This window comes from Drosophila pseudoobscura, chromosome 4 (genome assembly GCF_009870125.1).
Source record: "Drosophila pseudoobscura strain MV-25-SWS-2005 chromosome 4, UCI_Dpse_MV25, whole genome shotgun sequence".
NCBI lineage: Eukaryota > Metazoa > Arthropoda > Insecta > Diptera > Drosophilidae > Drosophila > Drosophila pseudoobscura.
The window spans coordinates 2,975,015-3,240,566 of record NC_046681.1 but is presented as its reverse complement, the minus strand read 5'-3'; the positions used below and the strand labels follow the sequence as shown (position 1 = coordinate 3,240,566).

Genomic DNA, 265,552 nt, shown 5'->3' with positions numbered 1-265,552 from the left:
TATTTCTCTACATATGGCAATAGATATTTAGATTGTGGACAATATTGATGGCCTTGTTGGACGTTCAAACCAGTTACAGATTTGGGTAAGAAAAGAGTGATACCCGCTACTCCTTGAGTAGCAAGATGAGTCAAAAACAGGACGAAGCAAATGGTTGTTACTATATTAATCTTATAGATTAGTCAATACCCGTAGCTACAATAACTCGTCTTATTTCGGAGTAGAAATATGGTACAAATGGTACACTTGTGGTTGCCATTGAACAGTGGTATTTGAATGGAATCACTTGAGTAGAAACTTCGTATTTTATCTTTAAACAAAACTATTACAATCTTTGGCATTCCCAAGCTCCATCACTGGCATCCATTGTCATTCATTCTCTCTTTTATGCCAAGTAGCTGCTCAGACCCATTGTCGGCCCCCAACAAAAATACGCCTTCTTACAATGATTACCGGGCTCATGGCCACAGTCAAATATTTTAATAAAGTGCCCAAAAACTGTCACTGGCAAAACTCAAATTACACTTCATTCGAGCTCCAGCTCCAGCTCTCGTCCCAACCTACAGCACTGTTGTCCATCTGTTCTCGCTTGGGTGGAATGCAAAAGACTTTTCCTCCATAGACCCAAAGGCATTGTCTGCAGCACGATGCCCCGAACGGGCTCGGTCTCGGGTCGAGAGTTGAGAGTCGCCTGGTGGCATATTTATTTAAGCAATCAGCAGACCGCTGCTGGAGCTCTGCTCACTCAAGGCCCTCTCTCTTCGCAAATCAAAAACACAAAACTAATTCCTTTGACAATGCCACACGCAGGGGAAAGAGTGGAGGATGGGATGTGATGGGATGGGATGGGAGCTGGGTCTTTCAGGCTTAAAATGAAACCTCTGAACGAGTGAGTTGTTGGTTTAAGGCCAGGCCAGGCCACACTCCCACTCCCACTACCGGCTCCTGCTGATGCTGATGGGGCTGTCAAAGATGCATTCAAGGATTAAATTAATGTCACTGCCAGTGGACAATGGCCTTGTGCCTGCGCATGTGCCTGTGCCTGTGCCTGTGCCTCTGCGCTGCTCCGGGATCACTCGGATCCCAGGGACCCTGGAATATTAACGCTTAATTGTTTGCAGGAACCTGCTACTGAAATGAAGTCGTAAAGAACCTTTAAAATATGGAAATGTATGCCCAGTCGAAGTCCCAGTCCCAGTCCCATATCCAGACCCAAGCCCTCGGGGATCTCATCTAGGCAGCAGGAAGCAGGCAGCAGGCCAAAGGTCTTGGCTTCTTCATCAACATCTTGATTCTTTCTGGTCTATTCTTTAAATCAAATCGCATTAACATTTCTATACAATTTTCTGCTCGCCTTCGTGACAAAGAAGTGGGAAAAAACTCGTAGGAATATAAAGTGTTTTGTTGTTGGCTGGTAGCCTGCCGTTCACAGGAGGAGGAGGAGGAGGAGCTGGAGAAGGACGAGGGGAAGGGGAAGGGAAGGGGAAGGGCAAAGCGCATAAAAAGGATATTTGACACTTTTAAATGTGCGCTTATTGTGACTGCCCGGCCCCTCTTCAGTTCCCCGTTCCCCTTCCTGCAACGACATTTCCTTTTTATATATTTTTTTATTTCCTTTGTCTGTGGAACTATTTGCTGCCTGCCTCAGTGCCGTCTTCAATTTTTGTTATATTTCTTTCGTTTCTTTCCTCCTTTTATTGTTTGCTTTTGTGTGCCGTCTCTGTCTCCGTCTCCGTCTCCGAGCAGGCATCAGAAGTCCCCGTGGACCTCTCTTTTTGGCCCTGCTGGTAGCATCAAATCTATTGTCATTTTGCCAGCTTCGTCATGGCTTGGTCCTGGCTCTGGGTCTGGCCCTGGTCCTGGTCCTGGTCCTGGTGCAGGCTCTGCCCTTCGCTTAGCACTTTGCCGTGTCTGTCTCTCACTCTCTCAATACTCTTAGTCCTTCCATCCATCCAGCCATCGCGGCCTCAGCCTCCTTCTTGGCGGGTTTTAAAAGCCCCAAGCATTCGCTTTTATTGGGTTTTTATTGTTTTTTATGCCCGCGCCGCCTGCTGCGGGTTCCAGTTGCGGTACGTCATTGCTGATAGTTTTATTATCAGGAATCAATGATCTATAAGCGTTTTCTTGCCACGTTTCTCGTTTCCTATTTTTTGGATGCGAAACTGTCAGCACGTACAGCCTCAACCTCAACCTCAGCCTCAACTTGCAGAAAGTACAGTGGAACGAGGGCTAACACACTGGGCAAAAGGGTACGTTGGGCCTTCGCCCAAAATATAGCACAATACAAGTTAGAATCCACAATTGGTTACAATATTGAATAAGTTTTGTGCAATTAATGCACGCATTACTTCTCTACTTCCACCTTTTTAACAAGAACTGTCTTCATTTGGAATATAGTTCATATATTTCGTACAGAGCCCTACCGAGCTATGGAGAGGAAATCCATTTCGAGGATTATCAACTGTCAGAATGCCATCGATGAGTGCCAAAGATGTCTGGTGTGTCTGTGTCCTGTTCCAGACAGTAAACACTCTGCTCAAGACCTCAAATGTGTGTCAAAAACACTGGCCAACCCAATTCGCATTGCTGTCAACATGGCTTCCTACCTTCTACCTTCCGTCGTCGTCTTGGCCTGGTCTTTCCTCTCTACTCCACTCCACTCTACTCCATTCGAGACTCTGCGAAAATCGTCTCTCAAAAATTCATTTCATTTCCTTCGAATAAAATGAAAGAAAGTAGACGAATAATACAAATAAAATAAATTCCATACAAAGCGAGGAAGTACTTCTATTTTGAACACTGGGAAATGGGAAATATTTCTGCAATCGTTCATTGAAATTATGACAAACGCATTTCTAAGCTGTCGCATTGATTGAATTTTCAGCCAGCAAGCCCTCCACTCACCGTCCCATCCCGTTCCCATCCCCATCCCTCACTCATTCATTCATTCTTCCATTCCTCATCTAGTCCATTGTGCTGGAGATTTTTGCACCTTTTCATCAATGCGCGACTTGAAAACGGATTAACAAGGGCTCTGGATCTGGCCCTGGCTTTGGTTCTGGCTCTGGCTCTGGCTCTGGCTCCGGCTTTGCTACGGCTCAATGCGATTCTATTTTGGATGTGTCTGTCATTTTCCTGGTTCCTTTACAGTTGGCAATTGCATTTTCATTTGGGCCACCTTTGTGTCGACACCTTTTTCTTATCCTTTGTGCTGCCGTCATAATGAGCGACAACTACAGACCGCTTAGGCATCCATTAAAGAGATTTTTAGCGGCTCATAGGTGTTGAGCGGCTTTCTGCAATCAAATGTTTCTCCGAGGGAGGAGCCCCTGGAAGCTGAAAAATTCATTTTATTGACATCATCCCGTCTCTCTTTCCTTCCTTAATTCGCTATAATTGACACTGACGTTTGAGGGTTCCGTTTGGTTAAGAAAACCGAAATCAATTTTCATAAATATTGAGACAGACGCATAATTGATGCCGGCAACCTCAAGACCCTAAGCCGCAGTCAGACAACAACTATCTGGATCTCTTTGCATAGTTTCCTGGTTGATTGATGGATGGATGGACGGATGGATCGACCGAGAGAAGGCAAGTCCGAAAAATTGGCCTGTGTCTCTTAGTAGCCCCCGAACAGTGTAATTTATTATCTATTTACCAAATATTTCCACCATAAATTTTGATGCCGTTTCGATGCTCTCCATCGCCCCATCTCTGACAGTGTTCCTTATCAGAAATGACTGCTAATTGACTGATTTTCCCTGCTGCTACTAATACGTATTGCCTGCTACATTCCAGTTTCTTTTGTCTTCTCTATGCGGCCGGCGGCCGACGGGGAGATTGTAATCTTCCTTCCCACAATAACCCACACCTCCTACATCCCCAAATTGGATGCCCGGTTGGAGGCGGGGGCGGGGGCGGGGGCGCTGGCGGAGTAGGTTTACAAGTCGATCAATCATTTGATTGACGCCACATTGCGCAGCATGAAGGATATGGATGTGAGCGTGGATGGTGAATGGTAAATGGTGAATGGGAAAGTGGGAAAAGGCAGCGCCACCTGTTTTGGCCAGCAATAGAGTGGAGCGGAGTGTTTGGTCAGCAAGCGGACGGCTGTTACGGCTGTGAAAGAGAGAGCATCACTCATACGCCAGATTGCAGATGAGCTGGAGTGCGGAGGACGCCTATCCTACAGAGCGTTACACTTTAATCGTTACTGCAGCTGAAAATTACACATTTGGAAGCATCGGTGTTACCTTTGCCTATGTACATCGATGGCTCTTCCGGCCCGCTGCCACTTTTTCCACTTTCCGACTATTCTTCTGTGGGTTTCGCAGCAGCGTTACCGTTAGTCAGTTACATAACTAATCGCCAAACAAAATCCATTGACAAGTGAACAACGTTTGAGTGATTCCGCCTCCCTCCTCCCACAGTGTTTTTGGAGGTCAGGCCACACCATCGGCCATGTTGCTTGGGTCGAGGAGGTATTTTATTTCTATGGATATATGATACAGAAAGCGCTGCTCGATCCTTAGTCTCGTAAGTAGCTCTTCAGAGATCAAATAAAGATAAAGCTAAACAAATAATTAGTATTGCTTATAATTAATCAAAATATAAAGAGTACAGTAGGGCCAGATTCTATATCGATTAAGTTTTGCAGATTTAAGCGACAATTTGTCCTCTTTCCGTGTCTTCTTTGGTTATAGAGTCCATTGTCCAATTAAAAAGTTCATTTTCTACTTGAAGGAGTCAGAGTCCCGGACAAGATAAAGAATCCGTAGATTCTCTGGGTAGCCCGTCGTCGGGACTGGACCCCTCCATTGGGGAGTCGCTCCTTTTTTGTTTGTTCGATGGAAGGAAGAACAACAAACAATCACAATTTTTGTGTGTTTCTTTTGTTATTGAAAATCACCACGAAAATGGCGGTAGAAACAGAAGAGAGGTGCGCTGGGGGATGGGAAAGTAAAATAAAAGAAAAAAACATCGGCAGAGCCGAAAAATTCGCTGCTAATTGCTTTTAAAATGCAAAAGCCCCGGCAGATAGAAGGGCGGGGGCAGGGGGACAGGAGGCGACCGCACAAAGGACCAGCATTGACTTTGGCCTGGACAGGCGAATACTGGTAATAAAAACCGCAGCTGGCTGGCGCAAACAGTGAGTGCAAAAAGTAAACGGTCCCCGTAATTGTTTATGGAGAAGCCCAAAAAAGAGGGCCGGCCGCACCAGGGTCGCTCGAATGGATGGACCAGCAGGATACACATAAATCAAGGATAATGGGCAGCGTCGTCGAGTCGCCATCGTCATCGCCATAGCCTTCGTCGTCGCCATCCTTGTCCTCATCATTGTCCTCCTCATGGCCGTGCGGTTTTGAAGTCCGTAATTCGATGCCTTTTGCATTTGGGTTCGATTCTCTCTTCGGCTTCGGATTCGTACTCGGCTTCGTTTCATTCGTTCACTTTTGCTTTATTAAAAATTGAAAACGCATTCAATTTATTCATTCGCCTCGCGCGGAGAGCAAGGTCGTCCCTCCACCTCCGCCTCCGCCTCCCCATCCCGTCCTATTCCTCCAGCCCATTCAATCCGATTCAATGGCACCGCCGCGGGGGTCGGACGGATCGGGGACGGGAGACGGGACGTCTCTACTGGGATTGGGATTAGGGCGTTGTCTGGAATGACGTTTCGTGGCAGTTGTGTGAAATATTCGCTCCGTTCTGAACAGAGCTGTTGTGTTGTCTTTAAATCAATGTTAAAGCAATTTGTCACGGCCGACTCTCCCGACTCCCCGACTCTGCCGGCGACAATGAGCCCAACGAGTGTTGAACGTTGAGCGTTGAGTGGTTCAGGGGAGGAGAAAGGCCGGAGTGGTCCGAGGAAGGGGTTCTATCGGGAGTTCTTCCATTGTCACAGCCGCTGGGCGACTGCCATTACCTGTCAAGTGAGTCGAAAACAAATCGCAGTGGGCATGTCAATGGGGCACCACCAGAATGGAGTCGGAATGCTCATGCTCCCAATCCAGAATGCAAAGAGGCGGCAAAAAGGCCGTCGACAGTTCAATGGTCTTGGGTCAATTCAATCGAGTTAGTGGCGGAGTATTCGAGAGTCAGTTATGGCTGGAGTCAGGACCGAGGAAGAGGAAGAGGAAGAGGAGGTCGGGCCAAGTGGAAATCAAATTTATGCAAACTCCGTCGTATTCGCCTATGATTTGAGCAAGTAAGACACCAAATTTCAGTTTACTTACTGTTCGAGTCCGTTCCATTCGATTTGACAGCTTCCCTCTTACTCTCTCTCCCTCCATCTATCTTTCTCTCTGTGTATCTTTCGCTAGGATCGTATGCGACTCTTCTCCCCTTCATGTGTAATGTGCATAATTGAGTTGACTGCGTCTAAGTAAAAACATCACAACTCCATTAGCCCGAAACACTCTCGGGTGGGGAGGAGCAGGGGTAGAGTGTCCTGCACTCTCAGATAATCCAATTACAGCGGGCGGTAAACTAAAATTTCAATTAAATAAAAGTGCAACACAAAACCGAAACCAAACCGGAATGTCATCCAATCTCTAGGTGGCCGTGAAGTGGAGCTGCAGAAAGTGCAGTAAAACAAGAGAGAGACTTTCTCTCGCTTGGGGCCGCAGACACACTGCTGCTTTCTTTTCATTCGAAAGCTGAAAGCTAGGTCTATTGCTTCAGAACCTGGGCTTATCCTAAGAACCAAGGCAATCTTGTGCTACGTTTACAAGGACCGCTGGCTCCTTATACTCGTATGTAGGTATATTTAGTGCCCTACTGTTACGCAAACTCCAATCAAATTCTTCATCACGAAATTAAAGTATTATGAAATGCTTTCGTTGTTTACATTCAGTGTTATACATTTGCAGAGGATCCATTGACATATCCACTGATGACCAAATTTTTGCATCACGGAACAATCTGGAAAGAACGTTGCAAGAATCCTAATTTTATTGCTCGGTAGAGCATTCCTGGTATTTGAAACAGATAATAGTACTTAGAGATCTAGTAAAGGTACACTAATATGGTGATGTATCAAAAATGAAACAAAAAACGTCTTTACCAATTTCATGCCAGCCAGAAGTGTGATCGGTTAAGGCTGTTCGAGAACAAATTTTAACAAAATAGTAAAACGCCTTGGAAGATTATACAGAGAAAAAATCAGCACGTTGTGGGCGTCGCAGATCCCAGGTCCAGGGGAAGGGAGTCTGCTGAACTCTGAGAGAGTCATAAACAACACACCGAACTCGCAGAATGCCAGGGAAGCTGGAAGGAAGAAGACAGCCTCGCAGGAAAATAGCGAGTGTGGGGCAGAGCCCGAGAGTCAGACGCGTGCAACAAACGGAGTCGAGTTGATAGCGATAATTATGTGGGCGTGTCGGCAACCTGCTGCCAAATAAGGCTCTACCTCCCCGCTGCCTGTTTCCAAGTCTCCATGTCTCCATCTCTGCACCCGACTCCCCATCACACGCAAAATGCCGCACGTGTCGGAGAGGTGGTGAAGGAGTCAGCGTCAGCCACATTCACATCCCACGTTCCATTGGCCGCGTGTGGGTATGGGTGTGGGTGTACAAGAATTGCCGATAATCGCGCCTGATCGGCGGTCTTTTTGCAACTGCCACCAGTCTGGCCGACGTCTGCCGCAGCCGCAGCCCCAGCTCCAGCCCAGCACCTCCATCAACTTGCACTTCACTTAATTAAATTGCAACGGAGCAACGTTTGTGGCACGGATGTGCCGCATTGAGCAGCGCTGCTTGAAAGCCGCCGCGCCATAATCGAATTATGCGGCAAGTGCGGCACAACAGACAGCGAAAGACGGAAAGAGATACGATGGCAAAAAACATTATTAAAAGCTCATCAGCAATTGGCATGCGACGTGGGTCGCCCAGGCAGGGACAGGAGGAGCCACGGAGGAGCCCAGCCCAGGCCAGCGGAAAGGTTAGACAGCGACGACTCACAATTAAACGGAAGCAGCAACTTAAAAATGACTTCATTAACTAACCTTTTAAGCTCAAGTCGAGAGAGCAACGAGGGGGATCAGATGCCGGAGACTCCGGGGGAACGCTTGGGTCGTCATCGTCGTCGTCATCCTCATCCTCATCCCCATCCCCATCCCCGTTCCCGTCCATTTCCTCGTCAGCCGGAAATGATGGAGCAAGCAGTAAAGCAGTTCGAATATGGAAATTCATTCTGTTCCATTCAACAAGCAGTTACCGAGTATCGGATCATTAGTGGTCATACGTTCAAAGAGCTCATGGTTTTCAACTTCGAAGGATGCCTATGCCGTATGTATAAATGGGTATGAACTTTTCTTGCAGCCCGCACAACTACTACTTCTTCGAAGGAGCAATTCATTCCAGTACTTCAAACTCCTTTTACTTTGCTGTTTTGCGCTTAGTTTTAACAAATATACAAATACGTCGTTTGGAGTTCATCCTTTTAGAGATTTCCTTATTCCGAACCATATCCTTCCGTCCACTCTCCGAGTTAGCATAAAAACAAATCATTATATATCTCCCTTAAATGGTTCTCGGCTCTCCGTCCTCTCACTTGGGTTCCCCTTTCGGAGTCCCTTCCACCTATGGCTTTGGTTTCTGGCAACCAAATCGCTCCCATATCACTCACCCTAGGACCCACATAAAATTATCTGCAAGCACTCGGAAAACGTGTGCACCTTACCATGCCCATTATCGACGGCATCAGCGCATCAGCGCATCAGCATCGTCGCCAGAGTGCAACAATCTGCGTCGCATCAGTGATGCAATCCACGTGCAACTTTTTATGTTTCGTGTTTGTTTTTTGTGCTTTTTGTGTGTTGTGATGCCCGTATCCCAGCTCCAAGCAAAGCGGCTCATATTGAATGCGACAGGAAAATTATGTCCGCACATTAAATTGACGCTGCTCGTTTTTGGGGAGACGCAGCAGCGCCCAAGGAGTGGTCCAGAGAGGGCATTCAAGCACTACTATCCGTAGTACAAACACTCAGAGGTCGGGCCACCGCTTCTCGGGCGCTTGTCAACTTAATTTATGCCCGATTCCGAAAGCAGGCAAGCAACCATCCATCCACCCATCCAGTTCTGTTCCCCATTCGTACCTCGGCTCGTCTGGCTGCATTTGGCGAAGAGTGCGCGACAACTAAGGCCATCGATCGCCTCGAATCCGATCGCATCGGTTCGGTTTGGTTCGGCTCGGTTCGGTTCGGTGGATATGGGAGATCGCGGATCGCAGTCGTCATCATTGCTCTGGCAACTTGTGGCGACATTTTTCATGTCTTCATGTGATCGAAGGCATAAATTATCGCAGATCGCAGATCCGAGCGGAGTCAACTGTTGTTTGTCTTCTTTTGGCCGCCGGCCTCTAGTCTTGTTCTCCCCCTCTCTGTCTCTCGCTTCCACAAGAGGCATTCAATCTTTGTGTCAACAGAAATTATTTTTAACAGCAACTACAAGTACAGCCATCAGAGCACTGGCAAACTGGATGGAGTCTCGAGCGAACGAGCCAACGGACGAATGAACGACCGAACGTCCAAATGAAGGAGCGAGTCTTGAGATTAATTGGACCTGATTACGAATGTTTTGTATGGCAAAATAGCTGCAACTGAAACTGCAACTGAGACTGAAACTGCATCATGGATGGGGCATTCAGCCTTGTAAAATACACATTTGGATCTATTAAAGCTAAGATGTGATAATGGTTAATGGCCAACATGGAAAGACGCCCGAAAGACATTCGACATACATATGTATATAAGTTTGAGTAGATATTCCCCTTTTGGGGCAGGCACATTTGCAATGCTAAAGATCGATCTGAAAGATCCGTAAGCAAAAGGCACTCCTTTATGCTCCAAAGTTGAGTGATGAATGTGGGTACGTGATCTGATTGAGTTATGGGTGGATGGCACCTGCAGCAGATTGCTACTCGCAACTGGATGGCGGAGTGGAGACATTAGACAATCCTCTGGGATCATAATTTAATTGTTTCTACTACATGGTAACCTTCTGGTAATTCTTAATGAAGAATAGTTGTTTTAATCTTTTCAACATGCAATTTGGAAGATAAAAAAGAAAGATTCTATATAAAAACCCCAAAACCCCACCTCTGTCTGCTTATTTTAGTTTGTATTATTTATTTGAAGGTTCCCGTGACCAATTCATCTATTTTCTTCAAAAATCATCTCCTTTAAGTCAGGATTAAGTTAACCCGAGACCTCCTTAAGCTCGGAAAGCCTTCTTATCCAATTTGCATTTCTTATATGGATATTTGTGGCTTCCGCCTTGAGATCAAAATTCCGCTGTCTGCCACAAAAGTTTGCATCAGACCGCGCCCCTCCCACAACAACCCGTCCATCCCGGCAACTGCGGTTTGTGGCCCCGGGAAATACCTTAATAGTTTATTAATGATTTTACTGATGCCGTCGAGGGCTTTTGTTGCAGCACACTCACACTCTCCAGAAGTTTATTATAAGCGGCTCGAGTAAAGTGGAGTGGTGGATGAGGAAGGGAGCGAGAGGGGGAGCTGGAGCGGAGGACAAACTATCTGCAAGTATCAGGCCAGGCAACACTTTCTTTTCACGTTTTTTAAACCAATTATAAAAGTATTCAGTGCGAGGAGTCGTAGGTAGCGAAGTGCGACGGGTATCGGGATGGATAGCTCCCTCGAAGGCCCCCGGATTGGGCCCCAGCAACACTTCCTGGCCAAAGTCTATGAAGCCATCATGTGGAAAAACACTTAATTACTTCAGAAGAGCTGGCTGCTACAAAAGTGTAAAGTGCTCGGCCCCGCCCCTGCCTCTGCTACGTATAGTTCATAAACAGTTAACTAACTAAAGTAAACTGGTAGCTCTCGGAGCCTGGCTAGGTGGGAGGGGATAGAATGGGATTGGGTGGACTGGGTGGATTGGCATGGGATGGGGTGGAGGGAAGCCATCAAAGGTTGCCCACTCCTGGCAGCTCCTTGAATGCCTGACGTGTAGTCGTATTTAAATTAGATTTGCCTGAAATCGTGCGTGATTGTCAGCGTCGAGCGCCGAGCGTCGGGGTTGGGGGGAGCTGAGGTGGCACTAGGAGTAGAGGATTGGGCCTGAGTAGACCTGGGCAAACAGCATTACCCATGTATTGCCAAGGAGGATTTTTGCGTGTGTGCTGCGCCACTTGAGAAACTTGCAAATTGGATTTCGGTTTGCCTCGCCTTCTCCCTCTCCCTGTTCCTCTCCCTCGCCCCTCCGCCCTTCCGCCAAAGTTGGCGAGAACTTTGAGTGTTAAAGTTCGCATTTGCCCGGCATTTGCCCACGTGGATGCCGCAAAAGTGGCAAGAACTGAGCAGAGAGGACGACCCTCAGTCCCTCTTTAATTTGAATAATTTCAAAATTATTCTCTCATTTTTTCTGGGTCAATTAAAGGGAAGCGCTCGTTCTCAATCAATTAAATAAACTCCAGTGACGGCAATTGTCTGAAGAGGCCCTCGCCGAGGCGGCGGCATAGTTAATTTCCATTTCATTTCATTCCAATTTCAAATCTTGTCTCAATTCTTGGCTTTTCTCTGTTTGTTTTACTGAAAGTCTTGTAGTCTTGTGGTAGGAAAGGAAATGAATCATTTGTGGGTCGTGTGAGTGCTTGAAGGCTGTTGAAATGAATTGAGAATTTGTCTTAATCAGTGCTTGACTGTGGTGGGAACCAGAACCAAATCCAGAACCAAAACCAACCTTCCTCACTCCCCTAGACACTTCGATAGGGAAGCTTCAACCTCTTCTCCCTCCAACTTCGACAGACCTCAAACGGAAGCATAAATAATGGAACCAAACGGCTGACAATTAAAGCCGTTTTAACGCGCATTTGTAGCCAAAGCACCGCAGGACATTTATCCAACCAAGGACCAGTGCTCCCAAGACCAAGTCCTTGCATAACATAGATAATAAATGAGACTCGTGGAGAGGGGCAGAGCTGCAGAGGGAACGGTGGGTACAGGGGGAGGGGGACTAAACTGTTTTGACTTTGTTAATAAATTGAAAAATTATGATAATGCCCTGGGAGACAGCGAGAACGAGAACGAGAATGGGAACGGGAACGACAACGACAACTGTGTGGGCGCATTAAATTAAACAAAAGCAACTCCTGGGACAGGACTCCAGGACTCGTGCAATGCGCAACGCAACATTAAGCAGGCGACACTCCACTCCACTCCAGTCTGGCAACTGGCTCTGGGACATTAAGGCCACCGAAGCAATGATGCAACATATTCCAGCGACCGTCGAGAGCTGGCGTTCCAAGACGCCGCAAATGCGCAATTACATTCTCCTGTGTCCTGTGTCCTGTGTCCTGCGTTCCGTTTCCCGTGTCCCGTGTCCTGTGTGCGTATCCTGCAGCCGCCGCCGGTGGCACTGCAATAAAGTGTCACTATAAATAAATAATAACGCCCTTAAACTGATGCTGAGCGAGCTAGAGCGAGAGAGAGCGCAACATGCGCTCGTGTGGCGCCCGCTGTGCGAAAATATTGAAAAATCGTAATTGTATCTATAAGATACAATTACAGACCGGACCCCGGACCCCGACACGTGACCGTCGGCGCGCCTCGGCTCCCATCACACATCGCATCGAGTGCGAAAAGTCACCGGCGGCAACGGCGGCAACGGCGGCTGGCTTCGACGGCACTTAATGGACCAGAGTTCCGAAAGCAAACAAAGTAACGCTTGATTGCGGGCGGATTGAACCCCGAAGGGGGTTCAGAGCAGGGGCAGGGGCAGTGGCACTGGCGGCCTTGGCGAAAAGGGCAATGCGTAAGCCCTTGGCGAGTGCAAACACAGAGAGAGGCAGCAGGAACCGGAAGCGACTAACGTGCCACTGCAGTTAAGAGATGAGAAATGAGAATTGCCATCAGATGAGATGAGATGAGATGAGATGAATGAAGAGTGGAGTGGAGTGGATTTGGGATATGTGGCGTTGCGTTGGACTGTGCTGGAGGGCAGGATAACAGTCCTTGCTAAATGCCAAATGCTCCAAGTGAACGAAACTGTGAAAGTGAGCGAAAGGCAGATGTCGGCTTGGACAAATAAGGGTCCGACCAATAAGGTATCTTCAAGGAGCGATTATGCAGTGAGAAGCAGTTCAGTGGAGGAAAGAAAGGCAGTAGAAAGTAATGCGCTTAAAATAGTCCTGAATAATTTGATTCATCTTTTCATATTCATGCTCGAGTACCGAATACTTCGTAGTAGTAATTATGAGCCATAGCATATTCAAAATCTCATTTGCAAAACGTTTGATTTATGATTGCAATCTATGCATGAGGGGCATACAATAAAGGAACACAAACCATTTCCCTGCAGGACCCACTCTCGTGCGGCTGAAGGACCCTCAAGGAGAGTCGCGTGTCCGCACCCGGCATAAAGCCAGGCGCAAAAGCGCCGGATCAACTTAAGTACAGGCCACAACAGGCAGGCAGGGAGACAGAGCTCCAAGGACACGACTGGCGGGACGCACGTCCATGTCCATAGCCAGAGTCGCATAAAGTAATATAATCTCTTCTTACAAGTACGACAAAAGCGACCACGACAATGCCATATGCTGTGTGCTGTGTTCTGTGTGCTGTGTGCTGTGTGCTGTGTGCCCCCCATACTCTCCCCCTTTCGACCCATCTTTGTCTGTCTCTCTGCAGGCATCTCGGATCGAATTTATAGTCCCTGCAGTGCCAGTGGGAACCGGGCAATGCGACGACTCGCGCAGCAGCGCCGGTCTGAGAAATATTTATAACTAGAGCATTCCCGTAATGAACTCATATTTTATAACCACTTTTATTAACCCATTGATAACCGACCATCCGAGTGCTTCACTGCGCATGGAATTAATGCGTCTCTCTCGGCTACCCTTCACCCTCCACCCTGAGAGAGGGTTGATGGATAGATTGGAAGAATGAGAGTGCGGCTGCGGGAGCGGGAGCGGGGGGCTAGGGTCTGAACGACTGTGCTATCAGACAAGTCCTAAACGGCCGACGGACCGATGGACCGACCAACCGCCTTATGACAAATAAATGTCATATTAATGTCAGAGCCGAGCCTCACAAGCCCCACAATTGCGTCGCTTCGGTGCTAGGCCCCATCTCCATGCATCAAAATCTTCGGGATGCCCGAGGGGCGCTGTACCGCCCTGGAAATTGATTGAGAATTTCACTTGAAGTTGGTCGCTTGAGGGCTCCGAACGGAATACAAGTTTTACAAATACATATAACATTAAATAACTATCGAAGAACGGTTTTCCAATAACTTAAATACCATCTTGTATAATACTAAGAATCCTTTGAAACTGGTTCCTTTTATTTCCTTGTTTTACTCTATATATCAGAAATGATCCTTAATAAATCAGGAATCGTTCCTAGCAAAATGCATGCCCACAATCGTAGGTCAGGCCATGAAAATATAACTTGTACCCAAATCAAGTCACGCTCCCACCATCAGGTCAAGTCGCAATTATGTGGTTTATCGTCCTCTTTCCTATGGATACATCGTCTTCATGGATGGTTCGAGCATGTCTGCGATAAGCATGTGTTAGGGCTTTGGGATAGCCGTTAATGAATGTGTTGTTCCCGTTGTGGCCGGCTTAGGGCAGCAGTACGAGTATTATCTCTGCAGAAAATTGGTCAGTCGAAAAGCGAGAGTGAGTGGGATATTAGGGGAATGGAATGATGGGATAATCGGGTCAAGGGAAATCCAATCCTTTGGGACTCTCCTTCGTTCAGTCTTCGGTTACTCGAATTGCCCATTGTTCGGTGTCGTATTATTATTTCAATTATTGCAGGCTTCTTGTGTGGCTTCGACGCTGGCTTCTGCTTCAATGGGAGTACCAAATTCTCCAATAACCAAAGCAAAAGGGCGAGACGATGACCGCCTGGATATTTCACGTTAATAATAGCCGTAAAATGAGCCAATCCTCAAATGAAGTTGTCTGCTGGACAGGCCCCGGCACTGGCACTGGCACTGGCCTCTAAGCCAGTTCTAGCCGTGATTTCGATGAAAGAATAATGACCAAGGCTGGAATGCGTAAACATAAACCCGGCCAGAACCCTGAACCTTTGAATCGTGAACAGAACCGCATTGAAGAAGCGCGTGTGGTCGGCCGGCGGGCGATCCACAGACAAAAGAAAAGCAAACAATGTAACAGACAATAAATAAACAATAGGTTTGTTTGACGATTGCTACCTCATGTTCTCTGCATATCCGTACTGTAACCCCAGGACATGCGTTTTAAATTTGTCGCCTGCATACATTTTCCAGCCTCCTTCGACTCTTCTCCGGACTCCCTGACTGTTGTCCCTTCTTGAGTGCGTGTTTGGCCTTACAAATTTTCAGCTAATGCCTATTTCCTTTCCTTGCCTTTCCCCATCCCACAGGAGCCTTTCCAATATCCAATATCCAATATTGTGTAAACAAATGATGGCAGTAGGTGTCGCCTTACCATTTCCTCTGTCATCCTATGCTCTGGGGTGTGTGTCTGTGTGTGTGTCGCATAGATCATGGTGTCTGAGGAGCAGCAGCCTGTTGGATTCGGTGTCGCCCATTCCAATTCCCGTTCCTGTGCTCTCCTTTTTTTTGGGTTGGTCTTCGGGCTGCTCGGTTGACATTGACAGTCGCCAGCAGCTGTTCGAACCATTATCATTCTGTGTTTATCTGTCCCTGGGACTCGCTCTGGGATGGGATGCGGGCGAACCTATTGACACAATTGTTTTTGCTACACCGGGGGTTAGGTCTTCCCTAATGTTGTCTGGCCATTCCGAACCATTGTCTCTCCGGGCTATTTTTAATTATTTGTATTATGTTTCAGTTGCTTTCGTTTATGCGTTTCGAGTGCTCAATCCATCCTCCGTTTCTCCTCGTTAATAACATTAGAGACGATAATGTTCTGCGTGTTAAGGAGAGATGTACACCGCGTGCACCGCGTATAGACTGCCGTAGAGAGCAGCTTTTCCAATATTTGTCACTGGTTCGGGTTGGGTTTCACTTACACTTACATGGTGGTCTGACCCGAGCGCAGGGGAGAGGCAGGGGAGAGGCGTCTAATGCGGTTACAGTGTTGGGTCATTCTGGTCAAACACTCTCTCCCAACTCCCAACGACTTTCGCTTTAATTCCAGCTGCCTGAAACCCTGAATTTCAATTAACCCACTGCCCCCCCCCCCCCCCCCCTCCTCCCCCACACACATACACGTATATCACGATAGCCGGCTGGGGGTTTGAGCCGCGTTAATACCTTCGAGGTTGCCTGCTGCCATTTGAGGATATTACGCTTTATTACCAGATAATTTCATTATTTAGCCAAAACATAATCAAATGTGCCCACATCCCTATTCATCACATCGCTACCCCTACAAGCACACACACACACAATTAATATCATAAGCTTATAAAAACGTGCAGGAGAAAAAGAAAAAAACTCACACAAAAAATATGCACGGAGCGAATCTGATAAACCAGGAGGCAGCCGTGAGGCGTTTGGAGGGGTGGGACTTTGGGAAGACCGAAAACCGAAGAGAAATTATATATAATCCCGACGCGCAATCAGCGTGTAAATTATAAGGGACGAAGGCTGTGCCAAAGTACCGCAAAACTTGCCAGCGGTTGTTCTGCAAAATAAAGTAATGCGAAATAATCCTTGGGTTGTTATCACACACAGAGGCACATACAAATAGGACGTATCCTCGTGGTCGCATACTCCTATACATAGAAGGAGCACGACACTCCACTCCACTCCACTCCACTCCACCGTATGCTCGTGCTCTGTTCGCGTGGCATACAAAAGCCTAAAGTCCGCCGTGCGCCGTCCGCCGTCCGCCGTCCGTCGCCCGTATCCATGGGAGGACGGGATGACTGGAAAATGCAAAGTGGAAAGCGGAAAGCGAAGCCGTGATAGGGAGACAGGATATTTACACAACATACAATATTTGCCTAGCGTGTGTGTGTGTGTGTGAGTGTGTAATTTGAGCAGAGCAATAGATTTTATACAGTGCGTTTCAGATGAATAAGACAGCTTGAATATTATCCCGAATAGAAACAGCTCTTAGATAAAAGCACGTCCTGAGAAGCATTCTTATTTCGGGGACTCCAATACGGCACAGCCAGATACTTACACTTTTGGATCACACTGTACATTTGTATATGCTGTCCTCCCTCCCGAGGCAAAGATATATGAGATTGTCGATGGTGCATCGATGAAAGGCGATCCGATGTGGGCGGAGCTCGATAACAGACCAAAGCGTGCACTGAATGGCCCGTTTAATTTGTCGATTCATCATTAATGCAACCAGTTTTAGCTAGGGAAGATCGTTTAAGGCACTCAAATCCGGTTTAATTCAATTCAATTATTATTATCCGAGATACTTATGCCATCATTGAATTCTTTCGACTGTAAATTGGTAATCGCTTACAACGAATGATGTTATATTTTGCATTCGGATCAATAAATATTCTGATATAGACCTGAATCGCAATCGGATTCCGCATAGATTGACTATCGTTTAAAACTAGGCCCTACTGCGGCCTACATATGTACATACATACATATGTATATGTATGTATGTACGTACGTTCGTGCATATAAGTAGGTGTGGAGGGTAAGTCCCACGTCACTTTCCTCGTTGGCATTGTTATCCGTGAATTGTGATATTTTCTCTTTCATTTTTTTGCTTCTGTTGTCTGCTGCAAAATCAGGTTATAATGGTTTTAATGAAAATTTTTATCTTTTGTTGCAGCAAGCCCCACACACAGCAGAGTCCCCGCCAGGCGGTGAAAAGCCGCATTGTCATCAATTCTGCCTTTGAAAAGAACAACACAACGAAGGGGATATGGAGAAGGAGTCGCCGGGGCTGGCAAGGCAATCTCCTTTAGCTGGGTGGTTATGACACCCGTTTATATGGCTTTATAGTTTATGTTATGAACCAATTTTTTAATTTATGCACAATTTTGCTTAGCCCCAATAAAGGTTTTCCCTGCGGAGGGGTCTGAAAGATGAGGACGAGGGTAAGGATGAGGCTTAGGCTGAGCCACCAACAAGTATGTCATTGTCACTAAATAGTGTGCCACCGCAGGCAAGTGGCCTGGGGCGGAGGAATATAACGCGATGGAATATAACCCTGCCCATCCAATGGGCCCCTCAAATCCGATTACGTGTGCATGCAACAATTTTGTGACCCTTCTGCCTGGGTCCGGACTCCGGTCCCTAAATGGATTAACGCTTCAATGAGAATTCATTTAAAAAAACTGAACCAAGAGCCGAATCCTTTTCCAATCAATTGTTCCCAGAGCCCCGGGCAAAGTTTCGTATTACACGATGTCTGAAATTTGAGCTCGAGTAATTTTTCAGCACATCCAGATACAAGATACAAGATACCCCGATAGAGCCCTCCGAATTGTTCGTTTTCTTTGTCTCGGGCTCTATTCGAGTGCGCAAAATCTGCTCATAATTCGTGGAAGTAACATGTTAATTGAGTTATCAATACACACACCTTTTCGGCGGCCTCCTGGAGCTCTGCAGATGATTAATCTGTCGATTTCGGAGTGTCTGCTTCCGCACGGAATCTGATAGCTGGTTGAGACTGAGATTGGGATTGAGTTGCAATAGATGACAGCTGCGTGTTTTATCGCTTCTGATTGATTTATCGCATCCCAGTTTGGCACTCTCAGTTCACGCCAACAAAAGATCGAACGAACTGTTCCCCACTCAAAGCCCAAAACATATTTTTATTGAGATACCATACCATGACCTGTGGTTGACTACAAAACCCCATAAATACCAGACAAGTGAGGGAGGGGGGCTGTCAGTGGATGGATACCACTGCCATCATTGCTCTTCTCCTCCAATACATCTGCTTATCCATCTATGCAAAAGAAATAACTCGTGTACTCTTGTATGCCACAGCATTTTATTGATAAACTTCTGCCCACTTCTTCTGCACATACCACGCCGTACGCCGTACTCCGTACGCCATACGCCGTACGCCACACGCCGTCCCGCCCGGGCACAGTTCAATGGGCACAAGCCAGCTGCAGACCTCGGAACACGATTGCCAGACTAGGACTTCCAACTTCTTCATCATGGCAGACCAGACCAGACCAGTCCAGGCAGAGCCGACCCAAGCCAGGCCAGGCCAGGCACACTCGAAACGCAGTTGTCGCAAAAAGAATAAAGTACAGAAAAAATAAAGTTGAATTTGTACGAATAACTAGAGCGAGTACAGTGCGCTCTGGCAATGAAAGACGATTGCAATCGAAATAAAACAATTACTATACGTTAATTTATCTAATAGAATGCCGAATAAATTTCAATTATTGCATTGATCAAGCGATCAACTTGCAGATATATGCAGATGCAAGTTATCCTCACAGTCTCTACAGAAATACTGCGAAATGCCTTCGTACCCAGACTTATTTTGCAAGCCCTTTTCTCGGAACTCATGTCGGACTCTGATTTCGACAAACTAATTTTGAAATTCCAAAAATGGGCATAAGTTCTACTCAACCAGGCCCCCACGCTAAACTTGTACTGTAGGTTGAATTGATTCATTTTGTAATTCGATTTTTCTCACAAAGTTAATATGGAATTATGTCAAAAAGTTGCGAAAACCAAATTCAGCTTTAGAATATATTCTTATATTTGGCAGTCAGACACCGTGACATATGTATACCAAACAGGTATAGATCGCTGTTTTGTTGCAGATAACCGATCAATGTATTCGTCCTATACTTTTGAACCGCACTGTAACGTTGTTCAATAAGTGAGAAGCTCAAACTTTATGGCACTTACTCTCGGACCAGATGCAGGGGGGGCGAGGTCCCCAGAAGACACCTTTTTCTGAAATTGAAACGGACGTGAGCCAAAAAATGCACCAAAAAAGAGAAATAGACACGACAAGGCATATATGTATATGCATACACCATTGGAGATGGAGGGGAAGTAGCGGGGCTGCAGTTTGCGGCAGCGAGCGGGCAGGCAGAAATGATTAACTACTCAACTACGCTAACCGGGCGAGGTGTACGGGTGCACGGGTGTACGGGTGTACGGGTATGGGCTTAATGTTGTCGCAGTCGGAGAACTGCTGAAGAAAAATGGACTTAAATCAATAAAGAGAAATATGTACACACGAGCGACGCGAATGTGTCTCAAGGAGTCCCTCGGCACTCCTGCCCAGACGGGGCAGACGGGGAAAACTAATGAGCAATGCCTACACGTTTATGGCCAAAAGCCAGTGGCAGGTGGCTGTTGGCTGTTGGCTCGGCAGTACGTGTTGGTTCCTTTACAGGCCCGTGGAGTGTTTAATTTATGCGCCGCATATGTCGCCAGCCGACAGACTTTCCAGGTAGACACTCCACACTGGCTCCACTCTCCTCCAGCTCCAGCTCTGGGCCTTCTGCCTGCTGCCTACTGCGGCACGTAGTCCAGCCCGAACTCGAACTAGACCAGACTCAACACGCCTTGCCTTGGCCAAAAATTTAATTAAACTGCACGTTGCGAGTGTTATTACAGTGCGAGAGTATTACAAGTATTATTATAGTTTGTTATTGTGCTTCCTGACCGACCACTGTCCTACTGCAGCCCTCTCTGCTGCGGCGTCCACGCAGTTTGTTGGTTTAGGTGCCAAAACCCATAAACAAGTTGGCAGCTCTGGCCAGTTGTGCGTTGAGAGTGGGCAGCGTCACGTGTGGGGGGAGTGGACAGCAAAGTTCTTCCATCTTCCGTCAAGAAGAGGAGGGTCTATTATGATTTTAATCGGGTGAACGAACTGGGAAATAATATATAATACGTATGATCGTCACTGAATTCAAACAATAGAGAATTAGTTATTATTATGTATTATTATTTCATGCAAATTCGGGCTGCACCTACTTTAAAAACTGAAACATAACTGCTGACTCAATTCAGTTCAAGGATAACTTATGACTATTTTCTTTTCGGATTTGTAGAGCTTTAAAGTCACAATATTATTTTACATTCAGAACGAATCCCCTTGTCTCCAATGAGTTTAGCTAAGGGAAATCCCTGGACATGGCAAAACAGGAAGCAAAATCTAATCCACGCTGAACTGCCAGACAGACAGATATTAGCAAAAATTTACGAGTATGGTGCAAGACCCAATCGATGATAGAGGGATAGAGTGGGGCACATAGGATCAGGGTGAGACCGAGACGGAAGCATCATTAATCTTCGACCACATTCAATAATCATGCATACTCGTGGAAAGCAAAATAGAACAGAACAGAACAGAACAGAACAGAATAAAGACCAGGGCCCTGTTATGTGCTGGGCATGCAGCGGGGGTGCCACGCCGGGGAGACTCACTGCCTTCCATGCATGCTGCATGCTGCATGCTGCCTGCTGGGCGAGTCTCACTTAACGCCACATTGGCAGTGGCCGCCCCGCCCCCAACTACTGCTACAAATGGGGTACGGAAGTGAGACTGGAGCTGGGGCTGAGATTGGGACTGGGCAGAGCGAACGATGCTTTAAATTACGCCAATGATTTGTTGCATAAAACCAAGTGGCAAGTGGCAATATGGCAGCAAGTGGATGGCCCAAAAATGAAAACCAAAGCCGACAAATTGTGCAACTGCAGCCAGAGGCAGTCCCAAGCCAAAGCCGAAGCCGAAGCCAAAAACCAGACTCAGAGCCACAGTCAGCATCAGAATCAGAGCCAAGTCAAGTAGAGTCAAGTCTGTTCACCCCCCTCTCGGCTGTGCTGATTTTGGCAGCAAGTGGCAGAGCCACATTTCTCGGTTGAATGGAAACGCACACCGCACACCGCACAGCGCACACTGCCACCCACCGCCCAACGCCCAACGCCCACCGTCCTTGTTTGGAGTCTGCATAATTTTTATTCTATGCCTTGGCAACGTTTCTGCTTCTGTTTCTGTTGCATTATACGAGTTCGCCAGCTGCCGTCCATCCTCCTACGGGCTCAAGCCCGGATCAAGGCCCATTCTTCCCCTGGCAACGGCAACGGCAACGGCCAGAGCAGTTGCACTGCATTGACAATGGCAAATGATTAAGTTGCTTATTCGACAAATTGATGTAGCTCTTTCTACTCGGATGTAGGATGTAGGATGTATCTCTTGGGCTGTGTATCTTATAGATACATGCATATATACATTTAAGCATGTGTATCCCCCATATAATAGGCTGGCTTGAGCTGGCCAGATCTTTGTGTGTCAAACTAGGAAAAGTGCAGCCCCAAAGTCAAAATAAATTGAAGGAAATATAAATGTGTGAAATACGGTAACAATTAAGGATTTAATCAAGTAGTACTCAAATGCAGAACACATCAATGATAAAATATTACATTTATTCTTGATCGTCATCAACAGACAAGACAAGTCCCTCAGTATTTAATCCCTGCTAATATTTATATTTTTACTGCCTGCCAATAAGTTTCACATGTCTCAGATAGCCTGTAGATAATTCAGAAGACATTATTGCAGTTTGTAGAATAGTTCTTTCAAAGTTACACAGACTCAAAATATCCAAAATCTCCGATAGCCAAGTAAAGTATTAATTAAAACTAATAGAAATTATTAAATAAATACGAATGAAGAATGCAATTGAAGCTTATCTACTCGCAAGTTCACAGAGACAATAAAAGTCATGTCCAAAAACACTTGAAGACCGAAGTAGATAGATCACATGAGCAATGCCACCGAAACTACTCCACTGCTGAGCTTCGCTGAGACATCAATCGCCTGGGATCTATACTAAATCACAAGTTTTGGAAGTGTTTTATGAGCCCTGTGACTGCATGCTGCAGACTAAGCGTCAACACGAGTACCGCCACTCCCTTGAAAGGTAGGCAGGCAGGCAGCAGGCAGCAGGCAGCAAGCAGTATCCATACTTGAAGCAATTAATCACACTCCGTCCAGCATATGTGGGACATTTTGGGCAACTTAGCTCGGAAACTCCATGCCATCCAAGGGGAAGCGGATCTGGAGCTGTATTTGGGAGCGAAAACGGTTTAAGATGAATAATGACAATTGGCAAAAAGTCAAAGGCAAAGGCGCAAAACGGCGGCGACACGAGAAGAGGCGGGGAAAATGATAAATGAATGCAGGTGGCGTCGTCTCCGAGTTTTGGGGGGAGGCTAATCGATTGACAACGACGAGAAAAAAAGACTAAAAGTTTTTAATGAATTTTCAAAAGGCGTTATAATCAAAAGGAAGAAGAACTTCCTACCCGATCCGTCCCTCTCCGAGCACTTCAAACGAATGACAGAGAGGGTATGAGTCGCGGTCTGGGTCTTGTTCTGGGTCTGGGGGCACGCCCGAGTAATTCAATAAAACTTTGCGACAAATGAAGCCAGCCACCGCCGGAGTTGAAGTTGTGTAGCCATAGCCGTAGTCGTAGTCGTAGCCGTAGCCGTGACTTCAATCAACTGGCGAGGGGAGCGAGCAGCGATGAGCCATGAGCAATGGAGCGATGGCTTGCAAATGAAAATCATTTCCTTCCATGTCATTATTATGTATTTTACCCCAGTCGCGGCGACGGTTTTCACTTTTCTGCCATTGACTTTGGCTTTGGCTTTGGCTTTGCTCATCGACACAGATACAGATACAGATACAGATACAGAGATACAGAATCCCGTGCAGTTGAAGCTACAGATAAACTCACGAGGGATAACAAATAAATATTTCGACTTAAAGATACCCACTACCACGATTCTTATCGTGGAATTGATTTGTGTTAAAAGAGAAGAAAATAATAAATGGTTCATGTGGCAACACACACACACACACTCTGTAATAATTATCCGATAGTGGGGATAATATCATTAAGAAAGCATAATATAAAAGTGTGTATATCCTCGTTCTTATTGTGTTCTCCGATATCCAGGTGTTAATGCATACACTAACAGTGCGCCGTGCGTTGCTGCTGATCAGGAATGTACGATACATCGGGTGTACGAGCATCGGTATATCGTAGCAAATCCCAACTTCTGCTCCACCCGACGAGCCAACGAAATTTTACTTTGCCTGCCGTTTGTCTGGCGTTGTATGCTTTCCGTTTCCGCTTCCTTAGCCGTTTGCAGTTTTGTTGCTGATGCTGCTCCTTCGCCCTCGGCCTAGCCCTCTTCAGATCCGTCCTCCATCAGCATCCCTCCAGCCCAACGTCGGCGGCGGCAATTTGGAGAATTTTTCACATAAAAAATAATAAGAAAAGTTGTATGCTAATGTTGTTCTCCGCTGTGCGACTCCCCCTCCCCATCCTTCTCGTTACTGCTCTGCTCCGGTCTCGTTCCGCTGCGTGCTTTGTGTGCGTGCGTATTGGAAAAGAAGAAAAGAAGAAAAGAAATTGATAAACAATTTTTGCATTTGGCATTTTCTCAGCGGGATGGAAGCGCGGGTGTGGCTGCTTGAATCAACTGGAGAAAGTTTCCAAAGAAGTTCTGGCTTAATCTTAAGAGCTGACTTTAGCTGACTTTATCAGTAATTGTAACCCTAGAAGGGTTACACTTCGATATGTGTACACTGTACTAATGTTTGTTGTATATATTTTGATCCTTTATGAACCTACTGTTGAGCCACTAAGCTTCTTCAGAGGCGCAACTCGATTGATTCAAATAATCACAGCAACAAAAAGAATTCGATAAAATGCTGTATTTGTTTTTGTTTCGCTTTGTAATCCCATGAAGACAGGGCCACTGTGCCAGACGACGGAGCTTGTGCTCGCGCTGACGATCGCTGTTGATCGGTCCTGCTATGCAGACGAGCCTCCCTCGCAGCTCTCGCCGGTGACGAGCGATGAGAAAACAGGGAGACAGCGATTAAGAGCGTAGGGAGACGCAACTATGCAATAAAAACAACAACAAGCTGCGGTAGGTTCAGAGATCTGTTCTCCGTGATGCGTTTTCGGCTGCAACGGGCAGGCGCTCAGCCGAACACCTACATTTTGTATTATTAATTGTTTTTGAGCAATTACTGCTTATGCATATTGCTCATAGTGGTCATATGCAACTCCCAGTTCTGTCGGATCTGAAGATCTTAATAGTCTTACAATTAGAACTTTTTGCTTTTTGCTTGGGATCTCTAACTGCAGTTCCTTTCCTCTACTTTCCCTATGTCGAAAACACAGAGTTCAATTTAAATACAACGTCAAAGCGATAAGTTAGTTGCTCTATCCCTCCGCTCTTGCTGCCATCACTATTGACAACCTTGGAAGATATTAACCCTTAACACAAACAGCCACCCACGAAATGAATTAAATCTTTAAAAGCAATTCCAAGCGGCGAGTTTCATCAACTTTTTAATTAGTTTTGCAATCGAAAAAATAGAATGGGAGGAGCGGAAACTTTCCGAGCCGAAGCTTTCCAGGCTGATGGAACAATCAGGGAGTCATACGGGGCTGCAAACTTTGCTTTATAATTTCAAAGGTAAATATTTATTTTCCTGCTAATGCCTCGTGGCCATAATCAACAGCTTCAAAATGCCAACCGAACCGAACCGAACCGAACCGAATAGAGCTGAGCAGAAATGAACCAAACCGAACCGAGCCGAACCGAAGCACACCGAACTAAACAGAACTGGACCGCGTCGCGCACTCTCTACAAAGTAATCAATTTTTTGAGGACACTCCAAAGTCCGACCGACTTTGGCAAAAGTTGTGTTGCAGTTCCCAGAGCCATCAGCAGGAACCCCATCCGGTCGTTTGCTCATCAGCCCCCACCAGCTCATCCACCACAAAGTTCAGCCATCACCTGGACTCGCCGAGCGCCGCAGGCTCCGGGGCGGGGACGGGGCCTGGCCGGCCGATGGCTTCCCAAATGGCTCCCAACTGACTAGCTGACGGACGACTACCTGTCGTCATTTCGGTTGACGCTCTCACTCTTGTTGGCATACCCTTTCAGATGGTAGTAGACCTTTCCCTGCACGTCGGTAAAGTTTGGAAGTAAATTCATACGGACCCACCAGCTGAGTTTCATTCTATCCGAATACTGCAATGGAATCGGCGTAACTCCTTAGTTATACGGCAAGTGTAACTTTGCACGATTTCCCTTTGCAATAGCCAATAAAAATATATTTCAAAAAAGAGAAATGATAAAAGTTCGACAAACAAGAATATTCCATGAATATTATGAAATACAAGGGGGCATCGCGAACGATGAGTGTGTAAGGGTATCTACAGGTTCGGCTCCGAGTCGATTCTATCCCCAGGCTGTGGTCGCTGCCACTCCTGGTCTGCCCCTTTTCGTTGTTGTTGTTTTTCTTGTTGCTGGTGTTTTACGGTTGTGGGCGGAGTGCCGCCGCGCTGCCGAAAGTTTTTCCGTTAAAAAGTGGAAATGCTGCCTCACGTGCTATGAAATTTTTTATATTTGTTGATTTTTGGCTTAGAGTGTTGACCAAAAACAAAGTTCCAGTTGGCTTTTGTTTTTCAATTTGGAGTTGTTTTTTTTTGCACTCACTTTTACCTCCTTTTCCTCCTTTTGTATTTGTTTGTGCTTCGCTTTCAATGAGCGTCCCCGGTGGGGGCCCGGCACCCATCAATATGAACCCTTTGACGTTTTGGGTTACATGTTGGGCTGTGCGGTTGGTGGAGGATGTTGGCACCCCGTGCCCAGTACTTACTCCTTGCCTCGCGATGCGTTTGCGTTTTTAATAACTAAATATCCTTTGTCAGCCCGCTGGACTGCACTTTAATTTGATTGGAGCGCCTCTATTTGGGGCTCGGCGGGCCCCCATCCATCCCCTTATTGGCTTCCTGCTGCCAACTCCGCTGGAACGGCGACCACTATCTGAAATGACTCAAAAGTCAAAAGGCTGCGCTGCCCTTTTGCGATTCGCTGGAACATCAAAAGCTCTTTCATCGATATCACTTGTAACTTTCGAGAGTTGGAAAACTTCGGCAGCACTTCTGGCCAATCTGGTCACAAGGATGAAAGGTCTTTGACCAAATTTGGGGTTTGCCCTGGTCATCAATAATATGATTCACACGCTGCGATTGACATGTACATCCATATACATACGCACATATATGAAAGAGATATGATACCTCGAGAACAAAATGAATATTAGGTGGAGGTTGTACTCTTTGGGCTGTGGTTTAAATTGTGTTCTTCCATTTAAATCCAAAACAAAGCTCGAGCTCTCCAAACTTAATGTAATCCACTTTCTCGTGGAGCTGCCCCACAGCCTGCTACATTATACTTATTAGCTTTCGATTTGCGTAGTGGCTTTAGCTAAATGCCACGGGTGCGGGCACGTGCCGAGCAGGAGCAAGAGCGAGAGCGAGCAGCGTTCGCCGAACGTTTTTTAAGAGAAGTTCTGCCCGTTGCCGGTGGCGTCGCCGGTGCCGGTGCCGGAGCTGGAGCCTGCCCGAGGAGGACGAGGACTTAAACTAGTGCTCTCCTCGCTGATGGTGGTGTGACAGGCATATTAAAAAGGACACCGCCAACAGCATGTCCCCAGCATGACGTGCCAAAAACTAAGTAGTGTCAGCATGGCAATCAAAAGGCAGGCCACGGCTCCCATTCCACGTGCAGGTGTGCGGCCAGGACCCGGGATCTTACCCGCATTTCTCTCACTCCTCGCCTGCTCGCCTGCTCACCATTCACCATTCTTCGCCTCAAATAGGCAGTTGGCATTACATGCCTTTTGTGTTGCCGGTGCGCCTGGATACGCAAAGAGATTGGTTCGGTTACGTTGCGTTGCCTTGCGTTGGGGCTTGGTTAGGCTGGTGATGGCTACGAGATGGAGATGGAGTTGAAGGTGTAGATGGGGCTGGGGCTGGGGTTGTGCGGTAACCAAACAGCACATTGCTCTTAGAGCACGTTGTTTTAGCCTAAGTGACGGGCGTGGCCGTGGGCCGACTCAATTGTTGCCCAGAATGGAAATGTTTTACTTACCCTCCTCAGAGGCTCCATAGCGATCTCCCATTCGCCCCACTTATAAAAGAGTCCATTTGGTTGTGTTTTAAATATTATGCACGGACGTTTATTGAAATGGTATTTCTTTGTGTCTTGCAATACAAATCATAGGAATAACTTAGGCCCTAATGCAAACTGCTTAAGTATATTACACAAATAAACTAACTGAGAAGGGGAGGGGACTTTATCGCATGTGCACTAACATTAGATAAATATGTAGAGTCTTACTAGCACTACGGTTCTTAGACATGTACGTACACGTTAATACACTTGCATAGATATACGTTTCGTTTCGGTATTTTATTGGTATCCCACTAGTATTTATAATGACTGCAACTTCAAGAGCTCTCCTCTCTCTCCTTCCCGTACATACTGGGCCTACTGGGCATACTGGGCATACTGGGCATACTGGGCATACTGGGGTTCGGTTCCTATCCTAGTACTGGGGCTATGCATGCTTACTATCCGTATGTTTAGTTTTAGTTTTTGTTGAAGTTCTGCAAGAACCCATTTGGATTCTCATTGAAACTTTTACCTGTTCTCTACTGGGCTTGGCTCTTCCTACAGAGCGAAGGTGCTAGTGTTTCTAACAGGGGGACGTAGGGGTGTGTGTACTCGTATGTTCTGTATCTTATAATGTTTGCATTGAAATGTCACTTGTCTCCTTACACGCTAGCCTATCAATAAGTGCTACATAGGGCATAGAGCATCGTCGGGCAGTTGGGTAGTTCCGGTAGTTCCTCTTTTTCAAAGATCTTCTGCTTGCGTTACCCAACGCACCCGACGGCACCTCTTGCACTCCTTCTGCATAAATAACTATCTTCATACACATAATAAGAATACGTGCGGGGGATCTTCTACGAGTAGATGCGAGCCCCGCTCTAGGCGCTACCATTTAAATATGTCTTTGGGAACAGAGTGGACGACGTGGTCTGCTGGAATATCTTGCGACGTCGCCTCTTGTTGTATTTACAGGTCTTGGCATGCTTCAGCACCGCTGGTTAAACATATCTGGTAATCTGGGTGTGGAACTCCGAGAGGCAGATCTGCAGTTGGCTGAACGAGGGTCGCTCGGCCGGCATCGAGGCCCAGCAATAGGCCATGATCGTAAAGCTGCAGGTGATGAGAAAACAAAGACAATGCCCACAGTTTAGTAAACGAAACACAAAGAAACCTAGTCTAAGGGGGCTGTTGCGTCTGCAAAAATATACATAGGTATACAAATAAGGGGCTGAGGTATACTTACAGCTCGTCGGGACAATTAAAGGGCTGAGCTAGTCGATAGCCATCCTTGAGATAGTGCTCCATCTCATAGGGATCGATCTCGGCGTAGGGCAGCTTGCCCAGCGTGCACATCTCCCACATGAGGACGCCGAAGGACCACACATCGCTGCCCTCGTTGTAGTGGGACTTCTGAAGGGCCTCCAGGGAGAGCCACTTGATGGGTCGATACTCGCCGTCGCCCAGGCAGTTGTAGTCCCCGGAAAACAGGTCCCGACTAAGGGCGCTGTCCGTTAGCTTCACGCGCAACTGATCGTCAATACTGAGGGAGAAAAGAGGGAGGATGGCGGAGTCGTTCCTTAGATTGTAGCACGGCACAGGGGCATCTGGAGATCCCATTTGGGATTGGGACTCAACTTGGGCTCAACTTACACACAGTTCCTGGCCGCTATGTCCTTGTGGATGACGCCGTGGTTATGCAAGTGCTCCATCGCCATGGCCAGCTGGGAGGCCATTAGCACCGTCTGAATGGTGGTGACACTGCGTGCGTAGGAGGGGTCCTGCAGGAAGGTCTTCAGGTTGCGGACACTGCCCGTGGCCGCATAGAGGACGAACGGGGTGGCGTAGTCCTCGATGGAGATGCCCAGCACGGAGAGAACGTTCGGATGGATGGCCTCGTAGAGCATCATGGACTCCTGGAGCAGGAGATTCACTTGCAGCTGGCTGGCGTGTTGCGCCACAGTTTTAACCAGAACCTCCTGACAGTCATTGTAAGTGCCGCGATAGATGCGCCCAAAGTTTCCCTCCTGCACGAGACAGGAGAGACGCACGCGGCACTTCTGGACTGTCAGCTCCTGGAGACGGCGGTTGAACTCCTCAGGCTCATGCTCATATTCGCGAAATGGCCGCGTCAGGGTCGCGTATGTGGGCGTTATGGTCGAGGGGCAGACATAGATCGAGTTGTGGGCCGTGGACGAAATCGTGGGCAGGCGCTGGAAGCTGGAGGTCTTGATCAAGTGCACCCCGTTCGAGGGATGGCGCTTGGAGGGACCCTTGGCGCAGTAAGCGATCAGAATGAGGGTGGACACGAGGACCAGGGCCAGGATGCCGCCCACAATCAGTGTGACCAGGCCACTGGCCGGCGGCACCAGGTTCTCCCTCAGCATGGGATCGAAGTCCCGCTTGGACCCTCCCGCATTGCCATTGCCGTTGCCATTGCCTCGACCCACATTCAGTGACGGCTCGGTCACCACGTTTCGGTGCTTCAGCTTGTCGTGATCCACGCTGGGAGCCAAGTGCCCATTAGCCACCACGTGCTCCTCGTTGTGGTCGACATATTGAACGTCCTCGTGGCCGCCCAGGGCCGGCTGCAGCACGTCGTCGTCGTCGTACTCTTCGTGGGCGCTGTCCTGCTCCTCCTTCAGGCAGATCTTCTTGCGCTTGAAGATCAGGTTCGTGTTGTTGTTGGTGGTCCTGTCGAGGATCACCTCCACGTTTATGGTGACGGTGACCTCGGCGTTGCGCGTGCCCGAGCATTTGAGGGCGATGCCCCAGGTCTGCGGCTCCTGCGGCACGTCACCGATCCGGGAGATGTTCAGCAGGGGGCGGGGCAGCACGTCCGTGTCCGAGGTGGCTATGTTGATGCTGTACGGAAGCGGGTGCTCCACCAGCGACTGCCAGGTAAAGGTCACGTCGCTGATATTGGCCGGCACAGGAACTGCGAAGTTCAGGGCGTAATCGTTGATGGCTCCCTCCCGCACATAGTACAGCTCCGCGGAGACACCTTCAAAGAAAGAGAGAGACGGAAATCTTATAGCAATGCTTGTACTGTGACTGCGACTGTGACTGTGACCCCCAAATCAATATCCGACCCCCGAGGAAATGAATCCGTACCCCTTCCCTATCAGGGAAGAACTTTTCGCCAAGTCACACTAGACGGCTGCATAATCAATCACCAGGGATAACCGTCTTCCTTGTGGGTGGGCGGGGGCGAGGGCGTGGTAAATTTAATCCCCCCCCCCCCCCCCCTTAATCGGGACTCGGCCAATATCTGTCCATCGAGACACTACAGTGACAGATTGAAGGAGTTAAATGGCAGCCGGCTCGCTTCAAAGTGCTTGTCTGCCACGTTCCCTTTTGTTTGGATAACAGCCTTGGAACAAGGAGGAAAGTATCCTTAAAGTGTCCTTAAACACAGGCAAACTGGGCAGGTAACGTTCCACCTTAAAAGCAGAGAGCATTGAAGGTAACCCGCTTATAATAGACACCTGTCCAAGGGTCTGGTCGCCATTGTATCTAAATTGATCTGATAGTTTTGACAGCTTGTGCATGTTGCATGTTGCCCCGCACCATGAGGCTGGGACTGGGACTGCTGCAGAGGCAGCTTGTAACTGCTACCTGTCTGACAATGCATTTTTAATTAAATTAGCCGTGCGATTACTCGGGCTAAGGGGTGACGGCGACCCCTCCCTCGCACCGATCCCTGCCTGGCGTGGCGCTCAATAAATCAATCTAAATTTAGGACCCGAGCGGACCCCTGGCCAAGACACGCGACTCCGACTCTCTGCCTCCCGCGGAGGCGTGGCTCGGTGGGCAGGTTAAATGTTCATGCTTAATTAAGGCTGCCCTGCCCCTGCCACTGCCCCTGCACATGCCCCTGCCTAGCTGCTGCATGTGTGCGTTGCATGCCCCGTCTGCAGCAAGAGGCAATGTTTATTTTAGATTTTTATCGCAGTTGCCGCTGCCGTTGCCGTTGCCCCGTCGCAGTTACATTTTATTCTTGTACATTTTATTTTAATTTATGCCACTTATGCTTCGGCCTATTCATGGCACCCACAGCGCAGGAGAGAGAGAGAGAGAGAGAGAGGGAAGCTAGTGCATAAAGCGGTCTATATATTCATATATACTTATATCGTACTAATTAGTGGGGACAAGCCCGGCACCCAGACTAGGCACTCCAGCACTGCCTCTCCGGTTCCTTGCACGCTTCGTTTGCACTCTGAAAATGTAATTAGTAGCGATGTCCTGGGAGGGAGGGGAGCTGGAGCTGGAGTTCGAGGTGGAGTTCGAGGTTTAAGGGTAGATATGAAAAACTGTCGCATAATGAACTCAGTCGGCGGAGATAGAGAGCTGATGATAACTGCATCACGGCAGGGGGGTCAAAGGGTTAATGGGCCTCAGACATGTGGAGGTGCAGCTCATTGAGTGTAGCAAAGCACAGAAATTAAAGAAAATCCCAGAGAAAACTCTTCTGCTCCCTCTCTGGAAACTTTGGGAACAATTACAATTGAAATTCCCTTCCGCAGATGCGGCTAACATTCTACTACAGCCACCAGCCACCAGCCAGCAACCCCGTGTCCCCACCCCTTGCAATCATAGACAAGTAATAGCAATTTACTTGGACCCTTTACTCAGCCCCTCGCGACGCGTTTTGCATTTCAACTCCAGGGTCTAGTGCTAATTAGTGCTGATTGCCCAACAAATGAAGTCGATGCCAAGCAGGGCAGGGCGGGGCAGGGCTGGAAGGGCAGGCAGGGCAGGTGCCGTGAGGAAAATCGATTTTCCCCAGCATCCATCAATCGTGGAGGCAGCGCGTCGGCAGCTGGGAGGGTGTGGAGCAGCAGCCCCCGAAAAACTTCTGCTTCAAGTGCCACTGACACATAAATTCGAAGCGCGGCGAAAAGTAAAAGTTTTGAAAACTGCGCGAATGAAAATAAGAAAAACGGATAAAAGGGAGGCGAAAGCAATTGCGTCTCCCGCTGCGCCGGTCGCCACTGGGCGATGGAAGAGTTGACTTCCAGCAGGAAAGTCTCCGCCGGAAAGCGGGCAAAAAGTGGCTTTAATTTGGCCAAAAATAACTCGCAAACTCGTTCTCCACCGTTGGGAGACATCTCTTCAACTGCTCCAGCACCAAAACAGCTTCCAGACTCCCAGTCGCAGTCACAGCCACAGCCACAGCCTCAACGAAAGCGATTTGAATTCATGGCACGACATCTATTTAATTTCAATTACAACCCTAAAAACGCCATGGCTAACGCATAAACCGAAAAGAGGAGAAAGAATTGCCAATTTTTTGAGATCCCAATAGCCTCGGAATGCTCGTGCGAGTGTCCCCCTGCCCCTCCCGAGGCCTTTCAGCAACCCGTCCGGACCCTAATTTATGCAAACCCAAGCCAGACACGAGTGAGATTTCCAGACCAGAGCAGACCAGAGCAGACCCGAGCCAGACAAGACCATAGCCAGACCATGTCATACGAGTTGTGGGTAGTTTGGATATCATTTTATGCTTTCTTAACATATTTTTTCTGTTGTTCGTTCGCCCACATTGCGTCACTCTGGCTCTCTCGTAGTCGCGTCTGTGGGGTTTTGGGACTGGGTTTGAGTTTGAGTTTGGATCTGGTGGGGGATTTCGCAGGCCATAAATCCGAAATTGTCTTTTGACACATGAATATGTTGTGCATTAAAGCAGACCCCAAGCGAGGGCCTGGTCCCAAACATTGGCGCTGGAGAGGGTGTGAGGGAGAGAGGGAGAGTTGGAGAGTGAGCGAGCGAGGGTGAGGGTGAGGGTGTCTAAAGTCAGACGACATTTTTATTATTATCTGGGGGGAGTTATCTGAATCGGCCCGCGGCTGATGATGACATTTGGTTGGGCATTGGCCTAGAAGCTGATGCTGATTTAGGGCCGCCCTCGGAAGGGCTGCCCGGGGGGCAGGGGTAGAGAGACAAGGGTTGTGCAGACATCTAATGGGTTTTGCAATTTCAATCTCCATCTACATACGAAGACAGAGCCGCAAATTTGTCTAAGCCAAAGGCAGGCACATCATAACTCAAGCTCCCTCCCTTTCCTCTCTCGCTCTTCCTTTGATGCTCAAACTAACTCCTTAAATGCATCTTGCAATTCTCCAAATTATATGTTAGTCGAGGATGCTGATTAAATCGCACTGGAGTCCACTGGAGTCTGACTCCGACTCCGACTCCGACTCCGACTCTGAGTCTCACCATAAAAGGTCAAGAGCAGACATGGAAGCCTGGTGCCTGGTGCCTGGTTTCTGCACAGGGAGCGAGCAGAGGGCAGGGAGGAGGGAGCGGGCAGACAGCTAGCGAAGACCAAGGTAAGGCAATTTTTATGCTCAAATGGTCATGATTCGTGCTTGGCTGGCTTCGTGGGTAAGGCCTCTTCGCACAGCGCTGTCTGACCAAACAACTTATCATCAGCTTGCCCATCTCCACTCCGCTCCGCTCCGCTCCACTCGGATCCGATCCGCAGAGCGTCAGAGTGTAAGACAAACAAGCCAAAGGACATGTGAAGTGACTCCAGCTCCGGCCAGGCAGCGTTGGGGCCCTCTGACAGTCTGCCAGTCAGCCAGTCTGCCAGTCAGTGGCAGGCTGTGTGGCAACTTCATCCAGTAGCTGCCAAGTATTTCTATTTGTATTTCATCGCCCGCTCGAGCAGCTGCAATTTATTTTCCCCGGTCCCTTCCAGCCTCTCCGTCTGCGTCTGCGTCTGCGTCTGTTTCTGAGTCTGGGCCTGGTTCTGCAACCGTGATGTTGGAGCTGTTGCTGCTGCTTCTGCTGCAGCTTCTGCTGGTTCTGTTCTTTTCCTTTCGTATTGCCCGCCTGCAGCACAAACGCACTCATCATGTACCAGTCCTGCTCTGCAACGCTCCACCTCCAGAGCTGTGTATTTTCTTTTACATTATCACCTCGACGCGGCCTCTTCATCGGAGACTGCCCCTTTCCCGCTCTTAGCCCGGTCAACACCATAAATTCTGCGAGGCAGCCTGCAATGGTGCATAAATTATGTTACCAAACGCCTGTAGATTTCTATGACAAGGCCCATAAAAGAAACGCATTACATTTATGGTTCTTGCAGGCTTTGCAAAAGGCAATGGGAATGGGAATGGGAATGGGAATGTCTGTCCAAGCTTCGTTAGGTCTCTTCAGTTTCTTTCAATTAAAAATGTTAATTCCGTCTGTACTGGGAAAGGGCTCAGGATCGGAATCGGAGAGAGCAATGACTGGGGGCAATAAACTTCTCTTCCACTGATATTCGAGCATATGATTGTGATTCAGAGATATGATTTATCACAGAGATCCGTGGCCTGTAATAATCCTCGAAAAATTCACGATACTCTTACAAAATAGAAAAAATAAATTAAATTTGTCAAAAGGACTTTAGTATTGCTCCCCCAAGCCACCGCACACCACACCGCACCTCGCCTGAACCCATCTGGGTCAAGACACTTAAACAGCTTAATTATTCCCCCACTAATCTGTAATTAATCTAATGTCCGAGCTACTTGGCCGATATCTGCTTCAAAATACACCCTTCGGCAGGCACTTGAGCAGGTGCGCTTCGGGGGAAACGGCAACGGCAACGCCAACCCCAGGGCCAACCCCAACGCCAACCCCAACCAAGCCGCAACTAGGCTCCCCCATTGGCACTCCTACTCCGGGATGGCAGCCGATGCTCGGCGAGGCGATGCGACCTGATGTGAAGTGAGTCCCATGAACTCATAAAAAAATCAAAAGGAGCATTAACAGGGAAGGTCTTAAATTTAATGTGATTATCTGTAGGAGTAAATGTGATTATTAACCGAGAGACCAGATAGAAGGCAGCAACACTCGGCGGCAGCGGCAACAGCAACAGCAACAGCCGCAGGGAATCGTGGCAGATACCTGTATGGCAACACCCACACACATCCATCAGTCCTGCCCCTTCATCCCCATCCCCATACCAATCCCCATCAGCTCTCCCATCACAGTGATTTCTTCCACGGAAACGCTGGGACAGAGGCAGCCATTAACTTGCCACTGGTGCAAAGTTTTCTTTCACTTTTCCAGGCAATACAAGGAATCCAGGCAACGTGGCTAGCTCTGGCTCGCTCTTGCGACGTACCTTGTGCATTGCGTGACGTAATGAAATTTTTATCACCTTTAGCTGGAGGATCCCTCTACGCATCTATATATATGTATGTGCATCTGTAGCTGTAGCTGTAGCTGTATCTGTATCGGCGTCTAGGCGCTGTCATAAAATGTATGTTAAGACATAAAGCGGGGGCGGTGCTCCTCCATATGGGGCAGGTGCCCCCAGAGTGTGTGGCCCAGTTGAGGGTGGAGATGGGAGCTTTCGTTGCGGTTTACCTGCTTGGGTCAGCTTCTAATGGCGTTGCGGCTTGGATTTGCATCCCTGGGTGGTCCTGGGGTCGACCGGGCCAAAGACATTCCAGAAAACCCGCAAAGTCGTATGTGAATTTGTTTCTGTGTGCTTTGTGAGCCTTAAGTAAACAGCAACTTCCTGTGCTGAAATTTTTCGGAGTTTGCGACGGAGTATGGGCCAGGGCACGGCGGGGCAGGGCAGGGCAGGGCAGGGCAGAGGTGCTGCTTTGAGGTAGAATTTATGAACAATTTTTGACAAGGCAGCAGGAGCAGTTAGCAGGCACCTCGGGGCATCGGGGCATCGCACACAGCCCAAAACAAACACGGAGATGAGGCGAGCTCCTACACTGAGAGAACGTTTACTGGTACTGGGAACTGGAAACTGATTTATGATCTAGTTGTTTCTGTATTGTTCTTGCCTTCAGGTGTGTGTTTCCTGCTCCATGGCGCTTTGTTTTTCTCTCAGTGTGGCACTGGAGTTGCTGGAGGAGAGGAGACGCACATATTTTTCGATAGCACCCCCGGGATGCTGTAATTTATGACTCTGACCGAGTGAGGAGCATACGGCTACGGCTACGGCTACGGCTACGGACTTTGTCGTATTGACTTTTTGCCGAGCAGCTGCTGGGAGGCAAACAATGAGCCAAAGAGAGCGGATGGCAGAGCGGAGAGAGAAGAGAAGTTGCAAGAGCAGATTAGCATTGTTGCATTGGAGGCACTGGTGTCGGAGGCGTGGCTGCCACTGAAGTGGACACTGCCCCACCCACACCTTCTCCTCGTGGCAGGCGTGAAAAGTTTTCGGCCTTTGTTTGGGCCAGAGTGAGTGTTTTTTGGGTCAAGCAAATACACATACATATCCTCTCGCATGTGTGTATTTTGGGTTTGTTTTCATTCGTTGTTGAAAAGTGGTTAGGGCTTTACTTTATCATCTTGTAAACGTGACAAGGCAGAAGGCGGCAAATGGAAAATACAATTTTTTCGAATACCACACACAGGGATCCATGGACGGAGGGGCGGAGGGACGGCAGCTGGATGGGTGCCAGAAGCTTTCGGAGCGAGTACTCTTGCCTTTTTCCTCTTCGCACTTCCTCGATTTCTTCTCCTCTGTGGTTCTCTGGGGTCCTCTGTTCGCTCATCAACTCTACCCTGGTGGATAAGTGGCGTGTGAGGAAAAAACAGTCAAGATACAGATATAATTAACACAGCTTAGCGGTGGGATAATTGTATGGGATTTCGGCCAGTTTATTGCCAGTTAAGTGGGACAATGAGGTGTGTGCGGGCGGGACCCACTGCTCCTGTTCCAAGTGAGATTTCTCTGTTCTTCTGGATTCGTTTCAAAGCAAATTCTATGCATATTTTATGGATACATCGCACATCATTCAGACGCTGCTGCGGCCGCTCTTTTCCGCTCACTTAATAGATTTCCAATTGAATGCACTCATTCATTCACTTATTTATTCATCGGCCGCCCCGCCACCCCTGGCTTATGCCACATTTAAATATGTTAATGTGTTAATGTTGCTAATACTCCTCATTCCATCTCTGTCTCTATCTCTATCTCTCCTTCTGTTTCTGTTTCTGCTTCTCTCTAACTTTGTCTTCCTTTCGACACACCCAACTCAAACAGACACTCAACGCCCATTTGGCTGTCCAAACAAACGCACACAGCAGAAAGAGAAAGAGAAAGAAGATAGGTGGACAAGGAAAGCGGGAGAGCGGGAGAGCAGACATGATAATAACCGCGACTAATGCACGGGAGAACGCAGAGCGAATTTCATTCGCCGCGGAACGAATCTGCCAAACACCCATGGGCCATAGCGAGCACACGCACACTCACACTCACACTTGCGCTCACGTGGTAGTGGGACAGGGGACAGGGGGGACGCTGTTTCGTCTGCCTTGCTCTTCAGAAGAAATACATTTTATAAATATTCCGTATCATCGCTTAATTAAACTTAAAATAAACCGCAAAATAATCAGGATTCTTGCTCGCCCCGCCGATCGCCCGATCCCTGTCTGCCTGCTCTCTTCACGTGCCATGTGGAGTTTCCTTCGCGCGTGACAGAAGAATTACAAAGTAGCAAGCCAGAAGAGGTCCCAGCCCCAGCCTCAGCCTCAGTCCGATTGAAGACATACCATACTCGAAAATTATATGGTCAAAGCTGTTGCTTGTTACGGCGTCTGTTACGGCGGAGGGGCGCCGGTCTCTTGCATGTTTTGATTGGCGCAAAATTGTTGAAAAACATTTGGCATATGTCGGGAGTGACGGGAGTGTTGGGAGCCATCCCGGCGTGACAAGGCGGAACCGAAAAACACAAACTATAAGTGGGTCAATCGAAGGAATCGGAATTCCAAAATTCGTTGCGCTCCGAGAGAATTTCTTGGACGAGAATGAACGATTCGCATTGGTAATCAGTGTGTAAATACTTCTTATGTATTTTGAGTGGCACATTCAGTCCCATCGATTTTTGTGGAGGGCAGCCTCCTCAGCTGTTGCTTCGTTCCTTCGCTTATCCCATCTCATTCGATCCAATCCCTCATTATTACCCATTAGGCCCCCACATGCACATCATTTTTGCGGCCCTTAAGTGCTCCAAAAATTGTTAATTGCCAGAAATGTTATCAGAACAGACACACTCCTCTGTTGGGCTTCCCCTCGTCCCAGTTCGTGGGAAGCTAATGGTGCCCCTGCTTCTGGGACGGCTTCTGAGCAGACTTGTGCGGGCGTGTGAAATTTTCCAATAAGCTGTGTGTACATATGTACATGTGTGCTTATAAATGCATGCTCCACCCATGGAGAAGATACTCGAAATTGTGCGGAAAGTAATTACTAATTAGCATTATTTTCATACTCGTAGATTCCCTGACGGAAGACCGTTATGTTGTGGTTCATTTCAAGGAAGTTTGGCGCGAGAGCACCGACTATCGATATCGATTCAGGACGAATGCCCTTTGGTGCTCTAGCAGACCCCCCCCCCACCCAGCAGACGTCATATCATATTCCCACAATCAATTCCAGCATCAAATGGATGCCACACACGCGCCGCCGCTGCTGCACCGCTGTTACCCTTGTCCTTGTCGCAGGAAAGGAGTAAAGAAGGAACAATGCCAGCCAATGAAAAAATTAAATACGAAATAATAAAAAATAATTTACGGGCTCATTACGAGAGTCATGTCAGGAGCCGCCTGCGAGGAGGGAGGGCGGCAACGTCAGGGCAGGCAGGCAGGCGCCCGCTCGGAATTCGCCAGCAATAAAAATATGAGCCGCTAACGACACTGTGCACAGTGGGCTGGGAGTCCCCAGAACATGAATGAATGAAGCAATAGGTATACTAGTATCCATCCAAGTCCTTTCTCTTCCCTTACATCGCATGCACTCTTCACAGGATGCGAGCCACTGTGCCTTGGCCTCAGTGGAATGTCGGCCTGCAGGCAGACTGCAGACTGCAGGCGAGGTTTCAGGCCCATTCTCCGGACGAACCGTTCAGCGAGGGTTGGGAAGATGAAAGGAGGTGTACGTCTCAGCCGTCGCCTGCACCAGGGGTGGGTGTGTGTGTGTATGGACCATGGGCATGGTCCGGGCATGTCTCTAGCGTGGTGTTGGAGTAGCGGTGCGCTGCGGGTGAGGGCAGGACTCAGCCACGATGCGGCGTGCTCAAGTGCTCGGCTCCGCCTGCTTTCCATGGAGTCAGTCCCTCATCGCAGTCTTCTCTGCGCCTGTACCCATTCCACTCCCCCACTCCCCCACTCCCCTTTGCCTGACGGTGCCGAGCATTTCCCTTTCGGGCACAGTTCCCCGTTTGTTTGCATACGCAGCGGCAGCGGCAGCGGCAGTGGCAGTGGCAGGACGAGGGTCAGGGAGCTGGGGATTGCTGCTGTGTTTGCACGACGCATTTCTGGTCCATTAAGTAGCATTGCTGTTGTTGTTGTAGTTGCTTTTGTTGTTGCTTTTGTTGTTGCTTTTGTTGTTGCTTTTGTTGTTGCTGTTGCTGCAAAGGTAGAATGAGACCACCACCACAACCCCAGGAACGGGAATGACGAGCCTGGAACGTTTGTCATTCTTGTGTGCGACTTTTCTCACTTTTTCACCGTGCTGGCACTGGCCAGCGGGGGGAGAGTTCGGAGAGGAGGCTGGGTGAGAAGGGTGAGAGCCAGTGCGAGCAGCAGAAGGTATCCACAAGATACAATTGCTTTTGCCGTGCACGCGTCAAATGCTTCTGGCTTTGTTTATTTAGACGTTTTATTCGCAGCTAAGCTGATGCATCTGCCCACCCCATCGGCCACCCCCCGCTAATCGCTCATGGCTCATCATGATTGTGGGAAAAAGATTTCCCCCGGAAAAGCGACAGGGGAATATTATTTAATGCGTTTATTCTTTGGCAGCCCAGAGATTACTCCTCGCAGACTATCGTTTTTGGCAAGATGATTTGGCCATTTCTCAAGGATTACCATGGACTTAAGTCTCTTTTGCATTGATTTAATCCGTCCCCCACCACCCCAGAGCAAATCGCACTTCAATTGAGTTTCGGCTTTTCCAAAATTCCACAAAACCGAGGAAATTCATGAGTTTGTTCCACCGCCCACATGTGTTTGCCATCAATCCCGGGCAGCCATTAAATCCTCCTCATAACGGACGCAACAATTTGTCTAGCCCGATAATTGTCGGAGCGCGGGGGAAGCGATGGAGAGCGAGTGCGAGTGCCAGTACTAATGTGGCCAGAACTGAGGGAGAAGCACACTCAATTGGAAATGGTGCAACTCATTCCAGGGGGGTGGGGGTTGGGGTAGCGGAGCCTCAGCCTCTCCCCTTTCGTGTCTGACGACCACCAATCATGCAAAAAACACAACAAAACAAAAAGAAAAAAATAAAACCCGAGAAAAAACCATCCAAAAACATAAACAATTGGATCTGATTAAATTAATTTGATAACCAGTCCGGAAAGCTCGGACAGCCGGCCCGCCCGGAGAGGGTTTGGAAGCACTTGAGATATGACAGGGAAGCACATTTCTTCCGTGGGTCTCTCCGGGGGCTGCGGTGCTCGTGTGTGCGTTGCGTGCTCTGGTAAATTGGAATGTGAAATATGATTTTAATTTAAATAAATTTAGCTTAATTGAAAGCCAGGCCAAACGGGCTGGCCCAAAGCAATTTCAGATAGTTTAATTCTTCTTTATTTCTCTGGGCCCTTTGGCGATAAGTGCCGTAATGTGAGTGCCATAAATTACGTAGATTGACAGCTCTGATCAGAATATAACTCTCCCAGAAGGGAGCTCGCTGCAACTGTGGGGTGTCGGTGTAAAGAATACATTTCTGCATCCGAATAAAGACCGTGTCTTAGTGATGCTCTCCTTGAAGGATGTGTACGAACTAAGCGAGCTTCTGTTTCAATCGTTTTTCCATCAAATAATTGGTTGTGCATCAAATAATTGGTAGTAGTTTTCGGTGAAGCTATGCAAGACATCCTGAACAACCAATTGTTAGAAGTGTGGTCAGAATGGGACTAGAATATCATTTGGCAATGAGGCTTTCTGGAAACTCCACCTGATGTGCGATTGAACCGATTGAGTTTCGAGGTACAGACAGTTGATATATGTACGTGTTTATTTATAACTTATTTTAGCTGATTTTCGTGGAATACACGAATTTCATCACTGATACAAGATTTAAAAGTATATAGAAACCAAATAGAGTCAAAGCTCGTCGGCCTGTCATGCCACTCAGTTGAGGCAGTGCGTGTGGTGTTGGCCGTTGAGTTGTTTGTGGGCTTGTGTTTTGTTACTGTTATTGTCACACGCCACGGCTCTCTCTGCTGCGGCAACAACATCCACTTCCGCAAATCATTTAGTGAATCAATTAAGCGCGAGTGGAGGCGGCAGTTACGGGGCGTGGCCACCCAGCCATAACCGATTTTTATCCGTACCGTCGCGTACCGTCGTAGCTGTTGGCATTACCGTGAAGTGCGTCGGCCAATGCTTATGCAACGAGCGGGGCGGTGCAGGACGGGGTCGACTGTGATGTGATGGCCACTGAAGGGCCAATGACTTGCAGCATGGAGGGTGAAGGATGGAGGATGGAGGATGGAGGATGGAGGCGGGGCAATGACATTGACGCGTGTGTGCATCCGCGGCAGGATTTAAGTGGCAGCTGAGATTCCGCCAAGCGAGCAAAATGTTGCAAATGCCGTTGCCGCTGGCTGCGTCATCGTCCTTGTCCCTGCAACGGCGTCAACACGGTCCCAGCCATCTGCTCCCTCTAATCCTTTCTCTGCGAGTTGTTCATTTGCCAATTACGCTCAGCACAGCACCCAGAAGGACGAGACGGGACAGGACGGTTGTTTATGTTCTCGTGGCAGAGAAAGGGGCTTAGACGGGGAACGAGCTGTTGGCAACACAAACACTTCTAGCCGAAATGCCTGCTCCGATTCGATTGCCAACGTGATATTAATTATTCTGTCTCGAACTGTATTTTCCCCTTTTCCCCTTTTCCCCCTGCGCGCAAACGAATAAAGGTCTTGGCAGGACGCCGCCGTTGGGGGCGGATGACGATGACGATGACGCCGTTCGCTAATTGAGTCCACATTACTTGCCAAAATATGTTTTGTATTTTTAGCCAAATGCTCTTGGTTTTATTAGCCGAGCGTGAATCGGCAACAATCTGCAGAACGATTTTCAGAACTTTCCACTGCAGATGATGAATCCTTTTGGCCCAGTGCAAAATGTCAAATCGTTTAGAGAGGCATGGGATTAGCAAGTGTTGATAGACAGTCCCGAGACGTGACTGGCAATTGTCGATTGGATGTGTGGATAAGGAGGAGGATGCGGGTGTGGATGTAGATGTGGATGTGGCTGTAGATCTGTGCAGACAGATGGCAGGGACTCTAAAGTTGCACAAACTTTCGTCGGGCTTACTGGTCGAAGTGCAAAGGAAACTTTTGGGTGCCAACAGATGGGCAAAGTGTTGGGGTAATGTTTCAAAATTATTGATTATGATCTAGCAGAAGGTATTCCATGTCCAGCACATTTCTGAATGGTTCGAATCAGTGTCCTCATTCTAGTTAGAGCTGGGATCTTTTAGCAGGCTCGCATTTTAGGAATAAATTTCGCATCAGAGAGGAAACTATTGCAGGCCTTCATTATGGCTCGCCACTCCTTCGGCCACTTTACATATCCGCTCATTTCGCTAACGAGCAGAACCACTGAAGCGCCCAGCAGAACCGAGTGGCGCCCATGATGTCCGATCCACACCTGATGACACGGTTTACATAGAGCTGAGCAATTTGGAGCGCACTTCACTCTGGCTGTGGGCTGTGGGGCTGTGGGGCTGTGGGCTGTGGGGCTGTAGGGCTTTTGGGGCAGATGGATTTTAACCTAACGAACGGTGAATGTGAATGCCATGCCCCAGCTGCAGCTGCAGCTGCAGCTACAACAACTACAACTACCGCTGCAAGTGCACAAAACGCTGCTTCTTCGGCTGCCGCAGACCCTGCCGCTGCCCAGCTCCTCCGCTTTTTTGCTGGTGGCGGGTTGACAATTTAATTGATGTGCACTCACACAAAGGCTTTTGAAGCCACCGCTGAAAAAATAAAATGAAATAGCAGTGACACCAAGCCACCATATACACATACATATACCAATACATATATGTACATATATATCGTATCGTATCGTATCGCATATAGGGAGCCGAGAGCCAGAAGTAGGTCAGGCATGCAACCCGCTGTCACCGCTGAATAATTGGAGAGGGTCGTCTCCCTCTCCCAGCCGAAAATCACCCGAATCCGCAACCCAAAGCCAAAGCCAAGCCAAGCCAAGCCGGAGCCGGGCCAGAACCCCTCTGACTGCAGGCGATGGAGGGGCGGGGCAAAAGAACAGCGGCAACCGCTTAATGGGTTTAAATTTTGATTTCGTTTGACACGCGGCTGACACAACTAATAAATTTCTCGAGCCGCGTCAAGTGCAGACGCAGAGCCTCGACTGGCCAATACCCACATCTCCCCCGCAGACACCACTCCAGCGCCACTGATTGATTGTCTGCTGGCCTGGCGCTCGGGTAATAGCTGATAGGGGATAGCCCGAAAGCCCACCCGATCCCCAGGTGCCAGCCCCAGGCAGCACCAAGCAGCACCAAGCAGCACCAAGCAACACGAATGCACTACATGAATTACGACGAGTGGCAGCGGTGATAACTGGCCAGATAAGCGCCTGATTAGCAGTAGCTCCTCTATTGGAGTTGCACTCGTCCCAATATTTACCCAGTTATTCAAGAGTGACGCGAGCTCCTGGAGCTGCTGCTGTGGCCATCAATCACTTGGCCTGTTTGCACGGACAGCCGCTGCCTGCTCACGGGGGCCCAGGGAGGCGTCCGTTGCCCAACGAGTGTGGTGTTGTAAATTTTACAACATAATTTTTGATAATGCCTCCTATCTGCGCGCAAACATCTCCAGAGCAAACAAACACTTTGCATGTGTTTTACGATCCCGTTCCCCACGGACTTCCTTTCCCTTTCTCCGGCTACTGATTTATTTTTTATGCAGCAGGGCACTGTCGCGCTTGCAGCCACGTTCCGAGGTGGCTGTAAATTCTTTGTTGGGCCTGCGACACATTGTAAAACAATTTCCCTCGCTTTTATTGCTCTGGTGACATTTTCTGGCAGGATTTTGTATGCGGAGTGCGAGTGCACGAGTGTTTGAGGAAGATAAGACGGCGAGAGTGGGGAAAGGTGTTTGGGACTCGGACTGAAGGCTCCTGGATGGCTCCTGGCTGGCTCCTGGCTGGCTCCTGGCTGGCTGACTTTGAGTCGAATAAGTGTGAAGATACTATCTGTTCCCTACAAGCGAACTATTCGTAGGCCATTTCCAATTCTTCGAGTATGATTTCTAAGGGCAATTTGTAATCTAATTGCTGGACTATTGCTACATGCACCAGCGAAAGGAGGCAGCAAGCAGCCTCACGAAGCGGATACTGTTCTGTCGAATACCAACGGATGCAAAACTAAAAACTAAGAGACACGAATTACGAGGCAGAACATATGGGCCGTTGGGCCAGGCCTCCACTTAATTGATAATCGATTGCTGGCCCCGAGACCAGGAGGAGCTTCTGTCGGCGCAAAAGGACTTAAGCGATTCTCGGGGGGCTCGATTCTAACAACTCACCTATTAGCCGCAGCACCTCGTGCAGATTCAGGAAGATGTTCAGGTGGGCCTGGGCGCCGCTCAGGAGGTAAAGTAATCCAATAGCGAAGACATTTCTCCGGATGCCGGCCATTTCGGTGGGTCTCGTCTCGTCTCTGCTTTTTGACACTTTTCGCCTTCAGCTGTTCAACTTTTTCCTTACTCAATACCGTTACACAGTTTCCTTCGTTCTGTTTCTTTCTATTTTCTTTGCTTTACTTATCTTGCTGCACTGGCAAAAAACCGATTATTCGCTGCACTGTTTAATCTTTTAGTTTTAATTGAGAGTCCGGATGACTACAAATGGTTGATCGATGGACACATATAATTATTTTTCAGCGCATTTGGCACCACGCTGCCTTTCAAACGCTCATTCGAACGCTCGAAATTAACTCGACTCTACCGACTCTACCGACTCCGCGACGAATTTTCCGCACCGTGACCGACCTTGCTCGAAGATTTTTCCCAATTGATGGCAACGACGAAATTCAAAATTCAGTTATTCGCGGTCTCTTTCGCCGAACACGAATACGGTATATACGAGAGCAGGGTGTGTTCGCACAACGTGGTAGCGCTCAGCAACATGCTGCGCGCACACCACTCTAAAATGTTGCTAGAAAAAATGCAACACTTGAAACACAGCAGAAAAAATTTCGTTGAGACAATTTTTAAACGTAGGAAAAATGTTATGTTTTAATTCATTTTTCCATTTTTATTTGGCTTTGTCTCGTACTTTAAGGATTGTTATCGAATTTCAAAAAGCGTTATCGAACATGTTTTGTCAACATGCTGGGATTAAACATGTGCTTGTAAACTTGTATACGCAGCATGTTGACAAAACATTTTTGCTGGTATAACAGTTTCCAGCAGGAAGGAAAAAACTCAACAGATGAGCTCACATTAACAGTGCGATAACATTAAAACTGCTAACAAGTATAAGCTAAACTGTTAGTTCAACTACTTACACTACTGGCCAAAAAAATAAGTACATCGGCGTCGTCCTAGTTTGTTATGGAATGGCTCAAATTATTGTAAGTATATGGATTCCAATAGTTTATATTTGGAAAGGTTACAGTCTTGCTAAATATTTAAATCAAAAATATTTAAATCCTAAGGATTTAAGGCTTGTTGGTTTTTATTGAGTTCTTTCATATTTAAGTACATGAGAGTTAACAAAAATTGTTTAGATAGGCCGTACCTCTGAAGAAAAGAAGTAAAAATAAACCATAAATCTTCAAAAAGAAAGGAAAATTCTCCGTGAAATTCCGAAAAGTCTTGGACGCTCGGTATTTAAAATCTATCTATCTGCTTATTGAAAATCGATCATCAGTCTTGCAAAAAAAGATCAGTTCATGTCTTCCAAGGCGATATCCGCTCAAATTGGCAAAGACTTAACAGGACGTATTGTCCGGAAAGTTGCCTTACTCCGAGTAGAAATTTTGTAGATTAGGCAAAAAGTCGTCGAAAATCATTTGGCATTGTCTGGGTCAGATGGGTTTTAAAATTGGAATAATATATTATTTAGAGATGAAAAAAAAAAATCTTTTTGATAATGACTCCAGAAGATGTATACAACGACGCAAAGGCAAGAATTCGATGTCCGGTACACAAAGAAAGTGGTTAAGAACGGAGGCCGATGTATCTGAGGCTGTTTTTATTGGCATGGCGTTGAGCCGGTACATCGCATAACTTATCCTGTGATCCAATTCGGGTGTAAAAACATATTGACAGACATTATGCAACCTTATGCTGGGGAAAAAAATGTATACGCCAAGTCAGTCTCCTGACTTAAACCCAATTGAAAATCTTTGGGGTGACTTGAAACGTCGAATTGATAAAAATACTTTTCGAAAAGAAAATGAATTGTAGAGAATTTGTGCAAAAAACGTGGTATGTGCGAAGTCATCCAAAATAAGTGTGGCTATACAGGATACTGGTAAAAGATTATAGATTATAAGAAAAAAGTAGAAAAATTTTGATACGCTTTTAGTTTTTCGCTTTGTAGAATTGCTGTACATATTTTTTTGAAATATATATGTTTATTTATATGTATCATGGAATTATATATCCATATAAATATATTAATTAAGATTAAAGATAAAGATTAAATTAAAATTAAAATAACTTTTTAGTGGAGAATAACCATTTGGACTCCTCGGCATAGGAGTTACGTATGCAAATTTTAACCATGTAAATTAATGTGTAGGAAATATGATAGGGCAATTGGATAAATAAATAAATGCTGTTATTTCTTTGATTTATTTAAATATGTTAAAATAAAAGGCTTCTGCTGTTCTGTAAATAAATTAAAGTAATTAATACATTTCACATATGAAAATCTCCTCCAAAAGATCCACCATGCCAAAAAAAAAAACTCAATATAAACCGATTTCCATATTCTTAACTTATTTATTCAACTGACAATAAATTTTATTAATTTGCATATAAAAGCTGATTAAAATAAGCCAAAGCACATTAGCACAATAAATGTTTTACGGATAGTCCTACCCGATTCGCAGATTTGTTTTTATTTTGTACCCCAACCTCAAAATCCACTTCTGTTTTTATACCCGATACTCAAAATGAGTATTGGGGTATATTAGATTTGTGGTGAAAGTGGATGTGTGTAACGTCCAGAAGGAATCGTTTCCGACCCCATAAAGTATATATATTCTTGATCAGCATCAATAGTCACGATTGAGCCATGTCTGTCTGTCCGCCTGTCCGTCTGTCCGTCCCCTTCAGCGCCTAGTGCTCAAAGACTATAAGAGCTATTTATTTATTTATTAAATTAACAATTATCTGTTAATACTGGTACTTAGTTACTAAAGGCGGAAAAAGATAAGCTAAAAGTTAGCTAAATTTAAATGATTATAAATATTTCATGCAATTAGTTTAAGAGACAGTTCAGCTAGAGCAACGATGTTTTGGATCCAGACTTCTGTGATATGTCACTGCTACAAAAATATTTCAAAACTTCTCTCCGCCCACTTCCGCCCCCACAAAGGACGAAAATCTGTGGCATCCACAATTTTAAACATACGAGAAAACCAAAAACGCAGAATCGTAGAGAATGACTATATCTGCAGACTGCAGAATCTGAATTGGATCGTATTATTATTATAGCCAGCATCAAGAAAACAATTTCATTTTTTCTCGCCCTGTCTCTCTCTGACACACACGTAGCATAGGCGGCTTTGCTTAGAGTAAATCATTAGCGCCTTGATCTCAGAACCTATAAGAGCCAGAGTAACCAAATCTGGTATCCACACTCCTGTGATATCGGACCTTGACCGTTTCGTGTCCAAATTTCACCACACCCCTTTCCACCCCCGCAAAGGACGAAAATCTGTTGTATCCACAATATTGCACATTCGAGAAAACTAAAAACGCAGAATCATAGAGAATGACCATATCTATCCGGTTGCTGAATTTGGATCAGATCGGATCATTTTTGTAGCCAAAAGCAAGTATCGGGTATAACTGTAGAGTTGCGGTCTCCGCAGCAACTCACAACGTTCCCCCTCGTTTTTCTTCCGAAAATTGTTTATTGTATGGAACACGAACAACAATGGAGTTAATATATTTATTAACAGGTACACGCGGGTGTGACTATCGTAACACGAAGAAAACACGCTCCGGGCCACCTCTATTTTCAATGCTGTGCTGCAGTGCTTACCATTAGTTTGTATATGTATGTGTAGATGTCCGTTCATGATGAGCTTAAGATTCTCGATCGGATTAAGAGCAGGACCATTTCCCGGTTAATCCAATGTCCTAATTCCCACCATTGTACCTGAGCCAGGCAGCAAGTGCATCTCCTTGAATTTTTCATATTTCTACTGCAGTTTTGCAAACTCCTTTCGATTTAAAATTTTTGAGGGTGCCGCCTTCTTAGCACCCACTCCTATCTGATGGACCATCTGAATTTGAAGGGCTGGGATCGGAAAGTCTACCCTCAAGCTGTTAACACAGACTGAAAGACTTACCAAGACATTGATTCAGGAACAAATTCCAATTGAATTTATATTCGATGCACGTGGAGATCCTGTACGTAAATTGTGTTTTGTGCTATCCTTTGCCTCTGATCGCGACACCTCTCCCTCCTCTTCGTCTGTTGATCAGTTCCCTTGGCAGCTGAGTCAGTCTGCATCGGTTCTGCGAATCCAATAACAAAATACACCGTATTTGGCGACGTGCGTTGCGATTGAATGTTTTCGCAATCTTTTTCAATTTGTTTATTCAAGCGATTGATGCATACCTTATAGAATAGTATAGTGCGACACATAAACTAAGAAAACGATTACTTTATATAAATATTTTAAATGTTTAATGTGCATTTTTCTGTCATAGCCTATTTGTGGAATGTAGTTTTCCCAAGACCTAGGGTAGATTGTCTGGTTAATAAGTTGGCAATGTTCGAAGAATAAATCTTTTAGAATCTAAAATTACACTGCGAACCTCATGGTGGTAGTTTTCATTTGAAATCAATGTTGATCTGCACTGATTTGAAAAAATCGAAAAAATTAAAGCATAGAGTAGCCGAAAGCTTATCAAATACTGACACTTAAGATGGCATTGAATCCGTTTGGATTTCAATATGTTTTCAATGTGCTACAAAACAATTATATTCAACCAAAATCTAAAATTTCACAGTCAGGGTCGTATTTCTATTATTGGTTTATAACGAACAATCGATTTTGACAATAAGAAAATAGGCAAACGAAGAGTTTTAAAAACAGTACTTTGATACTTTGAAATTATTCTTGCAATTACCAGTTATGATGACAGTAATGACTTGGCCAGGCATCAAGCTAACGCTAGGGTTTACAAGTGCAAAACCACTGTAGCACACTTCCAAGAGGAAGCGATGTGTGCATTTTATCAAAACTACAGTGGAGTGCGTGGCAGGAGAGGGATAGTGTTGGATCAGCGGCAGAGTCTCACTCACTCTACGTCTGATCCCTTTATATTTGTGTTTGGCCTTCGGTAGCTTACAACTTATATTATATTAATATACAACTAATAGACGTAATTAAACAATTATACATAAATATTTGACGAATTATACAAAAAACAAGCGGCAATTTATGTAAGCCTATATACATTGTACATACTCGTATGTATGATGACAATAGGAACCATTGAAATCAAATTAAACACCGAAACTTTCGAACATCTATGAACGAGCCATGGCCAAGTTTCAAAGAGAGCATATTCTATTAACTTCTGTCCGCCTCCTGCCAGGATGTAGCTTAGACTATACTAGGATACATACTTAATACCCAAATACTCGATATTTTGACACAATATTTTGGCCTACATATAATACTAATGTTTTGTTTATATGTTATATGTATGTTTACAATGAGCACCTATTCCTCCACTTTCAGCTGGTCCATGGAACTTAGAGTCGTTTCGATGAGTAAATTGTAGTCTAATTCATTCAGACTCGCCTTCGCCGTCAGCAAATCAAGAAAAGAGTCCAGAGGAGACAGTGTTTCTGCACTAAGATCTGAAACATAAGGTGTCACATAAGTTAAACATTTAGAAACTACAATGTAAAGAAACAAAAACACAAAAGACACGAATTGCTTTTTGAGACACGACGGAGACTGGCAAACACGGAGTTTGATGATTGATGGCGCTGTCATCGCTTACCAGTCATGGAAGAGATGAGAATCAGCTTTGAGTGTTCTACCAAATGCGGGACCGTTGCCTGAACACAACGCTAGAAATGCTCAGGACGGCGGTGGTTAAAATGATAAGTAGGAAAACCAAAAGAAGCGAATGGCAAACAAGTGTGTGAGGCTTTCCCAAAGCTGGATCGGAGGATGAATGGATGTGCAAATGAAATTGATTCGAAAGAAGAATGGTGGAAAAGCAAATCTCACCGCTCCTCGCGTTGGTCCGCAACTGGTTGGCCCCGGCAGAAGGTCGCTGCTGGTGTGGAGCTTCCTGCTGTTGGCCCGAAAGGATGTTCGCCGCATGCTCCCGCCCACGGATCATGAGGCTGTCCGGATGCTGCCAGCATTTCAGCAGCCTCTGGGCCCGCTGTTTGGGCAGGGCTGTCAGCAACAAGAGTTTTCGCTCAATCCCCAGTGGGGAGTCTTCGATATCTGCAAAGGAATCGAATCGGAAGTAAATAAATGCTCCAAATTAATTCTCGAAAGTAGTCCCACCGTAGACAATAGTCTTCATCACATCCACCTGTAGTTCAAACACATGGTTCTCAACGTACTGCAGGAACATGTCAAATTCCAAGGCCCGATAGCCCAGGTAGGTAAAGAACGAAGAGAAGCCCTCGGGCAGAGGAAAAGCAATCGATTCCACGGCCAGACAATAGCGCTCCAGAATGAGAAACAGCGAATGCTGTTGACTGCCAGCCATTTGGTCACTAAAAAAAGTCCATTAAGCAAATTTTCGAGTAATGTCCAATAATAAGGAGTCACATTTCCTTCACTCACATCAACTGAAATCCCCTCAAAGTCTCCAGACGTGCATCGAGACCCGTAGCGCGGCAAACCAGCGAGCATAGCGCCCTGGAGAGCTCCAGCTGTGAAGAAACGAACTGCGAGGCAACGGCATGGACGTGAGCCGGAGCCTGCGACCGCTCGAAGAAGGTCTCCTTGAGCCAGCGGAATCCTGTTTGTGGTTTCGACGAGTGCTTTACCAAATGGACGCTCAGCTCACGTAAATACTACCAGGAGTACGCCAGCCAGCATATCAATAGAAAAGTCAATAGGGAAAAGGAGTTTATTTCTTACCACAGAGATGACATGCTCCTGTTTGCTGGCCGTGCATCCTTCAAGCTCTATGAAGGGCAGCACCTCGTTGCTGAACGGAAACGCACTGCTGCTGCTGTAGTCCCCAAATCCACCAGTGCCCGTATCCGGCGTCATCGGTGTGGTAGAACGGGAGAGAGCCTCCGGCTGATAGCACGCCAAACTGAAGATAAGCTTTTCTGTGACCTGTTCAGCGCTGAATCGCGGCTGCTCCTGCTTGGCTGACTCGTTCAGAAGGTCCCAGAGACGTGTCCAGATGTCGGTGCGATAGGGCGATAGGCGCTGTTGCGGCGAGAGCAACATCATGCTGGTGTTGTGAAGTGTCTCGTGCGACAAACCCACATTGATGTCAGCCACACGGGCATGGATAGAGCGCGAAGCCACGGCCGTTGTCAAAGGTATGAGTCTCATCAGCGGCTTGGCTTCTTCGGGCAAACCTCGATTGGCGGCCGCATAGCTGCCGGCCACGAGGGCCTCCTTCAGCAGGGCCACCGTATCGAGGGATAGAGGACGCTCCAAAATGGTATTCAGCAGCTCTGCCAGGACATCCAAATCATTAGAATGCAGTAAAAAATAGTGAATGATGCTGATGCGATTGTCCAGGGAGCTGTCATTTCGGAACGCCTCAATGAGATGCGATCTGGGTACAGTCAGCGAAACCAAGTCCAAGGTGGCTGTATCATAGGCCAAGGTACCCCACTTCCTCAGAGGCACCAGCTGGGTAAGATCCGGCCCTCGGTTGTGGGCCGCACAAACGATGTGGCAAATGGGCTCGTGCTGCAGTCCCACATCCAGCAGGTGCACAAAGAAGGCCGATGAAACGAGCAAATGGTGCTGGCCATGCAGAGCAAATGTCGGCCGCAGCAAGCGAGCCTTCTGCCAGGGAACGCCCGGCATGACACAGTGAACCACACAACCGTGATGCAACAGCGTTACAGAATAGGCAAAGTGCACCTCCTGCTGCTCCGTCTGCATGGGCTGGTACAGGTAATAGTGGCAGACGAAGAACATGCCCGAACTGTCCGCCAGAATGATTAAGTTCAGCGTGCTGTCATGCACGCGCAGAGGAACAGCATCGTCGTCGTAGCTGGGCGTGGAATCATTGGAGTCATTGGAGCCCGTTGGCAGCTTCGGTAGATTCAGGGGTATATTGAGCTGTAAAGGAGCGAATGCACCATTTCAACTGGGTTTATCAGGGTATGTCGCCAGACTACCTACCACAGTTTCCGTCGGCTGTTTCTCGTTAAACTGAAAAGCGGACAGTGTTGGACTCAGCGTGGGAGCTGTCTGCTCGCCAGCCTCCTCCCGTTCGTCCAGCAAACTGAGACTCTGGGCCTTTGGCTTGAGGTGTATGTAGTAGAGGGCCTGACACTCTGCATCCCACTGAGCCCAGCTGAAATTCTTGGCCAGTGTTTCCTGAGTCAGTATGCTGGTGTCCAGACGCCAGGCACTGCCTTCGGCTCCACCAGGTTGCGTTGTTGTCGAGCTTTGTTTGACAATGCAATTGTACTGCTTGATGGCTGCACGGGGAATATGGTTAATGGGGAACACCTTAACGGCCGACTCGGACTACAAATACTTACATTCCTCGTGGGTCAGCACCAACAGCTTGTCCTGCCAGCAGGTGCGCGTGGCACCCTCCACACGCCACAGAAACTGCGTCATTATCTGGCGCGGCGAGGGATCCACGTTAAGGGGCGTGGGCGTGCCGACTTCGGTGCTGCGCACCTCCACCACGAAAGCCTGGTAGAACTGTCCCTCGGTTTTCACAACATACGAGAGGAGAGTCACGCTGCTGTTGATGCTCGCCTGGATGACCTCGCAGCAGGGCATGGTCCATAGCAGGCGCAGCTGCTTTTTGGTGGCGTGGAAATGTCCAATGCAGGTCTCACGTCTCTTTTCATCGTCCATATAATCAAATATCCAGGATGTTAACAGTGATCCGTCCTGCTCCTGCCCCAAAATTCGCCATTCGTTCGCCTTTTCTGCTCCGAGAGAGCAGTGGAATGCTCGATTAGCTGCAAATGGCTTTGAAGTCGAACCAAAAGTACTTGCCTGTGTGTCCCTGGCTGGCCAGAAGGCCACAGAAGTTGGCGGCCAAGTTCTCCTGACGCAGCATTGTGATTTTTATTTAAAAACTTTTCATTTTTTGTGCAGCCCACGGATGAAAAAAATAATCAATAACAACAGCTGTTTTCGCGCCTAGCGGTGTGACCGTAAACTGAAGACCAAAACATACCATACGAAATAAAATCGTTGGGATGATGCAACTCGTGAACGTGAATATCGAACTAGTCCGTTGATCGATCATCGTCAGCCAAATTCGATATGCCAATATACCATCACTATTTCACATTTCTGCAAGAACAGTTATTTTGAATAATTTTTTCTGTGCAAGCAAAATCTTTAAAAAGTTTAAAATGCCGAGTGAAATAATTACGCTACAACTGGGCCAATGCGGCAATCAGAGTGAGCTGAGCAAAAGCTTCAACTTGTAATTTCACATGCTAATTTTCTGCTTAAGTTGGTTTTGAGTTCTGGAAGCGATTGTGCCTGGAGCACGGCATATCCCCGGACGGAGTGCTTGAGGACTTTGCAGCGGATGGGCAGGACCGGAAGGACGTGTTCTTCTACCAGGCCGACGACAACCATTACATACCGCGTGCTGTTCTGATCGATCTGGAGCCGCGTGTCATCCAGAGCATCATGACTTCTCCATATGCCAAGGTAAGTCAACTGGTTGGAGTCCAGGGAATCAGTAAATCAGTTTGGAATGTAATGCTTCCGGTCTCGGACAGCTCTACAATCCCGAAAATGTGTTTCTGTCGAAGCATGGCGGCGGCGCAGGAAACAACTGGGCCTCCGGCTTTAGCCAAGGCGAGCGCGTCCAAGAGGAGGTCTTCGATATACTGGACCGGGAGGCTGATGGTAGCGACTCTCTTGAGGGTTTCGTGCTGTGTCACTCCATTGCCGGAGGCACGGGCTCTGGCATGGGATCATACGTGCTCGAGCGCCTGTCCGATCGATTCCCCAAGAAACTCATACAGACCTACAGTGTGTTCCCCAACCAGGACGAGATCAGCGATGTGGTCGTGCAGCCCTACAACTCGATACTCACTCTAAAGCGATTGACGAAGTGCGCCGACAGCGTGGTGGTGCTAGACAACACCGCCCTGAACCGCATAGCCACTGAGCGTCTGCACATTCAAACGCCGACGTTCACGCAAATCAACAATCTGGTCTCCACCATCATGAGTGTGAGCACGACTACTCTGCGGTATCCCTCCTATATGAACAACAATCTGATCGGTCTGATTGCTCCGCTCATACCTACGCCCCAGCTGCACTTCCTTATGACCGGCTACACCCCGCTCATAACGGACTATGAGGTGAGCTGAGCTCTCTTTCTTACCCTTGCATCCACGCGACCATGTTTTGATGGATTCCAGACCAAGGCGAATGTGAGGAGGACAACCGTGCTGGACGTGATGCGGCGCCTACTGCAGCCCAAGAATATGATGGTCTCCTCAACGGCTGACAAGCAGAATCGACATTGCTTTATCTCCATATTGAACATCATACAGGGCGAGGTGGACCCTACTCAGGTGCACAAGTCCCTTCAGCGTATAAGGGAGCGTAAGCTGGCCCAGTTCATACCCTGGGGCCCGGCCAGCATCCAGGTTGCGTTATCGCGCAGCTCTCCCTATGTGCAGACCCCCCACAAGGTGTCCGGTCTGATGATGGCCAATCATACGGGCATTAGCGCGCTCTTTAATCGCGCCCTGGCCCAGTATGACAAGCTTAAGAAGCGCAACGCCTTTCTGGATAATTTCCGACGCGAAGATATGTTCAAGGAGGATCTCAACGAGCTGGACTTGGCCCGCGACACTGTGGACTGTCTGGTGCAGGAGTACGAGGCCGCAACACAGATCGACTATCGCCAGTGGAGTCCCCGTGTACACACCCCAAATGGAAAGGCTTGAGCTATGAAATGTATTTGTGTTTATAAAAAAGTTGATGCTGGCGTTGAATACGCCGTACAATACAAGTACATACATATACTTGAATATGTTCCGTTGTATATGTATTCAATTCAACGCTGTTTTATACCCTTGGCTTGTTAAGCCAATATAATCATCTCCGACTCCATATAGTAGATATGTGCATATATTATTCAATAGCCGAGTCTACATCATGCATAGACAGACCATTCGTCGTAATCGAGCAGATCGGACCACTGCATATTGTACATATCATATGCCATTGAAACAGTCGGTTCAAAAGCCAAAACTGCAATATCTTGAAATGCTATCTTCATCAGATTTGTCGGATCATAAGGCTGCCATGGACCAGCTTGCTTTGGCGTATGCTTTAAATCACCTTTCCTTGATAAAAGTACAAATCTAGTAGTCTTAAGATAATAATCGAGCTTCTGTCACACGCTTTCTATGAACGTCTAGCGTTTCTCATTCGTAGTTCAAAATTCGATGTGTTAACACATAGAAAAAGATATTTATGTATAAAATATTTGCATTATTATTTCGTTAGTTGTGTCCTTTCTAACTGAATTAGCATCTCGTTGAGCTTCGCATAGCTTTTAGACGGAAACCCCCTAAGTAATCGTAAGTATAATCAGTCAATAATGATCCTTCCCGGCAAAGCACTGATGTCTTTTTCAGAACATGTGTTGTGGACCAGCTTCGTGCTGCCCGAGCTGCGGCCCACCCTGTGGCGGACCCTATTCTACGCAATGTTGCGTGGAGCTCTGCTGTTCCCCCTGTACCCCGGCCTACTTGCAGTGCACCATCTGTCCCTGCTACCCTCGCTGTTGCTAGCCCAGTGAAGGACGAAGAGTTAACATTGACCTCACGGCGGATAGTCCTATACATTGCTGATCCCAACTAACGAAATGATAATGCAAAACAAAAAAAAATAAATAAAATATAATAGAGGAACGATCATAAGACAATATTGCCTCCATTTGTTCCTTGGGCAGAGATGGGACTATAATTTTTTCGACTGTTGGGCTAGTCCCGGATTTGAACCCAGCTCCACCAGCCAGATGGCCTAGTCCCGTGGGCGATTGCCATTTAATACTCACTTTTGTATTGAGCCTGAACAGGCTGTGGCTTTTCATTTACTAGAATGTGTGTATTCAATCGAATGAATTCAGTTGGTTGCTAAATTCAATTCCGATCCGGTCAGGTGCGTTGTTCGGCTGATTCTCAGATATTTCCACAGGTGAGTGATCGAAAAGGTTGAAAAAGATTCCTTGGAGTAAACATCTCACATACCATATACTCTACATATGTATTTGTATACCTCCCATTGAGTGCACATACCGTGCCATATCCCCTGTTTCTAAGCCAATTGTATGAGGGATTCTCTGCAGATAGCGTGCATTACCATTTACCAAAAAAATGGATCAATCACATATAGTACTTTGCATCAAAGCGATCCTTCGGGGAACCTTCATGGGTGCAGACACCCCAATGAGGACTTTATTTTAGTCTAGTCTAGTCTTAGTCTACTATTGGCCTGATTGAATGACCCGCCTTTCGTCCAACCCCCAGAGCCACCATGTGCTGTCCAAGTCGCTATTACCGGAACACGCCGTGCGTGCAGTGCTGTCTCATCGACTGCAGCTACTGCTGCTTCCGATCAGACTGTTGTGGCCCCTGCTGTGGGACCACCCACCCGCCTAGCTTGTGCGGCGGGTGCTGTGGATCTTGCTGCTAGCAGGGCTGAAGATGGACCACGACAACGCACCCCGACCCGGCGGACTGGCAAGCATTCTCCAACTGGATTTAGAATTTATTCTCTTTTATGAACAGCAACAGCAACAGAACGAGTAGTAGTAGGCTTCGAATCGATTTGGAGCAGCTGTCCAGGTTGACGAGCTGCCGAATATCGGCTGGAGCTCATTCCGACTTTGAGCCTGGTTGTGAACACATCAAAAAAAGTTTTCAATCTCCAAAAACCAACATCTTTTGGAACCCTTTTTTTGTTTGTGGTAAGTGGTCAAGAAAATCTGGAACGTTGAATGTAACTTCTTCTTAGACTTGGTCTACCTTTGACAGAACACCTGTGCTCTCTGTCGAAACCATCCTCCATCTCCATCTCCTGTTCCTGCTCCTACTCCAGCTGACTACGCTCATCAGGATGTGCTGCAATCCCGGTGGCAGCTGCGGTCTGCCCGCCTGTATCCAGTGCACCAACTTCTGCTTCAACTGCTGGACCGGCACGGCGAGCGTTCCCAGCTGTCGCCCTGGCTACACACCAGCCTGTCCGCTCTATCGCGGCTGCTGCGGTGGGCCTCGAGGCTGTTGCTAGCCACCCCCTTCGATGTCTACGAAACTGAGAAATCAAATTTACCGTCTCTCATAGAAAATCATCTGTGAATAAATCCCAACAAAACAAATCATGTGGGTGGGACTCTGAACTACTATCCTGACCATCCTCGGGTCACAGTGCACCGGCCTATATCTAATACATATATCTATATCAGTCGCGGGTTAAGTTACCAGTTAAAGGGCAGCCCCTTACTCTTCACACTCTTTATTAATGACCTGCCTTCGGTATTAACATACTCTCGAGTAAACATGTATGCGGATGATGTTAAACTGTGTGTCCAGTATAAGGACACTTCAATTCATTCTCGCTTGCAATCCGCTCTCAATAACTTTCCTTCATGGTGTTGTGCTAACTTGTTACACCTTAATGCCTCCCTATACCCTATTTGGTAGTTCTCTTGAGAGAACCACCCTGATGGATGATCTTGATCTACCATGGTAAATAAGGCGTGCTTGGGTTTATAAAGAGGTGGTCAAAGGAATTTGTCGAACCCTATATAGCAAAGACTCTCTATATCTCGCTTGTTCGTCCGATCTTAGAATACGGCTCATGTGTATGGTGCCCTCAGTACAAAGTACACCAGGACCGTATAGAATCAGTACAGAAAGTACAGTACAGTAGTAATCAGTAATTGTAGAGGTATTTGTATTTTGAATGCATGCCTAGTTCTCTTAGTAATTTTAGTGCTAATTTTCCTCGAATATTAGTATAACAGCTGTCTTTCCTGCATGCTCGCGTAACAGCCTTCTGCTGGATACAGACGGGCCACTTGACGGTGCAGTAATTGGATCGCTTCTTGCAAGATCCAGTCATTGCATGTCAACTTATATAAGCATCTGACAGCTCTGGATTTATTGCGGTGGATGTCCCCCTCCGTCTTCATCGGGAATCTATAAGCCCCTCTTGTATCGCTGAATATTTTTCACTCTGGCCCTTTATAAAGACGGTTTTCCTTCATCATGTGGCATGCAGTAGTCCTTTGAACTCTTCTGAAATTCTAAAATCAATATATACATATGTAGGTATACAATTTTAAACTATTCAATAAGTGGGTCTTATCTCTGAGCGCTCCATCAATGTCTTCAGGCGAGTCTGTAATAAAATGATATACCATTACTTTTTGTGGAATTAATGTTTTTTATCCCAAATTAGCCGAATACTTATTGATTATTGTTATCAAATAATTACAACGTTTATTGAACGATATTCAAAATGTAAAGTGGATGCCTTCTTGGCCTTTACGGAACGGCATTGCCGCTCATTCAGATTGCAAAATAAATAGCTTCTGGAAGAAAAACGAAATCTTCATGAAATAATTTGCGTTTAAAAGATAAATCTTTCTCTACAAGAACTCTTTACAATACAGTGTCAAAGTTGAACTTTGTTGCCGGTGCATAAATTTATAAAATAACATTTGTTTATTTTTGGATCAATAAAGAACGTTTAATGGTGAATTGCGCTTTAACAATTATTTTTATATTTAAATTTAATTATAATATATTTAAAAAAACCTTTTACATTTAAATTATAAAATGTCTAATAGTTTATTTTTGTAAAATAATCATCCCCGTTGGAAGTAAAATCTAATATAATTAATGTTTATAAAGAATAATTATTTGCCAATCACTTTTCCCTGAATTTTATATATACATATATATTTTTATCTCACTTTAGAAGCGGATTCTGTGATTTTGACCCTTTCAGCTCCTAGATCAATTTAAGTGGCGCAACCTTGCACGAAAAAGGTTTGTCGCAGTTATAAAATCCCATATAAAATCTTATTTGGGAAATACTCCAAAAATAGATATGGAGTTTGAAAAACAACATTTTCTTTAGAAGTCTGTCCAACGAGCCAATGCTACAAATTAATGCACCTTAAACAAGGGACTGAAACAAAAATCATATGAAACACTGATATACACACTCACTGGAAAAATGGTCAACTTTGAATGCTCAAATCTCCTAAGCTAAGATAGATAGCTAAGATAGCTAAGATGTTTCAGATTTTCTCAAAGTTTAAATTTTCGGAAGCCTTGGAAAATTCTCTATCAGATGCGTATAATCAAATTAGCCAAAGCGTTTACTGCCAACTCTTTTTGGCTGAGGCCCGCCGTTTTTTGTCAACTCGATGGAATGCTCTTAGGACTCTGCTATCTGCACCTGCCGCTGGCGCATTACCTGAGTACTAGTACCAGTGCCGACAACTCGTCACAACAACAGGACAAGCCGCCCAAAACAAGCGTGCATCCTTTGGGTAGCTTAGGACATTATCAACACCTACTCGTCGTAGAAAAAAGAAACCTAACGACGGATGCTCCAGAAGTGGAATTTTCATCTCGCGACAATTTCAGGACAGGAGATTTCCTTGTCCGAAATCATCGACAATTTTCCACCGAAATCATCGAAAAATTTGAATTTGATGAAATATTTGTTTGTTTATTATAATAATAAAAATTAAAAAATTAAATAAAAATAATTGAAAAGTAACAAGGAACGGGCAGCCTGAGCCCTGTTGAGTGTCGATCCGGTCCTGAAGACATCTTAAGTTCTGTTTCGGAGGCTTGGCATTCTTCTGATATATCGATATACGAACACAACTTGTCCAACTGATGGGTCCTCTATTTTAAAATACGGCCCTTATGTATTGTGCCCTGCATTCAGTAAAAAGTACACACCTACATATGTACATATGTTTTGCTTTGAAATTCTTTTATTCACGGATGATTTTCTATGAGAGACGGTAAATTGATTTCTCAGTTTCGTAGACATCGAGGAGGGTGGCTAGCAACAGCCTCGAGGCCCACCGCAGCAGCCGCGATAGAGCGGACAGGCTGGTGTGTAGCCAGGGCGACAGCTGGGAACGCTCGCCGTGCCGGTCCAGCAGTTGAAGCAGAAGTTGGTGCACTGGATACAGGCGGGCAGACCGCAGCTGCCACCGGGATTGCAGCACATCCTGATGAGCGTAGTCAGCTGGAGTAGGAGCAGGAACAGGAGATGGAGATGGAGGATGGTTTCGACAGAGAGCACAGGTGTTCTGTCAAAGGTAGACCAAGTCTAAGAAGAAGTTACATTCAACGTTCCAGATTTTCTTGACCACTTACCACAAACAAAAAAAGGGTTCCAAAAGATGTTGGTTTTTGGAGATTGAAAACTTTTTTTGATGTGTTCACAACCAGGCTCAAAGTCGGAATGAGCTCCAGCCGATATTCGGCAGCTCGTCAACCTGGACAGCTGCTCCAAATCGATTCGAAGCCTACTACTACTCGTTCTGTTGCTGTTGCTGTTCATAAAAGAGAATAAATTCTAAATCCAGTTGGAGAATGCTTGCCAGTCCGCCGGGTCGGGGTGCGTTGTCGTGGTCCATCTTCAGCCCTGCTAGCAGCAAGATCCACAGCACCCGCCGCACAAGCTAGGCGGGTGGGTGGTCCCACAGCAGGGGCCACAACAGTCTGATCGGAAGCAGCAGTAGCTGCAGTCGATGAGACAGCACTGCACGCACGGCGTGTTCCGGTAATAGCGACTTGGACAGCACATGGTGGCTCTGGGGGTTGGACGAAAGGCGGGTCATTCAATCAGGCCAATAGTAGACTAAGACTAGACTAGACTAAAATAAAGTCCTCATTGGGGTGTCTGCACCCATGAAGGTTCCCCGAAGGATCGCTTTGATGCAAAGTACTATATGTGATTGATCCATTTTTTTGGTAAATGGTAATGCACGCTATCTGCAGAGAATCCCTCATACAATTGGCTTAGAAACAGGGGATATGGCACGGTATGTGCACTCAATGGGAGGTATACAAATACATATGTAGAGTATATGGTATGTGAGATGTTTACTCCAAGGAATCTTTTTCAACCTTTTCGATCACTCACCTGTGGAAATATCTGAGAATCAGCCGAACAACGCACCTGACCGGATCGGAATTGAATTTAGCAACCAACTGAATTCATTCGATTGAATACACACATTCTAGTAAATGAAAAGCCACAGCCTGTTCAGGCTCAATACAAAAGTGAGTATTAAATGGCAATCGCCCACGGGACTAGGCCATCTGGCTGGTGGAGCTGGGTTCAAATCCGGGACTAGCCCAACAGTCGAAAAAATTATAGTCCCATCTCTGCCCAAGGAACAAATGGAGGCAATATTGTCTTATGATCGTTCCTCTATTATATTTTATTTATTTTTTTTTGTTTTGCATTATCATTTCGTTAGTTGGGATCAGCAATGTATAGGACTATCCGCCGTGAGGTCAATGTTAACTCTTCGTCCTTCACTGGGCTAGCAACAGCGAGGGTAGCAGGGACAGATGGTGCACTGCAAGTAGGCCGGGGTACAGGGGGAACAGCAGAGCTCCACGCAACATTGCGTAGAATAGGGTCCGCCACAGGGTGGGCCGCAGCTCGGGCAGCACGAAGCTGGTCCACAACACATGTTCTGAAAAAGACATCAGTGCTTTGCCGGGAAGGATCATTAGTGACTGATTATACTTACGATTACTTAGGGGGTTTCCGTCTAAAAGCTATGCGAAGCTCAACGAGATGCTAATTCAGTTGGGATTATTAGCTCAGTCTCAGCTTAATTATGGCTCAATTAGAGAACGAAACCCAGAACACAACTAACAAAATGAAATTGCAAATATTTTATACATAAATATTTTTCTCTATGTTAACACATTGAATTTTGAACTATGAATGGCAATTGCTAGACGTTCATCGAAAGCATGATTATTACTTTCAGGATCACTAGATTTTTTTATTCGGTTCAATAAATTTTAAATGCTCTCAGATTCGATGAAGGTTTGTATTCTTCTGTGATTTTCTGCTGTTTGCAGAAACATTGCCGTTTTTCAATGTGCTTCGAGCAACCCACGAATAGATACTCTTGATTAGCTCTATTTATGTTATCATTGACTATACATAGACATATGCAACTGCTTACTGTCAAAGCCGAACAATCAACGATTGAGATTATGAATGGCTATTTTGATTTGTTTTCTCCAAGTGTCCACGTATATCCCTTTCGAAGAGGAGCCTGTGGAACCCACTTCTAAGTGAAAATTAAACTCGATTGCTTTATTTAAAAACAAAATAATTTTATTGTGTGTTTGATGGAAATAGAAATTCTTACAATAATACAATTGTGGTTGTTGGTTTTTGTTGCTTGGTTGGTTTATTATTACTGTTACACAACATTTTTTAAATGTTAATTAATACCGTACTTTAATATAATAATAATTTCATGTTTCGTTTTTTGGTTTTTGGTTTTTGGATTTTCTCGTTTTTTAATTACTTCGAAAATTGTGGCCCCTAAGCATTAAAAGACTTTTCATCGTTCTCGTTTTTACTCCGTCCCTACTCGTATTATCTTGCAATTTATTTTTCGATGCTGTTGCTGTTGCTGTTTCTGTTTGCTGTTGTTGGTATTTCGAGTACAATTCATAATCAGTATTCAGTATATATATAAAATTCAAGGAGGTGTCTCCCTTCCAGAATTCTCCAGAATTAGCTCTAGCAAGTTGCAGCATTTCAGATATTATTATAATTGTTCCACGTGTATAAAAATATTTATATATAATTTACTGCAAGTTTTTGTTGCTTTTGCTTTTGCTTTACTTACACATTACATTAATGAGTTTTAATCTTTGACTTGTTCTGTTCTTTTTGTTTTTGCTTTTTTATATATGTATACATGTACATAAAATGCACATCAAGTTGGAATCGTAGTAATAATAATAGTTAATGAGTTTATAACGTTCACATTCAATTATATCGTATTCGATTTAGTTAAGATTATGATTACAATACACTTTACTTTGTTCTTTTCTGTTTTCTGTTCTTCTCTGTTCTTCTCTGTTCTTTTTTGTTCTTTTCTGTTCTTTTCTGTTCGAATTCAAATCTAGTGGAATTGAAAAAAACACAGCTTTGTGGTTATCGAAAAATAGAAAGTGATCAATTTAAATGCTTCTTCGTTTTGGTTTGATATTCTTGAGAAAGTTGTCATTATCTTTAAACTGTGTGTTTGGTTCGTTGGTAGGATCGGGTACTTGAATGACTGACTGACTGACTGACTGACTGAATGATTCAATGAGTGAGTGGGGGAGTGGGTGAGTGGGTGAGTGGGTGTGTGAGTGTGTGAGTACCATGCGGGGGCTTGAGGAGATGAGATGAGAGCTGATCCTGGCAGTAGGTTGGTTGAGTGTCATGTGGAGTACAGAGTACAAACATGAACCAAATCTAATTCTGTATGTATGAGGTTAAATCTTTGTATGCATATTAGAAACAGTATATAGCATATAGTATGCATTTGGTGGGCGTGTATATCGTTTTTTTTTTCATATTTTTTCATTTCTTTCAACACAAAAATTTAACAATTTCCTCTTTCGAAACAGCTGAGAATGGCGCCTGACAAAGTCTCTATATAATATATATATATATATAATTATGCATATATGATTAAAAATGCCAACCCTCAATGATATACATTATTTGCATGTCAGTCCATATTTTCCACATTCTTATCCTTTGCTTTAACATGTTTTTTTTTTATTTATTTTTTTTGTTTTTTATTCTTATAATTTGTTTGTTTGTATTTCTTAAGTTTAAAACAAAATTTGAGCGAAATATAAGAGATTCAACTGAACGATTTGTGAAAACAATTAACCACAGGGAAAACATATTGTTCAGCGTATAAAAAGTTTGGTTTTTGTTTTGGTTTTGTTTTTTGTTTTTCCATTTATAATATGTGTTCAAGTATGTCTATGTGTACGGTATATATATGTATGTAAAAGCAATTGAAGCAACACCCTGTATACTCTCGTTTTTTTTTTGTTTTTTTTTTTTTATTTTAGTTACACTTTGAAATTCAACTTGGCTTTAGCAGAGACTTTTAAATTCAAATTCAAATTGCGTTTTGAAGGGAATACATATCATATGTATATTGTACGTATAAAAATGAATTCTTAGTCAAAAAATATATAAACGTTAGCTAAAACATAATTACATATGTATATATATGTATGTGTATATAAAGAAAACTTAATTGTAACATTAGACATTTAACATTAGATTGGTGTTCTGTTCTGTTCTATTTTCGATCTCGATCTCGTTCTTTTTTGGTTTAGTTTTCCATTTATTATTGATTAATATTAATAATTAATAATAATTATAAAAATACATATTTATGTGTATGCATGATGACTAGATGATGGTTCCATGATCGGCGTAGTTGCACTATATAGCTATATAAACACTAGAATCTATATCGAATGCAATGCGTATGCGTGACTATGATTAAACGAGCTAACATTTATCCATCGAATGTGTATCTCTTCCTCTGTATCTGTATCTGTATCTGTATCTCTGTGTGTGTGTTTGTGTGTGTGTTTGTGTGTGTGTTTGTGTGTGTTTGTGTGCGGTTCGACCGTAGAGACTCATTTACACTAATTGGAAATACATACATATGTATGTACATATGTACGTACACCAGTGTGCATTCATATACATTTTTGAGTCCCGAAATTGATTTAAATTAATTGCATAACGAAAACTGTCCAACTGTCCAACTGTCCACATGTCCTTATGCGAGATTATGGTAGGTAATGGCATCGGCATCCTTCATTGCTTGTGTACATTGAACGGATCCCTTTGATTTCTCAAACAACAAATTTAACATAGCAGAAGTAAATGGGGAATGTTTGTTAATAATAGCTATAATATACATAGATTAGATACGAGTGTATTTTCTTTCTTTTCAAATGAAATGCTGTATTCTGTCTGCCAAGCTTTGGGTGCTGATGCTGTCGTGGTTTTTGCTGTGCAACACTGCAAAAAAAAGGGGGTACAAAAATTAAAATCAATGGGTAACAACGAAAAGGAAATTATACCAACAAATCGGAAATCGAAAGTGTACATTCTTATGGGATTCCTGGCAATATAGTATGCGTCCTCATATCCGCCTTACAAATACTAACTAAAATACAAGCAATGCGGGAAATAAAATATCAAATATCAATAAATAATCAACAAATCATTAGAATTCGCTTATTTAGTTATTGCATTTTCCATTGCCCTTTTGGTTCTCATTTAAAGTTTCATTAACTTTTACCTTATATTCCTAACAATTTTTTATTATTTTTGAAATGCGTTGCCTTGCTCTAAAACTTACAAAAATGCTTGGGATATGAATCGTTTTATAGTTTTTCTTTTTGTTTTTGTTTTTGTTTTTTGTTTTTTTTAGTCTTCAATAGGAAGAATAAGCAGCTAACAACAAACAGTTAATATGCCTTGTGTTTCGTTTTTATGTATACGCACTATGTTTATGTTTATCGGTTATATATGAATGTATATGTATATTATGTATATAAATATTGTATTTTGCAGCTAGAAAAATTAGCGAAAATATTCATATATATTTATTTGTGTTTGTGGATGTCTTGCGCGTTAGAGTTCAAGGGTCTTGAGAGAGTGAAAGATCAGTTTCCATCTAAAATCAGTTGAGTCTTCGTTCCTCGGTTTAAACAAGTGCAGCGTGGAAAAGCGGAAACGGAAAAGTCTGTTCAGAAAAATTCCCTAAACGAGTCTCATATTCATTTTATTTCACATAAGAGTTTTTCTAGTTTTTTTTTAAGTTTTTTTTTTTAGGTTTTTAAGTTTTTTAGTTTCACGTTTACGTTTTCGAAGCAGTCTAAGATTTTGTTGTTTTCGAGTGTTGAAAAAGTGGTAAGTTCTCTACTAAATTGGGTTGTTTGCCTTTAAACACACACATAAATATATTCGTATATGTATACTTGTAGATATATATATCGTATATATATATATACTGTTCATAACTTACGGCTTATGTAGCAGAAGTAGCCTAGTGTGTAAATGTATTACAGATGGAGAGAGAGCCCCCGCGGAGGCGGGCTTCAACTTCAACTTGATTCGTTATATAGTAGCAACATTATAAATATATATATGTTTATGCATGTATATGTGTATAATTTGTTGTGTAAATGTTTTCAATTCGTGTATAAAATCAGTCATAGTCAATTATTTGTTTGGTTTTTAGTGTTTATCAATTATGTATATGTTTATGTTTATGTTTGTGTTGTGGTTGGGATGTGGATTGGGATCGGGATTGGGATTGCGATTGCGATTGAGATTGCTACCCGCCAAAAGAAGGAATCTGTATACCCATACAGACCCACTGTGGTAAGAGGGTAATGGTAAGAGGGGAAAGAACAATACTTTTTTTGCAATATTACGATTCGCACAATGACACACATAAAAACAGACACTACTCAAGCATGCATATTGAACATACATACATCAATTTATACCGTATATACTCTCACGATTTATGTATATTTATCTGTATATATACTGTATACTTATATTCTGTTAAAACGCTTTGACCGACTAGTATAAGAATTAAAATTCTACTTACAGAAAACTGTCGGGGCCGCCGCAAGGCAAAGCGACTCGGATTCGAATTCGAATTCGACTCGGATTCGATCCGAACCGATCCGAGCTCGTTCTGCACTGGCATTGGCTGCCCCGAGCATAGACACGCATAATCATTTGGTTATTCAGTTAGATATACTCGTACGCCTCCTATATATGTACTAAATAGTGTTTAAGCATTTCTCGAGTGGTTCCTTTAGGCATAGTCTAGTAATACTTAAAAACACTTCTACGAAGCCAGTTTGAGTTTTAATTTACTTTTACTTTTGGGGTTCTGGGGTTTTGGTTTATTATTAGTTCGCTGCTGGGCCGTATTGACGTCTGTCGATATCGATCCGATCCGATCTACTAGAATTTTTTACAAAATTTAAATTCCATGCTCCAAACATGCTCAACAACGCCGACGAATACGAATACGAATACGAATACGAATGCCTTTGGTTTACTTTTGGTTTCTTTTCCTTAATAACATTTATCAAAAATATAAACTACAATTAAAATGACTTTTGGTTTTCTGGTTTAGATATGACATACAAACATATATGTACATACATATGTACATATGCATGGACACCTACGAGTGTAGCCTAGGTTTCGTCCTCCATGGAAGGAGTGCCTGCCTGGCAGCCCAGCCTCATGGCCAGCTCGAAAAAAGACAGAGAGACCAGTTCTTGGGAGGACTGATCTCGTTTGATTTCGATTCCGATTCCGCTTCGATTCCATTCAACGTTCATATAGAGCTCCTAACAATCACATCAAATAATAGTCGTAATAGTAGTATGCATACACATACAAATGTATATACATAAGTAAGTGTATATATGTATGTATATATGTACGCGTGAGTTCCAACACTAGCATGCACTGGACTGTTCTTTCCATTCATTAAACAACACTTACACTTAGCTCTAATCCGTAAAGATCGGTTCTCTTGCTTCCTTGCGCCTTCCTACCGATGGTGTTACTTTTCCTTCAAGTTCCCCTTCTGTTCTGTTCTGTTCTTTTCTTGTCCTGTTTTTGGGCGGGGAAAACGAGACTTTTCCCCGAAAAACTAATCACAAATGGCCAACTACATGTACATATACTATATAGGTAATGTTAACATATATAAATCGGTTTACATGTACGTACATACGTACGAGTGTGTGTACGACGCCAACGTCGGGAGCCAGAGGCAGAGCCAGAGTTGTGGGAGAGTTATACCGCTCCGATGCTTCAGTTTGGCGCCTATATAGGTATCTATATACGAGTATATATGTATGTATATATATTCGTGTATATGTATACTTAGGGGAGAGCACAGTTAGTTGGCGGTATATGTAAAACGTTTATCGATTCGGATTATCAGAAATAAAACTGCATCCACGTACATACATATGCGAGTACGTGGGCATCGAGTACTATCCATGTTGTTAGTTTTGATAGCTTATACATACAAACATATGCATATCAGAAATATGACTCCTTAGAGTGTCCTGTGTGGGTGTGTGTGTGTTTGTGTGTGGCTTCTTCTTGACCAATTTTCGTATATGTATAGAGAAACATATCCATATGTATGTTTTTATTTAAAAAAAAGTTGTTTCGGCTTTCCTTATGTTTTTGTTGTTGCACAGTCTATTAGATTCTCAATTCATCAAATGTTTATCAACATACATTCATCATATACATATATATATATACATATATATATATATATATATAGGTTATACCGCTACTACGGACAAGGGGGATGGGGAGGGGGGACAGCAGAAAGATGGGGTCTCGGGGGCGTCCACTGGGGGCGTCAGGGGTGTGCACTGTACAGTTCACTGCATCGCAACTGTTCAAACTATGGAAATCAACTAAAAAATAAATCAAACCAAATAAAACTACTAAATAAATAAAGCAAACAAGTGGGGGTATTTTTGTATCAGAATATATATAAAAATCTTTAATGTTTCTCGGTTTTTGTTTTTATTTTGTTTGTGGCATTTGTTGGATTGTGTGCTTCGTGTAGACAACGGTTTACAACAATTTGTGGAGCAGAGGGTTGAGTTTTTTGTTTTCTTTGTTTTTTTTTTTTTTTTTAAATACTAAGTTTAAATGTATTTTTTTTTTCATTTGTGTGTGTGTGTGTTTGTGGGTGGGTGTGTGGGTGTGGTTGTTTCATAACATTTAAAAACCTAATAATAATGATAATAATAGTTGATCAACATAAAAACAAGTTTACGCAAGCACAAAATACAAAAATTAAAGTCCTCGCCGGAATCGGTCAGTGCTAATCCATCCAAAATGCTAATAAATACAATACAATTAAATAGTTTGCATTAGCATATACATATATGCATGTACTGAACTGTACTATACATAATCAGCTATGAAGGTGTGTAATACCATCAATCTATTGATGGTACCGATAGCAGTTTTTTTCTTCTTTCTTTCAACAATTTGTATATAAAAAAATTTCAACAGTTTTTAGTTTTTAGTTTTTTTTGTGGTTTTGTTTTTTGGTTGTCAAGTAAAAAGTTTTCTCACACGGAAAATGTACAATACTTTCGTTTACCTCCCCGTTGCATCATTGCATCGTCGTCGTCGTTACAGCTACATCAATACATTGATACATCAATACATCAATACATCATTCATCGTTACAATAGTCGTTCAAGTCAATGGGGGTTACATACAACAAGAGAGAACTACAAAATATATGCTCGTATATATAATAATCTCACTTAATAAATACACACAAAAATAATCGTAGAAAACCAAAAAAAAATACAATTCAATAAAATAAAATACACTAAGAAAAGCGTTTTTCCAAAACAAACAATGAAAGCACTAGCATAGTTAAATAAGTAATACATAGGTATGTATAATAATTATATTCAAGAAGTCTAATACCTGCTTATGTGTGTGTGTGTGTGTGTGTGTGTGTGTATGAGGAGGTCATGGTGGGGGGACGGGGTCGGGGTCGGGGCCTGCTGGGACACATGGGGCTCCTAGCAAAACCAACAAAAAAAGCGAGAGAGAGAGAGAGATTAATTACTTTAAGAATTACAAAATAAACATTTTTTAAATGCTGTTCCTGTTAATGTTGCGTTTGTAGTCTCAAAAGGTTCGGTTCCTTACATATTCCCCCTGCTCGTCTAATCATTAATTATTATTTAACTAACACTTAGAGAACACTTTAGTTAGCAAAGTAAATGCCTTAAACGGATACAGTGCACGCCACAAGCGTAAGGAGTGTAGCGAAGCTGCTGCCTGCCCCTCCTCTCCTCTCATCTCCTCTCCGTCCGTTCCGTTCCTTTCCTTTCCTTACGTTTCTTTAATAATTATTAAATTATTTGAGATTTTTGTTTCGTTTCACTCTTCAAGTGTTTGCCTACACACTCGCATCTATGCGTATGTAAATATGGGGACACATACACATACATATACGTGTACGCCCGTTGTATACGTGTACCTACATAGTTGTATAATTATAGTAGTTATAAATGTTAAGTCTTCTGCGCTGATTGCCAACTTTCAGTTAAATGTATTTGTTACTTTAAAATTGATTTATGCATTCTTTTAATTGGAACATTAATAGGTTCAAATTGCATCGAAACTGCGGGACCACGAGCTGCGTGTTGATTGCAGAAATACTCGTAAATAAAGGATCAACAATTACGACTTAGGCTAATTGTTTGCGTATGTTTGTGTTTGTCTTTGTTTCTGTTTCTGTTTCTGTTTGTGTTTGTGTTGGGTTTAAAATTAAGAAACGGCAAATATTGTGTTGGTTGTATTATTATTTAAGATACTTTCTTGTGTGGTGTGGTGTGGTGTGGTGTGGTATGGTGTATAAATAGCAAAACAATGGAATAGAAAACATCAAACGTAAAACTAGGCGAGTATAAAAAATGAATTCTGTTGTGTCGCGGTTTGGTCTCAGTTCGGGCTCGGGGGATCGGGTTCGGTTTTCGTATAAAGGTAGCAAACATTTCTTAAGCAATAGGTTTTTATAAATAATCAGTAATCAATAGATAGTAATGTAATCAAAAAATAATTTATAAACATAAAAACAGTTGTATAATATATATATATGTATCAAATGTTTATGCAATCAAAGAATAATAATAACAAACAATCTGCGCAGTTATACATCTAGAATTACAATCGGTTATCAAATAATTACGCTCTTCCTAGACTCCACTCGACTCGACCCTTCTTCGAGTATCGCTCGTCGTTATAAGCAGCTAATCGTTAATTATGTCTCGTTAGATTTCAGTTTTAGTTATATTATTTTTAATTCATGTTTTCTCTTGCTCCTTCTTCCGTAGCTTCAAAACGAACATGAGAAAGTGGAGGGACTTCTTCTGGTATTATTATTATGATTTATATAAAAATTCTTATTTCGTGGTTTGCTCTTGTTTTTTGTTTTTGTTGTTGTTTTTGTTTTTTGTTTTTATCCACTTTGGACTTGCGCACGTGAGAGAGGGAGCAGGGAACAAGGGGCCTGTGTGATAGGGTGAAGGGGGTCGAAGGGGATTGGCGGGCTGGGGCTAGGGCTGGGGGCGGAAGCGTTCCAACTTTTGAACATGAACATGAATACATACACATATCATAAACAAATACACACAAAAGTAAAAACTAGGCTTAACAGTGTAAATATATATGTATATAAAAATAAAACAAAATTCAACAATAATTTATAAGGTAATAAAAATCGTTCCAACAGTGTGCGTGTGTTTACAGTTACTGAGCGAGTTACAGAGCGGAGCGGGCCTACTGCTCGCTACCCTAGGATTTGAGAGTCAGAGAGAGAGACATGGTCCATGGATGGGACATAGGAAAGATGAGAAGAAGGTGACAGGTGACAGGTGACAGGTGAGAGAGTGGTGGGAGAGTGACCGCGCAAGTCAAACTACTGAGAGAGTGAGTGAGAGACGCACAGGCACAGGTCCTTCCGCACGTGGATGCGGTTGCGGTTGCGGTTGCGGTTCTGGTTGTGGTTGTGGGTGTGGATGTCGAGCGTGTTTACATACCCACGGGCGCCAGCTGCACGTAGCGGTAGATGTAGAGGCGGTAGTCCTTGCTGGCCAGCACCACGCTGCCATCGTCCATGAGCGCCACGTCGAAGCACTGGGCGTGCTTCACCTTCGACTCGAGGGCCGATATTAGCTGCCCGTCCTGCGTGAAGATGGTCAGGTTGAAGTTGTTGTGGTTGTCCGCGATGAGGATCTCTCCGTTCGAGTTGATGCCCACGCCGATGGGGTAGTTGGTGATGCCTTCGCCGCCGATCTGGCGAAGGTACTGGCCCTCGTAGTTGAACACCTTGACGCAGTGCGCCCGGTTGTCGCTGATGAAGATCTCCTGTTTGTCGTTCACGACGACGCCGTTGGGGAACTCCAGGTGCTTGGAGCACCCGAACTTGTGCAACACGTTGCCGTTCTGATCGAAGATGATCACGCGCATCACCTTGCACTCCACCACGATGATCCGCCCCTTGTTGTCCACCGTAACGCCGCGCGGATGTTGCAGGATTGTAGCCCCGAACTTGCGCACGAACTGTCCGTACTGGTTGTAGATCTGGATCTGGTGCGTCGGCGACCGCTCCGTCACGATGATGTCGCCCGAGTTGCGGACGACGGCCACGCGGTTGGGGTAGAGCAGCTGCGAGTCCCGCTTGCCGCACTCACCGAACTGGAACTTGAAGCGGCCCTCCTTGTCGAAGATCTGGATGCGGTGGTTGTTCGTGTCCGCCACAATGATGTCGTTCTGCGCGTTCACCGCCACGCCGCTCGGCTCCGTGAACTGGCCCTCCATCACGCCAAACTCCCCGAACTTGCAGTGGTAGATCATCTTCTGGCGCTTGATCTGCGACTTGGGCGGGTAGATGGTGGCTGAGAGCAGCTTGTTCGTCAGGTCCAGCAGGGACTCTGAGCTCACGGCGCTGCCGCCCCCCACCACGCCCCCAGCCCCGTTACCAGACGACAGACTGGACAGCTGGCTGGCAAACGCGTCCACGACGGCAGAGCTGCCGCCGCTGGCGGCCCCCACCGATGAGAATAGGTTGTCGCTGCCCCCGTTGCTCCACTTCTCGTATGGATTGTAGTGGGCCACGGTGCCGGCTCCCGATCCGGATCCACTGCCGCTGTAGCCGCCCCTCTTGGGCAGGAGCTCGCCGAAGTGCTGCTCCACGGCCAGGGTGCTGCGCTCCCGACCACTCAGCAGCAGGCTGCTGCCATTCGTGTACGCCCCCCCTCCGACGGAGCTGCTCTCGAGCAGGCCTCCGCTCAGACCCAAGCCGAGGCCGTGGAGCGTCGACTGGGTCTGCAGCTGGTGCTGTTGCGCCTGGTGCAGCTGCTGATGGTGGTGATGGTGCTGGGCGCCCGACTGCGACTGCCCGCCTGAATGGTGGTGGCTGTGGCTGTGGCTCCCGGCGCTGCTGGCGCTGCTGTTGCTGGCGCTCTGCGTGGGCCGAGCGATGGGCGGCTGCTTGCCGTGAGCGCTGCTGGCCTGGCTGAGGGCGCCATGGCCACCGTCAGAGCTGCTGGCCCGGATATAGCCAAAGGTGTTGCGCACGCCGGCCTGGATCGACTGGTAGTTGGACATGAACTCCATCTCGAAGGGCAGCTGCATGTCTTGGATGGCGGTCTGCAGCTGCTGCTCCAGAGACTTGCGCAGCAGAAGGGCCTCCGCCAACAAGGCGGAGGGAGGAGCGGGTGAGCGCTCCACCGCCTCGCACGTGGCCAGGCCCTTGTCGATCAGATCCCGGGAGCGCTGCAACCACGCGTTGTTGCTGTTGATCTTGGCCGAGTAGAGGGATTCGAGCTCCTTCAGCAGCTCCGTCTTGCGCTCGTCCAGCATGGATGCGAAAAACTGGTGCGTCTCGTTCAGCTCGTTGTGCGCCTTCTGGTACTGCAGCTTGACCTTGGTCAGATTCTGGTCGGAATTGCCGGCTATGCCCACGATCTCTCCGATCTTGCCGCGCATGTCCGCCAGGAGGGTCTGCAGGGCCGTCTCGTTCGCCGCGGAAGCCGCAGTGGCGGCCGCCGTGGCCAAGGCTGGTGACTGGACGTTCTCCAGCTCGTGCAGGCCCGTCGAGTGCTCCAGAACGATGCACTCCTTGCACACCAGGATGCAGCAGGTGCGACAGCTGAACTTGAGCAGCTCCTGCTTGTGGCGCGGACAAAACAGCTGCCGCTGCTGGTGCACTGAGCTGTAGAGGCTCTCCTGTTGCTGTTGCTGGTGCTGGTGCTGCTGCTGCTCCTGGGAGCTGGCCTGGGCGGCGGCGGCAAGCACGATCTTGGAGAGCTGCGACATGGGCTGGGTGGGCAGAAGTTGCTGTTGCTGCTGCTGTTGTTGTTGTTGTTGCTGTTGTTGCTGCTGTTGCTGCTGCTGCTGCTGCTGGGAGTCGAGTTGCTGCTGTTGCTGCAGCATCATAGTCAGGGAGCTGGCGTACTTGAAGTCGTTGGAGGCCGGGTTGTTGCTGGGCGGGCTCACCGCCAGGGGCAGGGCTGTCGCGTCAAACCCCTTGATGAGGCACACGTTGTGTCCGTTGAAGCAGTGCATGAACTCGTGGGCCGTCACGCAGTTGGCGCACAGGTAGCTCTGGCAATCGAAGCACTTGGCCACCGCGTCGCTGCACTTGCTCTTGCAGGCGGTGCAGCGGGGCGGGGAGCTGCCGTTCCCGTTGCTGCTTCCGTTGGATGTGTTGGAGGAGGCACTGCCATTGCTGGAGCTACCTTTGCCCGCGCCCACGACCAGGCTACTGATGCCCGAGGTGCTGCCGCTGGCGGAGCTTTGCAGATTGCTGCCGATGACGCCGGGTCCGTTCGAGGACACATTGGTGGCGCTGATGACGCTGCTGCTAGTGCTACCGCACCCGCTCAGGCCGCTGGTCGAGGAGCTGGATGAGGACGACGACGAGGAGCTCGACGAGGATGAGGACGACGAGCAGGAGGACGAGCTGGCCGACGAGCTGGACGAGACGGAGGCCGATATGGGGTGGTGGCCATTGATGACGGTCACGTCCGATCGCGTCTTGACGCCGACACTGCCGCTGCCGACGCTGGTGTACTCGTCGCTGCAGATCGCCGAGTCGCTTGCCGGTGGCGATGAGCCGCTCAGGGTGAGCGGGGAGTCTGATAGGTAGCCGGCGTGCTCGTACGACTCAATCGAGTTCGCCCCGCCCCGCATCGAGTCCAGAGATGGTGTCGGCGAGGACGCCATCTTTGTGTAATTGCCTGCGTTGGCTTCGTTGACCGTTAGGAGTAACAGCTGTAGGGCAGAGTGGAAGAAAGGGGGAAAGACGATAAAATTAGATAAGTTGAGTTCACATGCGGAATCATTCATTAATTTGTCTTGTTCATTTGTCTAGACACTTCCTTTGGAGCATTGCTTCCCTGCGACTGATTGAACCACCCCGCTCCCACCCCTTCCACCCATTCCGCACCTCAGCGCAGAGTTGGGTCCCACAGGAGCCTCTTTGTCTCCATAATTTGTCGGTAATTGCCGCCTCTAATCCCCCCTCGCAGCTGTGACATCTTCGAAGAGAAAAGTCGGGCCAAAAGAGACAGTCGCACCCCTGTTTCCTCCCCCACTATCGCCATCACTCCAGGAAAGGGGAAAGACCATTCAAATTATTGAAGGAAGCAGACGGAAGCAAAGCGAAGCTGTACCCTGCCCTGGATGAAAGCAGCCACAGTCACAGGATTCCCTTTCCCCTCGTCATAGAGTCCTGCAACCCCCCACAACAAAATGCAATAAACGCACCCAGACGCAAGCAGACAGCACCGCAGCCCTCATTCACATTCATTCCCTTCGTTCGACGGTTCAGCGGTTCGTCCGTTGCCTTGGGCAAAACTTTGCACGGCCAAAACAGGACAGGGCAAAGAAACACATACCCCTCGCCGAACAGTAAACAAAAAGAAACTTCTCCAGAGTTCCAGCTCCGAACTTCCGTCAACAAGGAAATCAACGTAAAAGGCAATCGCGAACGGGGAGGTAAAGCGAAGAGAACGCAGCGACATCAACCCCGAAAAATGTGCGGGGGAGCGGAAAGTGAGCGAAAAGAAATCGGTTTGAGGGAGAGAGGAGAGAGGAGAGGAGCTGTTTAACTGTCTAGACTGTAGTACATTTATCATGCACACACACACACACAGTCACACACACATCCCGCACACAACTCCAACGTACGTGAGAGAGGGACAGGGCGACGACTCACCTTTACTGTTTTGTTTTTGTATGTCTTGTTGAATTTTCTATGTTCTAGGCTCCGCTTTCGTTCTTCCGTTGCTCAGCTTGTGGTTGTTTTGTTGCTCTTCTTTCTAGTTGTTGCTCTCCGCAGTCACTAATTTGCTTGCTCTCTGGTCGCTGTGCTTGTAGTTGTAGTTGTGTGGCTGTTGCTTTTGTTTTTGTTTTTGCTTTTGTTTGCGGGGACACGCTGAAACAGATTTGTGTAGCATACTTTTGGGTGCTGTCCGTTAATGGCGGTGCGCGCACAAACTGCTGCAATGGAAAACAAAACAAAATTTGTATTTAAAACATTTACTTCCGTTCGAGGATCGTCTTAGTCACTATTATTATGTCTGGACACGGTGGAATGAGACAAGCGTGTCTGGGCAAGGGCATCTACTGTCCCCGCGCGACGTGACGCGAATGGCAGTTCAGTTCCCTGCAAAACTAACTTTGCGCATAATGCAGCGACCCGGGTAAAGCTCCCAAGCCGCAGCAGCAGCAGCAGCGGCGGCGGCAGCAGCAGCCACTCAGTCGACGGCGACCGCGTCTCGACTTCGTTATCGCCGCCTCCAGAATGAGCGAGACCGAGACCACGTCCTGTGCCTGGGGACCACACAAATATGCAGAAAGAAATGCAACTCTGCATACCACGAGGCGGCTGCCTACGTCAGTGCAGTGGGGTCTGCTCCCGGTTTGCAAATTAACGTCAAAAATTACCGAGACAGAACAGGCGAAAAATCAATATATATATATATATATACACACACACACACGGAATAGTCTCATATTCACATGCATACTCGGCAACAAGCTGCGAGAGAGCAGAGCGATAGACCTGAGCACAAGAGAGAATGAACTCTCATGCCGAACTGTTGAATGCCGGTCCGGTCCAGGTCCAGGTCCAGAAAAAGCAGAGCAGAGCACCAGAGCGCAGCTACAACACGAACAAACTGCATCCCCCTGGCACCCACAGTTGTTGCTGTTGTTGTTTAGCAACCCCTAAAACAATATGGCGGCTTTCAGACCAGACCAGACCAGACCGGACCACCCACCCGAAAAATCTCGAAAAGCCTCCCCTGAAGAGCAACAATTTTCCATGGCAGACATTTCGCGCGTGCTACAGGTTGCGTGCTCCGCTGAGAGCCAGCGCCAAAGAGAGATAAGGCAGCGAAGAGAGAGCAGAGAGCAGAGAGCTAGACAGAGACAGCAATCAGGAAGAGTTCTCAGAGCCCGCGTCGCTGTTCTGCCGCTGCCTGCGCATGTTTTTTCCCAATTTGGGCAACGACCGCAAAAAGCAAGCGAAAGCAATAGCAACAAAGCGTCTGCAGCTCTCTTCCTCTCCCGCTCTGACTCACTAGATGTGGGATGTGGGTGGCTGGCGGCATGTCTGCTCTATGTTGCCGCAGAACTTTCGAGCAGCAGGAAGCGCTTATGCTGCCGGCGCCAGCAGTGCAGCAGCTCGGCAGCATAACTGCACGGTGAATATTTCTGTATACCCCCCGATGGAGAGAAGCGAGAAGAAATAGCCAGACGACAGGCACACTCGATTTGTGTACATATTTATGTTACATGCACACAGCAATGACCAAAATAATAGACCCACTACCGAAACCTGTCTGAAATAGGATCGAATCTGAACTATCTTACTATCTTACTAGATCCTCGAACCTCTTAATAAGTAACATATTTACATTGCATAGAATTAAATAGGATTTTCTTCTACCGATTTTGCAGTACTGCCAACTTTTGCAAATGCCTCAACTCTATCTCAAGTTCTAGTCACACCTGGGACGTACCTCCAAAAAGTGACTCATAAATAAACTTTGGGCGCTGGTGGTAATTTCAACAAATTAGTTAATATACACAAGAATAGCGCCAAAACGTCACCGGTATATCCAATAAAATCAAACAAAGGGAGCCGGGGGTACGGGGCACGGCGCTTGGTTTTGGTTGCCGGCAGAGGTTGATAGTAGGCGCGCATTGTCTATCGATTAGATTAGCACATTTTCGATTGGGGCAGTGGCCATGCTGTGCCGCGAAGAGGGGGGCAGGCAAAACTGTCGAACTGTCAGTCCGATTGTATATCATGACAAGATAAATATCATTTGGGCCATCAGAAGAAGCGCCCGGATCTCAATATCTCCGCCATATGTTTTCTATAAAGTGGATCGCTGCGCAGAGTGTTAGTGGTGGGGAGGGGAGGGGATGAAGGGTGTACCAATGAAATGTACATACAAATTCCAGACGGCTTGTAAGTGTTTAAAAATAGAGAGAAGAGCAGCTAATAATCAGACAGTGCACTGCACTCTGCCTCTCCCTCTGCCCCTACCTCTGCCACCCCCGCCATTATCCCCTACTAAAGAAAGAAGAACAAGAAAGGGAGAAATGGGAAGTGGAACAAACGACGCAGCCATTACTAATGCAAAACAATTTGTACACGATTATGAATTTCATGGCTCAGGAGAGTGGAAACAGTCAGCAGCGAGAGCCCTCCTGTTGGACACGCCGATGGAGATCGTTATGTTCCCCACGTGAGGGGGGGGGGCAGAGAAAGAGACAGAGACAGAGCCAAGTTCAAGCTATAGTAAGCAGAGAGGGGCGCAAGGGGGAGAGCGAACAGTTCTGGTTCTGCAGAACTCCCCCCACTCCACAAACAAACTCAAAATAAACAAAGCTCTGTTTCACTTCCATGCATTCCCCGGTGCCGTTTGGGGTTGCGACGGAAACTGCGACTGCAGCAGAGTTCAATGGTACCAACAACAAGAACAACCAGCACCAAAGCCAAAGAGCATGTCACAAACACACACACACACAAGTGCAGGGATACATGGATACACGCATACACAGAGGCAGAGAGCGAGGAGGAATGAGCAAGCCATAAAACAGAACAAAGCAAACTACATTTACCTGATGCACACACACAAATACAAAAAGGCACACAGGAAAGGCACTTCTTCTAGAAGATAAAATATTCGTCCCAATCGCAGTCCCGATCCAATCCCAGGCCAGGTTGGGACAAAGGCACCGCTGTGGCGGTGCACGACCCGCCGCTGCTCGATGCAAATTTTGTATGCTCCCCAGAATTTCGCGACGTTCCGCCCCACCGTCAGCCGTACAAATTGACAGGCGGGGGACTATGCGTCAGCAGCAGCAGGCAGCTCTGCTCAAGCTGCTGCTGAATGAAATTTTATTGAACAAGACAATGGCGAAAAAAATCTGCGACGCCAGGCACAAGGGAGTTTTATTGTAGCCAAGGGATTGGGAGAGGGAGAGAGACAGAGACAGAGAAAGAGAGCGAGATGCAGACAGCAGCATCCAATTTAGCAGACAGCGTCCCGATCCCGACGCTCTCCCACGACTAGTGCCTGCTCGTTCCCACTGCTGCGGCAGCCCGACAGGTCAACGGCGTCGCTGCAGTTCTTGTTTTTTCGTTGTCTTCTTCCTCCTCCTCAGCCTCTTCCTCATCTTTCTGCACAACAGTTTTCTTTCTTACTGCGCTTTGTAGTGTCTGTGGTTCGTGTTCTCTCTCTCCCTCTCCCTCTCCCGCTCCCTCGCATGCCCTTCCATGTCTGGCCTGTCAACATGGCCGGCCATTAGTCTGAGCGAGACAGGGACAGATGAAGTGTGTGACTGTGTGTGTCCTGGCCTCCAGAGGGGCAGAGGAGAATATTGGGACTGGAAGTACAGTGCCGGATCGCAGCATAGATGCAGCAGCACAAGCGAATTGGCGTTATCTATTGGCTGCATCCAATCAAACGGAACGTGTTCCGCCGCCTCGTTTCTCGTGTTAACCTCTGATAAATATTTGCTATCTGCTTTAACATTTTCAATTAGAGATGTACCATTTTCGATTTCGGGTTTTTTCGCCCCGACCAAGTGTGTTTGTGTTCCATCTGGCGTTATCTATTACGTGGTGCAGCAAACGCGACTCTACACGGCCTGATAATGGAAGCACACACAAAACATGAAAATTGATTCGGAGAAACGACCCCGACCAAGCGACCCAATTCTGGAGCGAGCAGGAAATGCACTGCAGCTAAGACGCTGGACTGGATAGCGGGAAAGCCCTCCCTGATAAAGGAATACCCCGACATACAACATCCACCATCCACCATCGTACTAGCCAACTGTTTCCAGATCGTGCCCCAAAGCGGTCCCCTAGAGCTAGAGGTAGAGCCCCATCGGCGGCGACAGCTTTCAATCAGTCAAAGCCAAATCGAGCGTGAAACAAGACACATGGAGCCAGCCACATCCAATGTTTTTTTTTCTGTTCCGTGTGTTTATGTTCGACGTTCGAGTAGAAGCAAATTGTAAACACGTTTTAGGTTTTGTATTTTAATGAGGAGAGCCCCCGAGCCCCGAGCCTCAAGACCCCCAGCGCCGAGCGGCGCTCGCACGTCGATCAGTCGGATGGCCGTCTGTATGCTCGTCTACAGTGATTAACTTTAAAGAACATTGCCGTAATATTTTCTGTTTAAAATACACACAGAAACAAGAAATAAACCCGTGTTTTGTTCTTCCGCATCGGAGCCACAATAACAACAACAACGACAACTTAAACAGTCGATTCTGGGCATTGTTTATACAGTTGTTGTGAGGTGTCGCAATAAGTAGGCTCGCCCTGGGGGAAGCGGGGTAAAGGTAGCCCCCCCCCAACGGAGGATATTTCTGCACGATCACCACCACCCCCACAGATAATGAATGTTTGTCCTTTGCATGCACTCGTGGGAGCGGGAACATCGATGCCGGACGCGACACGGATGGCGGGCGTGCAACGAAACAAGAAATGAGATAATAATAACAAAAAGCTCACAAACTCAGTGCTGCCCTCAGCAGCAACACAACGGAGAAGAACAAACACAAAGCAGAAAGCGGAAAAATACACGCGGGGGTCTAAAGGAGGCTGAAGGCGGGGCTATGTAGCAACAATGCAAGTGATGCGCCGCAAGATACACTCGTAGACAAATGGAAGGCAAAAGGCGAGAAGGAAAAAGACAGCACACACACACACTTCAACACAGATACATTCGCACACAGACGCAACCACGCACTCACGTAGTCGGCGCGAACGCTTGCTGCCGCCGATTCTAAACAAGTTGATGAACTCTGCTCGCCAGTTCTGGCTTTGGCGTCAGCGTCGGCATCAGCGTCACACAGAGAGGAAGAGAACCACACAGCTCAGTTTTATTTTTCATAAGTACATGGGCATTTGTATATGTATTGTACATGTGCATGTGTTTTGGGTTGTTGCAAATGTGAATTGCACTTATATTTATTTTATTGGTTATTCCACTATTATTAATACTTTTTATTGCTTTTCCGCAGAACCAACTGCACAGGCACACACACACAGACACTCACGAGTAGACGGAGAGAAAACAACACCGCGACGGGGGCCTGCTGCTTGTTGGTACGACGCGAGCGCACACGTTGCTGTTCCGGCGAGCGTTAAGAACGGAATGAGAATGGACAGCCATAGCAAAGAAGAATTTTACAAGATACAAGATACAGCAGAGGCAGCGACAGCGACAGCGACAGCGTCAGCAGCAGAGGCGGCGTGGAACGCGGAACAGTGCCTCGAAACGGAATGGAACGACGCGACCAAAAAACTCACTCAACCAGTTATATCGCAGAGACAAAGAACGAGTGCGACTGAGAGAGGCATGGCAGGCAAAATCTAGTTTCGGCCGTAGAACGCAGCGGAATGGAGTGGCAATTGGAACATGATGTATGTATTTACATACATACATATATGTATGTACAAATAGCTAGGCAGCGTCGCCAGCGTTGGAATCGTTCGCAGCGCAGCCAGCGATGAGACTGACCTCTGACAACCTCCTACACACACACGCACACTAGTGCACGGAGAGCGTACAAGCACCAGAACATAAATTGCGCGAGGGAGCAGTGCACTCCAGAGCAATGCAAGTGAGAGAGAAGTAAACGAGCGAGTGTGAGTGGGAACAGTGGGAGCAAACGGCAGAAATATCGGTGGGCAAGGGTACCTTCTTGGGCCCCAATACACAGTTTTCCAAGAATGAGTCAAAGCTTAAAATTAATTTTTATTTATTCATACATATATTATATAACATTTATTTCTGTATTGTACACAATATTGTACAATTTGCATAAACAGGAATTGAGTTGCAGGTACACAGAAAAGCAACAACAAAACCAGCCGAGCTGAACTGTTATTTCTTGTTCTCTTTTGGTCTTTCTCTTCGACTGGAGAAAGGAAGAACGGTCTCGAACTGAAACACACACACACACATAGTACACTTACTCTTTATAGTCATAAACGGCTAGTTTACACGTTGCAACTTTAGTGCTGATGCAATAGGAGGAAGCTGGAACCCCCGAGAGAGAGAGATAGAGACAGAGAGAGAGAGGGAGGGAAAGAAGAGAATGTAAAAGTCTGCGCGCTTGCGTCATGTGCGTTTTCGTTTCGTTCAGAGCGGAGCTGAAGAATAACGTGAATAGCCTCTGTCGCAGCCGCAGTCAAAGCCAACGCCGGACACGGCTCGTATCATAAACCAGTCTAGAAACGCGCACGCCGCCTGGCTGTATAATTATGCTGCTCTTTCAACGTTCCTATGGAAGTATGGGTGTTCATATGTACATATGTATGTACATACATATGTATAGCGATAGGTATGTGCGAGTTTGTGTGTGGTTGGCAGCTACAAAGGGCCTTAAACTCTGCTTAAAGTCAAGGTCAGTGATTTCTTGTTCTCTCTTTTGGACAGCATTGCCAATTTCGATTGGTCGCCGTGATTGGCTGCGTGACTCACGCAGCAGGCAGCGAAAGCCGAGGAGAAACGCGTCTAGTATGGGTCCACATCCTCGCTGTTCTTCACCATTGCCCCGCTCCCCCACCCTCGAAGGCACAGGCCAGGGCAATTCCAAGAATTTCCAGAAGTTCAAGTGGTGGCTGCACAGGAAACAAGTGGAATATGGCACAGGGAGAAGATGCCTTGTCTCTCTCAGCCTTCTCCACTCTCCACTCTTCTCTGTTCCATTTGTAGCCCCTGCGATCGATGTACCCTCGGCCCCCACCGACTTAGCAAGAGCAAGAGCAAGAGCAAGACCCAGAGCCAGCGCTCGACGCGTCTTGTCCTTGCCGGCGGTTCATGAACCTCCTGTCCATGACGGACGGCGACGTGGTTAAAGTAGCAAAAAGATACCGATACGGCGGCGAAAAAAGTCAGCGTCATGCCAACAAAAAATTTCGCCAACCGCTCTATATGTGTGTGCACGTATTTCACTGCTGAGAGACCGAGAGGGGAGAGTATCTGGTACACGGTGATGCTCGTGTAGGCCACGGCACGGCACGGCACAGCATTCATTTGCCCGACCTCAACCTCAACTGTTTTATTGCCATATTGACAGGCAATTCAATCGAACTCGTACCAATAAACCCTCTCCCCCGGCCTAGTCTACGTTCCCTACCACACAACAAGCTAATTCAAGAGACGGCACGAGGGGAAGGGGGATGGCGCGATCCCTTTTAGCAGCTGTCGCCGGTCTACCCCTGCGCCTCCACTGCCACTGCCACTGCCACTGCCACCAGATGTTTCCCTTGGACGAACGATGATCGGAGGGCAAACCCAACCCTAACCCGAACACATAAACCATCCAACAACAGCAACAATCCACACGTATTTGTTATGGCTCTTTCAATAATTTTTGGGAGAGACTATGAAAAAAATGTGACACTTGAAACCGGAAATTAGCAGCAGCAGCAGCAGCAGCAGCTGTCGCTTTCTCACTCGTTGCGTCTGCTCCTTCACTTTATCCGCGCTCTTGGCCAGGTGGGGAAGAGTGTAGTGTGCTTATGCACTTAAGAGACGACAAAGAGAGAGCTCGAACACAGAGTGCAGCTTCTCTCTAGGAAGGAGTCGTCCAGTCGTCTGACCGAATGAGTAATGCCCTGCTCCTGTGGCAACTCGAACATTTCTAAGACCTTACATAATTACCAGATCTGCGCATTAGAGCACTATACACAGTTAGTTACACGTTTTAGTTCCGGAACACGAGCGATTTGAGCTCTGAGCATTGGAGTAATGGAGACTCACACTCCCAGATAAGCAACGGAAAGTATCACACAAAAAGCGAACAACAAATTCCCTCATCAGCTTTTCTTACGCTGTTGAATTGCTCAATTTGGGTTGGCAACAGCAACACCAACACCAACACCACATAAATACATAAGTAGAAGAAAACGAATAAAACGAAGAAGAAGAAAAAGAACAAGGTAGAATAGAGAGAGAGAGAGGGGGGGTATGTTTTTGGTGGCATAAGGCATTGTAACTCTAGCCCCGTGGCCCGCATATGTACGAAATTTGGTAGATCCGAGAGACGACCCAGGTCCAGGTCCGAGGTCGGGCAATACCGACCGTTCTCGTCTTTCAACGCCCACCATATCCACTTACATTACCGCTAATAAGGGCTCTTTATCGAACTCTTCTCCCGCTTCCCCCTCCTTTTGACTGCTCTACCCCCCGGCTGAGGCAATGAGTCGCTCCGCACTGACCTCATAATTCGCAATAAGCCACATAATAAGCGAGGAAGATCATCATACGCCTCCGAACCCCTCCCCGCCCTACGCAGCACAGGATTCGGTCATCCATGAGCAGGAAATTTCAATCAACCCGTTGAAATCCGAACTTCTGCGGGCCACAGTTCGAGCTTTCCTACACATACATATACCCTTCTTCGTTTTTAGCAAGTCGTATCCGACGATCAGAAGGAAACAAAAGCGAGGCTGTAAATCTTATTACAAAATATAACATGTCGACGAAAATGATCGATAAAAGTGCTTGTTTTTATTACTACAAGGCAAGCATAGGTCTGCCCTGAAGAGTATTTGTACTTCGGTGGCAATAGATACATTTTCATTCGTTTTTCTGCTGCTGCTGCTGCTTTTTCTGTGTTCCCCTTTAGTTTTTTCGGGTTCTCAGAAAGTTCGCAGTTTGGTCAAAATGTTGCGAAAACGATGCGAGGGGGAAGGGCTTTAGCTGGAAGCGGACAAAGGCGAACCGGTGAGAACACCGGCCAGGGGCGAGCGGCAGGGGAAACAGCGCATAAATGACATTAGTTTGGACACAATAAATAAAACGTTAACAGCGCTAGAAAAACAAAGACAACAACAGCAGCAACAGAAACCACAAAAGTCAATGAACGGCTAAAAAATTCACGAACTTGAAAAAAGTGTGTAGCCAACGTTGACGCAAGCAGCGACGCGGCAGAGGCAGAGACGATGTCAATAAACCAACTAACCGGCGACCTGCGTCGCTGCGACTGCGGCTGCGTTGCTTAGACGCAAACCATGAATATAGAAGCCCAGAAGCAGAATTAGCAAAAAAAAATAGACAAGAATAAACTTGTTGCTCAGGCAGCGAAAGCAAGGGCAAAAGCAACAGCAACAAATCGCTTGATAAATGTCCTGTGGCGGCAGACGTACGAACGTACATATGTATGTATGCCAAAAGCTCGGCGCGGAAGTTCAAAAACAACAGCCACGAGAACATCAAGAACGCATCGATGCCGTCGGCACATGTTTCGCATGCTTTATGGGCTCCTCCAACCCCTCCTCCAACTGGTACGCCATCTATCCCTTTCACACCCATTGCCCACCACCGCCTGGCATTCCAAGCCCATGAGGCTCTACTTCTCTCCAGACAGAAGCGTATGTATGTACGCACGTGCGCCCTCCCACTGCAGAGGATGTGATAGTTTGGATGAAAAATAGTTAACTCAAAAAAACGGGCTCAACCATTTCACAAAAAACAAAACAAGAACTCCCAGAAGGAAATAAATTAATTGTTTTTTACCAACTGTAGTTTTTTAAAAGTCCAAAATCGGATCGAAATCAGAGTAAATGTGCATTCGGTGAGCAGGGTATTCGCAGCCTCGACCCATTCGTGCTTGATTCGTGCTTTTCTGCATTTGCCTCTCTTCCGCTGTCAAGGCAGCGGCAGGTCTTGGGTGGATTTCTAGTACGAAGGATAGACAAGGAGAGGTGATCCTTGCCAGAATGATTTATTGTCTATGTGAAAATAAAAAGCTCTTAAGTACTCGTATTATTCTCTCCTTGAGTACCCTCTCTTTTCCTCCCAGAAAACACCAATGTTAATTATGCAGCACAGGAAAGGACGGAGCCCCCAGCAGGGTGGACGTAGTGGCATTTAAGATCTTTGTCACTGCGTCGTGTTGAGGAGGGTGGGATCTCGTGTGTGTGTGTGTGTGTGTGTGTGGTTTGTATGTGTGTGCTCAAGCGGTACTCATGTAATTGATGAACGCTTTTAATTATGGCCAGGCTTTAACTGTCACTTTTTGGGTAATTTCTGCAGGGAGGGAAGTGAAGGAAGAGTTCTTCCCGAGTAGAGTTTTCGAACCTGGGATGCTCCATGTTCGATTCCTCCATGGTTCAATGCCACAGTTGTTCCAATTACCAATTCGTTCCTCTTGCCAATTCACCTTCGCCCACAGTTGCGCGATCTTCACACGCGCGGACTGGCGGTGAGCGGGCGCGGGAGTGGGGGATGGGGGGGGGGGGGGGGGGGGGGGGTTAGCTAAGCGTCTGTTCTTTTGTTTCAAACTCGTTTGTTAGCTCTACCTAGGCAGAGGCTGTGGTAGAAGTAGAAGAAGCAGAGGCAGAGGCAGAGGCTGGACTGGAGGCATTTCAACTTTCAAAAAAAAAGAAGCAAAGTCAGCGCCAGGTTATACTACGTTAACACACACATGTACATATATTGTATGCATGTATGCATGTATGCATGTACACTTGAACCCCGTGACTACGGAGTCTCTGTGTGATGCCTTTTGGTCTTGGCCAAATTCGCTTTGTTTTGCCTGCTTTATTATTATCTTTCGTTCTTTGCTTATTTGCTTCTGAAAACCTTTCTTTCTCCCCGCTCTGCTTCGGAGTTCTGTGCCCCCCACCCCCACCCTCACCCCTCGCCACTTTTCGCCAACCAACGAAGCAGCTGTCATTAGGTCTGCGTTTCATTCCCCAGTTCCCCATTTCCCCTCAACCACTTCTAATGTCTTTGTTGCCTTCCTCTTGTGGCGTTCTTTCACCTTTGCGACGGGGTCTGGTCTTTTTGTGACTGTGGAAATTTTTGTGGTACGAGCATTTTGGCAGAAGGTCAACGTTCATAATTGTCTGTATTCTGTGGCACTCTTTAAGCCAACGAACCGAATGAGCCAGCGCTCCTTCTCTCACACAATTTTAATATTAGATGCGGCAAATTATTATATTTTTTATTCAACGGAAATGGCACTTTGGGTCGATCCAGAATGGGATTTTCTGTACAATCCCCTCTGTACATCATTTTAGAGTACATATGTATGAACGTACATTTTGAGCACAAGGGCACCAAGAGCTGGAGCTGTGATTTAACAAATATCGAAGATACCGACTATCCAGTCCTGCTACATACATAAATGTAGATATTTCAAATAGGAATGTGCCAATTTTCTATTCCAACTTTATCCGAATAAATGAATCCAACTAGCGGTTACCTTCAAGTCGAAGGGGCATTCTATGGCGTTACTTGTTTGCATAACTCTTTCTCTCCAGCGTTCTCAATTCGCACGCCATTCTTATTATTTCCCCAATGAGATCTGGAAGTTATTTTAACTGGGCCTGCAACCGCTTGCTCCCATGAGAGTCAAGACTTGAGTGGGTTATTCCCCCTTAATTTCCCCAAAGAACTTTGGGGAGAAATTCCCCTGTTAAAAGGGGGCACTCCAAAGGTTAAAGGTTGCCACCAGATTAGGGAGAGGCCCATACCCAAGAAGGGGGCGGTTGATCTATGAGCCGAAATGGAAACAATTATATGATTCCATAATTATGGGGATTGTCTGTTTGGTGAATGGGGTGGGGGATGGGGTGGGGTGGGGTGGGGAGGCCAGGCAGAAACTTCCAATATCATTAACCAGTTCTACGGGTATGGTCGGTTTCCTCGGAGTTGTCTGCACTCACGAGTAAATGAACCCGACCCTCGTGAGCGCGACCCGCCAACACAAGACCCGACCCGAGAACTCCAACAACAACAGCCACAACAATCAGATCCGAACAACTGCCAATCATCGAGAGGCAAGCAGCGAGCAACGAACACGGCGCGGCGAACGGCGATAGCGGCGTTGGCGTCCACGAACATTGACCTTCATTAGAGAACAAGAGGAAGAACCAGAACCAGCAGCAGCTCCAACATAGTTTTAAGCTCTCTAGCTCTCTCACTGCCGTTGTTGTTGTTGCTGGTGCTGTAGGCCATCAATCAGTCACTCACTCTCTTGCTCGCTCACTCAAGTCAAGCGCAGCTTATTTCCCCTTTCAGTACTTCCCGAACGAGGCAGCGGCCGTTTTGGTGCAGCGCTGGACACACTCTAGACTGACTTTATTCAAACGGCGATAGATGCTACCTGCGAATGGATTATGGGAACACCGACGTATGTAAATACATAAAGACGATGCAAGCCTCGTTTGGCCAGTACCTTGAGCTCTCTCTCTGCGACTACCAGGGGCTGTATCTAGCGGTACATTTGCGCACGTTTTTCTGCTGTAATAATATTATTATTTAATACTGACACTTTATAGCACAGAAACAACAGCACCAAACGAAATGCAAAATGCGTTACCTTGCTTCTGGGAGGAACGGGAACGGGATCGGACACGGACAGGAGAGGAGGGGAGCACAGAGCACAGCACAGCACTCACTTCTCGCTTAGAGCTGAATCACCATAAGCCCAAAGCCACGAAAGAATAAATAATAAGTGACTTTGGACAGGCAGACAAGCGGAGGAACAGGGAGAAAGAGGGGGAGATACATTTATCTAATAAGAAATCAGCAAAAGCCGCATCTAAAAAACGTGTTTCTGTTTTTTTTCCTTTCTTGGTTTTTTTTTATGTTTTGTTGCTGTTCGTCGTTTGTCCCCTCCCGGGGGGACATTCGTGGTTCAGGGCGGTATGTTAGAGGGGAGGAAAGAAAGAGCCGAAGCTCCAAGTAAATTGTGAAATCATTTCTATTTCGAAGCAACAACAAGCGGAAGCAACAACAGGAACAACAGGAACACCAAACCAGCAACAAAACCAAAGAATTGATAGGAATACATACATATATGTACATATGTATACATACATATATGTATGTACTGGCTGACTGCTGCTGCCTGGCCATCAGCCCACCCCCCTCCCCCCACCTACACCCAACAACGGCATTCGCTTTGTTTTATCAGCAAATACAAAATATACTATACTTCAGCTCCAGCGCACTACAATACTCTGAATATTTCCACATCAGTGTTTCAATGCGGACTCGAGTAGATCCGTTCAAGGCACATCGAATAAGAAGGTAAGGCAGACTGTCCCCCTCTTTGGGTCATGCCCTATCTTTTTGCGCTGGGTCTTAAAGGGGGGCCAGTCCATCGGACTGCCTTACCTTCCACTGAATGTCACTTGGTACATGCTGTTGCTGGTTCTTGCTCTGTTCCGTCTTGCGCGTGTCGCCGTTATTGCTAGATTCGTTTGCTTTAACAGCTGGCTTCGTGTCGGCTGGCTCCGTCGTCTGGCCTGAGAACAACAGAACCAAAGCCAAACAAAGTCAAAAGCAAATGGAAATGCAAAGACGCAGGCAGCGTGTGAACATTTCGAGGAGAGAGAGATCCCAGCTTAAGAAGCGGAGCGGGCGGGGCGGGAGAGCGTCGCCAAGTGCAAGCAAGCAAGAACAAGAGGAGAGGGATTGGCTAGTGGGGTCGGTCTGTGGATACCCTTACCCCTTAATACGCGAAAACAGGGCATTCTCGATGGGCAGGAACAAATGCAGTGGTTGCGAGGAACAATAAGATGTCATACAAAACACGCTTAAAATATTACTTTTACTTTTAATTATGACATATGTATATGACATTTATGTAGAACCACTTGATGCTGAACACATATGAAAGCCTTTGCGCCTATACTTCGGCTATTCAAAATCTGTACAGAATTTTATGCCCAATCCAGCAAGGGTATGACGAGAGCAGCATCAGCAAGATCCACAACAAAAATATGAGAACTCAGATTCAAGGCTGCCCAGACATGGAGGCCAGAGCGAGATGGCGCGTGAGCCGCAAAGGAGGAGACAGACACGAAGGAATCCGAAACATGTGTACAGCAAAAGGGGAAAAGAAACAACCAAAGCAAACAAACAGAAGACACATGTTGGGGTCTCGATTCCAAGAACAAGAAGAGCAAAAGCCCAGAGCGACGGGGGCTTGGAGGAGACGAATCTCTGCTGGAAGATTTCGTTCGGAGCTACGATAGTATGCGTGTGCCCCCGGCACAGACACGGCTCATAGAAACTGGCGATCCCTGCAGAGCTATCATGATAATGGTATCTACATATGTACATATGTATTTTAATAACACAGCCCAACCTGTTCGGGCAGAACCGAAACAAACAAAAACCCCCTTCCCTCGTGCAGCAGGAAACTATTCAAAACAAAAGTTTGTACAAAATTCCCACGAATTCACGAACCGTGCCCTGCCTGCCCTCCCCTGTTTACAACCCTCTTTGCTGGGCCCATAAAGATTCATTTACAAGACACTTTTCTTGGGACGATTTTCCGTTTCCTTTCCATTTGCATGCGTTAAATTTTCGCATACTCATGTCGGGCGGGACGGGACCGAGACCGAGACCGAGACCGGGACCGGGACGGGCTCGACCGAATCTGACACTAGAGAAAACTACCCCTAACGGTTAACAAAAGTAAATGACCTTTAATAATGATGTTCAGCAAAATGTTCTGGACAAGAAGGGGAAAGGGTAGAAAGAACACAGAGCAGGAACTGGAAGTGGAAACGGTTGTCCCACCGATTCATCCAACTAAAACTCATCAATCTCGTACACAAACAAAAACCACACCCAGACGTAAGGAGGAGGGGACTGCAATAAAACCATTTTATATGCCAAAACCCCCCACCCCCCCCAAAGGTACAAAAACACTAAAACAAAAGCCCCGCTTCCACACCCACTCCCACCCATTGCCTTACCCTCCTTGGAGGAGTGCAATTAAAGTCGCTTCTTGAGTTTATGACGTCATAAAGTTGTAATCGAAGATGCCCCGACTACCTTCCCCCTTCCCCTTCCCCCTCCCCCACCACCAGCCACAGCAATGTAATTTATAAAATATTTTAAAATATGCACACACATATATGTACATACATATGTATAAACGTAAAAAATAATAAACAAAAATGCATAAAACTTCCGATAAAGGTGTACAGACCCATCCAAATCCGGGCAATCCACGTCCAATCCACCCTCCAACCGGCTCTTGTGGAAATCAAATCAGCTAGGGTTGCCATTGTACTATACAAACGCACATTCGTATACTACATACATGATTGTGTGGGTGTGTGTGTGTTCGTGTGTCGTGTATCTATGCGTGTATGTTGTGGGGGAGAGGAGGGTTGCCGTCTGCCTGGGGTCAATGCACAAAAATGCGTAGAACGTGCCCCGTCCGCAGCACGGTGGGGTTTTCGCACACTCGCACGCAGCCAGGCGGCAGCCAGAACTGATGCTGGGGGAGATGTGGCTGTGGCTGGGGGTGAGGGGTGTGGGGGTGTTGGTGGGCGTGTGCTGGGTCTGGCCCAAAGGTTTGTTGACCCCAAAATCAAGAGGCAGACAGCAATATGCGTAGCAGTACGCTGTGCATTGGGATTGGTATATTTCGGGGTAAGACGCAGCAGCACCGCACCCCTTAAGAGGGTGGATTGGAAACGGTGCCCGCTCCACCCCCACCACCCTACGCTGTGCTGCGATACCTTCTCTTCCGCTGAGGCATTAATAATACGGCTGACATGACTATTTATTTATTTGCAAGACACTTTCCCTAGTGCTCCCGGGTCTGGGTCTGGGTCTGGGTCTGGGCCTGGGCCTGGGGGTGGCAGACTCAGAGCCCGACCAGACAGACCAAAAAAAGGATCAAAGTCAGACGCACACGATATGCGAGTGTGGTGGAAATACAGCTTTCAGTGGCACTGCAGTGAGCCAGACGTCGGCAGACCCCAGCAACCACCCTTCCTGGAATGTAGCAGGAGCTGCGAATGCAAGGATAAAGAGCGGCAGCTGTAAAAGTTCAACAATAAAAGTAGGAAGCAACAGAGCAAAAAAAGTGAAACGAAAACGAAATGAAACTACAGACACACACACAGGGGACAAGGACTGGCTCAGGACATTGCCGTCGCTGCCGTGCCGCCATCGACAAGGGACGGGGCCAGTCCTCCGAGATCTCACACCAACCAACCACCACCAACAGGAGGAATACGGACGAGGGCAACAGACGGCATTGGACACATTTTACGGTTGTTCCACAGCGTATTATGCAAATCTCTTCAAGCAAACAAAAAATATTTTAATTTCAATTGAAAATCGCTTCGAAAGTGTCCATACCCTTACACAGGGTACTACACGATTGTGGAGATGTGAGGTTTGTAAGAAAGAAGTTATCTGACAACAGAAATCAACAATATATGTACGTTCCATATATGTACGTTCATGTTTAGTCTCATTTAGTAGGAATAAAATATTTGGAATAGACTTTACTTCAAATGTAACAACATATCATGCTCCTTTCCAGTCGTCCAACTTTGGCTTGATGGACACCGGATACCGGAATATCGATGTATTTTTACTGATAGTTGTGCAGGGTAGGGTACTAGAAGCTTCGGCCCAAAAGCAGTCCTCAGTCCCTTCCTGTTTTGCCAATTCCCATTCCAATTGTGCAGCTCAAAGAGAAGCCCGAAAGCCAGAAAAGTGTGCAGCGAGAGCAGAAACAACAAGGAAACAAGAGCGAAAAGGAAACAACAGAAGAATGCACATACATATATACATATTTATGTACATCATTTGTATATATAAAGTACGGCTGCGTCTGGGACGGGATTCGATCACGCACACAGGCAGACATACAGAAAGAGAGCGAGAGCGAGAGAGAGAGAGGGAGGGAGGAGTGTCTGTCTGGCCAGCATTGTTCGTTTACTCTTTTATTTTTTTTTGTTGATTTTGGGAATTCTAAAAATGCTCTCAGCTCCATCCTGCTGCGCTGCCTCCTCCTCCGACCGTATCGAATGCAGCCGCCAGATGACAGGTTTCTGCCTCTCATTCTCCTCCTGCCTATTCTCACTCTCATTCTCCGTATCCAGCTCTCCAGGTTTTGTCTGCTTTTATGTGCTCTTTCGAGCTGCTGCTGCCGCTGCTACTGCACAGGATGTTGGCCTGGCACGTTGTGGTGTCTGCGTGTCCGCATCTGCCTTGGTATTCGCCTTCTGCCGTTGCCATTAATATTTACTTCTGTACATGTAGTTTTCACGGCTGACACCATCCATCGAAATATTCGAATATTTGGGATCACTTTTATTACAAATGTTACTTGGCGCTATATAGCAATATGAAAATATTGATATGTCAAGTCAAGCCTCCCTCTTAACCAGCCACATGAGAACCTTTGTATCGTATTCCCAGAAATATTCCGGTTTTTTTTTTTCGATGATCCGCTCAAATGCAATTCCTTTGTTGCAACAACAAAGACAAATAAATGCAAAAATAGAGCGACGAGAGTAGCGGCAAGCGAACTGGGAGCAGCTGCCCCGCTCTCACAGCATAATACATACATATACCAAAGTACATACACATACATATATAACGCCGGTAGGCATGGCGCAAACATACATACATACATATACGTATGTAGTGCACACATGCAGCAATGTAAAAACAACTGAAAAAGGGCGCACAGCATAATAGGGGAAACAAAATGGAAGCGGAACACAGCCTAGACCAAATTGCAACAACTTTTTGCAGCCTGGCGCAAATTAGGGGGAACGCATGGAGCTGAATGAAACGAGCGACAGAGCGAGACTACTACAAGTGTGTGTGTGTGTGGAGAGGGGACGCCGCAGGGGAACGGACCACATGAGATAACGGAACATGCTTTTGCATTAGTCACCACCACCGAAAGACAGGCTTCGCTGACAAATAACAGCTGTGTGGGGTGTTTGTGAGGGAGAGTCAATGACGCTCTCCGCAAGGAGGAAGGGAGCTGCTCGCCTAGCAACCAATGAAACAAGACATAAAAATGTACATTTGAACTATTTGTAATTATTTATTAACCGAATGTATCAAATTGTACACGACGACACAACAAAACAGAACGCCAAATCTGCTGTCGGCGTTCGCTTCCGCCTTCGCTGGCTTCGACGTCTCCGTCGACGCCGCAGCGGCAGCGGCAGCGGCAGCTGCCTGTGTGTCTGTTATGTTGTCTGTGTGTGCGTGTGCAATGCATGAATTTGCATAATTTGGATTGTGGCCGGAGGGAGGCGTGGCTGTCATGGCCAAAATCAAAGTGACACTCTCTTTGGCGAAGCTTTGGAGTTCAATAAGCGTATTTATTCACTTTATTACTATATTTCACTGTATTTGTTGCTGTTTCATACAAACCTGTATTGCAGTTTATTCCCGTCGGCTGGTCTTCGGTGCCAAAAGACAAAACTGGGCGCGAAAACGCCAAGGTGTGCGTCCGAGTGTCGATGTTTTTGAGCTGCACACCGACACACGCTCAGCGCGTTGCGAAAATAATTATGTTTGCCGTTGCAGTTTTTTTTTTTTTGCTGCAGCTTCGCCTTGCCAACAGCGGTACTGGTTTGGTTTAGTTCTTTGCTTCTCTTTTGCCGCCTTTTCTGCTGCTTAAGACTTTTTGCGCGTTCAAACAAACACAGAGATACAATCACAAGACCGGCTCACTGCTGGCACAAATATTATGCTGCTCTGGGGAAAACTAAACGAATTACAAGCCCAAATTAACGAATTAACGAACAGCAGCAGAGTCAAATGCAGTGCAAAATTAACACCAAATTCGTATTTTAAAACAAAAAAAAACACGATTTAGTCGTGAGAGCAGTGTGACCGGGAATTTATCGCTAAAATATTCCGTCCTACCACTAACCATACAGTATATATACTATACTGTATGGTTAGTGGTCCTACCCTCAGAAATATACCAAAATATACCGTCTCATTAAACAAATATACCGTAAATATACTGACGAATTCAAGTTCTATTATACATATTCCTCGCTTTCGATATTCCGTCTAATATTACTAGTTATATAGATCTTTCAGCTTTGCCCACATACTTTTATCCTATTGATGAATACATTTTATACAAGGTTAACTACTTTTAATTACTTGCATTAATTGCATTTTGACTAAAACACGGTTTACAAATTAATGTTGCCATGCAACTTTGTGCATGGAATACGCATTTAACATAAGAATGGGCAATGAAAATCGTCAAAAACCGTCAAACTTGTTGCTGCAGCATTGTAGTGAAAAACATTTTTGACGGTTTTCATTGGCCGAAAGCAAAAATCGCATCGTTTCCGTTTCAAAACCGTTTCAGTTAACAAAACCGGTTCCGGTAATGTCCGCTATATTTAAAGGGTAAGTGGTAAAGGGCAAACCACATGATAAACTAAGTTTATATAGATATATTATAAGTAGTGTATGTCAAATACATATTAAAACTAACTTATCAATACCAATTTTAATACTAGTCCCGGAGTCCGTTATACTGACCACATGACATGGCAAGTACCTGCTGAAACGGGCCACGGACAGCATGTTCGGATATTGTTAATATTCCCCAATAATTGCGGCATATTCACCCTTTTTAAAGAGGCTCAGCCGAATGGTTCACCTGGTCAATGGTTGGGAAATGCAGTTCCGAATCATCACCATATGTCGATCCAAACATAATTCAAAGCTCATTGTTGCTTACCGGCTATTACCGATTCAATACCCGATTCAAGTTCGGTCATCATATTATCGACTGGATACGAGTGGTGCGCGCCCTATTTAAGGGGGTTAAGAAAAAATTATTTATAAAGAAGGCAAGCTAAATTGGCCTGGTATAGGGATCATCTATTTTTTTTTCCTCCAATGGACAAAAGTCTTGTTCTTGAACTTTTAGAAAGCATGTATATAGTGATGGGCCATCGATACTATCGATAGTGCCCTCGATGGTTTGACACCTCCAGTCTATCGCATGGGGTTGCACGTTTTTTGTTTTTTATTGTAAACAAACCCAAAGAAGAACGAGCCTAAACAAAATGGGAGCCTTAGCAGAGGTTAGTGCACAAAAACAGGAAAAAAAAATATGATAACCACTGATCCGATAACCGCAGCTTGCAGGCGACGAGAAGAATGGCGAGGGATCCCGCACCTTTGTGTTCCTGAACGAGGGACATACACTGGGCAACGCTCTGAAGACGATTATTGCCCGGTACCCAGAGGTGGACTTCTGCGGCTACACTATCCCCCATCCCACCGAGCAGAAGCTGCACTTCCGCATACAGTCACGCCGGGACCGTGCCGTAGACCTTCTCAAGCGCGGCCTCGAGGATCTGGAGGCTCTGTGCGACCACACTATAGACACCTTTGGGAAGGAGATGGATAACTTTAATGCTATGAATGCCAGAGTGGGACAAGAAAGTACATAAGTGATTTCTAAACGACGCTGCGCGCCTTTTTTGGGTCGTGATTGGGCTTCCGCAGGTGATGGTAATTAGGCAGGACCTTGCGGAGGAAGTCGATTTGCAGCGTCTGGGAGCCCTGCTTCTCGATCGCCTCGCGCTGCAGTGCCTGCTGACCATACACGATGGTGTTTTCCGGCAGCAGCTGGGCCGTGTGCATCCGTATGCCGGCCCCAATCACGCAGCCGCTTGGCACGGTAACGCCCGGGCCCACATAGCACTTGCTCTCGAACACGTTCTTATCCCCGATGCGGGTCGCCTCCACCGTGCAGCCCACCTCAAAGACGTTGTGTGTTCCAATACTGAGGATGTTGTTGGCATCCCATCTGGCCCCAACCTGCAGCCGGTGGGCGATGGTGGTGTACTCCTCCAGAATGCAGTTCTCCCCAATGATGATGGGCCCAGCCTCTGCGAAGACCGTTGCACTGGGGTGTACAACGCAGCCAGCGGAGAAGGTGATGTCACCGCGGAGGTTGCTCTCCTCGCAAACCACTGCCTTGGGCATTACCTTAATGCTGGAATGGGTTGGGGGAACATACAATATCCACTGCTTGGCTCACCACACCTGCAATAGCTGCGTTTATTTGCAAATCTCACCTGTTTTCAGAGGGCATTTTTCGCGTTTTGTTTTCCAATTTGTTTATGTTTTTCTCAGCTATCGATATCATCGATGGCTGTAAAACTGTGCGATATATCTGATCACAATTTGGTTGAGGTGAGGGGATACAAAATAAGTGACAAGCCAATGCAATAAACCTAAATCCGATCATCCTTGAGATGATTTAAAACCAAAAAAAAAACCTAATAAGCAACCTAAGCTTGGGGCAGCGAAATCCAACGCAGGATATTTTCAAACCTTCGATGGTTTTACACCGAAATGTGCTAAAAAAAACCAAAACATCGCCATTCTGTTATCGAGGTGTACGCGACTATCGAATAAGTGGATCTGATCTGATGAAATTTTGAGCAGATTTTAAGAAGATTTTTCGCGAGATCCGACAGAAAACTACACTCCTTATTAGTCATCATTGTCGAACAAAATGCCCGCTGATTTGGCTGACTTAACCTTAAGTAAGTATATTTGTTGTTTTTTAAAGAACCACATGTGCCTGCCTGCCGTCCACGTTGTCAATCGCTGCAATGTGCATCAATATTCATACTTATACGTCCGTGTGTGTATGTGTCTGCTCCTTCCTGTGCAGGCGCCCTCTTCACTTCTGAGAAAAGCGGCAGCGACGAGTCTGGAGACGGCAGCGAGGCCAAGCCCTATAAGAGCATCCTGCAGGCGATGCGCCATGCCGGCAAGGAGCCGTTCCCAACAATCTACGTGGATAGCAAGGACCCGAACGCCGCCGAGTCCTTCGAGCCGGCCGCCAAGTCCCAGCTGAAGAAGATCCAGAAGCTGTTCGTGCGCGAGGGACACAAGAACGCCGAGAAGCACCAGCGTGAGGCTGGGGATGCCGAGAAGCGCCAGCAGAACCTCGAGGAGGCGCGCAATGTTAAGATCTCGGAGGACCCCAGTTGGCCCGTGGCACGCAAAATCCGCATCATGGAGGGCACCGAGAACCGTGGATCTCGAGTGAAGATCTATGGCTGGGTGCATCGCTTGCGGCGTCAGGGAAAGGCCCTGATCTTCATCACGCTGAGGGATGGCACTGGGTTCCTGCAGTGCGTGCTCAACGACCAGCTCTGCCAGACGTACGACGCTCTCACCCTGAGCACCGAGAGCACTGTTGTTCTGTTTGGCACTCTGAAGCTGATCCCAGAGGGCAAGACCGCACCCGGCGGTCATGAGCTCAATGTAGACTACTGGGAGCTGATCGGACTGGCGCCACCGGGTGGCGCCGACGCTATACTAAATGAGGAGGCGCAGCCGGATGTCCAGCTGGACAACCGGCACATCATGATCCGTGGCGAGAACACCTCCAAGGTGCTCAAGATGCGGTCTGTGGTGATGCAGGCCTTCCGGGCGCACTATTTGGCACGTGGTTACAATGAGGTGACGCCTCCCACATTGGTGCAGACCCAGGTGGAGGGGGGCTCCACGCTGTTCAAGCTTCAATACTTCAGTGAGGAGGCCTATCTCACCCAGAGCTCGCAACTGTATCTGGAGACCTGTCTCCCGGCTTTGGGCGATGTCTTCACTATTGCCCAAAGTTATCGGGCGGAGCAGAGTCGCACTCGCCGCCATCTGGCCGAGTACACACACATAGAGGCGGAGTGTCCCTTCCTCACATTTGACGACCTCTTGGATCGCCTGGAGGACCTCGTCTGCGACGTGGTCGACCGTGTGCTGAAGTCCCCATGGGGCAATCTTGTGAAGGAGCTGAACCCCGACTTTAAGCCGCCAACGAAGCCCTTCCGACGCATGAACTATTCCGATGCCATCAAATGGCTGAAGGAGAACAACGTGACCAAGGATGACGGCACATTCTACGAGTTTGGCGAGGACATCCCAGAGGCCCCCGAGCGCAAGATGACCGATGCCATCAACGAGCCCATAATGCTGTGTCGCTTCCCGGCCGAGATCAAATCGTTCTACATGTCTCGCTGCCCGGAGGATAAGACTATTACCGAAAGCGTAGACGTGCTGCTTCCCAATGTAGGCGAAATCGTCGGGGGCTCCATGAGGATCTTCGACAGTGAGGAGCTGCTCAAGGGCTATCAGCGCGAGGGCATCGACCCCAAGCCCTATTACTGGTACACCGATCAACGCATCTACGGAACGCTTCCACATGGCGGCTATGGTCTGGGTCTGGAACGCTTCCTCTGCTGGCTACTCAACCGCTACCACATTCGCGAGGTTTGCCTCTATCCCCGTTTCCTCGACAGATGCAAGCCCTAAGCATCCAGCTATCCATCTTGCGTCAGCATTTAGACAGCAAATCCTTGAACTCAACTATTTAAAGCTTGTGCTCTATTCATAGTCTCTAACCATCTATCTGTATCTGTATCTGCATCCAGCTATCCATCTTGCGTCAGCATTTAGACAACAAATCCTTGAACTCAACTATTTACAGCTTCTGCTGTATTCATAGTCTCTAACCATCTATCTGTATCCGAAATTTTCAAAATAAAGGCCGCGCCTATGCTTGATCAGAATTTTCTGCTGTTGATTTTGAATTTTTCTCTGTCTAGTGTCGATCGGCAGAGATCCATCAGTAGCAAAGATGAGGAGATCCATTAAGAAGGGGGAATGATAGTGATAAGCCCATCGAAAGCCTCGGAAAGTCTGCCTCCGAGCCCAGCCGATTAGGAGATAGAAAAGCAGCCAAAATTGCAAAAAAAGAAAAACATATTTTTTGATAATTTTATACTGATTTGAACTCATTCTCATTCTTCTCACCATCCGGAAAACATAATTAAATCAAAGAAAATTGTTGAATATTTATCGTCTGAATGTCGTCTTTGCCCAGAAATGTCCTGCTCGTCATCATCCTCCTGCATTTCAAGTATCCGATCAGGGGAATGCATAATACTTAATTAATGCGCATTTTGCCCCTCTTTGATGCTTCATATATGTAAAGACGCCAGACGCTTGGACGATCGTTTCGCCTTGAGAATGTATGCCTTCGTATTCTGCTTTCTGGAAAGACTTTATTGACTTTACTAAATAAATATAAAAAGGCAGCCACCGGATCCGAATCAGCTCGTGATATTATCGAACAGCTGTTCGATGTCCTTGTCCACGTAGTTCTCGGAGCTGTTCATTGTCTGGGAGTCGTCAAGCTCCATGTCCTCTTCCTGAGTCTCCTCATCTTCGCCATCGTCCTCCTCATCGGCCTGTGGCACCGCCTCAACCTCGGCCATTAGGTGCTCCTTGCGGTAATGGCTGCGCAACAGGTCGCTAATGGTGGCACAGACAATCTGTCTCACCTGAGCATCGAAGCTGGGAGGGAGCCACCCGGTGCGTTCGTTGCAAATGGCGCCAGTAAGGGGGGTGGGAATCTTCTCCAGCATATCCTGAATTTTTTGGATGCGGACGTCGCAGTAGCGAAGCATGCACTGCCTGGAGCGGGGCAACTTGTGCTCGTCGAAGTAGGGATAGTCGATATTCTGGACAAGATCGCACTTTGGCTCCTCGGCCGCAGCAGCAGAGGTCATTTTCAGTTTGGCCGACTTCCTGGAGTAGACAAACTCGGAGACTCCAGTGCCAAAGCGCAGGCGAAAGTCAAAGGTCTGGTAGTGCCGACTGTTGAAATCCTTGCGCGGATCGTAGCCATAGCGCACGTACAGCGTTCGCCAGGGTCCGTTGCTGAAGTAAAAAGCTAGCGACGGTATAATGCACTTGAGCTTGTCGGTGCCCACGCCAGACTCGTACAGTAGAGCTATGCGCGTCCATATGGGGCACTCATCGAATAATTTCTGAACGCGTGCAAATTGTTCATCGGAAACGTACTTCACCTTGAGGCGTTTTAAAATTTGCGCGTCTGCCTGGGTGGGAAAGGTGTCCTGCATGTTGAATGAGATCACATCATAGCTGTCATACGTTGACTTTGTAAGCACTCCCAGTACCTCCTGCAGGCCATCCTCCGCGCCGTCGATGCGGTAGTTTCCCGTATGGACAAGGTCCACACGGGCAAACAGCTCGGGCAGGCAAAGGAGCTGACTCTGCCCGCGCCTGCAAGAAGCGGCTGTTATTCTGGTCTGACCCATCGTCTGAACCCTCGCACTCACTTGAAGAACTCCAGGTCGGTCACGTCCGTCGGCTGCGTTTGCTCCAGGGCATACGTGAGCTTCGTCGCAGCGAGGCCATTGTCACTCTGTGGCGTGGCCCACAGCGGCAAGTACTGAAAGTCACAGAGCGCTAGGACAGTCCGGGGTTATTGTCTAATAGCTGCCTGGTTAATCTCGGTACGAGAACTCACATTCAAAGGAGAAGCTGCGGCTGCAGTGCCCTAGAACGTGAACGAAATACTGTGGAGGTCGCAGCTTGTCCCGCTTATGCCGCCGCACAGTGACCGAGAGCAGGACGCCAGTCTTGTCTGTGCAATCTCCAAAGGCGGGCTTATTGTAGGGGTTTTGTGGATGAAAGCGCAGTTCCAGTCGCTTTACCTCATCGCCCAATACCTGGGAACAAGCAGATGAGAATGCAGATCGAACTGTGAGCGATTCAGCCACTTACTTTTGAAACGTTCACAATGCCGCCCAAGGTGCCCAGCATACGGTCCGGATGGACCACACGGCCAGGGTACTCAATCAATTCATATTCCTTACGGGGATTGAAACTCAACTGACGCGACATAGTTGGTTGGAATAAATTGGTTTTAAAACATTCTCAGCACGCCGCCTGACATTTTGGATGGCTTTTTTCGACCTCCCTCTCTAGGTAACTCACCTTGCAACCTTCCTAGAGATGCGTTATTTTGTATCGATAAGTCGATCAAATTTATGGCATGGCTGACTCACCTTGTTGTGCTGTCACACCGTTTCGATTTTGCGCCTATTGATTGTTTATTGTTTACGGAAAATGTCGAGCAGAAGCAGGAAACGAACGGCTGGCAGCAGCAGCAGTGCTGAGGAGCCGGACAGCGAGGAGGAGTCGAGGCTGAAGGACTTGCAGGAGCGAGATGAGTTCGCCAATCGTCTGAAGCAGCGGGATGAGGACCGCACACGCAAGGTGGTAGACTCCGCCGGTGGCCGCAAGGCTATCGAGGAAGCCACCAAACGCTTGAAGCTGGAGCACGAGGATCGGGACAAGATCGTGCCACACCTGCGCCTGCAATCGCGACGCCAGTACCTTGAAAAGCGCAAGGATGACAAAGTGGCCGAGCTGGAGGCGGATATTTTGGACGACGAGTATCTCTTCGAGGAGAGCGTGTAAGCGACTTTTCATGCTCAATGGGTAACCGTTTAGCACTAATGATCCGTTTTCCGCTTCCCAGGTTGACCAAGCGCGAGCGGGAGGAGCGCCAGTACAAAAAGCAGCTGCTGAACATCGCCAAGGAGCATGAGAAGGCGCGGGAGCTAGAGCGCGTACAGCGCTATCACATGCCGCAGGACATGAAGAAAGGCGAGCGCTGTAAGTGAATCTGCAAGCTGCGAATGCACACCTGATGTTCTTCTCTTTCTCAGCTGAGTATGTCGAGGTGGACGACTTCGAGAGGCAGCCCAATCCCGAGCAAAAGAAGTGGGAAGCCGAGCAGTTGGCCTCAGCCCGTTTCCAGTTTGGCGCCAAGGACGTCAAGGCCGAGGAGGAGTATGAGCTGCTGTTGGACGATCAGATTGATTTCATTCAGGCCCTGACGCTCGACGGCAGTCGCGAAAAGTCCTCCAGCCGCCAGCCGGAGTTAACGGAAAAAGAACGCAAACGGCTGACACTGGACGAGACGCGTCGCTCGCTGCCCGTGTATCCGTTCAAAGAGGATCTCATTGCCGCTGTTAAGGAGCATCAGGTGCTGATCATTGAGGGTGAAACCGGTTCGGGCAAGACCACCCAGGTGCCACAATACCTGATCGATGCGGGATTTACCAAGGACAAGAAAATGATTGGCTGCACGCAGCCGCGTCGCGTGGCTGCCATGTCTGTGGCGGCTCGCGTAGCCGAGGAGATGGGCGTCAAGCTGGGCAACGAGGTGGGCTACAGCATACGCTTCGAGGACTGCACCTCGGACCGAACCATCCTAAAGTACATGACGGACGGTACGCTGCATCGTGAGTTTCTCTCGGAGCCCGACTTGGCCTCATACAGTGTGATGATCATTGACGAGGCCCACGAGCGCACTCTGCATACGGACATCCTCTTTGGCCTGGTCAAGGACATTGCTCGCTTCCGGCCAGAGCTTAAGCTGCTCATATCGAGCGCCACCCTTGACGCGGACAAGTTCTCGGCCTTCTTCGATGATGCGCCGATCTTCCGCATCCCCGGAAGACGATATCCGGTGGACATATTCTACACAAAGGCGCCGGAGGCGGACTATATTGATGCCTGCTGCGTTTCTGTGCTGCAGATACACGCCACTCAACCCTTGGGCGATATATTGGTGTTTCTGACGGGTCAGGATGAGATCGAGACCTGCCAGGAGGTTTTGCAAGACCGCGTCAAGCGTCTGGGCTCGAAAATCCGCGAGCTGATCGTCATTCCCGTCTATGCCAACCTTCCAAGCGACATGCAGGCTAAAATCTTCGAGCCCACGCCCCCGAATGCCCGTAAAGTGATCCTGGCCACCAACATAGCAGAGACCTCTCTGACGATCGACAACATTGTCTATGTGATCGACCCGGGGTTTGCCAAGCAAAACAACTTCAATTCGCGCACCGGCATGGAGTCCCTGATGGTGGTTCCCATTTCGAAGGCATCGGCAAATCAGCGAGCCGGTCGAGCTGGGCGCACCGCGCCGGGCAAGTGCTTCCGTCTGTACACGGCATGGGCGTACAAGCATGAGCTGGAGGACAACACGGTGCCGGAGATACAGCGCATCAATCTGGGCAACGCAGTGCTTATGCTCAAGGCCTTGGGCATAAACGATTTGATACACTTTGACTTTTTGGATCCACCCCCTCACGAGACACTCGTCCTGGCCCTGGAACAGCTCTATGCTCTGGGTGCTCTCAATCATCATGGGGAGCTGACCAAGCTGGGTCGGCGAATGGCCGAATTTCCTGTGGATCCCATGATGGGCAAGATGTTGCTGGCCAGCGAAAAGTGAGTAGTGAAGTAATGTTGTTCCAAAGCAAAAACTTTATCTTGAAGATTCTTCCACAGGTACAAATGTTCTGAGGAGATGGTCACGATTTCGGCAATGCTGTCGGTGAACAGTGCCATCTTCTATCGGCCCAAAGACAAGATCATACACGCGGACACGGCCCGCAAGAACTTTAACCACATGCACGGCGACCACCTGAGCCTGCTGCAGGTCTACAATCAGTGGGCGGAGACGGACTACAGCACGCAGTGGTGCTACGAAAACTTCATCCAGTACCGCTCAATGAAGCGGGCGCGCGATGTCCGGGAGCAGCTGGTAGGCCTGATGCAGCGCGTCGAGATTGACATGGTCAGTTGCCTGCCGGAGACTATAAATGTGCGCAAGGCGGCCACTGCCGGATATTTCTACCATGTGGCGCGCCTCTCCAAGGGCGGCCACTACAAGACCATCAAGCACAACCAGACGGTTATGATTCATCCGAATTCTTCGCTTTTCGAGGAGCTGCCCCGCTGGGTGCTCTACCATGAGCTGGTCTTCACCTCCAAGGAGTATATGAGGCAGGTTATTGAGATCGAAAGCAAGTGGCTGCTGGAAGTGGCCCCTCATTACTACAAAGCGAAGGAGTTGGAGGACTCGACGAACAAAAAGATGCCTAAGGGCGCTGGGCGGGCCGAAATGACACAATAAATCTGTGGTTTCTCTCTTTCCAATTTTCCAATTTTATGTTTGAATCTAACTTATCGATAACACTTGATTCCGTTGTGAGGAGTAGAGTTCAAGTAAAATCCATGTGAACTGCCATTTCAAAACGTATTGTTTGGTAAAATTTGTGTGAAGAATGTAGTTCATGTATCATCAGTGATTTCATACGATGATGCGCGATGATCATTATTTTCATGCAGTGATTAGATTCCTGATCAGCATCGAATTTCTGATCGTTTCCCATCAGTGGCTCAATATGGCTGATAGAAATAAATGCCCAAATTTTTTCAAATTTACATTCAGGTGTCACTTATGGTAATTACATAAAAATGTACTTAATATACACAGTTGTACAGTTACCATGAACAAATATTAATTTAGTAGACATTGTTGTTGAGCTTTTTTTTTTGAAATTTTATAAACAAATCCGTATACTGTATGGTTAGTGATGAAACTTAAAATTAACCAGTCTTGTAGAATCCTTGACGTAGAACGATTAACCTATTATAAGCCAAGGGGGTATATCAATTTTAATTATTTAATAATGTTAGCGCAGTTTAGGTGGAAGATTCAGTGTTTTTTTTTTTGAATGAATCTATAAGAAGAATTTACAATAGTTAATATTTTCCGCCATATACCTCAAGTAGTTGAACTATTTAAATAGAGGGGTCTTAAGTGGGCTAAGTTCGGTTTTTCATCATACGAGACGCTATATTGTTGTTGAGGAACCAAAATTGAGGCAAAAAACAATCTAAGTCAAGTATTTAAAATAAGCCAGTCAAGTAGAAAATAGATTCATTAAATGGATAAAATTATGTGGACGTAGCTAACTGTTCTATCTAGCAAATAATATTCGACGGAATATCAAAATCGGGGAATATAGAACTTGAATTCGTCAGTATATTACGGTATATTTTTAAAATGAGACGGTAGGTTTTTTGTATATTTCTGAGGGTATATTAGCTGTATATTAGCGATAAATCCACGGTCACACTGCTCTCACGGCTAAAATTTTGTTTTAAAATAGAAATTGTGTGTTAATTTTTGATAATTCGCATTTCAAAGTTGTTAAAAGTAAGTTCCAACATCTTGCCGCTCACGCAATTTCAGAATTATGTTATTACGGCATAAAAACATGAACACTGCACGTTGTCGGCCAACTATGACGATCTAACCTAAAAAGTTGATGAAATTGATAAGTCTAGTCGGCTTTTTATTTACATACATATAGAAATAAATACATAGTTAGGCACATTAAGCCAATAATTTCCTTCTTACTTTCGCACAGACTATGGCTGCCCAGTTTTTCAATCGCATTGGCCAGATGGGCCTCGGAGTGGCAGTGCTCGGCGGCGTTGTTAATTCCGCATTATATAATGTGGAGGGGGGCCATCGAGCTGTGATCTTTGATCGTTTCACCGGCATCAAGGAGCACGTAGTTGGCGAGGGCACGCACTTCTTCATACCATGGGTGCAGCGACCCATCATTTTCGACATACGCTCTCAGCCCCGCAACGTTCCAGTCATCACGGGCAGCAAGGATTTGCAGAATGTTAACATTACACTGCGTATCCTGTACCGTCCCATACCCGATCAGCTGCCAAAGATTTACACGATTTTGGGCCAGGACTACGATGAGCGTGTCCTGCCATCCATTGCTCCTGAGGTGCTGAAGGCGGTCGTCGCTCAATTCGATGCCGGAGAGCTGATTACTCAGCGCGAGGTGAGTTTTGATAGAAACGATAATATGCTTTTTGCTAATCTTTGTGCCCAACCTCCAGATGGTTTCGCAGCGCGTATCACAGGAGCTGACCTTGCGCGCCAATCAGTTCGGGTTCATTCTGGACGACATCTCTCTGACACACTTGACCTTTGGCCGTGAGTTCACGCTGGCCGTTGAGATGAAACAAGTTGCCCAGCAGGAGGCAGAGAAGGCCCGCTTCGTTGTGGAGAAGGCCGAACAGCAGAAGCTAGCATCGATCATTTCGGCCGAGGGTGATGCCGCCGCTGCCGGTTTGCTGGCCAAATCGTTCGGCGAGGCTGGTGACGGTTTGGTCGAGCTGCGTCGTATTGAAGCCGCCGAGGACATTGCTTACCAACTGTCAAGATCCCGTGGCGTTGCCTACTTGCCCAGTGGCCAGAACACGCTCCTGAATCTGCCCTCGACCATTGCGCAGTAGCTCGGCGCGTCTAGTTCCGTTAAGTTGTAACTACCTTTAGCATTTACTAAGTACTTTTCAATTTGTTTCCGCTGAAATACGCACTATTGTAATGTGCCCACTGACTGACTGGAATAATGAAGCGAAACAACCAAAAAATTTGTCCCTTGTCAATGGTTTTTCCCCACTCTTCCTTATTATGCTTGGATCGATTGTCGCAGCGTGTGCCTCAATGTGGCTCAACTTTCGTTGTCTCCCTGTGAGCTGTTTAGGCCCACCCCGCGAATTGGTTTATAAAATCGAGATCTATCCAAACTGAATCCAGTTAATCAATGAAACCTAAACCTAAACAACAAGAGATGTTGGTTATGTGAAGAAACAATACAATAAATAATACACATTATTTGCATAGCTTGAAGTTTAATCCCTGGACTGTGTACGTTTATGCACTTGAACTGCGAGTAAGATGTGGGCAGAGTCTGGGCTATCTCATTGGATGCTTGTCAAGCTGTTTCGGCTTAATATTAATTAATCCTCCAAAAGGCGATGCACACAACATTCAACATTATTTTGCTTACTTGTGGCTCTCCCTTGTGTTCTTTTGCTGGTTTTGTCTGATTATGCAGGCCCTACTTAAAGGCGCCATCTCATTCTCATGAGCGCATGCATAATAGTCAGTCTTTTCTATGCTCTCCCTACTCAAGTCAGCCATAAATCAAATTGTAGAAAAGTCTCCCCCATTGGACCCCATCATTCAGCACTCGCCCAGGAGGTGAGCACATATTTGTGGGTGGTTTGTTGCCTGAATGGGTGTTGGGGGTTGGTTGGGAATGCTCTCAACGCATTACAATCAGAAGCAGAGCCCAACAGGGCATGGAATAAAAATCTGTTGATTCAGTCAAGTGATTTGCCAAAGTGGCTTCGTTGAAATGTCAGGCACACTCTCCTCGGCGCGTAGCAACAGTTGGCCAACAACCCACCCCCTGCTGAACAATCCAACAATCAGCTCCACATCCCCATCCCAGGCTCAACAGGATATGGAACTCTTTGACGTCACCGGCATAGTGGAGTGGAAGATAACACGAGCGGATCGGGCCTCCCGGACCACGTCACAGTTGATGCTCTGAAAACCTGTTTTCAAAAGCGCGAAAAACGTACGAATGGAATAATGGTAAATGTCTCGTTTTCTATGAATTTCAAAAAATCGCTGCCCGGTGTGACGTGACTCATGACGGGGGATTCCTGGACCGCACTCGCACGGTCCCCATAAAACGATACCTGGGAACGGCGCTTGGAGGATCGTGCGCAGAATTCAAACCATTCTGAGAGGTCTTTCAATTTTAAATGGGCTACTATTAATTAATTATTAATATAATTGTATTAATTTATTGGATTTTATTGGAAAGAAAAAGTTTCCATAAACTTCTTAGATCTGCCCATTCTAGTTCGTCAGTAGCTTCCAAGAACATAATTCAAGATCGAGCTGTCCCAGCTCTGAACCATTCCATTCAGAGGGGTCTTCTTACAGCTTTGACTGGGCCCGAGTTTAATGTCCTGCTACTGAGTCACGCGCAAATTAATGCATGTTCCAAAATAACAACCAAAAAATCACCAGAAGAGCGCAATAACAAATCAAAGAGAATCGCACAAACAAGTTGAGAATGTTGCAGTCCGGAGCCACGGCCGAGCGGCTTGAACCGGTCCTGCTTGGGCCGTACCCGTGCCCGATGCGGTGGCTGTGGGCTGCTGCTGGGCTTTAAAAGCCTTGGCCAAGTGCGAGCAGCGCTCAGTTGACAAGCGAACGCCGAGCTCCGAACACTACACCGAACACCGCGCACCGAGCACCAAGTGGGTCCATCACAGCTCAGAAAGCAGCGCAATAGACCAAAAGATTTAGTTCGAAACGGAAACAAAGCGCGACAAGTGCTAATAATTAAAGGCACTTACCTAAAGTACACGGTGAGTGGCTCTATATACAATATTTGCATGGACGAATGGACATGTGCGAGTACATACATATGTATGTGCGTGCAAACACTTAAAGTGCTCTGGCAACATAATTACTGCAACTGTATGGAAATGGACACACAATTCTATACGTATACGCAGTGGTGTACCGAGTGCTTTGATGCGAAGGCATCTCGAAGCACATAGCCCCACGCGTCTATCCCAATTTTAAGTATATGCGGAATTCCTTGGCTTTACTGCTTTTGGGGCTTTTGGATTTACAAGTTGTGTATCTGTGAAATAAGTTTTTCATCTTTAGTCACGGGCTAAAAGTGGCTGCCTCCAATGCCAACTTGTTTGCGTTGCTTAAAAGTGAATTAAATCGAGTAAAATACGAACAAACTCATTAATGCAAAAACCAGCCTGCAATTCTAATTATTAAATAAATTACACTGAGCCGAAAGTAGTGCCAAATATGTGTAACTATTTAAGCGACAATGCAAAACTCACAACTCATAAAAATCTGAGATTCCCCACATAGGTATAAACATTATTTCACGGTCATTCGGTTGGGGTAGGGTATGTACAAGTCGCAGTGACCCCATACCTAAAAAAATTCGTTGTTGGGCCGCAGCTGCTGTGCTGATTAGCATTATCAATACATATTCACTACATTTACTAACAAAACTTGATATCAACATTCAGGCTTTTCCCATTGCCTACCTAAACCGCTCAGAGCATCGACTTCACTTAGTCTTTAAATTGCAACGAACCTAAAATGAGCGACCTAGCCACTAATACCACTAACAAACCCCAGCAAACTAACGGTAACGGTAATGGTAACGCTAAAGCTAACGCCAAGGTGGAAGATAAGCTGGATCCCAAGGTCTCGGTATGTCGAGCAAAGAGACACATAGATCCATTCAGTACTTACCAGTGTCCCGCTCTTTCTACTTAAAGATCGACATGGAGGCCCCGGAGTTCAAAGACTTTGCCAAATCAATGGTGGATTATATAGCCGAATATTTGGAGAACATACGAGACAGGTAAGCGATCTAACGAGCGGGACAGACAGAGAGTGAGTAAGCGTGTATCGGAGTGTTTCAATTAAATTTAATTTAAACACACAGATACAGATGTGATACATATTGGCCTGACCTCAGCGTGCGGTGCGGCGCGGTGTTAATTTGAAAGTTCGTTCTGTTTGATACAGAGCAAGTGAATGACATTTAGCACATGCAAAGGTATATATAGTCATTGGAAAGTCTCTACGATCCGACCTTTGCTTTGTTGCATATCCAGCTCGCTCTCAGCGGCCTTCCTAGTTCTCTAAGGCTAAACACTTTCATTTTTGAACACGCTTTTTTTTGTTTTCCTACTATCTATAACTTTACTACTGCTCTTGGCCAAACCAAATGAAGCTAATCGTTTATTACAGCATTAAATAGGTTTTAATGTTGGCGTTTCAAGGGCGTCTTTGTACGTGTCTTACGTGTATGCCACGGGCAATAATGATTGCCGTTCCATTGTTCTTTGGTAAATCTAACGGTTTCTTTTTGACTCTCCATTGCCTTGAATATACATATACATATATATTCATTCATGTATCGTGTTGGATAATGTATATAACAGACTTTGAATTAGCAGCTGAGCTTGTACCAGTTGCTAGAAACTTACTTAAAAAAGACTCCACCCAACCTTAAACATTGTTCCACTTCTCGGCATCCAAAAATGTTCATTCTCCCGAATGTATACATACTGTATTTTGTTCACTACTTTCTAGAAAGAACATGGGTAAATGAAGGTAATTCCATTATCTTGTCTTCGCCCACTTCTGTACACCCATACTATTGATTTCTTATTTACAACTGGCAACAATCTGGGGATGCGATGCTGCTGTTGCGAGTATCTACACACACAATATAGATGCTTGGGGTTTGGTTTGGTGTGAGGATAACTAAGTTTCAAATGCAATTAGTAGAAAGCGTTTGCTGAATAGATGGGTAGACAACTGGCTAATGTAATTTTCCTCTTTGCAGACGGGTCTTGCCTGAGGTGAAGCCCGGCTACTTAAAGCCTCTGATTCCGGATACAGCGCCCGAGAAGCCAGAGAACTGGCAGGACGTGATGCAGGACATCGAGCGAGTGATTATGCCGGGGGTGACGCACTGGCACAGTCCCAAGTTTCACGCCTACTTCCCGACGGCAAACTCGTATCCGGCCATTGTGGCGGACATGCTGAGTGGAGCGATCGCCTGCATAGGGTTCACCTGGATCGCAAGTCCCGCCTGCACCGAGCTGGAGGTGGCGATGATGGATTGGCTTGGTAAGATGATCGATTTGCCTTCCGAGTTCCTGGCCTGTTCGGGCGGTAAGGGAGGCGGCGTCATCCAGGGCACCGCCAGTGAGTCCACTTTGGTGGCCTTGCTGGGCGCCAAAGCAAAGAAGGTTAAGGAGGTCCAGGCCCAGCATCCAGATTGGGATGAGCACACCATCATTGGCAAACTCGTCGGCTACTGTTCTGACCAGGCGCATTCTTCCGTGGAGAGAGCGGGACTTCTGGGTGGGGTCAAGCTGCGTTCGGTGCCGTCGGAGAAGAGTCGCTTGCGGGGCGAGGCTCTGGAAAAGGCCATCGAGCAGGATCTGGAGGATGGCCTGATACCTTTCTATGCTGTTGTCACCCTAGGCACGACCAATTCGTGCGCTTTCGACCGCCTGGACGAATGTGGTCCAGTGGGAAACAAGCACAAGGTGTGGATCCATGTGGATGCCGCCTACGCAGGCTCTGCATTCATCTGTCCAGAGTACCGGCATCTGATGAAGGGCATCGAGGCGGCCGACTCGTTCAACTTTAATCCCCACAAGTGGATGCTGGTCAACTTCGATTGCTCGGCAATGTGGCTAAAGGACCCCAGCTGGGTTGTGAACGCCTTTAATGTGGATCCACTCTACCTGAAGCACGATATGCAAGGCTCTGCTCCGGACTACCGCCACTGGCAAATTCCCCTCGGACGACGGTTCCGCGCCCTCAAGCTCTGGTTCGTCCTGCGGCTGTATGGTGTCGAGAACCTGCAGGCACACATCCGCCGCCACTGTAACTTTGCCACACAGTTCGGGGAGCAGTGCGTCGCTGACAAGCGCTTCGAGCTGGCCGCAGAAGTGAACATGGGCCTCGTCTGTTTCCGGCTCAAGGGCAGCAACGAGCGCAACGAGGCTCTGCTAAAGCGCATTAATGGCCGAGGAAATATCCACATGGTGCCGGCGAAGATACAGGATGTGTACTTCCTGCGAATGGCCGTCTGCTCGCGCTTCACTCAATCCGAAGACATGGTGTACTCTTGGAAGGAGGTCGCCGCCGCCGCCGACGAGATGGATGCTGAGCAGTAAGTCCAGCTCAGCCTTTGGGTTGTGACATGTTTAGGGAATTTACATCGCAATAAGATGGACCGGGAACTACCGTTCATCGCCACATCACTATTTAGTATCTTATCATCGTATCGTTGTCGTTGTTGTTAATGCTTTAAATGTATATTATGCTACTTTTAATTAAATTGATCTGCTTAAAAAAACAAATTGTAACTAAATTTGGTAATTTTGACTAGGATTTGTTTTGTACCGACTTGGGAAGCCAATTCCATCAGATGTATTGCTTGATGTTGTAGTATTCGATAATTCGCTGCGCTTCTCGTATGCCACTGGATCGCGCTGCATCGATGGTGCCGAAGCCATGCAGAGCCGTCGCATCGCCGGCAAAGAGCAGACTGGGAGCTTTTCCACCCAGCGGAGCAGCCAGACGCTGGACATCGCGGGCACTGCTGCAGGTGGAAAAGTACGGACGCCCTCCGAGATAGCAGGCGGAGGTGCTCCATTTGGAGCGCAGAATTTCCTGGGGATAGGGCACCAGAGGGTTGCTAATACATTTCCTCAGCAGCGTTGTTATTTGTTCCAAGAGCCTGGTGTCCGGCAGCTTCTCAATCTCTTCGTAGTATCCACCACCTACGCGCACCTCCAGCACATGCTGGCTACTGGGTACCTGAGATATTTCCACTACCTGTTGTGTCCAGCTCCGTTCGGCTTGGGGATCGGTCACGCGATTGATAAGCGTGCCAAGGGGTCGCAGGTTTCTTCTGAGCCACAGGCGTATGGGTAGATTGTAGGAGAGATAGATCTTGACGGGGCTACCGAATCCCAGGTTGCGTATGGCCATCATCTTTTCCTGCGGCAGCGAAGGTCTGAACAGGATGCCAGCGAAGTTCTTTAGCACACCCAGGGGCAAAGTGCAAATGATGTGATCTGCATTGTACAAACTTCCGTCAAGGCAGCCAACGCTATTGTGGTGTCCGAGTGCCGACGGCGTCCATTGTATCTGACCAACGGGCTTGCCCGTTTGCAGCTGCTCCTTGCCCAGACGTTGGGTCAGCTCGTCCACAATATTGTCCAGGCCGGTGGGCACATAGATGGGATCCGGTTGCACGGGGCAGCTGGTAATATGATCTATGTTGACGTACTCCAAGCAGCAGCCCAGGACGCTGCTAAATTCCTTGAACAGCGACTGGAAGATCTCCCTGGCCGTATTTTGCTCTTCTGGCTTAAAAGAGAGTTCGATCGCCTTGTTGCTCTCTGTCCTAAAATAGGCCATCACGTTGTCCAGCGAGTGAAGGTCACTGCCAGTCTTGACTTTGTCGGAGACCTTCAAGCCTCCACACAGCTGACGGAATAGAGCATCGATCAGGTCAACCATGACTGGATTAACTTTATTCTGGTCGTGGTCTATTTGGACGTACTCGGGCCTGTCCGGTTGCTTAATCCGCTTGCCCAACCCCTCGACATTACGCAGCAATTCATACGTTGAGTCTTGAGAGCCATCGATGGGCACCCATTTGGCACCCAGTTCGCAAAAGGTGTCGCCAAAGCGCTGCGAGTTGATGCGCCCTCCGTAGCGTTCGGTGGCCTCCAGGACAACAGTCCTCCGAAAACCATGCGACAGCAAGTGCTGAGCGGCCGATAGACCAGCCAGACCGGCGCCTATAACCACGATCCTGGCATTTTGACGGGCCGACTCCAGGTCCAGATTGCCGATGGCGTGGCCGTGGTTCTGGTTACTGAGATCCGATTGGAGTGCCGTGGCATTGTATAAGCTGCGTCTGGCGGATAGTTTGTAACTGCAGACAAGAGGATGTTGATTACATTTCAGTATGCGCCGCATTTCGGTAGCATCCGCGTCCGCTTGCCAAGGTGATTCCTGCAGCAACACTTACCATTGCATAGCAAGCGATACTTTGCAATTTGGAGTGTGCTGTGCTGATGTGCCTAGATGAAAAAAACAAAATATAATATACAATTTTGAACAGATGTTTCCTTCATAATGATTGAAAGAACTTAACCCATTTAACCCCCCATTTATTTAGGCAGCTGTGCAACTGGAGTTGAACCGCGGAAAATAATACTGTATGTAAATTGTTCTTATAGATCCAGTTTTTAATCCTTTTTTAACAAACATTACAATAAAAATTAAACCGAATATCAAAATCGAGGAATATGACTTCCAATCATGGGCAATGAACGATTAACCCATTGTCGACCAGATCTCAGATCTCTTTTGCCGGAGTCCATCCGCAGCGTCGTTTTCAGAAGTTAAAAAAAAAGAAAATGTTTTTAAATACGATATTGCGAAAACTATAGATATCTCAGTTGACTTTATGAGTTCATCCATATTTGAATTTGCCAATACTTTTGGCCAACTATAAGTTTCCCTCCCAATATTATAATATTATTTTTTTTTATTATTACTATATACTATACTATATTATATTTCTATAAGTCCTCTTGCATTAAGCAATAGGTTTGGTCTCCTTAATATTATTTACCTGTGTTGTTAAGATACGATATATGTATGCAATGTACGGATTCAAAGCTTAATAAAACCAAACGAAAAAAATATCAATATTTGAAAATAAATACCTACAAAAATGATCAATTTTGAATTTGAAAACTTAATATTTTTACGAAGGTAAGCTGTAACGGCAAGTTGTTGTGTACGATTTCTAACTGCATTTATCAGCTTTTCAGTACAACCAGATGTAACATACTTAAGTTATGGGAAAAAAAGCACAACCTCTGAAAAAAACATTAACAAAACATTTTAAACCACACTTTTAAAAAAAACCCGATGATTCATAAAATATTTGTAAGGCCGCAAATCATTCAGAAATCAATATTGTCAATATTGTTGCCAAGTGTTATAGTTTCTAATATCTAATTTTTACAATATATTTTATATGTCGTTTGGTATTGCTCTTCACATCTGTCTCTCTTTTTTCTATTTTTCTCACACTAACAGCCGTTTGTAACCAACTTGAATCAGTGTAATATCACAGGAGTCTGGATACAACTTTTGGCTAATTTATTGATCGGCTATTGATGCTGGTCAAGAATATATATATTTTATGGGGTCGGAAACGCCTTCCTTCTGGACGTTACACACATCCACTTTCACCACAAATCTAATATAGCTCTATATTAACTAATCTTATATAGTTTGAGTGTTGATTATTTTGTTGTTTAAGTCGTTGCAATAACAGAATAGAGGGCAAAGTGCTGTATGGTAATACATTGGCACGATGTAAAAGGTGGATTTTATCTTGAACTTAGATAAAGAAATATTGGAGAACGTATACTAAACAAATCTCGGGAAAATTTAAGAGGCAGTCAAGTCGAGTCAAATATGAAAAAATTTAAAAAATTAGATTAGATGATTAGATACTAATCCATCCATATATTTCATATCTTAGACATGTGAGATACGAAAATATCTACGAAAATAATTATTCTTCAGAAAAATTAATTAATTAAGTTTGCTATAAATTATTTCCAATGTTAAGGTTATAAAATGGGTATTTTACAAAAATAAAAAAACTAGAGCAGGCTTATAATTGATATGTTTCTTTCGTTTTTTTTAATTATATGAGATTAAAAATTAAAAATATAAAAATATTTTTTTTTTAAATTATATGAGATTAAAAATTGAATATAAAAAATTTGTATATTCATTAAATACATTACCCATTAAACGTTCTTCACTGATCCAAAAAATATACAAATATAGGAAAACATATTAAATATAAAAATATGCACCGGAAAAAGTTCAACTTTTACAAAAAGTTTTTTGGAAGATTTTCCTTTTAAGTGCCTTTTATGAAAGTATCTATCTTTTGTTCAAAAGCTATTAATTTAGCATGCGTGAATGAACACCACTATGTGCCATTTAAATGGTGTTAAAAATGTCTGATTTTATTTTAAGGCCCTAGCAAAGTGAAAATATAGGCCTTTCGGAAGTTTTTGAAACCCTTCAGTTTTACAAGGGATGTTATTAAAGTTTCTGGCACAGGTCACATTTTGCCTTATCAAGGCATGCTGTGATGCTGTGAGAGAACTAATTGAGATTGAGGCATCGTTGGACATTCGTATGACGTCCATCAATAAGAATTTCCATGATCGCCTTGTCTTATAAATAGTGTGTTTGCAACATGTCAAAATGTAAAAATTTGTAAAAAAAAAATGGTTCGGAAGTGGGTCGGAATTTGTTGTCGAATTGAGGAATATCAGCCTCCAAGTACGGATTGTACTGTACTACCACAATGCGAGCTCTTACATATACGACCACATTTTTAAATTTTTTAATTTCCGCAAAAAGTATTGACTTTACTTGCCCGTATGGTCTTTCAGATGATGGTCATCCGTTTATTTCACATGAAACAAACAGAAGACATATTTCAAGATCAGGAATGTAGTTTCTGCAATATAGAATCTGCAATGTACCCTTATCCAAGAAAAACACACATAAAACAACGGATTTCACTTCAATTCAATTTAATAACAAATCAGCGACTACAGATGGAAGCATCAGACGTATTGATCTTCGATCCTTCCTGCAGAATGAGTGGATGCAGGACCTTGCATCCGGCATAATGGAGTCTGTCCAGGGCCTTGCCGAGGATGCGTGTCTGTTCGTCTGGGCAGAGCTCGCGTTGCATTACGACCAGCTCCTTCTTCAGGCAGTCTTTTAGGTCATCGCGTCCGAAGATACGGTAATTAACGAGCGGCATTTGTTTGGGTAGACGACGCTGCAGCTCTTCAAACTGGGCCCAGTAGCTGTCCGTCTTCAAGGTAAAAATGTAAACCATCAAAACAATTTTATTGCTAGTCGCCACACGCTCCAGTAGCAGCTTGTTGTTGCTGGGAACCACATCGTGGTCGTGCGACTGAAGGTCGTCGATGATGAGCAGATTCATGCCACAGTCGGACAGCTGGTTCGCAAACTGGAGCAGAAACTTCTGCTCAGCGTCCGGCACACTGGTGGTCCACGAGTAGGTCTGCACGTTTTTCTGCCACGGAAAGTACTGCCGGAGTGCCGTGGCCGTAAGTGTTTTGCCCACGCCCGGGGGTCCGATCAAAGCCACGGAACGGAATTTTTCCTTGACACTCAGGGCATTCTCTATGCGGTTGAGGGCCTGCTCCTGGTTCAGCACCTGTTGGCCTATCTGCTGGAAGATCTTTAACGTGTCCAGTGGCTGACTGCAGTAGACAATGGGGGCCTGTTCGATGGGCCTTTCGGCCGAGTGGAGCGTAAGTGGCTTCAGAGTTTTCTCCCACCATGCCAGCATCTGATGGGATGCATCACAGTACCAAGCCATCAGCCTATTGGATGCTCCAAAGTACCATGCCGACAGCTGGTTGGATGTTCCAGAGTACCAGGGTGCCTGAGGAGACTCCTTGCTCGCCGCAACTTCCACGTCGGACTCACTCGCCGCCATCTGCGCGCCGAATGTTACGAGCAGTGCCACCGCAATAATAGTCGTTACTCCGCCCATCTTTGTAGCTATCAGAAAGTGGTTCTGTGTTGACATTGTTAGTGCAGAAAATTTAGAAACTATGAATTTATATATAAACACAACGACCATAAATATCTGTGTGTTTTTTCCTACTAACTGTTTATACTGTGTGATATGTTAAGCAGTAAAAAATAAAAGTATAAGCCTGCTGCCATTTCGAAACCTTAGGGGAAGTGTGCCGGTTGTGGGCACACCCCTCGTCCATTTGAAAATGCACGCTAAGCAGACGCTACTAATCAGAGTATTGTGAGTGGCGCTTGTGAGCTGTGAGCATAATAACGAAATTTGCAATAAAAAATCATTTACAATGAAAATGTATTTATCTTTCTTACCGTCCAGTAGGATTATTAAATTACTAATACTCTTGTTCTTCTTCAAACTTTAAACACGAAGACATGTATCCAGTCTGCACTGGTGGTGGTAAATCTCAGCGAGAAGTTTTCAAATCAAACTTCACCAATCCTCAAATCGCGAATGGTCACTTGCTCAAATTATGAAGATGAAACTTTGTCTCGGCCGGACAATGGACTATATTCAGTGTTTGTGTACCCTTAAAGATTGAGTGTGAATTAGAGTATTTACATAGTTATTGTTTACAAATGAATCAGGCCGATTCTTCCATTGTTCCACTCCGATTGATCCATTGAATCATAATCATATTCTTGCTTTGATTGACGCTGGATGGCATTTACATTATCATATTTTCACCACTGACTTCAAGAAACTTTTATCATCTTTCCTAGATTTGCAGTCCCGCCTGCACTGAGCTTGAAGTGGTGGTCATGGACTGGCTGGCCAAGTTCCTGAAGCTATCCGAACACTTCCAGCATGCCAGCGACGGACCTGGCGGTGGTGTGATTCAAGGCTCGGCGAGTGAAGCAGTGCTGGTAGCTGTTCTGGCCGCTCGGGAGCAGGCCGTGATCAGCTGCAAGGAGACGCATCCCGAACTAAGCGAGAGCGAGGTCCGAGGCAAGTTAATCGCCTACTCATCCGACCAGAGCAACAGTTGCATCGAGAAGGCGGGAGTACTGGCGGCCATGCCCATTAAGTTGCTGCCGGCCGACGACGATCTGATCCTGCGTGGCAATACGCTGAGGAAGGCAATCGAAGACGATGTGGCAGCTGGACTGATACCGGTCATATGTATTGCCACCTTGGGCACCACAGGGACGTGCGCCTACGACGACATCGATTCGCTAGCCGATGTCTGTCAAGCCTTGAATGTGTGGCTGCACGTGGATGCAGCATATGCAGGGGGCGGCTTTGCTCTTGAAGAGTGCACGGAACTGCGCAGGGGACTAGATCGCGTGGACTCGCTGAATTTCAACCTGCACAAGTTCATGCTGGTTAATTTTGACTGCTCGGCTATGTGGCTGAAGGACGCAAACAAGGTAGTGGACAGCTTCAATGTAGATCGCATTTACCTGAAGCACAAGCACGAGGGCCAATCTCAGATTCCGGACTTTCGCCACTGGCAGATCCCCCTGGGCCGCCGTTTCCGTGCCCTCAAGGTGTGGATTACTTTCCGCACGCTGGGCGCCGAGGGACTGCGCAGCCATGTGCGTAAGCACATCGCGCTGGCGCAACAATTCGAGGCATTTGTGAGGAACGACTCGCGTTTCGAAATGGTTGCCCCCCAAGCACTGGGATTGGTCTGCTTTCGTCCTAGAGGTGACAATGAACACACCGCTCAGCTTCTTCAGCGACTCATGGAGCGCAAAAAGATCTACATGGTGAAGGCGGAGCATGCTGGACGCCAGTTCCTCAGATTCGCCGTTTGCGGTATGGATGCAAAGCCCTCCGACATTGAGTTTGCCTGGACAGAGATCGAGACGCAGCTAACGGCCCTGCTGGCTGAGAAATCGCTGGCTGCTCGGAAACCTAGCAATGTCTCCGAGCTGACGCAGCACTTTCAGATGCATCTGGCCAGTGATAGCGGGACCCACGAGAAGTCGCAGTGACGGAAATAGCGCCCGATTTATATACAATTGAACTATTTATGTTTAGGATGTCCTTAAGTTGTTTTGTAGATGTTAGAAATAAATTCAATTTAAATCTGAAAAAACCGAGTATTGCTCTTGCGTAGTTAGTTAAATGAAGAAACCATTTGAAAATTATAAAATTTCTATACACCGTAGAATCCGGCTAGTGACCATAGCGACAAAAACTCGATGACTTGGTTGGTCCCCAATCAAACTCCGCTTTTAGCGACAAACCGCTTATACCGACGATATTTTTCACAATTCAATCGGCTATTGCGACGCGCCGAATAACAAATTCAGCGAAATAATGCCAAAAATGGTCCCAGCAGCTCATTCTCAAGTGATATTGAAAACGAGGATGACATTCCTCTAACGGTTTGTGCAAGAACTTTAAAAAATCAGCTACGAATACATTTTTTCTTATTGACAATGGTGTGCCGATTTTTGAGGAATATATTAACATTTATTACAATTTTTGTTTTGATTAAAAAACTAATTTTTAACCATAAAACCGAAGTACACTGAATCATTTACTTTCTTGGAGAAACTACACCTTCAAGTCTTTTCTTTTGGATATTCTCGCACGCGTCGCTGAATACCCGATCCGGTGATCCGTGCTCCTAAAAACACTATCGATATACTTTGTATGCCAGAGCTGCCAGATCGCTTAATAAATATAAGCACATGTTCGATATATGATATTAAAACTGCCAACCACCCTATTCCTCAGCCACCAACCACCCTATTTACCTGGGAGAAACTGTTTCAAAACATATATATATATATATTTTGGACTAGCGGGATTTCCGACTAGGAACAATCATACTATTAAAACAAACTATTATCTAGCTGTCTGGCAGCACTGCTCTGAAGGGCTGCAGAAAGATTGATGTTCGTGACAATCGATGTTCATCGATTGGCTCTCGCCCGCCAGGTTCGGATCGAATCGCAAGAGTATATTCTCTTGTTAACTTAGAGCTTCGATTTTATTTCCAAAAAATTTTTGAATTTAAGGTGAAATATCGGCTAATCGAAATCCTCCTCCAATCCTGTTTTTTGAATGATACCTTGTCTGCATACCCCGGCTAGAAAATTTGAGATTTCCAATTTCAAATCCAAACGTCATGCATGTATAATTGCATCATAGGAGCGGGTATCCAGCGACGGGTTAGAAAATATCAAATATCCAACAAAGTAAATGATTCAGTGTACTTCGGTTTTATGGTTAAAAATTAGTTTTTTAATCAAAACAAAAATTGTAATAAATGTTAATATATTCCTCAAAAATCGGCACACCATTGTCAATAAGAAAAAATGTATTCGTAGCTGATTTTTTAAAGTTCTTGCACAAACCGTTAGAGGAATGTCATCCTCGTTTTCAATATCACTTGAGAATGAGCTGCTGGGACCATTTTTGGCATTATTTCGCTGAATTTGTTATTCGGCGCGTCGCAATAGCCGATTGAATTGTGAAAAATATCGTCGGTATAAGCGGTTTGTCGCTAAAAGCGGAGTTTGATTGGGGACCAACCAAGTCATCGAGTTTTTGTCGCTATGGTCACTAGCCGGATTCTACGGTGTATAGAAATTTTATAATTTTCAAATGGTTTCTTCATTTAACTAACTACGCAAGAGCAATACTCGGTTTTTTCAGATTTAAATTGAATTTATTTCTAACATCTACAAAACAACTTAAGGACATCCTAAACATAAATAGTTCAATTGTATATAAATCGGGCGCTATTTCCGTCACTGCGACTTCTCGTGGGTCCCGCTATCACTGGCCAGATGCATCTGAAAGTGCTGCGTCAGCTCGGAGACATTGCTAGGTTTCCGAGCAGCCAGCGATTTCTCAGCCAGCAGGGCCGTTAGCTGCGTCTCGATCTCTGTCCAGGCAAACTCAATGTCGGAGGGCTTTGCATCCATACCGCAAACGGCGAATCTGAGGAACTGGCGTCCAGCATGCTCCGCCTTCACCATGTAGATCTTTTTGCGCTCCATGAGTCGCTGAAGAAGCTGAGCGGTGTGTTCATTGTCACCTCTAGGACGAAAGCAGACCAATCCCAGTGCTTGGGGGGCAACCATTTCGAAACGCGAGTCGTTCCTCACAAATGCCTCGAATTGTTGCGCCAGCGCGATGTGCTTACGCACATGGCTGCGCAGTCCCTCGGCGCCCAGCGTGCGGAAAGTAATCCACACCTTGAGGGCACGGAAACGGCGGCCCAGGGGGATCTGCCAGTGGCGAAAGTCCGGAATCTGAGATTGGCCCTCGTGCTTGTGCTTCAGGTAAATGCGATCTACATTGAAGCTGTCCACTACCTTGTTTGCGTCCTTCAGCCACATAGCCGAGCAGTCAAAATTAACCAGCATGAACTTGTGCAGGTTGAAATTCAGCGAGTCCACGCGATCTAGTCCCCTGCGCAGTTCCGTGCACTCTTCAAGAGCAAAGCCGCCCCCTGCATATGCTGCATCCACGTGCAGCCACACATTCAAGGCTTGACAGACATCGGCTAGCGAATCGATGTCGTCGTAGGCGCACGTCCCTGTGGTGCCCAAGGTGGCAATACATATGACCGGTATCAGTCCAGCTGCCACATCGTCTTCGATTGCCTTCCTCAGCGTATTGCCACGCAGGATCAGATCGTCGTCGGCCGGCAGCAACTTAATGGGCATGGCCGCCAGTACTCCCGCCTTCTCGATGCAACTGTTGCTCTGGTCGGATGAGTAGGCAATTAACTTGCCTCGGACCTCGCTCTCGCTTAGTTCGGGATGCGTCTCCTTGCAGCTGATCACGGCCTGCTCCCGAGCGGCCAGAACAGCTACCAGCACTGCTTCACTCGCCGAGCCTTGAATCACACCACCGCCAGGTCCGTCGCTGGCATGCTGGAAGTGTTCGGGTAGCTTCAGGAACTTGGCCAGCCAGTCCATGACCACCACTTCAAGCTCAGTGCAGGCGGGACTGCAAATCTAGGAAAGATGATAAAAGTTTCTTGAAGTCAGTGGTGAAAATATGATAATGTAAATGCCATCCAGCGTCAATCAAAGCAAGAATATGATTATGATTCAATGGATCAATCGGAGTGGAACAATGGAAGAATCGGCCTGATTCATTTGTAAACAATATCTATGTAAATACTCTAATTCACACTCAATCTTTAAGGGTACACAAACACTGAATATAGTCCATTGTCCGGCCGAGGCAAAGTTTCATCTTCATAATTTGAGCAAGTGACAATTCGCGATTGACTAAAATTCAATCTCTTCGATCTGTTGCAGCCACAACCAGTTTATCGAGTTCTCGGTCCCACTTTCACTCTCCACACAATGGGCGCCCATTCAGCATTCAGCTGACCAAAACAATGAGATTTCTCCGCACATTTCACCAACGGTGCGGGCTCTGACCTACCCAGCTGAAACCGATGATACCGAATCCACTTGCCAGCATTTCACCAACAATGGAGGGATACGAGGTGCTGGTGGGATAGTAGCCGTGCATATTGGGCGACTGCCAGTGCGTGATGCCTGGCTTGATCACGCGATTAATGTCGCTCAGAACCTCGGTCCAATGTTCAGGCTCCTCGGGCATATCTTTGGGCAAGAGATCCAAGAGATATCCAGGTTCCACAGAGGGCAGAACTTCATGGTCGCGTATATTCTCCAGATAGTCGGCCACAAAGTCGACTGCCGCTTTGCCAAATTCCCGAAACTCCTTGGCATCCATTGCGTTACTATCTCCCTCTCCTCTCTGACTGAGTCGGTATCGGTTTCTATTTGCACTTTTCACGTTCTGTTTGTTCTGGCCTTTTGCTTTCGGTTTGTTTAATCTTGGCAAAACGAAAATCTCCGCTGATGCTTCACTACGTAGCCTGATGTTCAATATGAAGCCGCACTACGATGACCAGCCGCTTTTATAGACTGTGCAGCCGGTTGCCTCAGGTAGCGCACCTGACTTCTCTGAAAGACGTGCCACAGTGGGCCGTTGCCACAGGGCTACGGTGCCATTGTGCGGATCTAATCGTGGGTGGCGATTAGGGAACGATAATCGGGCTGATCGTGGATCTATGACGAACATATAATGCGTGGCGCATGACTATAGAAAAACAATTAGTTGGCGATTCCCTTAATCATCATTAAGTTGGTTCAGCTATAATCTTAAAATCAGGTAGATCGCCATAGGTTTCTAAGTTCTTTCAGAGTTGCTTGGATGGCTATGTGTTTTCCTTATCAACCGTCGTTTTTGATCTTTGAGATGGTGTAGTATTCATCCACGACAACGTTCAAATCGGCTCCGCTCTCTTGAACTGATCTTCGTGCTCTTTGCTTTCGGTTTGCGCTCTTAACTGAAGCCTGTTGGACTTCTCTTCTGTCCTAATCGGCGCTACGCTCTTTTAAAGGTCCGCTCTTAGATTGCAGCATTTACATATACACTTATCATCTTCCTATCTCATAGATTGATTGATCGGAGGTCTCGAAATTCGTTAAATCGATTTCCGACTCATTCAAATTGGAATAAAATAAATTATAAAGAGCACAACAAATTTTGATAAAGATTTTCATCCAGAGTCAACACTTTTTCCGGTCTTTTTATATACTCGATGCTGAAAAATGTTATCCTATATTTTATACTAGATTTGAGCGGAATATGGATGTGTGTAACGCCCAGAAGAATTCGTCTCCGACCCCATGAAGTCCGTCAGGCGGCCGTCCGTCCGTCCTTCTGAGCGCCTAGTGCTCAGAGACTATAAGAGCTAGAGCAACGACATTTTGTATCCCAACTTCTGTGATATGTCACTGTTACAAGTATATTTCAAAACTTCGCCTCGTCCCCTTCATCCCCCACAAAGGAAAAAAATCTGTGGCATCCAAAATTTTAAAGATACGAGAAAACGGCAGAATCTGAACCAGATCGTATTACTATTATGGTCAGAAAGAAGAAAACAATTTCATTGTCTCGCTCTCTTTCTCTCTCTCTGGTCGGCTTTGCCTATCGATAAAAATGAGCACCTAGATCTCAGAGAATTTTGAAAGTTTTTGATCGTAGTGAACGTTGAGAAATTTGTATTCGTATTCAAACAGATCTTTGTGAAATTTCCAGTCAACAAAATTGTAACACTAACATATTTTCTATTCAAAATGTGTGAATCTTGTCAAAATTACTCCAATGTATTATGTTTACAGTTTTTTGCAGTATGGAACTTCGTCTGGGGTATTCTTTTTTTGTGTTCGGGCACCTTCACTTTATACGAAATGCATGGTACGTGATTATTTATTATTGGGTCATTGAGAGAAAACCAAATATATTCATATATTACATATTTTTTCAGTTGATAATAAACAGCAAGAGTTGTTTCTCTATATATTTTTGTATGCTACCTGTGTCACTGCGGTACTATATTCGTTGTCTGGAGTATTAATACTTATTGGAGATTGGAAGGTAGGTGTTTCGTTAATCCTTTCTCCTTGCCAGTAAATATTCAGCACTTTTACCCCACAGGATAGTGCATTTTTGTTCAAGTGTGGACTAATTCTGAGCAATCCATTTCCAATCGTGTCAATCTTAACTATATATATACCGAGTAGGCAATACCAAGCGGTCGATATTGTTTCCTTGTTTTAATTTTTTTTTATTTCAGTTGTGCACATAATTGCCTTGATACGACTCTGCAAATTTGCCCAAGTGCGCTGGAAATGATTTTGCGCCATTTGTCACTTCTTCCACTTGCTTCAGACCAAATTTCATCGTCTTCAGTGTTCTGGAAGCCCAACAGTAGTGCTCCACGAGTATCTGTTCGATTGAGTACTCAAAATTGTGAAAGTATTTAAAATATGTGGGTGTGTACAGCCCCATACTTATTCAAATTCAATCTATTGGACAACGAGAGCAAGCCCACGGCAGTATGTCCTGTCCGGTCTGGATGGTTGGTTAGGTTGGTTAAGCTATAATTTTAAAATTAGGTAGATCGCTATAAGTCTCTAAGTCCTAAGTGTTTTCCTAATCAACCATCGTTTTTGATCTTAAAGATCAGGTAGTACTCATCAACGACAAAATTCAACTATGCTCCGTTCTCTTCAACTGATCTTCGCGCTCTTTGCTTTCGGTTTGCGCTCTTAACTAAAGCCTGTTGGACTTCTCTTTGGACCTAATCCGCTCGTTTAAAGATCAGCTCTTAACTTACAGCATTAACATATGCACTTTTCATCTTCCTATCTCATATATTGAGTGATAGGAGCTGTCGATATTCGTTGTTCTTTGAATCGATTAATTCGATTTCTGACTAATTCAAATTGGAATAAAATAAATTTTGATCCCGAGGCAAGCTCTTTTTCCAGTCGTTTTTTCAGTATTCCAACTAAGCCCAACTTACCCAGCTAAAGCCCAAGACTCCAATGCCCGCAATCAGTAGTTCACCAACGATTGATCCTGCCGACGAGGAAGATGGATAGAAGGCATTGAAATACGGAGACTGCCAATGAGTCAGTCCGGGCAGGATGATGCTCTCTAGGTCCTTCAGCACCTCGCGCCAATGCTCTGGCTTTTCTGGGATTTCCTTGGGCAGTTGGTTGATCACGGTATACGGAGCCACGCTGGGCAGGACATCTCTATGGGATACGGAAAATAGGATTCTTATCAACCATCACATCGCCAATAGACTACCGCACAAACTGACGAACACACACCTCTCTCGGATCCCGCTCAGATAGTTGATAATAAACTCAATAGAGGCGTGGCCGAATTCGCGAAACTCGTCAAAGTCCATTGCGATGAATGGATTTGATGATCCTGGCTGGGAGCGATAGTCTACGTACGATCTTCAGAGATGGTTGTTGGTTGTTTGTTTGTTTGCCAGCCGCTGTCTGAGTTCCGCGCTTGTGCACCGCTGACATTCGAGTCTACAAATGAGCTGGCTGCGCTTTAACCAAGCTTCCATAAGATCCGAAATTCAAGCGACGCGTAGGCCGCTGCTGCTCCGTAAAAGCGAACGAAAAGTAGTTAATAAAATAAAAATCCGGCTATGTGTGAAAATGTGCACTGGCAGCAAGTTTTTGTTTTGGCCAGTGCGACTGGCCCATTGCCGAGATTAATGTTTATGTAACGGCGGCGACAGAAGACGACGTCAAGACATGGCAGACAAAAGTGAAAAACGTCGAAGAAAAATTTAATGAAATGGACTTTAATTGTTGAATAAAGACAATAGGCAACAGTCTAGCCAGCCATTGTCATCATCATCAAACTATTCAACTATTTCCTCGCCCTGCTCACTGTGTCTCTCCCAATCCGGTTCCATATCATCGTGTCAGCAGCAATTAACTGCCCCAAGCCCAGGCCCAGCTCATTTGGCAAAATATTTGACGTGGTTAACCATTAACAACTCCATTAGATGTCCAACGCCTGACTCGCTGCTGCTGCACAACAAAGCTTTGAAAAATTTGAAAGTCAAAGTCGATTTTGTAAGCGCTGGCCCTCTGCGGAAGTGCATAGACTTAAAGTGTGGATAGATCACACGGTACTGGCCCGTATTGCAACGGACTGCATTTTGAATTCATTTCATCAGACATTCAGCCCATTTCAGGGTCACGATGCGTTGTAAGTTTCGTTGTTAGCCTATTTTTTTGTACCCGGTACATGCAGAGTTCAAGGGTATGCTGTATTCTTGTCGATGTATGCAACAGAAGGAAGGCTGTAAGCTTTTTCATAGCTCCATATAAAATGTACATTAATGCCAGCTTTTGCGTTAGTCCGGAGACTAGAGGTTATATAGATGATGTCTGTGAAATAGGTATGTAACAGATGAAAACGAAATTAAGGTATTTTACAATGCAAAACGATCTAACAAAAATATGCACAATGGGATAATATAAAGACTGATAATTAAGGGCACGACATTCAGAAATAATTTCCGAGTTGCCTGATTTGGCGCAATTATTGGAAACAACGTAAAGCTCGCTTAGCGAAATTGGCTTAATTAAAATCAACGGATCTTTACCAATTTGGCAACTGAGGACGACCTATTGAACTTTTGAACTTTGAAACTTTGTTCAGTTTCGTTGCGTTAAAGCTCCAGCCAAATGACTATGATTTTGAAGGTATTATCTTATATCGGATAACTAGTCTATACTCTTTATTTGTTGTGCTATTCTTGTGGCCATTGATTTGCACTGCAACAGGATGGACATGTGAACTTGTCAATCGACCCGTGCACAAGCAGCCAGCTGTTTGCCACCCAACCCCTAGAACGACCTTCCTCCGGTGTCCATTTTGTTTTTGTTGTGTTCCGACCGGGATTGGGGCTAAGGCTGGAGCTGGGGCTGGTGCCAGGGTTCGGGCTGGGCTGTGGCTCGGGGTTCAAAGTGTTTGGCAAAGTATTTGGCGCGCTCTAAGCGGCTCATAAATAAATTCGAAAACAAAATCGTTTTGCAGACGCAGGACCTCTGGCTGCTAAGAGGAGTGGGCGCTGAGAGGGACGAGTCGAGCAGGCAGCTGGAGGACAGGACGCCTCAGACAGACAGACCTTTTGCAGATACAGCAAGTGGTCTCTCTCTTTCTGCCAGTGTGTGTGTTCAATTGACAGAGCGCCTGCGCTGGAACGGCTTTAACCCTAGAAATAGAAGACAACCACACACACACACACACACACACACAACCTAACACACGCACCTAGCGAGACACACCCGCCCACTCGCAGCCCACTCACAGCCCACTCGCCACCCTTCTAACCCAGCCGACTGTTTAATGGCGACGCTGGGCCGACGATAAGATAGCGGTAATTCTTGCGCATGTCCAAACACGTCTGTGCATTGTTGCTGTTGCTTATCAACAATTTCCAATGCTTTCAATATAAAGGGGCGGCGCTTGTTTTCCCCTGGAAGGCCTCCCACCCAGTGGTTGTTGTAGCTTTTGCAGTTTTGTAGCTTTTGTTGCGTTTGTTGCTTTTGTTGTCAGTGACCGCGCGTATTGACTTGGACTTTTGAGTCGAGTTAAGTTTCGTTTCTCATATTTGTTCGTTCTGCCGACGTCGCTGTCGCTGTCGCCGTCGCTGCCTTTGACTTTTAAGTGCTGTTTACTGTTGTTTTGGGGCCACGAAGGTGTCGCCCGACGTTGGTTTTCCTTGTTGTTCTTGTTGTTGCCCTAGCAAAATTATCATTTTTCTTTTTTTCTTCGTTGTCGCTCTGCAGCAGTGAAGGAGCAGTAGCATCAGCAGCAGCTGCAGAAGCGTATAATTCTTAGGGGAACACACATTTTTGTTTTCGGGCTAAAGTTTTTACGTTTTACAAATATTGTAATGCTCATTACAATGAGCCCACCCCACATCACCACACGAATTGGGTGGAATTGAAAGGGGGACGAAAATGCGCATGGCCAAAAAACAAGAATAAAAATGTCATCGCCTTCGCTGTTGGCTTTGCCGTTGTCGTCGCCGTCGCCGTCGCCGCTGTCATTGTTCTTCTGCAGGACCGCTCGCCCTGCCCCGTATGGTACTAGTACAAGTGTTCATTTAACCATATCATTTGTGTCATATTAAGATCAATTGGTAGACGTACATCCATAATATGCACATATGCACATTGATACACGCACACACACACACGGCTACACAAATGCATAGAAGCGTAAATGTATTTGTGGAGCACGCACCCAAAAGGCAAGCGGCACAAACAGTGTCGTGAGAAGTTAAATAAAGAAAAGAAAACTCTCATAGTCCGAAAAGGGAGCACAGCAGGGCGGCGCAACAGAGAAAGAAGCACGCACACAACAAAATAAATAAAGATGCAGCGCGGCAAATAGAAGAAGAGCGAAACAACAAAAAAACAACAGTAAAAGCAAGAGCAACAGCAACAGCAAAAAGCGTCGCTAACAACGCAGCAGGCGACCGCTGGCTGCTCAGCCAGTGTTGCCATGCTCTGTCGTGTCGCTGGTACCGTTATAAGTTTACGGTTAGGCCAGCATTGACAGTGCCGTCGCCATTTTGTCGTTTCGTATTTGCCGTCGTTTCCGCCGTGCTCGTCGTGGTCGTCGTCATCGCATTGCCGTCGTTGTTCTCGCAAAAAATTGTCTTTCTTTCGCATCGCATCGCATTGCAGTGGAGTCCAATGAAAAATAGAATATAAATATTTTAACGAATACTATGTCCTGAAATTAAGTGTCAAAGTGCACAGACGAATTCCCAGCAACAAATAGGGGCTTTGGCAAGACCGTCTCAAATGAAGATAGCTTCAATGTAATTTTTCAGTTTTAAGGTTTTTATACCCCTTTCTTCTTCTTTTGTAGCTAAGTTTAATTTTACGTCGCAATTTATTGCCAAAGGAAACGAAGATAACTGCCTGTCAGGGAATATCCGACGAATATAGATTAGAGTCGGATGGAAAATTTCTTATCAATCACAGATTTTCAGACTTTGTGGCCAGCGAAAAAAATTGTCCGCTAGGAGATTGTCAAGGAAATACGATTTTTCCTTGCTAGGAAGAATACCATGGACGTGGCCTTGTATAGAAAGGAGGACTGGGGATATGTACTCGCTTATACATATGTACATATGTACTCATAGACAGGGAGTTTAAACGTATTGGGACAAAATAAGCTTAGTCTTTCCGTATAGGCCTTCACATACTTATGTACATAGATTGTGTAGTTGGTTTATAGTACAATATGCAGAGATATATGACAAAATTAAACTCAAATTAAAGCTGAATCGTAACGAGCTGTGTATTTCTTTCGCATGTGTGATTTTATGAATATATCTGTAATATATCTGTTTACGATTTCAGCAAAATGTTTAGTGCTATTCCTAAGTTGTAAAAAGTCCAGGAACAATAGATGGACTGGTCTAGTGTCTCCATCCTGCGATGCGTAAATTGTAAATTTAAATTGTTCGCCACCGTTCAAGCCCCGCGCTGCTCAACTGATAGAGCCGATGTACTGGTATGTAGTCAAAAGAGCACACGAACGTTCTAACGTCCCAGCCGAACCGAACACAAAAACAGAACCCAAATCGAATCGAAAAGAAACCGCCGCGATAAGAAGAAACCACGACGGAGCCGTGGGGACGGCGGTGTGCTGGCGAAACCCGTGCCAGCAGCAGTTATCGAACAGACAGCGATCCCGAACAGCGTCTCCGGTTGGCTCCAGGCGGTTGGCTAAAGGTGCCTCGTTTCACGGTGAACGAGCCGCGAGTGAAGCCTCTGAAGGGCTGGATTGAGGAAAATTATTGTGTGATTATTTCTAAAAGTCAAATATAACTCATACGACGCGTGTGCCAATTCCTACCCAGTACCACTGTCGATTGCTGTGCATGCATTTGGCCTTAGCAATGATGCAAACCCTGAAACCGCCGCCGCCGCCGCTACATCATCACCACCCACAGCAGCAGCTTCCACAGCACCTGACAGCCATGGATAATCATCAGCAACATTCGCCGCATATCCATCAGCCGCAACTGCAACAGCAGCAGCAGCAGCAGCAGCAACAATTGCCACCCACGCCGCAGGCATCGCACCTGGTAGGCAGCCAGCACAATCATCTGGCTGTCGACCATGATGACCCAAATCCTGAACTGGTGCTTGCCTTAATTTCAAGGAATCGTGCGCTCGAGGGTAAGTTAAGTCAAGCCCTGGCCAGTCATGCCGTCTCCATCATATCTTCTCTCTGTCCGAAAGGATTTGGGCTTTGTCTAAGAACTGTGCAGGCTTTAATTATGCAAAGTTTTTGTTTTCTGCTCTTTGTTTTTATGAACCACAAAAAGGTCACAGCAGCAGCCAGGAGCCAGCAGGGCTTGGGTGTGGTGTGGTGTGGACTGGGCCTTCACTTTGATTGAGCCACGTTGAAAGCGGCTCATGTGAGCGGGGGCCTTGCGGTTGCTCCGGCTTATGTCTTGCATAACATTTACATTTTCAGACCGAGGCAGCTTAAGTGTTTTTCAATTAAATACGAGAGCTTTCCTGGTGGGACACCGCCATCGTCATCCCACGTCCCTCTCTTAGGAGCTCATTTCAAATGCTCTTTTAGGGATGCTGATGCTGAACGTTGCGGCTGCCAGGGCTTCCCTATCTTGCAGCTCGGCTTTTCGCCTTCAGATGTTTGAAATATGGTCCGAGGGGACAGTAATATAAGAGTAGGCGCGTACTATGGAAGCTGTTTTTCTTTCGCTTGCGAGAAACTTTTTAGAGATGATTTATCATGGCTGAGTTTTGCCGGTCAAAGGGACTTCTCACAACTCCTTGGACTTAGAGTTTCTCTCCACCCAAGGGTTGGCAATTCATGTCGCATTTATGATTTCGTTTCACCCACATACCCACAACATCGAAAATCCCACGCCAAATCAATTGACAATCCCCGGGCTAAGAGCCAGTCCACAAAGTTGACGACTGAACAACTGAGTGCGGATTGGAGTGGATTGCTGGGCGACTCAGAGACAGACAGAGACACGCGCCGTTGACAACGAGAAAAGCTGTAACCAAATCCAAAAGCCGAAACTGTTGACAAACTCCAAATGTCCCTGGCATTGTTCCTAATGCGCAGGGTATTCGTATTCCCAGCTGAACCCGGAGAGCCGCTCGCTGCACGTGTCGCAGGCGGCCTGGAAAAGAGCAGGCTCAGCTGATGGTTCCATCTCCATCTCCCTCTCCGTCTACGTCTCCGATCCCGAGGCCGAATCCGACTTCAAGTGCGGCGGGATTTTGTTTTGGAACACGCGTAATTACAAACAAATAAATAACAGTGCAGTGCCCGAAACCGCATGTGCCACATCCCCTGGCCTCGCCTCCGCCACGTGTCGCTAATATGTATGTGCTGCAACCGCGCTGAGCTACATCGAGGTATGGTATCCAGCCGGTCCCAATCCAGTCCTAGTCCCAGTTCCAGTTCCAGTCCCAGTGGAATTGAGTGACGTGCGCCGGGCGACGTGCAAAAACGAGCAGAAAAATTGAATTATGCGCTTGCGGTGCTTCTTTGTACCCCATCCTGTTCCCGGTCCTGTCCCACCCCATCTAGGGACCCACCCCATCCACCTACTGGTTCGGGCAATCGACAAATATTTTGTTATTTGCACATAAACATATTTATCGAGTTTGGGTTTGGTTCTTTTCCTTCCCCGCTTCAAGTGCGTACTCGAACTCTCACTGGCTGCACCCACGGGTGTTCTGTTTCACCCGTTCGGCTTTCTCTTGGGCCTGTCAAAAATTGTGTAAATATGTTTATCATTTCCACTTGCCTGTAGAGACGTTCGGCAGAGCCTGTGCACTTAACGCTGAGCAAACACCCAAACGACCCAACCGACCCACCCCATTTCGGGACGCCAGCCCCGTCGCACTTGTCGCTCAACCGTTGGCCGCGTGTCCTTCGTTAGCCGTTCTTGTGTGGCTTTCCTATTAACGGGAATACCAGCACCCCCGCCCGTGAGCGAGGCAACTCACCCCACTCCCAAGGCAACCTAAGCGTATCCGTTTCTGGTTTGTTGTTTCCTTCCTTTCTTCCTTCCTCCGTTCCGGGAGGGCTTCAGGAGGGTTCTGTTCTAGGAGGGGTTCAGCATTTGTCGCCCTCAGCTGATATAATTTGTCGTAATGTCAACAGGCGAGATCACGACCAGCAAGCAAACACTCGACATAGCATTGGGAATTTGGAATGTCTATTGAAACTCGACTCGAGACCGTCGTCCTACATGCAGTGGTAGGCGATTACATAGATGACTTCTGCATTGCCGCCAGTCATCGAGCGACGGATCAGACGCATCTTGTGTTTCAGCAGGTGGCGCAGATCCTCGCGTACTGCCCCGATCAGAAACGTAGTGGCTATCGGGACGATGGGCACATGGATCTCTTGCAGGAAATTCGTGGATGCTGGTCCAAAGCTCATCAGACATCTCGGGACTCCGAGATATGGCCAGCGGGATATGGCCACTGCCGATGCTACTGACTGGGGGACGACTGGACGGTTGAATGTAGCAAGTAGCTGCACATCGGGTCTTCGACTTGAGGTGATTCGTTTTCTCTCGCTCCTCTTCGGGTTGGGGGCGTGACGACGAGTGCTGGGAACTTGGCTTGTGGCTTGGCTCAGCCGCAATCTCCAGGACCGGTATCGTCTCGTCCGTCCCTTCGCTTGGATCATTGTTCCTCTCGCTCGAGCAGTAGCATTTTGGGTGTTTATCCGAATTCTTCGGGTCACCTATTTAGTGGGGGTCGTTCTCCGAATCAGTGCTTGTCCCAACCTCTTGCGTGAAATCGGTTTGTGTATACGAGCTGAAGGTCTTTTGTATGCGGGCCAGGTCGCGTCGAAATGCGTTGAAAGCAGCTAAGTTTTTGTCGGACATCTGTGCGGGGAGGTTTTTGGCTGGATACTCTAAGGATACAAAAATCTGCACGCTATGCTATCTCACCGTTATATGCTTGATCGAGTTTTAAACATGAGCTCAAATTTTATCAGATAAACTGGGAAGACTGTTCAGATTCGAGACAGTATATGCAAGGGCATGTGACGACTACTTGTGCTCTCGGGCACCAACTCCAGAGCTCTCCTTAACACATTCATGGTTCTTGGGCTTGGGGTTAGGAGAGAGCTCGCCCGTATCGTACCTGTTTTAGTTCTTTTAGGCTTTCAACCTAGAAAAGGTTTTGCCCAGGGGACATCCATATCTCATGCCTCGGATGACCCCAATACCATTGGAGTCCGCTGTCGGTCGAGAACACTTTGGACATTTCTCATGGAAGCAGCGCAGAGGACACACAACACCAGCACTACTACCGTGAAGGAAGGTACATTCGAGTTCGAGGCCGGGCCCTTCCTATCCCCGGTCTCCGTTCCTCTTTTCCATGGAGGCGCGGACCCAGAGCCAAGTTCTCAACTCAAATCAGTTGATTCTCTTATTTTTTCCGGTTATTGTTGGCTTTTGGCTGATATTTTCCTCCTTCCTTTCTTCCTTCACGGCGTCCACATAAATCATTTTTCGCCATTTTTCTGAATTCGGAGAAGGGCCTCTACGCTTTGCGTCCTCTTGCATATTTGATGGCATCTGGGTCTGCGCTTAGCATCGACGACAGCTTTTTGACTAGCCGACTTCTGGCTGGCAGGTACAACTTGGCATACTCCACGCTCCTTACGCCTCCACCTCCACCTCATTCTCTTTCTCTTCCTCTTTCTGTTTCTCCTTCTTCGTTTCCTTTTTCCGCCCCAACTTTTGTCAATTCTTTATTTTTGTTCCTTCTCGGTGTGTGTTTTTTTGCTACGTCTGCTCGGAAGCTGTTTGTTGGGAGGACGGTGGGAGGGAGGGAGCGAGGGAGGGCGAATGTTCAAGTTATGTTAAGTAAATAATGGGGCGTTCATATGACGCTGGAAATTTGTGGGCGTGGGAATGGGGGGAGAGTTTTCTTTTTCGCTTTTCTTTTTTTTGTTTACCCAATAGGGATGTGCACAACATACATACTTACATGTGTGTGTGTTTTGGCAGTCACTGTTTACTTTTATGTACATATTTTTTTCTATGCTAAATAAAATAAAATTGGAATTTGGTTTGGGAAAACAAAATACGGATCAAAAACATTGTAGTCCCCGCTGCATCGGTGCAGCCTGTGTAGCCTGCAGTTCTGGAAATAGCGATTTTTCTGTGTTTCTAAGCGATAAAAGCTACACTCGACTTAAACGGATGCTAATCTATAATTTCATATTAATAATTGCATTGTAGTAGTATATTGAGTATCTTTGAGGAAAGAAAGTCTGCAGGTGTTCATTGCATTGGCAGAATGGATAAAAGCTAGAGAACACATCTAGAGATCTCTAAAACCATATCACACAAGCAGATGAACACTTAATTAAAATTAAAATGACATCAAGCTAATAATAAATTATTATATAAATATAACCGTTAGGAGTAGCTTATTAAGAAGGATATTTTTACTTCCAGTATGTAAACTATTTGGACCATTTTGATTCGCCAATCGAAAATAAATGCATACTTTATTACAACGAGACTTTGGGAATCGAATTCGATATTGATGCGATTGATTGGACCACTGATCACTGGCCCATTCGAATTGTTAACTGAAACTATTTGCTGACGGAATTTTTAGAGTCGGATTAGCGTAGAATTGGGAAGCCAAAAATTCGGTAGAAATAGATCAAAATCATTTCATGCCCAAACTGTCCAAAGCTGCGAGGCTTCAGTGCAATACACCGGAAACTCCACGGAAATTACCTAGACTGAAACTTTTGCACCGAATAATCTCCCAAGTTGAGTTCGCCCTGAGCAAAAAAATTTTAGGTTCCTAGACTATACTCCCACTGCCACTCCATCCGAAAAGTGACTAGATAAGTGCGGGGGCGTAATGGGGGAGAGCTCCCAGTTCCTTTTCAGTCAAGTTTGTTTAATTTTTGTCACTTGAGAAGGTCTCAGACCTGGGTCTGGCCTCCACTTCGGCACTTCGGCCCTGCGGCATTGGCATCTAGTAGCCACAGACCGAAAATGTTGCGATACTCGTACTTTTCAACGTAAAAACTTTTTCGCTTTCGCTGCTTTGCTTTTTTCGGAGTAAACAAGGGGGATACGATACACAAACATTGCACCACCCCCCAAATACGTACACCCCCATAGGGTGTATGTACGAGTATGTGCAAATACATACATACATACACATACCAGTATTCGTACATATATATATGGATGTACTTATGTGCGCTGTGCGCTGTGCGCTGTGGGGGCGTGGAGGTGGAGTGCCTGTGGCAGGCACAAAAGACAACATCGCGATATTGCACTGCTATATGTAACTCCAAATTTCTGTATTTGTGCAGCACACTTCGAGGAGCCACAGACTGCCGTGGCCATGCCCCAGCCGGAGCGCCACCACATGGCAGGCAGCCACTCCCCATTTGGTAGCTGGCAAAAGCTGTCTCTACACTGCGCTGGCTTCCATAAAAAACAATATCCCGCAGCGAACTTTATTAAATTACACGGTTTTGACAGTTAAGCAACAGCCTCGCTCGGCCCCACTTCTCCAACGAGTGCCGTCCCCCAAGTCTTCCCCGTGTTGTCCCCCCTCGCCTTCGCCCCCGCTCTTCTAGAAGTGAAAATCATAATTTTTCTTATTTTATGTAATATGCTCAAAGCTGCCAACAACCCGGAGAACCATCCTATCCTCCCTGCTCCTGAGTTGTCTAGCAACGTGAAGAGGCTTTGGTACGGATACGAGTACGGGTACGGGTACGTGGAATGGTACTGGTACGGGTACTGGTATTCCTCTGGGGCCGGTTTAGGCAAATACGAGTCGAAAATGCTGGCAATAACAAAACGTACAGGGATACTTATTTTATTTAATTCTCTTTTCGGAGGCTGAAATCTTTGAAATGGCAGCGGCAATGGCCACGCCAACGCCAACGAAGTTGATAGAACATTTGCGTGTCTGTCTGGCCCTGCGGCTCTCCTGCATGGTCTGGTGGGGCGGGGTGGTTGCCGTTACGGTTACGGTTACGGTTACGGTTACGGCTACGGTTAGCAGCTTTTTGTTTTTATCATTCCGCAATTAGCGGGCCATGTCCGCTCCCGCTTATCGACCCGGAGCGGGACCTGGAGCTGAAGCTGGTGTAGCGGTAGCGGTGGCGGTGGCGATGGCGATGGCGGTGGCGGTGGCGGTGGCAGTAGCTCCGGGGGAAGCTCTTTGCTGCGGGTGTGTAAATATTTGAAGAGCATTTCAGTCGATACCTTGAACGTTGATTAGGTTCCGTTGGGTTTGTATCTGAGTATCTAAGTATCTAAGTTTCCCAGTATCTCAGTATCACGGTATCACAGTATCTGTAAATACGCAACGTGTGCATTCTACTCTGATGTGCGTGTGTATCTTCGCTGAGGTGCTCTTCCAGTGGTTATCGGCCTGCTACAAGAATTGCCCATTGAGACGGCAACACTTTGTTTGCATTTGCTTCACCGTTTACAAGGTACACGTACAAGTCCCACCGAATGTACCAGTTGATAAGGCCAGAGAAAACATGAAACAGAAACAGAAACTGTGTTCTAAAAAGTGTCTTGCTTCGTCTGCTGATATGTGTGAGGGGGGCCACCCCCTGACAAGAAGGGAGTGATTTTCATGGGCTTATTGGCCCCAGTTCCCGATCCACCTTTGCAGGACAGATCTCGCCAAGCAGAAGCCGTCCCCCTTGCAGCGATAAATGAGGCCTATTATCATGAATCCGGGGCATAATGCAAACATTTTCTTTTCATGCTGCCTCAGCCTCCACCTCCCACTCCCACTCCCACTCCGCCTCCTCGTCATGTCCACCCTCAAATGCAACCCCTTTTGATGGCGATGCCTTTCATGCTTTTATTTTATCACTGATTATTTTCCACATCGCTATGCTCATTGTCTCGGTCCTGGCTCTTTTGTCCGTGCTATATCTAAACAGGTGGTCCCAGCAGGTGGCTAGGGCTGGCACTAGGGCTGCAGAGAAGTCCTTTTGTCTGGGGCTGCTCTGCGATCCCTTCCCTTCCCGCTTCCATTTATGCAGTATTTACCTTTCAATCATGCCCGAACATTGTCTGGATTTTTGATTTATGCTTTTTGTGTGTGTTTTCCTGGCCAGTCGAGTCAACCGCAAATCAAAAGCGACAACAAGTAGGAGCGTATGCAGTGTATGTACCTACATATATTTCGACAAAATGATACCCTCTACAGCTGGACTGGGAGTGGCTGGATCCGCTCTCCTCTTCCTGGTGCGTACAAATCCACGATGCCAATACTTACTTACCCCTGCAGACATCACCGGCAGCCGTGTGTACTCGTACGAATCTGATGACAGGTGTGGTAATTGTAGAGCTTGTAGAATTGTAGAACATGTTGCCGGGCAGATCCCGTCCCAGTGAGTCACGAGCGGCGATCAGGTAAGCAGCTAATTTTAGTTTAAATTATCTGCTAGGGTTTTTGCGGCAAAGATAATCGAGTCGTAGACAATATGGCCAATCTCAGGGAGTTACGAGCTACGTTATTGCGGGTATTTTTAGAGGCTATTCACGTGGGATCCACTTCCATACTCCACACACACACACATACATACTGGCAGGAGTGTCATTATAAAGCGATCTAATTCGCGATATGTCAATTTTCAACAATAATAGCCGCGATTAGTTAACTTATCTCCCACTGTAGGAGAGCCAATTCCGTTAGGGTTCCGTTCCGTTCTTCTGGCTCCCTTCTGACTGATACCCTATCAGATCTGCCAGCGAAAGGTCTATAGGTCGATCAAAAAACTGTGCCGAGCCATTTGGGATGAGCTCGAAGGGTTGTGTGGCTGGCACGGAGCGGTCGCGCACGGAATGCATATTCGCTATTGTTTTGGTGGTCGTCTCTGTCCACTTCGACGGGCTTATCGGGCTTACGGACGATAAGTTAAGGTCTGTGCACACTGTACACGTACCTCCTACCTCCTCCGGAGCCGATCCGAGCAGATAAGTGTCACTCGAGAATCGTTCGGGTTGGAGAAAAAATCGAATCGTAGACCCTGCATAGACTTTTCAGACTCTGGCCTTCTTCAGTTAGTTGTTTGCCCGGACATCTAAGAAGTGCCGCTGGACGGTCGTCATCTGCTTCGACGCGGGTTCTTTTTGCCATATTATTTACACCGATTGCTGATCTGATCTATTTTCCAACGAATCCGGAGCCGGAGTGCTTGAAAATGTCAAACAATGTTGTACAACTAGCGATGGCCCAAGCGGAGCGATGCAGACGCGCGGGCTATCTCCCGGACCCCAATGGGGCGGGGCACACTCACCTGGACGTGGGCAGAGGGCGACCGGGGGCGACCGAGGGCTTACGAGCCACTCCAGCGCTTGAGCTCTTGTCGAGTGGCCATATAAAGGTGGCACTGATTATGCCTCGAGTAGCTGATTATGGGCAATTGAGAAAAAGTAGCTTAAACAAAATCATATGTACATAAGTACTATGTACATATGCACGAGTATACCACGCCAGCACGCACAAAGACCCTCTGTTCGGATTTATCTGCCATATAATCGTTTCTTAAATCTAGAGTAAAGTTATTTACGTGCTTTGAAGTCACCGATCCGATCCGCAGACGAGCAACCCAACTACCAACCGATATGATAGTGCCGAAGTAGAGTTTGCTCAACGTTGGATTGTTGGTAGTGGTAGTGGTTGTGGTTGTGGTAGGTGACCCACTAAGTCGATGTAGGGGAAGGGCATGGGATAGTACTCGTAGATAAGAAGCTAGAGAACCCCTTCAATTCCTGATCCACTTACACACTCCCACAGTCCACACTCCCGCACTCACCCAAATCACTGGCTGGCAAATAGATAAATGGGTTTATTTTCCAAACACATGACACCCATCCAATACCATCGGGATCGGTCGCCAGCTTCAACTCTGACCTGGCCATTGACTCGAACGTATGTCGCAAATTATGCGATGCTTGCTGAAAGCGCTCGCTCGCTCACTGAACAAAATGATTTTATTGCATTGCACGAGCCTTCGCCTTCTCCTTCGCCTTCGACAGGGAGCTGGGGTATCGCGGAATGGCATCCTCCTCCACTTCAGACCATTCGCCCATATGTTGCCATTTGTGACAAAACTGCACCAGGCACGCCATCGACGGGGTTGATACTCGTATTGTGCGACTAGTTCAGGACGGGGAAGCCAGGAGATGCTTCTGGTGCTGCTGTCGTTTGTTGTCGTTAATGCCCAATGGGTGGCAAATTGTTTTTTATTATCGCCCAGCCCCGCCGAGCCGAGACAAGTTGGGTTGGGCTCGAGGTTCGGGGTGCGGGGTTCGGGGTTCCGGGCTCGGGGCTCGGGGTGAAGCGTAAACGAGTCCTTTCCCCCCTTTCTCCTTGTCGATTGCGTGAATAAAACTTTAATGGAACGACACAAATCCCTGCCGTTGACGATACTCTCTCCCTCTCTCTTTCGGCCCTGGTGTCTCTAATGCAAAGTAATTGAGTGCGAAAATGCCGTCAGTTTGTCAGAGGTTTTTGTGGCTGGTTGGTGCTTGAATTTTTGATACTTTATGTCCCGGGCGGTCACATCTGCCCGGGCATAAGCAGGCATCAGGAGTGCACTCCGAGTGCATTCACAGTCGCCTGGCACATTTGGGAATTGCCCGGAGACCAAATGAGACAAAAAGCTAACACAGAAGCGGGTCCTAAATGGCCAAACTACTTTTGACAGTAGCACGTGTGGGCGAGGTCTCGGGGTTGGGACGCGAGACTCGAGACTCGAGACTCGAGAACCGAGACTCCGACTCCACTGTCACAGAGAGCTCACGTAAATTGTTGATTGCAGCTCGTCCATTTCACGTCTCGAGTTCCAGGCCGAATCTCAACTGAGAACTTGCAGCTAAGTTGAGTTTACGGCCCTGATCCTCATCCAGAGTGGGAGGGTGTGGCTTTGTGTACGTGACCATGCAGCCATAGGACCAGGCCCCGGCTCGGAGCTCTTCTCCGGGGGCACAGATTTAGCGCGCTTCCGTATGCTGGAAGGGGATTTTGCACAACCAGACCGGGACCTGACAAAGTGTTTTGACAGCGGCTGCCCGATGAGACAAGAGCACCGGGCTCAAGGCAGTCATTTCTAGCAATGGAGAATGTGGTTCCTTGGCAAAGAATAATCCTATCGCAATCCATGTTGAACACTGAGGCAAGTACCGATTGGGAGCTGGATGGGATTGTCTCCGAAAATGAAAATAAGACACATCTGGTTCATCGAACAGTGTTACACAAAAAGAACTAGTTCAGAGAAACTCTCTCCATACAGGTCCTGTGTTGGTTGTAAATTTCACTTCCATTAGAGCCTCACATCCACCACAATTCGATCGTACACGTAATGATTGCTAGTCCCCAGGGGATACTTTTACGTACGATATATGATATGTATGATATGTAGGTATACGGTATATGTTATATTTGTAATGGGATGAGTCGATACTCCAAAGAAACATTTAAACAATTTAGGGGAATCTCATCGATAAGCACTCCCCAAATAAATATCTGCAAATACGTATGTATACGTATATTTTCTATCCGCTACATGTTCTTTTCCGGCACTACCAAGTGCAGCAGGAATGACGTGTCGGAAAGGGAGAGGAGCGCATAAATTCTTGCTAAAATTAAATCCACAATTCCAGCAATATCTATTTATGCCATGCTCCCCATCACACACCCACACACACACAGCCCCGCACATAGTATCCTTTTTCGGTCCTTTTATAAATGCGGCGACGTCCATTTTTGTGGCTGATAATTCAACAATAGGCAAACTGAAATACCCGTAGCTCCCCAGGCCGTCCTGGCGAGTCCTCCTCCACAGGCCGCCTTCAACCATTTTCTGCGCCATCTTGGCTTCATCAAACGCACACAAAAGACCATAAAGGCAGAGCCAAGATAATGGCAGGCCATCAGAGAGTGGAGCGCCGAGAAGTGGAGAGGAGTGGAGCTGCTCTCGAAGCAGGCAAATAAAATGGGCACCACCGAAACGAAGTCGTTAGAGCAGACGTATAACCGTACCCAATCCGCACACCTAACCCCCCTGCCCCCCATCCCACCCACACTGGGGACGTTTGGTGGCAGCTTCAAAGGAGGAAATCACCCCAAGTGTGTATTTTTATAGAGACCGCAATAAACCTTTTTCTTCAGCCATTTCTACATTTTTTTGTGTGTTTCGGCTGATTCTGGCTGCTGGTTCTGCTTCTGGCCCTGGTTCTGCTTCTGGGTTTGGCCCCAACACTGCTTCCATGATATGCCCAAGTCCTGGCATAGCCCCTTTTGATGAAGTTGCAGTTGTGCCACACAATACACTAGAAGAATCATTGGAGGAAGAGGGAAAGAAAACGTTGTCCATAACCATAAAGGCGGCTCAACGGACCGGCCGGGTCGGGGCCGGGCCGGGCCAACCCCGATTGATGATGGCCCCGGCGAGGAAGCACTCAAAATTGAAAATGCGAGGGCCCTCCCAGGTCTGTAGCTGCTTTTCTTTTCAGTTCGTTTCAGTTATTTTCTAAGCATGCGCCCATCTCGCCCTCAGCTCATGTCCAACCCAAAGACATCGGACATCGGACATAGGACATAGGACATAGGACATAGGACATGGGCTTGGCATGTCGTCGTCGTCGTCGTCGTCGTTGTCGCTGTCGTCTATGCTGTGGACTATGGTCCCACATTGGCTCCCCTCCTTCCTGTTTCTCTCTGGTTGCTGGTTCTTTTTGTGTCCCGCTTTATAGCTCCGGTCAAGGGTGCTGGTGCCGGTGCTCGGTCGGTCGGTCGGTCGGTCAGCCTGCAGCTCGGACTTGACGCTTCAATGGCTGCCGACGGACGAGAGTGCGCGTCTTTTGTTTGCAAAAAAATTAAATACAACAAGCGAGCAAAATGCTTTTTGCAACAAAAAAAAAAATAAAAAACGAAAAAAAGAAAGAAAAATACGTAAAATAGAGAAAATACGGAAAATGGCGAGATGTGTGGCGACTGGAACTGGATCCCATTGTTTAATGGCCGTCAGCCGGAATGTACGCCAGAAATTGAAAAGTTATTGTGTTGCACGGCCCGTGGACTGCCCTATCCTGTCCCCCTGCCACCCACCCTACCCTGACTGGCCTGGCCCCCTCGGCTCCATCCCATCCCATCGCATCCCATCTGCTCTCCTCATCTCGCCATTTTCGTTCCAATTGTCCTGACAAGCTGCCGCTCGCAGTTTTTGTGCTCAAATTGTTGAACCAACATATTTGACAGTTAATTTTTGGTTTAACCGAGAAATTTCTCGGGTCCTTTTTTGTGGGAAAATGCTTTTTTGTGTGCTGTTGAGCCGGGCTTGAGTCTATTACTAGGAAAGTTACGAGTAGCGGAATTATTGCAGTACAGCATTGGAAGGTTCAAGCCGTGCTAGTCGGACACGCTGATTTAAAACTGAACCACAATTAGAAATTAGATGAAACCCAACACCTACATATATTGTGTTTTTCAGTGTGGCGGCTAATTGCATTCATATTACACAATAACGAACCAAATGCACCTCTTTAAATATCCAGTACGTAAAAGTAAAAGATGTCCTCTGTGGGTCAGCGAAAGCCGAATTCAAAATCGAACTTCACAAAGGAAATTCAAAATGTGTATTCACGCAAAAGAGTATTCATCAGAAAGATAAAGGATGTTGTCTCGGACCACAATTAAGCAATTGCATAAGCATCAGCGTCAGCTTGAAGCCGAAGAAAGGCAGAGCAAGCCTTTACCTCTCTGTAAGAGCCTCACAAAGGCTTAATCAGAGTAGCCGGGAGGATGGGCAGGACAAACGGCTAAGGGGGGAATAGAATGCATAAAGTAAATTATAATAGGCGTAATAAAAAACATGCTGAAAGCCCGGTGGAAGGGCCGGAGGAAAACATGTCGCAACGCTTTGTTGCCACTTACTTTGAATGCTTAGAGGTTGCGGGGCAGGTTGAGGTTGAGGGGTTGGGACTGGGGTTGAGGGGGCAAGGCCGTAAGTGCTCACGGCCGGAATTAAAAGCAAACGCATTAAAAGGTGCCCAAAAAGACTTTCACCTTGGCGTAAGAGGCAAATGGCGACAAAACAGGCGACAAAATGGCCCAGGTGCAGATAGGTTTGCCTCCTCCTTGAGCTTGGGCGTTTGTCCGTGTCCGTGTCCGTGGCTGTGTCTGTGTTTGGGGATTCTGTTTTCCCCACGACTTAATATTGCATGAGCCGGTAGCTCGAAGCTGGTAAATGGTAAATGGCAAATGGCAAATGGTAACTGGAGAGGACTGCGACCACACGACACCGGCAACATTTTTAATTATGAAACACTAAAAGTGGCAAAGCCAAAGTGCAACACGGCGTCGGCTGAGGCACGCGCTAATGAAGGGGAGTTCAGTGTGGGTGATGGGGATGGGGATGGGGATGGGCCAGCTGCGGAGGGGAAGGCCATTGCTGTTAACTTAAACGCCTCTTGCCGGTTAATGGAAATGAACCTCGTCGACATCGTTGGAGATGGGCAGTTATCTGGTTAAGACAGCGTGGGGCGCACGCACTGCGGCACGGCTGGATGGATGGAGGTTCGTGTTAACACGGCTGAATTGGGGTAGTGGACGAGTGGAGGAGTGGAGGTGTGGAGGAGACCTGGCCCGGGTCGCTTCTGCTCCATATCGAGTTGCGTTACTGTTTAACCCTAATTGCAGGCACGTGTGCCGCACAAGCGAGCCGTTTTTAACGTGGCTAACAGCTAACAAGTCAAGTGCGTGGCTCGCACCTTTGGTTCCTCTACTGCCTACTCCTCCACCTACTTCTCCTCCTACTCCTACCCGTACTCTACCTGAAAACTTAGCCCTGCAATTGAACGGAAACTTAAGAAGCGCCTAAGCCGCACGCGTTTCCCGGAGTTTCCACGCGGCTAGAATTTCCATATGACGACGATTACCATCCACTGGCAGAGGGGTTGTTTGGGACTGACACAGGGTCGCGTGGCAGGGACGTGGCAGGTCACTTAGCGAGTCGAGGCTTGTTCGCTTGGCTCCTCCCTTGCCTCTCGTTGCTCATCTCTGGTTACACAGAGTCTGAAGTCTTTTTTTATTGCTGTGTTTGCCGTAGTTCAATATATCGATGGCTAAGCTGACTTCCTGCCATCTAGCCGAGGAGTTACATAAGTGTTTCCTACCAGTCCCATTCACAGTCCCAGTCCAGGCCCGGACAGACGCATTCAACAGTTGAAGCGCTGCTGAAAACGCTTCTCTGTTCTGTTCTGTTCTGTTCTGCTCTGCCTGTGCCTCCTACGGGGGTTGCAAGGAAATTGATTAAGGTCATTATGCAGTTGGGTAGACGTAGACGGCCCCGGACCGACCGACTGACACTTAATCCCAGCGGCATAATCAGCAACATATTGTAGCAAAAAGCTACGCCATAAAAAGTAGCAAGTTTTTGTTTTCACCAAAATTGTACACTCTTGCAGGGTAGGGGTTCAAAAGGTTAAGGGCCCTGGACTCGCCGTCCTGTACGGAGCCCATTTTAGTTTCACAATAAACTTAGCTGTCTGTCTTCACCCGACCCAAAAGCGGGGAGTGCCGAGGAAACCAGTTCACCTCTCTGGAGGGTGCGCCCACCGGCACCGGCACCGGCACTGGCACCGAGGGGAAGGGAGTCGAAGCGGATTATTCATGAGGTCAGTGGGCATAGGCGCTCCATCGAATCATAGGGGGGCTACTAGGTAGGTCCCGCCCGTCGTCGCTGTGACAGGCGACATAAATGAGCGAGCCAGCATTGACAGGACAGCAACAAGTGAACCAACCACTGAGGAACAAGACCGAAACAAGTCCTCTAAAGGAGCAGGGACCAAACTCTCCACTATCCACTATCCACCCTCTACCCCACCCCCCAATACGCCCCTTAAACGCTGCAAATGTTTTTATTACATTAAAAGCATTAACATTAACGGTATGGTATGTAGAGCAAAGTACCCTTAGAATACCAAGCCATACCCGCCCAGACACAATGGGCCCGCCCTGGCCGCCGCACTCTATCGACAATGCTCGTGTGTCATCAATGCGTGCCAGGATAACCCTCGAATACCCTGACAGCGCGCTGTGACTCGGCCTGGGGTCCTTAAATAGAGCGCGGCAATGAATATTTTGGTATTGGTAAATTGTGGATTGCGGCTCTGGGTCTGGTCTCTCAAAACAAACAGCGGGATTTTGTCATAGGCGAGAGCTTATAAGAGGGCGCTCAGTCCTCGCGATATTCCTTTCCTATTTGTGTATCCTGGACCGAATGCACAGTTGTCTGCAATCTGGCCAAATTGTGGTAATACTTTTTATCCAATAACGAAAAACTGATATATATATATATATATATAAACACATCAAGATAAAACTGAAGTGGTCGACAGTTGTGGAAAGTTATAGTCCTGATTGGGAATTCCTGTTTTTATCGGCTTAAAATGAAGAAGTCAATATAATCAGTATCATTTCGATATTAAATAGGAAACGGAACTGCTAGGTATTGAAAATTAATACAAATAAAGGATCACTTTCATTGAATAAATTTTTAACGTTTCGTTTTGAGCCTCTTTGTCGCGATTCTGCCCACTGTGCGCACCCCTTACACACGGTTCCTGCGCGTTCAGGACTTGACTTTGTCAATGAGGCAGCACAGACTCCGAGGCAACTTCGCCGAGAGTCCATGGGCCGCCACCCTTAGTTCCGTCTCTATTTAACTTTGTCGAATTGATTTCGTTTGGGCAACAACAACAACAACAACAATAGCCACCACAGCGGGAGGAGGAGGCAGATTGGGAGTGGGAGTGGGAGTGGGAAGCCGGCAACACCCTTGAACAAGAGTGTTTTCCTTCCATGGCCATGGCGCTGCGCTGCGCTGCGCTGCTAGTGATGTTTCCATTTGTGCAAAATAGAGCACTTAACGGGGAAAACTGCAAACAAATTATTGCACTTGCTGTCACCAGAGTCTGTGCGAGAGCGAGTGCCAGTGTGTGCGTGTGCGTGTGCGTGTGCCCCGCCCTCTGGCCCGCCCCCAGCCACATCCGTCAGTATCCATGGCTGGCGCTGCATACACTTAAAGGATTACAAGCGGATCTGTCGCTTGTTTGCCGCTAAATGGACGCATTTACCCGCTGCCAAACAGGGTGGTGTGGGAGGACACAATGGACGGGCAGCCTTGCCTTGCCTTGCCTTTGCGCGCTTTTTATGGCCAATGAATAGATGAATGACAAACTGACTGGATGACTGCAGGACTGGAGGACTGGAGGACTGGATGACTGACTGACTGGATGACTGACTGACTGAGTGAGTGCGAAGCGGAGGCTAAAGCGAAGTTACTTAATGGATTTGGTTAAGTGCTGCATTGACATTTTGATAAATGCTTTGGAACAGATGCGCTGCCGAGCGGCAGAGCGGCTAAAGCGGGGCGTTACTAGGCGGGCGGGACCCGACCCTCTTCTTTGTCCTGGACACCGTTGCAGCCTTATGATAAATAGTTCTCCCCTTGGCAGCAAAAGGAAAAGTCTCCCCAGGCAAATTGATTTTTACTCAAATCTTCTGGCCAGAAAACATATCAAGGATAATGTTTCTTTACTACTTGGATTAAATTATTAGGACCACACATTTGTAGAACTTAATAATGCTCACTTTAGCCATTTAAATGACCTCCAAATGCTTTTCTCTTTGAGCTAATTACTCACGCAATAAAATGCTAAACTCGCAGTTAAATATCGTTTCTTTTCCAGAAGTTTTCTCAACTTTCCCTACAGAAAGAAGAATTTTCAAAATACTTTCCCGGCTTGTATCCCTAAGCCCATCTGTGGAAAACAATCAGCCGCCACTCGTCTCTGCAGAATCCTCAGACAGACCCACGTCCCACTCTCATCCCATCCCCTAAACACTCCCCCACCAAGAGCGAATGTCAGTTTTCGTATTTGGTTGCCCCCAAATGGCGAAACTTTTTGTTTTCTACAATAATGTTGATCTTCAAGTGGCTTCTAATTAGATAATATGCGGCCTCGTTCGTGCTGGGCAGCGCAGGCCCTTCCAATCGGCCTGTTCGTGCAGATGGCACCGCGCTTTCCGCATGCAAAGTAAAGTGACGACGCGTGCAATGGACTCGGGCCGCCACAGTGCCAGGCCAAGAGCACCGAGGGTGCATACCCTACGGGAAACGGAGCTCATGTGGCGCAACTGTTTATAGACTTATCTGAACGTATCGGCTTGGAATTTGATCGTTATCCTTTAAAAGGCCAGAGTCTCACGAGCTTAAGTGCGCTGCTCTGAGGAGTTCAGAAATCTGCACAAGATTGCAGTGACAGCATTGGAGGAATACTTAATCCCATAGGAAACACCCCGAGAGGAAGAGTATTTAAAAAAGTGGAGTAAAATGTCAAGTCAAAAAGGCAGCGCATAAAAAACGGCGTCGGCGGACGCGACGGCGAACAATTTGAATCCTAATGGATGCGTGCGCCGTAGCCAAACGACTGGCACGCACGCGATGAGGGCACAGCTGGCAGGGAATGGAGTGGTCGGGTCTATTCCGTCCTAGTGTGGCCGTGGTACGGTTTGGCTGTTCCGGCCGGGCCATGGCGGAGGTGTAAGGTTCACGTGTGCCCACTTACCCAACCCACGGCAAGATGACGTTTTATTAATGCTTTTGGAGTGCTTTCAATATTTTATCGCGCATTTTGCTCTACGACTTCGGTGAGGTGAGGTGAGGTGAGGTGAAGAAGAGGGGAGGTCCGTGTACGGGGTTCGTCCAGCCTGGGCGATATCTATCGCTTCTGGTCCCGTTCGCTTGGTTTTACCCCTTTCGGAGTGCATCGGGCATTGCGTAATAACTTTTAGTTGGTCACTTTGCGGGCTGATGGAAGAAGGGGCTTCTGGGGCATATAAATAGTGCCCAACCTCAACCTAAAGCTCAACCTCAAACCGACCCGCTCGTCCTTCCACTTCCACTTCCACTTCCATTATGATTCTGACTTTGAGCGGCGGACTGTTTATCTAAATGGGTCTTTTGTTTGACTATGCGCGGGGTCTAATGGAATAGGTGGAGCTATGTAGACGTACATACCGCGTTGTACAGTACACGTTGATTATGGACATTTGCTGTTGGAGTTGTTGGTTGTCGAGCTGCAATTGGTGGTTCTGACTGCCGCGGAGGGAGCTCAATTAAGTTGTCAATCTAATTACTATAAAGCGATCCGATCCAAGCAGATGTCAGCAATGACCAAAATAAATTGTGGCCACGAGTCGATCAGGGCGAAGCTAATTATATTCTCAAGAGCACCGCGGAGGGGTTAGGAAACGCTGTTTGCCAAGTTATATTTAAGGTATACTCGTAGATATTAAGGGAAGCCCACTGAATTTAAGAGGCTTGCATATCGCCAAATGCAAATCCATATCTGATCATGTTTTAATAATTTCTATACATTTCTATCTATATCGAGGGTTCAACGATTCCACTATCGAAGCCTCTTCGCAAACAAAATGGGACGGGCAGACGGCCATGTCTATAACAACGGCAGATGCAGTTCAATAATAATTACATAGATATATGTACTTCTTCTCGTTGGAAGCCTTTTGGTCAGCATAAAATGGCATTAGAAAGGGTATAAGCACAAAATAAACGAAGAAGAAATATAAAACAAAAAGCGAAAAGCGAAGAAGCGAACAATGTGAAAGTGTACGCTTAAAAGCAGCAGCACCGAGTGGACCGGTGGCAACGCTTTCAAGTCGGAGCGACAACGCCGCATGACAGTCTAAGGCCCAAGTGGATTTGACACAAGGACTTTGCACCAGCGGCAAGGAAAGACACACGGTCAGGCCAGAACAGGGAGCATTGGAGGTTGCTGCTGCTGTCGCTGCTTCTGCTGCAGGCGAGCCATTTTGCAGGGCGTGTCCGCCACCCCCAAAGCATCACCTTCATGGCTGTTGTGGAAAGTGTGTGGGTGGTGCAGGGCACCAGCCTACTCCTGGTCATGCTGCTGCTGCTGCGGCTGCCCCTCCTGCCTCATACTTGATGAGTATTTGGTGTTTCGCCTCCGATTATGCCACAAGCTCGGACTGTGCGTGCGTCGACTCTGGTCGCACGGACGCTCCACGTTTTTGGCCATATGAATTTTTGAACACTATGTCTCTGTATACTTGATGCGAGTCCTCTCCTTATACCCAGCATGGTGGTGGCATGGTTACGCAAGAATGGTCGGTTTTTGAATCAACGAAACGTAATTCCAGCTTTGGCTGCGCTTTGCCGGTTGCCAGCATATTTAAGCCCCATCCACCCCCAGCTATGTCCTGTTGTCCCGTTGTCCTGCTCCCCGACATACAAGTACACATAAAAGTACACAAGTGTGCTTTCGTGCTTGTGTGCGTTTCGAATCGCTCAATTTGCCTTCGATTGCGAATCCGCCATTTTACCTACGGCAGCCATTCAAAAATTCCTCTTTTCAGGTCTATCCTTTTTCTTCGTTTTTTCCTTTGGGCCCATTGCAGATTAAGTCGATGGAGACGACAATTAAAATGTATGCCCGAAAATTAACGTTTCTTTTGATGAATTTCGTTGAAAATACCCCGAGATGTAGACTATAAATAGCGTACTCATAATTTTATTCCACCCAATCCGTCTTAAGTTTAAAGTCGGATTTCGATCGGTTTTGTGCGTCAGTATTCTCCGAGGTCCAGATTTACATGCTGACAAACTGTATTTTAATGAATGTCCATAATCTTGTGGCCGTGCCACACGTACATATGTATTTTAAGGAATGTCTCCAGGTAATGGAAACTGTTTCTGTAGGGTCTGCTCATTGATCTTTGTAAGGGATCAGGTGGCTCCACCTTCACAGCCACCATTAGCCCCTTAAGTATGCAATAACAATTGACAGGTTTAGGCATATTAGTCTTAATATAATAATTCATAATTTAATAAATAATCGATGCAGTATAGAGATCAAAGCAGTCATTTAGCGTTGATTAGCCTGAACTGGATATACATACATATTAATTTGGTTTATTACATAAATCGACCGCAATGAAAAATATGTTTAAAGTGTACATATGTATGTACAAGTTGGTCAAGTCTCTAAGTATTTAGCCGAGAAAAACTGGGTAGTATCTAAATATTTAAGGCTATGTACTCGCATGTACATACATATGTGCATTTTAAGTATTTAACGTCGGTCTGATCCATAAAAAGCAACAATTATTTCCTTAACAAAACCACATTCTGAAGTGATAATGTGTGTTTCACTTTAGATAAAAGTCTGCAGTTGTGCTTCGCTATTTAGGCACTCAATTTTATACTAAATTTAAAGGAAAAAAGGAACGGACTTAAAGCTAAATCAATCAGATTGTAAATACCATATAAAATTTTCGAGTGTTGTGAGAGATGTTCACTGGGAGTAGTCTTTGGTATGTTTTCAGACTGTTCAGTATTGACGGACAGACAGACCACGGATAGACCACGAAAACCTTTAAAAAGCCGACAAAAATAAGGTGAAGCTTTCCTGCCCATCTGCCAATCTGTCAAGTCAAATTAAACAGAGGTCCTTATAGCCGGCCAAAGTCCGAATATCGGATTCGATGTTTCAATGCGCGAATACGGGCATTTTGTACCTTGCACATGTAGACAGGTGTAATACAGCGTCTTGCCTGTTAGAGGGCGTAGAGAGAGCGAGCAAAGAGCTACGAGTGGAGAGCGGACAGCGGACAGCGGAGAGCGGAAAGACTTGTCAGTTGCAATTGAAATAATTTTCTGTGCGCAGACGTCGCTCTGGCCCCTCGATCAGCCGGTCGGGCAGTCAGTTAGAGTCAACAATTTAACGCCTTTAAGGTCAGGTTTTTAGCCGTACAGTTACGAAACAATGACTCGGCACAAGGAAGCAACCAACAGTGCAACAGTGCAACAGCAACAGCAACAATAAGCAATGGCAGCCAAGTGCACACAGAACTGAAATATAAGGACGAAGAAGAGGGAAAATAAAAAAGGAGAATGGCAACTGCAGCGCTGTGTTGCACAGACAAAGTACATATGTATGTATGTATGTATGGAGAAGTATGTATTTATTTTTAGAGCACACATCCGAATTCGCCAGCGCACTCAACAAGGGAAGACAGAGCGAAATAGAAGCACACATACAGAAAGAGAGAGGGAGAGAGAGAGAGGGAGAGAGAGAGAGAGAGAGAAGGAGAGAGGGAGACTGAGAGAGACCGAATGTGGAAGGGGGAGGGTGAAAAAAGCCAAGCTGAAAAGAGCTTTTTGAGACCACTCCCCGAAAACTGCAAGCGACGGCGGTCACGACGTCGACGCACACAAAACAACCAATCCCAGGCACAAATACATAAAAACTGAAAAGAAAAACTCACTCACACAAACACACACACAGAGAAATTTGGAATAGCAAAGTGTTACAATGCAATTTCCCCGCCGCTATTGCTGTTGTTGGGCGACCAACCCAAACTCAATTGTTCGGGGCAGAAAAAGAGGCAGCATAAAAGGCCAAGCTGGAAAACTGGAAAGCTGGAAAACTGGCACAACCGAGATATCACAAAAGCAACAGAAACCAAAGAGGACACAGTGGCCCAAGAGTCCGATTCCTAAGGGTTGGGTTTTGGTATTGTTGGGTTGGGTTGGGTTGGGTTGGGTTCTGCTCCGCTCTGTTCTGGCTGTGATTATGTCAGCAGCCCCGTTTCTGCCTCTTTTTCTGCGTGCCTCGTCGTCAGTTACTTTCCAAGCGTCGACGTTGCCTGCCGCACTTGCCACAAGGAGATCGGTTGCTCGCGTCGCAATTCGTGCATCGCAGAGCCAACTGTAAAAGACTGTGATAACGGTTAACTGTTAACGGTACACGAAACACCAAACAATAAAAAATAAAATACGAAATCCGAAATTCGAAATTCGAAATCCGAAATCCAGGGGAACCACTGCCTCAAATTTTGAATCGCAACGCCGTCGGAAGCGCGAAATGTAGGAGAATCGCCGAATATTAAATGTGGAAGTGTGTGCCTGCGATAGTGAAAGTGTAGATGAAGGAAATAAATTAACGATATAGATAACAGCGAAACGGAGTACGAGAAGGAGAAGGAGGAGAGCCCAGACCCAGCTCACCCTTCAACAGCATGGAACTTCTGAAGTTAATGATGTTCAAAAGTGACTTTCTGTCCAATGGAAAATGTGATGATCGCGTACCGCCGATTAATTTGAGTCAATTGCCAGAATTCTTACTGTGTAAGTTGGATTTGGCGTAGCTCGGATATACATATCTCTGAGCTGAATAACAAGCCTAGAAGAACTTTCCGGGCCTTGGCTGAGTAAGCTTAGCTGTTACTCTTACCATAATTTTATTTTGTAGGTTTCTCTGAAAATATCATATATTTATTTATACGAAAAACCCAGGCCGCTACGGAGATCCAGCGCTTCAGTGCTCCCCCAATAGCTCGCAATGCGATTAGCATAATCATATTTTTATAGCCGGTATTCAAAGAGTGCCACCCAGCTGCTAAACTAAAGCCACGTAGTCTAGACATGTGGCACGTGCATGTTGCAATTCGTATTCCCAACTAACTTCTGTTTATCCATAGATAAGCATAGCGTTCTTCCATATGTATACTCGTAGATTCCAAAATAATCGGGAAGGTTGGCTTTCTTAGATATGATATGTCCTAGAAATTGGAAATATTTTCCACATGTATTATTTTATGGGATTGGATTGGATTTGATTGGTTTCGGCTTTGATCTTAAGATCTTAAGAGTTGTATACTTTCCCTGAAATGTTTGCGTCAGAGAGAAAATGTCATCTTGAATTGAAAACGTAAGATTGCATCGGTTGCTTTGTATTTGATTACCTTTTTAGAATAGGCACTTTTCAAATAGACGACAAAAGAAAAATCAAATTTGAATCAAATTGCTCAATTACAATATTTGTTGCCTAATGAATATTGGACTGAGAAGAGTAAAAAAACGCACAAATATATAAACAAATGGGTAATCTTAAACCGATCAGAAAATTTAGAACGTTTAGCCCCACAACCAATCGCCTCAACGATTGGCCTAAACGAAAGCCACTAACAAAAGATTTCCTCACAGCCACGATACCAAAGTGCGGCGGCTGCCACGAACTGATCTTGGACCGATTCATCCTGAAGGTGCTGGAGCGGACGTGGCACGCCAAGTGCCTCCAGTGCAGCGAGTGCCACGGCCAACTCAACGACAAGTGCTTCGCCCGCAACGGTCAACTTTTCTGCAAGGAGGACTTTTTCAAGTAAGTAAATTTCTCTAATGCCAGCCGGAGTGGCTGGAGGGGCTGAAGGGACACCCCCTAGTTGAAGCGTCGCCGGTTTAATGAAAAATCTCCCCTTGCCCCATTGCCAATGTTTGGGTCGAACAGACGGTACGGTACAAAGTGTTCCGCTTGTGATATGGGCATACCGCCAACGCAGGTGGTGCGCCGGGCCCAGGACCACGTCTATCATCTGCAGTGCTTCCTGTGCGCGATGTGCTCCCGCACTCTCAACACGGGCGACGAATTCTATCTGATGGAGGACCGCAAGCTCATCTGCAAGCGCGATTACGAGGAGGCCAAGGCAAAGGGTGCGTGACGTGAGAGGTCCTTGGCAAAAGGCAATGGCTAGATTTGATTCTTGGATAAATTGCAGGTCTCTACCTGGATGGCTCTCTGGACGGCGATCAGCCGAACAAGCGTCCCCGCACCACAATCACCGCCAAGCAGCTGGAGACCCTGAAGACCGCCTACAACAACAGCCCCAAGCCCGCCCGACACGTTCGGGAGCAGCTGTCGCAGGACACGGGCCTAGATATGCGGGTGGTCCAGGTCTGGTTCCAAAACAGGTAGGTGTCTATCTGTCAGATATCTGTCTTAAGTGGTAACGGCACTAACCTTAGTTGCATTTTCTAACAACATTACAGGCGGGCCAAGGAGAAGCGACTGAAAAAGGATGCGGGACGCACCCGATGGAGTCAGTACTTCCGCTCCATGAAGGGGAACTGTTCGCCACGCACTGACAAATTCCTCGACAAGGATGAACTAAAGGTCGACTATGACAGCTTCAGTCATCATGGTAAGTTTGTCCTCTGCCTGATAGCAGAATAAGTCATTGGTATCATTGGCCGTGTCCTCGGAACAGATCTAAGCAACGACAGCTACAGCACCGTCAATTTGGGCCTGGATGAGGGCGCCTCACCGCACAGCATACGTGGCTCCTACATGCATGGGAGCTCTAGTCCGTCACAGTACCCGCCGAGCAGTCGCTCGCCGCCGCCAGTCGGCCAGAGCCATACGTTTGGCTCCTATCCAGACAATATTGTGTACACCAATATAGGTGAGTGGCTCGCGTGCTTTCTCTACGAAAACAGAAAAGAGAGGAGTCCCCAGTCTGTGTCTAACGTCTGTTTTCCGAATCCCGGCTCAGATCATGCGACGGGCTCTACTCTGCACACCAGCAAGTCACATCACCGCCTGCACAGTAGCAACAACGTCTCTGACCTGAGCAACGACTCGAGCCCCGAACAGGGCTATCCTGACTTTCCGCCGAGTCCCGATTCGTGGCTGGGCGACTCGGCCAGTACCAACAACACCAGCAACAACAACAACACCAGCAACAGCAACAACAACGGGGGCAGCGGCAGTGCTGGAGCCAGTGCGAATGTCACCAACGCAAACCCCGGAACGCCAAGCGTACATTACTGATACTCAAATCTGCTTTTGCGTTATTTTGAGATGCAGTCCCGCAATCTTCTTCTCTCTGCCCAGCAACAACAACAGAAGCTGTAGCAGCGCCATGTTGAAAGCTCTCAGTAACAGCGACAGCGAAGCTAATCGGTTAACGGGAGTGAGTCAGGAGATGTGGCAACGCGGCTGAGTTAAGATTGTAGATTTCAAGTTAATGCCATTTGGGTGCGTCTTTATATTCCGATTCGTGATCGGCATACAGATCCTGATCAAGAGCGAAACATAAATATCAATTACATAGTTCTAAAATTAACAAAAGCAAGAAGCATCTCTCAACTTTTTGGGTAGGCAGGACATCTGTTGATGGGGTCCGAGTCGCCCCCACATGGCATAACCCTTACAGCCTTATTTGTTTATTTTAGATAAACAAAACCCTTACAAAATTTGCTCAAAATAATTCATTTTCTTTACTTGGTCATCGGCATCGGATCGGTGAACTGAACACAGAATACGTATTGGTACTTACCTTAAAGCTTAATTGATTACATCACATCTTGGAAAGCCGCTCTATCATTTACCATTGTAGCCCTGATATTTAATTGTAAATAATGTATATTTGTGTATAGTGAATGAACTCTAAAACTGAATTTTAAATTAAATTAAGTCTGTATAGCGATAGCGTCAAACAAATGCGGAGTAGGGTAGTAGAGCGAAATATGCATACGTATGTAAGATTCGAGCCCAAAACAAGTTATTTATTGCTTTATATAGGAATACAACAAAATTGCATAGGAGAAATATCAATTACGAAAACGTGATGTCGTATTTATATCTAAACCCAAAAACGAAAAATATTTCAACAGAATAGAAATGTCAGTAAAAAAGCAACTACGTAAAACAAATGATAAAACGAATGCGATGAAATAAATTACTATTTGACACATAAGAATAAAGACACAAAATTTGTTAATTATCGAGTTTAATTATAGTTTATCGAACAATTTTGTTCGAATTGTGAAATGCGGAATTTCAAAACCTTTTTGGCGGAATCTACTTAGAATTTTTCCAAGCGATTTAAGTTTAGTTTTTTTTTTTTTGATTTTTCATTCAAAAACTTTTAGCTACGCTACGCAGATTGTGAAGTGAAAAAATGTTTCTATATTTTCTGAGGTATGTATTATGTATTGTGATTTGCAAGGTATCTGCGAGTAACAGCCTCCTGCTGGTGTCACACGGTCCACTTTATCTTGCTGCACCTAATTGCATCGCCACTTGAAAGATGCATTGCATATCAACGTCCAGATTATACAGCTTTCGAAAGGAATACAAATTTTGTGCTACTCTTAACGATGGGATACCAAAATATGTGTCTTTAAGGCCAGACAATTAAAACTGACAAGCCAGCTGAAAAATAGCACCAAGAATACAAAGATGCTGGTAAAAATTAAAAAATATAAGAAGTCAACTTTTTTTCATTCCAATGTTCTTAGCGGTGAATCGATAATCGAGAGCTCAGTTTTCTTTTAGTTCGAAGCCTACACAAATGAACTTAAATGGCGCTACGGAGCAAACGCGACATCTATTATCTTACTTCTAAACCATGTAAAATTTGATTGGTGGCGCCACGTCCACTGCTTGACCTAAAACGAACTAATTCTGTTTTTGTACGGTTTGAAAATAAAAAAAAAATATGTCACGATAACACACACACTCAGCTCCCAAGCAGCTAGAAATATATGTTTCTCTTTCGATTTTTTGCGTAAAAATACAAGCAAATTTACTGGTCAGAGCAATGGTAGACAGCAAAAATTTAGGCGAATTCCCTTTTTGTGGAAATTTAAGGGCATTACATTTTTTCAATAGAAATGTGTTAGTGTTTTGTGAATATTATTTATACTAAAATTTGCTTTTTCCAACGTGTCATTTTCATCCCTAATTTTAATAGGTTTTCGAGACAAGGAACCAATGTGAATGGAATGCATGTAAAAGTCATTTTGAAGTGCGATTTCTTAGCATATTTTTGGGTGTACGTGAAATGAAACCGATCGAGTACAATTCGATTAAACAAATTCAAATTTATTATTAGACAGTTTTTAGATATTTAGATAATTATTTATTTTTATTGGTTTAGATAATTTAGATAAACCAAAGCACTACACAAAACTATTTTGCTTGGTCACATTCTCAAGTTTATACAGAATCAAAATATAACCATTTGTAATGTTTTTCGTTAATTAATGGGGCAGTAAGTACAAAAAATTGGTACATATATGTCGTATTATATTTACATTAACATTTAACATTAACACCATTTACGTCATGTGAAAGGAGCTTATTCAGGCGGCGTGTTGTCGTGTATCCATTCGGCGAAATGAGCCACCGACGTATAAACGCTTGGTATGCGCAGTCCGCCGCAATTGTCAGAGCCGAAGGACATGATGCCAATCTGTGGAAGGGACTGTTAGCTTGCAATTCCAACGAAGTACAATTCACCTGTACCTGTGAGAAGATTCCGTTCTCCTGTATGAACAGGGGCGCTCCGCCAAAGCCCTGGCAAACATCCTTGCCCTCGCCGCCGGCGCACATCCATTGTCCTTCAATCGAATTGGGAGACTCGAGGGCGCCAGTAGAGCCATAGTTGCGCAGACAGAGGTCCCAGCTGGTCAGCGGCACATCCAGATGTGTCATCTCAGGCTGGCGAATACTCGCCGTGGAAATCTTGCCCCATCCGGCGATGGTCGCCCGCTTCCCCACCACCAGGTTGGCGCGTGTCTTCTGCAGACAGATCGGCTGTGTGGCCACTACCGAGAATACATATAAATGGGAGGGAGGGCTGCTATTAATCTTAGGTCCGGCTGCTGTAGCAACATTGTTGCATGCCATGACCCATTGATTAATCCCGTGTTCGGCTCACGTTCTTTTATTGGTCATTATAAGGCAGTAAGGGTAACCAAGAACAAGTTGGCCGGCCATCTGGGTAACGCCCAATTTGGTTCGCACATAATGTGTTGCTTGCGACGTGGACACCATGCAATTAGCCAATCGATTTCGGATCTTCGGATCTTGAGTCCAGTTCAGACAGTGTAACGTCTCTTATTTGTTGTGATATTTTTGGAGTGACTGCCATAAAGTTTTACGCTTTCATCATCACGTTTCGGTTAAGGCCAATCTTTCAGTCGGCAACCAACAATTTAAAAGTATCAAGCAACAGTTCTCAAAAAGATCTCAATGGAACGAATTATTAATGTAATGTATTCTTGCGTTGTTGCTGAAAAAGATCTCGGTCTACAAGTCCTACGAATTTCCCTCTTTTTCTGCAGCCATGATCGATCGATGATTGATTAGAACGTATATAGAAAATGAACTGGCTTGAGCTTCAGGTCTCCTTCCATGTTCTACAATATATCGCAAAGCTATGCAGAATCTTGAATCCAAAGTTCGTAGCCATTGAGCCGAAACTAAAAGCTGACAATCAAAGCGGACCATTGCCCAGGTCGCGCTCAAGTCATTAGCTGCAACAGCAAGCACGCACCAAAGCCCAACGCCGCCCAATTAAGCGATCAACAGCAACCAGTAACCAGTAACCAGTAAGCCATACCCAGTCCAGTCCCCTCTTGTGGGGGATGGGATCCTAACCTTAAATTAGCGACATGCGACCCAGATGGAGGGTAAACATGGAGCATGGTCGACATTTGTGAACTTGGAGCGAGTGGATGTAGAGATGACAGAACAAAACGATTTTTAATTAACGTTGACACTGCCATGCGGAACCGCCCCCTGGGACCCCATTCACGAATACTCCTCTATCACTATGCCTCTTATTGGCACTTACCCGAGTAGTTGAGCGGCGTTTTGAGTACCAGGAGGGCAATGTCATGATGGTAGCTGCCTTGCTTGTAGTCTGGATGGACGATCACATGGCTGATGGCATGATTCACGGAGCGTGGAGCGCAGAACCCGGTGTTGGCGCAGTCCGGATCGCTGGAGGTGTCGTACTCACCCACGCGCACTGACGACCTGCAAGAGTCGAGTGAAAGTCGATTAGATCCGATAAGTACGAGTCCATCCGGTTGCCACTGGAGTCTGTGACCCACTTACAGTCGATGCCCATCGGCCTTGGCCAGCGCACAGTGGGCGGCCGTCAGGATGACACGGCGCGCGATGACAGCCCCAGCACATGGATAGGCAAAGGCTCCCGTATTGACATCTGAAATAAGCGCACATCATGGCTACTCGAATCATCAGGTTTCATCAGGTGCCACTGCCACTGAAACTTACGCTTGAATCCAATGCGCGCCACGAACGGATACGAGCCCAGTCCCTTGTAAAAGTGTCCTTGCACCAGAGACTTGCCACACACCTGGTTCTTCTCCAGCGGACTGCTCGGACAGCAGACGTACGGCATCTCCTCGGCAGCACCCCCACAGTATAGCGACTTATCGCCGTAATAACAGCTCCTGGCCACCTCGTAAATCAGGGCCGTACAGTCGTGCAGCGGCGTGCATTCCGTTCCCACGGAGCACTCGGACTGGCTGTTCTCTTGGTAGTAGGAGCGAGCGATTAACGAGTGTACAGTCGTCCCATTCTCTGGTTTTGCTTTGCTCGCTGTGCTTTGTACGTAGCTTACGGGGATCAGTAGTTTCTCTAGAATGTTGGAAGAATCGATAAATATTAGTTTTTTCAACTGTTCAACTCAAAACCATGATTTCCCCCCCCCCCCCCCCCCCCCCTTCCCGCCCACCTAATTCTGTTTTTACAAGGTCTTGAAAATCAAAAATTTGTATACCCGATGCCATACTCAAAATGAGTATATTATATTTGTGGTGAAAATGGATGTGTGTAACGTCCAGAAGGAATCGTTGCCGAGTCGATTAAGCCCTGTCTGTCTGTCTGTCCGTCCCTATCAGCGCCCTATGTCGTGTCGTTTAATATTTGCGGGTCTGCCGGAGGAGACTAAGTACCGAGTATAAATGGAGAGTTGCGGTCTCCCCCTCGTTTCCCTTTACTACGGTTCAAAATAACACAACACAAATAGATAGATAAAAAAGCACACAACTCACAAACATCTGAAACCAAACGAAAACAAGAATGAGCATAGAGAGAATATGTAGATATTTGTTTCCTTATTTTTTATACAAGGAAATTTACTGGTCGGAACAATTGTAGATAACAAAAATTAAGCGGAATTCCCTTTTTTTGGAAATTTAAGGGGGTTACATTAGTATTTTGCAATCAGACGTGTTTGGTAATGACATGTTTTATACGAAAATTTGTTTTTCCAACGTTTTCTAATTTTTGAGTAATTTTAAAATGTTTTAGAGATACGATGTCTTTTTTCAGGGGTTTCTTTTACACGGGTTTTTCCGAAAAATTTTTGTGGCGTTTTCCTTATTAATTAGCGTCTGATATTTAGCGCCATCTATTGGCAAGTAGCACGGAAAACACTTTTGTCCCTATCGGCAACATTTCAATTATTTTTGAAACGTACGGAAAAAAGTATCCCTCGTACTGCTGACTTATAATTCTGCAGCGATTACGTGCGAACTACGTATAATTTTCACGAACGTGGCGCCACTGAGAAAGTATTTATTGGAGGAAATTTTTAAAGAAAACTTTTAAATTTTTAATAAATAAAAAAAATAAATAAAAAAAATGATACATGGATGAGGAGCATATAAAGTGTCTGAAATATGCCACATACCGATATGCCTTGAACCGGAGAATATTTGAAGCAAGGACATTTGAAGCCGACTTTCAGAGCCATCTGTTGAAACGTAGCTATCCAAAAAGATTTGGACTTTAGATGATAAACGATCGGTCGAACGCTAATGCAAGAGCAAATGGTGAGATGCAATGTTTTTTCGCAAAAGGGCAATGTTTTTCGGCAAGATGGCGAGTTGCTATGTTTATCGACGAAAGAGGTTCCTCTTTTTTCGGCGAGATGCTATGTTTTCCTGCGAAAAAGGAACACTTTTTTTCGGCGAAAGAGTTCTTTCGACAAAAGAGAGGGGAACTGTTTTTTCGGCATTACGGCGAGTTGCTATGTTTTTTCGACGAAAGAGGAACTGAACATGTGAGCTTAAGAACTATTTTTTTATACAATATAATATTTTATACGTATCACTACCCTCCGCCAGAGGGCGCACACTACACGTGGCGCGTGGAAGTGGACAGGCTGCAAATTGATTTCTTCATTCAGTCTATAATAATAATCCGATTTGATCGACATTCGCCAATCTGTTAGATATTTATTGCTGGATTTTCAATGATTCTGCTTTTTTGGTGTTCTTGTAACTTTAAAATGGGGGATGCCACAGATTTTCGTCTTTAGGGAAATACTCCTGTTTCATTGGTCTGAGACTCGTCTATATATATATTTATATTCTTTATACGATCGGAAACGCCTCATTCTGGGTGTTACACTTTACTTATCCCTAAACTCTTCGAGTGCCGGGTAGGGCTCCGACTTCTAAGCGTATAATTTTCGAAACAATTTTTAGTCCTACCGAATTCCCCGGATTCCGTTCGAACGCCTGCCAAGATTTGGCAAACTATGAAAAATAAAAATAATGACTGCATTTTAACACTTGGAAACACTTGCTAATTATTCCCGCACTGTATGGCCCAGAACTTTTGGTTTCCGTTCATTCGAACCGTGCAGGTGAACTAAACTTTTTCAACTAAGCGGAGCGATCTGGCCAAATGAAAATGAAAATATACCCTACTTACATATGTGTGCGCGTGTGTGTGCGACACATATACATATAGCCGCTGCTACTGCCGCTCTACTGGTCGTCTGTCTGCGGTTATTAACTGATACATATGTTATATGTACATACAATATGGTCTCATTTCCAGATTGGAATTTCATTTCATTTGTTTTCTATTCATTACGAACAATTCAAATGTGATTTACCCGATGCACACATCAGGTAAATACCAAAAATGACTGCATAGTCGCATTAGACCCTTCTGCGCCCTTCTGCGCTGTCAGGCCTGTCACTTAAATGCTAGAAGAAATATAATAATTAAATTCTTTCAAGACGAATTGACAAACTTTCAACTATTAGAGTTAGCCGGACACTATACTAAGAGGACTGATAGTTAGTCTATTTATTTCAGGGAGTACTTGGCGCCTAGCCTAAACTTTCTTCCACTTTTGGCATCCGAATTCGTATTTTATTTTTAGGCCATAATAAAATGTTGATGTGATCAGTGGGGTTTGATAAGCCGCTGCCTTTCACTGACCAAACTTCAGCCGGCTGGCTCTGGCCGGATGGTTCCAGTTTTTCAAGCAGGAAAACGAACGCGACAAACGCACATTAAATTGTTTTATACTTGTACATTTGTGTGTGCATATTTTATGGCATGTACAAACGTATGGCTAATGGCTTTGTAATTTTATGTTGTATTTCCTCTTTTTATACCCGATACTCCAAATGAGTATAGGGGTATATTAGATTTGTGGGGAAAATGGATGTCCTTGTCTCATGAAACAATATCTTGCCACGCCACCTACCACCACATAAAAGACAAAAATCTGTCGCATCCTCCATTTTTAGGGTACAAGAAAATGAAAAACGCACAATCATAGAAACTTACCATATCATATCTACCAGATTGATGAGTCTGGATAAGATCGGAATGTTGGTCTGACTGATTTTCTGTTTTTCCCTCTCAAACTCTTTGTCGTTCAATGTTAGCGTCCTCTGGCGGCGGAGGACCATACTGACCAAGTATCGTGTATAAATGTAGAGTGGCGGCCGTAGCAGCGACTCACAACGCCCCCCGCCCGTTTTATGTTGTATTACCTCTTCTTTGTTAGTATATAATGGTCAAGCTTTACTTTCGTTTCATTTTTACGGCACTTAGCGTATGATATTTATTAGAAATAATCACTCCTATCTGCAGTACTTCTTTTGCTTTTGGTTGTGAATAGCCGAGTTTAGGAACAACAATTTTCCAACCCATTTGTATGATCATTAAATCCACTGGTATAGTATGGTATTGCATAATTGAGCATCTAAACTGTTAAACCACCGTCAAACAATTCAAATACGTGGTAATAATATACACTACTGGTCAAAATAATAAGTTCATAGTTATCGTACTCATTTGATATGAAATAGCTCGAATTTTGTTGAATGTATGGATGTCAATTGTTTATGTTTGGAAAAGTTACAGTCTTGCTGGATGGGCAAAATAATAATAAAATATTATTGAGCGACGAAACGAAAAATAAATCTTTTTGGAGAAAAAGCTATACGTTATGCAGTGGCCAAGTCATTCTCCTGAAACCCAATAACAAGAAAATAATAAAAAATGTTGATACGATTTGTGTTTTTGGTTTTGTAAACTTGCTGTACTTATTATTCAATCAATATTCAATATTATTCAATCGAACACAAACTGAGTATATATGTACATATTTGAAGTGTGAAATTAATTTGTTTCAGATTTTTATAATCTACTGTAGGTCGGAAAACTAAAAGTGAATTAAATTTGTTCCCTACGTTTATTGAAAAGGTCAGAAGCGTGTACTTATTATTTTGACCAGTAGTGTACATACAGACATCATTCAGGTACATAATGCGTATATACGTTGATGCCTCTGCGATGTGATTGTGCTTGTGCAAAAAAACCCTCTGCAATTTCGGTACAAACCGTTACCTTTTTACGTTTTTATGTGCCCATTAACATAGCTAAGCTGTGAGTAAATTGCCAAAGTTTGACTTGTGACCATTATTAAATTAAATATATTTTTTTATATTTATTTATTTTCTCTATGCTATACTGTAAAATTGAATTAAAGTGTGGCAACGGACAGGGGTAAGGGGCTGAAGGTGTCTATAGCCATAATATAATCTTTACTATACTAATCGTTAATTAGCGCCAATTATCCCCAACGAGATATCCTTTGAATCACATTGAATGTTTAGGGGCTTTGGTTTATATAAATTATATAAAACAATAACAACAATAACAAAATATATAATTATCAGAATAAAAATTATCTAATAATAAATTTGAATTTGCTTAATCGAATTGTACCCGATAGGTTTTCATGTCTACATCTACACCCAAAAATATGCTAAGAAATCGCTTTTCAACAAGTATACAGTCTAGTTTTATTTTAGGTCAAGCAGTGGCCGTGGCGCCACCTGCTCAGTAGCGCCATTTACGTTCATTTGTGTAGGCTTTCAAACTAAAAGAAAACTGAGCTCTCGATTATCGATTCACCGCTAAGCACATTGGAATGAAAAAAAAAATCGGGTTTTACAAATTAAAGAAAATTTTGAATTTAAAACATTTAAATTTAATTTTATTTAGTCAAAAAAAATTTAAAATTCATTATTGTCACTGTTCAGTTCAGGTACACCATTGTTGCAAAAGTTGACTTCTTATATTTTTTAATTTTTACCAGCATCTTTGTATTCTTGGTGCTATTTTTCAGCTGGCTTGTCAGTTTTAATTGTCTGGCCTTAAAGACACATATTTTGGTATCCCATCGTTAAGAGTAGCACAACATTTTTATTCCTTTCGAAAGCTGTATAATCTGGACGTTGATATGCAATGCATCTTTCAAGTGGCGATGCAATTAGGTGCAGCAAGATAAAGTGGACCGTGTGACACCAGCAGAAGGCTGTTACTCGCAGATACCTTGCAAATCACAATACATAATACATACCTCAGAAAATATAGAAACATTTTTTCACTTCACAATCTGCGTAGCGTAGATAAAAGTTTTTGAATGAAAAATAAAAAAAAAAACTAAACTTAAATCGCTTGGAAAAATTCTAAGTAGATTCCGCCAAAAAGGTTTTGAAATTCCGCATATCACAATTCGAACAAAATTGTTCGATAAACTATAATTAAACTCGATAATTAACAAATTTTGTGTCTTTATTCTTATGTGTCAAATAGTAATTTATTTCATCGCATTCGTTTTATCATTTGTTTTACGTAGTTGCTTTTTTACTGACATTTCTATTCTGTTGAAATATTTTTCGTTTTTGGGTTTAGATATAAATACGACATCACGTTTTCGTAATTGATATTTCTCCTATGCAATTTTGTTGTATTCCTATATAAAGCAATAAATAACTTGTTTTGGGCTCGAATGCATATTTCGCTCTACTACCCTACTCCGCATTTGTTTGACGCTATGGCTATACAGACTTAATTTAATTTAAAATTCAGTTTTAGAGTTCATTCACTATACACAAATATACATTATTTACAATTAAATATCAGGGCTACAATGGTGAATGATAGAGCGGCTTTCCAAGATGTGATGTAATCAATTAAGCTTTAAGGTAAGTACCAATACGTATTCTGTGTTCAGTTCACCGATCCGATGCCGATGACCAAGTAAAGAAAATGAATTATTTTGAGCAAATTTTGTAAGGGTTTTGTTTATCTAAAATAAACAAATAAGGCTGTAAGGGTTATGCCATGTGGGGGCGACTCGGACCCCATCAACAGATGTCCTGCCTACCCAAAAAGTTGAGAGATGCTTCTTGCTTTTGTTAATTTTAGAACTATGTAATTGATATTTATGTTTCGCTCTTGATCAGGATCTGTATGCCGATCACGAATCGGAATATAAAGACGCACCCAAATGGCATTAACTTGAAATCTACAATCTTAACTCAGCCGCGTTGCCACATCTCCTGACTCACTCCCGTTAACCGATTAGCTTCGCTGTCGCTGTTACTGAGAGCTTTCAACATGGCGCTGCTACAGCTTCTGTTGTTGTTGCTGGGCAGAGAGAAGAAGATTGCGGGACTGCAGCTCAAAATAACGCAAAAGCAGATTTGAGTATCAGTAATGTACGCTTGGCGTTCCGGGGTTTGCGTTGGTGACATTCGCACTGGCTCCAGCACTGCCGCTGCCCCCGTTGTTGTTGCTGTTGCTGGTGTTGTTGTTGTTGCTGGTGTTGTTGGTACTGGCCGAGTCGCCCAGCCACGAATCGGGACTCGGCGGAAAGTCAGGATAGCCCTGTTCGGGGCTCGAGTCGTTGCTCAGGTCAGAGACGTTGTTGCTACTGTGCAGGCGGTGATGTGACTTGCTGGTGTGCAGAGTAGAGCCCGGCGCATGATCTGAGCCGGGATTCGGAAAACAGACGTTAGACACAGACTGGGGACTCCTCTCTTTTCTGTTTTCGTAGAGAAAGCACGCGAGCCACTCACCTATATTGGTGTACACAATATTGTCTGGATAGGAGCCAAACGTATGGCTCTGGCCGACTGGCGGCGGCGAGCGACTGCTCGGCGGGTACTGTGACGGACTAGAGCTCCCATGCATGTAGGAGCCACGTATGCTGTGCGGTGAGGCGCCCTCATCCAGGCCCAAATTGACGGTGCTGTAGCTGTCGTTGCTTAGATCTGTTCCGAGGACACGGCCAATGATACCAATGACTTATTCTGCTATCAGGCAGAGGACAAACTTACCATGATGACTGAAGCTGTCATAGTCGACCTTTAGTTCATCCTTGTCGAGGAATTTGTCAGTGCGTGGCGAACAGTTCCCCTTCATGGAGCGGAAGTACTGACTCCATCGGGTGCGTCCCGCATCCTTTTTCAGTCGCTTCTCCTTGGCCCGCCTGTAATGTTGTTAGAAAATGCAACTAAGGTTAGTGCCGTTACCACTTAAGACAGATATCTGACAGATAGACACCTACCTGTTTTGGAACCAGACCTGGACCACCCGCATATCTAGGCCCGTGTCCTGCGACAGCTGCTCCCGAACGTGTCGGGCGGGCTTGGGGCTGTTGTTGTAGGCGGTCTTCAGGGTCTCCAGCTGCTTGGCGGTGATTGTGGTGCGGGGACGCTTGTTCGGCTGATCGCCGTCCAGAGAGCCATCCAGGTAGAGACCTGCAAGAATCAAATCTAGCCATTGCCTTTTGCCAAGGACCTCTCTCGTCACGCACCCTTTGCCTTGGCCTCCTCGTAATCGCGCTTGCAGATGAGCTTGCGGTCCTCCATCAGATAGAATTCGTCGCCCGTGTTGAGAGTGCGGGAGCACATCGCGCACAGGAAGCACTGCAGATGATAGACGTGGTCCTGGGCCCGGCGCACCACCTGCGTTGGCGGTATGCCCATATCACAAGCGGAACACTTTGTACCGTACCGTCTGTTCGACCCAAACATTGGCAATGGGGCAAGGGGAGATTTTTCATTAAACCGGCGACGCTTCAACTAGGGGGTGTCCCTTCAGCCCCTCCAGCCACTCCGGCTGGCATTAGAGAAATTTACTTACTTGAAAAAGTCCTCCTTGCAGAAAAGTTGACCGTTGCGGGCGAAGCACTTGTCGTTGAGTTGGCCGTGGCACTCGCTGCACTGGAGGCACTTGGCGTGCCACGTCCGCTCCAGCACCTTCAGGATGAATCGGTCCAAGATCAGTTCGTGGCAGCCGCCGCACTTTGGTATCGTGGCTGTGAGGAAATCTTTTGTTAGTGGCTTTCGTTTAGGCCAATCGTTGAGGCGATTGGTTGTGGGGCTAAACGTTCTAAATTTTCTGATCGGTTTAAGATTACCCATTTGTTTATATATTTGTGCGTTTTTTTACTCTTCTCAGTCCAATATTCATTAGGCAACAAATATTGTAATTGAGCAATTTGATTCAAATTTGATTTTTCTTTTGTCGTCTATTTGAAAAGTGCCTATTCTAAAAAGGTAATCAAATACAAAGCAACCGATGCAATCTTACGTTTTCAATTCAAGATGACATTTTCTCTCTGACGCAAAAATTTCAGGGAAAGTATACAACTCTTAAGATCTTAAGATCAAAGCCGAAACCAATAAAAATCCAAGGGAATACTATAACTTTTGAAATACTTCTCTCATAAAATTTGGTGTTGAAAATAATTCAAATTTTAAATTGTATATATGTCTTATTACCTTCTATATAAATGCATGTATGCATTTAAATGACATTTTATCGTTTCAGCTACTTTTTGGCTACTTACTTATTCTGCGATGGTTCTCTTGAGGGAATTACCCTAGTTGATTACCATGATTTTGGACGCCATACCATGGGCCATGGCCGTGCTTGGGTTTATAAAGAAGTGGTCAAAGGAATTTGTACCTCGCTAGTTAACTGGGATGCAATTGTGAGATTGCCATCTTTCCCAAGCAGAAAAAAGCTTGGTGGGATTCTTGTGCACAACTTGATCAAGGGTGACGTAGATAGCCCTGATTTGTTGAGCCGCATAAACTTCACGATTCCTAGACCCACTAGATATACTATACATATACCGTTGTCCCTTCCGCTTTGTAGATCGTATTATTCCTTGCATAAACCATTAAGGGTCTTTTGCTCGGATTATAATTCCCTTTACCATATTATATCCATTATTATCTGTAAGCTTACAAATAATTCAACCCCTGCTGCAACGCAGTGTAAGGGTAAGTGGCACCTGATGTTATCTGATGATTCGAGTAGCCATGATGTGCGCTTATTTCAGATGTCAATACGGGAGCCTTTGCCTATCCATGTGCTGGGGCTGTCATCGCGCGCCGTGTCATCCTGACGGCCGCCCACTGTGCGCTGGCCAAGGCCGATGGGCATCGACTGTAAGTGGGTCACAGACTCCAGTGGCAACCGGATGGACTCGTACTTATCGGATCTAATCGACTTTCACTCGACTCTTGCAGGTCGTCAGTGCGCGTGGGTGAGTACGGCACCTCCAGCGATCCGGACTGCGCCAACACCGGGTTCTGCGCTCCACGCTCCGTGAATCATGCCATCAGCCATGTGATCGTCCATCCAGACTACAAGCAAGGCAGCTACCATCATGACATTGCCCTCCTGGTACTCAAAACGCCGCTCAACTACTCGGGTAAGTGCCAATAAGAGGCATAGTGATAGAGGAGTATTCGTGAATGGGGTCCCAGGGGGCGGTTCCGCATGGCAGTGTCAACGTTAATTAAAAATCGTTTTGTTCTGTCATCTCTACATCCACTCGCTCCAAGTTCACAAATGTCGACCATGCTCCATGTTTACCCTCCATCTGGGTCGCATGTCGCTAATTTAAGGTTAGGATCCCATCCCCCACAAGAGGGGACTGGACTGGGTATGGCTTACTGGTTACTGGTTACTGGTTGCTGTTGATCGCTTAATTGGGCGGCGTTGGGCTTTGGTGCGTGCTTGCTGTTGCAGCTAATGACTTGAGCGCGACCTGGGCAATGGTCCGCTTTGATTGTCAGCTTTTAGTTTCGGCTCAATGGCTACGAACTTTGGATTCAAGATTCTGCATAGCTTTGCGATATATTGTAGAACATGGAAGGAGACCTGAAGCTCAAGCCAGTTCATTTTCTATGTGGCTGTAATGTAATTCTTTATACGTTCTAATCAATCATCGATCGATCATGGCTGCAGAAAAAGAGGGAAATTCGTAGGACTTGTAGACCGAGATCTTTTTCAGCAACAACGCAAGAATACATTACATTAATAATTCGTTCCATTGAGATCTTTTTGAGAACTGTTGCTTGATACTTTTAAATTGTTGGTTGCCGACTGAAAGATTGGCCTTAACCGAAACATGATGATGAAAGCGTAAAACTTTATGGCAGTCACTCCAAAAATATCACAACAAATAAGAGACGTTACACTGTCTGAACTGGACTCAAGATCCGAAGATCCGAAATCGATTGGCTAATTGCATGGTGTCCACGTCGCAAGCAACACATTATGTGCGAACCAAATTGGGCGTTACCCAGATGGCCGGCCAACTTGTTCTTGGTTACCCTTACTGCCTTATAATGACCAATAAAAGAACGTGAGCCGAACACGGGATTAATCAATGGGTCATGGCATGCAACAATGTTGCTACAGCAGCCGGACCTAAGATTAATAGCAGCCCTCCCTCCCATTTATATGTATTCTCGGTAGTGGCCACACAGCCGATCTGTCTGCAGAAGACACGCGCCAACCTGGTGGTGGGGAAGCGGGCGACCATCGCCGGATGGGGCAAGATTTCCACGGCGAGTATTCGCCAGCCTGAGATGACACATCTGGATGTGCCGCTGACCAGCTGGGACCTCTGTCTGCGCAACTATGGCTCTACTGGCGCCCTCGAGTCTCCCAATTCGATTGAAGGACAATGGATGTGCGCCGGCGGCGAGGGCAAGGATGTTTGCCAGGGCTTTGGCGGAGCGCCCCTGTTCATACAGGAGAACGGAATCTTCTCACAGGTACAGGTGAATTGTACTTCGTTGGAATTGCAAGCTAACAGTCCCTTCCACAGATTGGCATCATGTCCTTCGGCTCTGACAATTGCGGCGGACTGCCGAGTGTCTTCACGTCCGTGACACAATTCACCGACTGGATACTAGCAACTTAACCCAATCATTATATTACGTCAGATATCAATAGTGAATTTAGCATTATAAACTATAATTCAAATATGTAATACATACATAGGTACATATGTAGTGCATGTACTTGTATAGCACCTTCCATTGATCTTATATGTGGATCAGAGCACTCGCATGCACCCAATCAATTAATTTAATTGAATTAATTGAACTTTGACACGAACCATTCGTTGCTGCTTGAAAAATATGAAATGATCTTCTATACAAATGAGCTTCACTTACTCTCAAAGTCGCAAGTCGAGAAATTTTGTGGCCGGGCTGGAGTCGGATCATTATTATAGCCAGAAAAAGGAAAACAATTTTACTGTTCGGCCTTTCTTTCTCTCTCTCTTCCAGAGTAACTTAGTAATAACTCAAAGAGCGCACGTATCGACAGCAAAAACTCCGACTGTCCACTTTTAATTTCAGAATCGAATCAGCGGAATTTAATTTCGCAAAGCCCTTCATAGCTGAAGGGCGAAACCAATCAATTCTAATCAAAGTCTGTTAAAAGCGGATATATTTATTCAATTTTCCTTCAGCTCAAAAAGAGTTCAAGTACTATAGTACTATAGTATGTATGCCACAAATTCAAGTGTGTACAAATTTCGTGCTCATATTATGAATCAGCATAGTCTATGCTGTCAGAACTTCTCTTTCCCGCTCGTTAAAGTTAATAACTTCTTGAATGCTTGAATGCTTCTGTACCGTATAGGACTCCTCTGACTTGATTTCCTGCTGTCTGTCTGTCTGTCGGTGTGTTGTGTGTGTGTGTGAGTGTGTGTGTGTGTGTATGTGTGGGACTGTCTATGTATGTATACCGATTCTGGGGCCGACAATCAATGCCAAGCAGCTGTTGGAGTCAGCTGTTTTATGAGCTGGTTGGTCCTTGGCCAAAACTCTTAGCCGAATGCAGATGCTGGCGGCCAAGAACGAAGCAGTAAAAGTCCGAAGACTACACTGAGAGAATTAGTGGGCATCAATCCGAGCCCAGAACGATTCCATTGCATAAGGTATGGTGCCACTAGCGCAAACGACGCATTAATTTGACTCTTAACTTTTTCTCGGAAATCAAACGCCCTTTTAATCAATTTACGGCCTGCGTCTGATGCGGTAATACAGAAAAGGCCCCGCCGTGGCAGTGTATCAACTGTTTTGGATACCCCAGGGTCGGCCGCATAAGACACTAAATGAAAAATCAATTTGTTTGCTCTCCACAGACAGACGAGGTCCGGTCCCAGACGGCCAGTCGGCAAATGATCGTTGCGAGGGGCACATCGTCTGAACATTCTCCCCAAACTGCAGGTGTCGTCGTGAAATTTCTTCATAGTCTACGATTTATTCTTGCGTGATTGCTTACATCGAACAGTTTGGGGTTTGTTATAGTAAAGAAATTAAACGAGTGCTTAATAACTACAGACTGACTAACTAACAGACAGTCGTTCGAAATTCCGTGAGCCTCGAAGAACCCGATTCTGTTAAATAAAATGATACATCTACTTGTACATATTTGGTAGTTCAGCGATCGAGAGATTGTGACGATGCGGTCAAAGTTATAGTCATTGTCCAAGGCGTTTCTGAAAGGATAGGAAAACATATGTGGCTGTTACAAAATTTGGTTAAATCACAAAATCCAAGTAGTATTATACAAAAAAAAACGACTCGAACTTATCGCATCGCATCAATATGATCTTCAGCCGTGGCAAGTTTTGAGATCACCCCAGTTCGGGGTAAGCCCGCACCGCACACTCTCATGCACTGAATCGCTGCGAAAAGAGACGGACAGCCTTTTCCCGTAAACGTGAGACAGGGAATAGAGCGTAAAGTAAATAACATGAATAGCCAAAGAGAAATAAAACAGTACAAACAGAAAACATACAAATAAATAATGTGTAACGTGCGTATACTACATACACACGTACATCAATTTTTAGTGTCCAGTTCCATTGTTTGTGTGTGTGCGTGAGTACAAGTATTTGCTTATTCTGGAGCTTTTCGACAGCTAAGCATCAGCAGTGTCCAAAAACAAAGAGAAGAAACCCCTTCGGGAGCGCAAACTCGTGTGATTTTTCGCCCCCGATTGCGAGCTGAAACATCAGCGCGAAGAGCCGCTCTCATAAACATTGGGCTAATCAAGATGGGCGGCCAGCCAGCGCGCTAATTAGCCACACGGCAGCAAGAGTGCAAGAAAGACGGCGCAAGTGCAATACATACATATGTACATAACTGTAAGAATATCGGATCGAAAGCAGAGCTAAGCAATGTGGAGGAGCGTTCGGTCTCAGCAGAATCAGCAGAAAGAGCAACACGCAGAGAACAAGAATCAAAATCACAGCATGGGTTTTGGCCACAACGTTGTCGGTCTGATTCTTTTGGTGCTCACGGTCTGCTGCGGCGTGGGTGTGGGTGCGGTTGCGGCAGCTCCGGGCCCGGAGCACGAGTGTACCAGCATCGACATTCGCAATGAGTGCAGCAAAATGCACCTGCTGGACAACTGCACCGTGGTTACCGGCTACGTGATGATCACGCTCATTGCCACCCATCCGTACTGCAACTACTCAACGTACAAGTTTCCGAAGCTGAAGGAAATTACCGAATTCATGATCTTCACGGAGGTGCGAGGACTGACCCGCGTCGACGAAATGTTTCCAAATCTGACTGTCATACGCGGCCGTCGGCTGTTTCTCAACTACGCCCTGGGAGTGACCAATATGCCGGACCTAGAATACGTAAAAGAATAACAGCAATGCCAGGTAGAAATTTCAATCAACGCTTCCCTCCCCTTCCAGCTGGAATTCCCCTCGCTGGTGGCAATCCAACGTGGCCATGTATACATTGGAAATTGTCCCAAACTCTGTCAGCACGAAGGGGTTTGTGTAACAGGTGAAATGTTTCAGTTGTCATGTATAATGCTGCATTTGCCCTTCCTCCCCAACTAGGTTAATTGGGATCTTCTGACCCTTAGCCGGGGTGAGAATCACATCATGGTTGGATCCAGCAGGTGCAACACAAGTGTCTGCAGGGGATGCGACTCTTCCTACTGCTGGTCAACGTTCAAGTGTCAGCGGTCCCAAAATGACAATGTCGCCCACTATAAGGTGTAAGTACTCGTAAAGGCCTTGACAAGTCATGGGGCCAATGACATTTAATTCCGCTACACTGTACAGAAAAGTTGACTACTGCCATGACGAGTGTCTGGGGGGCTGTCACCAAAACGGATCAGCAACCGCCTGCCAGATCTGTCGCGGAATCAGCGACGAAGGCGTCTGTGTGAAGAGGTGCCCGGAACGCAAGTGAGTTAGCAAGGCTCGAAGATGGCGATTTTTAAATTATATTTTTTGATGCCTCATCTTAAATGTAATTCCTTTTGCAGGTATCTCCTGGAGCAGTATCAGCGCTGCTACACCCAGGAGGAGTGCGTGAAAAAGCACAACCACTTTACATTCGTTTCTCAGTGCGTCGGCTTCTGTCCAAGTGGCTACAGGGCCAATGAGAAGAACGAGTGCATGCGCTGTGGACCGCAGGAGGCCTGTATCAGTGTATGTTCGCCCGAACCGTCAAGCAATGCGATCACCATTTACAATCTTGGAGACGCAGAGGAGCTCCGTGGCTGCCAGATAGTCAATGGAAGCCTGATTATAACCATACGCAATCAAGTGAACGAGACACAGCTGGTCCAGAGCCTGACCAGCATTCGTGAAATACGTGGACACCTTAAAGTATATCGGTACGCATCGCAACGGATAACGGTAGGTTGTCATCAGTGAGTAAAATCTCGCCTTTTTGTAGATCGTCCCAGCTTAGAAGCCTAAAATTCCTTAGCAATTTGGAGCGGATTCATGGAGATCCTCTGGAGAATCGCCACTACGCTCTTATACTCTATGACAACAAGCAACTGGGCGAACTTTGGAAGCCAGAGAGTAAGCTGGAGTTCGTGGAGGGTGGCATGTTCATGCATCGCAACAACAAACTGTGCAACAAGCATATGAAGGAGTTCCAGGGTGTCGTGACTCATGACAGGTCACTGGATTCATTGCAGACCAGCGACCAAGAGGTTCTCTGCAGTCCATCAAAGTTGCTGCTATTTGTACAAGTAAGCTAAGTCAATCCACACATCATTAAAACCGGTACTCAAAAGTACATACATAGTTATTTTTCCGTCTGTCCGCCCATCCGTCCGTCTTTCTGCCCTTGTTTAACGCTTAGGTCTTAGAGATGATTGTAGCTGGAGCAAGCTTATTTGCACACTCCCGTTTCTTCGTTTTAATCATATCTTCACTTTCAGAAACGCACACATCGCACTGTGAAACTAAGCTGGCCTAAGTCCCAAACCAGCCATGAGCTTGAATTGGTCCACAGACCATTGCCGCCAGGAGTATTTTATCCAGAGGAAAGCGAGCTGGAAGCTCCAGTGTGCATACGCATCAATTGGCAGCGCCGCCTTCTCTTCCCCGATGAGCTTTCCGAAAATGGTACCCACTACTACTTCGTTTTAGACAAGCTAGAGCCGGACACTCGGTACGCCTGCCTACTACGAACTTTCGGAGGTGATCTCAGCCAGGAGGCACGCAGCGATCTGCTTTACGTGCAGACGGAACGGGACATACCCCAGCCACCGCTGCTGGAACTTGTAAGGAAAACAGATAGTTCGCTGACAGTGCGTATGAAGAGTCATAATCACTATCACTATATGTTGACTGTGTATGAGCTGGAGGACGATGAGGCTTACATCGATAGCCGCGATTACTGCCACCAGCCCTCCTATTTGTGGCAAGATATGGATGGCGGGCAATGGCGAGCATTTGAGGACTACGATGATTGTTGCGCACACCAGGCGGAACAGGCAGACGATCATTACTTTATTGCAGAGATGCGAAAGCAGTATCGGTGCAGCCTGGATAACCAAGATCAGTGTCACGATTTGGACCAGGAGCATGCCCCTCTGCTGAGGGTGCAACTACCCTTCAACACCTCGGAGTACGAACTCCGCCAGCTGCAGCGGTATCGACTCTATTCACTCCAGCTTCAGGCTTGCAGCGATCTGGGATGCAGTAGCCACACTACGCTCAACGAGCGCACCAACTACACACTGGGAGCGGACCTACTGACCCAATTGACCGCCTGTCGTGTCCCAGACAGCAACAAGTACATCCTTCGCTTTGCCGAGCCCGTCCAGCCGAATGGGCAGGTGGTCAGCTATGTAGTACACTATCGCAACAACCTGTCCGACAGCCATATGAGCTGCCTGACCAGGCTGCAGCACGCCACAGCTGAGTACGTGTACGCGGCGCAGCTGAACGTAACCTTCAGCGAATGCGCCGTCCGGGTACATTCCCTCGCAGGAGACGTGCTGACACCTTATGTGGCAATCACTTGGTGCAGTGAGCAGGAGCAAATACTTCCCCACAGTAGACCGACAAAGCAACTTAACACCTCGCTAGGTGTCTCACAGGTGAAAACAGCCTCGTCTCATTCACGCGGCATAAGCATATTTTTGGTTTGCTTCCTCTTCGGCTGCTCGCTGTCGCTAATGTGGATTTTGTACAAGCGCCGGTGCTGGCGAAAACTGCCTGGTCTCCGTCGCTATGTACCCGTGGTACAATGGTTGCGAGAGCGCCATCATACAGAAGATCGCGAGATCCTCGTAGATGGCTTCGAAACAGTTCGTTTTCAGAACAACAACAACAGCAGCCCGGATGATTATCGAATGTAAGCCCAAAACAGATATTAAATCTCAACTTACGAATACCAAGAGCGAAGTCAGGCAGGCCTTCGATTGCAGGGCGAGTTACATAGACGATGTGGGCTTGGTCGTGGAACAAGCATCTTCCTCGGTTTCAGTAGCGCCACTAGCCAGGAGTATTGCTGGAACGCTGGTTGAGGGCATCGCCAAAACCTCGTTGTCCGAGGGGGGGGTTGGCGTGCGCGGCGTCACCACCTGCTGGCGCGTCTTAATCCGCTCCAGCTTCGCTTGTTCATACTCCTTCAGTTCGGATAGCTTTAGTTGAATAGTTTGGAGTTCTCGGCGTCGCATCTTTTCTTTTGTGTAATAACTATCTATTCGTTAGAGAATGGATACTTTTTTGGATTACACCGGACTCCGGATATATGCAATAAAATAACATAAACAACTTAAATTTTACCGAAGGAGTTCTTGTTTTGTTTTGTTCATATCTATACCGATGGAAAAAAAATAGTTTAACCCACCTAACCCCCTTTCATTTAAAAAGATGTGTAACTTGACTGAAGCTGCGGAAATTAGTTATGTTTGTAAATACTTAAGGTAGATCTGTATTTACTTAAAAAATAAAAAGACCACGACATCTTTCTCGTGAACTGCGCTAATATTCTTCCAGTTTCATAATTTTGGTGGAATTTATTTTAATATCAACTGGTCGGCAATGGGTTAATTCCTCTTTGTCCATGATCGGAAATAATAATTCTCGGTTTGGATATTCGGTTTAATATTGGGTAGGACTTTTTGACCTGCACACATAACTTTTCTACAAGATTGGCTACTTTTAAGAAGTCCTTTTCATTGGATTGTTTATAAAATAAAGATGGCATTAATAAAAAAACACAAATAAACAGACGCAGTTTTAAAAAATTAATATTCAAGTTATGTTTTTCAAGTTGCCTTGAAACATTATTAATAATGTTTTATTCAAGGACTGAATATATATAATATATATCTCGATCCCGATATCAGACAATAAAAAGAATTCATTGGAACCTGGATGACATGATATACTTTTTCCCTATACACATACATACATATATAAAAAAAATAAATTTAAGAACCATGTGGTGTTCACCTCATAATTGAATTCAGACTACAATAATTAGTATTAGCTACTTATTTGCACTCGCATCCAAAAACGAGAAATAGAATGATTTCAAATTCATAAATCATAAATGATATATTTATCGATGTGTATAAAATGCAACCTGGATCAGTGCTGTGCTGGTTCCCACTTTTAAGCAGACTAAATAGCCGTTTTATCTCTAAATTAGTAAATGTAATATTATTAAACCAAAAATGTTTAGTATAATCTCGTCAATTTATGAATATCATTTAGTAGTAATTTAATTACTTAATGCATAATATTCAGTATAGTCACGTCCCTATTCCTGAGCTTGGATTCCACATTGGGGTCACAATTCGGTGGACATTCGAGCCAGATTTTCTAAAGAGCAGAACTAGCTATAAAATAGCCCATTTGGCAACAGTGAACCTTGTTTTCGAATTTCTTGCAGGTGATTTTTTTATTACACAAAATAAATAATCAGAGCCATGTCGAGGTTCAGTGGTGCGCTGCAGCTCACTGATTTAGATGATTTCATTACACCATCACAGGTTCGGTATCAGCAAAGTATGGTTTCAGTATTCAAAGCAATTTAACGTTTAACGCTATTTCACAATGATCCACTTAGGAATGTATAAAGCCAGTGACGGTAGATAAGACAGCAACATCAAAGACTGGAGCTAAAATCACTGTGCAGGAGGATGGGTACTACGAGGAATCAGAGGTAAGTTAAGTGGATGGATGCAAAGGACCGTTTTTCCTTTTCCTAAAAATGTATTTTAGAGCGGCAAACAAAAGCTGCAGAAGGTGGAAATCACTCTGCAGGATTGCCTGGCTTGCTCTGGCTGCATAACCTCAGCCGAATCTGTGCTTATCACGCAACAAAGCGAGGAAGAGCTACTGAAGGTATTGCGGGAAAATGCAAAAGTTAAAGCCACAGGGGACATGGAACAAGTTCGCACAATTGTTTTCACCATTGCCACACAGCCCCTTCTGAGCCTGGCCCATCGCTATCAGTTAAGTGCGGAAGAAACTGCCAGACACTTGGCCGGCTATTTTCGCAGCCTGGGAGTGGACTATGTCCTGTGCACCAAAGTGGCTGACGACCTCGCGCTCCTGGAGTGCCAGCAGGAGTTCGTAGAACGATACCGCGACAACGAGGAGTTGACTATGCTAAGTTCTTCGTGCCCTGGATGGGTATGCTACGCAGAGAAGACACATGGCAATTTTATACTACCTTACATAGCAACCACGCGCTCACCGCAACAGATTATGGGAGTGCTGGTGAAGCAATTTCTAGCGGAGAAACTGAATATACCTGGTTCACGGATCTACCACGTCACAGTGATGCCTTGCTACGACAAGAAGCTCGAAGCGTCGCGCATGGATTTCTACAGTGAAGTGAATGAATCGCGGGATGTGGACTGTGTTATTACTTCAGGTCAGTGGATCATGGAAGCGAACAAAATGAAAAACTAAAACAAATTAATAATTTCAATTTCTTATACTTGTAGTTGAGGTGGAACAAATGTTGAACGAAGATGAACGGTCACTTTCCGAGCACGAAGCGTCAGATCTGGACTGGCCCTGGTCGGAACAGAGACCGGAATCAATGGTCTGGTCACACGAGGCTACACTATCTGGCGGTTACGCAGAGCACATCTTTAAATTTGCAGCCAAAGAACTTTTTAACGAGGCTCCACCCACCGAGCTGATTTTCAAGCAGCTCCGAAATCGTGACTTTCGAGAGATTTCGCTGGAAAAGGATGACAAGACAGTTTTGAAGTTTGCTATCGCGAATGGGTTTCGAAACATACAGAATCTGGTGCAAAAGCTAAAGCGAGGCAAGGGGGCCAGCTATCATTTTGTTGAGGTCATGGCTTGTCCTTCCGGCTGCATCAATGGTGGCGCCCAGGTGCGTCCCACCACTGGCCAGCACGTCCGCGAGCTAACCCAGCAGCTTGAGGAGTTGTATAAGAAACTTCCTCGCTCTCAGCCTGACAACGCACACACGAAGCTGATCTATAGAGATTTTCTTGATGGGTCCCACACGGACAAGTCAAATGAGCTGCTCCATACTAGCTACCATGCAGTTGAGAAACTCTCAACGGCACTTAATATTAAATGGTAATTAGATGGTTGGTTTTACATACATATGTACGTCCATATATGTATGGTTAGTTCGATTTAAAATTGTGTTGAATCTGGAAAATGCTACCCCATTTTGAAGAAACAAAGAGTATTTTTTTTTTTTACGATGGCTCCAAGGGGGTTTGGAAACAACTTTCACCTTTTTGCATATTACGCACATCAGTCGGGCAAGCCCACTGCGCATGTCCAACCCAATGGCGAAGAGGACCACCGGCTGGAAGCGGCAACCGCAACGGCCATTTCCATTGGAATGCGGCATGTTGCTGTTGCTGCTGCTGCTGCTACTGCTACTGCTACTGCATCAGGAAGCATTTTTGGCGAAGGAAGGTCAAGTCGTGTTATCGTTGTCTGGTGCTGTGTGGCTGGTGGCTGGGTGAAAAAAATCAATGAGCTGGAGCAACTGTCCTTAGAAACAAAACGGACATCGTTGACATTTTTAATCAGTATTCGTTGGGGGGCTGATAAAATCAATACACATGCCGCAGGACTTCGAGCGAAGCGTATCCTGGCAGTAGGCTTTGCGTAACCAAGCAAAAAAGCTCTCAAAACCCAACAAATCACAATTGTGTTTTTATTATATAAGAAATTCAAGTGAGTGGAGATTACAGATTTAGATGACAAGATGTCGTCTCCATCAACACATCCGTATGGCCTCTCAGCGGATGATATGGCCACTCAGTACGGAGCAACGGCGACTAGAAGAGTCGGAGGTCTAGAGCGAGAAGATGCCTTGGAATATTTCATCAAGTTTCCCAAGCCCTCTGCAGAGAACGATTTTGTTTTGGCCAATGACAATGACAACGAGGATAACAATGTTCCCATTGTAATGCTGCTGGGCTGGGCGGGATGCCAGGACCGCTATTTGATGAAGTATTCCAAGATATACGAGGACAGAGGGTAAGTTTGTGGAGCTCTCTGCCGCCTGGGGTTTCATTTCCCTCTCTTTCAGCCTTATCACTGTTCGATATACGGCACCGGTGGACACATTGTTCTGGAAGCGTTCCGAGATGATTCCTATTGGCGAAAAGATCCTCAAGCTAATTCAAGACATGAACTTTGATGCTCACCCTCTGATTTTTCACATCTTCTCCAATGGCGGTGCCTATTTGTATCAGCACATTAATTTGGCTGTCATCAAGCACAAGTCTCCGCTGCAGGTGCGCGGCGTCATCTTCGACTCTGCACCTGGCGAGCGCCGTATGTTGGGGTTGTATCGCGCTATTACGGCCATTTACGGAAAGGAAAAGCGCTGCAATTGCATTTCAGCGCTGGTAATAACAATCGGCCTGAGTTTCCTGTGGTTTCTGGAGGTAGGTAGAATTTAACGATCGAGAAAAGCGAAGATCTAACGGCTCCAGTTTTCAAGGAAACGTTTGCGGCCTTTAAAAGCTTATTTGTGAAATCGTCACCGGTCCACGCCAGTCCATTTTGTGATCTAAAAAATGAAGCAAACAAATATCCCCAGCTTTTTTTGTATTCCAAGGGCGATGTGGTTATCCCTTATAAAGATGTAGAGAAGTTCATTCGGCTGCGTCGCGATCAAGGAATTGATGTTACGTCGGCTTGCTTCGAGGATGCTGAGCACGTTAAGATCTATACCAAATATCCCGATCAGTATGTCCAATGCGTCTGCAATTTTGTTAGGAAATGCATGGCACTACCTGCTTTTAATGTTACCGTTGCTCACCCGGGATGTGGGTCCAACGAGCTTCAAGAGAGGCAACAGCAGACAAATCTGAAGTACGATTAGATGGATGGAAACCGACGCAGGCACAAAATAATTGTAAAACCATTCGAGCAGTGTAACAATTAATTCTTAAAGAAAAATGTAATTACTAAACACAACTTTAAGCGCTTTATAGTAGAAACGAATTTAAGAGTTATTTAACTAAATCTTTGCAAACATTTTGCAAAATCCGCAGCAAAAAGCGCAGTTAATAAACCCTAATTTCAAAAAGTAAGCAACTGTTCGTCGTTTGCATCGACTGCTCTCTACTTACATATATGTAACTTGTAAAAGGCGCTTTTGGCACCTTACTCTTTAAGTTTAAATAGAAATGAGCGCGTGAAAAACGGTTCGAAAACGAATCAGTTGATGTCCTTTCCTTAATGGTGTTATTAGAAAATGTGATCGTATCGGAATTCACGAACATTTATAATCCCCCTCTTTCTGTTGAACTATCTATGTATCTGTTTTTCTTTGATTTTTTTTATCAGTTATGAGCTGCTATCAGTTATCTTTGCACCAAAGGATATTCGAATATTTCGCACTTGACATTAAATTGATAATAGCAATTGTCATTAGCTGTGCGGCACGCAGGCGAAAAATGTAAACAATCTTAAAGAGTAAATATGTCGAGTAGATTTCAATATTAAAATATTCAAAATACCGCAAACGAATCAATTCAGTTACAGTTTGAAGACCCATTCCGCATTATCTACTTCTGGAATAATCAAATATGAGCGTTCCGAGAAACATTTTTAAAAATGAAGCCATTCACTTGCTAAATACTATTTCACTCCGCAGGGCAGTAAAAATAAAAATCAACACTGCGTTGAAGCATCACGCCAGCCCTGGCGGCTACTCAGTTTCAAGATGGCGGAATGTGCGAAGAAGAAGAGAACAAAAAGCAAGCGAAAAATCTTTAAGCGTATTTAAATGTATAAATGCAAACAGCTCTACATCTTTCAAGCCTCAGCACACTTTAAAAGCTAAACTTATCAACTTTAAGACAACACAAGCACAGCTGCCACCTTGTGTTTGCCACTCCAAACCGCCAAAGAACTGAGTTGAGCCAAAAAATCGAAATCTTGCATCGACGGACGGCCCGAAGGTATCCCTACACGCAAGAAGAAAAGTCAGTCATTTATTGGCTGAGCACTGAGGAGCGTTCTCGCCAAATTGAGGTAAATGGTCAATTAACCCAGAGCAGAGGGTTCTCAGTCCGCTGCACTGACTGACTCCTCGGTGCTCTCCCTCCATCTGAAGATACGCGCATCACCACACAACAAAATTCGACACATTTCGCCGCCACGCCGCGCTCTGTGTCTGTGTGTGTGCTGTTGGCCCTTCTAAACTACTGCTTGAATATTAAACTTTTGCAACATTTGCAGACTCCAGAGCACAGAAAGGGTTCCTGCCCAGGCGGCTAGGGTGTTATAACCAACGAACTGCTCCGCCACAGCTAGAAGCAGACTATGTCTGACTTTCTGCGTCAACAGAATCCACAAGAGCATACATAGCCATGGCTGCGACGAGGAAATTGCAAGGTAAGCAAAACAGATTTCCTTTTAAAAGTGTTTGCAATATGTGTGTGTGTGTGTGTGTGTGTCTGCCTTCTCAGCTCTACAGTGCTCTACATTTGCATAAACAAGTGAAAATGTCTCCTAATTACAAACAACCACATCTGTATTTTCTATTTTCTCTGTGGGGCTAGGCGAAATTGATCGATGCTTAAAAAAAGTAGCCGAGGGCGTCGAAACGTTTGAAGATATTTGGAAGAAAGTACACAATGCTACGAACACTAACCAGAAGGTAAGACTTGTAAACTGATCTGTCTAGCGGATGGTTTTACACACTGTATCAACAAATGGATCAAACGGAGCTCAGCTCTACTCCATATTCTACTCCACTCCACTCCGCTCTCTCTTGAAGTTCAGCAAGCAAATTAATTCGAATTTTGTTCCTTGCCTTTCTTTCCACAGCAAAAACATCTGCAGGAGAAATATGAGGCAGATCTCAAAAAGGAAATCAAGAAACTTCAGCGATTACGAGATCAAATCAAATCCTGGATTGCCTCGGCCGAGATCAAGGATAAGAGCTCTCTGCTTGAAAATCGAAGGCTCATTGAAACGGTGAGATTTTCTAAATAAACTGGATCGTATTGGATGTGACTGAAAATCATTCATTCTCTAACAGCAAATGGAACGCTTCAAGGTGGTCGAGCGCGAGACAAAAACAAAGGCTTACTCCAAGGAAGGCTTGGGCGCCGCACAAAAAATGGATCCAGCCCAGCGGATCAAAGACGATGCGCGAAATTGGTTAACCAGCTCAATAAGCTCACTGCAAATACAAATTGATCAATACGAAAGCGAAATTGAGTCTCTGCTGGCGGGTAAAAAGAAACGATTAGACCGGGATAAGCAGGAGCGCATGGACGACCTGCGGGCCAAGTTGGACAGGCATAAATTTCACATAACAAAGCTGGAAACTCTGCTTCGGTTGCTCGACAACGACGGCGTCGAAGCGGATCAAGTGAACAAGATCAAAGACGATGTCGAATATTACATTGATTCGTCGCAAGAGCCTGACTTCGAGGAGAATGAGTTCATCTACGACGACATCATTGGCCTGGACGAGGTGGAGCTCAGCGGGACGGCGACAACGGACAGCAACAATAGCAACGAAACCAGCGGGTCCCCTAGCAGTGTTACCTCCGGAGGCAGTCCATCCCAATCGCCCGTCACAGTACAACAAGTGCTGCCGGCATCCGTGCAGGCGGCAGCGAATACTGGTAGCAGCGCGGCCAGCGCTGCCTTGTTCCAGCAGCAACAGGCAGCGGCCCAGTCGAATGGCAGCAATGTGGGATATGCGAGCGATACCAGCGCGGCCTCATCTTCGGCGACAACGTCGACGGATCCGGCGGGCAGCGCGGCCACCTTAAGCGGGGGCGGAGGCGGCGGCAGCGGCGATAAACGCAACAAAAGCAGCGAAAGCAATACCATCAGCAAATCGAAAGTAAGTATTGTGGATGAACATGGAGATCATATGGAGGCAGAACCCTTATTTCCTTATTTTCTTAGCCACAACCCCAGCAGATCATCAAGCCCACGCCCGTTCGTGCGACGGCCAAGGTGGCTCCGGGTAGTGAAAGTAAGTACCTATAACTGTACCTGTCGTCTCTTCCTAATGACTCTCCATTGTTTAGCTCAAGTCAAGATTGTCAGCTCAACGCCCAGCAAAAACCAGCAGCTGCCCACGGCTGCAGCGGTGGTAGCTGCCTCCAACTCAGCCCCGAGCAGCAGTAGTGGCAACGGTAGCGGCAACGGCAGTGGAAGCTCTAGTGTGAGCGCAGGCACGGGGGCGGCCGCACCAACAGCCAGTGGTCACAATCCTGCCGTACAACCGCATGCCCCAACGCCTGGCCTAACTGCCGCCAGCATCGCTGCTGCAGCTGCCGCAGCAGTCGTCTCAAGTTCTGCTACACCAGCGATTGCAAGTATCAGCAACGTTCAAGGCCAATCTGTGATTCAAGCAACACCAACAATTGCATTTGCGGCGGTGGCAAAACACAACACATGTATGCGCCAGATACAGGCATGCGTAAAGTTCTTATTTATCGTGGAGTCCTCTTTCTAGCACTCCTGGAAAACGGTCCTGTACTGCAACAGCAGCCCATATCCACAACGGTAGCCGCCATTGTGGGAGCCGGCGCACAGACCCAACAGCCACAACACCAGCAGCAACAGCCGGCACAATTATCCAATCTTCAAACAAATTCCTCACACTTGCAAAACGGTATGATGTCCCAATATCTGTCGGGAACGGCACAACACATTTGGTTCAAGCCTCGGATTGGCCACCCGACAGATGTTGATCAGAATTGGTTAAAGCCCCTAAAAAAAGCATTTCCCCTGGGAGCAGCCAGACGGCTCTTCCCCTGTGCCATTTAACCAAATTGATTGAAAATGTATTTGATATTTGCAGGTCTACCTGTCTCGGTCAGTAGTAGTGACAGCAATAGCAATGTCGTTGATGCAATTTCATTGAAAACCATGGCCCAGGAAGCCATCAATCGATCCGCGATCGATGTAAATTCGCTAAGCCAGCAGCCGCAGACGCAGCAGCAGCAAAGCAACATTGACACGAGGCAGCAGCAGTCGCAGCAATCACTCCTACAACAGCATTTTAGTACGGAAAATACTGCCAACCAGCCGCAGCAAGTGGCGTCCCAACAGCAGCAAAATGCAGCTGCAGCTGCAGCCGCAGCCGCAGCTGCTGCTGCGGCAGCGGCTGCAATGGGAACAATTGCGGCTGCAGCACATGCCGCGGCAGCCAGCAATGGATCCACAACTGGCAGTGGGCTCATGAATCTGGCAAATGCTGCGGGTCAGCCAACCAGCGGTAGTGCCAAGACGCATACTTCCCAACAGCAAATGGCCACAACGGAAGCCCACATTCCGACTCTGCTGGGAGTAACGCCGTTGGGGCCAACGCCACTTCAGAAAGAACATCAGGTGCAGTTTCAAATGATGGAGGCCGCCTACTATCACCTGCCACAGCCCATGGATACGGAGAAGCTACAAACGTATTTCCATCGCGCCCCTGTCCCCACTCCAGCGCACTATCCCCAGGTGGGTCTTCATGCGAATAGTGTATGAATGCGAATGAATTACAATTTTACAAATAAAATTTTCACTTCAATCCAGGCACAGCTGCCAATATACGATACTGTTGAATTTTATCAACGACTCTCAACGGAGACGCTGTTCTTTGTATTCTACTACATGGAAGGCTCCAAAGCCCAATATCTGGCCGCAAAGGCACTGAAAAAGCAAAGCTGGCGATTCCACACCAAGTACATGATGTGGTTTCAACGGCACGAGGAGCCCAAGATTATCAACGATGATTACGAACAGGTGAGCAAAGGAGATCAAATGGCAATGGCAATGGCCGGAGAAATTAATCAGCAGCAGCAACAGCAGTCTATTGACCAAGAACTTTCCTACCTTTCCCCTCTATTCCCAGGGTACGTACATCTATTTTGACTATGAAAAGTGGAGTCAGCGAAAGAAGGAGGGATTCACCTTTGAATACAAGTACTTAGAAGACAAGGAGCTCAATTGATAATGTTGCGATGTGTGTTGCTTCGTCTGTCTATAAGAAATTCAATCCATTAAAAAAATAAATGAAACCAATACCATTTTCATAAAAAACCACAACCACAACCCCACCCGCTCCCAAACTCAAACCCATAACCATTACACTTACATATGCCTAGAAACAATAAACAACAGAGAGAGAGAAGAGGAAAGAAAAATAAGCGATAACGCCAGCAAACTGTAAACATAAGTTAAAAGGAAAAAAATGAAGTATGATAATTGTTCGGAATGCATGTAAAAACATATGCTTTTTTATATAAATGTTTTATTGTTTATAATTACGTTTATTTTTTTTACACTATTCGAACCATCTCACACGGCCCTCCAGAAATCAAGCTCAAGAGAGATACAGAATAAGAATCGAACCATGCAAAACTCCCAGACCCCAGATCAGATCCATGTCGCTTAGCGTTCCTTCAATCCATTCAAGCAAATAGCATTGCAAATAGTTACGTGATTCCCTCTCAACTCCTAATTCGCATAATGTATAAAAGTCGCATCCGAATGCAGTACACTTTTAATGATAAAAAACAAAAACACAAAAAAAAAAGAAACATCAAAAACATTTAGCGCACCGATTTTTATGCGTTTTTTCGCGTTTAGAATAAGACGCGAAAGAAAAACAAACAAATTTCAGCTGATCTTATTTAAATTTATTAATGTAATTACGATTACTAAGATCATTGATTAAGTTGCATGATGTGCCGAAAGGCTAGGAAACAAAACAACAAATTAATGCATAAATGAAACTTTTTTAAATATAAGAACAAAAACAAAAACAAAATAAAAGCGTGAGTAAATAGTTGAACTTATTCGGCGTTCTGTTCTTTTGATTTTTCTACGTTGGAATGGTTCTAGCCTTTGCTTTAAGATGTGTTTAGAGTGTTTGCTTTCGACCTCCTCGTTGGATCCGAGATCTCCTCCAAATGGCATGGCACCGAAGTAAAAGCTAGAACTTGTTCCGTTAATTCATTTTAGACGCTTGTTTTTAGATTTTGTTCTGATGGAGTGTTTACATGTTAATATTAATAGTCAAATGATTAATTTAATGGATAAAGAAAAGGGAAAATAACCGCATTTTAGAATGTTTTTGCGTAAATATAGCATTTTTGCTAGCAATGTATGAGGAAATATTTAACAATTTTACAAAAATAGTTTTAAACGCATGCAGAACAACAAAACGAAAAAAAAAATGAAAACATTTTAAAGATTAATGAAAATGCATCAAAATATACATGACATTCAATTACATGGCATGGACTTTATTGTACAGTTTACAGAATTTCAACCTGCAGACCTCTTGTTCTAGTGTTCTAGTTCGTGCCCCATACAACATCATCTTCATCCTGATCGTCGTGACCCCAACCCTGATTCGCCTCATCGCCCAGATCGTCACCATTGGGGGTCACTGTGGCTGCCGCAAAGCGACTGGCGTCCACATGAATCACCTCTGTCGGGGCACTGCTACTAGTTGCTTTGCATTCTATGACCGGCTCCATGTCCTTGAAAAAATCAAACTCTGTCAACTCTGATCTACCCGGCGGCGTAGCCAACTGCACTTGTATATCGAGGGCATTCAGATCATCGATGAGCATGCGACTTGGTTGCGCCGCTAGCTTGGTGGTTGATATTGATAGGTTGGAGCAGGCGGTACGGTAGGAGTCGCTCGAAGAGGCTTGCGTCGCCTGCGTAGAGGCACTACTGTTGGTCTCCAAAATATTCAAAGCCAACTCGCCAGTGGGCAACTGTTCCTCCAATCCGGCTTGCTTAACATGCAGGCGCTGCAGCTCATCTGTAGTGTCCCAGTCGGACCAGACCTCCTCCTCATCCGCATTGATCAGTGTGTTGTCGTGGTCAGCGGTGGAACTATTGGAATTGATTTCAGGGTCGCTGCTGCGGTCCGTCTCCTGAGGTTTCTCAATTAAATTCGTCTGATCTTTCTCGTCTTCTCCGCCATCAGGACTAAGTCGCAACGACAGAGGAGCTACATTGTTTTCCGTTGGCAGGGGGCTGCCGGAAACCATGAATTCGTCGTCTTCTGCATCTATGGAATTGCCATTCATTAAAGGAGTTATGGAACGCGGCTCTGTCAACAGATGCTGGCTGTCTGTGGATACAGCTGCATGCGGGCGACCATCGGAAAAACAGCGGCGACGGTCTCCACCTAGAACTTTATTTGCCCCTAAAATAGGCACCAAATCAGCCATGGACCTTAATGTTTTGGCCACTAGCACGTCATTGGTGTCGCTCATTCCGAGCTGCAAATGCGGGAGAATCTCACTCTGTAGCTGCTCATCGTCCAAGAGACGAACGTACTCCATAAAATAGTCCAATAGTATCAAACGGATTTGTGCATCTCGGAGGCGGAACATCTTGAGTATATGTGGAAGAAGATACTGTACGTAAGTCTGTGGAGAAAACAGAGATACCGTTGCGCCTGCGCCGTCTGTGACCTTTGTCCGCAGCACGTACGGTTGTACACACAGTTGGGCGGTGGGATCGAGTAGAACCATCCTGGAGAGCAAATCGCTGGCAAGCTGAGAGGCCACCATTTGCTCATCAAAGCAACGCAAACGATCAATTAAAGTGCTAAAAAATTGCTGGCGCTCTTGGATCGACTTCAACGGCAACTCAAAGAGAAAGGAATGTATTAGTACAAACTCATGATTGAAGTACGGATGCAGTAAGACGGCTGAAAGCTTGGGTCTTAGCTCCGTGTTTTTGTGTTTTAAGTGGGTGCTGCAATACTCGCGAAAATCGGGCACATGCGGAGTACCAGCGTCGCCGGCAGCAGGTCTACATTTTTCCAGGACACTCTCGCATAGGGAAGCAAAAGCGAACTGCTCAAAATCTTCCCCGAGGTTTTTTGGATCCATAAAAGTACTTGCAAGATCGAGCAATTGTTTGTTAACCTCTTTAGCCTTCCAAACGTACTCGAAGCCAGCCAGACGCCAGCTCCCACTGTCTGTCACATAAACGGAATGTGTGCATATATTCAAATGTCTTGCCAGTGCCTTTTCAATCAAAAATATTAGGCTGCACAGTATAGTTCGTAGACCCAGGCACACTTGTATGTCGCTCTGTTTAGCTAGCACGTCGTTAAGTGGCCTGACTCTCTCCGTGGCAAGATGCTTTTGTCCCGACTGTTCCCATGTGGTCACATATTTTAATATGTACGGATGTCGATAGATCATGAGGTTCTAAAAAAAGCTTGCTTAATTATATACCTTCGGGAAGGATTTACTTTTCTCATTCATACCTTTATGGCTCTCTCCATAGGGCCCACTGGACTCCATAGTTGCCCCTTCACTAGAATTTCACCTTGAAATATGGACAGAAGTTGAGCGCCGCCGCCCTCTTCGTTGGACGTCGTTGGGGATTCTGCATTATATAGGGCCCAGAAGTCGTTGACCTCTACCGCATTTTTGTCAATAATTAAGCCTTTTAACTTGCTTCCTTCATTGCCCATTGTTGTTGGAGCCTAGAGCTACTTCTTTTTTCCCAACTCAGCTGTTCGCATGGAAACTAATTGGAAACATACCTTTTTCCACATACTCTGCAGACGTTTCAAAACGTTTCACGACATAAAAAACCGCTACATTCATATATGTATGTGCAATCATGTTTTTAATGTTTTGAGAAGCGCAGTGTTAGCAGTAAAAGTGATAAGCGGATCGACTCATAATTGCATCAAACCAAAAAGAATTAAAAAAAAAGGAATTTTTAGTTTACAATTCTATATTGCACACAATTTTTTGAGGGAGAACAGGGAGGATCAAGAGAATGAAATTAGCCGGCATGAAAACTGGTCGAAAAGCTTCGCGAATGAATCGATTTCTAAATACCTTTTCAAAATTTTGAATAGATCCACACGGTTACCGCATAAATCGTCGACAAGACGGCACTTGCACAATCCCCAGGCAAAGTGTTTGCACGAAAATTGTAACCTCACGTATCAAAACAAAGTTGGCAAACCCCGCTAAGTCTTAAAGATGCGCGCATGGCCTTTTTGAAAAACACAATTTCTTAGACTTGAATTCAGACGGATTCAGATCTCATAAATCGTCTTCTCATAGATCATAAATATCGTCATAACGAGCAACAATATATATACACTATATACTGTATGGTTAGTGCTTGTAGCAAGTTGTGATCAATGGAAATTTTAGCAATGGGTTATTTTGAAACACACAATAAACCGCTGATCAAGTGGGCTGCAATGAGTCTGGACTTTTGGACTCTAATTGAGTATAAGTGGAGCTTCCTTGCAGCAAAAGTTTATGCCTTTACAAGGCAGTACGATACCTTGAAGGACTTAAATCATGAATGGGACAATTTTGAGGTATTATCTCTACCAAAACTTCATTAATTATTAATAGAGTTAATTATTCTTAAAACTTTTTCCTTGGAACTGTTTTTCCATACAAAATATATATGGCTGATGTACCCATTTTCTTTGACAAAAATATATATTTTTGTTTTTTTTAATTAAAAAATTGATTTTTGAAATTTTTTCTGGCTATTTGTTTTGAACTTATTAACAGCTAACCAAATAAAAATATAGAAAAAATCAAGAAAATATGGTGTTGAAACAAACGTCACCTTTTACAGCAATTTCACTAAGGTAGCAAGAGAATATATAAACAGAGGAATTTGATTTCCGATCATGGACAGAGAACGATTAGACTATTGTCGGCCAGTGAATATTAAAATACACTCTACGACAATTGTGAATTTTGAAGAATTTAATCGCAGTTCAGGTGAAAGATCTCGTGGTCTTTTATTTTAGCAAAGATAAAACATAGGGTGGATCTAAAAGAAGAACTATAAGAATAGTTATTGTTAATAGTAATATTTTCCGCGGTTTAGCTCTAGTGTTATCCTGTTTAAATAAATGGGGCTTAAGTGGGCTAAGTTTGATTTCTTACCGATATACTGTTGTTGAGGCACCAAACTAAAACAATTAGAGCAATCGTCGTAGCAGGAAAAAAATCAAGTATTTAAAATGAGCCAGTCAAGTAGAAAATTGATTCATTAATCGGATAAAAATATGTGCGCGTGGCTAAATGTTCTATATAGCCAGTATTATTCGGAGGAAGATCAAAATTGAGCAATATCCTTGACGGAGAACGATTAACCTATTATAAGCGAAGCGGGTATTTCAATATTCCACCGAAAATAATGCAAATTTAATCATTTTAGAGCAGTTCAGGTGAAAGATATCTCATAAAGATGGCATGAATCTACAAGAAGAATTTACAATCGTTAATATTTTCCACCTTTTACCTCAAGTAGTTAAAAGTATTTTAATAGAGGGGGCTTAAGTGGGCTAAGTTCGGCTATATGTTGAGGCACCAAAATAAAACAATTAAAGCAAGGAAAACAAATCAAGTATTACAAACAAGCCAGTCAAGTAGGAAATTGATTTTATCTATCTAGTAATATTAAACCGGATATCAAAAACGAGGAATATGTGTGATCGAACTTAAATAATTCGTCAGCATATTTAAGACCGTTTAGTTATATTTATTGTGTGTGTGGAGCATGTTTATGTTTTAATTTTCTCGGCCGCGGTCAAACTCAGAAAATCAGTTGAATCTCGAAAAATATATATAATCAGCATCCGTCAAAATTTTCTTTGTTAATAACGCATTTGCGCACACTATAGCAAAGTGTCTGCGTTCAGGAACACACCGATACGAATGCTGGCAGGATTTCGATTCTGATTCCACTTTTAAACAGGCTTGGCTTTAACTTATACATATCAACTAATTGACTTTTAGGTGGAAAATTATAAAAATATGGATCTGTACGACGATATAGACAAAGCTCGAGCTAGTCAAATAGATGGATGGTCATCGGGCATCAAAATGCTGCAAACACAGCTCGCAGTTAAAAAGGCACAGCTTCCCAAACCAAAGGAACCGATTAAGAAACCGGTGAGATTGTCTGAGGAACATAATTTACCCCATTGTACAACTTTTTTTATCTTCAGCTAATGACACCGCTGGTAAATCTCCGCGCCAAGCGCCCTGCGGAATCGGAAACTCCCCCCTTTTCGAACATTTCGGGGGCCAAACCCGTAATTTCGGGCACCGCTTTGCCACCTCCGGTACTTGAATGCATAAAGAAAGATGACTGGGATTTTGTGGATGAGTACGATCCGCAGTGGCCCAACGAGTATGAGAAACTAAAAGAAAAAACGAAGAACAGTGAAAAGTCACGAAACAGTGGTGTTGGCGGCGCTGGAGGATGCGGCCGCGAAGACCGCGATCGCGATAGGGATAGAGATCGAAAACGTGGTCGCAGTGGACGCCGAGAAAACCACAGAGATGACGCCTCACGTTCACCGCCGTCAATGAAGTTCAGCGGATTTGGTCAGAGACAAAGCGATGAGGACAAGTACAGTCCCCCACCCCCGGGATCTGTAGCAAAACAAGGAGGGGGCGCCGCAATCGCTCCCCCGCCGTCACTGCAAGAGATATCCATCGACAATGGAGATGGTTCCTCCAACGTAACAATACCGTACTCAGCAAGTTCGGTGGCTGCCAAGATAATGGCGAAATATGGTTTTAAAGATGGACAGGGACTGGGAAAATCAGAGCAGGGAATGTCCATGGCCTTGCAAGTGGAGAAGACCTCGAAGCGTGGTGGACGCATCATTCACGAAAAGGATGTGTTTGTGACGCCACCATCCACGTCGCCTCCCTCAGCGTCAAGCCCGGGCCATTTGGCTATGCCACCACCGCAGCTTCCAATGGCAGTGACTGCACCTGCTGCCACTGAGCCTGTCCCCAGCATTACAGAAATAATGAAAGATCCTAGTAAAGTGGTTTTGCTACGAAACATGGTTGGTCCTGGCGATGTAGATGAGGAGCTGGAGCCAGAAGTGAAGGACGAGTGTAACACCAAGTATGGGGAAGTGAATAGTGTCATCATTCATGAAGCGTTCGGAACTTCGCCAGAAGATGCCGTCAAAATCTTTGTGGAGTTTAAGCGCATTGAAAGTGCCATTAAAGGTAACTATCGTCTATCGTGTGTGTATCGTCTATTTTGTTTTCACATTTTAGCTAATGCGTCTACGTTTAACCTTCCAGCTGTTGTAGATCTTAATGGGCGTTTCTTCGGGGGACGACAAGTGCGTGCTGGATTTTACAATTTTGACAAATTTAAAAGTTTTCAATTAAATTAGTTTTTGCAAACAAAAAATGCAGTTTCTATTTGGTATAGATCGCGCCTGTGATACTCTAGGATGGAATGTACATATGTTTCAGGTAAAACGAAATGTAGGAAATGAATACCTAACAATTACGAAATCTAGAAAACAACGCGGCGCGTCGTTTATCTTACTTAGCCCGATAGACAAATTTAAAAATTCTTAAAAAGGACGTTTTATTCGTTTTCTACTTTGTTCCTTTTTTTCGTGCGCTCGCTCGAAACGAAATATGTATGTGGCACTGTATACGTTTGTTTAGAATGAAGTAGAAAAGAAAAAAACGGGTAAGCACTGAATTGCTAAAAATTGTAGATATTTGTATTATTTAAGAAAACGTAATTTTTTAAGTGTAACAGTAACTTGTGCGGAGGCTGAGATCCTCTGCAGAGTCAACTCCTGCATGGGTGGACATGGAGGAAAGCCGGAATAGTCTCTCAGGGATTAAATTGCTACCGATATCTGTTCAGAAGAGCAGACGCTTCATGGCATTCATCCCCGGCATCGATGGCCCCGGCCACGGCACATTCGGACTGTCGGTCGTATTCGGCAATAGTCGGCCGTAGCTCTTGGCTGAAGATGAAGTTGTTCATTGGTGGGATACAGGAGACCCCGTCCTTGGCCAGCTGGCAGTGGGTGGGGCAGGCTCACGTCATGCCCCGTCTGCCAAGCTACCTGTCGTTTGTCCTTCAACAACAGCAGACAGGTGATGTACGTTGTGCTGTCATGTGCACCCGCTCAATGTCTCCGTTGTTTCAGTCGCTCCAGTCCACGTAGTCCTGGTGCAGGGAAACCAGTAGATGTTACTGTCCAGCCTGTCGGCAATCAGACCCGAGTCCCGATCTCTTAGACATAGCAGCCATTGAGTAAGGCTCGGAGGATGTACTGGGTCTCCTGGATCGTCCAGTTTATGCGCCTCTCCGGCACCGGCTCTCATTTATTTTTCATTTCGATGCATGAATGTGCTCTAAATGCATGTGTCAGTGAGTAAGCAAAGGAGCGAGAGTGAGTAGAGAAGGATTGTAAAAAGTCCTGTTCAAGAATTTTTAATTAGTCAATCGGGCTAAAATCAGCTGAGAGAAAACTTTTCATCGATTTCAGGTGATATTTTTATATGGTCACACTTATCGTATAAAGTGTGACTGTCGTTTGCGCCATAAATCGCTGATCTGGTAGCCAATAGGTTAGGCGGTCTATACACGACGCAGCACGTATCTGTAACGACGTAAGTATATTATTTTAATGAATATTTAGATAATTATTACAAGTTACTTATATTTAAAGCAAACTTGATTTAATATGTGACTACCATGCCTTGCTATTGTGGCAAGTCACAATAGAATGTCGTGTCGTGTCGTGCCTAATACGACTACCTATTGTGAAGAGTTGGAGAACTGAAAACAATTAAAATCGAAGCCAAACGAAAATAAAAAAAGATAAATCAAGTTATAGACCCTAAAAAAGAGAAGAAAGTTATTAAATCCCCAAGGTGAGTGAAAGGGCGCATCGATGATGAAATTGTCGACAACAGATTACCCATTGAAAAATTGTGTGTGCCAAAAAAACATTCCTCGTTCCTTTTTTCCACAAATGCAGAAAACGGTAAATTCTCAATCGTCAGCGGCGCAGCCCTATGTCTGTGTAATTAAATTCAATTAAGCGAAAGTAAAACAGAAAGTTCATGTGTCTCAGTTTTATTGCAAAAAGGCGAGTCGCGCGACTCCAGCCCGTCCACACACCTCTGCGCCCGCCACCCATCGTTCTCCACTGTGAACTTGTGAACCAGCCAGCCACCGACTGCAGTTGCAGCTGCAGGAACATTCGCATGTAGTTGTGCAGTGCAACAGCAACAGCCACACGAAGCCATCGCCCCAATCAAATTTGTTATGTTATGCTGTGCTCCATGCCAATCAGCAACACAGCGCTCGCATTGTTCGAACGCGCATAACTAGCTCAGTCGCCAGTCGCCAAGCGCCGCACGCCCACAACAGTGGTGGCTGTTGTTGTTTCCCCCTTTGTCGGGTCGGTCCCCACTATTGCCGCCTCTGGACAACCAAGGTAAGGGGAATGAACGAAGGGTTGCTACTGCTACTGTCCACCGTTTCGTTTTTTATCGCACGCACGTATTAAGCAATCTTCCGGCTCAATAGTGGAGCACCCGGGTGGGGTGCACTTCCCCTTCCCATTTCACGCTCGACTATAAGATCATTTTTGGCGGTTCTGTTCTCCCTGTTCTCCCTGTTCTCACCACCACACACGCACTCATGAAACGGCTCGCACTCGCATTCGGTTTGTTCAATTATAATTTGAAGAATCTATTTTTATACTAAATACTGAACATTATTCTGCGCCTGCACTGAACTCACTCTTGTACGCACCATAAGGAAATAGCTATTCTGTTCTGACAAAATTGGGTGTGTTCCTTACATAGTATTTACATATATAGAGTAGAGAGAGCGGTTTTTACAAATCTCTATTCTCCACTCCATTTTTCTAAACCCTTTCGATCGAGATTTTTCCCTGTGTTTTAAACTCAAACCAAGATGCCCGTGAGAGTTCAGTCTGTATTGGTCGTTTCGCCCCGTTTCCACACATATATTAACTTAAACTTAAATAGGTTGTGCCTTTAACATTTTACTTTTTCGTTTCTCCAAAAAACACTACACATTTACTCAAAATTTCCGAACCGAACCCAATCACCTGGCTACCAAACTCCGGATGTGCAGTAATGGTCTTGGTGAGCAACGAATGGCTGAACAATAAAGATGACGAACAGAAAACAGATCCAGCAACATCGACGACAGCATCGGGAGCAGTCGGATCCCCAACAGTGAGCAACGGAGGAGCATCGACTGAAACAGCCGCGAGGGGATCGCTCGCGTCGGTGAGAGCAGCAGTTGGCGGAGGAGGAGGAGGGGCGTCGACTGTAAAACGCAAGAAATCTCAAAGCTCCTTAAATATGGACTCGACAAACACAATGAAGTCGGAGCAGGATCTTGTTCAGTCCATGGAGAGGGAGAAGCACGAGCTGGAGACGGCGGACAGCAATAATGAAGACGAGTCGGACGAGAACCAGGAGAACAATAATGTGGAGGGCTCCGACTCCAACACTAACACATTGCAGGGTACAAGCACTCCAGACCGTCGCATGGCGTCCCAACTGCCTGCATCCAGCCAGGTGCTACAGATGACACTGAATTCGGTTCTCAACGCCAACAACACGGCTGTGGGTGGGGGTGTTTTATCTGCCAGCAGTCTCTTCTCGTCATTGGGCGGACACAACAACGGGGTCATGCAAAGAGAGCAAAGGGAGGCGGACTACGGGACACTGTTGGTAGCACAGACACAGACACAGACACTAACACAGACACCGGGATTGGCATTGTCATCCACTGATCTAAACATGAGCCCGGAGACGGCTTCGGCATCAGTCACGGCTAAGGGCGAAGCCAAAATTGTGCTGCAGTGCGAGGCAAAGTCGCACAAGTTTGAGACGCGGTCCATTCTGCTGCAGCCGAACCAGGAGTGCAAGGTTGGCCGTTTGATAGCCAAGAGTAAGGCCAGCGAGGAAAACGCGATCTTTGACTGCAAGGTCTTGTCCCGCAATCACGCGATGCTCTGGTACACACAGGACGGCCGCTTCTGGGTCAAAGATACCAAGTCCAGCAATGGCACCTTCATCAACGACAACAAACTGGGCAATGATCCGGCCGAGCTTCACTTCGGCGACACGGTCAAATTTGGTGTGGAGGTTATCGAGAACTCGCGACAGGAGGTGCATGGCTGCATTATAGCCAGGGTGACACTGTTCATGCCCGATGGCAGGGAGGCCATCTCAATCGATTCGGATCAGCTGCAGCTGCTGGGACCCAATAGAATTAGTTTCGACGAGATTCAGCGCCTCAACTCATTTCTGCAGGAAGCCGCGCAGAGGGAGAAGACCCTCAAGGCGAAATTGAACAGTTTGCAGGGGGTGCTCGACGCCACGCGCAAGAACTCGGCCATGTGCTGGCAGAGCATGATTACCGAGGATCAGCTGATTCACAAGATCAACCTTCTGGAGAAGAAATTGCAGATGATGGAGAAAAATGTCCCAGAAAATGCGCTGCGTAACGAGGTAAGGATTCATTTGTCCTTCTGCTGCTCTGACACTGTCACAAACCTCTCGCTCTTTCTTCCTCTCTCTCTGTCCCTGGCAGATTGTAAAGATGCTGGAGGACAAGACAACGTATCAATTAACTGCCAAAGAGGCTCTGCGCAAGGTGTACCAAGAGCGCTGCGATGCTATGCAAGCACTGTCGAGGGCACAGTTGGCGAATGAGACCTCTGAAAATGAGTGCGTACTACTGCGTGCTCAGATCGGTACATCGAAGCAGACGCTGCAGGACTTCAATGCGCGGCTCGAGAAGCTTCAGCAGGAGTACCTGGATTACAAGAAGGAGTCGCTGCGTCAGCAACAGGAGGCTAAGAAACAGGAGGAAGAGCGGTTGGAGCAGCAGAAGGAACAACTGGAGCGTGAGATGGACGACCTGCGCCTGCAGGTGGTCCGACTCCAGAAAACCATAGACGAGCATGACAGCGAACAGAAGCTTCAAGAGCAGAGTGTCTTGCAGCAGCTGGACGCGGCTATTCCCGACGATGACGATGATGAGTATGAGGACAACAGCGACGACGAAAGTATGGACGAGGCGCAGGAAAAGGACTCGGCCGTAGAGCAAGCTTTTGACATGGAAACGAAAGAACAAGCAACGACAGGGTCTGGAAATCGGAAGGTAATCGTATTACATTGTCCGTACGCTTGCTTTTGTAATATCCCCCGCCTTCTCCCTTCTTTCAGAGTAAAACGCCCAATCAACAGATCGAGTTTGATAACAAGAAAAAGGTGATTCGCAGATCGCAGGTGAAGAAGTTGCTACAAAACTCAGATCTCAACAGAGGCGCACTAGGCGCCGATGTGCTGAAGGCTATCCTTAACGACTTCGGCTCCGAAGATGAGGATCAGGAGCAGAATGAAGAGATCGATGTGCAGGAATTAAACATGCGACCTGAGCTTAGTGCGGGCATTAAGCGAGAGGCGGCGAAGGCTGCTAGCGACGAATTCATTCACAATTCGCCGAAGCATGCGCGTCTGAATGGCATTGATGAAATGCTGGAGCACCCGAATAGCCAATCGCAACCTGTAGGCTTGATGCACAAGTTGAAAAGCCAAGAGATGCTGGTGCGCGATGAGGAGATTCCAAATATTGAACCTGATTTCCCCACAGATCAGGCTATCGAAATGCTGCAGGAGGAATGTGATAGTTACAAACAGAAGACGGTATTGCTAACCAGCGACATTCACTCTCTGAAAGAGCAGATGGACAAATTAAAGCAGCAACTTGAGCAGGAAATTCAGCGCAACGCCCATACAGAGCAGCCTAAAACGGAGACAGAAGCAAAGGATGTGTTGGAGGCAGAGGCAGACGCAGCCAATGAGCCGCGTCAGGCGTCTGGCCAGGATAAGAGTCTTTGCCTGGACACTGAAAAAGCCTGGGACGAGGACCTCGCAGCCATAAACGACTCGCAGGTGGTACGCGAGGAGGAGCTAATTGTCTACAAGGAACGCCTAGAACAATCTGAGAGTAGCAATCTACAGCTTAACAATGAAATCTTACAGCTTCGTCTCAAGCTGAAGCATGAGGAGCCCCAAAATCTGCTATTTCTGTACCGGCTCGTGCCTTTGGGCTGCCTTGCTCTTGCTGGCCTCCTCTACTTCCTCTCCATTCGCATCTAGGACACCCCGAATCATCCTAGACCCCACAAAATACAAGTGCGGAGCTATTGAGAAGCTATTGCAATCCGAAGGAGTCCGCCGCATTTTCACAGTTATACATAAGTAGTCCCTTAGCCGAGCTTTATTATACCACATTTGCTTTTCGACCCACTTTTGAGCACCAAATTTAAAGTCGTAAATTGAAATTAATCGTCGAACCAAAATAAGAAAAAATTATACAAATATTTGAAAAGTACATAATAAAAATAACGAAACGCAAGGTTAGTTAATTATAAAACCCCTCGAAAATTCAATAGTCGTCTCAACGACTAGCTTCGAAAGGCCGAAGAAGCTGTCGAAGGGGTTTCATGAAGCGAATATTGGATAAGTCGGTCGAAGGTCCCAGCTCACAATACACCCTGAGCGCGTCTTCAAAGCTAGCATTAAGTTGCGATAACGATGTACTAGTACCATCTATATTTTATATGCTAAATGTTGATTTATATATTTATACTTTTTATTTGATTTTATTTTCGATGTCTTTGTAAGCGGTTGGAGAGTGTGCACGTGGACACGACCACAAATGAAGGCTTGCGATATAGCAATATGTAAAAATTAGATAAAACGAATATATTATATGTAATAATGTATGCAGAAACACAAACCACAATTCAATAAACAACCTGTACAACAACAAAAAATCAGACAATGTCTGCACTGCACTCTGGCAGGCCAGTTATTACTTACCTACCTGCTTTAAAAGCTGGCGACCCGGACCCGTGTCGTACCACCTTGTTAGGCGTTCGATGCACTTAGAGGGGAACCGAAACAGCACAGCTTCTTTCTAGGTGATTGAAAACACACCTATGCCGATGGCCACCATTGAGAATGAATTGTGAAATTTTCAGCCGCTTGGCATTCGTAACGATCGACAGTTTCATCGAAAATTATCCAAGTCCGTAATGCTCTTATGCCCAAATTATTTTAAAAGTAAAAACTTGGATAAGCATCTACAAAATATTACTAATGGGCTATGATTTGTATGTACAGATTGTATCTTCGTTCTTATTTCATAGTGCTACTCCACTATTATTTTATTCTGTTTTTATAAAAACTTGTTTTATATTAAAAACTAGCTGACCCGGCAGATGACAGATGTTGTTCTGTCACGCAGCAAAAAAAAAGTTCTTAATCAAATGTGGCGCCTTACAGGCAATAAATAAGCTGATTTTTGATTTTATCATGTTTTTTTTTTAATTCTTAATTATTCTTGAATAGGTTTTTTTCCTTTTTTTTGGTTTGTTTTTTTTTTTCTTTAGTCTCAAGCACCTTGTGATATAAAATATTTGTTTTTTTATCAGGCGCAAAAACAAACAACGCAGATGGTCTTCCGACCAGTGAAGATGCCACATATAATTGGCAATGAGAAAAACATTGATTTTCCAGATTTAGACCACACACTTTCGAAGATAGGCTTGTGATTTGTTAATAGTCAAACGGCATATCTGTTGGGATCATCGGAATCCTGGGAATGAGAACTTCCTCACCTTCGAGTTCTCCTTTGAGTATCGTTGCGTAAATTAAATTGTTCATACATTTTTTTAGTATCAAACCCTTACCGTTGCACAGTCTTGGTTGGTTTATGTTTATAATAGTATGATTAAATCTGCGGAGCCAATCTTTAGCGCAAATTGTGCGGTGGGAAGCCAGGGACATTCAAGGAGTTTCAAAAATTCCGTTGGAAGGCTTCATCTTCATTTGTAACACAATCAATAGATTCGATTGATCTCGCTCTGAATTATGTACTCAAGGTCATCTCACTCAACCATTTATTATTTTTGTAGGTGGAAATGATGTTTGGGAATACTTTGTTGATGAACTCGAGACTCGTCGAGCTGCAACTGAGGACAACTATACACCCTAAGTTGCTGTCAGGCGCACAGCATGCCTACCGGAAAGGAAAATCCACGGAAACGGCACTTCTTGAAGTAATCCTTAGCGTTAGTGCAATCTCTGCATCTCAAAGAGTACTTACTTGACCTTAATAGCCTTCCCCGATATTGAGAGAGCCTTCAACAACGTTGTTTTGGGCGCCATACCGGAAGCCCTCACTGACCATGAGGTAGACCGTCACATGGTGATGCTCATATGTAGGACTGTGACATCATCGATGGGATCGTCCGCCCAGTTAAGGCATGTCAACAGAAGCACCCCGCATGGTGGTGTCCTGTCTCCTCTTCTCCTTGTTCTGTGGAGCAGTCAACAAGATTCTATGCGTCCTGGAAGGGGGGCTTACGCGGACGACGTGGCAATTATCTTCTCGGGAAAATACCCACAAACACTGCGACTTAATCCCCGCAAAGCTAGCGCAACTGTTGGAATGGACACTATCGCGCGGCCTGGGATTAAATACTAGGTCCTCCTCCTCAACCCACCAATATTACATGGATGCAGGCTCTCCTTTAGCGAATTGACAAGATGCGGAATTGGAACCTGAATGTCAAAAATAGAGTGGAGAAGGCAACGACTGCACTCTACACATGCAAAACAGCTATTGGGCTAAGATGGATATATCTAGCAATAGTTAGACCAATATTACTCTATCAAAAAGAACGATACAAAAAAAACTGGGAAAATTCAGCCAACCCCCCTTATGTATCAGTGAGGACGTTGTGACACAGTAACCGGGAGAACCAGAGACTACAAAATAAGGCTCTCAGAATCATTTCTAGAGCACACCCATATCTCACCAATAAGGACACTCATGACATTCCCTGGGTCTAACAGGAAATCGCCACGAGCACCAAGTCCTACCTGTATCGTCTAGACAGACACAACAACCCTCTAGCGATCAATTTGCTCGATAGTAGCGCCATCGTCCGCCGTTTAAAAAGGTTACACCACTAACCATACAGTCGGTGTGTGACAATTTCGTTGTATGAACTGGCACATCTATATACTGTATGGTTAGTGGTTACACCCAATGGATCCGCCTCATAACACGCACTGAACGCCTCTCCCCTGCCTCCTCCCACCCATCTAACACCTTAAACAACTCTCTGTACTCTATGTACTATTAAATGTCACCATTCAACTTCCAAAATTAGCTGATTGTCCTGCTGGACAGGTTGCAAATATAAATAAACAGAGAACAAATTATGTTAACCAATAGCTTGCTTTATATTTACATACGACTGTAGGGTATCTGTGGCCTGGCCCATATGAGAAAAAAACTTAAAAAGCAAAGGAGAAAATACATATTAAGTTGTTTATCCGAAAATAAGACGGAAACGTACATATAACCCTGCGGGCCTTATGACGCAAAAATTGGTCGTTATAACATGCGTTTATTCCAAAAATATGTAGTTGACGTGTAGCAAAACGTGTATAAATGCCAAAAGTAGAATCATTCCCGAAGTTGAGATCCACATCTTGCGCATCTCTAGAATTTCAGATACAATTTTCGACAAAACTCAAACTATCTAGATACGGCGTCTACAGATGCATAAAAATTATATGAATATATGTGAAGCGATGATGCATGGATGACGACTGAGCCCTATTCGTTCTTATATGATTTGCCTAAAAAGGAACTTTTTCTCCTTCAATCAATACTGTTCCCTAACAAGAGCATCGCTAATTGTTTAGATGTTTACATATGTATAAGGGCATTTTGTAAGGCACTCTTTAGGCACTACAATTAATTATACACTTTATATATGGTCAAGGCATGGATGGCTATGACTATGGATGTGGCTTGTTGCACAAGTATATACATATGTATATATGTTGGCCTCCATAGATTCCAAGATTCTTGGTGATCCTTGAATCATCCTTCCTTAACAAGGACGTGCATTGGAGGAGATCATACAGTAACCTGGAGGTGACTCACTTCTCACTTCATTCCTTTGGGATTTACCACTCCAATGAAGGCAGCAACTAGTCGGTCTCTGTTTTAAAGCTGTCTCAACGAAATTTTGCAGTTAGTGATCTTCTTACAAAGCCCAAGAACAGGTATTGGGATTGATATATTTATTAGTAATCTCTCAAATCAGCTTGGAAAACAGAATTTTAATATTAATTAAATGCAATATGGTATTACTTATGTTTTAAGCTTTGACCTTTTTTATTTTAACCTAATTTTAGACACAATCAAAAAAAAGGACTCCTCATAATTAGCCAATCCAGTCGAAAATTAATTTGTCAATCTGAAAAAATTATGTGTTCCGAGCTAAGTGTCCTGTCTTGGAATATCCAAATCGATCATATCCAATCTGATCATGGACATAGAACGATTAACCCATTGTCGACCAGTTGGTATTGAAATACACTCCACGAAAATGATGAAGAATTTCAGCACAGTGAAAGATGTGGTGGTGTTTTTATTTGTTAAGTAAAGAGAATTTACATAGATCTAATTTCCGCGTTTTTCCTCAAGTTATTATACTGTTTAAATAAAGGGGGTTCCACTTGGCCAAGTTCTTTTTTTTTATCGGTGTATTTACGGTATATGTATTTCTGAAAGGCAGACTCACTCCTGCAACGAAAAAATGAGTTTTCATTTTCAATGGCCTATATAAAAGGGTATAGACAACGGGCAAAAACAGCCAAGGAAAATTGCAATGTTCCGTACGGACCTCACCTAGCGTGTGACCGGATCAAAGCATATTGGACAAAAGTAGTGGATTTTACCAGATGCGTTGCCATTCTGGGCTGTTTTACCCATTTTCCATACCCTCTTTTTCCTCTCTTTATGTAGCAAATGTGTAGTTACCGTGTAAATTGAGCAAATGTAAACAGTCGAAATATCTGGCCGATATGGCCGCCGCGAGACGCTAGTAAATATTTTTAAATAAATTTGTTTAATTCGTTACTCCCTACACGCGCACGCACACAAACACAAATCGGAAAATTTATATTCTAATAGTTTGAGTAACAAACAATTTTCTGACAAGCGCGTTGTGCCGTGCGGACTAAACGATGTCACAATGTATCGATGGTTTTCCTGCTCTAGTACGCGGCTGTTATCGTACTATCTTTTCCGCGAGTTCTATTTTGTCCTATGATTTTCACTAATATTTAAATTAAATTAAGTGAAAAGTTCTATCGGCAGTCAGCAGCAGTATCGCGTACGAGATTCGCGCCAGCGTTCATCTGTGATCTGTGATGAGGGAGTGTCGCAAGCGGTGGTGAGGTGAGCGGTTAGCGTGAGCCCGAAAACGCAGGCCAAAGTGAAATGTGCGAAGAAGCGAAAAAGCAAAAAGGGAAACCAAGCGGGAATGATTCGAGTGGAATAGAAAAGTGTAATTTGTTTTAGCTAATTATACCCAAACGTTTGTGCTTTTAGCTGCATTCTTGTGAGTACAGAGAGGCCCGACCCCAACCCCAACCCCAACCCATCTGCAGTGAGTGGACTGGTGCAAAACACTCACAGAGCAGTGGAGAAACACAACGAAAGCAGACCGAACGGGAGGAGGAATAAAACAAAAACTGCCTTGTTGGCTTAAGCGGACTTACTGTGTTTGGTTTGGTACACAAGGTGAGGCCACGATAAAACCAAACAAAAATGCATATAAATAACCCATTGCGACACTTGACATCTGCCTCTGTGAGGAGGCGGGGCGGGGCGGGGACCGCACCCGCACCGCACCTGAATGTGAAAAGAAATCGTAGATAAGCCAGCGCCGTTCGCTATTTTGATAGCAGTCCGTCCAGAGCGGTGGGGAGGAGTAGGGTGGGGTCTCTGGGTCGCTGGCTGGAAAAGAAAAAAAAAACAAATCGAGCCGTCTTCTGCCGTGCATTCGCAACGTTCCAGTCAAAAAAAAAAAAACAACCCGTTCTCCCCGCTAACGTGATTTTGCCATACCCTCGTGCTCGTGCTCGTACGCGTATTAGTTCAGTTCCCCTTTCAGCTATCTCTCTGCTGATTTTGTTTGACTTATCGCCAGTAAACATATTCGTTCTCTCCAATCTACTATCTCCGCTCCGTACGAGCCACCACACCAGGCAGACCATCGAATTCTACGGGCTTAAAGCTGTGTTTTCTCTTCTGCGGCAGAGGGCGAAGTCGGCTGGATGATTCATAGTGTTCACACATTCTCGCATGCCGACTGTGCTTGGGTTCGTTAGAACGAGAGTGTTGCCCGAACCGCCTTTAGTCTAGTCGTCTCTGCTTGTAACAGCCAGAGGTAAATGGATTGCTTCTACCATGAAGTAAAACTTTCACTGCTGTCCGCATTATGAGCCGCACGCGGATTCCATGCCCTGCCGCCCACCAAGCCCCCGAGATACTCAATTGAAAAGTGAAACCCAAACAGAGGCCAATTAAACTGATATGATACGAACAGAAATTCCTGCTCAGCATCGCCTTTATTGTGGATCTTTATTTGCAGATCTCAGCAATGATGTGTGTTGGGGCTCAAGAACAGATTTGAGTACTGTCCGCATCCGCAGGATAAAATTTGAGTGAAATGCAGCCCCAATTCATGTTTGTTCGATCTCCAACGTACCTCCGTCCGTCCAACAGCCAGATCCAGACCCAAGCCCTGCCGCAACCCCTGCCCCATCGTCTGCCCCAACCCCTGCCCCGAAAGGCTTCAAGTTTCAATGAACTGCAACGGTTTTTGTTTAGCAGCTTTTGTGTTGCCTTGTGCCTGGTCTCTCAGCTGCTGCTCGGATTGCGAGTAGCGCCGTGACAGCCGTCTTACATGCATACACATGTAAGTAGATACATGCATATGCACACAGTGAGCACTCGATGTGTGGAACCAGGCAACGCGACCAAACGAACATTCCCTTGCGCTGGTCCACCGGTCTTCCAAATTGGTCCGACTTTCCGACACTGCGTTTCGTTCGCTAATTATCCCGATGACCGCCTTGCAATTTTCATTTTCATTCAGCGAACAGTGAACCGGCTCGGTAAATCGGACTCCAATCGAAACGCCATGCATAATGTTTCGTATTCGTTCAATTGCCGGTTTTGTTTTCGTGTCTTCAGCCAAAGCGATTAAAGTGTTCGTTCCTCCCACCCATCTGACGCTCTCCTTCTCTCTCTCTCGCTCTTTCTCTCCATCTCTCTGTGTCCAGTGGTTTCAAGTTCTGAACTTCGCTTGGTTCGAAAGAACCAAATGAACAACTTTGGACGGCCTTGCCCTGGACTGACGAGTGATTTATGCCTAGGATATTATATACATATAATATTGGCTATAATATGTACATGAAACATGAATGTTTCTCATTCAATGATTTGCCTATTCGTATTCGACCAGTACTATCTGGGTCTGGTCTCGCGAATCGTGGGGTTGGCATGATGAAAGTTCAAGGACATTTCTGAGAACAGCCCCTTGGCCAGATGTTGGCGTCGGCGTCGGTTTCTGGGGGAGAAACAAGAACGAAAGGAGTCTTTTCTATAAAGTGCAAGAAGCAGCACAAGAGCTGAACTTTTACTTTTCCATTCCGTAGCTACGGCTGTAGGATGTGTCACATGGCTGTGGGTCTTGTTTTCAGACTCCTTGAGGAGCCTTTCTGTCCTTGCAGCCTTTTACAGTACGTTAGATATCTCTTGGGAGTCTCCCATGGCGTCAGGTGTTCCATTAAAATTGAGATAGTGCCAGCTTTGTCTTGGCTCTGTCTGGAAGAGAAGTGTTTCTCTTAACCCCCGGTTCTGGGACCGCACACAGCAGACAGTGTTCCTGCAGACCAGCAGCCAGTAGGGTGGCTTCTCTCAATTGAACTCCTGGCGCTTGCACATCCAGATTCTTTAGGGGTTTTGCATTGCGGGAATATGCCTCGCCTTGCCCCCACTCGTTCGCCCACAACTTCCGACGTCTTTCAGGGCAATACTTCCGGATTTTTGTGCCGCAGCTCAAGGGTTGCTGAGCACCTGGCAGAAGCCACCGTAGCCGCCACCTCTGCTTCAGCTGGTTGTGGCCGGATAGCTGTCTGGCGACTGCCAAGGACACCTGCCCGTCTGTCCCCTTGTTGCTCGCTACTGTGGTTCATGACCTAATCAGCCTTACAAATACCCTGACTGGGCGCCCATTGTTTGATGCTGCATTGAGTGTGCGTTCCCTTTTGTTCGCCCCACCTACGTACAGTGGGACAGGCAGGCGATATTTCCCAACATGCAGCCCATCAAAGTCAAATGTTTTATTTACTACTTTACTACGAGTTGGTGAAAGAAAACGGTGGTGAAAGACACAGACTCTCTGGACTTTGTGAGCCTGTAAATGAGGTAAATTTTATGAATGAAGTATGCACTTTCCAAAATTAGAGAAGACTTAATCAAATGCTGTGCCAACTTGTGCCAAAATGTGCCAAAACTCGTTAAATGAATGTTCCCTGGACAATTAAATCCAAAGGAGCTTGCCGGAATGCCGTGGATATATGAAAAATTAAAGTAGATGCATTTTGAGTGGCTACTGTCGAAAGCAGGCAAGAATGGTAAAAATAGCACCTTTTAAGGGGCGGAAATCTGAAATTTTTGCAGTTCCTATTTGTACATGTATATATATTTACAACATTAACATTTAGCCCACTGTGCATTGGGGGATGCATCTGCAAAGGGTTCTTCGCAGAGCGAGACATTGATTAATTTCTCTTTGGGCGAGAGTTCTTTTTCACTACCCCAACTACTACCTCATTTTGAGATCCACAGGAGGGAGGAGTGCACTCGATGGCGGGAATGGACCGGAGCATAGCTGAGTATTGGATGGCATTGGATAGATACCGCTTTCGGCGCTCCCTCGAGTGAGAGTACGATTACGACTTAATTAACAACTTTTATGAACTATGAAAAATAAAACGAGGGGGAACGTTGTGAGTTGCTGCGGAGACCGCAACTCTACATTTATACCCGATACTTAGAGGGCGCCGCCAGAGGGCGCTAATATTAAGCGACACGACAAAGAGTGCGTGCGAGAGAGACAGAAAATCAGTCTGAGCGTGACGTCGGGCGCTGCGTAGCCAATGCAAATTGATTTGTTCCTTTTTTCTATAAAAATTATCTGATCTGATCCAGATTTAGCAACCGGATAGATATGGTCATCCTTTATGATTGTGCGTTTTTGGTTTTCTCGCATCTTTAAAATTGTGGATGCCACAGATTTTCGTTCTTTGTGGGGGCGGAAGTGGGCGGGGCGAAATTCTGAAATATTCTTGTAGCAGTGACATATCACAGAAGTCTGGATCCAAAACAGTCAGACGGTCAGACGGACGGACGGACAGACAGACATGGCTCAATCGACTCGGCTTTTGATGCTGATCAAGAATATATATGTATACTTTATGGGGTCGGAAACGATTCCTTCTGGACGTTACACACATCCATTTTCACCAAAAATCTAATATACCCCAATACTCATATTGAGTATCGGGTGTAATAAAAGAAACGAAACGAAACGAAATGAGAGCTAAACACAGCTCCGAAATGTGCTGCTTGCCATAGACTTGCTGTTGCTGTTGTTGGGGGCAACCACCGAGGCAACAACGCACCTGTTCAGTGAACACCCCTTCGATCCGAGTCGGCATCCGTTCCGGCTCCCCCGGTTCCAGTCTGTTCCAGTCGGGGGTCTCTCTTCTGTGACCATCGTCATAGTATCGTTTTCGTAACGTGCGGCCATTTTCGGCGAATGTCAGTTCAAATATTTATTCGTTCTTGTTTACAAGTGAAATTTAATTATAAATTCGATATCTGCTGTGCCGTCTGTCGTCTGCGGTCTGCCGTCTGCCCTCTCGAGGGGATCGGATATCTGTGTGGAGCTCCGTCCCTCTCGGGTACCCACTATCGCACTATCGCACTGCCCACTGCCTTCTGCCACTGACGTCGGTTCTCCCACTGGAAGCCAGACACACAGCCAGTCACCCAACCCACTGGAAGCCGCCAACGCACATGCTTATCGATTTTTAGCGCAGCTCAATACACGAACACTCCCTCCGCAAAAGTCTCTGGCAGAACTACCTTATTCCGCCCATGCAAAGGGAGGGGTTTTGCCACATCCTCGCGTCTTGCAATACGCCATGCACCAGCAGATGCACGATGCTCGCTGATGTGCAATTGGAACATGTCTAGATGATGGGAACGATCGATCTGGAAGGGTATTAAACACTTCGGCCCACGAAGCGCGTTGGTTGCTTGTCATCATTTTTCCCATATTTCCCTTTGTAAATGTCATCCTCCTCCGAATCCCAAACCCCCACTTTAGAGCCACAAAAAGGTCAAATGACTTCTAGACGTTGCGACGCGTCGTTGTCTGAGCAACCAAACAAAATGCCAAGAGTCATGCCCGCTGCACTCCATAGGCTCCATTCGGCACCAGTCTTCAGGTCTTCAGGTCGTCAGGTGGCCAACTCGGAGAACTTTTGACCCACTTGCAAATGCAGGGGGAGCGCAAAGCCCTCGTCTTTGGTCCAAATAGTGATTGGGGTCAAGGGGGAATGGAGCCATGGGGGCATGGAGAAATAGGCAAAGAAGTGCAGGAGCACCTAGTCGATATTCCGGGAGCGCCTTGCTCCGCCTCGCGAGTCGCCTTGGTTGTGTGTTAATTACGTTAACAGCCAATGCACTAACGAGCACTTACAGCGCGCATAGTCCCCAGACGCGCCTCGGTTGTGCCTCTGCTGCAGGTGTCGTCATAGCAAGTAGCTCCCATAGTGCGGTAATGGAGTTGCAGCCCCATGTGCATTCATACTCGTGCACGTGTACCCAATCGACAGCATGGAGGAGAACGAAATCCAGGTAGCAGGCCGACAGGCGAAAGTCAACAGGCAACAGGCCCGACCAACATCGCCATGGACATCGGCATCAGCTATACCAACCGCAGAGATACAAATATCGCCATTCCAAACAAAATACAAAATGCCTGAAAGCAGACGCTCTCCGCTGATCCACTGATCCGATGGACCGGAGATTGCACACGCAACCGAGAGTGGGAATCGAGTAGATCGGAAGTCTTCGGAAAGCTCAACTTAAGAATCGTCTCACACACTCTCACATTCATACGTCATTATCAAATCGTTTCATACGCATACCATACCGCAAAGCATTCAGGAATAAACTACTTTCCGCCAGATCATGATACATATGTAAATAGGCTTTATATACATAGGATATGACATAGTCCATACGATACTGACTACTGTACTATACAGTACAGTGATCCCCTCCTGGGGGTTGGTACATACAGTACAGTACATACAATAATCTTTCATCTAATTTTGCAGTCCATTTGATAAACTAAAGAAAAACAAGGTATTGATGTGAAGAATGCTGTCGATATAGCTCTAGGGTACCAGGAATAATTTTCAGAAACCGAGTCAATTTCGCAAAGGTGCGTTTTTCACTCTGAAACTCTGATGGGCAACCAAATATTAGGCACTTAAGAATGCTTCCTTCTATTAAAACGGTTAAAACGGTCTAATATTCGTCCAATAAACTGGATGTAAATAAATAGGAAATGTCGTTTATACTTTTTCCTACAAATGGAAAAGATTTTTCAATGTCATTGTTATTGCAATTTTTGTACATGCTATATGGAAAAGCAACGCCTTCTACCCGATCTGCCTGAAGCGACTGCCTGGGGAAATCGGTGACCTAAGAGTATTCCTTCCTTCCTTCCGTCCCACCAATCTCCTAACAGCAATGAAGTTCCTTAACAACCAACCAGACGAGTGACAAAGTCCCGGCCCGTGCGTGTCTGGTTTCCTGGAGCTGGCCGGCTTCCACGCCTTTTCTGTTGGTTGATGGTTCCTCAGTTCCCTGAGCTGAGTCAACTCTCCCTGAGTCTTTCTGAAATAGGCCACGGCACGGACACGCCCGTTTTCGACTCCTCTTCTGTGTGTCTTTTGCGAACGGTGGCGTCATCGGCAGCGGAACTCCTGGCCCGGAGAGGGCATGGCAGAGCACGGCAGGGCAGGGCTGAACTGGGCCTAGAAAGCGGGCAAGAAAGCTTGTGGCCCCACGGAATCTAGTGCAGCAGGCCAGCCAGATAGCAGAAACAATTTACGTAAATTAGCGTAATTACGGTTTGAAACTTCTGAGAGATAGTCCGGGGGGACTGGGGACTCGCTGTGGGTCAATCGAGAACCGAACCGGTTTGTCAGTTCGTGCGAGAATGACTGTGTGTCCAGCAGACTCCAGCAGTCAATAAAATAATAGATAATAGGCGCTGCTCAGAACATTGTCATAAAACAAAGGAACAACAGACATCTGTATAATAATAAATATATATAAAGCGAAAAGTAAATTCAATCCAATTCCAGCAACGGAATCAGCACCGAAACGAAGACTCCCTAGAAATGACCACGCTCCCGTAACAGACGATCTCTTTTGGCCCGATGTAATAGACTGATCTCTTCTTGTTGCTTCTTTGCAGCATGGAAGTGCACAACAGCCTGCATTGCACCGCCCCTGTGCTCTCCTCACTGCAGGCAAGCGCCTCCGGCAGTGGGACGCCCAAGAAGACAGCCGCCAGCAGTGCGGCAGCCCAAAACTCAAAACAGCTTCTCGACCAACTCAGCCAGCAGCAGAAGGCCCAGGAGGAGGCAGAGACCCACAGTCGGCGGGACTGCGATAGTCCCGCCAGCTCCAACTCAGAGCCGGAGAAGGACCTGGACGAGCTGAGGGACCTGAACGGCTCGCTGACCGGCAGTGGAAGTGTTGGCAAGTCGAACGGCTCCCTGAGCGGCGCCTCTTCGACCACTTCAGCGCCAGCTGGCACGAGCACACCTGGCTCCGCCAACACCAATGGCTCCGCCAGTGGCGCAGCATCGCTGAGCGTCGTGTCAGCCACGGCCCATCTGAAGAAGCGCATCACAAGCAGCCGCACACCGACCCGCAAGGCCCATCGCATCAAGTTCTATCGCAATGGGGACCGCTTCTATCCGGGCATTACCATACCCGTGTCCAACGAACGATATCGGTCATTCGAGAGCCTCTACGAGGACTTGACGCGACTCCTTGAGGAGAATGTGAAAATACCGGGTGCTGTGCGGACCATCTACGACATGGTCGGAAAGAAGGTGAGTAATAAATCAATATACATCCGCCAGACGAACAAATAATCTGAATAACTGATTGTCCCATCTTCCCTTAGATTACTGCCCTGGAGGAGCTCGAGGATGGCCAGAGCTACGTTTGTTCCTGCAATAACGAGAACTTCAAGAAGGTGGATTACAATACCAGCTCCCAGCCGCTGGCCAACCTCACGCTGGCGAACAACAGCCGTACGTCCAGCCACCGCTTGGCCAAGCTGCAGCGCCCCGCATCCCCCTTGAAGAACGGAGTGCTCAACAGCATTGCGCCAGTTCCAGTTGGCGGAGGGGCTGCTGCCAACGGCAGTCCGCTGAATACCTCGCGATTCAGCGAGCGAGACAGCGTGGTACATCCGCGCATCGTTACCCTCATTCGGAACGGAACAAAGCCACGGCGCATAATAAGGTTGCTGCTGAACAAGCGCAACAGTCCCAGCTTCGACCATGTCCTGACCGCCATTACGCAGGTGGTCCGCTTGGATACGGGATATGTGAGAAAGGTCTTCACCCTGTCGGGGGTCTCGGTGCTGCAGCTGTCCGACTTCTTCGGCTCGGATGATGTTTTCTTCGCCTACGGTACAGAAAGGGTCAACACCGTCGAAGACTTCAAGTTGGAGTCGGAGGAGCAGCGCGCCATCAACGCGATACGAAAGACGCTGCGCACGGCGGGCACCGCTTGCAAGGGTCCCAAGCCCAAAATGCCTGTCAAGAGCAAAAAGGCGTACCCGCCCGGAGAGCTGAAAGCCCAGGCCGAGGCCCAGCTTCAGGCGTCGGCCGCCCCCGCCAACGAGGACGAGGAGCAGGCAGCGCTACTCAAGAGCACTGGCGTGGAGGTTGCCGAGCTGCCAGCTGCCATACGCGACAACTACACGCTCAGCCAAATCATTGGCGACGGCAACTTCGCCATTGTGCTGAAAATCAAGGATCGCCAGACGGGCATTCCTCACGCGCTGAAAATAATCGACAAGAGCAAGTGCAAGGGCAAAGAGCACTACATTGATGCGGAGGTGCGCGTCATGAAGAAGCTCCACCATCCGCATATAATCTCGCTCATCATGGATGTGGACCAGGACACCAACATGTATCTGGTGCTGGAGTATGTGAGTGGTAGGTCCACAAACGATCCGCTGCAACCTGAAACGTATCATAAATTCCGTACCGCAAATTCCTATTCATTTCGCAGGGGGTGATCTTTTCGATGCAATCACCCAGGTGACGCGGTTTTCGGAGAGCCAGTCCCGCATCATGATCAGACATCTGGGCTCCGCCATGTCTTACCTACATTCCATGGGCATTGTGCACCGAGATATTAAGCCGGAGAACCTCTTGGTAAGTCCCAAAATAAAAGATTGATCCGAGTAATCCTCTTGACACTGTTCCCTCTGTGGCCTGCTCGCGCTCGCAGGTGGAACTTGACGACTTTGGGAATGTCGTTCAACTAAAACTGGCTGACTTTGGACTAGCCTGTGAGGTCACCGAGCCTCTCTACGCCGTCTGCGGCACTCCGACCTATGTGGCACCCGAAATACTGCTGGAAGTGGGCTACGGCTTGAAGGTAAATACTTCACAAGTGTGTTTTGTTAATGCTGCAATACAATTTATCTGTTCATCTGTCCTGCTCACCGCAGATCGATGTTTGGGCCGCTGGCATCATACTGTACATACTGCTCTGCGGCTTCCCGCCGTTTGTGGCGCCTGACAACCAGCAGGAGCCGCTTTTCGACGCCATCATCTCGGGCGTTTACGAGTTCCCCGATCCGTACTGGTCGGATATTGGTGACGGAGTGCGCGATCTAATCGCCAACATGCTTCAATCCGATCCCGATGTTCGGTTCACCAGCGAGGACATATTGGATCATTACTGGACAATGGGCAACGAGGAAATCGGATGCGGCGACTACAGCAGATGAATTATGGCCGTGTGGGGTGTTTAGACAGAACAGAACCTAATCACGCCCACTTTCGATCTTCTCGACGCTGTCGCGTACTTTTTGTATTATGTATTTTAGAACGCTATGATATAGGCTTTTATTTATTCACACATTACCACATACACCACAAGACAAGAAAAGACACTACGAGAGAAGCAGACAGACAAAAAACAAAAAAAGAAGCAAACCCCAATATTACTCGTACAACAGGAGTTTCGAAATTCCAGTCCCCAAACCGTTTACGGTTGGTTTCGCTATCATTATATTTAGTCTTATTGTAACTCCACTTATGTATTTATAGCGTATGCGTATGCAAGCGAGAATCATATTTTTTATTTGGTACTTTTAAATGTTTTAATTGGTTAATAAACCGCAAGTTGTGTATATTTTCATAAGAGGTTCATTTTCCATTGTTCTTTTGATTTGCTTAGACCCGCACGGGAAAACATAAATTAGACTAACCCAAACAATAATTAAGCGCATTTATGAGAACACCAATAAAAACATTGGAAATATACATGTGTATGTACGTACAAACATCTATTGTCAACGTGCTGATCACAAATGTGCGTAGTCTCGCTTGGCGTTTGTGTAGTCTCGGGCAGGAACGTTGTGACCTCCAGACCAGACAACTCTGTCGGAGCGGTTGAGCTGGTCTCTTTTGTATTGACTGCATTTACCCACCGCCGCTTCTACTTTCGTGTTATCGCATCCAGGTGCACGGCGACTTCCGATGGGGCTGGCTTCCGTTTCGCCTCTTTGCTGCTTACTAGTTTTATACGTTTAACATCAATCAACTGAGTGGCGTTACGGACTGGCCCCATTAGTTTGGATTTTCCAAGCAATACTGAAAGTAAGTCAACTAAATTTATTCAAAAACTACACCAAGCCTTTAAAAAACAATTTTTGTTTAGATTCACGCTTAAATTCAAACTTTGCCATGCTAAAACTCAGGGACATTATATATTTCGTTCTCCTCACCGGAATACACGTCTGTGCAGTGATCCAGCCCACGGTTGAGGTCAATGCTAAACTCAATTGGAGCAGCTCGAACGTGGACCGTAGCCTGCGGCTGAACGTTGGTTACCAGTACAAGCCCTTGATGCTGACCCGGTCCATGATGTACTCTCTGCTAACGATGATTGGGCTGTGGCATGGGCGCCATCGGGATGCAGTGAAGCGGGCGGAGAAGAGGCAGGATGAGATCGAGCGGCGGGCACGGCGGGGAAGCATTCTCATTAGATCCTACTCCAGCCAGCTGGAAAGAGCGCGGCAGCTAATGAACGAGTGGGTGCGCCGGCAAAAGGAGGCGTCCTTATCGGACCTCCAAGAGGACGAGGCTGCGCTTGACGCGGAGCTGAATCAGTCGGAGGGCTCCTATTTTCCTTGGTGGAAGTTCCTCCTCATTGCCCTGCCCTGGACGCTGACGTTTGTCGTCGCCGGAATGCTCAACTACGGCCGGCTATATCTGGTCATCCAGAACTTTAGCCTCACCCACTGGCAGACGGTCATGCTCTATGCGAAGATCCAGATGCTCTTCCTGCACCGCATGATTGAGGTGTCCTTGGCTTCCTACTGGCGGCAGTTTCCCGTCACTGTGGACAACTACATCAGCCTCGAGACGCATCTGCTGGCAACGGAATGAGCTCTGTTCCCACACATATCCTGCCTCCAATCAGAACTCGATTCATGTAGTGTTGGGCCTATGCTAGTCCCTCCGTCCACCCCAAAAAAAGACCCCTTTGCCATAAATAAAAGGCGTTTCGAATCAACAACAAACCAACTTTGGCAAATATTTCAAAATATTTTGTCGATCCGAGTAATATCGGTATTTTTGGGATATCGGTCATATCGATAACATCGCATCTTTTGCACGAAACTATCTAAACAAAGCAACAAATAAAGAGAAATAGCAAATGTTTTGATAAGAGCCATTGATTCGTAATTGAAGTTGAAAAACTAATGGTTCAAAATGGCAGAAAAGCTGCCAGCCAATAGCGTAAGTGGAAAGAGATTGTGGGTGCACTGAAACAATACCTGTCTCTTGTCTAGGACTCTGGAACGGACAGCACTGAGGAGGAGGAAGAAGTTGAGCCCAAATTCAAGTACCAGCGCATAGCCAACGATCTCAAGAATATACTCAACGCAGATGTGGTCACATGCACTGCTGTGCATTCCAAGGTTGGCAAAATTCCCCTTCCCTTCCCTTCCCAAAGTTCCACGGGTCTTTCCTACTAAAGAGATTGCAGTTTCTTATATTTGGCACGTTTCGTGGACGCGTCTACCTGCTGGATCACCAAGGAAACTCGGTCGAGTCGAATCTGAGCAGCACCGAGCAGCACACGCACAAAGTGGCAGTTAACCAGGTCGACGTCGACCCAAAGGGCGAGTATGTTGCCACATGCTCCGACGATGGCAAGGTGAGTCATTTTGTTGTATGGTGGGTGGATGCGGCAATCACACACAGGCATTTTTTTGCAGGTCAACATAACAGGGCTCTTCAGCTGCGAGAACAATCAGAATCTTAGTTTTGGAAAGTGCATCAAAGTTGTGGCCTTAGATCCGGATCCAAAGTCTCGCATCAGACGGTTCATAGTGGGTATGTTCAGTCCACATTTGTGGATCCAACGTCTGTTCTAACTGGCTCACCCTAGGCGAGGACAAACTCACCCTATATGAGCGCAATCTCCTCAAGAAGCTGAAACCCACCGAGCTGTGTGCAGTCGAAGGCAGCGTCTTGTCGATTTGTTGGCAGGGGAACTTTGTGGCCTGGGCAAGCCACCTCGGCGTTCGCGTCTATGATTTAAGTGAGAAGTGCTCTTTAGGATTGATGAAATGGGAAGTTCCTTCGCAGGCGCGGCTCGAAAACTTTCGCTGCCACTTGCGCTGGTCCAATGAGCACACATTGCTCATTGGCTGGGTGGACACCATCAGGATTTGTGTGATACGCAAGCGGAATGGGATTGAAGCCGCGTCTAGCAATTTACCGGGCTATGTTGTGGATCCCGGTAGGTACAGTGAACTTATGCAGCTATATTTAGTCGTATCTATTCTTTATTGCATTACAGTCTCGACATTTCAAACTACTTTCTATATTTGTGGACTGGCCCCACTGGCGTCCAACCAATTAGTGGTACTTGGCTATCGTAAAGAGCGCAGTGCAACATACAAAGCTCTTCGACCCGTGCTGTGCGTCATTGAGTACAAGATGAATAGCAGCGAAGAGATCTGCACAGACAGTCTGACGCTCCGTGGCTTCGAGGAGTACACTGTCAACGACTACAGTCTAGGCTGCATAATTGAGGAGAATCGATATTTTATTGTGGCTCCCAAGGATATTGTGGTGGCTAGTCTTATAGAAACGGACGATCGTGTTGAGTGGCTGATTAAGCACAGGTAAATACTTCCTATTCATTGATTGCCTTTAGCCATATGCCATCATACGCCAGTCTTGAGGTCCTACGGCTAGACAACTATGCTGTCGCAGCATTTATCCGAGGTCCGCGTCCAGTCATAGTAGTACGCCAGTAGGGTGCTTGGGCCAATTCCGCTACAATGTTGGCCGTGGTAGATTGCTCTCATCATTTCCTCAGTCCGCTTGTGTAAGAGCAAGTGATACGTTTGACACTTGCGGGCCATGTAAGCAGTATCAAACCGAGGATCGTGCCAGCGATAAACGTGCCGCAGCGGGGATAGCCAGGTGCCAACCGACACATCTTCCGAAACGTACGTGGAGAGCAGCTGAGAATTATTAACGACATGCTCGCAGAGCTTTCGGGAGAGCACATATCCACCACCCAGAGCATAGGGTAAATAGCTTTTGCTCAGATAATAATTAGTCTCCTTCCAGGGACCTTTTCTCTTGACTACTGCGCGCCCGTTGAAGTATCCCCAATAGAGCTGCGGCAGGGGCTCGTGCCCGTATTCTGGTGTCTTGCGCAGCATCTTGCGATCGTAGGAAATCAGCTCATTGAGCAAATGGTCCAATTTAACGTACGTATCGTCGTCTACTTTGAGCAGATAGGAGAAATTGAAGTGATGCGTCACTGCATCCAGGGCCTGCAGCAATTTCTCTGTGAGATTGCCGTAAGTGTCTGCCAGCCGTGGGAGCAGTAGGAGATCTTTGTGTTGCACCTGCTCACTTATCAACTCAGACTTCAGACCGCTGGGTATCTGCTCAGTGCCGATCGCGAAGAGGTGCTTTACTTTAATCTTCCGCTGGGTTCTTTGTGATCCCTTGCTAGATAGGCTCTCCTGCCAGCTTATAAATTTCCTTAAGCGGACTGCTTGTTGAGCAACCAATTCCATTTGCAAGTGCCCATTGGGGCCATAGGTAGGTAAATAGATATGATCTTCGGGATAGTATGGCTGCTGCAGAGGCTGCACCAATCGAAGCCAGGTCTCTCGAATGCCATTCCGCTGCTCCACATTGCGGGGGCCGCTCAGCACTAGCACTATGAGAAACAGATCCGGGTGCGGCTCCAATTTAGGCACTCCACTCCGGTGGGACGGGCATTTGTCCACTGAACTCAGTATTTTTGTAATAAAACTGCCAAAAAAGAAGGCAGTTATGGCGGTGAAAAGGGTGACAAGATTGTTTAGGCGCCGCATATTTTTGGTGGACACTCGTCGTTTTACGTTTTTCGTGGATCACGACGAGGACAGTACAGCTAATAAATATATTTCTTAAGGCCTGTGCTGTTCGTTGATTCTATTTACTTTCTGCACGCTTTAATTACATATTACATTCCAACAGTAAATTCGAGGAGGCTATCGACCTGATATCGACACATGGCGGCAGCTTGCCAATTCTTTCAGTTGCCAGGTGCGTCCTAATATTTCTATATATATCTTAGCACAATAATTTGCTTAACATAGCTGAAATATATATTACTTGAATTTATTGTTAAACAATAGCAAACAAAGTAACCTAACAAAATATCGATAGTAATATGTAATCGATGAAACGCAAATTTGAGCATTAATAACCGAAACGAAAATAACTGCTCAGAAAGCTATATTTCTTTTAACTTAACTTCCAACCGGAATATCTGATTTCACAGGTTGTATATAAACCACTTGCTGACGCTCAAACAATACGAAGATGCTGCCAAACTTTGCCTGCGAATGCTAGGCAACAATAAAGCGCTTTGGGAAGAGGAGGTCTTCAAGTTTGTCAAATGTCAACAATTGCGCTCTGTTAGTGCCTACTTGCCGACCTCCGAGGACTGCAAATTGGATCCCCATGTCTATGAAATGGTTTTGTACGAGTTTCTGAAGTTTGACGCCAAGGGGTTTCTTAACCTGATCAAGGAATGGCCGCCGCAGCTCTACGACGGGTTGGCGGTGATAAATGCCATACATGACAACTTTCGCAAACAGAATGCGAACGAATTGCTAGAATCGCTTGCCCTCCTCTACTCGTATCAAGGGGACTTCGAGAGCGCCTTGCGGATGTATTTAAAGTAAGTACTTCGATTATTAACGGATACCCAGTCAATATTTTGGTTTGAAGATTACAGAACAAGGATGTTTTTGAATTAATACGTCGCTATGAGCTCTACGATGTAATTTCTAAATTAATCATTCCACTCATTCACTTGGATCGCGATAGAGCCTTCAAGATATTACTGGACAAAAAAAAAATAAAGCCTGAAGTCGTCGTGCATCAGCTGGAACAGAATCAGGAGTACCTATACTGGGTATACATTCTATATATATATATATATATACATATATAAACCTCAAAACAGCAGAATAACCACTCTTGACCTTTTTTTAGTTCTTGGACGAACTTCATAAGATCAACAGCAGCAATGTATTTCAACGAAAATTAGTCGAGTTGTATGCAAAATACGATCGGTCGAAACTATTGCCCTTCCTGCGACGTTCCAAGGAATATGTCATACAGGATGCGTTGGCCATTTGCAAGCGCGAAGGTTTCTACCCGGAAATGGTCTACTTGCTTGGCTGCATGGGCGGAGTAGAAGCTGTAGAAGCCCTTAATATCATCATTCACAGTGTACGGTATACCTACTACAAAAGTTTAAATGCAACGTTTGATCGAGGATTTTCTTTTTCAGATAAGCGACATTGAAATGGCTATTGAGTTTTGCAAGGAGCACAATGACAATGATCTGTGGAATGTGCTTATTGATGAGTCCATAAAGCAGCCCGAAATAGTGACGAAGGTCTTCGACGGCATTGTCGGTTAGTTATTCAATTACACCTAATTTTCTTCTCAAAATGTACCGTCTCAACTCGTTTCTTCTCTTTTAGACTATGTGAATCCGGAGATAGTAGTTAGTAAAATAAAACTTGGACAGACCATACCAAATCTGCGTGAATCGGTAATTAAAATGCTCTGGCACTACAACAGCCAAAAGGAGGTGCTCTGCACGTCCCATGAGATTCAACTGGACGACTATTTTGACAGCCATTCAGAAGTGGTTGCCTTTCGGCGACGTGCTCAGCATGTATCCTACGACCACCACTGTCCTCAATGCCATCGTCCAGTTCTGATGAAAAGCACGTCCCACCGCAATGGCCTTGTTGCATTCAAATGTGGTCATATCTACCACCAGTTGTGTATTCCCGGTAGTACCACCATTGGGCAATGCGGCGAGTGCAATATGGGGAACAGTGATCGAAGCGAGGAGGAGTAGTCCGGACGTGGATGTGTTTTACCTAATTAAGAAATACATTCTCCTAATCTTCAGGATGCATTTTTCAACTGTTAGCTTTAAGATTTGCGTGATTGTTTATTTATTCCTTTTATTTAAAATAAATATTGAATTTGACACCGATTCTACTTTACTTTCGAATGGAAAAAGCCATTTGTAAAACGTATTAATTCGTTATCGAATCCCCGAACAAATAAAAACAACTTCCTGCCGTTTTCCGTAATAGAAACAACTTGCGGCATTTAACGTGACACAGACACATTGGCAATTGTTTCTCACTACAATTTTTATTTCTTTTTCACACCAATACGAACTGCAACAGGTGATAAGCGCACCTAGGCCTCAGTCTCGGACTGAAGCTTGGCCACATAGGCGGCCTTGTGGGCGGCAATCTTAGTCTTGCGCTGCTCGTTTGTGAGTTTCTTAGCATTCCACCTCTTCTTCGTAACGCCAGATGTCTTTTTGGCGGCGACCTTGTGGGTAGGGTCGTTACGAATGGCCTGGTGGGCTTTTTTATAGATATCCTCAAGCTGCAAGAAATACACATAATTAGCAAAGAAAATCAAAAATCCTTCTATCGGAGTGAAATGTGCAACCATAACAGGAAGTGCGATCCATTGAAGGGATTTAACTTCGAACACAGGTCACTGGGTTTTCCTGTGGTCCACTTTTGGCACAGCCAGCGTTGTGGGTGACAGAACGCAGCAGTAATTTTGAAAATGGACGTAGACCTAGAAGTATCTTTTTACTTACATCATCAGCACGGATGCCCAGTTTGATGTAACGGCTGAACTGGCGCTTGAAGCTCTCCTCGTCTTCCTCCTCCAGAGTGCGCATGTAGTCGGCAACATGCTGACCGAATATGTGAGCGCGATGCACATCAGCATTGAAGCTCTTGGTCTCTGCAGAGTAGCCGGGGAAACGCTTCACAGAGTGTGGAATGTTCAGTCCACCATCAACAGCGCCCTTCATGGCACCGAACACACGAGCTCCGGTTGTGGTGCGCGCCAAGCCGACATCCAAGAAGCAACGGAAAGCACCAGGCCCATCGTCGACTGGTTCCACGTTGAACTCCTCTCCCGTCACTTCAGTGCAGCCGGCATACAGAGAGTCCAGGCCCAACTTGTTCAGCACACGACGGGCAACCAGAAGGCCAGTGCAGTATGCAGCGGCATAGTTAGTCAAACCGACCTAAAATAATAACAAAATAAAACATATGATTATTCACCCGACTTTGATCTTGAATCAAATTTCGCTATTCCACTCACCTTAATGCCATACTTCGGCAACTCGTGCGAGTAGGCGGCACACACAACGCGGTCACCCTCAATGCGAGCATATGCGATCTGGACAGTGATGTCCTTGTTGGAGAGACGTACAATCAAACGGTACTTGGGCGTGTTGTACTTGTTCTTATCCTGGAACGTCAAGCGCTTCCTGGCATAGTAATCGGTCTTACCCTCACGACGCCTGCGGAATTTAACCTGGTAGCGCTTGAAGTACTGCTTGTTCTTGACTACCTTAACGAAACCCTGCAATAGGCGAAACAAACAGAAACACAGAAAAATCAAGTTAGTCTCGACACGAAAATCAATCTAACGATTATTGCGGCATCTTCGAGCTCTTTCAAAAAGTTTAAAGGTTTTTAGATAGCACACAAACTGATTTAGGCATTTATTCTGATATAGGACGGAAAATGCTCACCATTTTTCACTTTTCAATGAAAATTTAACACCGAAAACACGATGTCTTACACGAAGGTGAAAAAGAAAAGGAAGGAGCAGTGTGACCACTTGGTCTGAACTTTAGAAAAAATACCAAAATATACCATCTCATTTTTTAGATATACCGCAAAAATATAAAGAGTAATATACCGAACTGGCTGGAGGTCGACCTGGACGGATCCTGCTGCTTCTGCACATTTTTCACCAGCAAAGCGCACAAAAAAAGATGACACTACTTGGCGAGCAGAGATCGGCAAAGAATGCCTAGAAGAGCAGAAGGAGCATCACAGGAAGAAGGAGGAACATGATGAAAGTCTGGAAAAGCTTGTCCAAACATATTTTTAAAATAATCTGTTGGTAGTGTTCAGAAATAAAAATTAAATAAGTTTTTAATTTTCATTACGGTCCACACAATATTATGACTGGCTTTTGTTTTTTTTATTTTTGGGCAGATACTTAGTCAAGCATCTCATCCTCGTCAAAGTTATAGTCATCATTATTTATATGCAGCAACATATTAGTTGGTGCAAGAATACATATATGTACATATGTATTTTACTGTTGAACCACAAGGTTACAAGGTTTTGCAGTTCCGAAAATTTCCCAGTTATATCCATCTGGGATATTCCTAAGCCACACCACTAACCATACAGTATATAGTTGAGGTCATACTAGAAAGCGTCACACGATGGGTTACCAGTTTGAATACCCCAGAGACTTCGGCTCTGGCGTTCGGGGGCTGACGCGTCATCATGAGAGAGCGCAGAGAGAACATCTTTGCGAGACTTTTGCGAGCTGTTTATGATATCATTTGCGAGCCTTTTATGATATCTTTTGCGAGACTTTTGCAATATCGTTTGTGAGCACTTTATGATATATTTTGCGAGACTTTTGCAATATCGTTTGCGAGCTGGAAGAATTTTTGTGTGATTCGGTCGAAATCGGCGTCCTCTAATGAAAATCTTTCATTAAATCCCGCTGTAAAAAAATAATCATGTTTATTATATTACAATATATATATTAATTTGAAAATAATACTTACTACGGATGGCTAGAGTAACCCGCCAGCCCCTAATGCACTTTTTTGCCTCTGTGCCCCGCCAGGAGCACTGTCGTGCGACCTCGTCGGACACAATTGAACGCCAAGAACTCCGAATCGAATGCTTTCTCGCCCGACATCATTAACTCTGCGGGTGGGGCAAAATTCTGAGATATACGTTTTATAGTGAGATCTAACAGAAGTGCGGATACTTAATTTGGTTACTCTAGCGTTAATAGTCTCTGAGATTTGTGGATGCCAAATTTGGTTGCTCTGGCTCTTATAGGTTCTATAGCTATAGCAATTTGCTATTAGCCTGATCTGGATCCCGGGCCACCGGGACATCAAGGGTATAGCGGACGTGCTGGCTAGATCTGGCACTACAATCCCCCTTCTCCAAGACAATGGCCACCTGTAAGCTCATTATAAAAGAGCAATACAAGCGACTAACAAACGAGATGTGGTAAATAGTGCCACGATATCGCACAACTTGGCAAACATGGCCGACCATGGACATGAAGCGCACCTCCGAGCTCCTCAAGTTAAGCAGGAAAAGGTGCAGCGTAGTCATACGTTCCCTCACGGGACACTGGCTAATAGCAAAGACTATACAATACCAAGATGTTGCATGAGGAACAAATTCTTTTTCAATTTTCGTTTGAGGCTTCATGGTACGGGCGCGCGGGGCTATTACTTCAATTCTCTTTTACGCTTCCTTAGCCTCCGAAATGCTACTCGGCTTCGTCAATGCCTCGGTCAGCGTCGAGTCGGTGTGTCTCCAGAGAAAGAATACAAAAACAAAATATGAATCGTCTGCGTGCCGAAACCGTAGGGCAGCGTGGTCGCTGATGTCTTTGGCGCGGCACAGTGGGGACTCAGCCGAAATAGTAAAAAAATTGTATGAGTGCTTTAGATAAATTCTAATAGAGAATTTTCCAATCGAATTTTCCCACTGTGCCGCTCCAAAGACATCGGCGATCCGCGACCACCGATTCGACGGTGCTGAGGCTCGACAGTCCAGAATTGCCGAACAGACGAAACCGATGGGCAGCGGGGTCGCGGTAGAGACGAAGTACAGGCGAAAAGGGAATTGAAACCCCGCGCGCTCCCTCGGGCCTTTTGGGTTCTAATGTTAGGACCCGCCATAGAACAGCTTTTTGGTCGCTCATGCAACATCTTGGTATTGTATAGTCTTTGCTAATAGGCACCCACGCTAACAGGCTGGGGGCCCCATTTAACGATTTTTGTCGCAGCTGTAGAGACGAGGAAGAGGAGGAGACAGTGGAACATCTGTTCTGCTCCTGCCCAGCTCTCAGCAGAAGAAGGCTACAGCACCTGGGCTCAGCCTTTCTACACGACATCTCAGAGATGTCCAAACTATGTCCCAGAAGGATAGCGAACTTTGTGAGAGCATCTGGATGGGATAATTGCTGACAGGAAGTCTCACAACGCAGGAAGGAATGATCCTATGCGGTATCACAACGGGCCGAAGCCGGCCTAAGTGTGACGGGCTCCGGGCGAGCCCGGCAGCCGCCTCAACCTAACCTAACCTAACCATTGCTTATAAATTAAAGAATTTCGAACCGATCACTAAAATGCTACTCAAAAATCCTAGCGACATTTAGTCGCTGCTAGTAACCCCGCATGTATTTCAAAAGATAATCGCGAAGCATTATACTCTTTGGAAATTCTTCTTGAAGATCCATCTCTTTACTTAGGCTAGGTTAGGTTTAGGCGGTAGCCTGGGGGGAGCGATAAAACCCCCCCCAGCTCACTTGGACCTGTAAAAAGGTCCGTTGTGATGTCGCATTGGCGTGTTCCCCTTCTGAATGCCTAAAAGCCGTAGGGAACAAACTGTTGCAAATTTAGGGCAGTCCCATCCGGAGGCTTGGATGAACTTAGACAAGGTCCCAGGTTTGATTTCGGAAAGGTCCGAAATGTCTCCGCCAAGCTCTTTTTCGATCGATAAGGCCATATCGATCTAGAGACTTTACAGGAGATGGTTTGCTGCCATCTCCCCTTTGCCTTTTGCTCGAATATTTCGTGCGTAAGAAGCCTACACGTAGCTTCAGGCACCGCTACCTACACCCTCTCTGATAAGAGAAGAATTGTAGTTCCCTGCCTGGCTAGCTCGTCGGCGGCATCATTCCCCTCGATGTCCCTATGTCCGGGGACTCCTGTAAGGAAGATATCTAGCTACTCTGCGATCTCGTGCAGAGATCTGCGGCAGATCTGCTCACCACGTGAGTATCTAGGGCTAGTTTGGAGGCGATGGCCTCTTTGATTGGCTCAACCTCCGCTTGGAACACACTACAGCGATCCGGAAGCCTGAAGCAATGACTGATGTTAGTAGCTCGTTAGTAGACTCCACCACCCACGCGGCCGTCTAACTTTGAGCCATCAGTGTCCCAGTCCTCCCTAGGTGGGAGGATTGATACCTGGAAAGGCGACGAGAGGTGGTCCCTAGGGGTATAGTAATCTGTCCTCTCTGGTAATTACGGTAGTCTTGTCAGGATTCCCGAGTGACCAAAACGCTTTCCATAGTATGGCTTCCCTCATTCTGAGGCGGAGTGTTGCAACCTTCTTTCCCATGAGTTTTACGGAAAGGAGGTCCAACATGGTATCCAGGGCTTCGCTTGGGGTAGTGCGTGGCCCGCCAGTTATGCATAGCTCTGCCATGCGTTAAACTCTGCTGACAAAAACAAAATTAAAACCAACAGCATGACCCTGACTGAATGACTGCGCAAGTTTTATAATATTCGTGGAGTGTTATTTTAAAATTTAAAATATCGGGCTAATTTTTTTTGTCAATTAAAAAAAATATGCCATAATATTCGCATATACACTCCCCGACACTTGAAAACATTTAATGAAAATTCAAATTCACCATTTCTTTAGATTGTGCTGGAAATATTTGTGCCTTAAATGTACATTTTTAGTGTGATTTATATTATAATTATTTTTTTTATTAAACATGCTCTTTTCAAATGGTTAAAAAATTGTATTTCTAATGGCAGTATATTGCGATTCCAATCGCAATCCAATATTAGTTCCACAGTCCGACCCATCTCCGCCTTGCGTACCATATAAACGTTCAGTTTCACATTGAAATTTCTGTTGAATGTTTAAATATTAGCCAAAGTGTATTAAAGTGAATATAAGAAATATATTGAAATTAAAGTATAGAAATTACCATAACTTGATTTAATATTGTATAATCTCTCTCAGTATACAATTGATCCATATTTAAAAGTAGATGGCGCTTGAAATAGTAAATGGCAGAGGGATCGTCACATTGAAGTGTTAGAGGTACATTCATTTCGTCCCTATCCTCTGTACTCCTATGTAGGCAAAGCTTGATATCTATGAAAAATAGTTCTAAGAGAGATTTCTTAAAATTACCAGCGGCATTGAACAGATTTGCCGTTTGCTTCAGAGTGAAATCATTAGGTACTCGAATCTTTTGACAAATCGTTGGACACTTCTTTTTATTGAATATCGGTAGTTCATTATCGGACCGTACGTTTATGTCCGACACACTCACACTTCCGCCAAAAAGGGCGCTGTAGGTGGACGGATTTTCTTCAACAAAAATGGGTAGAAGCACAGCACTCAATTGACCATGCAATTCAATAAAAGCAAGCAACTGCAGTGTAAAATCAGGCAGACGTTCGTTTCTTAGCTTTCTCAAAGAAACTATTAAATTACACCTTCTATTTAAAAGATCTGCTGGCAATACATGAACATGGGCCTGATGGTCATAATACACCAATAGCTGCCAGTGGGTGCTATGCATTAGCAGTTGCTCACAGCTGCCAAGACTTAATTTGAAAATGGCATAAACGCAAGAACTATGAATACCCAACTCCTGAGCTGGTTGCACGAGCATAACAGCATCTGGACAAAGAGGTATCTGCCGATGAAATTCTAATGAAGCCTTGCAGCCTCCAAGAATCCATTTCCTATTTCTGCCCACCGCTACCAGTTGCTGTTTTAGATACTCCTTCTGTATGGCCAACTGCAAAAGGACTGGCTGCCTTTTATATTTCTCCAACTCATGGGTATTTTGTCGCAGTCGCTGTATTGCTGCTGGCGTAAAATCACTCATCAAGGATGTAGTCTTCTTGGCCGCTTCCACATCGCCTCCACAAAAATCAATGCGGTAGAACATGTTGTTATCACTGAGACAAACCAATTGCTCGCTGTGGTTTTCCCAAGTGCAGGCCTGTATGCCGGGCACAGATTTGGCCGCGCTCTGAACAAGGCACTCGTCTAGCTGGGCGTTATATTTAACTCTCAGCCGCACTAACTGCTCTCCATTGGTGTAATATAAGGCCCCGTTATCACTGGTGGCATCAAGGTCATAGTCCAGCCATTCCGAGCCTGTGTGATGCATCTGGCGCTGCTTAATGCCCAATAGTTTTGACACGTACCATATGTCCACGCTGCCGCTGCTCAGAATGACCAAACAGAGATTCTGGCGAGGCAGAATGCGTATAAAGTGAATAGAGGCAGCATAGACACAAAGAAGTTCAATGTGGTAGCCTGCCTCAGCCTGTGTATCGGAAGCCAAGGCAAATACATGTCCAGCTATGCTGAAAATATGTACATACTGCTGCTTGACCACGTTGTTGGCTCCAAACAAGCGCTGCATGAAATGTTCCGCCTCATCAGAGACTTTCAGTGTAGTCAAGGTGTATAAGTCGTTTTTCCAGTCGCACTGGAATATATTCTGTTCATCATAGGTTATATCGAAGGTGTGCTGCAGAGTACTTTCAGCCGTCTCCAAGCCAGGAAGATCCAGGTAGGTCTCTAGCAACAGGCGCTGCTCACTCTCGCGAATCACGCTAAAGCCCTGATCTGTTGGGGCGAAGCATCTCACTCCAGTCAGCCAGCTAACAGAGTGGAAGGCTTTGATCGACCCAAAGCAATATATCTGGCCGTCCGACATTAGCAATATTGTATTATATTTCAGGGTGTGTATGCTGCGTAGATGGTTTCCTTTATTCGTGGGCAGGGGAATTCGTACTCTAGTCATTTTCACCTTGTTCGATCCTTTTGGTTTCTTGAAACGAAAATTTAGCAAATACAATTCATTCCATGTAATAAACACAGACTTGCAGGAAGGCGCCGCACTGACGCTGATCAATCCACAAGCCCGGAAAAGAGTGTCATCTTCAATTGACCACTGCTCGTCGTCGCTTTGGCCCAAGGTAACTTTATTCTGGTCATGGCTACTTGTGGAGTCCATCTGGCAGTCTTAATTTAATTTGGATTTGGTCGCAGCTGTTCCATATACTGCGTGCACTGTATCTCTCTCTGATTGTTGTTATTATATTAATATATCGATATGGGTGATATTTTTTATTTTTGATACCATATTTTCGGTGCGATATTTTGGTCGACGACTATATCACCATGCATCCCTTCCGCAGCAGCTTCCCGAATTAAACATCCGTATCGTGTAATCTTTGCGGTAAAGTTGTGAAGACAAGTGAAAATACACCAACCTTTCGCGCATATAATAGGCATCACAGCCTTTGATACATATATCGACATGCGATATTTGTTGAGAAATTCATGCCCCTGGTAGCCAATAAAAATCGGATAATCGCACATTCCGATAACTCACTCAATAGTAAATAATATTTTATTTTATTAATAATATAATTGTTAATATAACCATGAATAGCAATTTTTTGGCGTTGCGTCCACTAATGCGCGCCTATCAGCGACGCTTTGCCGCAAACCTGACCGACCACCAGGCGGCAATGATGGCGCGCGGTCTGCCCAAAAGGGAGAAACTGATTGGGGTCGAGGATATTATAGTCGTAGCGTCTGGAAAGGGGGGAGTGGGAAAAAGTACCGTGGCAGGTATGAGCGTAAGATTGCAATTGAGAGATCGTAATGTCCTAATCAACTTGGTTTATTGCAGCTAACTTTGCCTGCAGTCTGGCGAAGTTGGGAAAGCGTGTGGGTCTGTTGGATGGAGACATTTTTGGTCCGAGCATTCCTCTCTTAATGAACGTGCACAGCGAGCCGCTATTGAATAGCCGGAACCTGATGATTCCGCCTCAAAATTACAACGTAAAGTGCTTGTCAATGGGCATGCTTACGCCCCCCGATCAAGCCATCATTTGGCGCGGTCCACTAGTGATGTCAGCCGTGCAGCGACTACTAAAAGGAGCCGAATGGGGTCCATTGGATGTTTTGGTCATAGACACTCCTCCAGGCACGGGAGATGTTCATCTCTCCCTAACTCAGCATACACACATCACAGGTGTTATTCTGGTGTCCACTCCGCACGCCGCCGCTGTGGAGGTTACTCTGAGAGGTGCGAAGATGTTTGAAAAGTTAAAAGTTCCCATCTTTGGTCTGGTTGAGAACATGAGGTTCTCCATTTGCGACAACTGCAAGCAGCGCATAGAATTTTTTAAAGATGCTTCCTCCTCGAAGTCGCTTCCTGACAGGCTTATATCCTTACCACTTAACTCTCACATAGCCGAGTGCGGCGAGGAAGGAGTGCCTGTAGTTATAAAATACCCAGATACCGACTATTCCACACTCTTTACTCAACTGGCTGGACACATTTTACAAGTTATGGAGGAACGAAAGACCGCTTCAGGGCAAGATTTTAGACCCTGATGGCAATTATATGATAAACGTGTTACAAAATCATTGATTTATTTATTTTTCTTTAGTTTCTTCATTTTTTTCATGGTCTTTCGATGTGCGTATTTGTCTGTGCGTTGGATTACCTCATTGTACTTCCGCTTGTTGAACTTCTGGAAGGCCTCGTCCTCCAGAAGTTGATCGACAAGTGACTTCTTGGCCTTCCTAGTGTTCTTTTCTTTATAGTGATCTAATGCCGAATGTTGAACGGTACCTATCTGGAAGTATTTGGGTAGAACTTTCAAGTCGTTTTTCTTGTAGAACTGCTTGGGATTAAGGACCGATCGCATCTGAATGATTTTTAGTTCGTTTCGCATTTCTTCGGTGACTTCTGTGGCTGGCAGATCGAACCATCCGCTGCCTTTAGTTTTTGCACGTTCCGCCTAAAAAATGCGTTTTTTAGTATATGATATACTATACGTACTTCATATTTGAACTACTGGTCTATCAGATTACTAAAGACGTCGTCAATGTGGCTTCTAGCTCAAGCCTTAGCAACTGCTGTGTGGGTCGACAATAACTTTTTAGCGTTTCATTATATGGAAAGAATATTAGCCCAGCTCTAAACTGTCTGCCTTGAACTTGACGACAGACAGCAGTCTAGCTCTATGGCTGTTGATGTTCCGTTGGCCTTACAGCCTCTACAACATGCTCCAACGTAGCAGCTAAGATTACAACGGATGAAACAGGAATAGCTAAAGTCTGCGATTTTGAGTCTTGTCACAGCAGTTGCCTCAAGCAGCGTGAGCCGAGCACTTGCTACGCCTATACGCGTAACTTCCGATGTCGAAAATTTCATCATTTGTGTGTGCATAAATATTATTCACCTTCTTCGAACCACTTACTCTGTTCATTATGGCTTGCTTTCTCTTGCCGAGAGTAGGCAGAGAATTGCGCTGCTCCAGACCTGGATCCAAAGCTCGTCTCGACCTTAGCATGTCCTTTTCCACATTTTCCAACCGAATGCTCACGTCCGGTTCACAGCTGCAATCCAACTGTGTCCCCCGCTTCAGCGGGTATTTTTTGTGTTTGCTTGAATTATCCACCGCCGCTTCTACTTTCCGTGTTATCGCATCCAGGTGCAGGGCCACTTTTGATGGGGCTGGCTTTCTCCCAGCTAACGAAGAATGCACAACATTGCTAATATCTTTGCTGCTCAACTTAAGCCCAAAGAGTTCCGTTTCGCCTCTTGGCTGCTCGTCATCACTGCTCCCAGATTCGCCATCTGATAGCAAGAACCTGTCTTTATCTTTTGTATAAAAAACATTTGGTCCTTGCTTGCTCTGCAACTCCTGGTCGCCAGTTTTGTCCACTAAAAATATGGAGTCCATTTATATTCCTGCTTCCCTTTTTTTTCACTTAATTAAAAAAGGCGCAAAACACATGGCGTGCTTCTGTTTTTTTCTACTGAACATTAAATAAATACCAAATGTGAACACCAGGTATGGTATTTTGGTATAAAATGGCATATTTCTGGCATATTGTGGCTATTTAAGGTATATTACAATAACAGGCCAGAATGTAATAGCTTTAAATATACCTTGCACTTTCTGCATTAACTTTGGTCTCTCTTAAATACAACGTGTTTTAACGCAAACCAAAACAAAATCCGTTTCAGCAACAACCATATTAATATTATTGAGTGGAAATTACAATTATAATGAGAATATTGTATAGTACAACTCCAAGAAAGTGTGTAAGGAGCTGCTTAACTCGTGAAGCGTAGATTGGTAGATCGTCGCACATTGTACATTGCAAGACTGCTTTCGGGCCACATCAAATTGCGCACTATTGGGAAATTAAATAGTTATTAAAATGTCTGCCTACACAAGCAAAACGGGAGTGACTTCTATTTTAAAGTCGTTTTCTAGTGCCGACCGGGAGCGAGCTAAGGCTGCGGCAATCAACAAAGTCAGATTCGCCACTCCCAAGGAGAAGGGTCTTTTGGAATCGGTGCGTGCGGCACAAGGTGGAAATTTTCACCTTGTCAAAGAATTTTCTTACTATCTTTTAGAAGCGGATCTTGACGTAAGTCTAAACCTTGCAATTACAGGAAATTTTTTATACTTAAATTAACAAACCCATCGTCCAACAGGACGACGAAGTCTTACAGATCATGAAGGATGGACGCAAAATTGTGCACAGCTTGACTCCAGATTTTGCTGACGTTGTTGAGGCTCTGCTTTCCTTTAACTGGCGAAAGCGCTGTCCCGAAGTTGTTGAAGCTTACACGGAATTCAGCATTGACATTATGGTGGCCCATAATACATATATTCCCATAGGATTATCAAAATGTATTGTCCATTGGATACCCGGGGATCTGCAAGCCGCCGACTGGGTCAATGGATGTCCTGCGGAAGGAACGCGCACTGAGCTGAAAACAGTTCATGACATCCTCAACCGCATTTTGACCGCTGTTCCGATGGCGTTCGATGTTGTTATAGATGTTATATCCGCTAAATTTCCATACTTCAAGAAACCAGCACATGTCACAGCTGGCTACCTATACAATGTGCTATGGTTAATGGAGTACAAACCGATGTTTGAGGAGCTCGTTTTGCAGCTGGTTTTGCAAAAGTAAGTATCTTATGGTGCGAATTGGTATGATTTATTGGTTATTGCCCTTATTTGATACTATAGACTTCTAATATTGGATGTTAACGCTCCAAGAGATGAGATCGTCGAAACAGACGAGGACGAAGACAAAATGGACGAAGGCGACGTCTTTACAATAGATGATATAACCAGTGACACTGTGGTCAAGCAGCCGGAAGATTCGGTTGTTCATCCCATCGGACACACGCTAGACACATGTCTGTCTATGCTTTACAAGTTTGTGGACAGTAAAACTAGAATTCTGCCCGACTGTAGCGAGGGTAAACGGTGGGCTGCAAATCGCTTCTTCAAGACGCTGCTGTATATCTTCGACGAGGTCTTGCTGCCCAGTCATAATACCCATCATGTGCAATTTGTCATCTTCCATGTGTGCAGCATTCGCTCGGCATATTCGGAGGCTTTTCTAAGCTCGCTCTGGCTGAAAGTGCAGAATCCTAACGTATCGGCTATTATTCGCCACGCTGCTGTCGGCTACATAGCTAGCTATTTAGCTCGTGCTAAATTTGTCCCACTTAGGTAAAGAATCTATGAAAGTGAGTTCCAAGTTCATGAATGAATATTCTGATCTCTCTGTTCTAGCACAATTAAATTGTATCTCAACGAACTGAGCAACTGGGCGAATAGCTACATAGGCGACTCGGACCAGTACAGCAGTCAAAATGGCTCGTTAAAGGCCAACATGGTTTTCTTCTCCGTCTGTCAGTCGATTTTCTATTTGATTGCCTTTCGGGCAAAAGACTTGACAAAGGGTAAGGCCTTAGAAATTATAATTTGTACTTGACTTAATTGTTGTTTTTTGGTCGTTTATAGATTTGCACTTCCTTCAATTGCTTCCCCTCTCCCGCATCGCCATGTCCCACCTAAATCCCTTGCGATATTGCCTACCAGCAGTGGCTACTGCATTTGCTGGTGTGACGCGGACCCATCAATTGGCCTATTGCCATACAGTTTTAGAGCGTAACGCTCGACGAAAGTTGGCCACCGTCTATGGCCATGATAAGGCGATGCCTGAGGAGACGCTGGAAACATTTTTTCCCTTTGACCCCTACATGCTGAAATTGTGAGTATAAATTAATTCGCTCCCTTTCCATTCCCTTCCTTTCAACCTATGTAAATCGGCTCTTCCAGATCTAACAAATATATTGAGCCCAACTATCTAGTCTATAAGGCGCACGAGATGGAAGAGAGCGTTGCGACAGAAACTTTTCGGCGCAAACGCGGCGACTCTGAAATGGTTGAGGAAGACGACTTTATACTGGCAGACAAACGTCAGAGGATGAATGAACTTTCCAAGAGCCAGGAGTTCGACAAGCACTTTCATTTCGGAACTTCGCCAGGCTTTAATTCATAATATGTTATACATAGTATTGATAAAGTTAAAATATACCTTCGCATCTGTTATTTTTTATATGAGTGATGAGGGAGGTAATGCGCGATGACGCTCAGCCCGCATATGTTCGATCCTGTGGCCCGAAGTTCGAAACGTTTGCTGACAAATCTCGCACTTGAAGGGGCGCTCGCCGGTGTGGAGACGCAGGTGAATCTGTAGAGCCGACTTAGAGCCGTACAACTTGCCACAAACTTGGCAGTTAACCGAAGGTCGTTGAGAAGATTTGAGATGGGTTACCAAATGCCTAGAAAGCGTTGATTTAAGGTTAAAAGCTTTATGGCAGAGGTGGCATACGTGCGATTTGGTATTAGTGTGTGTTAGTAAATGTCTGGATAAATCGTTTGTATTTTTAAAGGGTTTTCTACACTCGAGGCATCTATTCGGTGAGCTATTTTTTCTACAGTGTGGGTTCACTTGCTTCTCGTTTAAAAAACGGCTTAAATGCGTCAACATATGACGCCGACAGTTGAACTTTCGTTTATATATCCTACTGCAGTAAACGCATTTGTAGCTTTTGCCTGAAGTAATACTCTGCTGTGGGCACGGCAATAACTGTTGAAGTTCTGCGAGTTTCTGACCTCTTTCCATTTTTCGCTGCTTCTTTTCGTTCAGTTGGCAATTACTCGATTTTCTATGCATCCGCTTTTGATGCTCATTCAACTTGGTTCGCGTGGAGAATCGTCGAAGGCAAGTGACACATGGATACGGCCTTTCTTTGGTGTGCGAGCGTCGATGTCTGAGAATTGATAGTTACCGTTATAGTTCCACCGCCCTTATTCAATTCTCGACAAGTTCTTACCTGATTAGGTCGTAAGACTTGAAAAACTCCTTGGCGCAAAACTCGCAGACATAAAAGCATTTATTCGGAGACCGCTGTATTCTTTGAACGGTTAAGGTTGTTAATTGGCCAGAAGGATCCAATCTATCCAAAACCGATACGATTCTGCACTGTGGATGCTCTTCCATAGTAGTTTGCATGCTATTTTGCGTAGGAGAATTTTGTGGTCTAACTAAAGACTCCATTCCACTCTGCAGGTCTAGAAGAGCACTCAATGCTTGATGGGCGACTTGATCGGCATCTCCAAGCACAGGACTAGCTTCTGCTCTTGTATGCTTTATGCGTTTGTGACGCTGTAAAGAGCTCTGCTGGGAAAAGCAGAGGGAACAGGTTTCGCACTGCAAGAGACCAGACCGCACTCCTTAGAAAAATCGTCACAGTAGACATGTTTGTATGCACGTGCACCTACTCACTGCGTATGATTTTTCTTTAGTATGCACAACTTGATGGCGGCGCAAGAAAGTAGGTTTTGCGAATTGCTTTCCACAAGTGTTACACGTACTATAACTCATTATTTTGCCCTGAAAAATAAATCTCGATGCGACTGGATCTAATCGATAGCAGCTGTTTATCGAAGAGAGATGCCAACTCCTTTCAACAATTTTCCCCTTTTTTTGACAATAACAAAATGCATTGTTTACAATTGTATAGAAAATCGATTCTTTTTTACACTTGAATTAACGAATCTACACAAATAGCAAACACAATCCGTTTATTAATGAGCTTAGGCAATGAATTCGTATGGAATTGGTGCCAGGGCGATGGGCTCCTCCAGTTTCTTGACGAAATGCGCCTTCTTTGGCTGCTCAGGCTGACGCTTCAGAGTGACCCACTGTCCCTTCTCCTTGGCGTCCTTGAGCAGGCGCTCATTCTCCTTCACGCGACGCAAGAAGTCCTCACGGCACTTTGAGTGGTGAATGTGCTCGATGCGCACATTAACGCGCTTGGCTAGGATCTTGCCGCGCACACGTTTGTTTACAATGACACCCACTGCATGCTGTGTTACATTAAAGATGCGGCCGGTCTTGCCATGGTAGGCTTTGTAGGGCAGACCCTTTTGCACAGCACCATGTCCCTTGATGTCGACAATATCTCCAATCTTGAAGACGCGCATATATGTGGATAGCGGAATCACACCATGCTTACGGAAGGGGCGAGAGAACATGTCTCGGGTGCCGCGACGATAGCCCTTTGAGTTGGTCATTTTGTAATGTGTAGTCCCCTGCAAAAAACAGCACTGTTAGAAGCGTTTCGCATTTCATTTACACGCATAGCACTCCAGCGTAACATTTTACGCGTTTTGCATTGCATATAAATTAATTATTTGCAGTATTTTGGGCACAAAACCAGCTAACCTTTTACGTATCGACGTCCACGCGGTCGTGAAGTTGGGAAAAGAAAGAAAGATGGCTACCTGAACAGAGTTGCCACGCTGTTGATTTTTTTGACGTTCGAACAGGGCTGCACGACTCTTTTTCATCACTGTCTTAACGATTAGTTTGGCGCACAATTGTTTTGTTTGAAAATGTTCGCAGCCCTGACTCGGTTCTTTGAAATTATTTTTTATTATTTGGCAATCGTCATAGGGTCGACCAACAATTTGGAAAGTAAAACTAAGCAACATGCGAATTTAGGTTCTATTTCGTTTATCCTTTTATTAGGGGAAACATTTTTTACAAATTCAACAGAAAATTAAAATTACTTCGCGTTTTTACGTTTGAGCACTTTGGTACACACATATAATAGTAAATATCATTTAATATCGTTATACAATTTTTTATATTTTATCTATCGCATATAAGTGTTATATAGGCATGTTCCTATGTATTAACTTGTCCGTATTGTTCACAAAAACTCTAAGAATGTGGCGTCACGTTAATAAATGGAATATCAGAGCACAAAACTATAATAGATGTCATGTCATTGTCGTTTGTCAAATACATCGGAGATTAGGTTATACATAAATTTGTATATATAATAAATATTGTAAATAATATGTATATGTTTGCGTATACCAATAGAAACAGCACATACTTTGACGTTCAACATAAAAAATACGATTTAACTTTAAGTGTTCTTGCCATTATAGTAATTAGTTTAGATTTAGAATAGTAGTTTATACATGTGTCGATTTGTTTGGTAATTATGGTTTGGGTAATACATGCATGCATTACGTTTGCCTGTTGGCTTGGACTTTAGAAATCCCACTACATAAGCAGTCTCTCTCATATACTCGTACATATGTTTACTACGTAGTCCCATGTCGATTAGGCTGCCTTCTTGTGTCCGTTCTCCAGAGGCTTAATCGGCAAACTGCCACAGTTGCAGTTGCTCTCGTCGTTGGGCAGCTTTTCCTGCTGCTGCTGCTGTTGCTTCTGCTGCTTCTGTATCTGCTCTAGGCGCGTCTTATATATGTAAAGGGACTGCAAGGGGACATGCAGGAGCTCCACAATTTGCGTGAAGTCTACCACTGAAAGAATTCGGAATCAAGTCTACTGTTGTCTATCGATAACAATCTCAGTTGTGTTCTCACCGTCATCAGCCGTAATATGACCGTGCCGTATTAAGAAGTCGATCACCACCGGCGCTGAAGTTGTTTTAAAGTCCGGCGTAAACACTCGCTCCACACATTCCTTGGCTGGTAGCAGCTCAAAGGCCTGCACCTCGCCATCAGCGTTGTGGGGAACGAAGTCAAGAGGCAGCTCCAAGTCGAACACGTACTCAGTGTTGGGGAAAAGCCCTTGTCGACTTTCAAAGAAGAAAGAGACACACCCGGCTGACACTAAGTTCTTGACAAGATCACTTGGAATGGATGCCTCCTCAGCGGCTTCTTTAATGGCCGTCTCCTTAATGCCAAAGCCCACAGATAGGCCGCCCCCCACCATATTATCCCACTTGCCTGGCCAGGTTTCTTTGGTATTGGAACGCTGCTGCAGCCAAATGCACAAGCCTTGCGTCGGATGTCTCACATAGCCGTTGATGTCGACGCCATATTTGCGTACTCCAAACAGGGGCGTTGCCGCCCGCTCCATTTTCAGCAAAGCCCTGTGATCGGACTTCACCTCGAAGTACTCATCCCGCCATCCCTGCAAAGCCGGGAACAATTCCTCGCTGCGCAGGTTACGCAATACTTTCTCCAGCTGCTCTGTGCGCTCATTATAGTCACGGAATGCCGGGTTCAGCTCCACCAGTCCCTTGGGTGGATGAAATATAATATTTGCATTAGCAAAGGACCTGTAAATGGCATTCGGATAACCACAAAAGACCTACCTGTTTCGTCTGCTCACAGTCACGTATGCAGAACACTTCAGGATACTTAACGAGCTGCTTCAGAACATCCGATTTGATGAGACCAACTTGTTGACCCTCAACCAAAAAAGGACGTATGTCGCCCTTGTGAAAGCCTGTTAGTTGTAAAGATGATCGTTAATTGGATATGTTTATGTATGCCACTAGAGCTCTTTCCAAGTCACAGCTCAAGCAGAAAGAAATTATAGCGAAAATTATGAATAGATGTGTGCATACGTATGTATGTACATATGTCTGTGGTACCGTCTACTCAAGATAGTACTCGTATTATGTAGTACAGAGTATTATTTACCACGGGATTGCTTGCTTCTAGTCTCTTATCCCCGAAACATTCATAAATAGGTACATTAATAGCAAGTGAACTTAGAGTGATTTTAACCTAATTTTGACTGTACACTACTCACTCTATTTATTAATATGGTGCAGTACACAAAAACCGTAAATCATAGGAACTTGATTCTCTTAATCGGGTGATAAAGATTTGTTTATTTCTTCTATTGATCTCAAAGTTGTCAAACAGTACAAGTTCATTTAAGTATTTATTGCAAACCTTTCAGCATGCTCATTCCGATTAGATACGGCCTTTATGGAGAAATGCGATTAGATTCCAGTTTACACCTGTTTTCCTGGATATACTCCCAAGCACATATCGTTCTGCAGATACTGATTTGTATCCAAGCGAGTCACGTTTGAAGAGTAGACATATAGTTTTAACAAATTGTCAAAGGTCGTTTCCGCGAATTATTTGGACTTACTTTAGATTATTCTGAAAAGCACTACATTGAACCTGCTTATCACGAGGAATACTTCCCACAGCGATAGCTGAAGTAAGGGTATTCCTTATTTAAATGACGACCACGCGACACATAAATATGATACATGTGTATGTTTACCGTTAACATGTGTCGGGAAGTACTCGAGAGACGGCTCTGGATGTTAAAACTTGGCTGTCAGAGTGTGCGTTCTCAGAGTTCCCTCTGCCGTTGCTCCCTCCTGTTTATTATACATACACTACACATATAATATTCATATACATGCATATGTCAAAAGCTTTGATCGGCTCAAGTTGACGCGTAGAAAATCTTATGGCAACAAACAAGGAGAAATATTAGTTGATAGTTGACAATAACACCCAACCGCAGCGGAGCCAAGGTTCCCAATTATAAGAAACCAATTAGGCTGGCCGCATTATGTACACACATATGCACAGATGTACATACATATGTATGTAGAATGTATATTTAGCTCTTGTATTCCGCTTGATAAAAATGATCTTGCATAAGAGCTCTGGCTCGATTGGCGTTCTATTGAATTCTGTTAGCTGCAGTTATTACAGTTTACAGTGAATGTAAGCTGATAGGGAACAGAATATGTAGGTAGTTGTTGAACAATTTGGTGATTATTTTAGAGGTTGCAGGAGCTCCGTTCTGTCGAGCGCACCAAGCAGCAGGCAGCAGGCTGCGGAATCAGAAACGCACTGGCATACACATACGCACCCACACAGCCAAGTAAACAAACTAATCGATAAACAGCCGTACTAGTACATGTACGTATGTATATTTACCGTCTCTGAATCAGTTAAAGTTAACACTGGCTGCCGCAGCCCCTCTCTTCCACAAGCTCCACCCACACAATCCACAATGGACATACATAAGTACATATGTATGCACACATCTACACCCCGAAGGCAACGACCAAACCCATTTTCAGGGCCGGGTTTTTTGTGCATTTTGCGGAAACTGCACTTCTTACCTGTCAGATAGAAATTGTTAAACTTTTGCGCCAGGATCAGCAGACGAGACAGCTTTACTTCGGTTGAAGACATTTGTTGTGAGTTCAAGGTAATAGCTAAATAAATACACTCCAGAAACGCCGGCACCTTTTTCTCCCCTCCTGACTCTTCCGTCCAGAACTCACACAACAAACGATTTCTTTGGTTGAAGCCTTTGATTTTATGTTAGTCAGTTGTTGTCTCTTCTAGGCCCTGCAGCATCCGCGTACGCACACACACGCACTCACACACTTTACATATAACTATCTTTATATATTTAAATTCTGAAATGGGAATTGTTATCTTAAGAACAACAAAACTCGAAGCAACGAACACAGCACAGCCGCCCCAGCAAACAATGAAAACAAAACAGTCATGGGCTCTATCGATATGTGTTATATCGATACAGGCGATATTTTTTTTATTAGTATACGATAGTATTGGTTTGTGATATTCCCCGAGTATATAGATGTGTCAGTTCATACAAAGAAAATGTACCACAGATGTCCCAGCTCTCTGGTCGTATTGCGTTTTTTCATTTTTTTTTTTTCATATAAATTCATGTTTCGTTTTTATTTTAAGTTTCTTTGGCGTAGGAAATAAAATAGAAGCTGTTATTTGTTTGATTTATTTATATGGATACGTAAATTATTTTACAAAATAATAAATATTACAAGAATATAATTGCACATTTATATTCTTAGTTTTATACAGGTTCTAAGTCATATAAAAACTATTTAAACGCCGTCGGTTCTTGAATTCGTTGGTGCCGTATTTTTAGCTTTATCAACAAAATTTCATTACAACTTTTTAAATATTATGATATGGTTATATGTGCATGGAACTTGGAATTTACAAAATATATCGATATTTTCGATGGCGATATTTAACTTGTTCAAATTGTATGTATCGAAAGTGCTCAAAATCAGGCGTGCTCCCCCCCATACGTCACGCTGACCTGACAAACTAGGAAACTAAGAAAACAGGAGCTCACGGAAATCGTTTGCATCTGTAGTGTGAAGCGATCTTTTATACAATTGACCGGCTGACTGAACATCAAAATTAGTACCATTCCCTTGGCAAAGCAAGCAAACAAATTCAAAAATGAGTGACGACTTTCTGCGGAAACCATTTTCATTGGCGCCCGCGCCAGCCGGTAAGCAAAGAACTACGTTACGCAATGTGACTCGTTTGTTACATATGTACTAGCTGTGGATTTACCTGTTGGTTTTTCCTGAATGAAAATACATTAGTTTAATAATTCTTAATCACACGGTGCAGTTGAAGAAGCAACAAACTCAAACTACACATCTGGTGCAAGCAAATTTAGTAGCGCTCCGGTCTCGCCATACCTCAACTACGATTCACGCTTCCTGCAGCAGGCACAGCCCGAGTTCATCTTTCCCGAGGGTGCCAACAAGCAGCGTGGCCGTTTTGAGCTAGCCTTCTCCCAGATTGGCACTTCGGTTATGATTGGCGGCGGTATTGGAGGTCTAGCGGGAGTATACAATGGTTTTAAGGCCACCAACGCGCTCAATCAGACGGGGAAACTGCGGCGAACTCAGTGAGTACATTATGCTATTTAATTTGAAGATGCTCTAATACGTGATCTCTCCAATCGCAGGTTAATCAATCACATTATGAAGCAGGGTTCTGGAACGGCAAACTCTCTGGGGACCCTGGCGGTGCTCTATTCGGCGTGCGGTGTGCTATTGCAATACTCTCGTGGCGAGGATGACCATGTCAACACAGTAATTGCGGGCTCTGCCACAGGCCTGCTGTATAAATCCACAGGTGAGTGGTTCAACTTCACTTAAATAGAGACAATTAATCGATTCGATGCCTTTTTTAAGCTGGCCTACGGAGGTGTGCACTTGGCGGTGCAATTGGCCTAGGCATCTCGTCTCTCTATTGCCTATACCTGTTAGCGCAGGAGAGAGGCACTAACTCAAGTCCAAAATTCCTGTAGATAACGATGGCTAAGCTTTCCAAGCACGAGCACACAGTAGACGCTTCGATGGGCTTGACCACGTAATATGAAGTTTTGTTTTATATTATAAATACATATATATATATATATCTTAGGTTATCAGGACGTATATGATCGTTTCATGTTCATCAGGCTTTAGACTATAAGAAAAAAAACGCTTGTAGCTAAGAAACTACACACAGTAGAAGACACTTCACCAAAAATTGTATAAAAGCTTCGGATGTGTGCTTTAAATGCAACGTGCTGTAAAGTATATTTTATTGTAACCAAAGAAGCCCCCGTACTGCACTACACTGAACCATAAACCAGTTTATGTACATTCGTCTAATAGTCCAGGTCCACGGAATCGGCTCCAGTGAGGGTCAAGACTTTGACAGCCTTGCTGCCCTCGTCTAGCACGTTATTAGCTGGAGCCTCGCAGCTGGTGTCCTGTGTGGAGCATGTATGGCAGTGGCAGTTCACCGCCTCCATGTAGTGATACTTGCTTATGCCTTCATCGGCTTCGGGGTGACAGTTCTTGAGTATAGCTTCCGCTGGCTGCCGCTGGGCGTGCACGCATACTGGATGAAATGAGCGTTTGTATGGAAATTTCCAGTCCGATATTTCGCTAGAGTCACAACGCCCCCAACAGGACCAAACGCTCACATAATCCCAGCACTCATGTCCCAGCAAATCGGATTGGGTCACCTTGTATGTGTATACGCGTCGATGGCAGCCCAACGGAGCTACCGTCGGACCACTGTTGATCGGTTGGAGCTCTACCAACTGCGTGCCGACAACATGCAACAGGGGTGTGCCCAAGAACAGCACCAAAATTCTGAAAGAGAGAGTGAAATGTGCTTTAGACAGAGTGTGGGCCCCCTTGCGATAACCGCACTAGGTTCTTAGTGTCCCTTACAGAACTGCACAGCCAGCCATTTTGCCTTGGTTTCGAGCAACCGTCAGAAAAGTGGACTCTTCGCTGCCGACCGCGTAGTGGCTGACTGTGGCGCCTTACGCCTTCTTTTTATATGCCAGCCCAGCCCCGACTACAGCGACTGCGCTGCGGCAAGCTCTTCTATGCGTCCACCCACCCAACTCGTCCCAAGTAAGTGTACAAATAAACGCTCTAATGGTTTCGAGCTCAAATTTTGCATATTCAATTCCGCTGATTCGAGCCGTTACCAATTTGAATTCTAATTTGATGGCAGGGATTCATTTACTACTATTACAATGCAGCGATTTATTAATTTGAAGTCTGCACAATGCCAGCAATTTTGATATATGTACCTTCGGTAGAATTTTGAAGTATACTAAAATTTTGATTTGCGAAGGGGCTGAAAAATCCCAAACTTGGCGGAATCGTTCCTGGCAGTTTGCTTTTGATTAAACGGGAATAGCGGCCGAAAGGGTAAACTTTTTAAGTTTTAGAGATATCCAAAAAAAAACGGTTCCAACGGACGTGGGCTGCGCTGCATGATTTCTCTATCGGAAAGTCTGCAGCCCACGCTAACGCATCCTCTAATATGATATGTGTCTTTTTGTCTCGGCCGGGATATAGAGAGATATTCACAGAGATATAGCAGGTTACGGAGTCAAGGCCGGGGGAAGGTTTCGGTGCGCCTTCTATGGCACCAGCGCCTAGGCGCGACGACGAATTTCATGATGCGAACCATACCGCTGATTACGCAGGTGCACGCGAAATCGCCGATTATTTTCTTGTCCGCGATCGTCCACCGCCCGATTTTCCTGTCCTGGGGCAGGTTGTGGTTGGGCCAGGGCTTGGGCTTGGGGTTGAGCTTGGGCACCACCTGGAGCAGCAATGGCCGGCTGCCCATGGGGTAGAGGGGGTACGGGCAAGGGCAAGCCTAGCTGCTGCAGGGCCAGTTGCGGCTGATCATGACCATTGCCATCTTCGTCATCGTTGGGACTCTCGTAGTCATCGAGGGCCGCGTCGTTTGTTGCCACCAGCGAGTGTGGCGGATTTCCATTGCCAACTTCGTCTCGGGCCATGGCCGAGGCCATCAGCCGCTGACGGCGCTCCTCCATTAGACGATCCCTCTCCTTGTGTATGTAGTCCCGTTTGTTGGGCAGTCCAGCCACATTATTGGCCGACAGGGCGGAGCGCACGATGTTCATATCTGTGGCCTCCATCCACTCATCTGTCTCGGCCACATAGCACTCGGTGTGGGATATGGTCGAGACGCCGTTGAATCCCCCAATGGCGAATATCATATCGTCTATGATCTCTAGACCGAAGTTGCTGCGCGAGTGATTCATTTCCCTGATAAATTGCCAGGCCTGGGATTCCGGGTCAAAGCGCTCTCCGGTGGCCAATCGGGCAGTGCCATTGAATCCCCCAATCACATACAACTGGCCCTTGAAGGCGACACAGCTCACCCCGGATCGACGGTGATTCATGTTCGCTATCCGCGTCCATACATTGGTCGTCGGATCGTAGAACTCGGCGCTGTCCAGGCACTCCTGACCATTGAATCCGCCAGTGGCATAGATACGCCCCTTCAGGGTACAGGCACTGGCATCAGACCGTTGCATGTTCATGGGTGGAATGATGGACCACTGATTTGTCTTGGGGTTGAAGCGCTCTACAGTGTTTAATCGATTGTGTCCGTCGTAGCCCCCGATCGCATAGATCTGACCATTCAGCTCGGCCACGCTGACGTAGCAGCGGCGGCAGTGCATTGGGGCGATTTCACTCCACTTCTTCTTCACGGCATCGAAGACCCGGCATGTGTTGAAATACTCAACTCCGTCGTAGCCCCCAATGGAGTAGATCTTGAAACCGATCACGGCGGTTCCGTGGTATGCGCGGGGTCCTGCCGGGTCTTCGGCATTGATGTTCACCCAGCGGTCAGCGCGCGTGTCGTAGGTCTCGATGCATCCCTTTGAAGTGCCACCACTCCAGCCGCCAATCGCAAAGATCACCTCGTGCGGCAGGCGCGGCATGGCCAGCGGCGGCGTGGTGAGCTTTGGTTGGAAGGGCATATTAAAGGGGACGTATAAGTAGTTGCTGCAGACAAGAGAGAGAGCATTAACCATTAACATTACCTCATCGGCCTGTGGGTTTAGAAAGTCCAGATCATACATGAATTTAAAGGTGTCCACTATCAGGGGCTTGGCTTCATCGCACTGCAGGACATACGGGTGCTCCTTGACCTCCTCCATGAAGCACTGCAGATTGCGATGGGTTTCGATTAGAATGGCATCCCGATTTGGATTTGGAGTTTCGGACTGGTGTACGCACCTTTGGGGTCATTAGACCCAAACGTACGCCTGTCATCAAGTGGGCAACGTGCTTTTTACGGTTCTCGGGATCCCGATCTATCCACTTGACACACATCTTCCACACGTAGTCCTCCTCCCGCGTGTTTAGGTCATCGTCGCTAATTATGGCGTAAAAGTCCGTCACGTTCATGTCCAGTATGTCCGTATTACGAGCAGCAACCTCCGTGAAGTACCGAAGTGTGTAATTGCGCGCCTTCACATGCAAGTCGTCCAGGAACCGAAAGCTGTCACCAATTAAATATGTAAAATCCAATCAAATCAAATCAAATAAAAAAAAATCAATTAAAATTGGCTTTGGCTGATGGGAGCCAATTATGAGGGGATTAGTGCACTCCTCTGCAAGCGGCGCAGTGCCTTCCCTTCCCCAACTCACCGGGCAAATCCCATGATGCTGACACAGTTCTCCGGTGTAAGGGTGCGGCTGAGGTACTCCTTGCACTGCTGGACCAGCCCCACCATGCCCACGTAATCCGCACATATTAGAAGCTCGTGCACGTTGTCGTCGCAGATGTTGGTCTTGCGAAGGTAGGCGTACTGTATGACACAGTTCATGATGGATGCTCTGACGCCTGGTATGTTGACGACGTGGATTTGTTCGCTGGCGCCCCCCTCGGCACCAAATCCTCGACTTACGGCATTAAAGCCCGTAAACTGTGCGCTAGTTTCCGTAGAGAAGCGGAGATTTGGTATGGGCTTGGGGGCTTTGTCGGACTTGACTGCACTTGACTGGACTCACCGAAAGTAGGAGCTGCACGAGCACATGATGGCACGATGAACATTGAAGGCATGCTCCCCCACTGAGATTTCGGCATCACACAAAAGATTAGCCTCGCGAAGTTCATTGAGGGTATTAAGCGCCTGATCGCTCACAGTGGGGGCTAAGAATTTGCTAGAGGAACTCTGGGTGGACCCGAGCCCGAGACCACCATTGGACAACTCATCTCCTTGATGGTTGTCCTCGATGTCCACCTCCACGGCTTCAAGCGGTAGATCTGGTCCCAGTGGAACGCCCTCATTCACACCGTGAAAATGGTTGCCGTTTTGGTTACGATGCATTTGGCAGTGTCTCGATTAAAGGTATCTGCTTGCAGCAGAGCACGGAAGGAAATGTATTGGTATTAATTGGGCAAAACTGTGTGGGTGTAGAAATACGGCTCAATAAATATTTAACGACAACAAAGCTGTTCTCGCCACTAACGAAATGAGACTACAGAGGCCAACTGAACTGAAACTGAGCACATACTGAGTTCCTTGTGTATTCCTCGTACTGTGGGCCCAGCACAAACACCTATTCGATTATGACAGCTATTTTTGTTTAATGGAAATTGTAATGTCCCACTTGATCTGTATTTATTATTATTATTAAAAGGTGTTGTACTTCGACCATATATTGACCTTTTTTGTTCATCGGCCCAAGATGATGACATGATTTTAATAGCACAACCCTTAATAGGATCGTCGACTATCATACTAAAGATTTTTTTTTAGCAATTTCGCCATCTAAAATATGTATGGTATCAAAATAATTTGTCAGATCTTCAGATACGAGGGCTGTCTTTTATGTGTATAACTTTTTAATCTACATACCTACCTAACCTAACCTAATCTACATAAGACCAACCTCTAAATAAGGAATTGTAGTTTACTACGAAAATCCAAGCTCTCAGATCGCCTCAAAATATCAAATCACTTCGATGTGTCATCTGCCTTGCAGACATGTCCTGTTAAAAAAAAAAAAAACAAAACCTAGTAAACTATAAACAAAACTATTCCGTATTCTGAAACCATCAATGTACACATTGAGAATATCTGTCCGACAATTCTTCATCACCAATTCAATATAATTCCTTCGACGATAAAATGTCCGACTTAGCCATGTTTTACTATTCAACAATCTAATCCTACTACTGCAAGTACCATAGTAAAAAACAAAATGCTGTTCCCAGTGATAAATGCGAATACACAGAAATCCCAAATCTGGAAATGGAAAACCACACACGAGGGTAAGCAGGTCAATTTTCTCATAAATATCTCGATATCAACAATGAATCAATAAGTTTTTAATTTTCTAAATTGATACAGTTTAAAGAAGGCTTTTAAAAGGGATGAGGGAAGATGATGGCTGACAGTTGACATTGGTTGTTAGGGCTATTTCCAGTTCCTTTTCAATAAAATATGCATGTTTATTTATAGATCTTCTTTATTTACGCCTTGAGCATAGTTTAATATTCTAGAAGCAAATCATTCCCTACCATCCCACACGGCCATTCAATTTTATTCAATTGCCGCGATGGTCAACTCTTGGGCAGCTCTGCGCAGGCGTCAAAGTTCCTTCAGCGCGGATAAAAACAAGGCGGATATCTGGTTGAGCCACAGTTCCCAAGATGAGGTCGGCCCAGTGGTTTGTACTTCTCTGTTGCTCTTTCTGGTTCCTGGGCGGCGAATGCAGTTTGGCGGGCAAGGATGCCTGGCTGCGCCCCGGCTGCCACAAAGTGGGCAACACGCGCAAGATTTCTATCCCTGATTGTGTGGAGTTCACCATAACGACCAATGCCTGTCGGGGATTTTGTGAATCATATTCTGTGCCGTCGATTCCTTGGGCAGGGGCCTCGCTTACTGGACTGTTCAAGCCACCGAAGCCGGTGGTAAGTGTCGGCCAATGTTGCAACATGATGAAATCCGAGGAGGTGGGTCGACTCTTCAATTTTTTCTGCTTCCCCAATCTCTAGATCCTGTTGTTCCTTCCAGATACAACGTCGCGTACTGTGCATTGAGGGCATTCGAAATGTCACCTTTAAAAGTGCCGTGTCTTGCAGCTGTTATCATTGCAAAAAGGACTAGACCCAGTTTTTCAAACAGCATTGAGCTAAGTGTATGCCTGAGCCACTTGATTGATTTTGTTTAGCAATATGTATACATAAACTATCCTGTAATTGTTATTTCCTCGATTGGCGTGTTTACTTTTTGGGGTCACCACAAAAACAACCTATCAACTTGCGCACCGCAAAGTATACAGACCTAACAAGTGTTCCTCTAGCTCGTGTATCCTGCGATATGCAAAGGAACGGACTAGACTAAATGTGCACAATTTGTTTACCCTAGAAGAGGGTATTTCTACATTGGTAGGAAGTTTCCACCGCACAGAACGCATCTCAACTCCGACTCCATATGTAAAGTACAATCGTCCAAAAAACAGAACTGCTTTGTTTATATAGATCATAGAAGCAAACTTTCACTTTTGTATAAGCCTGTGTGTTGTTTTACTTAACTCAGTAGGAGTTTGTCCCTATTCGGATCACTTTATTGGTGATAAAAAACTTCTGCATCCAGAGCTAGCTTCTTTACGGGAGGTTTGTCTCTTAAATACATCTGCACGAATGTTATCTCCATTAACGACAGATTGTAGCGAACCCATGCATGTACATACATATGTAATACTCTGTTATATATATAAACTCATACATAAGCGCGTATATAAACGCAGTGACATAAACAACTATTGCAAATTGAAGTGGCCATGTCTGTCCGTCCGTCCGTCCGTGGGCAATTCGAAGTTTTGAAATATTTTTGTAGCAGTGACATATCACAGAAGTCTGGATCCAAAACATCGTTGCTCTTATAGTCTTTGAGCACTAGGCGCTGAAGGGGACGGACAGACGGACGGACGGACGGACAGACATGGCTCAAGCGACTCGGCTATTGATGCTGATCAAGAATATATACTTTATGGGGTCGGAAACGATTCCTTCTGGACGTACACACATCAACTTTTAGCACAAATCTAATATACCCCAATACTCATTTTGAGTATCGGGTATAAAAACAAAACACAAAACAATAAAACTGAGGCACTGGACAAAAAAAAAAAGGAGGATTTAAATACTGAGTGAGTAGAGGATGAGTGGGTTCAAAAATAAACTAGGGGGAACGTTGTGAGTTGCTGCGGACACCGCAACTCTACAGTTATACCCGATACTAAGTCAGTATGGCTCTCCTCCGGCAGACGCCGCTAATATTGAACGACACGACAAAGAATGCGTGCGAGAGAGACAGAAAATCAGTCTGAGCGTGACGTCGGGCGCTGCGTAGCCAGTGCAAATTGATTTCTTACTTTTGGCTACAAAAGTCTACATATCTACAGGTAGATATGGTTATTCTCTATGATTGTGCGTTTTTAGTTTTCTCGAATGTGCAATATTGTGGATGCAACAGATTTTCGTCCTTTATGGGGGCGGAAGGGGGTGGGGCGAAATTCTGAGATATACGTTTTATAGTGAGATCTAACAGAAGTGCGGATACTTAATTTGGTTACTCTAGCCTTAATAGACTCTGAGATGTGTGGATACCCCAGATTTTCGTCCTTTGCGGGGGCGGAAGGGGGTGTGGCGAAATTTGGGCACGAAACGGTCAAGGTCCGATATCACAGGAGTGTGGATACCAAATTTGGTTGTTCTGGCTTTTATAGGTTCTGAGATCCTTGAACTCATATTTTGCAATTGGCAAAACCGACCATGAAACCTGTGTGTTAGAGTGAGACAGAGCGAGAAAGAGTGAAATTGTTTTCGTGATTCTGGCTGTAATAATTATACGATCTGGTTCAGATTTTGCACTCTAGAAGATATAGTCAGATTCTACGATTTTTCGGTTTTAGTTTTCTCGTATCGTCGAAATTGTGGATGCCACAGATTTTCGCCCTTTGTGGGGGCGGAAGTGGGCGGGGCAAAGTTTTGAAATATTTTTGGAGCAGTGACATATCACAGAAGTCTGGATCCAAGACATCGTTGCTCTAGCTCTTATAGTCTTTGAGCATTAGGCGCTGAAGGGGACGGACAGACGGACGGCCAGACAGACATGGCTCAATCGACTCGGCTATTGATGCTGATCAAGAATATATATACTTTATGGGGTCGGAAACGATTCCTTCTGGACGTTACACACATCCACTTTTACCACAAATCTAATATACCCCAATACTCATTTTGAGTATCGGGTATAAAAACGCAGTGGAATAAAAGTAAGACAAAGAAGAGAAAAAGCCCAACTTTTAAAATTACTAGCCACCAACGAACCACCACGTTGGGAGACGGCCAGCGAGATATATAACAAAATAGATCATATAGAGTCTTGGCAACAAGACCAAAAACGACAGAAAAAGAGCTCCCCCTCTCACTCAAGTATCAAATCAATATTCGACAAAACTAAAACATCTCCTCCACCCAAAAAAGAACTACCAAAAATTTAAAAAGAAGTGCCCGGCTGATTACGGAGGCCCGCTCTACTACGTCGGCTGCTTTGGAACGTGCCAAAGCCCTGAAAAAACCGACAGCGCTGCAAAGAGCGCCCAACATAGGGCCTGTGCGATGACCAGCACGGACCCGCCCAGAGCGCCAAGCTGGGCCAGGAATAAAGTGCGAGAGGCATAGGACCGCCTCTTGCGCCACAGCAGGAATAAAGTGCGAGTGGCATATAATCCGCCTCTTGCACCTCCGAAGGAAACGCAAAGAAGACAACACGACAGCAGCATATAATAATATTTAGTTTTACTTATACATATATATAAATAATCAAAAAATCAAAGTAACATGTACCATTGAGCAATATTTGCATTGCCCGATGAGAAGTTTGGCCCATAAAGCCATACGCCAATTAGGTAGGAACAAAATGTTATCAAGAAATGTTAGAAGAAAAACCCAATAATTAATCATGGGTAAAACAGAGTCTAAAGTTGAAAATCCAACGGCCAATGTCGTTAATAATGTTGAATTTGTTGATCATATCGAGGACATAGGACGTCTATGGACTCAGTTATTAATAATAATCATTTTAATTTCGGTAGTGCTTGTTCTTAAACTTTATACAATGCATAACAAGCATCTTAAGAAAAGATTCACCCAAAATATATAAATGAAAATTTTTTTTAAAAGAAAATAAATGCTTAATAATAATAATAAAGTAGATCCGAATATCTATGGAATGGAAAGAGATAGTAAGCAAAATTTCAAACAATAGAACCGAATTTGACAAATCATACAAATGCTTAAATAAAAGTGTGCCTATCACAACGTGTACAATAGTAAAACATACTGAAATCCTCATTGCAAAGTACAACGAAATAGTAACTCTTCATCTAAATAATCAAAAAAGGCTAACATCTTTGCATACAGTTCAAATTAGAGATGTAATAGAACGTCTAAAAAGTAACCTTTTAAACGTTAATAAAATACATAATTTAAAACTTATATTGCCAAACGATTACACCAAACTAGCTGTTTTTGACCAATCACTCTTGCCACAAACTAAGTATATAAATCTGTTAAAATAGAACAAAAACTTAGCACCATGGCCGATGAATCAGCCGCCCAAAGGGCGTACATATATAAAAGAAATTTCGCATGCAGTGCCAGAATTTGATGGAAAAAAACTCCATTTACAAAGATTCATAACGGCAATAAAATTGGTTGATATGACAAAAGGCTCATATGAAGCCATAGCAATAGAGGTAATAAAGTCTTAAATAATTGGCTCAACTCTCTATAAAGTTCAAAACGAGACAACGATTAGTGCAGTAATAAAGAAATTGCAAGACACAATTGTCGGTGAAACATCCGACGTTGTAAAAGCAAAAATGGCAAATGTCTATCAAAAAGGCAAAACAGCCACTAAATTTACCAATAAAATCGACAGTTTACGAAAGTTACTCGAATATTCGTATATCGATGAGGGATTGCCACCAGAGCATGCTGATAATTTCAGCATTAAGGAAGCAATTGGCATCATGACCAAAAATTGTGAGCATTGCAAGTTGAAAACAATACTAGTGGCAGGTACATTCAGAACCATGAATGAAGCCGTCTCTAAGTACATATATACATTGCAGCACTGAGATGACGGGAAATGCAAGTTCCATTTTGTACTCCCAAAGAGGCAATTATAATAGAGGCTATTATCACGGTAGAGGCAATGGTCGTGGTAATTATAATAATAAAAACAATTATTACCGAAATAATAGCCAGAATAACTACAACAACTACGGAAGGGGATGTGGAACTTATAGAGGAAATAACCGTCAAAAAGGTAGTACCTATAACAGTAACAACAATAAACAGACCAACAATGTCCGACAGGTTCAAACCATGCCGGAAAACTGGGAGGCACCCTTGAGAAAACAACAAAAGTCATAACAGCGGTTCACACTATAAATCTCAATTTCAATCTATTTGTTTCATTACAAAATGAAAAAACACGCAAAACATACATATTATTAGTTGATACTGGTGCAGACATATCTTTACTTAAAGAAAGTTCAGACACATTTCGTAACCTAAATTACAACAATATCACAAAAATATCAGGCATTGGTGAAGGCACCAACAATTCTAAAGGATTAGCATTCATAGAACTTCTTTCAGGAAAATATGCTGTTCCCCATAGTTTTCATATAGTAGATTCAGACTTTCCCATAATAGGTATAGACTTCATGAAAAAATTGAATTGCCAAATAGACTTAAAACATGAAAATGATTGGCTCATACTGAGACCAAATAATCTTCGTTTCCCTATCAACATTCCAATTCAACACAATCTACATAACAACTTAACAATTTTACCAGTCCGCTCCGAAGTTTTCCGAAAGATTGCTATAAATACAGCAACCAAATACATAGTCATACCAAACCAAGAGATCCAAAATGGAGTATACATAGAGAGTTTCCTATTTCAGATTCTCGAAACACCTTCGTCCGAATCCTAAATACAACAAACAAAAATGCACTTATTAAACTAGATGCCATCCAATTCGAGTCATTAGATGATTACGACATAGTAAATAAAAATTTTCCCCAACATTTCAAAACTATTCTCACAGAACTATGCACCAAATACAGTGACATATTCGGAACAAAAACCGAATCGATATCAACTAATAATTTTTATAAACAAAAGATAAAAGTGAAAGATGATGAACCGGTATATATTAAAAATTAGAATATTCCCCACAGTCAAAAAGAGGAAGCAATAAAACAAGTGGACAAACTAATAAAAGACAAAATAGTAGTCTTTTAATATTCAGTCTCAGAATATAACAGTCCATTATTAATCGTACCGAAAAAATCATTACTAAATTCAGATAGTAAAAGATGGCGCCTAGTGATTGACTACCGCCAAATAAACAAAAAAGTGTTATCAGACAAATTCCCACTGCCCAGAATAGATGATATTCTTGATCAATTAGGTAGAGCCAAATACTTTTCATGTCTAGATCTGATGTCAGGCTTTCATCAAATAGAGCTTGAAGAAAGTTCAAGAAATATAACGTCCTTTTCAACGAGCAATGGCTCCCATCGCTTCACGCGATTACCATACGGTTTAAAAATAGCGCCCAATTCTTTTCAAAGAATGATGACAATTGCATTTTCAGGTATCGAACCTTCTCAGGCATTCTGACAAAGGTATTTTACCAGACGACAAGAAATATGACGTCATAGAGAAATACCCAGTCCCAACGGACGCAGATAGCGCTAGACGATTCGTTGCATTCTGCAATTATTATAGACGTTTTATTAAAAAATTTTCCGATTATTCATGCCACATAACAAGATTATGTAAAAATAATGTTAGCTTCGAATGGACAGATAAATGCCAGAAAGCATTCGAATATTTAAAAATACAATTGATGAAGCCATTGCAATATCCAGATTTTAACAAAGAATTTTGTATAACAACGGATGTGTTCTAACACAAAACTATAACGGAACCCAGCTACCAGTAGCGTATGCATCAAGATCTTTTAAGAAAGGCGAAAGTAATAAAAACACAACAGAACAAGAATTAGCGGCAATACATTGGGCAATAAATCATTTTCGACCATACATTTATGGCAAACACTTCACTGTCAAAACTGACCACAGGCCACATACATATTTATTTTCAATGGTTAACCCCAGATCTAAACTAACACGTATGAGACTAGACTAGACTAGACTTCCTCTATATGATTTCACTGTGGAGTATCTCAAGGGAAAGGACAATCATATAGCAGATGCGTTATCAAGAATAACCATTACAGACCTAAAAAATATTCAGACAACCAACAAAGTAATGAAAGTCACTACAAGAAATCAAAGTAGACAAAAAACCTGCGCAGGTCCAAACAAAGAATTGCAAAAGCATTCGATCTCTTCAGAGCCTAATATATACAACGTCATACAAAATGATGATGTTAAAAAAGTAGTGACCTTACATTTAACTTCGACTAAATGTTTCCTCAAGCATGAAAAGAAGATAATTGTAAGAATTGAAGTTAGCGATCTTTATACCAATGGAACATTCGACTTAGGTCAATTCTTCCAAAGGCTTGAAAAAGAAGCCGGTATAAATAAAATCACCCAACTTAAAATGGCACCGAGCGAAGAAATCTTTGAGAACATTTCAATAGATTCTTTTAAAAATAAGGGCAATAAAATACTAAAGAATTTAAGAGTAGCGCTACTCAAGCCGGTGACCACAATAAAAGAAAATAAAGAAAAAGAAGAGATATTGTCTACATTCCATGACGATCTAATACAAGGAGGTCATACAGGTATAGCTAAAACATTAGCAAAGATAAGAAGGCATTATTTTTGGAAAAACATGACACGTCAAATTACAAATTATGTGAGAAAGTGTCCAAAATGCCAAATGTCCAAAACGACTAAACATACCAAGACCCCAATGACTATAACACAAACACCAAACATGGCTTTTGATAGAGTAATTGTGTATACGATCGGTCCACTTCCTAAATCAGAACAAGGAAATGAATATGCAGTCACCTTAATCTGTGACCTAACAAAATACCTTGCTGCCATACCAATATAGAACAAAAGTGCAAAAACAGTAGCTAAAGCTATATTTGAAGATTTCATTCTAAAGTACAGTCCAATGAAGACGTTCATTACGGACATGGGAACAGAATATAAAAATTCAATAATTGAAAATTTATGTAAATACTTAAATATTCAAAACATAACATCGACTGCACATCATCACCAAACCGTAGGAACCGTGGAGCGAAGCCACAGAACATTCAATGAGTTCATACGCTCATACATCTCAACCGATAAAACAGATTGGGATGTATGACTACAATACTTCGTATATTGTTTTAGCACGACACCCTCTATGGCACATGATTATTGTCCATATGAGTTAATTTTCGATAAGACTTCAAACTTGCCAACACATTTTAATAGTATAGATAGAATAGACCCCCTATACAATATAGATGATTACGCTAAGGAATAAAAATTTAAGTTAGAACAAGCCTATAAAAGAGACAGATTAATGTTAGAATCAAATAAACAAAAACAAAAAACTAAAAATGACAATCAAGCCTTCAATTTCAAGTTAAAAACAGAAGATCAGGTTTTATTAAAAAATGAAACAGGTCATAAGTTAGATTTCAAATACACCGGACCGTATACAGTAGACGGTATAGGAGATAATGATAACATTACAATATCAGATATAAAAGATAAAAAACAAAAAGTACATAAGGATAGATTACAACTTTTTATTACATAATCATTTTATATACCTATATACATATATACAGGCATACATTTTATCAAACATTTTTTGCTATAAATAACTTCATATATTACGTTATTTTTTTAAAAAGGGAGGTGTAGCGAACCCCGCATGTACATATGTAATACTCTGTTATATATATAAACTCTTATATAAGCGCGTATATAAACACAGTGACATAAACAACTATTGTTTATGTTACACATTCCATCTGAACAGCAACATGATCTGCCTCTTGAGCGCGGATCAGCTAGCTGCCCAAACTGCTGATCAATATTTTCCCTAAAACACAGGCAGAACCCCAACGCACTCATACTGAGGCTAAGGGTCTCTTTCAATAATCCACTTAATGCTGATCATGCATTAATATAGACTCAGGTACTCAGTGGTACTCTCTTCATAAGATGCATGGGAGAACTCCCGCTCTCCGATAAACATAAGAACAATTGTACCCTAGGCTAAGACTCAAAAATATTCCAATAAACATTCACTTATCAGAACTCAAATACAACGGACCTTCTTCTATCAAATAAAACTCTTTACAAGATATTTGGGTATTTAAAGTAATATTTAAGTATTTTAATGGCAGCACAGAGTATTAAATTCTCTTCAAAATTTAGTACGAAAGACGATAGCTGCAAAGGCACTTTTTAAATTCATTTATATACAGTTTGTAGTGTAAATATAGTAGAGTATATCGTTTATATTGAAAATTTCCGATATTTTAGCTGTGAAAAGTTGTGCCTTGCCAGCCTTGCCAAGACAAGGATTTAGATCTTTCTCCAAAAGTGTTATAACTTGCCGAAATATGTATGCATAGACACTACAATTTGGATCTTGGCTTATCGCAGTTCTCTAATACATCTTTCATTTGCAAGAAGGACTGTCCCAGGATTTTGGCGAACCTTAAATGATCTGTCGTTTGGCAGTGGCGCCAGGCAGATATAGCCAAGATGATGTCCTGTTCACGTGGGTTATAGCAGCATGCGTACCCATCATCCACAGCAGGTCCATAGCCCATAAAGGCATCATAAATCGTGGCCACCTGCGAAGTGGACATGCGAAAGTGCGAAGACTTGACGACTCCCGGCGAAGAGAAGAACTTCGGGATGGGCTCGCCGTTCTCCTGGGCCATCAGTTTCAACCCGAGCAGATGGCGATCGACACCTTTTCCTTGTAAAGCTAGCCTCGTATAGGCCTGGTGGCTGTTTACCGCCGCTCGTAGTTTGTCTTCACGCTCCTTGTTCGTGGCTTTGTCGTCCTGCATTGCGAGACAGAACGCCAAAGATTCATTGGAACACGACCGTATGGTTTCCGTACGCCCGCCTTCGAATATACGCAAATGGGCCGACTCGTATTGTGCCGCTGGCTCATTGTGCATTCTGCAAATAATTAGGCACATACTTAATTATGTTTGGTTCCAGTGAAAAACATACGAGTTTTACTTGAAGAATGCCAGCTGCAACGCCATTTGCACAAAGCTGTCAGGTCCCAGGCGCTGTTTCTTGATGAAGCCCTTTCCATAGCCTTCAAATTTGAGCACCTTCATTTGCAGTTGATACGCGAGGTTGTCAATGTTCTGCTTCGCAATGAACAACCATTGGTCGATGCATTCGTTAATAGGACAAAATTTAAGCTTCTCAGCGGGAGTGAAGTTGTCCGTAGCACCGCATTCGCCAAAGGATGGATCCTCCTTCCTAAGAAAATACGTTGGTGATTTTTGTGTTTATGCATGCTTGTATGCTTTTCGCCACTTACATCTTCTTCACCACATAGTCCATCATCATGGCTATGGGCTGGCCCTCAGCAGGAGAGTGCTCGTAGGTGAAACCGACATTTCCATTGGGATTCACAACTAATTGAATAGTCTTATCCATCCAACGGTTGCCGCTATTCACCTTACTGCCACCACCATGGATTAGCCCCAGAATCAGTTCGTTGGTCTCTTCACTTTCTGGAAGATCGGTACATTCATCTATCGATACAGTGAACAAAGCCCCTTGGATGGCGTCAAGGGTGGCTTTGTTTCCTGGAAATGATGACAATTGCTCGTAAGCCTCGGCCCAATTGTCCCGCGAGTCTGTGGTCAGAATGCCGTAGGGCACCCCAGGTGTTGTCTCCTTGGTAATAATCTCTTCCAGCTGGCTGGCCAGAAGGCGAGCGGCAATCAGCTTTCCCTCCTTATTGTAGAGTCGCATTTTGTAGAACTACAAGATAGAGGAAATCGAAGAAGGTGAAACAACATTTCAGCAACAGCATTGCTTAGCTCACATGATTCTTGTGAATGACAACCACATAGTTGGAACAGGGGTTATAGACAAGCTCGTCTGTAATTCGTTTTGGGATGCGACAAGTGCCAAATACTTTGCCAAACTGTCCATTGTCCAGCTCATTTTTTCCCATCTTCACGACGGGGATCTTTTCGTCATGCACAATGTCGTTAAACTCGCCCAGGCCAAAGATAACTTTGGACGTGTATTCGACAACAGCATGCGCATCTTTGAACTTTTGCCTTGGAAAAGTCATTCCAGGGCTAACGTAGACAGTAACTGGAGACCTATATTGTAAATAAGCGGTCTTAAGCCAGCGATGAGCCAACCAATTCTTCTCTGCGCTGCCCACATCCTCCAAGAGTGTCTGTAACTTGTCGCCCTCTTTATACTTGAAGTCTTCAGTGATTTTCTTTTGAAGTTTAAGTTCTTCAGGGGTCAGCAGAGGCTCAACGGTGCTAATGAAACGATTCAACGTCTCTTCAAGCGGTAGGACGTGGTAAGTCAAGAGATTTTGTTTCTGTGCAGCTTTAGAAGACTTAGGCTCTGATGATGGTGCGGGGGGTTCCTTCCTGCTGCTGTAGCTGGCGGGATGCAGCTTGGCAAGCGCATTGGGCGACTGATGTGTGATGGAGCTCTTTGTCTGTAAGAAATTGCATTGAGATGATAGTTATTGGAAATAGATTTTCAATTCAATTTATAATAATCACTTGCCAAGTTCCATAACACTTTTCCATTGCCCAGAAATCGCATTTCGGCGTTGGGCTTCTCAAAAGATCTATCAAACAAAGGGCTAGGACGAGAGGTCGAACAATAAATATGTGTAGTTGTTGTGCACCATTTTTGCGAGATAGCACCCCCCCTCCTGGACCGTAAATTCACCTTTGATACTTGTACATAATCTCACTGAGTATCGCTATTGTTAAAGGCGATAAACAAATACCTTAAGATTAACGACACAGACTACGTTCCATGGGGCAGTAGACGATCAACTGGCGTTAAAGTCCACGTAGACAGTAGGTGCAGCAGAGAGAAACTGCTACAGCGATGTTTCCCATTTTGCCAGTTTTATTTGAAAGTGAGAGCGACTTAATACTCACATATGTATGTATGTATGTGTATTATGTAGGCCTTTCGCTCTTTGAAGTGAACGTCTGGAGTTGACCCTTTCTTTCAAGTATGCGTGCCACCACCCTACTGCCTTCACCGTCAGCTGATGTTCTTGTAGCTAAAACTATATTATATGACATTTAAATAAAATGTATTTTCTTTGTTTTGTTTTGTTTTGTTTTGTGGTGGGCATCATCCGACCTTCAGAAATATACCAAAACATATCGTCTAATTTTCAAAATATACCGTAAATATACTGACGAATTCAAGTTATATTTTACATATTCCTCGTTTTTGATCTTCCGTGAAATATTACTAGATATATAGAACTTTCAACCATGTCCACATAATTTAATCCGATTAATAAATCAATTTTCTAATTGACTGGCTTATTTTAACCACTTATTTTTTTTGAATTTTGCGTATAAAGAGGTTTTAGCGAAAATGGACAAAAAAAAAACGAAAGAGAATAGTCGTTCATATTGCTCAATTTAGAGATTCCGTCGAAAATCATTAGCTAGATAAAACAATTTGCCATGCCCACATATTTTTATACGATTAATAAATAAATTTTCTATTTGACTGGCATAATTGCTTTTATTGCATTTTGAGTAAAGAGAGGTTTATCGTCAGAACAGCCTCGGTTTTGTAAGCCGACTTTTGCAAGCCGTTTATGATATCTTTTGCGAGCCGAAAGTTACATATGTACATATGTATATTAAAAAAGACGCACTGTTAATTCTATTCGTTTATTATTTTTTATAGTACAATTAAACATAAAAATACAAATTTAATTTCCTAATTATATTATTATTATATTTAAATGAACGCATTAATTTAAAAATATTACTACGGATTGCTGGATTAAGCCGCAAGCTGCAATGCACTTATTGGCCTCTGTGCCACGGCAAGAGCACTGGTGCTGCATGATCTTTAATATGATATTAGAAGTACTTTCGATAGGTAAGGTAATATACCTTTTCGTGTTTTTTCTTTTAGCACCACTTCCCAGCAAACCAACTAACGTGCCTTTTGCGAGAGTTCCGCAAAATGCTCGCAAACGAGCTCGCTAGCGAGCTTGTGTACGAGCGACATGGTTTTGTGTCGCAAAACGCTCGCAAACGAGCTCGCAAGTGAGCCAAAAATGAGCTCTACTTCTTGTGTCGCAAAACGCTCGCAAACGAGCTCGCTAGCGGGAGTTTTACAATAGAAAACTGCTCTTTTTACATGTGTCGAGCATTAGAAACAAGTGCTTATAAAGCGAGCGTTCCTGCGCCGTCATTTCAATTATTTTTGTCGAACTGTGCAGTGCTAAGTTGAAAATCTCTACCATCTCTTACGCAATTAAAAGAAATTTCTGCCAATCGGTAAGTACATTATTAATAAAAGAAATAAAATGTCTTACAAAAGAAAAAGCCGAACATATATCGGAGAGGCTCGACACGTGCAAAGAGCTACTGGAGAATTTGAGGTTAAATTGAACAATTTTAATTTTGAGGAAATGGGAGCAGAAAATACTCAAATAACAGGTAACATTTTGATTGACTTTCCTTCGGCTTTACCTTACGCTTTCGTTTTAATATATTTTCAGACATATCTAATACGGCTCCAAATAATCGGTCCAATAATTATGGTAATACAATGAAACAATTTCATGCTCAATATTCTTATTTAAAATATTTTCAGATATATTAAACCACCTAAAAAAAATAATCGAAAACCAGCAGGACATCAACAAAAAAATTGAAACCATTATTGGTAAAGTTGATCGACAGGGGGCGGAACTTATTTCGTTGCGTAATGAAGTCGCGTCAATTAAGGCTCGAGTGTGCGGAGAGCCTAACATCGTAAAATTGACAGTACCACGTTCACCACTGGCCAGTCTAGAAGGCTTTGAATCATTTGAAGATTCTCTTAATAACTTGGTAAGAATTTTTAAATGTTCTGAGTTAATCTTTTGATTAATCTCATTTTTTTCTGAAGATCAAGGACTTAATCGCTATCAATGAAAAAACGTTTGATAAGTTTATAAGGAGCTCCTGGCGACAGATTATAAGCGATGATGTGGCGAAGTTTTTCTCCTGGCGTGGGACAGATTCCAAAAAGTGTGTAAGAGGACTTCGAACCACTTTAGCACTACGACGTAAGTTTTACTATTTTAGCTTGTGTAATTCCCCAATTTTAAATATATTTTATATTTTCTACAGATGCATTTAAACAGAAGTTTGCGCTCGACGATCAGGATTTTGACCATACGACTCAAAAACATTTCCAGTATGCTCAGGAACGGAAGGCTGGATTAGAAAAAAGTGATGCAAAAAAACTTAAATTTTAGTACATAGTTCATACATATTACATACATATATACATTAAATTCATTTCATATTACAAATTAAAAATATTTTTTATTACGGAACAAAATGGGAATGGGAACCAAAAAACTCTCGCAAAAACTATTTCTTGCGAGCCTTTTGCGACATCGTTTGCGAGCCTTTTGCGATATCATTTGAGAGCCTTTTGCGATATCATTTATGAGTCTTTTATGATACTGCTATGGGCTCGAAAAAAATATTTCTTTTGATATTATTTTATATCAAAAACGACTCATAACTGATATCACAAAAGGCTCACAAATGATATCGCAAAAGGCTCATATATGATATCGCAAAAGGCTCGCAAACGATTCCCTTGCGAGCTATCATAAATGATACTTTCACTGCCACAAACTGAACGACACAAGTATCATATTTCTATCATATGCGAGTCCGAATGCGAGCGTTTTGTCGGGTTAAGTCTCGCATTTGACTCGTATGCGATATCATTTGTGAGCGTTTGGTTTGCTGGGTTATTAGAACTTTGAGCCTTAAATATCGTCCTGCAAAGCACTGTGGATATGGGCCTAGCAGACAATCTAATGGCTATTGTCTGCGATGGTTGCCCAGCCAATGGGCTAGCCGTTTCAAATGCCAATTGGGATTTTCCAGCTTTGTGGGATTTCCCCCATCTAGATACGATCTAGATTTTTTACGGCAACAAAAAAGCCCCGCCTTGAAAGTGTATATAGTGGATTAGGGACACCGCTTAAAAAAAACGCACCAAAAACTCGACCTCTTGGGTGGTTTGGAATGAGTATATTTCCATAACTAAATAAATCTTAAATATAAAATAAATATATCCTTAAATACGTGTTTCTTGTTTCATTTCATTAGCTGGAAACAGGCTTTCCGGTCCCGCAAGATCTGGGCCACTCAACCTTTAACTGAGCTCCTTTTCTCGCGGCTGGGTATGCAAGTAAGCGAGCTGTCTGTTCCGACGTACACGGATCCCGATGCCTCTCGCGCTCTTCGACTGTTTGAACGTACTATACTCCGCTAAAAACTTGACTGCTGTTTCATCAAGGGGATACCCAGATGCTAGCAACTTCGCCATAAGAACAGGAGTTGCCTCAGGGAATATATTGGTGGACTTTCGCTTTTCCATAACCATGTAGAAGGCGTTTTAGTGTTGCCATCGGGCTTGACTGCTTCCGTGCTTATTTGTTTGGGTTTCGATTCCTTGTCCGCGTACTTTGCAAAGGCGTAGGTTACCGGAAAAAAGAACTTTCCCATTCTGACAATGGTCGAGAATTAGCCAAAATTGGCCGATGCAAAGCTGTGGGAAGGTGGAGTAGGCTATTGTTAGTTTAAGAATTTAGGCAGATATCGTGGTTTTCCACTCACCTTGTTGATGGGAAACTGGGACACGACCTCATCGTGGACATTCTCACAGTTGTCACAGGTGCTACCATCGCAGATCAGAGCCTTGTCGCTGCCCTCGGCTGACTGTCAGCTGAATTCGCCGGGCAGTCCTTTCGTCTCAGCGCCAAAAGTCGGATATACAGTCGTTGTTCATGTCACTACTGCCACCACTTAAAA

General features: G+C 45.4%; 49 protein-coding genes, 5 long non-coding RNA genes and 1 other non-coding gene across 107 annotated transcripts; 28 read left to right on the top strand and 27 right to left on the bottom strand.

Moving 5' to 3' along the window:
• Positions 1-27,916: 27,916 nt before the first annotated feature.
• Positions 27,917-45,968, bottom strand: drl (derailed). The gene is made up of 4 exons (XM_001356245.4): positions 45,406-45,968; positions 29,531-30,881; positions 29,124-29,420; positions 27,917-28,990 (listed from the first exon to the last, which is right to left on the bottom strand). The coding sequence occupies exons 1-4, from the start codon at positions 45,515-45,517 to the stop codon at positions 28,879-28,881; spliced, it is 1,872 nt and encodes a 623-aa protein (XP_001356281.3). The 5' UTR covers positions 45,518-45,968; the 3' UTR covers positions 27,917-28,878.
• Positions 45,969-49,610: 3,642 nt separating this feature from the next.
• Positions 49,611-54,442, bottom strand: pigeon (protein). 2 transcript variants are annotated; one of them, XM_015181369.2, is made up of 9 exons: positions 54,264-54,442; positions 53,792-54,193; positions 53,427-53,728; positions 52,191-53,363; positions 51,891-52,123; positions 51,606-51,820; positions 51,318-51,542; positions 51,085-51,245; positions 50,797-50,938 (listed from the first exon to the last, which is right to left on the bottom strand). In XM_015181369.2, exons 1-8 carry the CDS (start codon positions 54,325-54,327, stop codon positions 51,121-51,123), a joined length of 2,739 nt encoding a protein of 912 aa, XP_015036855.1. In that variant the 5' UTR covers positions 54,328-54,442; the 3' UTR covers positions 50,797-50,938; positions 51,085-51,120. The 2 variants fall into 2 exon arrangements, with proteins under 2 accessions (XP_001356282.2, XP_015036855.1); XM_001356246.4 differs by lacking the exon at positions 51,085-51,245 and having other exon boundaries at positions 49,611-50,938.
• An 88-nt stretch (positions 54,443-54,530) lies between these two features.
• gammaTub37C (gamma-Tubulin at 37C) lies at positions 54,531-56,287 on the top strand. Its single transcript, XM_033379812.1, has 4 exons — positions 54,531-54,677; positions 54,733-54,935; positions 55,007-55,597; positions 55,658-56,287. Exons 1-4 carry the CDS (start codon positions 54,629-54,631, stop codon positions 56,189-56,191), a joined length of 1,377 nt encoding a protein of 458 aa, XP_033235703.1. The 5' UTR covers positions 54,531-54,628; the 3' UTR covers positions 56,192-56,287.
• Positions 56,288-56,669: 382 nt separating this feature from the next.
• On the top strand, positions 56,670-57,177 carry LOC117183995 (keratin-associated protein 5-4). Its single transcript, XM_033379814.1, has 2 exons — positions 56,670-56,830; positions 56,888-57,177. The coding sequence occupies exon 2, from the start codon at positions 56,891-56,893 to the stop codon at positions 57,041-57,043; it is 153 nt and encodes a 50-aa protein (XP_033235705.1). The 5' UTR covers positions 56,670-56,830; positions 56,888-56,890; the 3' UTR covers positions 57,044-57,177.
• Positions 57,178-57,298: 121 nt separating this feature from the next.
• On the top strand, positions 57,299-58,630 carry LOC6902737 (uncharacterized). The gene is made up of 3 exons (XR_004469119.1): positions 57,299-57,449; positions 57,782-58,221; positions 58,269-58,630. It is a non-coding gene; the product is annotated as an uncharacterized lncRNA (long non-coding RNA).
• A 2,622-nt stretch (positions 58,631-61,252) lies between these two features.
• Positions 61,253-62,570, bottom strand: LOC6902738 (uncharacterized). 2 transcript variants are annotated; one of them, XM_033379649.1, is made up of 3 exons: positions 62,436-62,570; positions 61,664-62,103; positions 61,253-61,616 (listed from the first exon to the last, which is right to left on the bottom strand). In XM_033379649.1, the coding sequence occupies exon 3, from the start codon at positions 61,512-61,514 to the stop codon at positions 61,344-61,346; it is 171 nt and encodes a 56-aa protein (XP_033235540.1). In that variant the 5' UTR covers positions 61,515-61,616; positions 61,664-62,103; positions 62,436-62,570; the 3' UTR covers positions 61,253-61,343. The 2 variants fall into 2 exon arrangements, with proteins under 2 accessions (XP_033235540.1, XP_033235539.1); XM_033379648.1 differs by having other exon boundaries at positions 61,260-61,596.
• A 137-nt stretch (positions 62,571-62,707) lies between these two features.
• On the bottom strand, positions 62,708-63,254 carry LOC117183955 (keratin-associated protein 5-4-like). The gene is made up of 2 exons (XM_033379650.1): positions 63,055-63,254; positions 62,708-62,997 (listed from the first exon to the last, which is right to left on the bottom strand). Exon 2 carries the CDS (start codon positions 62,992-62,994, stop codon positions 62,842-62,844), a length of 153 nt encoding a protein of 50 aa, XP_033235541.1. The 5' UTR covers positions 62,995-62,997; positions 63,055-63,254; the 3' UTR covers positions 62,708-62,841.
• A 1,159-nt stretch (positions 63,255-64,413) lies between these two features.
• brat (brain tumor) lies at positions 64,414-96,192 on the bottom strand. 14 transcript variants are annotated; one of them, XM_033379634.1, is made up of 4 exons: positions 95,693-96,192; positions 77,194-77,477; positions 73,010-76,247; positions 64,414-66,383 (listed from the first exon to the last, which is right to left on the bottom strand). In XM_033379634.1, the coding sequence occupies exons 3-4, from the start codon at positions 76,197-76,199 to the stop codon at positions 66,313-66,315; spliced, it is 3,261 nt and encodes a 1,086-aa protein (XP_033235525.1). In that variant the 5' UTR covers positions 76,200-76,247; positions 77,194-77,477; positions 95,693-96,192; the 3' UTR covers positions 64,414-66,312. The 14 variants fall into 14 exon arrangements, with proteins under 14 accessions (XP_033235525.1, XP_033235530.1, XP_033235538.1 ...); XM_033379639.1 differs by having other exon boundaries at positions 77,194-77,474; XM_033379647.1 differs by lacking the exon at positions 95,693-96,192 and adding an exon at positions 82,822-82,837.
• On the top strand, positions 89,273-90,082 carry LOC26532424 (uncharacterized). The gene is made up of 2 exons (XR_001451458.2): positions 89,273-89,750; positions 89,812-90,082. It is a non-coding gene; the product is annotated as an uncharacterized lncRNA (long non-coding RNA).
• A 1,039-nt stretch (positions 96,193-97,231) lies between the features above and the next one.
• On the top strand, positions 97,232-97,768 carry Polr1D (RNA polymerases I and III subunit AC2 l(2)37Cg). Its single transcript, XM_001352245.4, has 2 exons — positions 97,232-97,380; positions 97,438-97,768. The coding sequence occupies exons 1-2, from the start codon at positions 97,363-97,365 to the stop codon at positions 97,750-97,752; spliced, it is 333 nt and encodes a 110-aa protein (XP_001352281.2). The 5' UTR covers positions 97,232-97,362; the 3' UTR covers positions 97,753-97,768.
• On the bottom strand, positions 97,690-98,575 carry DCTN6-p27 (dynactin subunit 6). The gene is made up of 2 exons (XM_001352244.4): positions 98,383-98,575; positions 97,690-98,300 (listed from the first exon to the last, which is right to left on the bottom strand). The coding sequence occupies exons 1-2, from the start codon at positions 98,553-98,555 to the stop codon at positions 97,760-97,762; spliced, it is 714 nt and encodes a 237-aa protein (XP_001352280.4). The 5' UTR covers positions 98,556-98,575; the 3' UTR covers positions 97,690-97,759.
• Positions 98,576-98,716: 141 nt separating this feature from the next.
• AsnRS (asparagine--tRNA ligase) lies at positions 98,717-100,887 on the top strand. The gene is made up of 2 exons (XM_001352243.4): positions 98,717-98,856; positions 98,988-100,887. The coding sequence occupies exons 1-2, from the start codon at positions 98,826-98,828 to the stop codon at positions 100,628-100,630; spliced, it is 1,674 nt and encodes a 557-aa protein (XP_001352279.2). The 5' UTR covers positions 98,717-98,825; the 3' UTR covers positions 100,631-100,887.
• A 204-nt stretch (positions 100,888-101,091) lies between these two features.
• l(2)37Cd (general transcription factor IIIC subunit l(2)37Cd) lies at positions 101,092-103,129 on the bottom strand. The gene is made up of 4 exons (XM_001352242.4): positions 102,911-103,129; positions 102,654-102,855; positions 102,463-102,592; positions 101,092-102,406 (listed from the first exon to the last, which is right to left on the bottom strand). Exons 1-4 carry the CDS (start codon positions 103,028-103,030, stop codon positions 101,431-101,433), a joined length of 1,428 nt encoding a protein of 475 aa, XP_001352278.1. The 5' UTR covers positions 103,031-103,129; the 3' UTR covers positions 101,092-101,430.
• A 48-nt stretch (positions 103,130-103,177) lies between these two features.
• l(2)37Cb (lethal (2) 37Cb) lies at positions 103,178-106,241 on the top strand. Its single transcript, XM_001352241.4, has 4 exons — positions 103,178-103,605; positions 103,671-103,807; positions 103,861-105,430; positions 105,491-106,241. Exons 1-4 carry the CDS (start codon positions 103,256-103,258, stop codon positions 106,116-106,118), a joined length of 2,685 nt encoding a protein of 894 aa, XP_001352277.1. The 5' UTR covers positions 103,178-103,255; the 3' UTR covers positions 106,119-106,241.
• An 837-nt stretch (positions 106,242-107,078) lies between these two features.
• Phb1 (prohibitin l(2)37Cc) lies at positions 107,079-108,695 on the top strand. Its single transcript, XM_001352240.4, has 3 exons — positions 107,079-107,207; positions 107,422-107,856; positions 107,915-108,695. Exons 2-3 carry the CDS (start codon positions 107,425-107,427, stop codon positions 108,311-108,313), a joined length of 831 nt encoding a protein of 276 aa, XP_001352276.1. The 5' UTR covers positions 107,079-107,207; positions 107,422-107,424; the 3' UTR covers positions 108,314-108,695.
• A 1,392-nt stretch (positions 108,696-110,087) lies between these two features.
• On the top strand, positions 110,088-113,812 carry Ddc (aromatic-L-amino-acid decarboxylase). Of its 2 annotated transcripts, XM_001352239.4 has the most exons (4): positions 110,120-110,251; positions 110,945-111,131; positions 111,200-111,285; positions 112,279-113,812. In XM_001352239.4, exons 2-4 carry the CDS (start codon positions 111,018-111,020, stop codon positions 113,624-113,626), a joined length of 1,548 nt encoding a protein of 515 aa, XP_001352275.2. In that variant the 5' UTR covers positions 110,120-110,251; positions 110,945-111,017; the 3' UTR covers positions 113,627-113,812. The 2 variants fall into 2 exon arrangements, with proteins under 2 accessions (XP_015044415.1, XP_001352275.2); XM_015188929.2 differs by lacking the exon at positions 110,945-111,131 and having other exon boundaries at positions 110,088-110,251.
• On the bottom strand, positions 113,743-115,632 carry LOC4811692 (protein anon-37Cs). The gene is made up of 2 exons (XM_001352238.4): positions 115,498-115,632; positions 113,743-115,401 (listed from the first exon to the last, which is right to left on the bottom strand). The coding sequence occupies exons 1-2, from the start codon at positions 115,503-115,505 to the stop codon at positions 113,877-113,879; spliced, it is 1,533 nt and encodes a 510-aa protein (XP_001352274.3). The 5' UTR covers positions 115,506-115,632; the 3' UTR covers positions 113,743-113,876.
• A 2,459-nt stretch (positions 115,633-118,091) lies between these two features.
• On the bottom strand, positions 118,092-119,246 carry LOC117184096 (uncharacterized). Its single transcript, XM_033380264.1, has one exon. It carries the CDS (start codon positions 119,197-119,199, stop codon positions 118,120-118,122), a length of 1,080 nt encoding a protein of 359 aa, XP_033236155.1. The 5' UTR covers positions 119,200-119,246; the 3' UTR covers positions 118,092-118,119.
• A 95-nt stretch (positions 119,247-119,341) lies between these two features.
• LOC117183959 (3,4-dihydroxyphenylacetaldehyde synthase-like) lies at positions 119,342-121,195 on the top strand. The gene is made up of 2 exons (XM_033379689.1): positions 119,342-119,371; positions 119,874-121,195. The coding sequence occupies exons 1-2, from the start codon at positions 119,342-119,344 to the stop codon at positions 121,089-121,091; spliced, it is 1,248 nt and encodes a 415-aa protein (XP_033235580.1). The 3' UTR covers positions 121,092-121,195.
• Positions 121,196-122,757: 1,562 nt separating this feature from the next.
• On the bottom strand, positions 122,758-128,253 carry amd (alpha methyl dopa-resistant). Of its 2 annotated transcripts, XM_001356249.4 has the most exons (3): positions 127,791-128,253; positions 127,478-127,712; positions 122,758-124,079 (listed from the first exon to the last, which is right to left on the bottom strand). In XM_001356249.4, the coding sequence occupies exons 1-3, from the start codon at positions 127,868-127,870 to the stop codon at positions 122,862-122,864; spliced, it is 1,533 nt and encodes a 510-aa protein (XP_001356285.1). In that variant the 5' UTR covers positions 127,871-128,253; the 3' UTR covers positions 122,758-122,861. The 2 variants fall into 2 exon arrangements, with proteins under 2 accessions (XP_001356285.1, XP_015036857.1); XM_015181371.2 differs by lacking the exons at positions 127,478-127,712; positions 127,791-128,253 and adding an exon at positions 124,519-125,026.
• On the top strand, positions 126,167-127,429 carry LOC26533148 (uncharacterized). Its single transcript, XR_001451459.2, has 4 exons — positions 126,167-126,366; positions 126,437-126,546; positions 126,607-126,688; positions 126,746-127,429. It is a non-coding gene; the product is annotated as an uncharacterized lncRNA (long non-coding RNA).
• A 3,793-nt stretch (positions 128,254-132,046) lies between the features above and the next one.
• Positions 132,047-158,225, top strand: Lim3 (Lim3 homeobox protein). Of its 5 annotated transcripts, none has more exons than XM_033379801.1 (7): positions 132,054-132,701; positions 155,650-155,824; positions 155,942-156,153; positions 156,219-156,411; positions 156,490-156,641; positions 156,708-156,902; positions 156,993-158,225. In XM_033379801.1, exons 1-7 carry the CDS (start codon positions 132,401-132,403, stop codon positions 157,268-157,270), a joined length of 1,506 nt encoding a protein of 501 aa, XP_033235692.1. In that variant the 5' UTR covers positions 132,054-132,400; the 3' UTR covers positions 157,271-158,225. The 5 variants fall into 5 exon arrangements, with proteins under 5 accessions (XP_033235696.1, XP_033235692.1, XP_033235693.1 ...); XM_033379802.1 differs by lacking the exon at positions 132,054-132,701 and adding an exon at positions 154,254-154,791; XM_033379803.1 differs by lacking the exon at positions 132,054-132,701 and adding an exon at positions 154,255-154,791 and having other exon boundaries at positions 155,951-156,153.
• On the bottom strand, positions 134,710-135,593 carry LOC6902739 (uncharacterized). The gene is made up of 2 exons (XM_015181372.2): positions 135,479-135,593; positions 134,710-135,412 (listed from the first exon to the last, which is right to left on the bottom strand). The coding sequence occupies exon 2, from the start codon at positions 135,410-135,412 to the stop codon at positions 135,272-135,274; it is 141 nt and encodes a 46-aa protein (XP_015036858.1). The 5' UTR covers positions 135,479-135,593; the 3' UTR covers positions 134,710-135,271.
• Positions 158,226-159,515: 1,290 nt separating the features above from the next.
• On the bottom strand, positions 159,516-163,939 carry LOC4816574 (chymotrypsin-like protease CTRL-1). Of its 2 annotated transcripts, none has more exons than XM_001356251.4 (6): positions 163,759-163,939; positions 161,531-161,896; positions 161,351-161,459; positions 161,085-161,269; positions 159,752-160,053; positions 159,516-159,698 (listed from the first exon to the last, which is right to left on the bottom strand). In XM_001356251.4, exons 1-6 carry the CDS (start codon positions 163,829-163,831, stop codon positions 159,585-159,587), a joined length of 1,149 nt encoding a protein of 382 aa, XP_001356287.1. In that variant the 5' UTR covers positions 163,832-163,939; the 3' UTR covers positions 159,516-159,584. The 2 variants fall into 2 exon arrangements, with proteins under 2 accessions (XP_001356287.1, XP_015036859.1); XM_015181373.2 differs by lacking the exon at positions 163,759-163,939 and adding an exon at positions 162,954-163,061.
• A 3,594-nt stretch (positions 163,940-167,533) lies between these two features.
• On the bottom strand, positions 167,534-170,071 carry LOC117184018 (LIM/homeobox protein Lhx3-like). Of its 2 annotated transcripts, none has more exons than XM_033379958.1 (7): positions 169,964-170,071; positions 169,514-169,688; positions 169,185-169,396; positions 168,936-169,128; positions 168,706-168,857; positions 168,445-168,639; positions 167,534-168,354 (listed from the first exon to the last, which is right to left on the bottom strand). In XM_033379958.1, the coding sequence occupies exons 3-7, from the start codon at positions 169,354-169,356 to the stop codon at positions 168,077-168,079; spliced, it is 990 nt and encodes a 329-aa protein (XP_033235849.1). In that variant the 5' UTR covers positions 169,357-169,396; positions 169,514-169,688; positions 169,964-170,071; the 3' UTR covers positions 167,534-168,076. The 2 variants fall into 2 exon arrangements, with proteins under 2 accessions (XP_033235849.1, XP_033235848.1); XM_033379957.1 differs by lacking the exon at positions 169,964-170,071 and adding an exon at positions 169,791-169,908.
• Positions 170,072-170,273: 202 nt separating this feature from the next.
• On the top strand, positions 170,274-172,613 carry LOC6902740 (CLIP domain-containing serine protease 14D-like). The gene is made up of 5 exons (XM_002133218.3): positions 170,274-170,661; positions 170,721-170,829; positions 170,911-171,095; positions 172,148-172,449; positions 172,503-172,613. Exons 1-5 carry the CDS (start codon positions 170,289-170,291, stop codon positions 172,596-172,598), a joined length of 1,065 nt encoding a protein of 354 aa, XP_002133254.3. The 5' UTR covers positions 170,274-170,288; the 3' UTR covers positions 172,599-172,613.
• A 1,231-nt stretch (positions 172,614-173,844) lies between these two features.
• LOC4816627 (insulin receptor) lies at positions 173,845-178,363 on the top strand. 3 transcript variants are annotated; one of them, XM_033379955.1, is made up of 8 exons: positions 173,845-173,916; positions 174,614-175,340; positions 175,401-175,481; positions 175,551-175,711; positions 175,779-175,904; positions 175,985-176,338; positions 176,401-176,704; positions 176,897-178,363. In XM_033379955.1, exons 2-8 carry the CDS (start codon positions 174,873-174,875, stop codon positions 178,322-178,324), a joined length of 2,922 nt encoding a protein of 973 aa, XP_033235846.1. In that variant the 5' UTR covers positions 173,845-173,916; positions 174,614-174,872; the 3' UTR covers positions 178,325-178,363. The 3 variants fall into 3 exon arrangements, with proteins under 3 accessions (XP_033235846.1, XP_001356288.4, XP_033235847.1); XM_001356252.4 differs by lacking the exon at positions 173,845-173,916 and having other exon boundaries at positions 174,182-175,340; XM_033379956.1 differs by lacking the exons at positions 173,845-173,916; positions 174,614-175,340; positions 175,401-175,481; positions 175,551-175,711; positions 175,779-175,904 and having other exon boundaries at positions 176,219-176,360; positions 176,434-176,704.
• Positions 173,931-178,676, bottom strand: LOC4816661 (uncharacterized). The gene is made up of 2 exons (XM_015181374.2): positions 178,355-178,676; positions 173,931-174,188 (listed from the first exon to the last, which is right to left on the bottom strand). Exon 1 carries the CDS (start codon positions 178,643-178,645, stop codon positions 178,400-178,402), a length of 246 nt encoding a protein of 81 aa, XP_015036860.1. The 5' UTR covers positions 178,646-178,676; the 3' UTR covers positions 173,931-174,188; positions 178,355-178,399.
• A 1,131-nt stretch (positions 178,677-179,807) lies between these two features.
• Positions 179,808-181,654, top strand: LOC6902741 (probable cytosolic Fe-S cluster assembly factor GL21135). Of its 2 annotated transcripts, none has more exons than XM_002133219.3 (4): positions 179,808-179,968; positions 180,046-180,141; positions 180,201-180,858; positions 180,932-181,654. In XM_002133219.3, the coding sequence occupies exons 1-4, from the start codon at positions 179,906-179,908 to the stop codon at positions 181,546-181,548; spliced, it is 1,434 nt and encodes a 477-aa protein (XP_002133255.2). In that variant the 5' UTR covers positions 179,808-179,905; the 3' UTR covers positions 181,549-181,654. The 2 variants fall into 2 exon arrangements, with proteins under 2 accessions (XP_002133255.2, XP_033235845.1); XM_033379954.1 differs by having other exon boundaries at positions 179,810-179,984.
• A 195-nt stretch (positions 181,655-181,849) lies between these two features.
• Positions 181,850-183,529, top strand: LOC4816337 (transmembrane protein 53). Its single transcript, XM_001356254.4, has 3 exons — positions 181,850-182,465; positions 182,518-182,878; positions 182,935-183,529. The coding sequence occupies exons 1-3, from the start codon at positions 182,191-182,193 to the stop codon at positions 183,316-183,318; spliced, it is 1,020 nt and encodes a 339-aa protein (XP_001356290.2). The 5' UTR covers positions 181,850-182,190; the 3' UTR covers positions 183,319-183,529.
• Positions 183,530-184,140: 611 nt separating this feature from the next.
• Positions 184,141-189,258, top strand: Not3 (CCR4-associated factor Not3). Of its 2 annotated transcripts, none has more exons than XM_001356255.4 (11): positions 184,141-184,402; positions 184,683-184,838; positions 185,006-185,103; positions 185,274-185,423; positions 185,488-186,306; positions 186,372-186,441; positions 186,497-186,868; positions 186,928-187,086; positions 187,276-187,922; positions 187,998-188,207; positions 188,317-189,258. In XM_001356255.4, exons 2-11 carry the CDS (start codon positions 184,814-184,816, stop codon positions 188,413-188,415), a joined length of 2,649 nt encoding a protein of 882 aa, XP_001356291.3. In that variant the 5' UTR covers positions 184,141-184,402; positions 184,683-184,813; the 3' UTR covers positions 188,416-189,258. The 2 variants fall into 2 exon arrangements, with proteins under 2 accessions (XP_001356291.3, XP_015036862.2); XM_015181376.2 differs by having other exon boundaries at positions 184,141-184,475.
• Positions 189,259-189,660: 402 nt separating this feature from the next.
• On the bottom strand, positions 189,661-192,754 carry LOC6902742 (protein-associating with the carboxyl-terminal domain of ezrin). The gene is made up of 2 exons (XM_002133220.3): positions 191,710-192,754; positions 189,661-191,650 (listed from the first exon to the last, which is right to left on the bottom strand). Exons 1-2 carry the CDS (start codon positions 191,917-191,919, stop codon positions 189,764-189,766), a joined length of 2,097 nt encoding a protein of 698 aa, XP_002133256.3. The 5' UTR covers positions 191,920-192,754; the 3' UTR covers positions 189,661-189,763.
• Positions 192,755-193,759: 1,005 nt separating this feature from the next.
• On the top strand, positions 193,760-195,659 carry Spf45 (splicing factor 45). The gene is made up of 4 exons (XM_002133221.3): positions 193,760-193,863; positions 194,234-194,389; positions 194,446-195,469; positions 195,548-195,659. Exons 2-4 carry the CDS (start codon positions 194,252-194,254, stop codon positions 195,640-195,642), a joined length of 1,257 nt encoding a protein of 418 aa, XP_002133257.1. The 5' UTR covers positions 193,760-193,863; positions 194,234-194,251; the 3' UTR covers positions 195,643-195,659.
• Positions 195,660-196,022: 363 nt separating this feature from the next.
• Positions 196,023-201,713, top strand: Slmap (Sarcolemma associated protein). Of its 5 annotated transcripts, XM_033379952.1 has the most exons (7): positions 196,023-196,369; positions 196,423-196,668; positions 196,765-196,888; positions 196,948-197,152; positions 198,390-199,780; positions 199,863-200,435; positions 200,501-201,713. In XM_033379952.1, exons 5-7 carry the CDS (start codon positions 198,392-198,394, stop codon positions 201,434-201,436), a joined length of 2,898 nt encoding a protein of 965 aa, XP_033235843.1. In that variant the 5' UTR covers positions 196,023-196,369; positions 196,423-196,668; positions 196,765-196,888; positions 196,948-197,152; positions 198,390-198,391; the 3' UTR covers positions 201,437-201,713. The 5 variants fall into 5 exon arrangements, with proteins under 5 accessions (XP_033235843.1, XP_015036866.2, XP_033235844.1 ...); XM_015181380.2 differs by having other exon boundaries at positions 196,023-196,668; XM_033379953.1 differs by lacking the exons at positions 196,023-196,369; positions 196,423-196,668 and having other exon boundaries at positions 196,758-196,888.
• A 4,043-nt stretch (positions 201,714-205,756) lies between these two features.
• LOC26533011 (uncharacterized) lies at positions 205,757-206,326 on the bottom strand. Its single transcript, XR_001451461.2, has 2 exons — positions 206,190-206,326; positions 205,757-205,952 (listed from the first exon to the last, which is right to left on the bottom strand). It is a non-coding gene; the product is annotated as an uncharacterized lncRNA (long non-coding RNA).
• A 50-nt stretch (positions 206,327-206,376) lies between these two features.
• On the top strand, positions 206,377-216,772 carry LOC6902745 (serine/threonine-protein kinase GA29083). 3 transcript variants are annotated; one of them, XM_015181383.2, is made up of 7 exons: positions 206,378-206,609; positions 206,763-206,954; positions 213,787-214,432; positions 214,507-215,551; positions 215,628-215,773; positions 215,850-215,999; positions 216,073-216,772. In XM_015181383.2, exons 3-7 carry the CDS (start codon positions 213,788-213,790, stop codon positions 216,352-216,354), a joined length of 2,268 nt encoding a protein of 755 aa, XP_015036869.1. In that variant the 5' UTR covers positions 206,378-206,609; positions 206,763-206,954; position 213,787; the 3' UTR covers positions 216,355-216,772. The 3 variants fall into 3 exon arrangements, with proteins under 3 accessions (XP_015036868.1, XP_015036869.1, XP_002133259.2); XM_002133223.3 differs by lacking the exon at positions 206,378-206,609 and adding an exon at positions 213,674-213,723 and having other exon boundaries at positions 206,902-206,954; XM_015181382.2 differs by lacking the exon at positions 206,763-206,954 and having other exon boundaries at positions 206,377-206,609.
• A 224-nt stretch (positions 216,773-216,996) lies between these two features.
• LOC6902746 (uncharacterized) lies at positions 216,997-218,303 on the top strand. Its single transcript, XM_002133224.3, has 2 exons — positions 216,997-217,228; positions 217,290-218,303. Exon 2 carries the CDS (start codon positions 217,316-217,318, stop codon positions 218,018-218,020), a length of 705 nt encoding a protein of 234 aa, XP_002133260.2. The 5' UTR covers positions 216,997-217,228; positions 217,290-217,315; the 3' UTR covers positions 218,021-218,303.
• lt (vacuolar protein sorting-associated protein light) lies at positions 218,233-223,175 on the top strand. 2 transcript variants are annotated; one of them, XM_002133225.3, is made up of 12 exons: positions 218,233-218,374; positions 218,428-218,556; positions 218,625-218,795; positions 218,857-218,974; positions 219,030-219,383; positions 219,444-219,771; positions 221,132-221,200; positions 221,439-221,840; positions 221,891-222,077; positions 222,158-222,397; positions 222,459-222,585; positions 222,655-223,175. In XM_002133225.3, the coding sequence occupies exons 1-12, from the start codon at positions 218,348-218,350 to the stop codon at positions 223,038-223,040; spliced, it is 2,538 nt and encodes an 845-aa protein (XP_002133261.3). In that variant the 5' UTR covers positions 218,233-218,347; the 3' UTR covers positions 223,041-223,175. The 2 variants fall into 2 exon arrangements, with proteins under 2 accessions (XP_002133261.3, XP_033235450.1); XM_033379559.1 differs by lacking the exon at positions 221,132-221,200.
• On the bottom strand, positions 219,675-221,439 carry beta3GalTII (beta-1,3-galactosyltransferase 6). The gene has a single exon (XM_002133226.3). The coding sequence runs from the start codon at positions 220,984-220,986 to the stop codon at positions 219,841-219,843; it is 1,146 nt and encodes a 381-aa protein (XP_002133262.2). The 5' UTR covers positions 220,987-221,439; the 3' UTR covers positions 219,675-219,840.
• A 91-nt stretch (positions 223,176-223,266) lies between the features above and the next one.
• RpL5 (ribosomal protein L5) lies at positions 223,267-224,900 on the bottom strand. Its single transcript, XM_002133227.4, has 4 exons — positions 224,763-224,900; positions 224,327-224,590; positions 223,812-224,249; positions 223,267-223,588 (listed from the first exon to the last, which is right to left on the bottom strand). Exons 1-4 carry the CDS (start codon positions 224,763-224,765, stop codon positions 223,394-223,396), a joined length of 900 nt encoding a protein of 299 aa, XP_002133263.1. The 5' UTR covers positions 224,766-224,900; the 3' UTR covers positions 223,267-223,393.
• Positions 224,901-228,762: 3,862 nt separating this feature from the next.
• LOC13036511 (uncharacterized) lies at positions 228,763-231,104 on the bottom strand. 3 transcript variants are annotated; one of them, XM_015181386.2, is made up of 4 exons: positions 230,939-231,104; positions 230,866-230,886; positions 229,015-230,806; positions 228,763-228,935 (listed from the first exon to the last, which is right to left on the bottom strand). In XM_015181386.2, the coding sequence occupies exons 1-4, from the start codon at positions 231,070-231,072 to the stop codon at positions 228,813-228,815; spliced, it is 2,070 nt and encodes a 689-aa protein (XP_015036872.2). In that variant the 5' UTR covers positions 231,073-231,104; the 3' UTR covers positions 228,763-228,812. The 3 variants fall into 3 exon arrangements, with proteins under 3 accessions (XP_015036872.2, XP_015036871.2, XP_033235446.1); XM_015181385.2 differs by having other exon boundaries at positions 229,015-230,876; positions 230,939-231,034; XM_033379555.1 differs by having other exon boundaries at positions 229,015-231,104.
• Positions 231,105-231,205: 101 nt separating this feature from the next.
• On the top strand, positions 231,206-232,503 carry Nubpl (NUBP iron-sulfur cluster assembly factor, mitochondrial). Of its 3 annotated transcripts, none has more exons than XM_015181387.2 (3): positions 231,206-231,297; positions 231,514-231,695; positions 231,757-232,503. In XM_015181387.2, the coding sequence occupies exons 2-3, from the start codon at positions 231,539-231,541 to the stop codon at positions 232,464-232,466; spliced, it is 867 nt and encodes a 288-aa protein (XP_015036873.2). In that variant the 5' UTR covers positions 231,206-231,297; positions 231,514-231,538; the 3' UTR covers positions 232,467-232,503. The 3 variants fall into 3 exon arrangements, with proteins under 3 accessions (XP_015036873.2, XP_033235449.1, XP_001356292.3); XM_033379558.1 differs by lacking the exon at positions 231,206-231,297 and adding an exon at positions 231,390-231,459; XM_001356256.5 differs by lacking the exon at positions 231,206-231,297 and having other exon boundaries at positions 231,405-231,695.
• On the bottom strand, positions 232,473-233,940 carry LOC6902751 (deoxynucleotidyltransferase terminal-interacting protein 2). Its single transcript, XM_002133228.3, has 2 exons — positions 233,339-233,940; positions 232,473-232,876 (listed from the first exon to the last, which is right to left on the bottom strand). The coding sequence occupies exons 1-2, from the start codon at positions 233,822-233,824 to the stop codon at positions 232,505-232,507; spliced, it is 858 nt and encodes a 285-aa protein (XP_002133264.1). The 5' UTR covers positions 233,825-233,940; the 3' UTR covers positions 232,473-232,504.
• On the bottom strand, positions 232,936-233,236 carry LOC6902752 (small nucleolar RNA U85). Its single transcript, XR_053164.2, has one exon. It is a non-coding gene; the product is annotated as a small nucleolar RNA U85 (small nucleolar RNA).
• Positions 233,941-234,039: 99 nt separating the features above from the next.
• Tif-IA (RNA polymerase I-specific transcription initiation factor RRN3 homolog Tif-IA) lies at positions 234,040-236,510 on the top strand. Its single transcript, XM_001356257.5, has 6 exons — positions 234,040-234,521; positions 234,589-235,070; positions 235,134-235,625; positions 235,689-235,858; positions 235,920-236,169; positions 236,238-236,510. Exons 1-6 carry the CDS (start codon positions 234,309-234,311, stop codon positions 236,458-236,460), a joined length of 1,830 nt encoding a protein of 609 aa, XP_001356293.3. The 5' UTR covers positions 234,040-234,308; the 3' UTR covers positions 236,461-236,510.
• On the bottom strand, positions 236,425-237,886 carry LOC13036407 (zinc finger protein 271-like). 5 transcript variants are annotated; one of them, XM_015181388.2, is made up of 4 exons: positions 237,751-237,886; positions 237,299-237,675; positions 236,798-237,235; positions 236,425-236,743 (listed from the first exon to the last, which is right to left on the bottom strand). In XM_015181388.2, the coding sequence occupies exons 1-4, from the start codon at positions 237,847-237,849 to the stop codon at positions 236,515-236,517; spliced, it is 1,143 nt and encodes a 380-aa protein (XP_015036874.2). In that variant the 5' UTR covers positions 237,850-237,886; the 3' UTR covers positions 236,425-236,514. The 5 variants fall into 5 exon arrangements, with proteins under 5 accessions (XP_015036874.2, XP_015036875.2, XP_015036876.2 ...); XM_015181389.2 differs by having other exon boundaries at positions 237,078-237,235; XM_015181390.2 differs by having other exon boundaries at positions 236,425-237,235; positions 237,747-237,886.
• Positions 237,887-237,973: 87 nt separating this feature from the next.
• RpL21 (ribosomal protein L21) lies at positions 237,974-238,837 on the bottom strand. The gene is made up of 2 exons (XM_001356258.5): positions 238,693-238,837; positions 237,974-238,559 (listed from the first exon to the last, which is right to left on the bottom strand). Exon 2 carries the CDS (start codon positions 238,539-238,541, stop codon positions 238,062-238,064), a length of 480 nt encoding a protein of 159 aa, XP_001356294.1. The 5' UTR covers positions 238,542-238,559; positions 238,693-238,837; the 3' UTR covers positions 237,974-238,061.
• Positions 238,838-239,077: 240 nt separating this feature from the next.
• On the bottom strand, positions 239,078-242,816 carry LOC6902753 (uncharacterized protein YJR142W). Of its 3 annotated transcripts, none has more exons than XM_015181392.2 (4): positions 242,399-242,816; positions 240,608-240,741; positions 239,871-240,531; positions 239,078-239,801 (listed from the first exon to the last, which is right to left on the bottom strand). In XM_015181392.2, exons 1-4 carry the CDS (start codon positions 242,469-242,471, stop codon positions 239,605-239,607), a joined length of 1,065 nt encoding a protein of 354 aa, XP_015036878.2. In that variant the 5' UTR covers positions 242,472-242,816; the 3' UTR covers positions 239,078-239,604. The 3 variants fall into 3 exon arrangements, with proteins under 3 accessions (XP_015036878.2, XP_002133265.3, XP_015036877.2); XM_002133229.4 differs by having other exon boundaries at positions 239,078-239,807; positions 242,399-242,814; XM_015181391.2 differs by lacking the exon at positions 242,399-242,816 and adding an exon at positions 241,197-241,227 and having other exon boundaries at positions 239,078-239,807.
• On the top strand, positions 241,379-242,486 carry LOC117183936 (uncharacterized). The gene is made up of 2 exons (XR_004469074.1): positions 241,379-242,192; positions 242,250-242,486. It is a non-coding gene; the product is annotated as an uncharacterized lncRNA (long non-coding RNA).
• Positions 242,817-243,341: 525 nt separating the features above from the next.
• Positions 243,342-244,646, top strand: Tim23 (translocase of inner mitochondrial membrane 23). Of its 3 annotated transcripts, none has more exons than XR_004469073.1 (5): positions 243,342-243,573; positions 243,699-243,981; positions 244,042-244,211; positions 244,271-244,448; positions 244,511-244,646. XR_004469073.1 is itself a non-coding variant. In XM_002133230.3 (4 exons), exons 1-4 carry the CDS (start codon positions 243,522-243,524, stop codon positions 244,384-244,386), a joined length of 621 nt encoding a protein of 206 aa, XP_002133266.1. In that variant the 5' UTR covers positions 243,342-243,521; the 3' UTR covers positions 244,387-244,516. The 3 variants fall into 3 exon arrangements, 1 of the variants encoding a protein (XP_002133266.1); XR_001451462.2 differs by having other exon boundaries at positions 244,503-244,646; XM_002133230.3 differs by having other exon boundaries at positions 244,271-244,516.
• On the bottom strand, positions 244,460-245,498 carry Gpb5 (Glycoprotein hormone beta 5). The gene is made up of 2 exons (XM_003736108.3): positions 245,306-245,498; positions 244,460-245,224 (listed from the first exon to the last, which is right to left on the bottom strand). Exons 1-2 carry the CDS (start codon positions 245,323-245,325, stop codon positions 244,732-244,734), a joined length of 513 nt encoding a protein of 170 aa, XP_003736156.1. The 5' UTR covers positions 245,326-245,498; the 3' UTR covers positions 244,460-244,731.
• A 106-nt stretch (positions 245,499-245,604) lies between these two features.
• On the bottom strand, positions 245,605-248,989 carry klhl10 (kelch-like protein 10). Of its 2 annotated transcripts, XM_033379554.1 has the most exons (6): positions 248,891-248,989; positions 248,429-248,824; positions 248,066-248,350; positions 247,652-247,916; positions 247,493-247,578; positions 245,605-247,417 (listed from the first exon to the last, which is right to left on the bottom strand). In XM_033379554.1, the coding sequence occupies exons 2-6, from the start codon at positions 248,746-248,748 to the stop codon at positions 246,028-246,030; spliced, it is 2,346 nt and encodes a 781-aa protein (XP_033235445.1). In that variant the 5' UTR covers positions 248,749-248,824; positions 248,891-248,989; the 3' UTR covers positions 245,605-246,027. The 2 variants fall into 2 exon arrangements, with proteins under 2 accessions (XP_033235445.1, XP_003736157.1); XM_003736109.3 differs by having other exon boundaries at positions 245,605-247,374; positions 247,456-247,578; positions 248,429-248,921.
• An 837-nt stretch (positions 248,990-249,826) lies between these two features.
• Positions 249,827-250,640, top strand: Gpa2 (Glycoprotein hormone alpha 2). Its single transcript, XM_002133231.3, has 2 exons — positions 249,827-250,379; positions 250,441-250,640. The coding sequence occupies exons 1-2, from the start codon at positions 250,077-250,079 to the stop codon at positions 250,531-250,533; spliced, it is 396 nt and encodes a 131-aa protein (XP_002133267.1). The 5' UTR covers positions 249,827-250,076; the 3' UTR covers positions 250,534-250,640.
• An 8,165-nt stretch (positions 250,641-258,805) lies between these two features.
• On the bottom strand, positions 258,806-261,853 carry LOC6902756 (carnitine O-acetyltransferase-like). Of its 6 annotated transcripts, none has more exons than XM_015181394.2 (6): positions 261,629-261,853; positions 261,239-261,321; positions 260,530-261,171; positions 260,017-260,465; positions 259,704-259,955; positions 258,806-259,640 (listed from the first exon to the last, which is right to left on the bottom strand). In XM_015181394.2, the coding sequence occupies exons 2-6, from the start codon at positions 261,263-261,265 to the stop codon at positions 259,082-259,084; spliced, it is 1,929 nt and encodes a 642-aa protein (XP_015036880.1). In that variant the 5' UTR covers positions 261,266-261,321; positions 261,629-261,853; the 3' UTR covers positions 258,806-259,081. The 6 variants fall into 6 exon arrangements, with proteins under 6 accessions (XP_015036880.1, XP_015036879.1, XP_002133268.2 ...); XM_015181393.2 differs by having other exon boundaries at positions 261,243-261,321; XM_002133232.3 differs by lacking the exon at positions 261,629-261,853 and adding an exon at positions 261,411-261,611 and having other exon boundaries at positions 261,243-261,321.
• Positions 261,854-262,636: 783 nt separating this feature from the next.
• On the top strand, positions 262,637-264,002 carry LOC117184012 (uncharacterized). Its single transcript, XM_033379906.1, has 5 exons — positions 262,637-263,167; positions 263,230-263,271; positions 263,325-263,563; positions 263,622-263,781; positions 263,846-264,002. The coding sequence occupies exons 1-5, from the start codon at positions 263,035-263,037 to the stop codon at positions 263,971-263,973; spliced, it is 702 nt and encodes a 233-aa protein (XP_033235797.1). The 5' UTR covers positions 262,637-263,034; the 3' UTR covers positions 263,974-264,002.
• The last annotated feature ends 1,550 nt before the right edge of the window (positions 264,003-265,552 follow it).

What these genes read in the sequence shown, in the direction of transcription:
- drl (XM_001356245.4), bottom strand. Translation starts at nt 45,517, where the DNA reads ATGGCCGGCATCCGGAGAAATGTCTTCGCTATTGGATTACTTTACCTC. An exon ending in ATAGCGGCCAGGAACTGTGT is followed by an intron (nt 29,421 to 29,530) that starts GTAAGTTGAGCC and finishes TTTCTCCCTCAG; the next exon opens with TATTGACGATCAGTTGCGCG. An exon ending in TTTAATTGTCCCGACGAGCT is followed by an intron (nt 28,991 to 29,123) that starts GTAAGTATACCT and finishes CATCACCTGCAG; the next exon opens with CTTTACGATCATGGCCTATT.
- pigeon (XM_001356246.4), bottom strand. Translation starts at nt 54,327, where the DNA reads ATGCTGCGTCAGGAGAACTTGGCCGCCAACTTCTGTGGCCTTCTGGCC. An exon ending in AACAGCCGACGGAAACTGTG is followed by an intron (nt 53,364 to 53,426) that starts GTAGGTAGTCTG and finishes GCTCCTTTACAG; the next exon opens with CTCAATATACCCCTGAATCT. An exon ending in TTGAGGGGATTTCAGTTGAT is followed by an intron (nt 51,821 to 51,890) that starts GTGAGTGAAGGA and finishes GACTTTTTTTAG; the next exon opens with TGACCAAATGGCTGGCAGTC.
- gammaTub37C (XM_033379812.1), top strand. Translation starts at nt 54,629, where the DNA reads ATGCCGAGTGAAATAATTACGCTACAACTGGGCCAATGCGGCAATCAG. An exon ending in TGACTTCTCCATATGCCAAG is followed by an intron (nt 54,936 to 55,006) that starts GTAAGTCAACTG and finishes GGTCTCGGACAG; the next exon opens with CTCTACAATCCCGAAAATGT. An exon ending in CGCTCATAACGGACTATGAG is followed by an intron (nt 55,598 to 55,657) that starts GTGAGCTGAGCT and finishes GATGGATTCCAG; the next exon opens with ACCAAGGCGAATGTGAGGAG.
- LOC117183995 (XM_033379814.1), top strand. Translation starts at nt 56,891, where the DNA reads ATGTGTTGTGGACCAGCTTCGTGCTGCCCGAGCTGCGGCCCACCCTGT.
- LOC6902738 (XM_033379649.1), bottom strand. Translation starts at nt 61,514, where the DNA reads ATGTGCTGCAATCCCGGTGGCAGCTGCGGTCTGCCCGCCTGTATCCAG.
- LOC117183955 (XM_033379650.1), bottom strand. Translation starts at nt 62,994, where the DNA reads ATGTGTTGTGGACCAGCTTCGTGCTGCCCGAGCTGCGGCCCACCCTGT.
- brat (XM_033379634.1), bottom strand. Translation starts at nt 76,199, where the DNA reads ATGGCGTCCTCGCCGACACCATCTCTGGACTCGATGCGGGGCGGGGCG. An exon ending in CGTGCAGCTGGCGCCCGTGG is followed by an intron (nt 66,384 to 73,009) that starts GTATGTAAACAC and finishes TTTTTTTTGCAG; the next exon opens with TGTTGCACAGCAAAAACCAC.
- DCTN6-p27 (XM_001352244.4), bottom strand. Translation starts at nt 98,555, where the DNA reads ATGATCGGATTTAGGTTTATTGCATTGGCTTGTCACTTATTTTGTATC. An exon ending in AAAATGCCCTCTGAAAACAG is followed by an intron (nt 98,301 to 98,382) that starts GTGAGATTTGCA and finishes AACCCATTCCAG; the next exon opens with CATTAAGGTAATGCCCAAGG.
- AsnRS (XM_001352243.4), top strand. Translation starts at nt 98,826, where the DNA reads ATGCCCGCTGATTTGGCTGACTTAACCTTAA. An exon ending in TTTGGCTGACTTAACCTTAA is followed by an intron (nt 98,857 to 98,987) that starts GTAAGTATATTT and finishes CTTCCTGTGCAG; the next exon opens with GCGCCCTCTTCACTTCTGAG.
- Phb1 (XM_001352240.4), top strand. Translation starts at nt 107,425, where the DNA reads ATGGCTGCCCAGTTTTTCAATCGCATTGGCCAGATGGGCCTCGGAGTG. An exon ending in AGCTGATTACTCAGCGCGAG is followed by an intron (nt 107,857 to 107,914) that starts GTGAGTTTTGAT and finishes CCCAACCTCCAG; the next exon opens with ATGGTTTCGCAGCGCGTATC.
- Ddc (XM_001352239.4), top strand. Translation starts at nt 111,018, where the DNA reads ATGAGCGACCTAGCCACTAATACCACTAACAAACCCCAGCAAACTAAC. An exon ending in AGCTGGATCCCAAGGTCTCG is followed by an intron (nt 111,132 to 111,199) that starts GTATGTCGAGCA and finishes TTCTACTTAAAG; the next exon opens with ATCGACATGGAGGCCCCGGA. An exon ending in TTGGAGAACATACGAGACAG is followed by an intron (nt 111,286 to 112,278) that starts GTAAGCGATCTA and finishes TCCTCTTTGCAG; the next exon opens with ACGGGTCTTGCCTGAGGTGA.
- LOC117184096 (XM_033380264.1), bottom strand. Translation starts at nt 119,199, where the DNA reads ATGGTCGTTGTGTTTATATATAAATTCATAGTTTCTAAATTTTCTGCA.
- LOC117183959 (XM_033379689.1), top strand. Translation starts at nt 119,342, where the DNA reads ATGCACGCTAAGCAGACGCTACTAATCAGA. An exon ending in AGCAGACGCTACTAATCAGA is followed by an intron (nt 119,372 to 119,873) that starts GTATTGTGAGTG and finishes CATCTTTCCTAG; the next exon opens with ATTTGCAGTCCCGCCTGCAC.
- amd (XM_001356249.4), bottom strand. Translation starts at nt 127,870, where the DNA reads ATGGACTTTGACGAGTTTCGCGAATTCGGCCACGCCTCTATTGAGTTT. An exon ending in CTGAGCGGGATCCGAGAGAG is followed by an intron (nt 127,713 to 127,790) that starts GTGTGTGTTCGT and finishes CGTATCCCATAG; the next exon opens with AGATGTCCTGCCCAGCGTGG. An exon ending in GAGTCTTGGGCTTTAGCTGG is followed by an intron (nt 124,080 to 127,477) that starts GTAAGTTGGGCT and finishes CATCTTTCCTAG; the next exon opens with ATTTGCAGTCCCGCCTGCAC.
- Lim3 (XM_033379801.1), top strand. Translation starts at nt 132,401, where the DNA reads ATGCATTTGGCCTTAGCAATGATGCAAACCCTGAAACCGCCGCCGCCG. An exon ending in AAGGAATCGTGCGCTCGAGG is followed by an intron (nt 132,702 to 155,649) that starts GTAAGTTAAGTC and finishes ATTTCCTCACAG; the next exon opens with CCACGATACCAAAGTGCGGC. An exon ending in CGAGGAGGCCAAGGCAAAGG is followed by an intron (nt 156,154 to 156,218) that starts GTGCGTGACGTG and finishes GATAAATTGCAG; the next exon opens with GTCTCTACCTGGATGGCTCT.
- LOC6902739 (XM_015181372.2), bottom strand. Translation starts at nt 135,412, where the DNA reads ATGTCCGACAAAAACTTAGCTGCTTTCAACGCATTTCGACGCGACCTG.
- LOC4816574 (XM_001356251.4), bottom strand. Translation starts at nt 163,831, where the DNA reads ATGCAGTCATTATTTTTATTTTTCATAGTTTGCCAAATCTTGGCAGGC. An exon ending in AACGCCGCTCAACTACTCGG is followed by an intron (nt 160,054 to 161,084) that starts GTAAGTGCCAAT and finishes TATTCTCGGTAG; the next exon opens with TGGCCACACAGCCGATCTGT. An exon ending in AGAACGGAATCTTCTCACAG is followed by an intron (nt 159,699 to 159,751) that starts GTACAGGTGAAT and finishes TCCCTTCCACAG; the next exon opens with ATTGGCATCATGTCCTTCGG.
- LOC117184018 (XM_033379957.1), bottom strand. An exon ending in CGAGGAGGCCAAGGCAAAGG is followed by an intron (nt 169,129 to 169,184) that starts GTGCGTGACGAG and finishes TGATTCTTGCAG; the next exon opens with GTCTCTACCTGGATGGCTCT. An exon ending in TGACAGCTTCAGTCATCATG is followed by an intron (nt 168,640 to 168,705) that starts GTAAGTTTGTCC and finishes TCCTCGGAACAG; the next exon opens with ATCTAAGCAACGACAGCTAC.
- LOC6902740 (XM_002133218.3), top strand. Translation starts at nt 170,289, where the DNA reads ATGGGCCATGGCCGTGCTTGGGTTTATAAAGAAGTGGTCAAAGGAATT. An exon ending in AACGCCGCTCAACTACTCGG is followed by an intron (nt 171,096 to 172,147) that starts GTAAGTGCCAAT and finishes TATTCTCGGTAG; the next exon opens with TGGCCACACAGCCGATCTGT. An exon ending in AGAACGGAATCTTCTCACAG is followed by an intron (nt 172,450 to 172,502) that starts GTACAGGTGAAT and finishes TCCCTTCCACAG; the next exon opens with ATTGGCATCATGTCCTTCGG.
- LOC4816627 (XM_033379955.1), top strand. Translation starts at nt 174,873, where the DNA reads ATGTGGAGGAGCGTTCGGTCTCAGCAGAATCAGCAGAAAGAGCAACAC. An exon ending in AACTCTGTCAGCACGAAGGG is followed by an intron (nt 175,482 to 175,550) that starts GTTTGTGTAACA and finishes CTCCCCAACTAG; the next exon opens with GTTAATTGGGATCTTCTGAC. An exon ending in AGTTGCTGCTATTTGTACAA is followed by an intron (nt 176,705 to 176,896) that starts GTAAGCTAAGTC and finishes CTTCACTTTCAG; the next exon opens with AAACGCACACATCGCACTGT.
- LOC4816661 (XM_015181374.2), bottom strand. Translation starts at nt 178,645, where the DNA reads ATGCGACGCCGAGAACTCCAAACTATTCAACTAAAGCTATCCGAACTG.
- LOC6902741 (XM_002133219.3), top strand. Translation starts at nt 179,906, where the DNA reads ATGTCGAGGTTCAGTGGTGCGCTGCAGCTCACTGATTTAGATGATTTC. An exon ending in ATTTCATTACACCATCACAG is followed by an intron (nt 179,969 to 180,045) that starts GTTCGGTATCAG and finishes TGATCCACTTAG; the next exon opens with GAATGTATAAAGCCAGTGAC. An exon ending in GGTACTACGAGGAATCAGAG is followed by an intron (nt 180,142 to 180,200) that starts GTAAGTTAAGTG and finishes AATGTATTTTAG; the next exon opens with AGCGGCAAACAAAAGCTGCA.
- LOC4816337 (XM_001356254.4), top strand. Translation starts at nt 182,191, where the DNA reads ATGTCGTCTCCATCAACACATCCGTATGGCCTCTCAGCGGATGATATG. An exon ending in AAGATATACGAGGACAGAGG is followed by an intron (nt 182,466 to 182,517) that starts GTAAGTTTGTGG and finishes CCTCTCTTTCAG; the next exon opens with CCTTATCACTGTTCGATATA. An exon ending in GTTTCCTGTGGTTTCTGGAG is followed by an intron (nt 182,879 to 182,934) that starts GTAGGTAGAATT and finishes CCAGTTTTCAAG; the next exon opens with GAAACGTTTGCGGCCTTTAA.
- Not3 (XM_001356255.4), top strand. Translation starts at nt 184,814, where the DNA reads ATGGCTGCGACGAGGAAATTGCAAG. An exon ending in TTCCTCACACTTGCAAAACG is followed by an intron (nt 187,087 to 187,275) that starts GTATGATGTCCC and finishes TGATATTTGCAG; the next exon opens with GTCTACCTGTCTCGGTCAGT. An exon ending in CTCCAGCGCACTATCCCCAG is followed by an intron (nt 187,923 to 187,997) that starts GTGGGTCTTCAT and finishes ACTTCAATCCAG; the next exon opens with GCACAGCTGCCAATATACGA.
- LOC6902742 (XM_002133220.3), bottom strand. Translation starts at nt 191,919, where the DNA reads ATGGGCAATGAAGGAAGCAAGTTAAAAGGCTTAATTATTGACAAAAAT. An exon ending in CTATGGAGAGAGCCATAAAG is followed by an intron (nt 191,651 to 191,709) that starts GTATGAATGAGA and finishes AGCTTTTTTTAG; the next exon opens with AACCTCATGATCTATCGACA.
- Spf45 (XM_002133221.3), top strand. Translation starts at nt 194,252, where the DNA reads ATGGATCTGTACGACGATATAGACAAAGCTCGAGCTAGTCAAATAGAT. An exon ending in AGGAACCGATTAAGAAACCG is followed by an intron (nt 194,390 to 194,445) that starts GTGAGATTGTCT and finishes TTTTATCTTCAG; the next exon opens with CTAATGACACCGCTGGTAAA. An exon ending in CATTGAAAGTGCCATTAAAG is followed by an intron (nt 195,470 to 195,547) that starts GTAACTATCGTC and finishes TTAACCTTCCAG; the next exon opens with CTGTTGTAGATCTTAATGGG.
- Slmap (XM_033379952.1), top strand. Translation starts at nt 198,392, where the DNA reads ATGGTCTTGGTGAGCAACGAATGGCTGAACAATAAAGATGACGAACAG. An exon ending in AAAATGCGCTGCGTAACGAG is followed by an intron (nt 199,781 to 199,862) that starts GTAAGGATTCAT and finishes TGTCCCTGGCAG; the next exon opens with ATTGTAAAGATGCTGGAGGA. An exon ending in CAGGGTCTGGAAATCGGAAG is followed by an intron (nt 200,436 to 200,500) that starts GTAATCGTATTA and finishes CCCTTCTTTCAG; the next exon opens with AGTAAAACGCCCAATCAACA.
- LOC6902745 (XM_002133223.3), top strand. An exon ending in GGTGCTGGAGTATGTGAGTG is followed by an intron (nt 215,552 to 215,627) that starts GTAGGTCCACAA and finishes TTCATTTCGCAG; the next exon opens with GGGGTGATCTTTTCGATGCA. An exon ending in AAGTGGGCTACGGCTTGAAG is followed by an intron (nt 216,000 to 216,072) that starts GTAAATACTTCA and finishes TGCTCACCGCAG; the next exon opens with ATCGATGTTTGGGCCGCTGG.
- LOC6902746 (XM_002133224.3), top strand. Translation starts at nt 217,316, where the DNA reads ATGCTAAAACTCAGGGACATTATATATTTCGTTCTCCTCACCGGAATA.
- lt (XM_002133225.3), top strand. Translation starts at nt 218,348, where the DNA reads ATGGCAGAAAAGCTGCCAGCCAATAGC. An exon ending in AAAAGCTGCCAGCCAATAGC is followed by an intron (nt 218,375 to 218,427) that starts GTAAGTGGAAAG and finishes TCTCTTGTCTAG; the next exon opens with GACTCTGGAACGGACAGCAC. An exon ending in GAGTGGCTGATTAAGCACAG is followed by an intron (nt 219,772 to 221,131) that starts GTAAATACTTCC and finishes ACATTCCAACAG; the next exon opens with TAAATTCGAGGAGGCTATCG.
- beta3GalTII (XM_002133226.3), bottom strand. Translation starts at nt 220,986, where the DNA reads ATGCGGCGCCTAAACAATCTTGTCACCCTTTTCACCGCCATAACTGCC.
- RpL5 (XM_002133227.4), bottom strand. An exon ending in TGCCGAAGTATGGCATTAAG is followed by an intron (nt 224,250 to 224,326) that starts GTGAGTGGAATA and finishes TTATTATTTTAG; the next exon opens with GTCGGTTTGACTAACTATGC. An exon ending in TGGGCATCCGTGCTGATGAT is followed by an intron (nt 223,589 to 223,811) that starts GTAAGTAAAAAG and finishes TATTTCTTGCAG; the next exon opens with CTTGAGGATATCTATAAAAA.
- LOC13036511 (XM_033379555.1), bottom strand. Translation starts at nt 231,072, where the DNA reads ATGGACTCCACAAGTAGCCATGACCAGAATAAAGTTACCTTGGGCCAA. An exon ending in CAATATTAAATCAAGTTATG is followed by an intron (nt 228,936 to 229,014) that starts GTAATTTCTATA and finishes AACATTCAACAG; the next exon opens with AAATTTCAATGTGAAACTGA.
- Nubpl (XM_001356256.5), top strand. Translation starts at nt 231,506, where the DNA reads ATGAATAGCAATTTTTTGGCGTTGCGTCCACTAATGCGCGCCTATCAG. An exon ending in GGGAAAAAGTACCGTGGCAG is followed by an intron (nt 231,696 to 231,756) that starts GTATGAGCGTAA and finishes GGTTTATTGCAG; the next exon opens with CTAACTTTGCCTGCAGTCTG.
- LOC6902751 (XM_002133228.3), bottom strand. Translation starts at nt 233,824, where the DNA reads ATGGACTCCATATTTTTAGTGGACAAAACTGGCGACCAGGAGTTGCAG. An exon ending in AGCAAGCCATAATGAACAGA is followed by an intron (nt 232,877 to 233,338) that starts GTAAGTGGTTCG and finishes CGCATTTTTTAG; the next exon opens with GCGGAACGTGCAAAAACTAA.
- Tif-IA (XM_001356257.5), top strand. Translation starts at nt 234,309, where the DNA reads ATGTCTGCCTACACAAGCAAAACGGGAGTGACTTCTATTTTAAAGTCG. An exon ending in TTGCAGCTGGTTTTGCAAAA is followed by an intron (nt 235,071 to 235,133) that starts GTAAGTATCTTA and finishes TTGATACTATAG; the next exon opens with ACTTCTAATATTGGATGTTA. An exon ending in GACCCCTACATGCTGAAATT is followed by an intron (nt 236,170 to 236,237) that starts GTGAGTATAAAT and finishes CGGCTCTTCCAG; the next exon opens with ATCTAACAAATATATTGAGC.
- LOC13036407 (XM_003736106.3), bottom strand. Translation starts at nt 237,849, where the DNA reads ATGAGTTATAGTACGTGTAACACTTGTGGAAAGCAATTCGCAAAACCT. An exon ending in CTAAAGAAAAATCATACGCA is followed by an intron (nt 237,676 to 237,750) that starts GTGAGTAGGTGC and finishes GGTCTCTTGCAG; the next exon opens with TGCGAAACCTGTTCCCTCTG. An exon ending in AAGTCTTACGACCTAATCAG is followed by an intron (nt 237,236 to 237,298) that starts GTAAGAACTTGT and finishes ATCAATTCTCAG; the next exon opens with ACATCGACGCTCGCACACCA.
- RpL21 (XM_001356258.5), bottom strand. Translation starts at nt 238,541, where the DNA reads ATGACCAACTCAAAGGGCTATCGTCGCGGCACCCGAGACATGTTCTCT.
- LOC6902753 (XM_002133229.4), bottom strand. Translation starts at nt 242,471, where the DNA reads ATGTCTTCAACCGAAGTAAAGCTGTCTCGTCTGCTGATCCTGGCGCAA. An exon ending in ACTGTGAGCAGACGAAACAG is followed by an intron (nt 240,532 to 240,607) that starts GTAGGTCTTTTG and finishes CATCCACCCAAG; the next exon opens with GGACTGGTGGAGCTGAACCC. An exon ending in TCATATTACGGCTGATGACG is followed by an intron (nt 239,808 to 239,870) that starts GTGAGAACACAA and finishes GAATTCTTTCAG; the next exon opens with TGGTAGACTTCACGCAAATT.
- Tim23 (XM_002133230.3), top strand. Translation starts at nt 243,522, where the DNA reads ATGAGTGACGACTTTCTGCGGAAACCATTTTCATTGGCGCCCGCGCCA. An exon ending in GGGAAACTGCGGCGAACTCA is followed by an intron (nt 243,982 to 244,041) that starts GTGAGTACATTA and finishes CTCCAATCGCAG; the next exon opens with GTTAATCAATCACATTATGA. An exon ending in CCTGCTGTATAAATCCACAG is followed by an intron (nt 244,212 to 244,270) that starts GTGAGTGGTTCA and finishes GCCTTTTTTAAG; the next exon opens with CTGGCCTACGGAGGTGTGCA.
- Gpb5 (XM_003736108.3), bottom strand. Translation starts at nt 245,325, where the DNA reads ATGGCTGGCTGTGCAGTTCT. An exon ending in ATGGCTGGCTGTGCAGTTCT is followed by an intron (nt 245,225 to 245,305) that starts GTAAGGGACACT and finishes TCTCTCTTTCAG; the next exon opens with AATTTTGGTGCTGTTCTTGG.
- klhl10 (XM_033379554.1), bottom strand. Translation starts at nt 248,748, where the DNA reads ATGCATCGTAACCAAAACGGCAACCATTTTCACGGTGTGAATGAGGGC. An exon ending in TCGTGCAGCTCCTACTTTCG is followed by an intron (nt 248,351 to 248,428) that starts GTGAGTCCAGTC and finishes TACGGAAACTAG; the next exon opens with CGCACAGTTTACGGGCTTTA. An exon ending in GTGGACACCTTTAAATTCAT is followed by an intron (nt 247,418 to 247,492) that starts GTATGATCTGGA and finishes TCTTGTCTGCAG; the next exon opens with CAACTACTTATACGTCCCCT.
- Gpa2 (XM_002133231.3), top strand. Translation starts at nt 250,077, where the DNA reads ATGAGGTCGGCCCAGTGGTTTGTACTTCTCTGTTGCTCTTTCTGGTTC. An exon ending in ACATGATGAAATCCGAGGAG is followed by an intron (nt 250,380 to 250,440) that starts GTGGGTCGACTC and finishes TGTTCCTTCCAG; the next exon opens with ATACAACGTCGCGTACTGTG.
- LOC6902756 (XM_002133232.3), bottom strand. An exon ending in GAAAAGTGTTATGGAACTTG is followed by an intron (nt 261,172 to 261,242) that starts GCAAGTGATTAT and finishes AATTTCTTACAG; the next exon opens with ACAAAGAGCTCCATCACACA. An exon ending in TTGCAGCTGGCATTCTTCAA is followed by an intron (nt 259,641 to 259,703) that starts GTAAAACTCGTA and finishes AATTATTTGCAG; the next exon opens with AATGCACAATGAGCCAGCGG.
- LOC117184012 (XM_033379906.1), top strand. Translation starts at nt 263,035, where the DNA reads ATGTCTTACAAAAGAAAAAGCCGAACATATATCGGAGAGGCTCGACAC. An exon ending in TAATCGGTCCAATAATTATG is followed by an intron (nt 263,272 to 263,324) that starts GTAATACAATGA and finishes AAATATTTTCAG; the next exon opens with ATATATTAAACCACCTAAAA. An exon ending in AACCACTTTAGCACTACGAC is followed by an intron (nt 263,782 to 263,845) that starts GTAAGTTTTACT and finishes TATTTTCTACAG; the next exon opens with ATGCATTTAAACAGAAGTTT.